The sequence below is a fragment of the Ammospiza caudacuta genome, chromosome 1 (assembly GCF_027887145.1).
Source record: "Ammospiza caudacuta isolate bAmmCau1 chromosome 1, bAmmCau1.pri, whole genome shotgun sequence".
NCBI lineage: Eukaryota > Metazoa > Chordata > Aves > Passeriformes > Passerellidae > Ammospiza > Ammospiza caudacuta.
The window spans coordinates 112,258,606-112,531,207 of record NC_080593.1 but is presented as its reverse complement, the minus strand read 5'-3'; the positions used below and the strand labels follow the sequence as shown (position 1 = coordinate 112,531,207).

General features: G+C 41.7%; 1 protein-coding gene across 3 annotated transcripts; it reads right to left on the bottom strand.

The window, feature by feature from the left end:
- Positions 1–30,215: 30,215 nt before the first annotated feature.
- Positions 30,216–252,058, bottom strand: DTNA (dystrobrevin alpha). 3 transcript variants are annotated; one of them, XM_058809263.1, is made up of 23 exons: positions 251,834–252,058; positions 126,038–126,105; positions 120,192–120,272; positions 96,015–96,228; positions 88,775–88,860; positions 87,128–87,282; positions 82,827–82,932; positions 80,671–80,837; positions 78,084–78,208; positions 73,422–73,502; positions 71,457–71,546; positions 65,912–65,989; positions 65,211–65,303; positions 60,451–60,538; positions 57,897–57,994; positions 56,414–56,527; positions 53,146–53,242; positions 51,857–51,874; positions 47,760–47,919; positions 44,926–45,015; positions 44,245–44,413; positions 43,393–43,525; positions 30,216–33,742 (listed from the first exon to the last, which is right to left on the bottom strand). In XM_058809263.1, the coding sequence occupies exons 2-23, from the start codon at positions 126,102–126,104 to the stop codon at positions 33,587–33,589; spliced, it is 2,466 nt and encodes an 821-aa protein (XP_058665246.1). In that variant the 5' UTR covers position 126,105; positions 251,834–252,058; the 3' UTR covers positions 30,216–33,586. The 3 variants fall into 3 exon arrangements, with proteins under 3 accessions (XP_058665246.1, XP_058665255.1, XP_058665263.1); XM_058809272.1 differs by lacking the exons at positions 51,857–51,874; positions 65,211–65,303; positions 65,912–65,989; positions 251,834–252,058 and having other exon boundaries at positions 126,038–126,122; XM_058809280.1 differs by lacking the exons at positions 51,857–51,874; positions 65,211–65,303; positions 65,912–65,989; positions 71,457–71,546; positions 251,834–252,058 and having other exon boundaries at positions 126,038–126,122.
- Between the last annotated feature and the right edge of the window lie 20,544 nt (positions 252,059–272,602).

The window sequence follows — 272,602 nt, the reverse complement described above, 5'->3', positions numbered from 1 at the left end:
CAGGACCCGCCGGAGGGGCAGGGCACAAGGGCCGGCTCTGCAGAGGGAGATGCTGATTTCCACAGGCTCTCCTAAATCACTGCCTGCGGCAAACCCGTCCCACCTGCTCTCGGGCACGGAGCTGGCCAGGGAAGCTGCCAGGCCTATCTTTAGCTCTTTGCTCCGCAGATGGACTGTTAGTCATGCCCTGCCCACATGGAGTCTAGTGGTTTGTGCTGTTAAGCTCTGTGTCGTGTAGCCATCAATGCTGAGGGGAGGTGATCTCTGTGTAGGATGGTTTTTCCTATTTTTATAAGGGCAGCTATCAATTAAGGCTTGGAAAAAAAAAGAGAAATAGTGCAGAGTCTTCCTGCCCTTGCAGTGACACCTGGTATTTCCCCCAGCAGTTACGTCAGGGCACATCATTTACATGGAGGCAAAATTTAAAATGAGGGGGAAAGTCCCTCCCAACCCAAGCTGTTCTATGATTATCCATGTCAGAGGAAACTGTGCCATTCCCTTCTGAACAGCTCTGGGTGAAGGAACAGGGCTGGGATTCACCTTCTTCTCCAATGGGAGTTCTCCTGCTACAGAGTTTAAAGGACCCCATGTCCCTAGGGATACACAGACCCCTTACAGATCTGGTACAGCAGCTCTGACAGAAAGAGCAGCCTGGAAATGCCATGAGGGATACCCATGGAGCCTCCAACCCTTCCCATTGCAGGAAGAAGAGACCACCCCCTTCTTTAGGAGTGGTTTAGGGCTGAACTTGAGGTGCAGATGTGTTCAGCATCACTGAGTGGGCTCAGACCCTGTGCTCTGAAGGGTGCAGAGCAGGGCTCATGGCAGCTAAATCTTTCAGGGCAGAAGAGCAGTGACAGGGCCATGCTGCTGATGAGATGATGCTAAAACTATGAAGCTGGGCCTGGAGGCCAAGTACACTCAGGAGGTCATAGATGTCCCTTGGGGAGCAGAGGGGAATCCCAAATATAAGTGTTCTCAGGTAGTGCAGAATGGTTAGCCCCTTAAAAACCCACCATTCAAAACCAAAGGAATTTTCTGGCTTTTTTGTATCATGTAAAACCACCTGGATTTTGTCCTAATCCTGTTGCTTTGTGTCATAGTGATAAAAACCTTTTTCTGTGCCTGCAGAACAATTAGAGGATTTTAGTGCATCTGCAGACTTCATTTAACTGAGTTTGAAGATCAAAAGATACGCTATTTTTGTATGGTCTTTTCTGGGACTCCACACAGCAATGTTTGAGGCCCTGGTGGATGATTTTGCAATCAGCATGTGCCTCAGTATTTCAGGAGTTGTAATCCTCATGTGCAGAAGGGAAATGCAGAGCTGAGAGACAGAGCCAAGCTAAAAACCACCTCGGCTATGAGCACATCCAGTCTAAATGCCCACAAGGAGATCTGCTGACTCAGGGGACCTGTGGCATGGAGATTTCTCTGGTCCCTCTCTCCTGCTTGAGGCTCCCAGAGCAGAGCTGAGGGGTGTTGTGACGGTGTTCACAGGGGTCTGAGGATGAAGGAAGAGACGTAGATCTGACTCGATGTTTCAGAAGGCTTGATTTATTATTTTGTTATATATATTACATTAAAACTATGCTAAAGAATAGAAGGAAAGGTTTCATCTCAGAAGGCTAGCTAAGCTAAGAAGAGAAAAGAAAAAATGATAACAAAGGCCTCAGACTCTCTGTCCGAGCCAGCTGACTGTGATTGGCCATTAATTACAAACAAGCACATGAGACCAATCATGGATCCACCTGTTGCATTCCATAGCAGCAGATAACCATTGTTTACATTTTGTTTCTGAAGTCTCTCAGCTTCTCAGGAGGAAAAATCTTAAGGAAAGATTTTTAATGAAAAGATGTCTGCGACAGGGTGTATTTGGTCTCAGCTGTGGCCAGGTGCTTCCATGCCCATCATCACTGGACTGTGTGGGCAGCGTGGCTCACCCTGCACACCTGGGGTTTCCTAAGCCTAAACAGCCTGGTCTGATGGATATAATCTCTCACAGCCCTCAGGTATTGAAACAGCCCAGAAACAAGAAGTTTTAAAAGTAGAGAGGCTCATTATAAGGTCCATGTAAGGTCTGTGGGTTTATCAGTCCCACAACATGGAGGCTGCTGTCTGTGAGACATCCTGACATGTGTTTCCTTCCCTCAGACACTTCCCATGTTTCTGTTTTATACCAACGCCAGCATGAGCACAAGAACCACTGCTGCAAAAACAGTCACTTGCTGCTGTAGTCCCTCTGCAGGCAGTTTTGTTTCCCTTGGCAGAGAGATGTCAGGATCATGCACATTCCCGAGCATCACAGGCATCCTGGACAAGCTAACAATACGTTTGTGGCCAGTTTGGTTTTGTGCCATGTCCCACTAATGTGCTGGAAGTAGCAGCTGGTGCTGGGCTGACAAAATGTCTATACCTACCAAAACAGTTTTTAAAATGAACATTTGTCTCATCTCTAAAACTGGAGGTTTGTTGGCTATCTCTTTGCAGCAAGCGAAAAAACAGAAGGGGATTCCAGGTTGACAAAGGAAAGGTCAAAGCAACACACTTGGGTTCCAGCTTTCCTTCAAACACAGCAAGAGAGGCACCTACAGGTACAGCTGTGACCTGGTCAGAGCCTCAGGGAAGTGCATCCATCCCCAGCTGCACTCTACTTCCAGGAAGAAACAAGGACTTTCAGATTTTGAAGAGCTCTTTGCATGTGCTCTCCAGTCGCTGATTGAAGAGTTGCAGTTAGGCTACAGGACATCATCTCAGCAGAATTTATTACCAAAGGCTTTTTCCTGAATTCCTTTGACCCTGCAACCTCCTTGATGTCAGCCCAGTGCAGGGTCATGGCTGAGGAGGGAATGTGGCCCTTTCACTTTCATTCTTCATAGCTGTAATTAATTCTCTGCATCATCTTCATCAGTGAGTGCTGTTAAAGGAGGAATAAAAGGGACATCAGAACTGATTTAGATGCTCTTCTGCCACCAATTGGATCTCACCCATTACACAAACCCACAGTACAAGCCAAGTGTGTGGTTGAGTCTTCTAGCAAGGACATACACTTAAATATCCATGTAAATACATCTATCTGAATATAAAACTTAGCATTGTCACTTGCAGGTCCTTCTCTGCTTCTTCATTTATTATTTCGTTATTCCTGGATAGTGCCTTTTTTAAAACTTACAGTGTCCCAAAATATGTCAGACATTTCCCATTTAAAAAAAAAAGGATAGATTTGAAATTAACATATCTTATACATAGCAGCAGCTTTTGTTTACAGAATATATAGAAAACAAATTTGTGTCAGGATAAATAATAGCACTTCCTAAAAGTCACAATTAGATTGTATTGTTGTTTTGTAGAACCTGTTGAAGGAATTGGGTTTTTTCCGTCATGCAAAATTTCTACTCTAAAAAAAATAAAACCTTTCCAGACTTTTTTTTCCCTCCCTCTTCTCCCCCAGCCAACTGTCCTCCCAAACCACATTTCCCACAAAATGTTGCATTTGGCCAAACCTTACTGTTTGGCATCCAGAAACATCAGAGGAAATCCTCAGGAAACCATCATCTCTTTACTTTTGCTCATTTCCTTACTCTCTTCATTGGGATGTTTATTTATTTTTGGCCTTCCAACCCAGGTGCCCCCAGGATGGCAGGAAGCACTGAGCAGCCCACAGGGGGTGACCCTGCCCAGCACCCACGGAGGTTCATCTGAAACCGAAGAATGAGATAAGTTGTCATTGTCCCCTGGTGTGCACCATCATGCTGCAAGCCTGCAGCCCTGCACACACACCTGTGTGTCCCTTTGAAGGGGTCGCAGTTGTACACTGTGCCTCTGCTGCCTCCTTTCCAGTAGCCACAGTGAGCAGGGCACGGAGAGGGAAGGGGAAGGAATGAGACTTGTGTTGTGTTGACAAGGTAATCTGACAGATACGTTTCATGGTATTTTTAAAGAAGGCTTTTTCTCTGCCAAAACCTTCAAAAAACAATCCCCAAAAGCATTAGTGGGCTATTAAATAGTTTGGTTGGATACACACAGTCTATTTTACGTGGTGTGTGTGGAACAGGAGTGATATATCAGCTGTCACTCTTAATATTTTATAGAAATTGTTGGGGGTTAAATCTGAAAAGTCTCACTGAAGGTCACCACCTTCTGTGTTCTGTTCTCAAAGGCAGGCTCAAATAGACCAACTCCCATCTCATACAGGATATCATAATTTGCTTCTGCTGCCATCCAAATCCATTATTTCCAGTAGGGCCAAAGCAAGACTTTGGCACAGTCCTGTCCTCGCTCATCTCGCTTGCATCAGGGAAGGGCAGCATTAAGTGGTAATTGTCTCAGCCCAGTTACAGAATTAAAAATGAGGTTCTTAGCTGTATCTACATATTTGCCCACTCTGCCAGCATCCCTGGAGAGCAATCCTTCTTCTCTAACCTCTCTGTGGCCCTGATATCCCCTCTCACTAGAATGAATGAATGAGTTTTAAGAGTGCATTTAATTTAAGGGGTTAGGACCCCTTTATGAGGTCAGACCCAAGTGCAGCCTTTTAAAATGGTTTTCTCCACGGGGGGAGGTTTTCAAACTCTGAAATAGTCAGATAGTGGAGATAAATGTATTCATTTAAAGGAAATTGACAACATTTGAAAAAAATAAGTAAATGCTACACTCAAGTTCTTTGCAAGTGTTTATGCCATGGTGTCTGTGAAGGTCCTTTTCAGGAAAGCTGCTAAGTATGCATCACATATCAGGCCCACATCCATTTTTCTGACTAGGATGCTTTCTTGAATGTATGCCAAACCCCTAATTTCCAAAGGAGTGCACAAATCCTTAGCCAGTCTCTTCTGATTCACCTTCGACCTTAATTGAGATTGTCTTTCTTTAGATGGAAGAAGTTTTTTATCAGTGAGAGCCTGGCTAATCAAGTTGCTGAAGTTGTGATGCTAAATCTCTCTGGGTCTGTTGAGTGTGAAAGATTTTTGCAAGGCTAGGGACTGCTTCCCTGATGCCAGGAGGATTTCTGGAATGGATTGTCATTACATAAGTTGGGAAAGAAGAAAGCCCCACTAGATTAATCTAATACTTGTCATCAACAGCAGAGAAATAATAACCAGCAGTTGTAGTGGACTGGCAGGAGGTTGTTGTTCAGAAGGTGGTTATAGGGTAAAAAGAAGCCCCACTGTGCATGGGGACAGTCCCCAGCTGCTGGGACCTACCAGATGATAATCAGGGGAAAATACCTTGAGAATGTGAAAAGCAGTGAGGCTGAAAATCTTCTTTCCTTGGAAACTTCACCGACCCAGAGATGGGATCATAGTGGTGTCTGTGGGGCAGAAGCAGATGGATGGGCAGACAGTGTCTGTGGCACTCAGCAGAGGAGGCAGGTAGCACCTCACCACGTGTGCTCCCTGCACCCCCGCAGCACCGTGGGAAGAGCTGTTCCTGAGCAGCCTCAGGGGAAGCAGCAAAAGCCTGACAAATCATTCTGTGACTCTCTGGTTCTGTGGAAACGGTTGCTGATGCCAATGTGCCATGACACAAGGTCTCCTCACCCTCTACAGGTGGCCCCAAACTGTGCAGAATTCAGGAAATCGTCAGTTGTGAAGGGCCAGAATTACCGTGATTACAACTGGAAGAAATTCTGCTCCCTGAGGGAATAATTAGGCAGCTGAGTTGAAACTCAGTGTTGAGCCACACTTTCCCTTTACAGAGGTTTTCTTTTGGAACTTGGAGGGAAATTCCTCTTTGAAAACACTGAGCACATCTCACTGTAACAGATGCTGGAGGGAGCCATGTTGTTCCTTCCGTGACTGTCAGGAGTGGAAGCAATGATCTGAGGGGTAAAATGAGGAACCATCTCATCTGAAAAAAATCACTTTTTTTCTTCCTGTAAAGCTGAGGTCACTTTGGGTAATCACAGCAGCAAGATGCACTGCCATAACCAGATGCAAAACTATGCACTTCCTTAGCGTCATGGGTTAAAACAATTTAGTTTATGGCATCTGACACTGAGTTTTTCCCTAAATAAAGAAGCATGAGTAATCAGATATCTCCTGTTTTAGTATTACCATAGAAACAAGCCATGCAAGAAGTAAATGAACTGTGTGTACAAAGCTGGATCAGGTTTTATTGAATCTGCAGGAATAAAACCAGCAGTGATGGAAGAGTGCAGGGGACTGAATATCCCAGTCAGCAGAGCATTGAAAGCCCCTGACATTGTCCACGCTGCCACCATGTGTTCCTTTGTTCTTGATGAAATTAATTCTGTGCTCTATCCATGTGCACACATTTGGCTGTCTCAGAGCAGTGACTAACAGTAAGGGAACAAAAATGAACACATGTTTTCCCTGTCAGGCCGTAGATTTTCTAGGAGTGGTTCACAAATTATTTTGCTGTATAAAATATGAGATTCTATTAAATATTACTTTTGAAATGATCTATCCAAAGTAGTAACTATTAATATATTAGAGTGGCTAATAAGGAAACTAATGACAAGTGACTAAACCTTTTCCCACAGGACTGAACAATTTGCATAAGCAATGCCTACCTCCACAAGTCACTTTCTCTCCCTCAGACAGTAAAATTTAAAGTCAAATGTCATATGACAGAAACACTCCTAAAAGGAAATAAGGGACAATATGAGCAAATACCATCATTGTTGAACTTAAAAAGCTCCCTGGTTGTCACTTACATAAAAATAAATATCTGTGCCATCCTAATAGCACAAGAAAGAAGTGAACTGGAGGTTTGTACCATGACTGCTGATCAGAGTTACGGCTTCAGAGGTTCATTGAAAATCCAGGTATGCTGTTTCTGAAGAATGGAAACTTGTGTGTAACTGCTGACAACACACATATCAGTGTATCTAAAGTGATTTTGATGCTCTCAGTGACAATACTTACACAGGTAACAGAGATCTCTAAAGAAAGATGGATTAATACAAGATGAAAGCAGCTCAGTTTATATGGGATTTAACGGAGTTCTTTTCAAATGCTGTCATAAATGCAGAAAAGCACAGGTCTGGAGAGCTACAAAGGGCAGACTCCTGCAGTTCTGGACTTGCAGTGTCTTGCTGATGCTAAAAGAGCAGCTTCTCCTCTCAGTCATGATAAGAAAACACATCCTGTATCTTTGCTCTACACCATTGCCTCCTTTCTCTCCTGTACCACACACGTCTCTGTCAGTAGGTGCTGTGGGTAGCACAGCACTCCAGCAACAACACATTTAAATTGTCAGGAACTGTATTTTGCAATGAGCTGAACATTTTGGCAGCTGTTTAGCAAAGGGTGTTATCCTTGGCATGGCTTTTGCTCTGCTTACAGGAGCAGGCAGTGGCTTTGCAGAGGGAAGGGCCAGTGAGCCCAAGGGCCACACATGTGCTAGGGATGGGATGTCCTGGACGAGGTCTGGGCTGGTGCTGTGGATTGAAGGCTTTAGCACCTGAAGTTTGTTAAATGCATTTATATTTGAAAATGCATGGTATCATCTGGTTTACTTATTTTACAAAACAAATCCATTTTGTGGCTTCTGCTGCACAGTGGGGAAAGCAGCCCTGTGAAGAAAGCCAGGTGAGTCCCTTTAAAAAAAAATTCCTGGTGTGAAGCAAAATCTTCATGTCAACACATCCTTTACTGACTGGACTTGGACTTGAGGTTTCCAATTTCCATCAAAAGCAAAAGGTGAGCAGAGCTTTTCAAGTGAACCAAGGACTTCACTATGCTCCACATCTGTAGAGATCCAACAAGATCTCAGTTCCCAGAACTTAATTCTCAAAGTCTTGCTTAAGCTTACTTCAAAAATAATTTGTCCAAAGTTCTAGAATCAAAAGAGACACCTAAATAACCCCAGAAGTTTGTTAGTATTTGGCATGAATAATATATTGTTATTTATTCTCAAACAGCCTCCAATTTTTCATGATGATGATGATGATAAGGAAAGTCAGATCAGTCTTGTCACTTAAAATCATCATTCTGGTTTTAAGGATTTATTTGAAAACAAAGAAATGTAACTCTCTATGGTATTATTTGATAAGCTTGAAATTTGAAAGAAAGCAAATTGCAAGCACTGTAATAGACACAAAATATGCATTGTAGACTCAAATAAGGTGGGAATAAATAAATAAAAAAAGATCATAGCAAACATTTTTAAATTATTGGGATGTGTTGATTTTGATTTGTAATAAAGGACATTTTCTGTATTGAAGAGGATAGTTGTCTGGGAGCAAAGCCAGGAGTAGCAGTGGTGGGAGGAAGAGAGAAGAGAACTACATGGATATTTTTGTTACAAATTGTCCAAAAAATGGGTACTTTTAATGGTTTAGTAAACAAATAGTACTCAAAATCCATTGCATTACAGATGCCCTGATACTAATGAGATTCCACGGAAAGATACACAATACCAATAGTTATTGCTTTTCACTACTCCATGTGCTTTGAGGGAAGTAAACATAAAAAGAATTGCAACTAAAACCCTCAGAAGTTCTCTTCCCCATCCAACATTATTATGTTTTAAAAATTAGCTGTCCACACAAGTAAGCTTCCCTCAGCTCGGCCATCGCAGAGTAGCTTTGGAAGGAGATAAGCTTTGCCACGGCCTGAGCTGCTGGGCTGGGGCTGGAGCTGGAGCTGGAGCTGGAGCAGGCTATCTGTCCTTGGCACACACACAGCCCTGCTGCCACTGCCCTGCAGCACTGCCAGTGTCACAGAGAGACAGCAGCCCAGGGGAGGAGTGGGGGACAGGCACATGTCCATCCCTGCTGCTCCATGCAGGGATAAGGAGCTGCCACTGGCACAGCAGCAGGACCCTGAAAACAAAGGTGGGCTGGCCTCACTTGGGTGGCCCCTTGTCCCAAGGACTGTCACTTGTCACAAGCCTTGCCAGCACCCTGTGACCCAGCAGGGACCAAGGGGAGCAATCTGAGCTTGCATCACATCACACCACACTCTGCAATGCTGAGCTCTGGGTTTCCCTCCTCTTCACCCATCCCACAAAAGCTCAGGAGAACTGAGAACCAGCCGCAGGGAAATTGGCACCTGAGCCAACATGAGGTGATGAGGACCAAGAAGGGAACACTGTGTGCAATTTCAGGGCTTTGTAGCCTGCTCTTCATGGGTAGCACCTCTGGCACAGTAACCTGAGGACAGATTGCTACTCTCAGATATGTGAAACACATCTCAGAGAGTGTCTGTCCTCAGTGATGAGTTACAAAGAAGCTCTGGGTAACATTTGAGGGCATTTCACCCAATCAAGTATTTCTGCCTGACTTTCTCCAGTGTAGCTTCAATGAGCTTCTCTCTGTGGTGCCTGACCTTGCCATTCCCTGTACAGAACAAACATTTCTGTGCAGTGATGGGTCTCTAGGCTGACTCAAATCAGTCGCACAATCAGTTCTACCAGAACACTCCAAGATCTTTTCAGTAGCTGGAGCTATTCCATGGTAAATTTCAGTTTTTGGCATGGAAAAACTTCAGCTGGACAGATATGCTGTAAAGTTGTTCAAAACAAAACAAAAAAATCTGTATTTTTCCTAGTTCTTACATTTGAATTGAAAAAAATCCCCACCAAGACAGAACCAGAAATAATTCAAGTAGAAGCTTGAAAATGTTACCTGTGTTTGAGGAGCTGAAGGCAAAAATTGAGCCTGAAACCCTAGCTGAGCCACACCATGGCCTAAACTGACATGTCAGACTGGAATGTATAATATTTCCATAATTTCCATAAGACTTGTATTTTCTGAAACTGGTGCAATGTCTAGGGGAAAGTGTCTCTGCCCATGGCAGGGGTGGTTGGAACTAGATGGCCTTTAAGGTCCCTTCCAGCCCAAAGCATTCTTTGATTGTATTGTGCATTGTGCACAACATTCTTATGCTACTTATCGTTATGCCATAGCATATATAAATTCATAGTGCATCTGGATCTAGTTTCTCTCTCCCACTCTCTGTTATAAATATATGATGAGAGAAGAAAAGCTACACAAAGAAGAAACCAGCCAGACCAAAAATGTGGCACCGCTTCTGTTCGAGGAGTGACAAATGGACTCTCTACAGCCAGGAGAAAGAGCAAATGAGGGAATATGATGAGGACTTCTATTAAGTCCTGAGAAGACCTGAAAAAAATTGTGAGTAATTGTTTGGTTTCCCTGAAAAAATAATTTGGGAGTAATTTTTTGGTTTTTCCCAGAATAAAGGAATCTGGGGTAAAACACACAGATTTAGGTGGCAGACTGGGAAGAGTTGCAAGAACAAATGTGTTCTTTGCACAACAGGTATCTAGGCTGTAGAGCTCAATGCCATGGGATGTTTTGGATCTAAAAGGGTTAAAAATGATTGAATGCATTAATGAAAGAAAAATCCACAGGGGCAGTGGAACACCAAGATGCCATCTCTGCAGCTGCAGTCAAAAAAGGCTGGTAACTATATTAAGAGAATGTTTCTATATTACTGCCTATTTTTATGTTCTAGCCAAAGTAGGTAATATTTGTTGCTGCCAGAGACAGGACCCTGAACTAGCTAGACCTTGAATCTGATCCAGTGTATCTGTTCTTGTGATCTTACATTAATTTTTAGCAAGAGAAAAAAGGTGGCGTATTTTAGTACTCAGGACTTTTAAACTTTGAATCCTCTACGTTCAGTTCCCAGATGTGAGTAAGAAGATCTTAAATCTTAAGGATATCACATTAATACAGTGTTTTTTCAGAGACTTGGGGTTCATGAATAACAGGGCTATTATGCTTAGATCAGAACTTCTGTATGCCAAAGGACTCCAAAACTGAGCATTGAAAATAAACATATTCACAGCTGTTTTCTGATAATTTTGTAGTACACAATGGATTACATTATTGTTTTGGTGTAATTTCTGATTTTCAGATAAGTCTCTGGTAACATTATAAAAAAGAAGTGCTTTCTCCACACATATTTTCCTTCAAAAATAACAAGAATCAACTGAAGATTCCTGGCAGTTTACTACAAATTGTTCAGGATCTACCTCTGCTACATGTCACATTTCTGGTTTTATATTATCAAGTTAACTTCAAAGGACTCTGATTAAAAAACTTCTAATAAAAGATTAATAATGTGGTTTGTTCTACTGCAGTTGTGAATCCAAGGCAGAATTACTTGGATCATAATGTTGTTAATTTGAGCCACAATATGGTACTGTATATAGTTTTATTTTCTCCCTCCTCTTTCATTTGAAGCTCTGATTAAAAAGTCACAGGGGTCAGAAAAGGGAGAGAGATAAAAACAAAGGAAAAATTATTGTTCAATATTATCACGCTGTATAGGATCCAGACTTAAGCATTTCCTTGATTCTCTCCCCTGGCCAGGATGAGATATGGTCTGCAGTTCATGGCTCGCTCCTCATAACCAGTGAGGCAGAAGTGCAATGCAATGAAAATTGATCAATAGAACACATTCAATAAGTGAAATATGAGCAAAGAAATCACTTCTGAAGAAAAGGAAAATAAAGAGCATGTACCAGCCAGCACAAAAGGACAGAGAGATGGACAGACACACAGATTGACACAATTCTTTGCTCCAGAAAATCGGGTGGGGTAAGCAGTGGATCGATTCAGAAAGTGCAGAGTTCATTGCTTCATCTACCTCAAAATCTCACTACAGAGACTGACTATAGAAACAGAAAAATAAAATTTCCTGCTTTATGGTTGTGTTCTTTCACTAATTATTAGAAGATGACATTTTGGAAAAATGAAGAGTAGTGTCACTGCTGAAGAAGACCTCGTAGCAAAATGAGTCTTCAGTTCTTTCTCCTGTTTTTTACTTGTAACATATGGCTAGTGGAACGCTAGGATTCTGTGAGAATTAATTTAATACAGGGAGTGCTTTGGTTTTCTTGGGTCTGTAACAGCATAAAAACATGTTGGGGAAGTAAATGCGTTCCTTCTTATCTGAAACGTGGATCTCCTACGTGGTCACTTGTATGCTCTCAGCAAAGTAATAACAAATGATTTCCCCATCTGTGCAGGCTCACTGGTCTAACGTGGAAGAAAAATAACTTCTGTTGTTTAGATGAGCAATGAGGGAACATGGATCAAATCACGGTAAGCAAACACACCAGACTAAAGCCACACAGCATTCAAGAGCATGCCTAGGCTGAAATGTGTTCATATAAAACATTTATGGACTGCTTGAAGAAGGGAAACCATAAAGAATTGAGCCTAGTTGTTGAGAAATCATGGAGAGAAAAGGGGTCAAATGTTTACCATAAATTTTTCATTACGAGTAGCACAAGGCATTCCCATGCAATATTTTATAAGGAAAATATTTGTTCCCTTTGAGACTGCTAAGCCATCTCCAGGGATTTTCATTTTCCATGCTATGCCCTATTTCAACACCTACATATGCCTGCAGGTTTTTGCTGTGATTTGGTATCTGTGACTCTTTCCCTGACAGTCTTCTAATTGAAAGCAGCGTGACAAGCCGTGGGAAGCCGTGTCCCTATAGGGACTCTCCTGCTGCTGCTGCTGCAGACAGCCTTGCCTGCACAGCCAATTCTGGGCTGTCCCCGAGCCACAGCGTGCCCTGGCAGCAGCTGTGAATCAAAAGCAGCCAGTAGAGTCCCTGCCACAGGCTTGGCAGCACAGTCACACCCCTGCGCTGCTGTGGCTGCTTCTCCATGGCACTGGCCGTGCCCATGGCATTCCCCGTGCCCATGGCATTCCCGTGCCCATGGCATTCCCTGTGCCCATGGCATTCCCCATGCCCATGGCATTCCCCATGCCCGTGGCATTCCCCGTGCCCGTGGCATTCCCCGTGCCCATGGCATCGCCCGTGCCCATGACACTGGCCGTGCCCATGGCATTCCCGTGCCTGTGGCATTCCCTGTGCCCATGGCACTGCCCGTGCCTATGGCATTCCCCGTGCCCATGGCATTCTCCGTGCCCATGGCATTCCCCGTGCCCATGGCACTGCCCGTGCCCATGGCATTCCCTGTCCCCATGGCATTCCCTGTGCCCATGGCATTCTCCGTGCCCATGGCATTCCCTGTGCCCATGGCATTCCCTGTCCCCATGTCATTCCCCGTGCCCATGGCATTCTCCGTGCCCATGGCATTCCCTGTGCCCATGGCATTCCCCGTGCCCATGGCATTCCCTGCGCCCATGGCATTCCCTGTGCCCATGGCATTCCCCGTGCCCATGGCATTCCCCGTGCCCATGGCACTGCCCGTGCCCATGGCATTCCCCGTGCCCATGGCATTCTCCGTGCCCATGGCATTCCCCGTGCCCATGGCATCCCCCGTGCCCATGGCATTCCCCGTGCCCATGGCATTTCCTGTGCCCATGGTATTCTCCGTGCCCATGGCATTCCCTGTGCCCATGGCATTCCCCGTGCCCATGGCACTGCCCGTGCCCATGGCATTTCCTGTGCCCATGGCATTCTCCGTGCCCATGGCATTCCCTGTGCCCATGGCATTCCCCGTGCCCATGGCATTCCCTGCGCCCATGGCATCCCTCATGCCCATGGCATTCCCCGTGCCCATGGCATCCCCCGTGCCCATGGCATTCCCTGTCCCCATGGCATTCTCCGTGCCCATGGCATTCCCTGTGCCCATGGCATTCCCCGTGCCTATGGCATTCCCCGTGCCCATGGCATTTCCTGTGGTCATGGCCCCACCAGCCTTGGCACTGGAGCTGCTGAGCCTCAGTGGCACTGGCCAGGGGCCACATGGCAACGGGGAAAGCAAAGTGATTCCACCTCCACCTCTTCTTGAGGCTTGCAGGAATACATTTGCTCATTTTGTTGGATTATTTTTTTTGTACCAAAAAGCAGAAGGTTTCTTGTTTCCCGATCCCAAAATTGATGCCAAAAGAGCAGAAAAACAGCTCACTGCAAAACCTGTGAACAGACAGTGCAGGATGGGAAGCCTCCAGACAATGAGGAGGCGGGTACAGCTCCTGAAGGAAGCTGCTCCCTCTCTGTGTCAGGGTGAATTTGGTCCATAGTGCTCACCCTTGGGCTGACCCTTCCCTTTTTTTTCATGTTCCTGTACAACAAAAATCATCTAGAAACCAAAGGACTAAAAGATAGCCTTATTCTCTTCATTTTAAAATTGTGTTTTTCCCCCTCCCTCCAAGGAACAGGAGAGCCTGTCAACAAGACCCAGCAGGCTGGCTTGTCCATAGCTGTGCCTACAGACTGGGATGGTCCCAGATGTTACCTTGCAGATACTCTGGGGGTACAAGGCCAGACATCCCCTGATTTATGTGTTTGGGCAGAGAGATGTCAGTTCCTCTTGATATACAATTTGGTGGGAGAGAGTAAAGAGCTCAAAATACTGCAGTGGGAGAAATCCACTGAAAAACAGGCATAAAATAGTACATATTTTAAATCCCAGGATGCTGCAGGAGCACCCAAAGGCATGTTTTTTAAACCAAATCATTTTAAACCACAGCAATTTGTGCTAATGCAACACCTGAGTGTACACAGCTAATGAAATCTGTGTGACACTTCTGCCATCTCCCTGCCTTTGAGGTGACAGATGCTTGTTGTTTTCTGTTCCACATGCCCATAGGTCTTGAGCTAACATTTCTGGAAGTCAGGGGCAGATTCTCCCCTGCCTTCAGTCAACCAGGTCCAGAGAGACCCGGGGGCTGATGTGACCTCATGGCATCTGGCCTTTGCAAACACGCGGGTATCTGTCTGGATGTGACTGCTTTTTGCTGAAAGAGCAGTGGTTGAAAGCATGCCAGTGTATTAATAACTGCATTATTTACAGATTGCAGGCTGGGCCAAGGTAAATGCTCAGCAGCCGAGTCACCTCGGCCTGAACTTTTCTCTGTTGCTTTGAAATTCCACTTTGTGTTCTCACGGTATCTACCACTGCTGCTGTGTTTGTTCAGTTTGCTGTGTGCTCCAGATTAACCTACAGCTCTGAGTTTTCACAGTCAACACAGCCTCTGCTGTGTTGGGAGATCCCATGCTGAATGGGAGATCCCATGCCCAGCATTACTCATTCTCAGAAGAATGACTCTGTGGAGGAGCTCTCCAAGGCCACAGGAAGAGATGCCAGGTCTATTTCTGATTTGCTTTTGTTCTGTGCACTTCCACTGACCCTCTTTCACTTGCAGAACTATTGTTGTCTGGGAATTCTGCATGAAATATAAATAAAAGTAGCAGAACCATCCCTAGTTTCTGAAGGAACGATGCTCTAGGTTATATCTTAGCATGTGACTATATTTAGAGTACTGTGAACTTCTCTTCTTTGCTGCCAATGGGATGTGGAGGGCAGCTGGACACAGTCTGGCCTTCTCATAAAAGTCTCCCAAATTCACATTTAAATTGTGAATTAAAAACTGTGACTTAAGACCAAATTTCATTCAGTCTTAGTTCAACCTGTGTACCTTGCATGTGTGCTTGTGGGGATCTTTTACATTACCCACCATTTCTGATCTCTTGGTGAGAATCTTCTTTAAATATCCCTGCTAGACATGTGTGGCTGTATTTATGTTGCAGAGTGCAGAATCACTTCTAACAGAGGTCACAGTAATGACGTGCAAAAATCATGTAGGCTTTGAGTTTGTTTTTAAAACCTAGTTTAAGCATTATGGCATGAAGTGTAGGACGGTTGAGAAAAGGACAAGGAACGAGATTAAAAGAGAGAGGGAGCAAAAAGAAGATGTCAGAGACCCTTTAGATACCACATTGCATTAATTATATTTGCATTAGGTTGTACAAAGACAAAATGAAGCAAAATGCCATGGGCAGTTGATGCCCATGGAGATTTGGCGACACACCCAGAGCCGCCCAGGAAACCTGGAGCAAACAGGAATAACTCTTGCCTGTCCAAATGGTTTTAACTTTTGCTTGATACCTCTGCTCAGTCCTCTGGAGATGTGCCTGTAAGTCAGTACTGCCAGGACTGTAGAGTCCATTAATATGGCTGAGATTTTGAAAATTATAAATATCATAGAGGATCTTGGGTAAGTTAGCAGTGGAGGGGAGAGTAAGCAAAGACGACGAGCTGTGCTAGTATTTGTGATAGCTCTTTGGGCCTTGATGAGCTTGCAGACACTTGTCAAGGCAGAGGTAAATACCTGTGCAGTCCCTGTGTCCTGGGCCATCCCTCCTGGCCAGTGAGGTCCCTGGTACCCAGCGAGCAGCAGCAGAACCAGCACTGCATCTTGGGGCAAGCTGGAAAAAACTCATCCTATGCAACTTGCTAGCAAAACTCATTCAGCAGTGCTAAGGTTTTCCCCAGGATGTTTTCTCTGTGCTTTTCTTGAATGCTTTGCTTTCTCAGGTACACATTTCTTCTGCCTTTCTTCTGGTGCACGACTGGGGAGGAAAAGAGAAGTTTTGGCTTTAAAGTTTTAAAGATTTTTCTCTCCTTGCTTATTTCCACCCCCTATGTCTGTCTGTCAACAAGCAGAAGGAGTTCTCCTTTGTACCATATGACCCAGATAGATTTTTCCTTACTGTTTGTATTCTAATGTAGCCCCTGGGGAAAAAAAAGCATTCCAAAACCAGTCCACTTTTTTTTTTTTTTTTAACTTTAAAATACAGAAAAAGAAAATAACATTAACAAGGTATTTCAGAACAAGATATACATTTGTCTGACAGCTTCATGTACCAAAGATTCCATCCTTTTTAAGAAAAACTTTACACCTCCTACGAGCCCAGAATATTACCAAAGCTAGTCTCACAGAGTGAAGCCATCCTCCTCTCACATCCCTGTCCCCAGGCAGCTTTGTGCTGATTATCATATGCACCTGTGCACAGCACACCATGCAACAAGTACCAAGGATTAGCTCAGATGTAAAAAAGTTCCTGGAGACTGATCTAGATCAGTCAATACCAGTATATATACCTGTCTATATCTATAATAGATACCTATATCTCTATTCATTTCAAGACAGTCAACCCTCCCCAGAGGCAGCCTTTGGCAGGAGAAGTGTTTTTTAGTAGGTAACTAAACTTGCAATGCTAACAACAAGGAGAACAAAGAACACCCAGAAGAGGGAACCCAATTCTTAGTTTATGAACTATTTGTGTTTCTGGCATCACTTGAGTGTAAAGCTGTCAGCACTCAGGGAACATGATGTCAAAAGTAAAAGAGGGAAGAAACTTCACAGTCTTGCCAAACCCACTTCTCACAAAAGGCAGGCTAAGGAGGCCAGAAGGAGCTCTCTTAATAAAATCCCATTATTCCTGGACTTTATTCTCCCCGATCTGCTTATTTTTTCACCAGGAATAGATATAGAAAGTTAATGCCTGCCTGGCAATAAGGAAAAGCTCTGCTTTGCTTCCCCCTCCTCCTCGTTGGCAGCCCCATTTACACACAGCTCAGACTAATGTGGGTTTTTTTTTTTTTTGCTAATTTTCCTCCCTAGGGTGGGTAATGATTTCTCAGAGCTAATACATCCTGACAGATGCAGTCATACCAGGGCTTGCACTCTGCATCTTGGTTGGCCACTGGGGCCGCGGTTTGGAAAGCTGAGCTCTTAATCATTTTATCTGATGGATGTCGCCTACTATAAACTGGCAGTTGTTTGAGGTGCTGATATCGACCTCTTCTGCTCTCTCTGGTGCAGGAGACAGACTTTGTGTGTCAGCCAGAGACCTGGATGTTTGTGTCAGAGTAGCTGCATGACAATTTTCTTATGGATGTAAAACTGAATTTGAATTTTGTTGGCGTGTTGGAATTGGTGGATACCAAAGCTTTGTATTATTGCGTGTCCTATCTTCTGTAGGATTTTGAACTTGATGAACCACAGATTATAAGTAAGTGTTTACCATTTAATATGCTCAGATGAAATAGTTCCATAGACATGGAACTATGATAGATCAGAACAGCTACCAAGCAGTTAAAATGTGAACATTTTCCCAGAATCCAAGTGTTCCCTTCAAGTGAAATTATTCATTATAGTCAAAACCTATGTTAGCCTTCACATTTATGAACTAATGTTTTTAAAAACAGGTGCAAGTCATCAGCTTTAAAAAGAACCTGTGAGCTCCTGCCCTGTTAAATACAATGTTTAGTTTGCAAATTTGCTGTTCAAAGCCAAGTGCATTTGGTAAGCAAAAGACAGAAAGCAGAAGAAGAGGAATGACTGGAGTGTAAAGGCACAATCAGAAACCAGTAGATACTGAAACTCTGGCAGTATTCTACAGGAACTGTACCTTGCTGCTTTCATGAACCCACTGCTGCTACATTAAAAAGATCCACTGAGAGGGAGGATCTAAAAAGACCTGTTGGATATGGCCATAGTTTTATGATGCATTAGCCTGAATGGCTCCATGGTGTGGAATTTTACCTGGCATTGATGGACTTTTATACAAAAATTAGAGCATTATTTGGAGTAGATAGGAAAGGGTGAGAGTTTAGATGTCATTCCAAGGTTAATGATGTAGCAGGAGCTTACAGCCTAACCTGGACTGTTTGCTTCACTGTACATTCTCTTTTCAGAGGTGTGAAAAGAGTAGAAACAGCATCTGAGAAGAGGAACCAGAAATACATAATTTATATTACTGGAGCAGATTAGTACCAGGAAGTATTTTTCCCTTTCAAAAAGGCCTCAAGAGACTGATCTAATTAATTACTTTTGGTTGTACAAAACTGACCTTTCTGCTTCCAAGTCACCCCAGCAGAGAGATGTCTGAGTGCAAAGGGTGAAATAAATAGAGCTGCATAAAGGGAAAAAAGCTGGAGAACACAGAGCAAGAGATTTGGGCTGAGGGCATCTCCTAGGACTTGTAATCATGGGGTGCAGGTGGTGACCAGGCTCCCTCATGAGACCTCAGGGGAATGAAGCCTTAAAATAGTTGTAACAGCAGCTGATGCAGCAGCACACTGAGTATGGTGCTCTCACATGATAAAAATCACTGTTCAGAGCATACAAGTGGCTAAAGCATTCCTGCTGTAATTCTGCAAGAAACACAGAAATTGCTGCTTTGAACAGATAAAATTGTAGCCTAGCTGAGAAAATAACAAACCCTTAAAATAGTCAAAATTAAATGGCTGCATTTTGCTTCAACAACTTCATCTGTTGCTCCTTATTTTTGGGAAAGAGGATCTACAAATGATTAGTAGGCACAGTGCACACCACCCAAGCTAAAAGTACACTGGGAATCTGTCTCAAGAGGCCACAGAGAGGACAGGGACATCAGGGTTTGAGGCTGTTTGGCTAAATTCAGTTTGATGAAGGGCTTGAAGGATTTTCTGGTCACCTTATTCACTGAGCACTCCGAGTCTGAGGGGGCAAAGGGAGAAATTCCACAATAGGTTTGGTGTATGCCTGGTATAGACACCCTAAGGCAGAGGCACTGGACACCACGGACAAATGAAAAATCTCATAATCTGTGTGATAAAGTGTAAGGATGGACTTAATTTAGCTTTGTATTACGAAAGATCATCATGACAACACCAGGGAAGGTTGATACAAAGTAGGACACAAATGGTTTCATGGTATGGTTATAACACTTAATTATTTTGGCATCCCTGAACACCCCATGCATTTGCATCTATTACTAGAAAATTTTAATCCTTTCCACAGCTGTTCTAAAGTATGATCTAAGTACTGCTGAAATCAATATTTTGTGGTAGAGATGTCACCATCTTCGTCTCATTCTTTGGCTAAGCCCCAGTGAGCACAGTGTGATCTGTGGTTCCTAGAACTCTTAACCAACTAATGAATGAGAAATTTCCTTAAAAATGCCTTCTCATCCCATCAATCAAGTTTGTTGTTAATAAGCCTTTTTATTGTCTTCTGGAGGTGTGGGGATCACAGTCCTTAATTCAGTGTCTTTTACAGCAATTCCTTCTAACAAGCACCATGCAAAGGCATTGCAGGGGGCAAAGGGTGAGGAATGTCTGTGGTAAAGGATTAAGTGAAAAGTGCAGTGGGATTACACTGCTGAGGGTTTAGCTTGTGGGGTTATTCTGGTTTCTGAGTGTACAGGCAGAGCCAGGAAGCAGTGGATAATTCAGGCATGTTCCCAGCAGAGAAGAGCACAGATACTGCTGACTGAACCAGTTTCTAGGACCTGTGAATTTGGATTCAAGGGAGAATTATTTGGGTTTCTTTATGAGCTAAGCAAGGAGAAATGTGACCAGGGCAGACATATAAAAGCAATTTTGCTGAGTAAGTAAGAGGATGGCATAGCTGGCCAGGGAGCTGCTCTCTGTGATCTTGGGCTGAGCTTTGCAGAGTGTGACAGCAGCACATTACCTCCTCTGCAGAGGAGCTCTGGCAGAGGTGAAACCATTCACTTATGCATAACTTACAGTCCTAGTGGCTTACTCACCAACTGGTATGTTATTCCAAAACAGTGGATAAACTAACTCTGAGAGGCTTGGTGGATGCACAAACAAAATAAGCAGGTTTAGCAGGTGTCCTGCAGCAGCTTCACCAGGGCTGGAACAGCTATTAACAGATGGGAATAAAGCTGTCAGGGTGTTACCTCACACCTGTCAACAGCCCCAGACTCCCAAAATCGCTCTCTCCAGCAGAAATGCATCCACAGAACAACAGTTAGGCATTGGCTTGGCTTGGCCAGTCCCACAGAACTGGAAAACCTTCACAACAACATTGCTGTGGGTCTGGTGCCCAGCACAGGCACAGCTCCCACACCCTGCCCTCCAAGCAGCTGAAGGCAGGGGAGGGATGGGTGGAGGTGCAGAGAGAGGGAGGAGACACCTGCTCTGCCTTCTCGCAGGACAGAGAGGACACCCCTGCTCTGCCTTCTCACAGGAGCTCCACAGGGCAGAGCTGGTGGGTGTATTATATAATACTGTATTCTGATTCTTGTATTTTGCAATTTGTGTTTCTGCCTAATTCCTCTCCTGTGGGAATCATAAATAGAAACCAACAGAAAAGAACATATTTGACAGCAACTCAGTTTTGTTAATTAGAGGTTTCTCTTTAAAGCTGAAATAAATCTGAAATGCAGAAGGAACACCAGTGTCCCCCTGTCGTCTCCCCAGCCATGGGTGCACATGCACCCTACCCAAGTCCAACATTTGTGAAGTTTTGGACTGATTGCATGCATTCAAATGCAGTTTATGAAAATATTTAGTATATGGAGTAATTGTAAATCTCTCAGTTTCGAATGAGTTAACGCTACCTCCTTCACTGTATGTGAATGTGTATGTGCTGCCAGTATCTCTCCAAAAAAGAAATTTTCTCTTACAACTGGTTTTCATCTGGATAAATTTCAAATCCATAAAATAAAATATAATAGCAACAACATTATGATTGTTATTAATAAAAAGAATTGGAATAACAACTGCAACAACAACAACAATAATAATAATAATAACAAAGCCAACACTAACAACAACAATAACCACCCTCTATTATTTTTTCATACTAAAACATGTGTGCAAAATTGAACAAATGGAGTTAGTATGTGTGTCATTCAAATAGATGTTAATGGTGACCATTCATAGCAAAGGTTTTAAAGAGGTGCTGTGGATCTTTGTAATTGTTCCTTCCGGTGTGTTTTAAAAGCTCAACTTACTTGGAAAAGCAAAAATCATCTCTCCCAGTTTTTCCCCTGTGACCTCAGCACAGTGTGAAGCTGGATCTGTCCTCCTCTGCTTTTGCAGGTGCTGGTTAGCTGGGAACCTTGGCTGACACAGGTAAAAACAGGTAGGCCACAGGTTTGTGGGCTACAAACATACCCAAAGGCACCATAAAATGTTAATTTATCACTGCATTAAAGCAGGTATTTGAGAAAAAAACCCAAATGAACAGAACTTGGACAAGTTCACAGTCTCTGCCCCAGGATTTTACAGGCTGCCTGGAAGCTCCTCTCCTACTTCATTGTTTAGTCTTGAGGCTTCTCTGAAGCTGTAATTTCTCCAAATTTCCAGACACCTGAATTTTTGAGGTTACACAAGAGGTAAATGTCCCATACAGAAAACAAAGACACTCTTCAGGAAGAAAATATTGAAAGCCATGGAAGTAAAGGCCTTTACTGAACCACAGTAAGAACAAAAGGGAATTGGGGAAAACAGTTCTTCTCTCTTTTGGAGGTCACAGTCTATGACATGTGAGTCTCACTGAACTTCAGCCTTAAGTTAAGCTGTGTGTTGGAGAAGGCAGCAGACTCTGCTACGGGGCAGGGAAGCTGTGACTCAGGACCAGGTTTCCTAGAGCCAGGGTGCAGAGCATCCTCCTGGAGAGTCCATGGTGGGGCTCTCCAGGCAGATGTTTATTCTCAAACCAAAGGCAGCACATGGAGACCAGCACATCAGGCCTCCTGGCTGCTGGAAAGACCAGGATTGCTGTCTCTGGGGCATGAGGAGGTGGCTCTGACCCAACTGTGTCCTCTGGGAAAAAATGCCAGTCATGTGGATAGACCAGGGCCTGGAGGAGGACATAACAGAGCAGGGACAGGCCTTGGAAAAGAAAAAAAAAATTTTTAGGTTAAGAGAATGAAGGAGGAGAGGAAATGCAGCAATGGCTGCAAAAATTATGCTTTTTGGTCATAAATTGAAAATATAAACCCACAGTGGGGTTTTAGGTATGACTTTATGTTTAAGGACATGGCATTAAATATCCCTGATTTCTTAATTAACTATTTGCATATTAAAAAAATCAGGGAAGAGTTTAGAATAATTCCAAAGTGATTTTATTCTTTCCTGTTTCACTCCTCACTGCCCACTAGTCCCCCAGTTTCTGCTGAAGACCTGGAGGGATGCAGAACAAATCATGGGACCAAGATTTCTCACAAAGCTGTACAGTAGCTGGAGCTGCAGCGTGGAAGGAAAGGCTGGCAGAAAATCCTGCTGCATGCCAGTGGCTTGGCTCACATTGCACCAGGATTATTGTCTTTACACACAGTGAAAAGGGCTGTTGAAAATCTGAAGCGTGATGTCACACCAAAAATCTGTGCTTGTTTTTTTTTTTTTTGTTTTTCGTGAGAAATATGGCATAACTCTTCCATCCCTACAATGATTTTCTATGGGAAAGTCCTTATCTGCAATAAATAAACCCCAGACTTTTGATTTTACTTCACTGCATTTTAAAAATATTCTTCTAGTTTTACAACTTTGCTTCTTCATTTCTGTTTTTCTTCAAGAAAATCCAGGATACAGCTGTTAGTGGAAGTGCAGTGGATGTGTTTTAGAAGACAGAAGTGCTGGTAATTACTGCAAAAGGACCCCAAACATACATGCTCCTGTCTTCCTGCATGCTCTATAATTATTTATATATGAGTTTATATATGAATGAGTTTTGCATTTACTGTCTCTGGTTTTCATGTCTACATGTTTGCAGTTTGTAAGGATCAACTACTCATTTTCCTGTTTCCTATCTATTGGATGCTACTTCCTGGATTCTTTAGAAATGGAAGGAAAAGATGAAAAATAATCCATATTCTAGAACCCAACAGACCAGCATATTGGCCTTGATTCCATGCTTCCAAAAAAAAAGATCTTTGTCTTTTACATCACTGGGTAATGGATTGGACCAATATTCTTCTATAAGGACTGGGCTCGTATTAATTTATTTTTCCAAGCCTCACAATGTCACATGTAAACAAGTATAAATAATGTCAGTAGAGTGCAAAGAATGTTACTTGCAACTAGGTTGGAAACCTTTACCCCTATTGATAGATAAAACATGTAAAGAAGACTTTATCTTCCTATGGGTCCTTGCCTTGGTTTCCAAGACTCATCTTTCTCTAGTTGGAGTGTATATTGGTTCTTGTAACCATGAAAGACAGACATACATATGAAGTCTCAATCATGCAGAGATTATTTCTTCAGGGATTATGTTGTATTACCCTGTGTAGCAGCAGATCTTCATGGATTGTAGGTTTATGTCAGGCAGAAAATACAGGAGGAAAAGCACTGGATGGAGCAAAGTACAGACTGGGACCAGCCTGGGTGGGTCCCTTTAATTTTCAGTGTGAGTTAATTTATGAACACTTCCAACTTTCTGCTGAAAACAAGTGCTTCCTGAACAGCAATTTTGCAGCTTTGCAAGGAAAAGAAATCATGCTTACCATAGAGGCTGGATTTTAAAAATATTTAAGACTGCTTTTAGGACTGCAATATATGAGTGAGACTTCAGCTTCAAAAGCCCATCTACCATACACAAAATACTTCATATTCCTGCAATTTATTTATGCTAATGTATCCAGAAATTGAATGTGGTTACAATAAGGTGGAATCCCTTTAAAAAATAAAAGGAATCTGTTCTATAGCATCGCTCTTGCTAATGATTTCCAAATTAGATTTGCATAACAATCTTTCTTTTCAGACTGCTGGTCCAACAAATCACGCTGTGACACTTCTGGTTAAGCTTTGTTCTGCAAGTATTCTGTAGCAGTAATTTAGTTGTCAGTTTTGGGGCTGTGGGAGTATAATTAGGTTTATGCAGCTAAAGACACGTCCACATGTCTCAGTGGGAAATTAGATGAGGGGAACTGCTGGGTTGGGCTGAACTTGCCAGAAGTTCAGAAATTCTGGAGCAAGCTTGAATAGCTCACACAGTATATTGAAAATAGGTTTTCCTGCAGTTACATCTGTGGTAATGCTAAATGGTGATGCTAAATTCATGGGCCATGAAGAATAAACATTTTCATTACTCCTGTGCCCTTTGAGGAAGGTCCTGTCTGGATCAGGGGAGCTGCACTGGTGCTGCTTCAATCAGACAAGGCTTGATGGGCAAGAACACCTTGCCAACACCCCAAAGAGCCACTGTGTGTTGGCATCTTAGAGGTGAATTGGCCTGAGGCCAGCCAATTATGCCTGCTGATACTTCATGTTAGCAGGTGAGCATCCCATCACCTCAGCTTTTGATACTTCCTTCATGTGTTTTTCCTGGAGCATCTCATCTCTGGAGGAGGACAGACACCTGCCTGTGTTTGGCAAGGTGGGACCCTGACTTGCACCCCAGCATCTGCACGCCCTGAAGGCACAAAACCAAGGCCAGAAGTTTGGGTGGTTAAAGTGCAGTAAAATCAGAACCCTCACACCTGTGGGATCTCACAAAAGCAGAACTGGTGCCTGAGTTCTGAGGCAAGAAGAGGCCTGGGATATGGATGGGCGGCGTGTCTGGCAGGGAATGGCCAGCAGTGCTGGCATGAGCATACAGGCGGTGCAGCTCTCACCTTCCCCTGCTGGGGGCTGCTCATCCTCTTGTACAGTGAAAAGGAGAGCAGCCCCATCCATGCAAACTGCATAACCTCTCACAACATCTGACTCACCCTTGGCAATCTGGAATGTTGCTCTTTTCTCCACACAGCAAGAGCAATCTCCCTGGGGTGTGTGTGCATGTGTGTCCCTGGCAGGGACTGCACCGGGCTGGGCACACAGAGCTGCTGGGGGAGCAAGGCAAACACTTCCACAGGGCAGCTCTGTTTCCAGGTCAGCATCAGACCATGAATGTCTAAATGAGCACAGCAAAGTAAATACAGCAAACCAAACTCGAGTCCCCTTCTCTTCTGCATCCTTAAAAGAGCTTGTTTATCTCCCTAGCTCATCATTCCTAGAAACAAGTCCCTGAATTCTAGATGTAGCTGCCTAGGCAACAGGCCATGACGCAGATACTTGACACAGCTCAAGGCTTGCCTTTCCCAGATTTTTTTAATGTGTTGGCCAAGTTCTATATTCAGAGGTAAGACAATAAATATTATAGATATTAGTACAGAGAGTCTATAGCAAATAAAAGGGGAAGGATCTGACATAAAGGTTCTTGCTTTCTGAATTGGCACTGAACTTGGTGGGAAACCTCACCCCAGAATTAGGCTGGCTCACGCTTTCTGGACAAGGCCACCAGTTTTTCTGTCTCCTCTGTTGGGTGGCTAAAGACATGAAAATTATTTCCATCTTGGAAAAGGTTTCAGCTGCCAGGGAAAACACTCCACGGGCATTCATCACATTTTAGTAAAGGGCTGACCAGATGCAGTCCTGCTACCAGCTCAAGAGAGCTATTAGGGCACATTTCTGCCTGCTGTACCTCAGCTGTACCAAATAGCCCAGACAGGCAGGACCAAGCCTGCTGTGTCCTTGTGGCAGGAAAACCACCTGCCACTTGCCAGTGCTGCCTGGGCAGATGAGATGTGCAAAATGTAGGGGGAATAATGAATTGCTTCCCAAGGAAAGCAGTAGCTGGCCACTGAGCAGCCACTCAACCAGAGATTTGGTTTTCATTGGGTTTTATTCCTCAGGGTTTGCTCCCGTTGGGTTAAGTGAGGCATCCCCAGCTAAACGTAAAACAGTTTAAATTTTTCTGCCTCCGGGCACCATCAGCCTTGGCAATCCCAACTTGCAGTCCAACCCAGTTAATTTTTCTGTTGATTATCACTTTGCCAGACAAACAATCAATACTGGAGCCGAGCAGACTTTGTGTAACCTCTACAAACCCAGTTTTTAATTTGTGAACGGGTCTGCATAGATTTCTCGTGATTGTGACCTTACAAAACTGTTCTGCATTCCTCCTTCTTCCATTTACACATGAACGCAAAAAATTAATTTGTGGGAGCTTAGATCCAAAAGTAGCAGCAAAAGTGTTTCTGGTGAAGTGTCCTCCACAAAGCGTGTGACTCAGAGCGAGTGACGAGAGGATTCCCTGGAAACAGCACTCCCTCAAGTACTAATTACCATCTGCACCAACTTCAGCCTTTCAGCTGAAACAAACAGGATTATTTGAGCCCCCCCATCTGCTGGGGGCTGGGGGCTGTGAGGGTCTCCGGGCAAATGAGCTGAGAGCCAGGGTGCAGCTATTGTAGGTGGCAAATGGAAAGCACTCCAGACAGCACACAGTGCCACTGAAAGGACTAAAATACAACTTTCCTGCCTTGTGGAGAGGACAATAGGGTCGTTTGTCAGAGCTGAGGTCTCTTGGGGGGATTTCTAAGTTTAATTGCACCTACATAATGAATATGATGATGAAAGTGCTTCTTACAGAGCATGTAATCTCTTGCTATTTCACATGAAGGCAGATGTTAGAGAAGTGCAGAGACCTGTTAAGCACCTGATTCCTACTCACAGCAGCAGTGTAGGAGCAAAATGGGGGATTTAAGGCTACTGTCAGAAGCCTGAATAAAGAATAAGCAAAATAAGCAATTCAAAATAAGCATAAAAGCAATTCAAAATAAGCAAAATGGAAAAAAAAGGAGTGTAATTGGACTAGGCGCCACTGAGGGGTGCAGGAGGGGAGGTTACTCTGTGGATCACGGGAGTAGAAAAACATTTGGTTGTTTGGTGAAACCAGGAAAGGATTTTGGGTGTCCAAAAGGAACTTTCTGACCTGAACAAGGGATCCCTCTGGGAAAAAACTTGGTCTGGGCCCCATAGCAGCTCCCATGAGAAGTGGGAGAGGAAGGCAGAGGTGAGAAACTTCTTTCCCAGGTGAGCAGCAGCCCCTGCTCCACGAGGAGGTGCTGAATAGCACCACCAAAGACATAAGGAGAAGTTTGGTGCAGGTGAGGAGCAGCCTGTCCTGAAATCACACTGAGGTGCATGAGGTGGAGGCAGGAGGAGCAGGGATGGATGCTCTGAACCCCTGCCTGGGGTTAGGGGAGGCTTGCAAGGGATCTGGGGGCTGAAAGACCAAAAGCTGAGAAATGCAGGTGTGCACAGACACATCTCCACACTGGAAACCAGTCTGACTCTTTTTTTTTTTTTGACAGGAATGTACCAAAAGGGACCAAAACTGAACTGAGCAGTAACAAGAAAATCAGCCAAAATACGAGCTTGGAGGGTGCCTCTTCTCTGAATGAGCTTGCTGGCTGCAGGCAATGCTGGGCTCTAGCAGCAATGCTGGGCTGCAGCAAGCAGGGGAGAAGTGTTAGCTGGGCAGCCTTTGGGGCTGACAATTAGCACAGCAGGCCTGACACATCTGCCACCTGGCCACTGCTGTGAGAAAAATGCAAGCCATCAGGTAATTAATTTGCTAGTAGTAAATGATCTTGCATTAAATAGCAAACTACATTCTGCAGCACCACGTACCAATGACAAAATGCACCATGGCCTCCTTCATTGCCTACCAAGACACAAAAAACCAACTACTCTTTCACATCATCCATCTCTTTGGTCTTTATTATCTCCAAGCTGCATTAACCAACTTATGTTATGCATTAACCATCTTTGTATGATGTGATTGCACAATTCCCCTCATCCCTCAGCCTTGTCCTAGGAGGTTGCTAGCCTAAAGCAGCTTTTTAGAAAGCTCCAGAGTTTTGAGCCCTCAGAAAACATCAGTTTGGGACCTGTTTCCTGGGCAATGGGAGGCAAGGGAGAAGTGTAGCCTAATTCTGTTTCTCTGCCTTTTGCAGCCAAAGGCTTGATGGTGCAGTGCTGGCAGCTTGGGAGAGCTGTCCTAGTCCACAGGCAACTCAACTGGTGGCATAATTTAGGAGAAAGCAAAGGGGAATCCTTAATCTGCAGATTATCCGGGGTATTAGACAGGATGATCCTCAGGCATATGAAATTCTTCAATACATTTTTTCTTCGTGGAACAATAGAGATTTCTCTTCCTACCCAACACATTTCATTTTTCTCATAAACTCAGCTTCATATTCCTGCAATAGTTGCTTAAAAGTTTCACCCAGACCTAAGGGTTGCCTGCAGTAGAATATACAACTGCTGAGCAATAGGCCTGAGCAAATTTTGGAAAAGCAGCCATAGAATTGTGTGCTACTGAATGCAACTCTCAGGTGCTTGCAGAAAATTCCAGATGCTTTTAGCCCCCTAGTTCATTGCTGATGCAGCTAAGGAGCCAACTACTCAGATCTAAAGACCACATTTTATTTTATTTTATTTTATTTTATTTTATTTTATTTTATTTTATTTTATTTTATTTTATTTTATTTTATTTTATTTTACTTTTTATTTACTATTTTATTTCCTTTTGCAAATGACAAATATTTATTTCCTCCTGTATGAGTCTATTTTCCTTGCAAAAAGCAGTTAGAGTAAACTAGAGGCAAAGAGAAAAACAGCCCTTGCCTATAAATTAGTTTTCAGTGGCTCCTTTGTTCCCCAGGGGCCATAGACTTGATTGTGGGTTAGGAAGCAACATAGCAATTTGGGATTATGCATGGATAAAACAGGGTTATCCTCATGAGCTTATATGTCATCATACATTACAGTCTTGTGGATATGAATTTGGACTGGGATTGTGGAGGCGAAGTCCAGCAGATCTGGCAAACAATTTACAGTGTGAAATGGTCATCTTTATTGAAGAATGTCAACGTGTAGACAGGAGAATTAGGGCAAATAAACCCTGGTGATTTATAGGTTACCACAGCAGCCAGGGCTGAAAGAGGCAGCAGACTGGGCTTTATCTGCTTCCCAACACACCGGGGTATCTGCTAAGTACAGAGAGAGCATTTTTGGTTTGCTGCTTTCCATCTAACAGACCCCTCCCTGCTGTAGCTCACGGGGCAGCTCACAACTGTGAGTGCACAGCTGGGGATATTTGGGATGTCAGTGACACACTCTGGGACAGCAGCTGCAGCGCAGATGGGAGGGGCTGCCACCACACCCAGCTGCACCACTGGCCACTCCAGATGTTGCCACGTCCCGATGAGGCAGCCCCAAGCACTGCATCAGAACACAAACTTGCTGCTTTAAAGAGCTTTTGTGAGCTCTTGCTTTGCAACTCCATGCTCTTTCAGGTCAGCAACCAGTTGCAATTACCAACAACTACAAGGAAAGACATCTTAAAAGAGTAATTGGAAAAACAGACTTTGTGCTCATCTGCAACAGAAGAACGTGTGACTGTGAATGGTAAAGCCATTTAAACGTGCCTGTTCCAATGTCTTTTTCCTTCTAAGGCCAGAGAAACACAGTGTTTAAGAAAAAAATTACACTATTGCAGATAGTTTAGGTTCCCGAGAACCAAGTTTAGGTTTCTGAGAACCATGTACCACCTTCTAAGTTTGTACCAGGCACCTTGTCAGGCCCTGATGTCATCTGCTTATGGTCATTTTCACTGCTGTTAAGGGGAATCAGGGGCAGGTGTTTTACAGATGGGGAACTTCATTTTCAGGTTGTGGAACTGCTAAAGATACATAGAATTAAGAAAGGAAGAAAGAAGAAACTGCTTGGGCCACTGAAAGCAGGTGCTGCTCAGTACCAAGTTCAAAGTGCTGTGGAAGGTGGTGGAGGGGCTTCTGTCATGACATGGTGGAGGAGACAAAGACTAATTGCTGCACCACAGGGACACACTTTCCTTCTCTACTGGAAAAAATGCTGTTTGGGCTCCATGAAACAGCACATTGAAAACCAAAATAAGCCACAAATACGATGCTCCATAAATTCCTTTTAAAAATCTTTTTAATGAAGAAATAATTCCATTCCAAAATATAGACACACAATTAAATAGTTTAATCACTTCAAAATATAACATGTCCCCAGTAGGTTCCAACACACACACAAAACAATACTGAACAGCAATACAAAAACCCCATACAATAGCAGTTCTGTTACAATACCAATGAATATCGTGACATTTTTAGTGTCTCTGCATCTGTCTCAAGTGGTGTCAAGTACAGTGTTTTAAAAATGCGTTGCAGTTAGTAGCCTCAAGATGTAACTCTTCGTACTTTTTTTTGTTGTTTTTTGGTTCAAAGGTAAAAATGCCCTTTATTCTTCAGGACACTGTGGAGTGCTTGTTGTTCACAGCTCCGTCTGCTGAATTGAACCAGTGTGATCACAGCAACCTGAGGTTGCAATATTTACAAGGTCTATCTACAGTAATTGCCAAGAACCAATAAGAATGGGAGAAGGTGACGACTGAAAGTAAAGGCGGACACACTTATGATAAATTATGATGCAACAATTTGGCTCATGCATATAAGAAAATACATATTATATCACAACAAAGGCCACACACCTTTTTATGCAGTTTAGTTAACATTACTACTTACAGACAACCCATTCTCCACCTTCGCTTTGGACATTCAAGGACCCTATATATCTTCACATCCCTGTCTCCTGATTCCAAACCACTGGTTTTCCTCCAGTGACAGCAAAACCACCCGGAGCTTTGATGGTTGTGGCGGGCCATGGGTAATTAAGAAAAGGGCCGTACCAGGGACCTCTTCTGTAACTCTGTTTGTTTTAATGACCGCAAACCATAACCAAAATAATAGTCAACAAACAGACAAAGACCAGCTGGGTGAAAATGCAGCCAGCTTAACAGTTGGGAAAATGCTTAAAATAGACATTTGCAGAGCTAAGTAAGAGGTGCTTCATCTCAGAGCTCCAGGGCATAAGGGACCCAGAACTCCTAAGGGATCACCCTGTTGACACCAGCCTAAAAGAAAGGTGCTTGATTAGTCAACTTCAGTTCTTACTCCTGGTTCAGAAGCTCTTGCACTGGATTTAGGCTAGTGCATCTATTTTAAGCGTAGTAACAATGAGCACGCGGACATTAAGGTGATGAGAGAGATCTATTACTTTGGGCACAGTTAAACACGACATGGGTTGAATTAATCAGCCATTGCACATAGCTGTGTTCTAGCTTGTTTTCTCCCTGTTCAGGAAATGCTTGCCTGGAGTCCTGAGCTGACAGCAATGTCTACAGGTTCACTGGAGTAGCTTAAAACATGGAGTGCTAGGCACTAGTGGAGGCTAACTCATTCCTGAGAGGAGGCTGGAAGAGGGGACAGTGGAGGATATGGTGCCTGCCTTGCCAGGATGGCACATACCCAGGAGCAAAGACCAGTGACTGCAAAAATGAAAAGCTTACATGAAGATATCTGGATCCCTTAGTATGCATTTGGATGTCTGAGAGCAAGCCCAGGTATGCAAGGATATACAGACAAGAGATCTGCATACACAATAAAATGATATGAAAGTGAAATGGCAGCAGCTCTTCCATACAGATACTCATTCCCTAACACATAGTGCCCAGGCAAACAGCCACGAGCCTGGAGAATGCATGCAAACAAGTGGACTTACTGGGTCGAGCTACATAGCAATCTCATGTAAACACGGCAGCACACATCCACGTCACCATGAAAGCAAGGACAGACAAGCCACGGTAACCTGCTTTAGATGGGTATCTCATCACTTGCTGTAGGCAAACTGTGCTGGTGTGAAATATCTGTATGAAACACCACTGTGTTCAGGGCTGTTAGACAGTGTCACTTCAGGTCAGCCAAGCACTGGAAGCCCAGTCTTGCATTAGGGCAGTAAAGTTACCTTGGCACAGAGGCGGCCCTGAGCTAACACTGCACAGCTCAGGTGGCCAGCATGGAACACCTCCTGGTGTCCCTGGCCTGCTGATGCTCCAGCTGTCCCTGGCCTGGCTCTGGTTCCTCTGCATGGCAGTGCCATGTGCCATGGAGGTGCCACCTTTGTTTTGGAGCAGGGTGCTCTGGGGAGCAGTTGATGCTAGTTTGTGTCAACGCCTGCTCAGGAGTATCTGTAGGTTTGTGGTCACAGCAGAGCAAACACTTTTTAGCCAGAAGCCTCACTGCCTAACCCTGCCTAATGGCCATGTCAGTCCCCTTTCTCCTGAAATGCCTTGATACTGGAAAAATACTAAACTGGACGAAACATTCTGTAACTGTATGCCTGTCCTTTTGCAAGAACCCACTGCTCTTCTTGTGCTTTTCACTGAGTGCTATTTCTCCATCCAGCTCTGAAAGAGTCTCACCACACATTTCCAAGAGGGCATGCAGAACATCTGGTGGCTGGCTAAGGCAGTACACATTCGGAAATCAAAAGGAAACAGTTGCAAGCGCACTTTAAGCCTGTACATTTAAAGCTGAAGGCCTCGAAAATAACATAATGGTAGGGGGCGGGGAGAAAGAGGAGGGGCAGAGAGATGGAAAGAGCTGGCTTGTTGAACACATGCTTACTAAAGCTAAAACATCAATGAAACAATACCATGGAGGATTATACGTAACATCAGTCAGTTCAGGGATCTTATGGCACCTGTGGTTTATAAACAGCTTTAGCAACGAGTATTTCAAAACATAGTTCACAGTTTTAAGAAGATCTGTGCTGATTTAAAAACTAGATTCTATATCATTTGAATGTCACCTTTTGTATATGATATCTATTTGGAAAAAAAATATTTACACTAACTTCTATGGCTGATTTGTTAGACTATTTTGAAAGAAACATTCCTAAGTTACACATTAGCCCTAAATTAGAGAAGTTTATTATTATTATTATTAATTATATTATTATTATTTTAGTACATTTTGTATAAGCCTTAATTTAAAGACTTGCAAACAAATTGCAAATATAGTCTGGTACTTTGTTTTTGGGCTACTAGATATATACACTCAGGAGTATCATCGTTCAGTGTTAAATGCATAATTGTCGCTTTTTATTTCTCCTGTGGAAAAAAAAAAAGTACAGTGTATAGTAAACCAATCTACTAAAATCTTAAAGTATTCAGAAATCAAATTTCTAACTATAAACAGTATTGTCATTGTAAACTGAACAGGTTCAATATCATGTGCAAAGGGTTCACGTGAGTTATTAACAGCGCCGCCGTGTGTGACAGCAGCACGTGCGTCAGTCTGTTTGCTTCGCCAGTAATGAGCCATGTTACAGAAGATGTAGCTAATATAAGTTAGCTTTCAACAAAAGTCTTGTTGTCAAAAAACACACATCTACAAACTACAACTCTTAGAACAAAAGTACTGTGCTACAGTCCTCAGAATTAGTTATGTGATTTTTTCGTCAAGAGACGCTGCACCTCTTGGTTCCACTCTTCTGTGAAGTTCGCAGCTGAGTTTTCTTCATCATCTGTCCGAAAGCAGCTCTCCTCATCATCAGTTCTCACGTAGCTTTCATTGTCTGTCTGACTGCAGCTTCCCTGTTGAGAAACATTTATGGAAGGTTTTTAAAGAATTTATGGAAGATTTTTTTTTTAAAGAGTGCTAGTTTAACATGCTGCATTCATGCAGGCAGAGCAAGTAAAGCCTCTGACTGCTGCTTCATTGAGAGAAAAAGGAAGCTGGCCAACTCCTGTGGTTATCCCTCAAGGAGTTAAAAAAGGAAAAAAGCCATTCTACCTAGGTGAGCTATAGGTATCTGAGCTGTAAACAGAAACTTACAGGCCATGTGGGAAGTTGGAAAATTCCCTTGTCATGGGCAGGAAGACAAGGGAAGTTTCCTGCTCTGTTGCTGCCTGCTCTGCTGTGGGACCTTGGGGAAACTCAGTCTGCACTGACACAGACTTGCAGCGTTCCCATTTTCCCTTCCACTTTCCCTTTCCAGCTCACTCTATAAACAGACTATTGAAAGTGAAACCATGGTTCATCCACCTTGTGCAGTGTTCAGCCACTTGATTTACAGCCACTCACCATCATGAGCCTCCCCTCACATGTAAATATCTTGTATGTTTTACTGTGTCTAAGAAAACCTCTAGTTACTTAAAAGGATGATTTTGGGTGCTACAGCTCATGAACAGCCTAGTCCACTGGTGCACAGTTTTTGCCTGTGCTCCTCTGTATGCTGAAGCATCAGTGAGTATGTTAAATTCCAACAGAGTATGTTAAATTCCTACAGAAGAGGCATCAAGTTTTAGATGGTCATAGAAAATGCTTGATAGGTTACTACTGCTTCTTCTCAGAACAATGTCAGGATCTACAGACAGGCTATACTGCAATTCTGTTCTGCTTCTGGAACATTTCTTGTAAGGGCACTGTTTACACACTTGACCCTTCCTAAGTAAAGGAACTAATTCATTTTTCTTTTGAACTACCTTAGAGAGAAAACCAATCTGTATTGCATGAGATACAATAATCACAGCATAATATACCACTCCCCACACACAAATTCTTTCCTACTCCACTCAGGCATAAAGCTGGCCTAAAAGATGGGAGATGAAATGCAAATTACTCTGGCAAAAATAGTTAAATTAAATCTGATGAATGAAGAAAGGTCAGGTAGTTTAGTTTGCTGCTTCCCCTTCCTGAGACCATTTGATTGTCTTAATTATTCAAGCACAAACACTTCCACCCCATTCCTTAATACCTAAGCATGCCAAATGGTATCATGATCCTAATTTAGTGTCTCCTTGTGTCAGATGGTTACAAAAGACAAGCATTAACATTTTGTTGATAAGTGCAAAGGAAACCTGCAGTTCAAGTCTAGTGAGAGTTTAATAAAAAATTTCTGAGGTACATCTTAAATGATATCTTCTAAAATCAGACAGGCACCTGTACTTAAGTCTGCAAACTAATTTGGTAATCTTAGCAAAGGAACACTTTGCTCTTCACAATTCAGACAAAAAAATGCAAATCAAAGGCATGGAAGAGGTCAGTTCTCAGCTGTCTGAGACTGACTTTTACTGAATCAGCTTCAGGGTTATGTAAATAATAGTATCCTTTAAGGTGGAAAAGATTATTCAGACCAGCCATTAACCCAGCACTGCCAAGCGTCACCACTAAACCATGTCCCCAAGTGCCACATCCACATGCCTTTCAAATATCTCCAGGGATGGTGACTCAACCACTTCCTTGGGCAGCCTGTTCCAATGCTTGGCAACCCTTTTGGTGACAACGTTTTTCCTAATATACAAAAATATAGGAACGTGTCATATTTCGTGATGGTACCATTATAAACCACAAGAGTAAAATAAGAGCGGCTTGTGAAACATGGGATGCATTAAGACACACTGACAGCAATGCTAAGTATTTGGGTTTGCTTCCTATTTTCTGGATAAATTACTTCCCTTTGGTGGATTGTGGGAAGGGTTATTCTAAATTCTCCCCAGGCTTCTCTCTGTTTCACAGCCAGGACAGAGATATTTTCCTACAGGGATAGAGATATTTTCCTACAAGAGATAATGAGTACTAATGAACCTCAGAGCTCTAAATTCACTGCAACATTTTGGAAGTGCCAAAATTAATTCCAATTTAAGATTCTTATGATTTTTCATTATATAAAACTGTTTCTAGACTTCTTCTTTTACTTAATCCACAGCTTCTTTTCTGTTACTTGCCATTCAGTGATTTTTCAAAAAACATCCTTATCACTTGTGTAATTTTAGAACTGAATTCACAAATTTAAGCTCCTTCTTCCCTGATTACTTGGTCACAGTTTTTTTACAGTGTTTTTTACACCTACCTGCTAAGAAGAGGAGGACTTAGGGAGAAAAATAAACCAAAAAGAAAACCAAAACATAGCTGAGTGAATATAGCAGACATTTTTGAAAATTACTGTGCTGTTATCCTCCTGTTATTTGCAAATGGAATGGTCCAGATAATGCTGGCTTTTACGTATTTGCTCAAGAAAAAACCAAAAAAGACTGGACTAGACTGACAACACTCTCCCTTGGGTTTTATCACCTGACATCTGATGTGTTCTTAATCTCTGCTGGGAAACATGAAAACAGAGGTTCAAAAAAAATGGCAAGAGATGAGAAAAAGATGAAAATGTTACTCAACATGAATTCTGCCCTGGAAAAACAGTCAAGTTGAATACATGGCATTTTTAAAGAATACATTAATATAAAACACTTGAGAGGATTTGGGGTCTTAGTGTTTGAAAAAAAATTCCACCTGTTTCAATAGAAACCATTCAGTCACTTCTGCAATGGAAAATGTCTCCCCAAGACACCCAAAGCCTCAGATCCCACAACAGTTCATGTTACAAGGTTTTGAGAGAGTGGGAATGGAACTCAATCTTTAACTGAAATTATTAAATTTTGTCAAGAGAGGGAAAATCACAGTCAAAATCTGAGAACAAAATCTGCAATAAAGCCTCCTCTCTGCACTCCCTCTCAGTGGATGCCTTAGGTCTGATTTCTATTAGCTTTTCACACCTTCTCCCCTGTTTTAATAATGCACATACATGAATTAGGCATGACCAATTCAAATGTGTGCCAGCACTAAGAAAGCACAGCTTTAGAAAAATCTAGGAAATTGCAGGTCTTGTGAGGACATGTCCACTGCATGAGACAACTGCAATTAATTGAAAATGACAACTTCTCAACCAGTCTCTGAAATGCAAGATTTCTGCTCCCATTGGCTGCCCTTGGCAAAAAACCAAATGCTATCAAGGGGATAAAGGTAAAATAATATCAGAGTTTCACCTAATGTCAAGATCTGCCTAGTACCTGCTGAGAACAAGCTCAAATTCACTCTGCTTCTTTACTAAAAATAAAACAAGCATATTTAACATAAAAAGTAATTTGAAAACACAAATTATTTTCTATCTATTACTGGAATCACTTGTTCTATTGGGAATTTGTTATATACTAGATGCTATTTCAAATCAATTCTGGAAAATTGTACACAGCACTTTTAAAGATGCAAATAGATTGCAAAAATCATCAATCAAATACCATCAACTTCAGATGAATGAGGAAATGAACAAAACTCTGTGGCTGGCCATCAGCAGCAATATCACAAGGAGCTACAATAAACTGATCTAATTCCACCCCCCCCCCCTTTTTTTTTTTTTTTTAATAAGCACAAACATAATACTGGTGTAAGAGCTGTATTGGTATCACTATTGAATGAATAAGAGCTTAGAAATAAAAATATCCATGTAGCTTCTAAGCTTCAAGCAAGAACCCAATGGAAACTGTAAAAGCACTTTAGATACTATGGGTGGTATAAACTATTTTGAAGTTATTTTTCCAGTGCTGTGAAAGGTAAGTACCAAATAAAATACACAAGATATAACAGACTTCCATATTCACAACAGAGTGAATCTTGAGAAGATTCACTTACCATGTGAAGATGGATTTATCATAATGTACCATAATGCATTTTGTTCTTGTGGATATAGGTGAAGTGCCAAGTCCACCAGTTTTGGATGCCCATTTCTGTAGGGTTGGGCTTTTCTAGCTCCTGGGAATGTTACACTCTTTGGTACTGGCCAGAAGGCTACCCTGGGAGCTACGAAGAATTTCACTATCAAAATCTTTCTTTTTGATAAGGTTTCGAATCATTCAGGAGATGAGACAGTATCTCAGTCTCAGATATCTGCTAATTTGAGACGGGATACAGATTTTCAAGAAAGCCAGGCTTCCAGGGCAGTATGTTTCCCCACATCACTATGTTAACACTACTTCCCAAAAAAAAAGGAAACCTTATATAGAATTGTCTGAGTTTTGTAATTCTAATTAAAAAGGGGTTTTTTTATTTATTATTGCAAATTGTAATTATATTCACTTATATCCAAAATTTCCACTGTATACATTGTTAGACATACAAATTGTTGTTGAAATATCTACTTTCCTTTCACATGACCTGATCTAAAACTGACAAATGCACCAAAACAGAGTAAGGAAACTTATTCTGCCGGCAGTAAATGTTTAGGGAACTTTACATGGCTCATGTTTTTAACAAGACTACTGAGAAAATGAATGTAACCCGAGGAGCAATGTTAGGAGAATTTTTATGAGCAGTTATTTGGTGTTTATAGTACTCTGGGTATTGCAGTTTATTTGCTTTTCACATCCAGTTATTCTGCTTCAGCTGCAAGAGACACTAAGACAGATGCCTTGGAAATACCCTTTAGCAGCTGCTTTCACAAGGTACACATTTTAACAGTCAAATTTCACTGTCATCAGAAGACACAAACCCGTTGAATCAGGGTCAAGTTTTACCATCAAAACTGCCATATAAATGAGGTGGTCTAGGATAAAACATGACACACAGAATTTAACAATGTGAGTTCCTGTTAGAGTTGGCACAGGCTAGTTCACTGGTTTTGCTCATCTGAACATGACCCTGCCCAAGCTCCAGTGTCCATTTGATTGTTGACCTCTGCTTGCTTTCAGCTCTGGCTTTGAGGAAGAGGCTCAGTCTGCAGACCGGAATCAGATCCCTATTATGATTTCTCCTCCCTTTCCATCCCCATCATCCCATGGTTCAGAGTCTCAGCAGGATGGACAGCACTATCTCACTGCCATCTTCACAGCTGGGCACTGCACTCTCCTGGAGAGCCAGAAATGCAGAGTCCATGGCTTCAGATGAGGCAAGAAGAAATGCATGGTCTCCCATTTCCTGGGCAAATGTTCAGAGTTACAGGCTACTTCACAAAAATAGATGTTGTCTGTCTTCCTGAGGAAAAACACAATTGCTGAACTTGGCAGTAACCTCAGTGCTGCAACTGTGAGGTTGGCACGTGTAAGAAACATGCCCTCAATATGGTGATGCCTTGTTGGGGCTACCTAGAAACAGAGGTCAGGCAAAACTAAGGGAATAAAAAGCTGTTATATTTATTGAAGTGCCTTCAGGTACATTTCAGGCAGATTAAGCCCTCCAGGGCTATACCCAAAAAATGGATGACAGGTCATGAGTTTTCACACTTTTATAAGTGTGGTCCATTTGCAAACTGGGCGTTAATTTTCCAATTACAGCTTCAGGTAATGAAGTCATTTACCCCAAGTTTGCTCAGCTCCAACTCACTTCTGTTTACATCTCTTGGGGCCTGAGGCAGTGAGGTGTTATTGATTCCCAGGCCTAGAGAGGAATTGTTTTGTCTGACCAAAATGGGAAGACAGTAGCTCCATATGGAGTTTAGAGTTACACACTAAAGAACTGCAGGACTACAAATATATGAAAAATATAAAAACTAAAATCCTAAGGCATCAATGGGACAGCAGGGAATTTACAGATCTTGCCATATTTTTGAACTACCAGCTTCTATCCAGTAGCTGAGTGCCTTCCACTATTTGGGGCTTTTTAAACTTCCACGAGACATCTGAGGACACCTCTGTGGTTAAGCAGCTGGTGGATTGCTTTCTTTAATGTTTGTGTAAGTCTTCTTTCACACACTAGAGTAGATGTTCTGATCTCATAAGAAATTATTTATTTCAGTTATCCTAGGAAGACTAAAGCATTGAATGGAATTAAACTCAGGTCTCTTGAAATGTAATCTCATTCCTTATCTCCTGGACAAGGCTTCTCTGTACTGGTTAATATATTTGTCATCATCCCCAGAGATGAAAAGCTCACATTCTCACTCTGATGGTCAACAAAGGAAAAACATAAAAAGGGTTAACAGGAATCCTTGACAGCTTAACAGGAATCCTTGGGACTAGGACTACAGATCCATAAATTAGAAGTGATTCAGAGAGATTCCAAGGTACCCCAACACAGGTTAAAAGGAGAAAGAACAGCATTGTCACATACATTCAGGCGCCACAAGATACATTGCAACTGAAATGTTTATTATGGGGATTAATTCCAAACTTTCTTCTAAATTATAATAATACTTACTTGAGAGGAGAGAGAAGAATATTGCACTCAACTTTGCAAACTGACCTGCAGATAACAAAGGACAGAAAACAGGAAGATGACAAATTAAGCCCGTGAGCAGCCAGGCAGTGTATTATTCTGAAAAAAGCCATGCACAAGCCTAGAAATAAAGGGAGCAATTAGGGACCCAGAAAATAAACCCAGTGAAAACTGTCTTACACAACATATCAGCAAAAGACTGTACCAAGAACAAAAGTGGAAACAGATGTGGGAGGATACACGCTGTTAGCATTTACACTTGTGCATTAAATGTGTTTGAGTTTTTTTCTGATACAGATACTTGTTATTTACAACATGCTTAAAAAAAAAGAGAGAAAAAGAAGCCTCCTCTAAGGTTTCATGTCCCTGATTTCCCTGGGTATCTTGGCTTTTTTATACTAATTTAGAGTTCAGCACAAAAATCTTTCTTGGAGACAAGGTGACACAAAATAACAAGAGTGGGTTTGGGCCAACCATCTTTCATGCTACACTACATCTACATGTTTTTCTAGATGTGCTGATTTTACACGAAGTGAGACATTTAATAACATAAAAATGGTTACCAGATTGTTACTGAGGTGACCATTCTGCACCCTTAGTAGGAGTTCCTCCTTGCAGATTTTTTCAGCTGACAATTGCATTACGATAGCTACAGCTTCTGGCTTTCTTTGGCAATCCAGATGAATGCAGTGTATATGTGAGTACAAACAGTAAAACAGCTTGTAATAAATTCCAATGGTTTGATGCAAATGAGAATAGTTGACCTGGCCTCTGTTCAACAGGATACCCTAAACAGAAATTTTCCAATTTTCCTTTGCTTTTCCAAGTAGTAAGCTGTGGCTTTTTTAGGATACTCAGTGATATTAGCAGAAAAAGGGATAGAAGAGTGAAATACCACAAATAAACAGTAAATTGCAGAGAACAACCAATGCTAAAGCACATATCTCAGGGTCAATATATGACACACTCCAACCAGCTCCTAATCTTAGTAGTTCCTATTAACTTAATACCTTTTCTTCCTTCCTTTAAACACATTCCCTATTTTAAATGGCATCACCCATACTGGGAAGGACTTCTCATGCATTGCCATTACATGCTTTGGGGCTGTGGTATCAACTAAAAATAGATTCTACTTACAAGTCACTACTGTCAAATCACTGCCTGATAGGAGCTGACAATCTCACAGACAGTAAAGTACATCATAAAACTTCTTCTGAAAAAATGCTGTTGAGCAGAACTTGCCTAGAATGAGGACTTTCTGTTCCCTCAGTGAATATATTTTTGACAAAAAAAAGCTTTTCCTTTTTTTGGCCAGGGGAGGGTGTGTGTGTGCAGGGTTTTTTGTCTGTTTTTGTCCCTTGGTGGAAACAAATAATGTAAACCAATGGGGAATAAGCTTCACTTGTGTGTAGTCTTGGCTCACCTAAATTCAGGAGTTTTATTCTGATGTTAACAGGGAGAAAATTTCCTCCCTTTCTCCTGGGAATGTTGGTGGAAAACAACAGAAAAACTATTTTGACTGAAGCAAGAGTAACACCCAGTGCCATCAAGTGACATGCATAACTTCTCCTACCCTTATTTGCAGTGCACATACATCCTGAATTTTATGCATGTACAAAATCCCATTGTAACTCATGAAACTCAATTAACACTATTGCCATATATTGCACTTCCATACTGCAATCAAAATACAGTCAAACTAGTCTGTTGTTCTTTCTAAAGAACATGGAATTTTTACCAGCAAGAATAACATTTATTATTTGATGCCTGACAGCTGTGACTATCTAGGCACCCCTTCTCTAAACTGACACCTACGTTTCATTACATCAGCAGAAGCTGTTCATCCTGTTCAGAAGCTATAAGGCTGTGATTTTTAACCATTCCTATCTTGGATAAAAAGTTCTGACAATTCCCCATAGTCACCTGCTGTTGCCTTAGTAAATGATCTAAAACAATCCTGCTCCTTTTGTCATGTCCTTAAAGACCTCTGCAATGAAATTACTTTCGGCAGCCTACCATGGGAATGTAGCAGGTCTCAACAACAATAACAAAAAGATGTTCACATCAACCTCAAAGTTACCTCAAATTTTGACAAGACTCAATGAACTTTGCAATACTAACATATCCTAGCAGCTTTACAAAGAAGACCAAAAGAGCAGCCAATCTTCATTACAAAACAAGCCTGTCAGATACAGATTGTCTTTGAAGTGACGAGCACTGAACTGTAGAGGAAAATTACCAGAAAAGAAGGATAGATTTTATTAGCTCCTAGAAATCAGCAGTATAAAGAATTGCTGCCCATAAAGTGATTTTGAACCTCATTTGCAGACATCTGGCCTTTCAGAATACGTCTAATTTGGTTTTTGTACCCCATTTAATATGTTCTTTAGGGGTGACATCCAAATTTGAGCCAATTGCCATGTGGAAACAAAGTTATTTTTGCTTGCTTCAGCTCTACTCCCAAATAATTGAACTAGGTTTTCCCTCCTACTGACACTACTTCTAACTTTATAAGAAGTAATGTACTTTAAATGCATATATTCCAAGTCAGAACAATGGAAAACATGGCAATAATCTGCAACACCAGGTAGAAGTGGAGACCATAATGCGAATATGGGCATCTACAGAATTCCACCTCCCCCTGGCATATTTGCTTTGCTTAGACTCTTAAACAAATGCCCTTTGAGAGCTTCCTCAGGGAGGTGTTTAATAACAAATCCCCAGGCTTCTCTGCACCAGATGCTTGTTGAATACTTGGTTCTCTGGGACAAAATTTGTTCCAGACTCTTTTCTGTACTTCCAGATTCTGACAATGACAGTAACACAGACTGCACCTGAGCTTCAGTTCACACTGGAGAAACCCTTATGAATGTTTCTTCTTTTGGAGAAAAAAAAAAAAGACAAAGTAAATAGCAGGACACCTTGACACCACCATCCAGCACCTATGGTAGTGGGGAATAAACTCTAAGTGACTTGGTGGGCATGGGCAGAGAACAAGCTCAGAGGAGTTCTGTCCCACCTGGTTCCCTGGTACCCTTATGGATCACTGCTGCTTCAGGCAATGTGGTCTTCTTGGATATGCACATGGGCTGGATGCATGTGTGTCTGTGTAAGGCTGACAGCAGCTTTTGGAATGTGACTGCTCTGGTAACCCAGAAGAGATCACACCCCAGAGCCCGGGCCTGGTTAGATGGCCCTGGACACCTGAGGGCCATCATCCTTTCTCACTGAGGGAAAACAGGGGCAGTTGGTGTCCTTCTCCCACCTGGTACGCCTCATCCTGCAGCTTCTGCTTCAGGTACTCCTCCATTTTCAGTTCATTCTCCAGCTGGCGGACAGAGTCATTCTCATAATTTTCATCATCTGCTCTGACATAGGGGTCTCCATCTTCTGTAACCCTAAAGACAATTATTAATAAATAGCCTCCTGAGATGAATGGCATTCAGAGTCAATAAAACTTCCCTTTATTGTAATCTATAAGGACTGTGGGATACTTTTAGTCCAACCGCATGCTCCACTAGTTAGTATTTTCCTGGCAGTGGAGAACACTTCTGTTATTTCCCTCTCTCACGAAGTACACCAAAGTACACCTTAGGCATTCCCCTAAGGAAATGAGTAACAAAAGTTCTCAACAACTTCATACAAAGAGGCTGAACTAAAAATAACTAGAAAGATGCCTATTGTCTTTAAACGGAAGGATCAGATTGTAAAAATCAATCTGTTTGTTCATCAATTGAGTAAGTCAATGAAAAGCATTTTGTCTTTTCCATTTACACATTTCTCCTTTTCCAGAGAGCCCCAACAGGTCCCTCAGTCTGGATAAACATAGGACTGCAGGGCATGTTTGGGAAAACAGCTGTCCCACAGCCTCCATGCTGCCTGAGTGTTCCAGGCTGGATGTGAGACAGCTCACTCCTGAGGGAGTCCTAAGTTCCAGGCTTTATTGTTTACAGAGCCCACTACTATGTAACCACAAAGCAGTCCTCACTTGGATTTATGCTTTTTTCTTTTTTTTTTTAACCCAAATAATTGAGAGGGAGAGGAACTCCTGTGCGCTGCACACTGCTTTCAGAGGAGGAAGGATGAGATGAGGAGGAGGTGCCGGGCAGGTACCCACATGTCACTGCGGATGGAGCCGGTGGCAGCAGCGCTGTGGATGTATCCCGGCTTGCGGGCGTGGATCTGGGCCAGGAAAGCCTTCTCAGATGTCGGGGATGGAACCAGATCATCAAAATGAGTCCGGCCAAACTCCGAATCCACATTGCTCTCTGTCTCGCTGCCCACTTCTGGAAAGCAAAAAGTCCCATTTAACTTCCACAAAAGCACACTTGCCTATTTCTTTAAGCATTTCTTTGCCTTCCCAACCAGGAACACCATCTCCTTGTAGTGATTAAAAGCATATTATTCCACTTCTATTAGCAAAATTTACAGTTTTCTTCATGTGGTGGGACCAAATACTGAAACTTTTGCTTATCTCAGTTATTAGGTAGGATATTTTAATGGTAATACTACAGACTGCATCTTACAACAGGTCCTGTATGATCTATGCTAAATCTAATTTCTAAAGAGTGAAATCTCACTCCATGTGGAATCACAGTCAAATTTTTCACTGTATCCGGCTACACCTCTACATCCATGGCTTTGAGAACTGCTGAGTTCCAAAAGCTGTTACTTAGGGATTTTTTTTAACAAAAGCATAAAAAGTTTTGAAGATACATATCTTCCTACCTCCCACTTTTTTTCATACAAATGTGAGATGTCACTGTGGCAACTATTCCCCCTCATATGCCTCACTCACCAGAATTTAGTTCTTTTACCAAAGAAGACATGGTGTTGGTGATTGAATCTGCTGCCACCAGCAAATCATTTCTTAAATTTCGTCTCGCACCTGAAGCAAGAGATGGACAAAGCACAAGTTACCATTATTCACATGACATATGTTTTACTGTTGAAAGCAGTTGTGACCCCTCTGAAAGCTGTCACTGTGATAATTCAGGGTATCAAAGTCCTTGTGAAGGGCACGTGCAGAAGAGTTCTCTGCAGAATGGGCTCATTTACTTATGCTGTATGCAAAAGCAGAAGCCAATCCCCATGCTTCATTTAACCACAATGCCAGATATGTGGAGATTATTCATTGCCATCAAGCTTGCATTTGTGTGGTGACACCAGCAGACTAGGCCTGGAAGATTAAATCCAGCGTGAACTCATTTACAGTGCCTGTGGGGGAGGAGGGAAGAAATGAAGTGTTTTCTCCAAGTTCCCACAGCTCAGTTTAATGACACCATTATTGCCAGATATTTGCCAGATAATTATGGCAAATGTTGAAGAAACACACTTGACCTCATCTTTCATGAAGACTATATGGATTTCTCTCCTCTGCTCCCTCTCAGCCTCTCCTGCAGCTCAAGGACTTTCTTGTATATTCTACAATTTACTGCCTCTCTCTCTCCCTCTCCCCTGCCCCCCTTGTTTTTTTTTTTTTAATAAAGGAAGCACTACTGCTTCTCTAAACAGCCTCAGGCTGCTTTTAAACTCTTTCTAATAATGCATCCAGAAGTGTTTCCCTGCTGAACCTGGCAATATTCCCTTAACCATCAATCATGAGAGATTCTTGGGAGCTGCATGGAATACTCCTTCTTTAGGAGGGGTCTGTGGGTAACATGTGCTTAACTCTGTCAAATCCCAAACACAGATACTATTGTTGAATAGCTGAATAATCAATATATTCCACAGAATCACTAGTCTTCCAAATGCAATTATTTACAGGAATTGGCTACTGTAGATTTTTTAATACTTACTGAATGCAAACCAATACATTTTAAAAAGTTTCTCAAATCCTGAAGAGGGTTTTTTTTTAATGCATCCATTAGTAAATAGTTACTGGAATGTAAATTATAGTAGTTAAACTCTCTCTTACACACACAGACAGCCACTCCCTCTCTAAGGTCTTCCCAAATTTATACCTCTGAACTATTGCAAATGCTGTGAAAGAGAAATGGAAAAAATGAAGAGAAAACGTTCTTTAACCATGGCTTGTCTGCATTATGTGTGCAGATCTCTGTTGGTGCAGCAGAGAATGGAGCCATAAAACCTCAGTCCAACCCCCTCACAAAGTCATATGTCAAGATGTGACAGAATGCTGGCTTCAAGTTCTTTGGCTTTGACCTTCCCATCTAGAGCTTGCAGTAAATAATGACACAAACCTAGGTATTTATCAAAGGCAGCAGTTTTAAAATGTGATCACATAACTTCTTATATTGCTTTTGATCTTGAACAGAACACGTTTTTACACTTAAAATGCATTTGCCTGAGGCAGACTTAGCATTGTTTATGGATATTTTATTATTTATATATTATAAATAATATTATTTATCTTACTCTTAACTCTAGAAGAAGCTGTCCCATAACAGCATAGGAGCTAGGGCTCCATATTTTTGCCTGTCTTGATTTTTCTCATAGCAGAAAAAAAGGAAAACATATTGCCTGTTTTTCTTTTGCCACAGAAAATGAGATTAGCAGCAACCTGTTATGTTGAGACCAGGACTTATGCCTATGTTCAATACCTGAATTGACCAGCGCTATAGGACAAAGTTCTTGATTGCATTACAGATTCAACCTTGCCAAAAAACACACACAAAGACACAATTCACAGGAAAATCAAGGGGAAGGGTGCCTGAGAGGGCTGAACTGGGTTCCTGGAAGAAGCATGCCTCCACTGTGGCAGAGGAACTTCTGAGCTTACATTTAAACTTATGTTTAATTTGTGCTGGGTAAAGAGGGGAAAAAACTTATTTGGATCATAGAAATGCAAATATGCAAATATTTTAGACAGAGCAGATTAAAAAATTAGGAGTATTTGTTTATTTAGATAACACAGACTACTCACTTTCTGTTATTCAACATAATAATTTAATTTATGGCCTTAGAAATTCAAAACAGTTTAAAATTTGTTCTTACTTGAAAAAAAAGTGGGAAGGTGATGACAGTTTTCTGGAAATGCAAAGAAAGGGTTCACTTAGACTTTTAGACTTGATCCCTGTCTAGTCTAACTGGACCCTTCTCAGGCCCAAAGCAGAAAGACAAGGGACAACAGTCACAAATTGCATCAAGGGATGTTTCACCCAGATAGAAGGACAAGGAATTTACACAATAAGGATGGTGAAACACTGCAACAGAGAAAATGAGTGACAGAAGCCATCCAGAACTCAGCTGGTAAATGTCCTGAATGGTTTGATCTCACTTTGAAGCCCTCTTTCTTGGGCCAGAAGGACACAGTGACTCACAAAAGCCCTTTCCACCTCAACTAATTCTATGATTTTATCATTTACTTCCAGCAAAGTCTTTTTTTAAAACAGACTTCTGGTTAACAGAGCAGTGATAAGGAATCAAAATTCCTTCTTACCCCGAGCTCAATTAATTGCCATCATTGTCCAGTTTCTGCCTACCTGCTTGCTTTGATGGCTGACAACGTTGATTTTCAATAGCAAAAAGCAGTCATCACAGACACTTTTTGTTTTGTTTTGTTTCATTGCACGCAACTCAAAAGCTCAAGTACATTCAGTCAGTAAAACCACAAGAAATAATGATTCTTCAGTCTCCAGGTGCCTCGGACAAGCTGTTAATGAGACTTACTTTGGGCAAAGGCTTCCTGCACATCTCCTCCCACCCCGGTCAGAGAGTCCTGAGGCGCGTGGGTCGGGGTGGAGCAGGCAGAGGCAGACCTGATGGGCATGGGGATGGGCCGGCTGATGGTGTGGCTGGGCGAGGAGCGCGGGGAGCCCGCCCCCTGCGTCTGCAAAACAATCCAGGTGTTAGTCAGGGGCTTTGCAAGGGCCTGCCTGCTCTCCTGGCCACCCATCCCTCAGCGTAAAGGCGTCGTGCTGCTTGTACATCAGTTGGGGAATGTTAATTTTGCTAGAAGAAATAAACCGAATTCAGTTGTTAGTTGACAGCGAGGCTTCTGTGTAGAGAAACAGTAAGTAGGAAAATATGAGTCAAGGTCTGACTTCCTCCAAGCATGGGAAAATGTCAGGCAGCTAAATTAAAAAAAAATCCAAGTTAATAAAGACCACACTGCAGAGCTCTCTGCCCTCTCCCCTCTCACTCCCCCAGTTCACATGCATGTCTGCTGAGCTGCAACCCATTCTGGCTGGGAGAAGGGCAAGCTGCTGGCACCAGCCTGGCTTTCAGCCTGGCCAAGGGACTGGAGCAGCCCCTTTCAGCACAGCCCTGCCCTCCATACCCCTGCAGGACAAGTTCATGGTACGTGCAACCTCCCAGTCACATAAAGTCTGACACTCTCAGTAAATAACACACAGTTCTGCTTTTTATTTGGAGCTAGAGAACTATTTAAGCCACTATTAAATTATCTGCTCCACATACTCAGACACTCCCAAAACACTGTGGGGATAGGGCAATATAAATGCCTGCCATGGGTTCAAGCTGCTGGAAGTGAAAATGTTTTAACCCAGTCATATAAATGTCATGCTGTTAGCACCTCACAGTTAGGATCACTTAGCTGAAACTCAAGCAGACTTTTAAAAAAATTGCAATTTTTACTAATGCAGCTAGGTGAATGATACCAAGAGACACAGCACTCTTCTCACCCTCTGTTTCAAAGTCTTGGGAATGTGTATCCATGTAAGAAAAAACTAATACTGGAACCCACACCTAACTGCACATAGCTTTTGAAACCCAGTGTTTAGCACATGCCAAGGATGGAGGTGGCTTGAGTGCTTTTAAAGGTGAACTGCAAGACAAGCTCCTGGTTATTTTCAGTCAAAAGTGACTGGAGAGGTGGTGTTTCTCTTATCTTGGCTTTATTTTAAAAATACAGGAGGATTTCTTAACTCTTATCATGGCATTTACTTTGACTCTGGCATTGACTGCCACTGCAGCTCTGATTATGTTTGGCAAATATGTTCTAAGAAAGACAAGAGCAGGCCATTGCAGGTTGAGTGCAGCATTGTCCTTAAAACTTTTATAAATTCCTCACCTGGACCATAAATAATGTATCAGAATACTAAGCTATTTGTTCTATTTGTTCTTTTATCCTATCAGCACTTCCTAAGAGACATTATCACCTGAAAGCCATCAAGGGTACATTAGTTTTATGAGAAATAAGCACATTACTGATGGAGGAATGGAAGATTTAATCCTTCTAATTTCTTTAATTATTGGTTTTGGAACATTTACATGATGGATGGAAAAGGCAAATTGAATGTATAAAGGCCAGATGCTCTCCTGTTTCTAGAATCATCTATACCAGCAGAAATGGAGATATTTAGTCCTCCAGAAGAAGGGCTCAGAGCAACTTGGAGATGCTCCAAGGTCCTTGTTAGCCATAACCCCTGCACATCAGGCAGGGCACCCAGGATCTACAGCTTTCTTCTTTCATGCCCTGACAGAGCACATTTCATCCTCACTGAAACACATCTGCAGAAGAATTTTTGGTTTTCAGCTCTCTGAAAGACAAGTGCCATTTTTCCTTTGCCTTTTTCCTTAGCTCCCTTTTGCCTTTGATCTCTGTTCTGGGAACACCAACAAGAGTGGGAACTTTCAGAGAAAGATGAGGAAAAAAATGGACAAAATTTGCTTCCTGCCATCAAATCGTATTCAGGAATGAACTTCAGAATAGGCATTTTATTTACTAAAAATAACAGATGCCTGCCTGTACCTCTGGGCTGGAATTTTCCCTTAAGAGATGTGGAAACTGCTGCATACCCAGTGCTTACCCTCTGTCTGCTCTGCAGCTACGACTGAAACCTTGTTTGTTTCCCAAACAAAATGTTTGGGAAACACAGGAAGATGAAGCATTCAGAGTTCCTTGTCCAGGAAAAAATCTCACTTTTTATACTATTTGGGCAGTATGAGATGGAACTGATGAACGGCAAGTTAAAATAGCAGGATACTAGGGAATGCCTGATTTCAGAGAGGTGAAAACTCAATCTATTTTACTCATTTAGATCCACCTCAGCCCAGGTTTGTGGCAATGAAGTGGTATTAGGATTGGATTCCTGCTTAGTGGTTATCAGGAGAATTGTGGTTTTCAAAGGCTGGACCTAATGGTCTGAAATCTGCTATGACAGCCAGTTTTAACTTCTTGATGAGGTCAGCAGAGAAGACAAGCCCTGAATTGCTTTCAAACCTTGACAGCTCTACCAGCTAAGGATTAAAGCAGGCTGAAAGAGGAGCTACCACAGCTACTGTGGATATTTGGATGGCTTCAGCTTTTGTGTAGTACTTGGTTGCAGCTATCAGTGTTCTCCTGCCTCCCAGGAAAATTTTCAGGTATTTTATTTAATTCACCATCCCTAGTCAAATTGCTACAGCTTTTAAGTTAACTCTTGCTAGACAGGAAAATTTCCCCACTATCAAGTGTCACGCATGCTTAGCATAAAACGCTTGAAATGAAAACTGGCTTTACAGGAGTTTTAGCCCATTGCTCCCTCTGCTGGGACTGAGCTGGGATGACATATGGGGAAATCACACAGCCTCATCAAACGACAGGGATGTGAAGAACTCATTATCCTTTCTGAAGTAAGGGCAATGGAGAAATAGATAATTCATAAGCATTAGATGAATTGCCAGGCTGCTCATTCCAACTGAATTCCTCCAGAAATTAATTTAATCCTGTTTCTCTCAACAGATCATGAAATGGCACAGCATAATGGGGATCATTAAATGGAAATGGTGAGAGTAATTCTTTAGCATCATCACCTGGTATTCAGTGAGGCTATTACTCTTGGAAAAAAAAAAAGCCATAAAAATACCTCATAGCAGCCTGAAAATGTGCTTTCACTTACACTGTCCAGTGAACATTTTACATGATAAGGTAACTCCTGTCACACTGGAAGCTTCTCTTTTGTGAACAGATTTTCAGAATCAAAAAAGACATCCCTTACATGGAGGTGGTATTTGGGCAGATTTATTTTTTTGAGAGCAAGTCTACAAAAATTAGCCAAATGTTGGTTTTACAAAGGTAAGCATTACCTACTCTGGATGCTGTATCACGGACAGAACACATCAGACTTGTGACTGCACTTCTGCTGATGAAAGCAGGAGGAAATGCCTTTTGTTAAAATGAAACACTTTTACTGAACTCATAAATCAGACTGCTATCTGAGAAGTGCCTGTTTTTTAAAGCCTAATATATTTCCAAGATCCATTACAATACTGAAAAGCTCAGAAACAATTCAATCTTCTAAAATTTACTATTATTAATGTAAATACTTCCTCTTTTTGATCTAGGTTGCAGGAAACATTTATTTCCCTAAGACTCATGGGACTGTTAGCATCAAGGCCAACTTTTAAAGATGTGCTCACTATGCCCTGACTTTTTGGATAAAATGAGCTTTCAAACTTATTACCCTCGTCTAATTTAAGCTCAGTTATGCTTTTTTTGAAAGTAAAAATTTCTCATTACATTTTCAAAATGTTATCTGTTGAATTCATATTCTAGATTGGTTTCATTACATTTGAGGTGTGATTTTTATACCTTACATGTTTTAATTTAGAGGAGTGAGGAAAAGATTCCTTGTAGCCATGACTCACTTTCTAGAGCACATTGTGAATATTGCTCCAAGACACATGTGGGAAAGAAGTGCAAAATATTAATTTTGGTCAAAAGAACACACACAGACTTCTCAAGCAAAAGAAGGAACACAAATCACAGGAACACAATCACATTTAGGAGTTAGTGAGGCATCCAAGTGCAGTTAACTTGCTACCTGTTTCAATTCTTCTTCCTAAAGAAAAAGAGGATCAGCACATGAGATGAGCCAGCATGTAAGTGAAGAACAAAAACCAAAGCCAAATTTGGAGCACAGGGTTAAAGGTGCAATCAAGATAGTTGAAGATATGAGACCAGGTTATGTCCCACCTCTGCACACTTTGAAACACCAGAACAGTGCAAAGTGTGCAGAAAGCTGCTGTCATTTCCTACCCCAAATTTTCTCTGTCCAGCTAGTGACTAAGAGCAGGCAGCCTTCACTGCTGGTTGTGGCACTGCAGCATTTCATGGGGAGAACAAAAAGTATCCTGCCTAGTTCCAGCCCCCAAAAATCTGCTGGCTCTTCAGTGGGCCCTGCTGCTGAGGTGCCACCAATTTGTGCATTGTGGCTGCAAAGCCTGTGTCTGAGGAGGGGCAAGTGACAAAAGGTGACAAACTCATCCTTTGATGCAAATGGCTCTAAATGGATGCATGTTTCTAAATGGGTTTCAGTGAAATTGCTTCTGCTCTTATCTGAGCCATATTTGACCGAAGTTGCACTGAATTTCTACGAACTCAGTTGAGCTGCCATAGACAACAACTAAAGAGTCTCCAGTGATACTCAGGGAGCTTTCTTCCAATGTGAATTTGTGGCATCATCTGTCCTGAAGTACATCAGGTAAAATAAGGCTGCAAATAAAAACACATATTCCATCTCACCCTAGCCTCTGTTTAAAAATGCACATGCTTTTTGATATCTTGGTTCTTAACTGAGATCCTAGTTGAGACATGTTTCATCTCTTCAACAAGGGCCTGCTTCTGTGTCCCTGGAAAGGAAACAAGTATTGTAGGGAAAGCACCTCTGAGCTGAGAGAGGTAGATGTGGCTGTTAAATGACTCATCTGACAAAACCAGCAACTGAATAAATTAAAGAAACTTGAACTTAAGTGCCAAGTTAAAGGCCTAATGACTCTATACTGTCAGCTGCAGTGAATAATAGTGTACAGTACTGAGGTTTTTTCCTTACAGCTAACAGTTAACTTGTTTTATGTGTTGGTTCCTTTTCTTTTTCTTACTCATTTTAGCAGTAGGTGACAATAATGATGCAGTACTGCTACAGGAAGGACATTATCTGAACATCATCTGAAACCCCTGAATTAAAAGACCAAGGCAAAACATAAGAAGGGAGGGAAACACAGTCTCACAGTGGGTAGAAACAGTCAGGTTCTGCAGAATTCTGTGGTTTCATATTCTCCCTCTCCTCTCTCACTTAGTGTTTTCCTTGGCAGTAGCAGGTGTAGCTCTTACCTTCAGCAGTTTCATGAGGCCTTCTAGCTGCACCATCAGCTCCCTTCGGCTTTCCTGGAGCGCAGACATCCTCTGTTCCAGCTCATCCTTCCTCTGCCTGAGAAACAAGGAGACCTGATCAGGGCTTACCCCTCACAGCAGCAGCAGCAGCTTTTAACTGCATCATTCTGCCAGCCCTACTATGGGGACAGACACCTACAGACCACAGGAAAGCAAACACACAGTGTGAATTCAGCACAGGGTTTAGAAATGTGGCTCCATGAAGGCAAGGGAGCTCCCTCTCACTGGGAATCCTCACAGGACTGAATAGTGATTAGGGAAAAGACAGACACTGCCACAGACCCTTATTCAAAGAACAAATGAGGTTCAAACAAGCTTGTGTTATAGTCCCTTGTGCAAATGCCTGGCAATTTTAGCTTTGGAACTCTCTAGTCAATAACCTCACTAGCTGTCAGGAGAAATTAAAGCCAAGCCCTGAAGGACAGGAAATTACAGCAGGGGCACTGAACACAGTGAGATATGAAAGAAGCTAAGAGAGTTCAGAAATTCAGACAAAAACCCACAGTAATCTGCTTTTGTTTCTATTTTTTTTTTTCCTGAAAACAAGAGGAAGACTATCACATAGTACAGATATAACTGCTTGAAGTTAGCTCTCTGCACTCAGAGTCCAGTGCTGGCTGTGTGACAGTGTGAATACTGAGCCACTCCAAGTGTGACAGTCTCTCTGTGCCCCCATAAATCTGAACAGCTTTGATTCTGCACAGCTCCACTGCACAGGATGGGGGAACAGCACTTGCACATGTTAAACCACTAAATTGTGAGAGGTCTCCACCTAAAAACAAAATAAAATTGTTGCCTCCTGGAGGATATGAGATAATTAACATTGTTACTGAAAAATATATGTACATTTTATATTCTCCTGTATTGCACATAACATACAAACACTATGTTGTTAGCCTTGTACTACCTACAAATATGACAATTTAATCCTAAATGCAAGAGCACTGGAACCAATGAGACTACAGATACAGACAACATTGATTCCTACAGGACTGCTCATGTGTGCTATCCCTCACCTTTATAAAAGGATCATATAGTAACACTGCCAGGTTGCATTTACTCTTCTGAAGGATTGATCTATTTCCTGCTACAAAATGCCTGGTTGGCTTTTCTTTTCCAGACAGGTAATGGTTGGAAATGCTATGAACTGTACAAAGGCAGCAGAGTTTATTATTTAACAAAAATAAGGTCCGTGTAATTCAAAGTGGCAGGTCCTAGTACAGAGCTCTGCTGGTTTTACATTCATTCCACAGGGAGAGAGGAGCTAAGCAGTGTGCACTGTCCTCTGAGGTTTTTTTCCTGCTGTACTCCAGAGCAAATTCTTGCAAGTAAGGGGTTTTCCTACCTGTCTCCAAGACAGTACTGGTAATGAGAAGGAATGCTGTGTTCAGGACTCATTTCACTGAGTGCCACACTACAGCAGCTTGAGAAAGATGGTGGGACAGGTACCCACAACATGGCTCACAGATTCCAACATTTCCTAATACAACATGAACTAAATTGCTCTACAGCCCTAAGTGCTTCAAGCCTGAAAAATGAGCAGGGTAACAGACATAAATCAGAGCTGCTACCCTGAGTCCTGCTGTTTTACACATAAAAAAAGCCTTGTGCCATCTTAAGTGTCTAGGAATTTGAGGTGGTGTTAAAATTCCCCAGTAAATCCAAAGTCATGACTTTTGCCTTTCAAATGGTGAACATTTCAGAAGGAATGCAAAGTAGTTCAGACCCAGGGATTAAAAGTTATTTTCTGATTCTCGTACTGCATATTAAATCAGGGAAGGTAGAGGTGAGGAATTCAGTATCAGTGCCCTAGGGACATTGCTTATCAAGAAATTAAAATAAGGGTATTATGCTTTAATATGTGGATCAAAATTGAAAAGAGGGAAAAGCTAAGTAGTCAGCCTGCTAACACTGCATAATCATTCCTTTTTTTTTAAATTATAATGAATTTTATTAGGCAACTATATAGAAAGTTGATTTCCTAAACCTGCTGAAGATGGACCTTCAGTTTGATGGACAAGAGTTACATTATTGGTATATTTTACAGTGTACACATTTTCATGACAGGCATTCTATATGTCTCACACAATGACACTTGCCTGTAGATCTCTAGAAGTAATTACACATTAAAATCCCTCATAGAAATGAAGAAGCTAATTTGTATTTAGATTGGGAAGCCAAAGTAATGATTTGTGAATCAGAAAAATATTTTTGTGCAGAAAACTCCATAATAAAACTATCAAATATTTGTAAAGAAAAAAAATTTAGCACAGTTTCTTATTAATTTCCTTTGGATATGCATCAGACCTCTAAAATATTAGTTGTGTGAGGAGCGGCTAAGTGGCAAAAAATGTTCATTAGTCAGGGGGCAGAGCAATCTAGCATTGTTTCACTGAAAAGAAAGTGCTTACATGCTCTTCTCTATTCATAAAGAGCATTTTGAATAGTTCTTATTGGATTCTCTGTCTGGCTCTCACAACATGAACTTCAGGACTTCCAGGGAGCCTATGGATCTGGGCCAATGACAATTGTACTTCTTCAATGTGATATACATGGAAATTAGTAAATTCATGTAGAGTATTGCAACTAAGATGCAGTCACATCCATATTAATGTTTTTAGCTGGGTGGGATGACTGGAGGAAGGATCCTCTAAATCTTCAGCAGCTGCAGATGACATTACTCTTCACCCCCCACATGAAAAGGAGATCATTCTGCAGCCTGGATTGGCACCACGAAGAGAACTGACCTCTCCTTAGAGTTCAACACATGGGGGAAATTTCCAAAGATTAACATCTAATTCTGGCTGTATTTTCATGTAGTTCTTTATTTTCTTTAGCATAAACTAGAAATCTTTGTAAAGGCATTTGATCTGAACATTTTTTCCCATATAATTAATGGCATTTGGACCAGGCTGGAGGGACCTGTTCCAAATGACCTAAGGCCCTAATTCTGCAAATCCTAATGTATATGCTTAATTTAATGTAGAGGAGTAGCATGTGAGATTTCTCATGCACACAGTTTAAAGCATATGCTTAATTACTTCTAGGACAACGGGCTGCAACAAAAATTGATAAAAAATACATATTGGCTGACTTACTTAAAAAACCCTCCAAAACCATAAGCCAGGCTTATCTTTTATTTCTTCTCTTGCTGAGATTGAGTGGCTGGCCCCTGCCAAGACCAGAGGTTTTACTCCTGTGAGCTTACCTCAGGAGCCGGAGCTCTGCAAGGAGAGTGGGATTTTGCTGGGCCTTCTCTGGTGTGGGCTGAGACGCTTGCTCATGCTCAAGTCGCAGCCTCTGAATCTCCTGCAGGATTTCTCTTGGGGAGGAGAATAAGCAGAAGACCATAAGTCATTAATTTTCCACAAAAGCAGCTCCCTGGACATTGCAAGAGGTGAAAAAGCATGACTATATTTAGCTTTAAATCAGTGAAGATGTAAGTAAAATGACTTGTTTGCAGCCAACCAAAGAAGCCTTCAGCAATGGGACATTTTCTGGATATTTTCTGAATAAACTTTTAGGATTTTGCCATAAAGGGAAATCATTCTTCAAAACTCCCCCAAAAACACAGGTAGACATAAAATAGCTCCGTGCTTGACAGAACTGCTCCCTTTTAATTCTTCACCATGAACATTTCCAGCACCTCAGGAACTTAAAAAAAAATGGAAGTAACCTTTCTGGATATTGTGGGGTATCAGAGAAAATACTTAGCCCTTTAAAATACTTTGAATGGAAGCAGAGATGTGACAGCAGTTGACAATCACAGAAAAGCACTTTAACAAGACTTGTTACGACTGGCTTGTGAGCCCTGGAGTGCTGTCAAAAGGCTAATATAAAGCTTCACAGCAGAAGGTTGAAACCTTTGTGAATTTTGTCTCTTCTTCACAATGTGCTGGAAGCAGACGGTCAGGAGTCAGCCTCGAAGTATGAAAGGCAAATCGAGACTGGAGCTGGTGGTGCTCATTACACGGCGACAGAAGGCAGTGCAGAGTTTGGAATAGGAAACCATCTGGTCTGGGCTAGCCTCTGTTTTATGGTCCAGCACTAAAAGCGGGGCTCTGCTGCCATACATTTCATGGCATCAGGCAGTCTGGTACCCAGGGCCAGGTTCTCTGCTGTTAACAAACAGGCATCACTCCTTTTTTGGGCCGGCTGGCCTATTTCTCCTAGACACTCTTTCAGTTTCAGTCACATCTGCACCTCCTGTCTCATTTGATCAGCAGCCTAACTTGCTGCTAGTCTTCCTGCTAACCTCTCCCATGCAGACTGTGCTCTGAAGAGCTTTAATCATCTTTTCCTGAATAAAAGCAGGGGAGCATAACATTACAAGCGTGACCGATCCTTTTATCATCTCATGTTATAGTGCTACTGAGAATCCAACTGGAAGTTAATCTGGTTTTGAAACAGGACAGACTTTTTTTTAAACTCTTAACAAACAGCAGCTGCAAACAGTAAAGCATCCATGATTATATCATGTCATTGGACATTACACTTCTGAAAACATGGGGTGGCTATGGATTTCAGAGCCTTTAGCCTATTGTATGGGCCTTTTTGTGCTCTTTTTTTTTTGTAGGGGGAAATATATGTGCCTGTATAAGCACATTGTACAGGTGGTAAAAAATGCTAAGAAACAAACACATATGTAACATATGGGACTGAACAAAACCAGGAACTTAGTGGATCCTTACCGGTTTTTATTTTCGAGCTCTGCAATCAGCTGCCTTTGTTGCTTGTTTGCATCAATGGTGAAGGAGATATCTGATGCCCCTCTCTGCTGACTCGGCTGCTGTTGTAAAACAGAGAAGGCTGCATTGAAAGAGGAATAGCCAGCATGTACCACGAGTTCAACACAGATCTGTTCTGTGACATCTGCTTACAGAAAGTGCAGTACCAAGCTTGCCTAGACTAAAAAAAGAACATTCATGTTGTGCTCATACCAGTATGGAACTATTGCTAGTAAAAGCAGAGTAAGTGCTAGAATAAATAAGACTCAGTGTTTACCATCCTGTCAGTCACTGCTTCTTCACGCAGCTTCCTCTGAACCAATCATAAAAGGCAATGACACTGCTGCAGGCAGTTGCTGTAATGTGGCTCTTGATACTGATGCTACAGACAAGAGGAGCACACTGGAGGAAAAAGCAGTGTCTGCCTCCAGAAAGGATGGGATGTGTTTCCAGTGCAGTGATGCTTTGTGCTCTTGAAAGCTCGGTTTTACTTTCAGTTTGAAAGCAGTGCTCAGTTTTCAGTCTGGCTGTGTGGCCTATTTGGTCAAGCTTTCCAATCTGCTCTCATGATATTTCAGAAAATCTCTTTCTACAGTCCTTCATGTACAGCAAAATCTTTTTTTTCCACCAATAAAATTATATGAGAATTTGTCCCTCACCAAACTAGGCAGTGCTCCCTACAGCTTCATTGGACTATGCCCTTTTCGCATGTTCATCAGCAATAATCAATCATTGTTTTTCTTGTTCACACTCCTGTATTTCAGTATTGTAACAATGACAACACAGAACAGGACATTTAAAAGTTTCACAACTATGAAGGATACCAATTTATTTCTAACTCCCACCTGAAAGAATCAGGTATTTAAAAATACTCTGCTGAGTTACTGCTGTGATATGAGGGCTCATCACCATAAAAAGGCCTGTGAAGTGTAACTCTGGAGTGTTATTTTATGTAATGCCAGGCATCCCCTCTGCCAGGAGGTGAAGCCTCAAAAAGGATGAAGATACATTTCAATAGCCTAACAAAGGTTAGGACTGTCTGTGGGAAAAGGACAGTATGTTTCCCCCATAAGCACACACTATCTTTTCTGCTATGGACACGGTTTCCCATTAACACATCAACCACAGGGAAGCAGAACAGTGCATAAAGAACTGATACATGCTGGTGGATGCCATCACTCATACAGGAGGAAGCAGGATCTTTATCCTAAATGCCCACTGTTACCAATATATTTAGTTCCTTAAAATCCAGAATGACTATCACCAAAGCTTTAAAAATTTCCACTGCCCCTACTGGGCATCAGTCTTTTGCTTGGAAAGATTTCTCTTTATGAAAACCTCCCCTCTTCCTTCTGTCTCTTTTGTTCAAAGAGCAAAGATGGATGGCAATGAGAAATTCAGTATTTTCCTTCAAGTGAGCTCTGTTTATACTGTTTTCCTCTACATCAAGGACACATGTTATATGGAACTGATGTCAACTGATTTTTAACCAGAGACATTATTATTACTGGGGAATCATGTTCCCATAAAGAATTACTGTCTTTCAGGAATAAGACTGTTATCTACAGGTTGCCTTAAATTTGAAACACTGTGTCACATGTCTGGAAAGGATTGATTTGAGCTGGACTGGCAGAACAGAAGCACCCCTCTCCTCCCAGGCAGCTGCAGGTAGTGTGAAATCTCCGTGACAGCATCTGCACAGGGCAGCAGACTGTCTTCATGTGGTCTGAATGTGACTCAGTGTCTTTACACAATGTGTGGTGCCCAATTTCACCCTTTCAATTGATCCCACAGTGTGAAAATGTTTCTGGGTGCTCCAGACCTGCTGCTTTTCACTTAACCATCATTCATGGCCCCTTGTTCTATCAAATGGTCTGAGATCGAAAAAAAAGTAGCTAGGCTGACCTTTTATGTACCATTTAAGATTTAATATACTTTGATAAGATTCCTGCTTCATTCTCTCTTGTTCCTGAATGCAGTTAGTGAGGTTTTAGCCTGTCATCACCTTCTATCTTTGGACACAGAGAGCAGAATAATCATTGCTCTGAAATGAAAATGGGAGCCAGGGCTAATGCAGGGGGTCATTACAGTCATCCTGCTGAAGAACATTCTTTAATATCCTTAGTGCTTAAGGCCCTAGTGGCTGTGATATTTGAGCTAGAGAGTAAAATGGATTCACCACCACATTTTCCCAATGCAGTAAATCATTAACCTTTAACCAAAGCTAGTCCAGACAATATTTTATAGTCTTTCCTGAGTTCAAGATGTCAGACTCCCTTTGATGCAATTATTTAAATGCCACTGCATTAGTATATAGATTATATGCATTAGTATGTGGATTCTTTGGATTCAATGGACTGCATAAAAGTGTTATTATTAAAGCATAACAGCCTCTGATGAAAAGAACAGGGAAAAATAATCCATTAATCATTAGACTGTCAGATATAATTTCCCTGATCTTGCCAAGCCCCTGGAACACAACAGAAGGAAAGTACCTTCTTTTAATTAAAACACTTACTGATGAAGAAGTTTCTGCTGCCAGCCTTGCTGCGTACCTGGCGATCAGCTTGTGCTCTTCATCCAGCCGACTTGCACTGTCAAGGACGCTGCCCAGGGAGAGGGGAGATGGGGAGAGAGGTTAATACACAGCAAAAACACCCTCTGCCTCAGCCAGCCACCACCTCACACCCCAACACGTCAGTCAGAGCAAAGGAGCAAACCATCACCGAATTAGGAACAGGTGATGTTAATGGAGCAAAGGGCAGAGAATTTCCCTGGCAAGATGAGCTCTAAGGGGCTGGGCACCACCTCTCCATAGGGAGAAAACAGCAGCGCCCTGCAGCCCACAGTAAAGGTTGTACAGGATGCTGCTTTGCCCAAAAAAGGGTCGGGGGTGGTTAGGACCATCAGTCCACATTTATTTTGATACTCAGCTTTGTCATGCAGGGGGATAGAAGATAAGAAAATAAAGGTAGATGTAGCAATGCATCAAATTTAGTCTATGACTGCTGCAAATCACTAACCCCAAAGCCCTGAAAATTAAATTTCAATGTCTGAGATAAATGATCTTCTGGAATATACCTATTCTATGTGACCATCAAGCCCAGAAGTTTGCACAGCAGCATTAGCCTCGACTGCCAAGAATTTTATGTCTCAGAATTCTCAGATTTACCATAATTCAGTTCTGTTTTACTTCACCAACTTCACAGAAAACTACACAGTGATACAGCAAGACAACTGTACAAAAAAGGTTAAAAATATTATGAATGTGTGTGCAGAATTTGGGACCCCAGGTACCTCAGGCATCCTTTTGAGAGAAGCTGGACATTTTGCATACAAATATCCCAATGTTGTTCCTTCTTTTCTAAAAATCACTGCTTCTCCATTAGTGACCATTTCTTTAAAATCCTTACAATTATTAGCAAGAATTGGTCTGGCACCTATCACCATTCAGATGTAGAGTGAATATCCAATATTAGCACCTGCACAAGGGGACTTCTGTGGTCTAAGGCAGCTCCACTAAAAAAAGGGATCTCAAAACTGCAGGCAAAGGATGAAGAACATGATAACCTATGGGCAAAGGAGTGACTCTGGAGGATCTCTGCTATTTCTCAGGCTTCAGATGTGTCAGACCAGCCTGTTCTGCAGCAGGCAGCTGGCAACAGCTGATGTGGATGTTCCCTGCTGGTTTTACAACTCTGTCACCACTGGTTAGAAAATTCTCTGGTGAAATTTTTGCAAGACAAGTGTCAGTGCAGTTTTCATGACATGCTCTTATTGTACAAACCCTTCCTTAATAAATTATTCGCTATGGAAAATGTGGACAAATTAAAGGGTCGGTTTCTAGGCCTTAGGGCTGTAAAAAAAAAAAAAAAAAGGCATAATAGCAACACACCAAATGTTCTCTGAGGACTGTTTAACTGCCACACTTTCAAAACTAGCTTGGTTTTAAGACACTTTAAACCAAGACAAATCATCTGAGTCTTCTACTACTGATAATTTGCCATTTACTTTAGAATCACTGAGATTTTACCACCGAAATATTGTAACACAGCTATGTGGGAATAATCACAAAAACGAACTCTGTTCAAGGGAGCTAAATGTCTACACATTTCCTCTGTAGCAACAGGTCTCTGAATGTTTTTCCTCTTTCAAAGGAAGATTAAACCAGCATTCCCACCTACAGTTCTGCACAGCCCCTTAATACACATTTTAAAATATACCCCAGAAAACAGCTCTCTATGAAACCAAAATAACCTCTTTCAATTTATCTTATTTTTTCTGTACCTGAAAAGAAAAAGACTGAAATATATGGAATTATTATTCAAATCTAGGCAAAGTCTCTATCTTATAAAAATGGAAATTATTTGCAGTTAAAAATTCTTTTTAAGAATCAGACACTAAAGATAAACTAAGTGTCAAATATTGGTTTTAAATACTAAAAAAGACTTTGCAATTAAGCTCTTCAAAACATCTGTCTAAGGGCTAATTTTTCTACCCATGCAGTTACTATAAATAATGAATTACTTCTTCCTATTGTTTATTAATTTGCTCTGGAGTACTGGCTTCTAAGAAACCCTCAAATAGCTTATTAGCCTGTGGTAGAAGGAAAGGAAAACTTGTACTTTTACTTGCAGTATCAAGTAACTGGAGATGAAAAATAAAGATAAGCAGTGAAAATTAATTAAATGAATTAAAAATAGCCTATAAAGCCCAAAATATAAATACTAGCTGCACTTCAAACAAAAACAAAGTTATATTGGGTTATACTAGACTGATGATTAGCTATAAATTAGCCTCAGTATCTAAAAAACCTCTTGTTTTGTTTTTAGATGTTACTGTACAGCTCTTCAGATAATTTTATGTATTATGCTCATGAAGTATCTCTGCAGGTTTTTCTTGCAGATAAAGGTCCAGTTATAATAATTTCTCTTTCCAGCTTTGTCTCCCAGAAGCACTTGAGTTATCTGATGTCTGGGTAGGTGCAGGTAGCATTTTGCAGGCAGATTGAACAGCAGAGCTGGCCAGCTGCAGCCTCCCCTAAATCAGAAGCCACCTCATTTTGGTTAACTGCATGCTTTACTCAGGTTACCAAACCTCCTTAAGGTGCAGGGTGGAATAACTTGAACTCAGCACCATCCTGGCACAAGTGTGTGGGTTTTGAGCAAAGTGCATCCAGCCACTGTGGGGCATGGGCAGGAGAAGGTCAGCTTTGCCTGAAGATGCCACGCCAGACTTTGAGATGCAGCAGCTGAGCTTTCTGCAGAGGTCTCACCTACTCCTCTGGAAACTGGCTTCACACAGGAGCTCTAGGATGGCATGATTTTGTTCTTGTTTTTACCAAAATGTAACCATTCTATTTCTCTACTAGCAGTCTTGGTCCAACAAAGCAGAAAATGGCAGTGCAGTTTATGGTCTGATGCTTGACTAAGACTACTGCCCCTCTAGGTTATGTTTCTGTCAAAATCTAATTATACAAATAACTGAGATTGTTTCTCATTGAGGAAGCTGTGACTGCAGTGATTTAATGCCAGTAATCAGATGTTATGTACTATGCTTTGCATCAGTTGTTTAAACAATTAAGGTTGTTGTCAGTCACTCCCCCATTCGTTTCTCAAAACCAAATAAATGTTGAATATCATGGCATATGATTTGTATATGTATATTTGGAAACAAAGGTGCTATGAGTTGGTGAGGTTGGCTCAAAGCCTTGAGGGAACAGGTTGGAATATAAAGAATAAAATTTGGAGGATGAAAACAGTACAGATGAGGGGAGGGACCCATAATGAGGTCTCAGGAGGAACTGGTAGCCTTCACTGAAGCTAAATGAACTCTATAATGCTTTGCCTGGCAAACCAGCCTAGCACCACCCATTCTTCACTCCCCTCCTGAACAATCCTATCAAGTGAGTCACTCATGGTAGCCAGGGCCACTTTTCCTTCTCCCTGTCACACCAGACTGAGTGGCAGCATATTCCTACCCTCAGCCATGGGTGGGCAATGCCTGGTCACACACATGCCCCCAAGAGCCTGCTTTCACAGCCACATGTCAATATTCCTCCATAAGCCTGATTTCTGGAAGTGCTTCTTCAGGAATGAAATTCCTCTTGAAAATGTTTTTGTTTAGGATAAATGATTTTCATTTTCCTCACTAAAACCTAGTTTGCCTTTTCAACCCTCCACCACTGGCACATTCCAGTGGGCTATAGAGTAGAGAAGCAGATTCAGGACAATGGAGGCAGACGTTTTTATCCACTGGGCATGACAAATTACTCCCATTTTCAACAGAGGGTACATGCAGAAGTGAAATTTTAAAGACTGCAGAGAACCATGAAGTTGCTTATTGCCTCCTACATACTGGAGTAAATGGAGACTTTCTTCTAACCCAGGAAATATTCTGGAGTGGCAGCACAGGAAACTGAAGGGTTTGCTATGAGCAAAATCAACCTCCTGATCATATTTTTGATAGAAACATTGTACAGTTTTCTGCCCAGCACCACATTTTCTAGGACCATATACTGCTCACCACTCTGCTGGTACAGGGCTGTAAAGTCTATGGAATTCTGTTGCACTGGAGAGCTGAGGCAGCATTTCCCTTCCCTGGTGTGATGGGCTGCAATGCCAGCATTTCAAGTGCCAGGACAGCTGATGGGTTTAGGAGACAAAGCTCTAACAATTAACAATGTTCAAGACACCCATTTAAAACCCCTGAGTCTAAATGAAAGAAGGGAAAATTTGTATACAAGATTCAAACAATGCAGAAATCAGGCAGATTTAAAAGCAATGACTGATATAGGTAAGAATCAAAATTAATTTCTCTCACTAGGTTAGTAAGATTATTATTGTGATTTAATTATTTATGTACTGTTACAGTTTCTAACTTTCAAGGAAGGTGAAGCTACAAATTATATATGATCTCAAAAATTAATACCTTGAAAACATGGGCTTGTTTAGTTATTGTTGTGTGATGATTTCTGCACTACCACCAAGCCCTGCACTGCCTAGAGCTCAGTATCCCAAGCAACCTGCATAGCCATTCTTAACTCAGCAATTATTTGCAACACTTGGCAACACCTTGCAAGCCTCAGTAGAAAGAATAGCAGCCAGTGCCACAATCCACCAACTTTGGGAGGACATTCCCCATATTCACACACATTCACTTGAGGTTAGTGCTCATCAAGAGCTGCTCCAGCTCATCAGGCAGGGAGGGAACAGGGAGAGCCTCTGGCTGAGCAAGGTGCCTTTGCTGGGTGCCCCAGGGTGCCCAAGCTGCACTAACCGTGCGGGGCTGCTCTGCAGCATGTTGACATAGACCCCGATGAGCACGTGTTCATCAGCCAGCCTGTCTGCAACATCCAGGCTGTACTGCAACCTGCAACAGGGGCAGGGTGTCAGCCAGACAGACAGACACACAGAGAGAGCAGGAGCGAGATTGTGAAACGGGAATCTAGCAATGAATACTTCAGTGGTCTTAGGAAAAAAAATTCAAAATGAAACAACACACCAAGTGCAGAAATTATTTTGTTATTATTGTAATTTATATGGTTAGTATTTAGTGATTTAAGATAGTAGCAACCCGCTTGATGACAGAGCCAGCCTCAGAAATCAGTGAGACGCCAGATCAGGGCAGGGACTGAACTCTGGAGCTGTACCATAGCATTTACTAAAAAATTCAGCAAATCGTGAGGTCAGCATTATTTGGTTTAATATTGTACAAAACCATTAATATAGATATGTAACATACATGACTGACACACTAAATTCACAAGCTGGATTTGCTTGGAAGTGTTTAAGACCTTATGAGTCCAGGTCTACATACATATATTTAAACATGCCTTACTTAGCTCACTGGGTTAATTGCTTATCACAATTTTCTCAGGAAAATGTATATAGAATATATTAAAAATGGGAGGAATAGAGGAAATGTTTTGGTTTAGCTGTGTTAGTGCAATTAAAGAACATACTCTCTCTTTAACTTACCCTTTGCCTTTCAAGAAAGCTGGAGCAGCCCTAGCCAGCAGTTTGCTCTGCTCTACTGCAGTATTCTTGGAAGGAGAGCTAGTTAATAAGACAGGAAAACTAAGAAGAGGGTAAACAGTGATGTCTGAAATTCATTATAGAACAGAGTTTGGAGAAGCTCATTTGAGTGCCCTGGACTGAATAAAAATAATAGAAGCTTTAAAGGAATTCTAGAAAACATCAGGAAATGCAAAATCAGGAATTACAAGTTTCCCCTCCTGTTCTCCAAAAGCAAACTATTAAAGCCTCCACTACAAAAGACAAACAAAATATGCTTCTCTCACAAATGGAGAGATGAAGGCTTGTATTTTCCAGATAGAGTCTGAGATAAACATGGTCTCAAATGCTGCTTTTGAGCTGGGAAAGCTTTACCATACCAGCTAAATTGCTTTTCTCCACACTAACTGTAAGATGGTTTCTATAATCTATGGACAGGCATTTATTTGGATGCAGTGATGGGATACAGCAGTTTAATTTTCAGAAGTACTGTTGTTCTGTTGATTTAAAATAATATATAGGTCACCAAACACACTTTTTTCCTAATTACAGTATTTAATGGATTGCAGTAACTGCCTCTTTCCCAACACTTCAATATCCACGTTAACAAGCTACCACTGGCTAAAAATGAGAAACATTGAAAATGTTTTTTTTTTTTTTTTTTATGCTGCAGCATTTTTTTGTTTTTAAGAAACAAAAAAATCAAAACAAAATTATATTTTACTTTCTTTTTTTTTTTAAATTAATCACATTTTTTTTCATGGGTGTGAAAGCATGGATGCACTTGTGCATCCAGGGGTGTATGGGTCTATGTGTGTGTGTATGTAGGCAGGTAATGTTGCACAAATGTGGTGCAAATCTTCAAAACCTTCAATACTGGGACAAAGAAGGAATTCAATGAGGTGAGATTTGTGTAATTCCCCTCCTTTTGGGAGGGCAAGGTTGGCAGTAGGGTTCTGAAGAGGATGGCACCAAAGGTTGTTCTAAGAACTCAAACCTATTGATTTATAATACATTTGTAAGATAGCTGAATGAAATGCTGTACTGCACAGCAAGAAAAAATGCTTGTTTCACATTTCTCTGCCCACCAGCATGCTACTTGTGTGTATTGCACTTCCACTGGGGCAGAATCCATGCAGATTAACATGTGCCATGCCATCTAGAAGGATGTGTTTTCCACAGGTTTTCTTCCCAGTTACAGAAGGAAAATGCATTCATGGGGTACAGGGTGTGCCACTTCAGCCACAAATGCACCTTTCACTTCTAAAACTACCGATAAGTATGCTGCCACAGTGGGAGACCGAAGGCCCCAGGGCAGATTTTGGGCCTTGCTTTCTAAAAGTGTGCCCTCCACCAACCTCAAGTTCCCCTCTCCCATGCTCCAGAGGCCACACAGTCACAGTCAGGGGGCAGAGACAGGAGAGCAAGGATTACTCACTGAGCAACTGTTACCATGGCCCTTTCCTTTTTAGTTGACTAAGCAAACGTTAATCTTCCAACCTTTTCTCATGAGTTACGTTCTCTCTATTTTTCTGATGTTTGGGTGTCTCCTCTGGACTCCAGACATTCTGGTTAGCATATCCACCCCCGTGCTGCTGCCCTAAACCGCAAGCAAACCTCTAGGCAGATGTCTCCTCCTCTGGAGAATGAGTTTTAATGGCTTTCCACATGATGTTCCAGGGTCAAATGCAATCTAACAATCGTATTGCTGACTTCAATTAGTTTGTGGTTCACTGCAACTCCTAGGTCCTCTTTTAAAATATTTCTATCCATCCAATTATGCTCCCATCTTCTATCTGACTATTTGCTTCCTTGCTACAGCACTTTTCACTTATAATTACTGAATTTCCTGTAATTGATTTCATATCATTTGGACATCAATTACTACCACTGCTACTGAGCTACTTTTCTTTTATTTAGAAATTGCTCTCCAAGCACTCCTTTCCACAACTATTTCAACCTTTGTACCACCTACAAATTGGATGTATTCACTCTATTGCTTCCATTAAGTTACTATGAGAGATAGTGCAGTGTCTAATTTAGGACAGCTTTCAAGAATCCCAGCAGATGTCCTTCTCCTAAAGTAACAGCAAACTTCTGAAAACCTCATTATTCATTTTCCATGTTCCTCTTTTACTAATTTTCCTATGTCTGTATTTCCTTTGGGTACTTCTGTGTCATCTGGGACTATGTATAAAGCCCTTTTAAGGTCAACCTGTATTGTATGTGCTGCCTCTTTTTTAACCCACTAGATCAGTCATCCTGTCAATGAAATAAATTAGTTTGGTTGATATAATTTGTTCTTGACAAATCTATGGTGGTTATATCTTGTTTATTATCCTCCAGATGCTCAATAACTCTTTTATAATTTCAGTATCTTTGGATACCAAGGTTAGGCTGCCTCCTTTATAATCCCTTTCACCTTTGTCCCCCATTCCACCTTCAATCCTCCTTCATTTGGAAGAGCTGCCATTTGTCCTTCTTGTTCTTCCATATCTTCCTACATCCTCCACATACTCCCCAAAATACAACTAATCATTCTGGCCACAGAGAACTTCCAACTGGAATAGATATTTTAAAGATATATTCCTGCTAAAATGGAACATCTTGTAAGATGCTAAGTAATGCTTCTCCATCCAAATCTGGAGACAAACCTTCCAGCTGTGAGCAGATGTCTATAAAGATACAGACCTAATAATATTGGTGTAAATGTTATGCCCTCATGAGTGTCTACCTGGCTACTAACAATCAAACAAATAAACCTTTCCTTTAGCCAGGTGGAATATTGCTGATATTCTGCTGAAATAAGGCTTCTCATCTTGTTCTGAATAAAACATGCAAAGATAGCAAGCAGTTGAAGCCTACCATGCTCCTTAGAGACAGGAACATGGAGAACAGCAGCAACCAGTATGTTTTGCTCCAAGTTAGCTGATGACCAGAAATTTGGCCTAATCTCTTGTTAGAAGTAGAATATCCTGTTAGTTAGAATACCATTTCCTTTAACTTTAATGTGGAGTTCAAAAAAGGCACCAGCCATTCTGACTCAGCATTGAGTAAGACTCAATTTCTCCTTGGCTATGGGTATCTGATATCACAGTGCATTCTTTCTATCTATCACACAATTGCCAAGTCATTCCAAGTTCACCAGAATGAGTTGCATCACACCATTTATTACAGTTTATTACCTCTTTAGAAGAACTAAATGCATTAGCTCTGAAGGAGGGGCTGAGAAAAATGCAAGAAAAAATATTCTGTTTCATCTTATCCTACCTAAGCACAATAATTCAATAGCTTAAAGAAAACATTTATAAAGAAAGAGCAGGACATTGTACCCATTACTATGGCAGCTATATACTTTAAGTCAGCATGACAGACTGCAGCAGGGGAACAAAATTATTCAAATAAGGGGGAAAATTAATTCAGTGTATAGAGTTATTTCTCTTGAATAGACAAAAGTTTCTATAATGCTACGTTTGCTTGTTTTGATGTAACATATCCAAATCACTGGGTTTGCAAGGGTATTACCTATTCTGCAGTAATCTTCCCTTGTTCTGCTGCACTCTAAGCCATTGGAAATTGCAAAAACAATTGAGAGAAACCCCCTGAATATTAGCTACAACAAAAGAATTACAGGCCTTGTGGTTTTAATCATGTTAGCTGTCAACAGCAAATGACCATGATTTGGTATTTGGGAGAAGATCACAGACATTTTTGTTTCTTCTTGTCTAGCGCAAGTGCTTTAAAGCTGTTCTTGAGCTGTACAGAGCACATTGTTGATACCAATTTCCACACTGTATACATTAAGAAGAAAGGTGCTTGTAATTGCTAAGCCAACCTCCTCATTAAAGCTCTTTTATGGACCTGCTGGCTCAAACTAAGCAAACAAGCACAGAAATTTTAAGTGGACTTTAATTCTACAGCAGTTTGAAGAAATTAAAAAGCATCTTTGGGAAAGCCTGAGCCCAGCTTTCTTTGAGCTTTGGAGTAATTGTGTACCCACCTGAAATCAGTGCTTCAGATGCAATTAAAGTGTAAATAGTATATAATGTTCCATCTCTTTTCAACCGCTCCCTGCCATTTGTCACTGCATTTACCAATTATTAAAGATCTTTCCTCTAACAAGACTTTCCATCTTCCCAGTTAATTTCCAGTTTTCACCCCTGTGTCCAGAAATATAGTAGTGTGCTGAACTTAGGAGATACTATCCATTTCCAGCAGCAGAATGAGCTGGTGTGCTGAATTTAGCATTTGCTGCCACAGGGAGGAACTGGTTAGAATGGCTATGTTCTTATGTGAACACAAGTAGCTGAAATAAATACCATGGGAATGCTGTGAATGACTTTCTCTGCCAAGTCTCCTTTGAATAAACATCCAAATTACATAAAAATGTAACTTAAAGCTATCTGAAACCTCTGGACTAGACTGCAACACAAATTAAAGTAACCATAAGTTATCTGCAGTGAAAACACAGCCAGCAGAGCTTTTAGTGTTGATTACATCCAGCTAGAAATTTTACTCTGAGTTTTTACTCTTCTTATTATAATATGAATAATGGAGTATTTAATATAAAACCAGCACAATTGCAAACAGAGCCATCAAAGTCTGTTTCTATTATGCTCAAGAGGGTGAGCTTCCACTAATGGGGCCTGATTTTCCCAGGGCAATAGGAGCAGTAAAACTTAAAAGAATGAATGAAGACACAGACTGAAGATCTTGGCATTTAGCATATAATTCTTACTGAATTATAGTTAATGCTCATGGATTAACATGAAAAAAAAAAGGAAATTTCCACATAATTCCACATTAAAAAAAGGTGGGGAAAGTTTTTTGTTCTTATGCAATTGTGTATTTCTTTTATGCAGAATGAAACAGGATCTTCCTTTAGGTCACTGAGATGTGAGGGAATGCTGGACAAAGGGCTCAGCAACAAGAAGCAGGGGTCCAAATCCAGTGCTCACTATAAATGGGAAGTTTTCATTAGCTTCAGGAGGACTTAGATCTGCCTTTCCTGTGGTCATTTTGAAAAGCAAAGCTAAGGGGTCTGGGGAGGGTTATTGGCAAGCAGTGCTCAGGGCAGAACAGCAGCCACCCACAGCGAGAGCTGAGGCAGAAGAAGCTGGCTGTGAGACCTGAAATAATTTCCAGGCTTTTGTGCAAGCCTCTCTCATTCCTTGGTCAAGAACACAACAGGCAAGTCATACACTGATGATGGAACCATAAAGGTGTAGTTTACAAAAGCAATGTTTCCAACTTCCACAGGACACATTAATATTAATCCTACGTGAAAGGGAAAAAAGGAAAGAGTTGTGCTGCGCAGAAGCAAGAGAAGTTGGCAAAGCTCACAGCCAGCAGGAAGTCTATTCAAAAGACTAATTAGAGCCACAGAAACCCTCTAGCCCATCAGAGCCTTCCTTAAAGAATATTTTGAGTAGTTTAGCAGAATTGCTAATGATTTAGTGCATGAGCTACAGAACTACTGCGATTAGTAGGTTAGTGCTCTCATACTGACCGTGAACTGTTGTGAAGCTGATTTACATACAGCTTTATAAGAGAATGCTCATCAGCCACAGGACTGGCTGCATTTATACCCCCAAGTAACCTGAATGATTCAAACAATGAAACCTTGTTAATACCTCAAAAAGAATATACAGAGAGCAGAGTGTTCAGAGAGGGCTTGTAACAATAACTCCAATTTATTTAGAAAGAGTACGACTTGGCTGTTTGTAGGGTGCTTTTTCTTTCCAATAAAAAGATGCAAATTAAATTTCTAAAAGGTGAAAATAAAAATATGAGAATGAGCTGTCAAACTCCTAAAACCCTGCTATGTCAATGAAACAAAAGTGAAAAAACTTCTAATATACAATCAATGTAATTAGTTTACATATCAGGGTACAGTTAACTCTAAAAAAGCCAGAATGCTACCTAATGTAAACTTTTAACTGTACAGGGATGTCACACTATCCACTTCTATGAAGTGTGGGTACCTGTGCTTGAGGGGGGTGGTACTATCACCTGCCTTTAGGGGATTCTGTGTTTCCTAGGGAGTGTTTCAAGGAGTGTTTCCTAGGGAAAAAAAGGAATTCTAACAGTTCAGGAAGCATGTATGTTTAAACCTGATAGTTAAAGACAGTCAGCTACTAAAGAAGACAAAAGTAAAATAATCAGGTATGTTTTACAGGCAAAGAGATACAAGCAGCACAGTAGACAGTGCTGTGAGTGTTACTGCAGGTCCCTGGCCTAAGGAGTGGTGTACTTTTGTTAATCAAGCACAGGGATGTCTTGGGAATAAACAGAAGCATCAGCAACACTCCTAAAGAGTGCTGCTCTTAGCGACCTCTCCTGGAGAGGCTACAAATACATTACCCTGCCTTGCACATAAACCCCCATATATTCCAACTACAGAAATGAATCTGCATTTGCAGTCTCTCTGTATAGGCAGCAGATCTGGCCTTGGGGGCTGCTCTGGAACTGGCTTTCAAAAAGCATCTCAGTCACACCCACTGGCACTGAGACAACACAGAATTTACAGCTTACAACTTGTGGTAACAAAATTCATAAATCAAAGAAGTAGTAAACCATCTACACTCTGACTTTGCAGTGTACACTGCAGGTTTGGTTTCAGTTTTCATGTTAAAATATGTAGCTGTGCATTTCCAGAGATTGTGTTTAGTCATTTGGGAATGCTGAAGCACTGACACACACAGCAGGAGTCAAGCAATAAAATGTACCCAAGGAAGACACATTTCTCATCTTCCCTAAGAGAGCAGGAAGTTATTTTCCTGCCACCTTCTTACCTATGTGCATTTGTAGGCTCACACAGATGAGGTCAGACAGCTAGCAAATGCTACACACATATTTTGGCTGGATGAGCCAAAATATTGAGTTAAAATGTACAGTTAGCTGCAAGCACCTCCTCTTTGGGATTTGTTTCTGATGAGACTTCCCTGGTTTATTTACTGAAGGGTCAGCCACCATATTCCAAGACTACTCTTTCTTCTTTGTTGATTTTAATGAAAATCAGAACAATTTAACAGGATGTCTTGCTATGTCTTGGAAGTATGAAGACATCTCTTTGTTCATCCATATCTTGTGGTATGAGGCATTCCAAGTAGGCAATGGCACATCCCAGTTCCTATTCCCATAATGCTGTTACAAAATGATTTCTCACCAACAGCCCATTTTGGGTCCCTATGGGAGGGTGCCTGGGGTTGCATGTGAGCACTTTTTAGTGGGTCAGAATGGTTCAAACGAGAGCTGAAATTCAGTGCTCTGCTGTGGGGAGCCTGGGGTGCCTTAACTCCAGCTCTCTGTTCAGATGTCTGGGTGCCAGTCCAAATTACCAAGGCATTTCTCTGCTTAGGTTTAGGTTTGGGTTTGGTGAGAGGGTTTGGGGTTTTTTTTACCCTGTGAGGGAAGATTGAAACTTCTACCACTATCTTATAATGGTTTGATATAAATAAGGATAAGAACTCACCTTCTGTTTGCAAAGGGACTTCCTGAGGGAACAGAATGGGAGAAGAGTGTGTCGTTCATGCTGGTTACAGGTCGGGGGGGCCTGAAAGGCAAAATATCCAGCTGCATTAATTTAGCACCAAAACCCCCTCCATCAGCAACAGTATTTATGTAGAACAGAATGAGCTTGTTTAAAGTAATATGGCAATGGCATCTTCAAAGTAACATTCAACTGGCATCTTCTGCTTCACACAGTAATAGTTTCAAATGATAGATGCTGTGGTTTCAAGAAGTTGATATAAACACACTGGTACTTAGGCCTGGAGGGAAATAATGTCTTTGTGTGTTCTGAGGTGAGTTTTAAGCAACCTGCTCAACTTTTCCCCCCCTGCTTTGGTAGAATAGCCTCAATGCCATTGTTCCTTTCCAGAGGCAAAATCCAGGGCACAGTCCCTGCTTTCAACCAGCCAGGATGAGCACTGGCAGTCAGTGCTCTGTGGCAGCATGGAGGTCTGCAGCATGGAACTGCCAATAAGTGACACATCTTTTCATGAAGTTATTCCTGGTGCTAAGCTCCATGCTGCCACATCCACATAGTGACCACAGTGTATCCAAGCCCTCAGCATCTCATGGAATTTTAAACTGGTTTGATGGCAAAGTTTCTTAATTGGTATATCAAATCCCAAGTCAAAATGTAGAGTATTTACTTCAAGAGAACCCATTAGTAATGATGATTTTATTACTACATTCTTTATTTCCTGCTTTTACAAAAAATGAAACAAGAAGGAATTTTCCTCTGCTTTCTTTTACTGTCTACTCTTAAAAATAATCTGTGTGTAATTTTCTCCTTCTGCATCCATTAAGGAGAAATTTCCCCTTTTCAGCAGACTTCTTATGGAACACCGGGCAAAAGATCTATCTGCTCAGGAACAACTAAAAGGTATGTTATTAAAATCACAGGGCTTTCAATCAGTTATGAGCAGAATCTGAAGCCACATTCAGACCTCAGTTTGGTTAATATTCCCTTTAGGCTCTATGGAAGACCTATCTTGCTTTTTTAATTCTGCAGATGTGCAAATTGAAATATGGTAGCCATCTGCAAAATATTCAGTGGGATCCAATTGTGCAAGACAACTGGTCAACCAAAGCATTTCCAAGAAACCCAGTTCTGCATAGAACTGAACTATTACTATATATTTCATCCTGTAACTTCTTATAAAACAGACAAAAATATGGTATTTGAAACATTCAAATTAATTTCTCAGCATGATAATGAAGTTTAAGAAGTTTAAGAAGTTTAAAACTGTGAAAAGAAAGAAGTAGGATGTGGTTTATATGAAAACAGAGTTTTAACTGAACCCTGCATCTGCAGAACTTCAGAAAAACTTCATTTCTGATCAGTCATGAATTTGAGAAGCAGTCCTTTGTCTTCCACATACTTACAAAGAAGTGTTTAATGTTATTTTTTTTGTAATACCGAGATTATTGCAATTTTTCCAAGCTTTTCCTTCAACAAATGTACTAAAGAAGAAAAATACTCACCAAGTATCTCTTTTGCAGCAGAATAAAATGGAAAAGAGATCATTAATTAAATTGTCAGTTCAATATGTATATGGCTCAAGTAATACATTGGACATACTCCATTCTTATGACCCTGAATCTGAAAAAGCATGAGAGCCTCTATGCATAAAAAGTCATTCATCTGTTTACAAAAGCAAAGTTACTCTTGTGTAAAAATGTCTTTAAACTCCAAGACCTTGCTAAGGTTTCCTGATTAGCATTACTTTGTCAATTCTCATAATGAAAAAATGATATTAAGCTAATCCAGAGCTTTCCCAAGGCAAGTTTCCTAAAGGCTGATGCCCACTGTCACAGTCCTGAGGTTCCACTTGAGTATCAAGTGGATGTTCAAACACACAGAGTTGTGTGATGTGGTAAGACAGAACAACAGACTTTATTGCAAAGCAAAGGAAATCTCAGCTATTGAGTATAAATTATACCTTTCTGAGGTTATTTTTAAATTCCTGAAAGTGAGTGATTAAGCTTTCTGATAAAAGCAGTACTGAATTAGCTGTCCTCAAGGAGACAGAAAACATTTGGTGCTATTGAAATATGCTATGTTATAAAAGCATGCTATGGCACAACATATATCCACAGTAATAAACCAAATTAAATAGGAGGAATTTTCCAAAATGCTCCAGGCTGCTCCAAGCTGTTTACACTGATGTCAAAAATAATGCTCCCACAGGCTTAAGATGGAAAATGAAGTCAGGACAGTGCAAAATAGATTTGAAAAATATCTCCATGGCCATGCCATTTGTCATCTCTGCTGCCTGGACTTTCTTTCATGTTGCTATTCTTATGTAGAGAGAGGAAAAATGACCCTTTCATCAGTGGGAGGAGTTCTACCACCAGGTTTATGACACGTGGATAACTATTTCTCTAGGTGAGGCTTTAGATGTATTTCTTGCTTAATTCAAAATTTTATGCGGCACCAGTAAAACAAAAAAGCCATGGAGTCCTTTTGTCTGGTCCCAGGCAAAGGTGGAAGAACAAACAAAAGGAAAGTCTATATAGTAATGCAGGGAGCACTTGTCCCCATTTAAGCTAGAAGCTAAGAAAAGGATACTGTTTTGTTGCCAAAATTCTTCCATCTGATGCAAATATAAACCCCCTTTTTTTGCCTGGATTCCTGCCCAGAGCTGTTTCTCTCAACTTCCATTATGTTTAAAAATAAAAACTGCATCAGTGAGAAGATATTCTCGACAAGGTTCTGTGGCATACCTCTCCCCTCAGTTAATTTGTGTCAATTATGCTGTAGATCATGATACCTCCACAACTTACAGGTTTCTCACTCATGCATCCTTGTAGCCAATATATATTGCCAAGTTATATTACCATCAATCTATGAATAAAGAGAAACTGTCATAAACCAGAATAGATGGTGGTTTGTTCTCACATCCCGTCACTCTAAATTGTCTGTATATTTAGGAATAAAGGAAGGTGTTAATTTCACAGCAAAAATTTGGATCAGTTCCTACTTAATTATGGTACCTTCTCCTTGCCTTGCCTAAATGCATTTAATCCATTCACAGTAGCCCAGTTTTCACTACCTTTTATATTCTGACATATCCCCAGGCCTTCAAGATCCCCCTGCCAACAGGGAACAGAGGCTTCTCTTTCAGTTTCAAGCTCTCTGTCTCTCTCAGTTTCCCTTAAGGATGGCCAAAATCTGCCCTGTGAAATTATCACTGACTTGCCAGCAGGGCCAGGCACAGCAGGGAGGGAGCTCAGCAGATCCAACTCTGGATCATTTCTGCCAAAGAACAACATCCTCCCAGTACTCTTGCATAGAGGTGCAGGGGTTTAACTGACAATTAAGTGTGACAGGGATTTGGCACTATGTATCTACAGAGGCACCTTGTCTATGAAGACCAGAGCATTCTCTTATACACCTCGAAGAAGCTGTGCTATAACCACATAAGGAAGACCATCAGCACAATTCATCCTAAAAATGCCAGACAGGTTGAGTGAACTTTCCAGGTGTTGTACAGCCCACAATGGCTGGAGTGCACTCGCCCTTAGAGATGCTACATACAAATATTCAGGATGGACAAAGGTAAATATATATAATAATTACAGACTAGAGCAGCTTCAGCAGCCAGTAACATAGCTATGCAGCATGGAAATACAATTCTAATGGCTGCTGCCCAAAATGCTTCAGTCAGGAGCCCTGGGAACATGCTTAAGAAAGATATTTTCTTAAGAAATACACCAGAATAAAAGAAATACTTTAAAGGCAGTATTTTTTGAATATTTTTTCCAGCTTAATTTCTTAGTACCTTTCTTCCAACCAATGTCGTAATTTTTTCTTAATTTTATGGGAAATTTAATGTTTTTTTCCCTTTATTTTAAAGGACCCAAGAAGCAAAGGTAAGCCAAGTTGATAAATGAGAAAATTGGAGTATCTGCCACTATGGCTAGTGGATATGTTTTAGAAAAAAACCCATCCAGAGTGGTACTTTCCTCATCCTTGCACAAATACATTTTCTTTCTGCTTTGGGTTTCTTGACTCATGCACAAAAAAAGTAGTGACATGCTACTATACCAAAAAATAATCTTGTTTTCTCAACATATCAAAACATTAGGCTAATAGACTCTTTTCAAGTGACTTGGCAGTTGAAGGCCTGCTTTTTATGCAGACTAACACAATTCTTCAAGGCTGGGTGAAGAAGCTTCACTAAAGTCAGTGGGAACTCTGACACCTTTTTTTACAAAATTGGTCTGATTTCACTTTTCTCTGGTGCCTTGTGTCAAGGCATACCTGTGGTACACTGAAGTTAATAGTCTCTAGATGACAGAACTGATGTTCTCAGCATCAATACATCCCAAAGTGTTGAAACTCTATAAATTGCATGGACATCTCTTGAGGAGAATGGGAACATTGCAATGTTGTGTCCCAGTAGTTGATTATACCTATATCTCCCATTGATTTTTACAGGTGAAGTCACACCAGAAGAACACTTTTACACTAAATATCCCCACTAGCAAATTTGCACTTGTGATGCATTGAGCTGGACAAGCCACATCTGCCTCCTGCTTTGCTCAGAGCTGTAGTATCTACATTTGGTGCAAGCAACTCCTACCACAAAGCTTACTTTGTCTACAGCACACAGATACTTACACAATATGAGCCAGGTTTAGAGGTTTTTCAGGCTGGTCAGGGAACATTGGGTGCAAAGGTTCACGGCTGGAAGCACAGCTTAAAGACTTGCTAAGTGCATTAGTTAGCTTCTTAGCAGGTGATTTCTGGGAGGAACAAGGAAGGTAGAGGTAATCTGGACAAGTAAGGTGCATACTGTTTCTGCTACAGGAAGCACAAAACAACAAGAAGCTCTAACAGCTCAGGTATCTATGGACTGACATTCCCCTTGCCCCCCTCCCATGCCCAGAGTCTGGTAAGGCAAAGAGTGCTCAGTTTGGGAAGGGATTACTGTTACCTCCAGTAGCCTTTAGAGCAGGCTGGGGGTGTATCTATAGGGAAAGTTGCCATGGCTTTTTTGCAATCCTGCACTCAGGCATTGTTGAACAAAGAACAGTTTGTGTCACCTGGACTGGTGCTGGCTTGTACCTCACCAGCTTGGGATTGCAAGGAGAACAGATCCAAGCATGCTTGTCCCTATGGATACACTGTATGGGACATCATTTCCCTCCCAGATATGGGCCAGGCACTAGGCTGCTTTGTTCTTCCCCCTCACTAGTATCTCCCTCCTCACCTCCAGTACCCTGTACAGTTTAGCTACTTTACAAAGCTTCTCCTCCACCTCCTGTGGCCACTGACCACTGGAGAATGGAAATTTGAGACAGGGGCTTGCCAGGAATTGCCCCACTGTGGCACCAGCACTTCAAAAGAGACTGATGTACTGTCACCGTTCCCAAAAGATAGGGAGGGTCTATGCAAGAAGGGTAATTTTCATCGATGTGTAAAAAAACAAAACAAAACAACAAACCAGTGTTTTCTGCTTTTTGTTTTGTTTGGAGGCTATGCACTTGAGGAGTAAACTCAACCTCCCTTTTAAGGGATCTCTGAGATCCAGGGTGTCTTTTAGGCTGTGTGAAGGATTCTCAGGGAATTCAACTCAGCTCCCTATGATTCAGTTCTCCGTCAGTAAAAAAGGGTTAATGATCTTTACACTATCTCCTCCCCCCAAAACACAGCTCTACAGGCTGAAATTGAAGAATCTTTCTGGAATTTGACAGAAAGTGTTTTGTATTTGTGCATATACATCCTGCATTGACATATGATTGTCACCAATTCTATAATGAAATATTTCTACTAGAGAAATCCAACCTAAATACAAAAAGTTCAAGCTCTTTCTCTTGCATTCATTAAATGCAATTTCACTCTGAATTGAGAACAGTTGATTTCCACTGTACCCATAAACATTTCCAGTGAAGTATATGAAGTACGTATCGAGCTCTGCATGTGGAGCTCGATACTGATGCATTAGAATGCCAACCAGGTTTGAACAAATGCTAATGAATGCTACAGAAAGGCAACTTCAAACTTGAAGCAAAACATTTGTTTCTGGCAAGGAAGCATCTGAAAGCACTAGGCATGTGGTCATATTTTTGTCTTCCGCTGAGCAGAAATCTTAAGTTTTCCAATTACTTCCTACCTATAATTACAGCTCCCTGGCTACAGCAAAAAATGGATTTTATAGCACAAATTGCTGCTGGGAATGGAGTCTGAGCTACATAGTGGGCACTTTTCCTATTCAGATACTAAACTCTGGCCATTTGTGTCTATGCAACAAGCAGCAATTAGGACCCACAAAAACAATTACAGACCCAGGTCTGCTGGGATACAGTGCAGGGTTGTATGACTGGCATACAGAGCAAACCATGTCCAATTTAACCCTTGCCTATTCCATCAACAGAAAACCAGACATTTTAGAAGTATTAAAATTCAGAACTTTGTTAAATAATAAACTCAACGTACCATAAAAATGGGAGCTTTTGCTGTATGCATAATTTTCCCTTTTTTTAAACAATATCCTTCTGAAATGTTTGAAATTACTTATGTATTTTCTGCTATTTGTGTTTGAATCCTGAAGGATTTTGATGCTCTGTAAACAAGGGGGTCAACTGGGGCTTTGCTCCAGTCCACGGAAAGCTGAGTCCCCAAGTCTCATGCCCTTCAGGGAAAGTTAAGGTTCCAGCAGCTGTTGATACTTCCCTTTCAGCTTAGGAAAAACACTGCATCATTTTGATTAACAACAAGAAACCTGAAGTGAGCATTTCTCTATAGTAAACACTACTGTGGATCTCAGCCCGTGACCATGCTCAAATCTCCAGTGCCAGGATCATCCCAACTGCTACGCATATGCTGCAGCCACTCAACTGAAAATACCGATGAATGAGCATTAAGTATTCATCATTTCATTTACACGTAGCCAAAGAGAGCAAGCCAGTGACAACTTTACCGTGAGTCCTGTGGGAACGGGAGAAGCTGCCATGAGCCCGCTGCCCTGCTGCCAGCCCCTCCTGCGCTGCCCTCACCGCGGCACGCACCAGATCCTCACCCAGGAAAGACCATTCCCACCTCCACGCTCTCCCGACGGCTCCCAGCGCCGGAGCCTCCCAGACAGGGTCACTAATCCAAGTGCCAGCCCGGCTCCCAGCTCGCCTGAGCCCAGAGCTGTGCCTGGGGGCTTCTCTGATGGCTGGAGGGCAAAGCAGTGTGCAGCGAGGCAGGAGCCTTCCCTTACCCATGACGTGTACTCTTTCATTTGGTGCTGGTTGCTGTGGGAACCGCTGGCATGGCCCCTCCAGAAGCAGTCCTGACAGAGCTGGTAATTGTGACACTGCTGGCAGCGGTAGCGAAACCCCATCATGCTCTCGCTGTGGCAGTAGGAACACTCGACGGGGTGGAAGACTGGGCGGGAGAAAGAAATGGTGAGCCAAAAAGCAAAACAAAGGAACACCCAGAAAAAGCTCATGGACGACCCCAAACTGAAGGGTGCTCCCTTCTTTGTTTAAAGCAATCTGCAGCGTTGGATGCTGCTGACAGCTCTGACCTGAGAGAATACAGCAACCTGTGCTAAGCCATGGGCAACACTTCCTACACTGGGCACCAAACCCTTCTTTGCTTCTTTGCTGGTATCCATGCCTCCTGCTCACAGCAGCAAAAAATGTGTGTTCAGTGCTCAGTGTCTAACAGAATACATGACAGAGTACAGAGGAGGGCCATGGAGATAAGGGCTCTCCTATGAAGACAGGCTGAGAGTTGTTCAGCCTGGAGAAAAGAAAGCTCCAGGGAGTGCTTCGAGCAGCTTTCCAGCACCTAAAGGGGCTACAGGAGAGCTGGAGAGGGACTTTTGTCAAGGGCATGTAGGGATAGGACAAAGGGGAATGGGTTCACTGAAAGAAGGCAGATGTAGATTAGATATTAGCAAGAAAATCTTTACTGTGAGAATGGTGAGGCACTGGATTGCATTGCCTGAAGAAGGTGTAGATGACCCATTCCTGGAAGTGTTCAAGGCCAGGTTGAATGGGAATTTGAGCAAGCTGGTCTAGTGGAAGAGGTCCCTGCTGGGGAGCTGGAAATGCATGATCTTTAAGGTCCCTTTCAATCCACACCATTTTATGACAGAGGAAATTTGTATGTGGGAAAATCCACTGCAGCTGCACCACTGGGAGAAGCTGAGTGTTTGGTTGTGTTCTAAGCAGCTGAGGTGAGGCATCTTGGAGGAAAAGTCAGACTCAGCTGTATGACTCCTGAAAGGATGAAGTGTCTAAGTACACTTGTCTCTTAGATTGTTATTGTCTCTTAATTGCTGCTGTCTCATCTGAACAAGTGGTGTCATTTAGCTACCTATATATGGCGTTGAACATGTAGCTTTGGATGCCCAGATTTGGAAAGCTGGCCTTTGGAGAGACCTGTTCTCTGTTCAGAAGCAGACAGTGACAAGGAAGCAAGTCAATGAGAACACTAAAGCATCAACTGAGATATTTGGAAGCACCTTCCAGGCAATACTGCTATTTCTGTTCCTCTTTCCTTGCTACAGCCTGTACCAAATTTACCACAGGGTACTGAATATCCCCTTGTTCCCAGGCACCCTCTGCCTTTCTGTCATAAAGTTCAGTCTGGGAAAATTTGGATCAGTGCTGAATGTGTCAGGGGTTTAACTCCTTGCCAGAATTTTGCAGCAAGAAGGGTTTCTGCTCTGGGCTAGAAACACTGTGAAGCTGGTGAGGGACAGGGATGGATGACAAGAGCTTGAGGAAGGTGGAATAGATAGGTTGCTCTGTAGCCAAAAAAGACTTGGGAACATCCCTTACCCACCCTGGCGCCTTTCAGTGGAAGAGGGATTTGTTTGGCACAGAACATATACAACTTTTCCTCCTTTTCCTTTTACCACCAAAAATGGATGCACACCATCCGCAGGGAACTTCCTTTTCAGAGGATAAGGTCTGGCAGTGTAGACTTAGGAGTAGTTCCTTCCTAAGGACCTTTTGGCTGGTGTTTTGCACTGCACTGACACCTCCTGCCAGCAATACTGCGCTAACGGAAACTGCCAAGCTGCTCCCTCTCTGCTGCCATATGTCATAGCTAATAAAAGTTGTGGTCTTGATAGTTTACCAAATATAAGTGTGTGAATGGATGAAGTCTTATTGCTCTTTGCTTATCCAGAGCACAGAAGGAGACATGATCAGGTTAACTTCCTGAGCACAGCACAATTTAAGCCATGTTCCTGGCTGAATGACCAACAGACTTCAAATATTTTACCAGGCACTGTAAAAATAGCACATGGAGTCAACGAACCCAGTACAGTAGCTTTTACAAAACCATCTAGAGAGTGTGAAAATCGTCACACCAAAGTTTATTCTTGTAACTGTGTTTTGGCAGTGCCTCTTTACTTACCATTTTCAACATTTGCCAGTCGATGCAGAAGTGGTAACCACACTAGACACTGCGGCGGGGGATCAGACATGAGAGTATCCAAGAAAGTGTTTAATGTGACTTTTTTCTGCTCAAACAAGCAAACAAACATGCACAAAAAAAAATCAGTAATTAGACATCTCAAAATTATTTTATCTTGTCTCTACAGAAACACTTGGAAATAAGTTTCAAACACTGTTTGCCTGTAGCCCTGATTTACTAAAAAGACCAAGTGATACTAGCAAAGCTTTTCCAGGCTATTTTTAGTCAGTACAATGATACAACTAGAAGTCATTCTCACAAGGCTGGGTTGGAGACACTTAGCTCCCACTCACTTCCAGACTCTCTTCTAGAGTCACTGCCTGAAGATGCTTTGTGGTTAAGGGTGGTATTCAACTCTGCATGCTCTCATCTGTTTTGAGTATCGTGTGACAAGTACAAGTGGATGAGGGCTATCACTGTGTATCACCAATTTTCAAATGAAAAATCACTGCTGACGGTACTTGAAAAAAGAAAATGAGAGAAAATACTGGCAAGAGAGCACAAATTCAAAAGAAATATAGAATAAGGAGAGACCAGCACAGGCAATTTGTTACTGTAATTTAAGAAACTTTGCTTGTCTAAGGAGCAATGGCAACTAGTTATGGGTGAGTTTTGACTGTGGAATGTCAAGATTGCATATGCTCAGGGACTGCAACTGCTCCTGAACTCTTCATGCCTTTAAGCACTCAGAGATTTATGCCCCTTTAAATTTCAGAGAGATTTAAACTCTAAGATATCCCTGTTGATTTTAAAAATGCAATCTAGAGCCTTAAATTTCTTAGGTGTCTGGAAAAAGTAATCACAAATCCTAGTTCATTTGTTTTTTCAATCAGCAACTGAGCCTTCCTTAAATAAAATTTAAGATGCAAAAATGTCGAGCCCTGCTGAGAATATATGTAGATATATTTTATAGACATACATATTTAAGTAGTATCCCCATATCCAAAGGGATGGCTAAATTTTCATATCTGATTGCATAAGCTGCTGCTTTAACTTGCTAAAAAACTATGGTTACCCCATGAGGAAGCTAAGCAGCACTTATGCAGTGACATGTATCATCTCTGCATGTTGTGGAATTCTTTTCAGAGCCGAGATTTCCAGACAAAGTATCTGAGCTCCATTTATACACAATTACCACCAGGTGTAAATAAAAATGTTATTTCTCTTATACACAGAGTGATCAATGGAAAACATCTCACACTGCAACAGTCTCAGGGATGAAACACAGCAAGTACTTGGAAAGATATGAAAATGTTTGTCCATAGGAGAAAACACCTCAGGCTACTGTGAAAATGGGCTTGATTCTTTAATGAACAGAAATAGCCAGAATATGAGCTCTAAACCTCACTGGAGTACCACCTTTCCCCACAATAACTGCAGTGTGAAAGTCCAGTCAAACACTACCACCTGCTTGTTGTATGAATTATCTTCCCAGCCATGGAGAGCAGATAAGCAGTTCCCAAAAAGGTATCCTATGCTGTAAGCATCAGCTCAGAGAAAAGGATTTCTCTTTTGGAGATGCAGATTTATTTTTCTGCTGTGGATGCTTGGCACAGCTTTGCTGACCAATGCTGCCAGCAAACGTCTCTATTGTCTGCAGCAGAACTTGAGAGCACAGGGGAAAAAAAGGTGGAAGGAAGCCCAGGAAAAGAAGGGACCTCCAGTGCCCCATCCTGCAGAGCTGAGTAGCTTTAGATCTTCCCTCTGCTCTTGAAGGGATACGCACAACCAGTCTAAGGAGCAAATAGATAAGGAGACAAGAAAAGCTCTTCCACAATGCAGTGGGCTTTTGAAATCTGCTATAACTTTAAAATCTGATTGGCACCAAATAAAGCAACTTAGCTTCCATGACAGCTTTATGCGCAAACTGCTCTTGTGATCACTGATTTTATGGATTAGAGAAAAAAGTAGTGTCCCTTAAAAGGACACTGTCAGAGCAATTTCCATACATTTTCCTCCTGCAATTTTCTTTCAGCTGCTGGGAAAGTTTAAACCAAAAGCTGTTTTCTAAATACACACTACACACAGATGGAGTCTAGGTTTGTGGAATAACACTTAGACAAGTGCTAAGAAAATGAAGTTAGCGTCTATCTTTTTAGTTTGGGATATTTTTTTAAAAAAGTGGTTTTTACAATGATAACAATACTGTTTATAACATCACATTAATCCTACCTATGGGGGAAGTGGTGATGATAAAATTTCTTTTTGAGCCACAGATTTGTATTCTGAAACATTAAGTCACTTGCTCCAGCATTTCTGCCCCACAAATTTGCTGATGAGGAAACACTGTTGTTTCTACTTTGAATAGACATTCAATCTAGCAGTAGCTCACAGGCAGAGGAAAATATGTGGTGGGATCAAGCAAACCAGTAGAATTGGGAATAATAAAATATTTCTGCAAAAGAAAAAAGTCCTTTCACATGTAAACTGAATGGATTTGACACCATGACCAGATAATTCTCAGAATTTTTTATTTCCCTGAAATTGAAGAATCTCTAGACATCAGGGGGTTGAAAGGCTTCTGGTAAGCAAAAGTGACCCATTGTGAGAATGAGTGAGAGTGCCAAACCTATTCCAAGCTATCAACTTCTGATAATGCTATATGCAATATAAGAGAGAGAAAGAATGACTTGTGTGTGACTAAGACTGTAAATACCATTTATTATGGTGTCACAAAGATCTGAATTTCATTTCAAAACTCTGGTTCATCCCTAGTGAGGATGTAATGAGAACTACATAAAGTCAATTTAAGTGAAATATCAGACTAGATTTACAAGAGTACTTGGCTGCCTTCAGATGCAAAACAGCAGCTTTGTAAACCTGCTGTGTACCTACATCAGTCAGAGACTTAACTCTTGTTAGCTCTAAGTGGAGCTTGTAAACAAAACCATGTAATGCCTGCTTGAAGATGCTGCTTCTAAAGATACCTTAATGCATCTGGTCTACTCATTTGGATGCAATCTCAAAGCAAGTGCCATTTCTGATGGCTACTGAGATAAAAAATGAGGCCTGAATTAGATTTTTTCAGGAAAGAAATTCCTTTTTTCATCCATAATAACAGCATGACCAACATGCAAAGCTTGAATACCCTGTTCCCATGCATTATTTTAATAGAAAACTATCAGAAGTTACTTCACCACGTAAATTCTTCAACATAAGATGAAATGCTGTTTTAAGTCTCCCTCTGTGAAACAAGACTAGTCTCACATATGCAAACATTACCATTTAAAATGAATTGGGAGATGACTCAATAAATGAATATCAACATCTCCTTTCGGCTGACTGGAGTGCCTATTGATTAGTGATGAAACTGAGAGAATACTAAAAATGAGACTCTATTTTGCATGAAAATTACACTATTCCTGCTCCATTGAACTTACTTGTTCAACAGTACTCAGTTACCAAATGAAAGGATAAAGAGAAGGAAAACACATCTTCATTTCTAACATTGTCCCAGTTTCAGCATATTCCCTTACTACGTATTTATGGAATTATACAGTGTGATGTGTGGCAAGAACCAGAGGAATTCTCTCTTTCTCCACTGGAGAAGTGGACAACCAGCCACAATTATGGAAGCTTTTGAAGTGCTATGTATTAGCTGAAGCCAATGTGCTGTACTCAGGGTACCTGCGGAGTCTTTTGAGTTGCAAAAAAATCTTGTATTTTCTTCAGGATAAATTAATTGCTTTCCTGACCCTATCTCACTGGTGTTATTGATAAGAGACTAAGGATTTTCTAATACATACTCATTTCCATTTACAAAAAAGTTTTAAGGTGATTTTCTTCTCACTCCTAAACTCGTGTGTCTGGGAAAACCTGAAGTTTGATTTTTTTTTTTGGTGGAATTTCAGCTTTGTATGCAGAAGTTAGTGTTCTGTATGCTTATACCAACACCAACTAAGTGGGGTGGAGGTCTGCATGTCTTGGGGTATAAATATATATAGTATCTAAAGGTATATATGTAATTGGTGCTTAAATTAGGAAGTTCCCTAATTTAGGAATGCGTAAGTCAAGATTCTGAATCACTTTTTGACTAAGCCTCTCTCGTCATGGTTATATGGGGAACCTATGAAGACCAGCTTCCTTTTGAAGGCACCATACCTACACACCAGAAATCAGCGGAGTGGACCTTCCCCTCATCCAGCCCTGTGTTTCCTGGGCAAATATGCACTTATGTGTAAGACAGGAAGAGTCTTGGCCTGCTCAGAAGGGTGATTGAGATCCTGTGTGTCTTCATTTACCTGTTGTGAGAAACAGGATTTTGCTGACTGCTCAGTGTACCCAAAGGAAGGCCCCTCGAAGACAGCGGTGGGCAGCTTGAGAACCTCGCGCAGGAACATGTCGTACCTGCCATAAACCATCACCCCGCTGGAGTCAGAAATCATGGAGAAAATATCTGAGGGGGGAAAGAGAAGGAAAGATCACAGCAGCTTCAGTGTGAGCTACAGGTTAGCTCTGAGTTCAGTACCATCTGATTTGAAAGAAAAGTAGCAAACATGTTCGGCATATGGGAACCTCCACTATTACTGCATTTTTATTTCTGACCTCTTTTAATAGAAAACAAGAATTATTTGCATATTAAGAACTAGCTGATTTTAATACTAAAATATTCCTGATTTGTTTTTCTTTGTGTGTGGTCATTTTTAAGCAAAGTGATGCATGGCATGAGGCAGTAATTTAATCAGATAAGAAGGCTCTGATTTGACAAGATACACTACATCAGCTTTTTGCCTGCTGCCAGTTTACCATGTCAAATCAAAATCTTGACAATGGGTTCATTAAGTCAGTTATTATTGTCTTGGACAGGAAACACAAAGCAATGAAGGTCTTGCCAATGAGTTATTTTTCATTTTTCCCTCTTTCTTATGCATAAAAATATCACACTTTTATTATTGTAGTGATGTCAGTTTGTCAGCCCTTACTTCTCTGTTTGTTTAAAATTATCCTCTGCTTAGCAGGAGATCTCTGACTAAGGAACATTTATTGTTTTTCAGGCTGTCATGTCAGCTGCTTCATCTCCAGAAACCTGGAAGGGAAATTCTGACAACAGGACTCCAGGACTGCTGACCCAAAAAATCATCATTGTACTTCAGCCCTCCACTGGATGGACCCAGCTCCTATTCTTAAAGCAGCTTAGGGAACAAATGACGCTCAATTTATAATTTATAACTTCAGCTCAGTCTGTATTTGAATTTCTACACAGAAATAATATATTAAAAAATGGCACCAAATCTGGAAGACTAAATTAGCACTTGGAATTTCTACTTGTCTACTGTAAACAACTGTAATTTGTAAACTCAGTTTTCTTGGGCTCAGGTAGAGGGCTCAGTGGAAACTGAAGGTTTTTGGTCAAAAAGTCTGGAAAATGGTCTTCTGGACCTGACATTATACGCCTATAGAGACAAGACTTCCATTGCAGCAACAAGTAAAGTATGCTGATGTGGAACTGAGAATAAATCCTACAAAATGAGAATCTGTTCACCAAAATACATGGCATAAGAATCCCCTATGGAAGAAAATATGAATAGTACATAAATATATTGATCTTCTACATGTGAAAAGACATAGATGTTGCTACAAAATAATCAGAAGAAATGGTTAAATTACGCTTCATGATGTTGAGGCACTTATTTATATTCCAAGTTCGATAACCCCAATGGAAAAAAAAAATAAAATTCACCAATAAGAACCTCAATGTATGCAATTTGTCCTTAAAAACCTCAGTGTGAAGTTCAACCAAACATTTAGCGGGATTTACTTAGAGATATACATAGGGCAACTCCCAAACCCAGCCAAGAAAGTGTAGTTTATCCTAATTCCCTCTTTTCTACTTGTACTGTTAATTCTTCAACAATAACAATTTTTAACAGGTAAAACATATCACTTACATCTTAATTTGTCCATGATTTTTCCTCCACAAAGAGTTGCCAAGGCCATTTTAACAGCAAAAACGGAAATTTTACCATGTCCTTCCCTGTTCAAAAGTAGAAAATAGTAATATTTTACATGTCCATTTTATGAGAATCTATTCAATTAAAATGCATATTTATGACATCACTTACTGTAATGCACAATATATATGTGGATTGACATACAGAGAAATAAGTCCTTTAAAAAGAAGGTTTGTGGGAACACACATCAGTACACTGCTCTGTAAAGATCTCAGAGCAGATTTATTATGTATATGAAGCTCAGTATTAAACTGTTTATCTCATTATACACTACAGTGATAATTATTACTGCTATCTGTGATACAGTAGCACTGGGAGACACCTATCACACTCATGGCTTCCCTATCCTAAGTACTTTGGGAATCTTTTGGACCTAGAAGATTTCAAGTAGGTGAAAAAATCAGCACTGGGAACAAAAGTGAAAAAGCACACAGGGCTCACATCATTGCATAAACTTCATCTGTACCTGTCAGTAGGTCCTGACAATTGCATTTTAAAAGATACACCTGACCCCCAGGAACCTTGAAGAAGAACTTGGCTGAAAAATGGGAAATATGCCTGCATCCAGAATGAGTGAAGGACATATGTTGTGATATGGAGAAGAGTTTTGTCCCTGGTTTGTTCAAGGGGAGGCTATACCTGGCTGTCTACTTTCAATTTACAATGCATAAATGCTAATAAATCCCAAATTCAACCAAGAGTTTGTCCTGGGGCAAAAAGGCACATTGCCAGCTCTTCCCCCAACTGTCTTGAAGCATGCAATGGCTTAACTTTATTATTCCTTCCACTATCCTCATTCTCCTTTTACACCCATGCTGGTCCCCAATGATCACCTGCCATCACAGAAAACCTGTTTTTTTTGAGCTGGCTAAGTAAAACATGACCTCACACACTGCATGGCACACATAGCCCCTAAAACACCTATCAGCCCCAGCTTAATGTTCAGCCCCAGTGAAGTGTTCAGTCACTTTCCAAAGATGAGAATGCTCTCCTAAGTTCATCTGCTTCTTAATGTTAATCTCTTGACATCCAAATGGTGAAATGTGTTTTTTCTTGGAATTTTCCAAATCTTGCTGTAAGGCACTAAGAGTCCAGAGTTGCACAGGAGCAACTTCAATCCATCATCCAAACTCCTTGGCACTATTTCACAGCTTCCCACATGAATTAATGATATTAATTAATGACATCAGTGAGGACATGTCACCATGCATTAAAAAAAGAGACAACCAATATTTGTGAGATTAGCAAAATGGCAGCCATGTTTCCTTCTAAATTCTGACAAGATTAATGATGTGGCTAGATAATGAAGTTTTGTGTAATTTTTCTGAAAATGGAGTTTCTGTGATCTTCAGTCTACTCTACCAGGGAACACAATGTTTATAAGGGATTTCCTGTTTCATGTATATAATCATGTGCTACCTAAGATGGTCTAACTGCACTGGCAATAGTAGTACCTAGAAATTTAGATCTTCATCAATATTTCTAAAATTGTTCACTGTCACTCACAATTTTAAGGAAGAAAATTGCATCTGATCAGAACTAAAAGATGAACTGATTCTGGAAGGACACAGAGCTGTGACTGTGCCTCTTTCTCTGCTAATCCCAAACCAGACTAATGCAGTAACATATACATGTAAAACAGACATGAATGGTATACTCACATCTGTACATCGATGCATGCTACATGCTTCACTTCATTAAATCACTCAGGCTTTAGAAAATGAGTCAGTTCCCTAAGTTTGACTAGCTAATACTCTTTAAAGTTCATTGAATAAGACTTAGTTCTATGTCAGTGTAACCCATAATTCTAAATAGAAATTCTAATTATACTTTTCACTCATTTAAAATTCTGCTTTTTGCCAGACAATCAACTAGAAATACAAGCAAAACATAACGAATTCACTATGTCAGTATTTAAGAAAGAAATATTTACTGTATTCTTTAATGCTGACTTTTGTGCATACTTTTTCATTACATGAGTTTCCTTTGACTGGCTTCATAAGATTAAAATTCATAGGAATTTCCAGGTTTCTGTACTTCCGTTCTTTGTTGATTGGATTCTGATTTGTGCAAACCAGACTTAGCACTGTTATGGCTGAGAATGTGGTCCTTTTGTATTCTTTTTGTGCATGCTGCCCTTTAGACCCTTAGGAATTTTTCTGTACTGTTTCATCATGAGGTTTCCATCTGCCTTTAAAAGAGCTGTTATATTAAAAAAAAAAAAAGCTAAGTAGAAACAATGGCATTATTAAGAAGCAATGGAAGATTTAGAGATTAAAAAATGTGGAAGCGCTTCAGATTTAGATTATTTTTCCCAGGAGGTTTAGTTATACTTACTAACAGGATTATATTTTTGCATGGCAGACACATATCAACTTGGCTTCAGCTTTCCACCCTAGAGCCATTGGCTTTTCCCACACTCAAATGGTTATGGAAGAGAGGAACAGAAAAAGAAAATATATCATTTATCTCTTCAATCTCTCCATTTGAGTTGATTTGTTTTGACACTGTATTGTCTATCGGTCATTTGTATTCCTAAAAGCATCACAAGAGCCAATGTAAACCCAATTTGCCCTCCAAATATATATGTCTGTGTGTGTTTGTGTGTGTGTGTGCACACACACATGCATATTTAAATACATATGGCTGATGAGCAGACAGGGTAATGGGGCCTAAGACTGGCCAATATAATTTGGATATCCAGAAGTGCCCTAAGCTGTGTCTAAGCACTACAGATGACCCTGACTGGCAGCACTGGGGCCTCACAGGGTTTGCTGTGCAAAAGCAAATGCTGAAGTAGTGGCTCATAGCAGCAGGGAAAAGTCACCACTCCCTGAAAACAGCTTTGGGCTGGCTAATGCAAAGAGAAATAAATTTTACTAGTGGAAACAGGAGAGGACAGCAAATATTTTGATTTTATATTGCACCTCTCTTACTGAGGTTACTCTTCAGCAAGAAGCATAAATGATGTCTAAAGCAAACCCTGAAGCTGATGTGCACTTAACAACAATAGAGGATGGAGTACTTAGCAAAGGGAATGATGGCCAGGCTTGAAGGTTACCTCCCACTGGGGTGAGGAAAAAAGGGCAAAAAATTATATATGCTTTTAGACACTAGAGCAGAGAAGAAGGTTTCCTCTTTCACTGCATAGCTGCAGAGAGAGACAGCCTGTCCCCAGAGCAAGGAAACCCCACTGACTGACTCACAAAATCCACAGACTATACAAGGCTGAGTCCGGCTCCAGGGCCTGATTTTGCCTATTGGGTTACCAAGGAGAGTGGTACCAAATAAATGACACTGTCATTTGTCAGGATCTCTAGCAACACCCACACTGAGACAGCCAGAGGGTGGGGAAAGCCATCAAGAAATAGAATCACATCTTTAGAAACAGAAAATGTGTTCCATGAAAAGGACATTGAGAAAACACCATTTTTCTCACCAATGAGGCTTAAGTGGTGCTCCCCCAATACTTTAAGGTATCTTTTGCGAAAGTAAGAAAAGTTCTTCAGTTATTGGTTACTACCCACTGTAATCAAGGCAGTCAATTCTGAAATGTCAGAGGCTGTAATTACAAGTTCCCATTTTCAAAACAAGGTTTTAGAGATGAAATTTTATTGACATTTAGCAAGATTCTTTCATGTAGGACAGCAAATGCATAATGTCCAAATCTCTGAAATGCATTTTTTTTTTGCTGGACTTCCTTTGTCAATGCCTCTGTGGCATTCAATGAGTAGCAAAGGTGGAGAAGAGAGGGAATTAAACACTTTACTGCTCTGAACAGATGAATGAGCAAGAAGTTGTATTTCCAAAATGGATATTGATCATCTTTATGTACTGAAATCAGTACAATACAAATGTTCATTTGATTAAACAAGGGCATGAAAACTTTCTCATTTCTCTGTAGAAGTCAAGTCCCCCCCTGAACCAGCCAGGGTCTGTTTCATAGCCCAGGGCTCACAACTCCATTCATTCATAGGACAGTGCACATCAAGGAACAGAGAAAATTCAGCTATTTTCTTAACAGTTAAACTTTGCAGCAGGAATAGCTGGAGATGATCTAGCACAGAATATTTCCCACTCTGTTTAAAAGCAGTTTTTTGGAGAACAAATGAATGAGGCTGACATTCCACCTTTCTGCCCAGGCTTTGACACCAGCCTGGAGTAATTTTTCAGAGAGGTTTGTACTCGTCAACTTTTTACATAGTACTTGGTATGCCAGTGAGGGAAGTGTGCTATTGTTTCATAAAGCCAGTTAATCACCTTAGGCCTTGAAGCAAAAGCTCTAGCCTAATTTTAACCTGTGGTTAGAAACATAGATCAGGCATGTTTCTGTCCAGATTATTTTAAAGCCTCATTCAGCTCACAGGTTTTGGCCTGTCAGGGTCATCTACCACATGCTGCTGACTTCCACACACTAATGATAAGTTAATTGAAGTATTTCTGTTTGAGAATTTTGAATTTGTTGGCTTGCAGTTCTATAAGGTTGTACTTTAGCTTACTTTTAGAAGCATAAAGGAACATCCCATTCAGTCTCACATGAAATTCTATACACTATAATTTTCCCCCACTTTTTCTCCTTTCAGGGTTGAGCAGCAGAGAAATATCTGTGGCCCTAATGAATCCCCAAGACCATAAAAAAGCCATAAAAAAATGGGATGTAAGCTCAGTACCAGCAGTGGCTAAGCTGGCCCACATGCCATAGCAGCACACTGTGGTCCTTTTGTGTTTTGCTAGCCAAGTTTTAGCTCCTGAGAAGACATCTGTATTGCAGGCCTAAGGAAACACTCCTTGTCAGAGGGCAGAGAAATCTGCCAGGATTTCAGCAGGCTATAAAAGAAGGAAGAGGCTCTGTTTAAAGTTTGGATGATCTTCAGCCAGTACAGTACACAAAGAGGAACATATATATTAACTAGACCTAAAGAAATGAGACAGTGGCAGGCTTATTAGACTTTAAAACATGAAATAATTTGTCCCTTGTGGTCCTTTCATATACGTTAGGTTGCAGACTCCATTTCTCCACTTTCTTTGGATCTCAAATGGGACATGAAAAACTGCACCACCTTCTCTGGACCTGCAGCACCTTGCACTTGGCCTTGCTGAACCTCGTGAGGAGATTCCCATGGGCCCACTTCTCCAGCCTGCTGAGTCCCTCTGGATAGCCTGCAGAGCATTGCTTCTCTCTGAACATGAGACCACAAGAAAAGACCTTGCTCCTCCTTCCACCAACTTTTACCTTTCAGCAGAGAATGACCTTTCTGCTGCACTGGAGGGGAGAGAAAGGAGCAACACTGGAAGCAGAGACAGCAGCTCTGGTTAGACCCCAGCAGCTCCCACACTGTCCCTGTGGCATGTAGAGCCACCTCCCTCCCTCTGCTTCCCAAAAACCAGGAAACCTGAACCACCATTGGTTGTTAAACCAACATCCAACACAAAACTTCAATGACATGAGTCATACTAAAGTGTAGGGAATGTTTTGAGAATCAGACGCTTAACTGGTAAGTCTTTATTTGTGACAGGTGTCTAGACTTCCACTACAGTACAGAGAGACCTAGCTGACACATATCTCCATGAAACCTGAACTTAGGTAACTCAGGTTGCACATGAACCTCATCTAATAAGTTTGCTGTATTTAATATGGAGTGATAGGCAGCTAGTCCCTGTCTCTGACATCAGAGCTGGGAGCCTCTTCCTGGGGATTCCTTGGGGGTCTCTGCCCTTCTGGGAAGTGCATCCCATGCACTACACTCAGAGGCAGCACAAGAGACTGAGCTGCTGCTTGACAAAGAGAGTGAGGGTCACAGCTTCCTTACCCCGGGGGGCCTGATGGGAGCTCAGAAACAGATCATGAACCACAGCACATGGGATGTTTTCAGGGAAAGCAAACCCTTCCCCCTTAAAAACATTCTCTGATTCCCTCCAGGGGACTAAATTCCTCTACTCCATTATGCTGCAAGCAGCTGTGTTGTGTAGTTGAGATCTTTATCCCTTTACATTGAGTTACAAAACAAGCACAGTATTACAGGTCTTGCTTCCACAGACCAGGGTCTTTCCATATGTTTATCAGCCAGGAAGCAGTTTACTTGTGGCATGCAGCAATAAATTCATCTGGTCATTTCCAGCATCCTTTAGTATCCTTGTCACAGCCACAATGGTATGAATTAAAATGCCTGTTCCTTCTTTTATTGCCCTTGAGGGGAGGAAAATATTCCTGAAGGCTATGATTTCACAATGGACTGGCTTTTCTTACTCTCAGAGGGGCAGGAGGAGAGGTTGAGTGCAGCCTTCTCATGTGGAACACCTACTTCTTCTCCCCGTTGCCATGGCGACTGAGCCACTGGCTGGTCTGGCACTGAGAGGTGCTCAATGACACCCAGTACCAGGGCAGCGAGAGAGAGCACTGGGATGAGAGAGGGGAAGCGTCCTTGTTTTAATGTTTAATGGCCAGTGTTTTCTGCTGATGAATTTTCAAAAAATAAGCTGTAAAGTGACAACATCTGCACCTGTCAGCCTTAACCACTGTTCTCCAATAACTCAGTTCTGAGGACTGCAAATATTGCAGCACAGGTTGCCAAGTATGTATTCAGAAATTGCAATAGATATACACAGAATACTCATTAATGTAAGTGGTTTTCTCTATCTAAAACTTGTTCTTTTTGTAATTTGAGTCCCATGCAGCAATAAACAACATGAATTTCATCACCTCCAGGTCTTTAATCCTATTTCTGTCATGGTCTCAAAATCATGCTGCACTGGCATGAGCCAGAAAAAAAAAATTGCTTACAGCTGCAAGAACTTGCAGGGAAATGAGCTCTTTCAGAATAATGAGCTATTAACCCATGGCACTGCTGCAGAGGCATTGCAGTGGTGTCAGCCACTGGTGTGTCAATAAACAACAAGCCAAATTAGGAGCGCATGCGAATTTGTTTCTGTAGATAATTCTTCTTTGATATAAACTGGAACAAGTCTGAGTAGCTGGATGAAAACACAGTTGTGCTGAATTTGGCTTGAAAGAAAGGAAAGCAGAGGCCCTTAATTTAGGTTATCTCCCTAGTTAGCACTATTCACATGCTCATTATTTGGGACAGAATTGAGCCTGCTCAATTGATTTCGAGAGATATTTCTGGAGGAAGTCAAAGCCTTCCAGCAGCTGGGAGGGGCGGAGGAAAGGCAGACTCACGGATCAAAGGCTGCTAGCAGGAAGTTGAGCAGCAGGCTGATGGACTGCTCCACGTTGATCTGGTGGGTGGTGGGCATCCGTTTGTTGAGCTGGTAGAAGATGGTTGAGATCACAGCCTCCAGGCGAGCCACGTTCAGTTCGATGCTGGGGTCCAGGTTGTTCAGGGCGTTCTCCCGCAAGGCTTCGATCACATTCCAGATGTCCACCAGGTGCACTAGGGGACAGGACAGAAAGACTCAGATGGGGAAACATGCTCCTGAAAGGAGAACAAGGGTCACCTCCTCCCACGAGGAGGGGAATAACACAACCATGTACAACATGCCTCATGAATAATTAAATGAATTAATGCGTTTTCCACCACCGTTTATTGAATCTGGTGGAGGAATGAGCAAATAAAATTCAAATCCATTAATAATCAAACAATATACTGATATTACTAGTTGTAATGAATACAACCTCAGCTTGGGAAATCATTCTTCATTGTATAAAGTATTCAAATAAAAGTCTGTATTTCACAGAAATCATTGAAAGGTAAACATATGCTAATTGTTTTTCTGAACCATGCCTTTATGAATCCCCATTCAGAAATTACTCTTAGATATTAATTTGCATAGCAGATGGGCTTTTCAGAAGATCCTACGAATACTAAGTGCTTATCACATACTGATACTTTGAAAATTCTTTTCAGCAATCTGTATGGAAAGCAAAATATTTTACAGAAACAGAATTGTAATTGAGTCAGGGTACATTTAAACAAATAACACATAATGAAGTGATCCGAAAGTCATATTTTATGTCTTCTAAATATATTTGCCAAATTTTTTGTTAAATCTCTCTCTTTGATGAAGTCCTGGTCTAAGCTGAATTTGATGGGGCCTGTTTTTACCTACAAGGACAGCTTAAAGGGTAATCTCTGCTCACCCTTCACATTGTACCCAAACAGAAATCTTGTTTGCAGAGCACTGTTATTGTGGCAGTATGATTGGCTTGCCACGGATTGTCATTTCCAGAAGATGTGCACTGTGCCAAAAATAAAGAAACCCCTACAGTAATTTAAAAACTGGATTTAGTTCAAACCTGAACTCAAAGGTTCAACCCTCTATCTTAATATTACATACTGTCCTACTAAAGTGTCAATAAAAAACAAATCAGGAGGCTCAGGAGGCAAATTCTCTTTTTTTCACCAGACAAACTACTGCACAGTTCTCATTACACAGCATGGTGATATGTCTTATAATGTATCAAAAGCCACCTGTATGTGGAAGGAGATCCATGTTTTTGTAGATAGAGAAACTTAATTATAATCCTCCTCGTTATATTTTTATTTGATTGGTTTGCAGGTGCTGTCTCAGACTGCAATGTGACATGAGGGTCTGATGGCAGGGAAGTGTAAGCTGATAGGAGATGGATGATGAAACGAGATACAGTCATTTTACTTAGTCTAGATTTTTGCCCTATGATTGGGCTTCCCTTCTTTTGCCTCAGGAATAAATAGCCTCCAACACCCTGCTAGCACATGTGTGAGCCCAAAGAGGAAGATACTCCATACAGATAAGTGGTAACAGTAGCAGCAATTACTTTAGGTACTAGACAAGGCACTTTTCCACTTCTTGCTGCTCCCTAGCAAGTAACTGTGAAAACCTACAAGATACAATTCCATTGTTACACCAAAGTATTTATTTTATCTCTGTAGTAAAAGAAAACTTCTACAGGCAAACTTGTATGCTGGCAGGTTGTCTTCAAAATGTTACCGTGAATTAAGCTGATGTTTGTACAGCCAGGTTTTAGCAGCTGGGGGCTACAGGGGTGGCTTCTGTGAGAAGCTGCTAGAAGTTTCCTCATGCTTGGCAGAGCCAGTGTCAGCTGGCTCCAGGATGGACCCACTGCTGGCCAACTCTGCGCCATCCAAGTCTGCACCATCCAGAAATAGTGGTAATGCCTCTGGGATAGCATATGTAGCAAGAATTTTAAAAAAGGGTTTTTCACAGTTGTAATTAATGCCAAAGAATAGCAGGGTGAGAATATGTGAGAACAACACCTCTGCAGACACCAAGGTCAGTGGAGAAGAAGAGGGAGGAGGTGCTCCAGGCACCAGAGCTGAGGTTCCCCTGCAGCCCATGGTGCAGACCACAGTGATGCAGCTGTGCCCCTGCAGCCCATGGACATCCAGGGGGATGCAGAGATCCACCTGCAGCCCATGGAGGAGCATCCACCAGAGCAGGTGGGTGCCTGAGAGGAAGCTGTGAGTCCTGTGGGAGTCCTGTGCTGGAGAGGGGTCCTGGCAGGCATCTGCAAACCTATGGAGAGAGGAACCCACGATGGAGCAGTGTCCTCATAGGACTTGTGATTCTGCACGCTGGAGCAGCCTGTCCTTGAAGGACTGCATACCATGAAAGAGTGACCCAGTGCAGCAGTTTGTGGAGCAATGTTGTCCACTGGATGGAGAAGTTCATGGAGAACTGTCTCCTGTGGGAGGAACCCTAGGCTGGAGCAGGGGAAGGACTCCTCTCCCTGAGCAGCAGCAGAATCAACCTTTAATGAGCTGTAATAATCCCCCTTCTCTGTCTGCCTGTGCCACTGAGGTGGAGGAGGTAGAACTTGTGAAGGAGGAAGGGTGGGGGAAAGATATTTTTAAGGACTTATTTTACTTCTCATTATCCTGCTCTGATTTTGTTAGTAATAAATTCAATTTGTATCTCTAATTAGAATCTGTTTTGCCTGTGATGTTATTTGGTGGGTGATCTCTCTCTGTCCTTATCTCAACCCTTTGTTTTATTTTCTCCCCCTTGACCAGCTGCAGAGGGAGTGATGTAGATGCTTTGGTGGGTGTCTGGCATAAAACCAGAGTCAACCCACTACAGCTGGGTGGGTGGAGTACACAACCTCTGAACTCTTCTGTTTGTTTTCTGGCTGGTGGAAGAGCAACTTCCCCATAAAAAGTCTGGCATAGGTCTCAGATCCTTTTAATGCAGTCATTCCCATTCACTCAATCATTTTTCACTGTCACAGAGGTAATCTGGATAAATGGAAGATGAATGATCTCCAGGAAGACAGCTGGCACATAATAACTGATCCTTTCTGGGCAGCTTCTCCACATGGCTCAGAGGCCAGAGGATGGAGGAAGTCATCAGAAAGGAGGCCATTGTCTGGTCCAGGAGAGAGGGGTTAATGAGCATTCCATCACATAAGGCAGCCAAGGAAAGTACCAGAAATACAGAGCAACATGCCAGAAAATGCAGGAACAGGCTGGACCATGTGAATGTATTTTGTGGTGGCATTAAGAGGGAAGGACAGGCAGAAAGTGAAAGGTGAAGTGGGATTGTTTCCCTCAAGGTCCATGGCCATGGGGGCTGTCTCTGGTCATTCAGACCAAGCAGATGAAGAAGGTCCTTCCACCAGCAGTTTTACCAAGTTGGCTTCTGGCTATGTGTGCAAATCATCAAACATGAACTACAGAAAGATAACAATGTGAGAAATTACCAGGCACAACAAATTGCAAAAGAAAGAGTAATGCTATATGCAGATGCTCACCTTGACTTGAGGCTACACTAACAAGAGAGCAATCCAAGAAACAGGACAAACAGGGTTACCAGCACTACAGACCAAGGCAGAAATTACTAGGACAACCTTATTATAAATACTGAATAAGGATGTAAAATCAGCAACATTGGAGCTGGTGGGAAAAGAATAAATAGGCTGTTTATCTCGGAGTGCATGAGTGTGGTAGCAGAAAAAAGCATGAGACTGGAAAAGGGCAATTTGAAGGGTAGCAAGTCATATCATCAGAACTGCTGGGGTACCTTTCAAGCAGCCTGTACAGGAACAGTTTTGACCATACACGTTTCACTTCGGCAGTCATTGGAAACTGTGATGGGTTCCCTAACTTCGATATAAGGTAGGCCAGGGAGGAAGAACCACATACCCAAACTCCCTAACAGTGAGAATTTCATGCTGTAATTAAACTTTAATTGCTGTAGCCTAGTACTGGAAAATTCTTGAATATGGAGGAAAAAAGCTGGTACTATGAATAAGGCTGAAATGGGGGTTTGTTCTTTACTCTTCACATGATCTAGTACAGATACTGTGTGGCTGTCAGATTTTAATGTGGGGTTTTTTGTTGTTTTGCTTTCCTACTGATATTATATTTCTCATAACATAGTCATATCCAGAGTTAGTTTTGATGATAGTCTTGGGATAGAAAATGTCCAGAGGCTAGCAGAAGTGGGACTAATAACATCAGTATACTAAACACATCTGAGGGAAAATTACTCATTTTACGGTTAACTCTAACCTGAAAGGCTCGTAAGCTCTCCCCATGTTCATTGGTATGCCAGAAAGGTAGGGCACAATACTAAGAAAATGACTTATTGGAAATTACAGAGGTGTAAGAGTTCCCTACCCACTATGAAATATTAGTCTCAAGAAACTGCTGTGTATTTGTGCTATAAATAATTTTACTCGCACTTTTCTTCTTTTCTCCAGAAACACTTTGGTTCCACTTGAAGCTGAATAAACAACAATCATGCTGCACTATTTCATTTTGCATTTTATTAATTAATTGTACATACATGTAAGAGGCTGGAAAGCAATATTTCCTGGAGGAGGAGATGGAAGATGGACATGAGCCACACCTTTAACAAGAACTACTGATTTTGAAAATACCTGCTCAAATGTCTAGCTCAAAATCACAAGGACATTTTGTTAGGCTGCTGTACAGATGACTGAAGTCTCTGACCTTTACTCAAGTCAGTTGTCATGGACAAGAATCATGCAGCTAAATTAAATGTAAAAAACTAAGTGTCTACTGTTGACTGGTGACCAGGGCTCCCTCTCATGTCAGTGAAAGAAAAAAGCACCTTAAAGCATCTGTTGGGAGACAGGTGGCATGAGCAGTGCTTTGAATCTGCCCATATTTCTTCACTGACTCCAGACAAAGCCTAAAGCACCATGTTGGCATGAGACACGTAACCTCAGAGCTGGTGAAGTTAACTGAGTTGAATCCCACACCTTCCTCCTTAAACATTAAGAAAAGATGTCTCTTCTAGTCTGACTACTACATGACCTAGAATAATTCAGGTTTTATTGAAAATATGAATAATAAATACTTCAATCTGTATGAACAGCTACCAGATCCTGTCATAGTCACTACCTTTTACATTGCATAGCTTGACCTTGTGCAGATTACATTCAGGTGTAGTGCCCTACTGATCACCATGAATTCTATTATTTTTTAAGGTTACTCATACAGTAAGCAAACTTTTAGGTATTCTATCATGCTGCCAAGTCAAACTGTCAGTATTGGCAAAAGGGAAGTCAAACACAGGACTCTGCAAGCTCCACTCATTTGTACTAATAGAAATTGATGCCTTTGGCTAATGTGGTATCTGTATTCTGTTCAATGTAATAACAGAATGTCAACCTTGCAAACTTTGCATAAGCTTACATTCCTCATCTTCTCTTCTATCCATTTTCCATAATACCTGTTATGCTCATTTATTTATTTATCCATCCCTGAGACTGTTCTAATCTGACTGAAAAAGGCATATCTCCTTTGTTTGCACAACACGTAGTGCAATAAACCCCAAATCTGATTTCTACATGCTACATGATGCTAACAAGAAGAGTTTGCAGAGTAACAAAGCAGCATATAAATGCAGGAGAGCTTTCTCTCTCCTAAAATCTGCCTTGAATTCCCTCAAGAGACTAAAACTCCAGAAGTTTGTTTTTAACTTCTAATTACTGTTGCTGCTTTTGTTGCCTTGCCCACATTTCCCACTGAAAAGCGAATTATGCCTCAGCATGTGAAAGATGCCCCTATGGAAACAGATTTGGAAAACTAGAGAAATCTGTCAGTTGTTCTTTCAGTGCCAGCAGATGATCACTATGTAGCAGGAGTAAAAGCTGCTTGTATCTAGTGCCGGTGTGGTAAAAGGTTATCAAAAATCATGAAGCCGAGCCAACATTCATGGACCCTTCAGAAAGGCCTCACACTCCGTAAACAACACAGCTACCCAGGTGTAGATTTTCCTGATGTCTGAAAAAAATGTAGAACATCTCCACAAGCAATTGCTAAACTGTGTTTCCCTTTAGATTTTCTGTTAAGTGATCTTTGAAGTCACAGCTAAGCTAAAGCTCTGCATTATTGCATCCTCTGTGGTGAACACTGCCTGCTAATTTAGCTTTTGATGTAATTTTTGAACAGCATCATAGAAGGTTTCACATTTGAGCATGCTCAGTAACAGACAGTGATGAGTGAATGTAAATAAAGTTCAGTGTCTGGACAGAAGCGGGACGACACAGATGAGGAGCATTACAGATGGCTGCCATTCACTCCACAGCAATCATTACCAAAAATGCACTCTTTGAGGAGACCTGGACTGAACTGCAGAGAACTGAGATCAATGCATGAAAATACACTCCAAACAGCAAATGTTATTTCCTTCAATGGACTTCTTCAGGTGTTAAGGCAACATTTGGAGAGTGCCTGTTGCCAGGGCACTGAGACAGAACTGATCAGTCTCTCCCTGCAGGATGCAAGGGGGATGAAGATGGCTGGCTCAGTTTGAAAGGAGCTTTGTATTTTCCTCACACCAAAAAGTTTTTAGATGCCTTCAAGTTTTACATCCAGAATGCCTCTTCCTTTTACATTTTACTACTTTTACAATGAAAGTGAGCAATTAGTAGTTACAGTGAAGAATTCCATCACCTACAACACTGTCAACAGGTCAATTTGTGGAAGAGATGTACCCTGGATACATTCAGAGAAAACACAACTTAGCAATCTTATCTTGCTTATAAACATATATGTCAGTTTTACTGATCTTGAGCCTCCCTCTTTCCTTCAGGCATTTTCTAGGCTCTTCACTCTTCATCTTTAAAAAAAATGTACTTTTAATTTATTGTAACTAGTAACTTGAATTTATTTGCAATAAATAATTTTCTGTTTGGTAGATACAGTATCTTAATAGGCAAAATGAGAGACAAGAGATGTACTGCATTTCTTTTTTTCAACTCAAAGCAAAGAAATTAATATTTACTTATGCAGTGAGAAATGAATTTTTCTCTCCATCATGCAATTTATAATTATGGAAAGGCTCTGAGATATAGATAATCTTGGATATATCACTAATCTCAAAGGAGGCAGATTACTTCAAACATCAGCTGTCAAGAAATGATGTTGCCCTAAGCAAATATAAAAAAGAAAAAACTGCAGCAAAGTTTATCTTCTAAGAAGTAAAAAAAAAATTAAAAATTTAAAAACAGTCTGCATGCTTTGTGATTAAGCTTTCCTACCATTAAATGAATCTATTTATACAAGAATCCTCATCTGCCCTATTTAATTTTTTTTGTATTACACCCTAACCATGAACTTTACAAAGTTATCTCTACTTATTACTAAATGAACATGGAAGAGGAGATTACATTTAATCAAATACAGGAAGTGACTAAATCAGGTCTTTAACAATCAATTCAAATGTATTTAACATATAGTAGTCTAAGTAAATATAAGTGAAACATGTCCAAGTGATAGGACCAAAAATTCTCCTTGATATATTTTCCTTTGTTGGTGAATTCAAGAAGAAATTTTAAACTAAATATTGGTTTAAATTCTTTCCAAAATTTTACTATACATTTCATAAAGATTTTAGTCCAGCAAAGCTCTTACACACATGCTTGAGTTTAAGCATACTTGTAGTGTCATTTGAAATCAATGGCACTTGACTGTATGTCAGGTATTTCAGGTGGATTTCATTAAAAGGGTAAGATTTATGCTTCCTTGTCTCGCAATCCTAAGAATACTATAAAATATGCTAGATGATTCTTCTTTTTCTTTCATTAGAATCTATGAACCCATCACAAATTAGGGTATTGGGGCCATTTGTCATCGTCATTGCTAAGAAGGCCTGGGAAGTTACTCACATTTTCTATTTGGATCCCTCTCTCCTGCTGCCAAACAGGTAACAGAGGACTGACTGAGGCATATATTTTCTCTAAACCACACCTGCTGCTGGCCAAGCTGCCCCTCAAATCAGCCAGCTGTAGTGCTATCAGTGAAAGCTTTACCTGCACATCCCACTGCTATGCAGATCCAAGTGCTAGCAATGAAGACTTGCAGTTTTTCACACTGTCTGGATACCAAATTACATGAAAATGTACCAGGGTGTTGCTTCTGCTCAGTTCTAAAATGAGGTACTTTTTGGCCGGGTACATCTGGTGACAGCTGTCACTCTACACAGTCTGGCACAACCAGACCGCTCATGGCCCAAATGTCTGATATAAAGAAGAAACTCCTCACTGTAAGGCTGGTGAAGCACTGGAAAAAGTTGCCCAGAGAAGCTGTGGATGACCCATGCCTGGAAGTGTTCAAGGCCAGGATGGGGATGGGTCATCCCCATGGATGGGGATTTCAGCAACCTGGGATTTGAGCAACCTGGTCTAGAAAAAGGCATCTCTGCCCATGGAAGGGGGTTAGAACTAGATGATCTGTAAGGTCCCTTTCAACCCAAGACATTTATGCAAGGCAGTTGAGAACATGGAGCCACACTCTTCTCAGGGATAGGACAGAAAAAGGACTGAGGGAAACAGGCACAAATTAAAATACAGGAAATAATTTAAACATAAGAAAAAGATTTTCCCCATAAGGATTTTAGAACTGTGTGATATTACCCACAAAGACAGTGGATTATATCCTTAAAAATAATCAAACCTGAACAGGACAAAACCATGAGCAATCTGCTGCAGCTGACCCTGTTCTCTCCAGAAGTCCCTGCCAACTTCATTGATTCTGTGATCATGAACCTCTACTGCAAAACCACAGTAACTCTCACTGGAAAGGAGTCAGTGCTGCCTCACTGCTTTTTCTCTAAAACCATTACTCAAGTAAGCTGTGCTCCAAGGGCCTTCTCTAACACATGTGGTAAATGAAAAACCACAGAACCCTGCCGAAACCTCTTGAATGTTTGAGAAAGAGTCCTCCACATTCTCAAGAGGTTTTGTGAGAGGTATGCTGCAGGCCTTCACAGCACTGTGTGTACTCAGGTATTCCCTTTGGCTTTCCCCTGAAGACCAAGGGATTTCAGAGGGAGGCCATGGTTCCATTTAATCCCCTGTCAGCTGCATGCATTCCTCCTCCTCCTCCTCCTCACCTTTCTGCCTGTGCTGTGAGACTGCACAGCTGTGTGGTATGCACTGGCTCAGCAGGAAGCTGGAATAAAGCTATCCACTTCTACCTGCCCATCCCAGTGGCAAGGAGGAGTGCCCAGGTTAGGAAATGAACTTTTAGACAAGCCAACAGAAGCAGCTTTTTCCTGAATCAGTGTGCACATGGAGTAAGTCAGCTGCATTGGGACTCTCTGGATTCACACAGATCACCTGTCCCAGTGATGGGACAAGCAATGTGCCAGCCTTCAGGAGCTGGCTTGTCTGTGCATATGCCAGCCAGCTGCATGCTGCATGCACAGAAGACATTCCTGAGTGGGGGCCAAACCTGGCTGCTGCTTTTTTGGAAATCTGCAGGACACAATGTGTACAACTGAGGCACTGAAAAATTTAGGGAAAGTTTTAAAGGTTCCCCTGTCTGCATAGTTGTAGTGCCATCCTATTATAGTCTACGTCTGTTGTGCCCAGAAGGTAAAACAAGTTATCCTAAAACCTCCTGGGATTCTGATCGCTACAGAACTTTGATCAAGTGTTAATAATGATGAGTAATCAATAGGCTAACAATACACTGAAATGTGGTCTTCTCACTTTTTATATGGTATCTGGCAAATCCACCAAGGTGTATGAGTGTGTAAAGATCTCCAGTAAATTTTTTCTTTTATACAGTAATTTAATTTTCAATAGAAGTTCCTTCTTCCCCTGCTGTCAACTCCTGACCATCCTGTCTTACCTCTATTTAACCTAAGACTGAAGAGCTCTCTGTGGGTGGCAAAAGCCATCAGTCTCTCCAAGGAGCAGCACTAATGACAGTCAATTCTGCAAAAGGGAACAGCAGGTGATACACTCTGAGCACTGGGCTGGGAAACTGTTGTCATCTACTTGTCACCCAGATGCTGGCAAAGTGTTTCCTTTTTCTAAAACGTGCTTTGAAACCATTTATTTGAAATGTTGAACAAAGCATGACATATATAAAATGAAATAATAAAAATAAAACTCTAAGCTTCTTAGTATTTTGATGACAACTAGGAAAGAATTAGAACTCTGCCCTGTTGCTAAGAAGTGAACGTCTTAAATCTATTGATTACATATAATTTTCTTATTTCAGAAGTTAAACGTATTTACGAACTAAAGACCAACGTGCAAATAGCAACATGTATTCCTTAGTCAGAAACTTTCTAAACAGCTGAAGACAATGGTATTTCTAGACTGCATGTCTCTATTATTTTTGTGATCCCACTTCAGAACTACTCTAATGAGAAAGGCTTTATTTGAGGCACTGTGTGATCAGGCTTCAGTCTGACTTATTAGTTCCTACAGAAGGGCTCTGCAAGTGTCAGCTCTCAAATAGCCAAAGAACTCACGAGGTAACAAGACCTGATCAACAGATATGTACAATACACAACATCTTTCTCACTTCTCTTCAAAAAGGTCAGCCTGCCTTGCATTTGAGCTGTCAGGTCAGTTGGTAAAATATAGATCTGGTGAACCTGACAGTGAATACAGCAATGAATCTCGGAGACTTTCAAAAAATGTGTCCAGAGTGTCAGAATTCAAAACATCCCTCCAGCTGTCCTAAGCTGCCAGCATCCCTGCCAAGAAGCTCAGAGACCCTAACACAGAACCCAAGATGCCTGTAGTTTTAATTATGACCCATAGAGCAAATTACCAACCTTATATGATCTGCAACCCATGAATGTAAAATAATAGTTAGTTTGTCATGAAGTGAAAAATAGATTTTTGAAAGTTTTTAGAATAAGAAGGCAAGATGGAGGAATCTAGATGTGTCCAGCCTTTCCCTTTCTTCTTCTTCTTCGCCTCCATCTTCTGCTGTGATGTTGGCATTTTTAGATTGGTTTAGAATAGAAGGTCACTGTCTAACATAGGTGATAAGTATTAGATAGTAATTGCAAATATTGTACACGTAGTTTTAAGTATTAAAAAATAACACTGCCCCGGGGGCAAGCAGAGCGCCTCTGACTGTCCTGCTGAGCAGACCTCAGCAAGCCAGGAGAAAGAATTTTATAGATAAGAAACAATAAACAACCTTGAGACCGAGAACTGAACAGCTCTGACTCCTACTTCAACCGCTGGGCTGGGAAAAGAGACTTTCTAACATATCGCGGGGTCACTCTGACCAGCTACAGCCCCGAGAGCAGAGGAGAAGCAGAAGCCACATGTGGAACGCCTGAAGCCGGGGGAGGCAGGCCCAGTGCAAAGGCAGGCCCAGTGTAAAGGAAGGCCCAGTGCAAAGGAAGGCCCAGTGCGGAGGCAGGCCCAGTGTAAAGGAAGGCCCAGTGCAAAGGCAGGCCCAGTGCGGAGGCAGGCCCAGTGTAAAGGAAGGCCCAGTGTAAAGGAAGGCCCAGTGCAAAGGCAGGCCCAGTGCGGAGGCAGGCCCAGTGTAAAGGAAGGCCCAGTGTAAAGGAAGGCCCAGTGCAAAGGCAGGCCCAGTGCGGAGGCAGGCCCAGTGTAAAGGAAGGCCCAGTGTAAAGGAAGGCCCAGTGCAAAGGAAGGCCCAGTGCGGAGGCAGGCCCAGTGCAAAGGAAGGCCCAGTGCAAAGGAAGGCCCAGTGTAAAGGAAGGCCCAGTGCGGAGGCAGGCCCAGTGTAAAGGAAGGCCCAGTGTAAAGGAAGGCCCAGTGCAAAGGAAGGCCCAGTGCGGAGGCAGGCCCAGTGCAAAGGAAGGCCCAGTGCAAAGGAAGGCCCAGTGTGGTGGCAGGCCCAGTGCAAACGCAGGCCCAGACGGAGCGCAGGAAGGCCGGAGCCCAGCCGAGCCCCGCGCCGCCGGCGGGACGCGGCACACGTTCCTGGCGGGCCCGCCACAGGATGGCACTCCTGGGTGGGTTTTAACTGCAGCACGCTGGCTCCAGCGTTTTAACTCCCTCCTGGCACGGTGTCAGGCGAGACAGCGCGGATGAGAGGCGGTGCATGCCCGCCGCTGTCTCCCGAAAATGGCCTTGTCTGTGCTTAGTGGGATCGGGACGGCATGCGCGGAGATGCGGCTTGAGAGTGTGTCCTGCGCGGGCAAACAGTGCCAGAGCCGTGCGGTGGAAAAGGCAGAATGCCTTCATGTTGGATGCCCTTATTACAGTGATAACATCTTCTCCAGCAGCATGCTTCTTCAAATGCCAAGTCTGGCTTATACCACATCTTTCTTCAAGAGTTTCCTTTTCCCCTCTGATACAACCGCTGCCAGCTCCATCCATCCTCCCCCCAAAACACTTCCCATGCCACAGCTTGCTTGGCACTGTTACCAGCCAAAAGCAACCAGGGAGGGAATGCAAATGTTAACAAATTGGGTTATTTACGTTTTTCATTAATTTTGAAGCAGTGCACGTGGATACAGGGTGTTATCCCCAGTCTCATATTAACTGTGAAGCAGCTTATGGATACAGGGTGTTATCCCCAATCTCATATTAACTGCTGTTTCCTTTAAAAAATAAAAAATAGCTTGTGATGATAAGGGAAAATGTGATTTAACAGTTCTTTACAACAATTTCTTACCTAATAGCTATAGAAAACAAGCTGAGATTACATTATCAACTTTCAAGGTTCAGTCATATCACAAAGGTCAATGAAAAAGAATGAGGACCTATTATACATTTAGAACTGCTCAAAAACAAAAGCCTTCCTTGACATATATCCTGTTTTTCAGAGTGTGATCCATGGTTACTTTGCTTTCTGTAATAATTATTTTTAAAAATCATTTAGGGTTGGCCAGACTGTAAACAGCAACAAGGTACAGAACATTAATAAAAGATGAATTGTGCACTTTCTTGAATATAAAAGATGTGATATTTTACATATATGCAAATTCTTAAACTGATCCTTATTCTATTAATTTAAATATTTTCTTATGTAATGTGGACTGAATTTGACCCATAACATTTTCATCTATTAAGAATAATTAGAGAAGTTTTTAAGCTGAACTTAATGCTTGGGTAAACAGTCTGATACCACAACTGCATTTTTCATCCCCAGAGCAGAAGAGACATACTAAAGACTATTACCATATGCTTCCCTCTTCTGAAGAGTTTGGTTCAGTCCAGAGGGCTCCTGGGACAAAATCCCAGTACCAGTTTCAGCTGGTGAGAGTGGGAGCACTGCTGTGCAACAGGACATTCATGTGACACACAGGACTTTGGTGAAAAAGCATGTTATGCCTGAAGTCATAAGGATAGTTCAGACTGATCTTATTAAACCTTTTGCTGAGATTGGTAATCAAGTTATTAATTACTGTCATAGGCTCCAGCTTTCATAGGTATTTAATAATGTATTACATTGGAAAACAATGCAATTTATTTGCCCCAAAATCTTCTGGAATATGAGCTATAATCAGCTTGGAAAGATGGAACCTGGTATCTGGAATATCCATTTCTGGGATATCAATTTCATTTGAATAGGCAGCTCTTATTCAGAGAAACTGTCCAGAATATTTGACTAAACTCTGTTTCAGTGTTCACACAATCTTTCCAGATTTTCTCTCCTGACATTACTCACATTCCAAGCAATGTCTTCTGCCAGAGTGGGTCGGTGCTCCATCTCCCCAGCTGATTCATTCCCTCAGTAACCACGACTCCCAAACCAGAAGGCAACTGCAGTGCCTCCCCTTAAAATACCATGCTCTAAAACTTCCCATCTCTTAAGGAAATAAGGACTAGGCCAAGGAGAAAAGCTACAGCTGATACAAACATAGCTCAACAATCAGCCACACTGAGAAAGGCAACAAGACTGCAGAATGTGAAATGGCAGATAAATGAGATTTAGCTGAAGTTTTGCACATCCATCCTCCCCCGTGTGTGACAGAAGCTCTTTAATGATGTTGTCAGGGCCCCTAGATGGAGTAAGAGTCTCGATGTACATGGCCACTTATCTGTCATCCTTTATTTTACACACACAGTCCTTAAAGACATCCTGCAAATCCAAGACAAAATAAAAGAGTTTCAAGGCAAAATATAGATGAATGAACTGTGGAAAATTAAACGTGGGGAAGATCAGGACCTTTACAAGAGATGCAGGATGATACTAGTGTCAACTTCATTTATCAGAAATTGAGTTCAACCTCTTCAAACAATACACACTGAGAGACTGATTCATTCCTTCCTTTGGGCCATAGTGATGTCAATGAGTTCAAAAGAGTTACTTTCAATTTACTCCCTGTCAGGAAAGGAGACATCCATCTATCCATCCACATGGACCAAAGAAAAGGCTGAGCAGACAGAGAACTTCTGTGGAATTAGCCTACACTTTTCTTGGTTAAAGGGCCAAACACTCTGCTAGAAAACCTCTGCAGCCAAAAATAATATCACAGATACAACTCAGTCTGAATTCAGACTAGGAGTGCCTTGGTTCAGCACAAGGAAAAAGGCCTCTGTAAAGCCATTGTATATCACAAACATTATTGTCAGGAAGCTGAATGTCCATTGTATAGAGACCCAGAACTGTATTAATAACAATACCCACTGAGGACATAATATTGTGCAGTCTCTTCACACTTATAAAAGCAGGAAATTATTTTTATAGCCAACATCTTCTGTTTTCACAATTTGTCCTAGCATACCAGATACTTGCTGTATGAAATCTTCCACTAAGACTTAATGAAAATAAAACTAGATGCAGTAAAATATGAAATAATGGCTAAGTTATAGCTTCTAAATATTCTGGGTGTTATGAAGTTGATCTATATTACTAGAGTTACACAAACTTTTAATGTAAGTGAAAACAAATGAGCATGCAAAAAAACCACTCATTGGGAATTACAGGGGGAGAGAATTATAAAAAAATGACATCAGGTCCCACATTCTGATTTTCCTTCTGGGGACTGTTTGCTGTCTTCACCCTGAAGGATCCCATAATTGCTAAGAACATTCACCACTGGCTGTGGCTGGCTTCCCAGTGGGCTGGCTCCACAGTGGGCTTACTTGTAAAAGTTACTGGAGACAGGAATGAGGAATGGCTGGATATAGATCAAGCTTTCTGTGTCAGGTTGTGATGGAGACCACTGTTTAGGCAGGAAGATGGTGCAGACTGTGTGGTTAAGGTGGAGAAAGCTGTGTAGTACCTACTCGTTCTCCTGAGCTGACTGATGGCTTAAAAACCAGACACAGGGTAAAAATTCAGCAAATTCCCAACTTGGCAGATGCAATGGAGAAGGAGTTCAAAAACATGAGGAGTTCAAAACAAAACCCTTCAATTTATCTACTGTAAGGGTTGCTAAGCATTGGAACAGGCTGCCCAAGGAGTTGATGGAGTCACCATCCCTGGGGGTGTTCAAGAAATGCCTGGATGTTCAAGACCAATGCTTTGGTCTTCTTGACAAAATGGTGATGGGTCAAAGGTTCTTTGAGATGTTTTCCAACCTAAATAATTCTGTGATTCTGTGAATGCAGTGCTACAACACACATATTGGGCAAAATAGTCCAGCTTATCCTGTAAGAATCTGCAAGTACATAAAAACTGTCCCTTAGTCTCTACAGAAAATATTTATGTATGGACTGAGCTCATGTATGGCTCCTCAAGAATAATTGCTTTGAGTCCAGAATGGAGACACAGGCCTTCAAGGTGAAGGTCCTTAGGAACAAAAAATTACCACTCACTGATAACTGCTCCAAAGATGACTTGTTACTTCTTTCCCCCCTTGCCACATAAACAGGCTGTCATACAGAAAAAAACCCCAAGAGAATCACCCGTACATGACAGGCATTAATGCACTCTGACACATTAGGGAGGTGCTCATGTGACATCAGGGCAGACCCAGTAAAAGACCCAAACAGGACAGATCAGAACAGCCCAAGGAAAGGGAGCAAAGGCTCAAGTGTAAGAGAGGGTTTGCCCAAAAAAAGGTTCTTGGAACCAAGAGAACAAGAGGAAAAGAGAGAGCAGACAAGGGAGTAAGGGTTGCAGAGAAGGAGATAAAGTAAATGCCACAGCTACAGATTGAGGGGAGAAACATGAGGGTGAATGAAGAAAAAGCTCTCACACAAAGAATGAGAAGATACAGTGATTCTGTGATCACCAAGGTATTGGTTTGTTTCCACTAAACAGTATCTCTACATCCATTTTGTCATTTTTAGACTGTCTAAAGGATTACCAAGGTAATAATAGTAATAATAATAATTAATAATAAATTTTCATTTGTTTGAAGAATTTATTAAAAGGACCAATGTGAAATAGGATACAAAAACTTTCTGGCTTGGGGAAACTAAGCCAAAGGCTGCCAGACAAAGGTGAGTGATGCCTATTACCAGAAGCAGATGTTCAGAGACATGAGCAGGGAACAGAACAGACTGTCCAACCTCACATGTTCATCAGGAAAGCCATCAGAAATAGCACAGTGAATGGCAGTCTTCACAGAGTTCAGGAAGTCAGTAAGAAGAGATTTTCAGCTATGATCCAATTACAAAAGCTGTCTGCATTCAGCCAGAGCTGAGCCACCTGTGTAGCAGAGGGCAGCATGTAGGTATACTTGTGACGTGACCTAGGCCACGTGGCTGTCACCTTCTGACTTAAAGAAAGCCAAATCAGTCATTTTCTTCTTTAAAGGACAAAATAATATTAGCTGACAATCTTCTGCAACTCCTGCTTTCAACAGGAGCCACTTGGAATCATGGGTATGTTTGAAAAATCAATCTCTAAGCAACTGGAAATGTAAGAGTTTTAAGGTAGATATCCTTGTTTCACTCCTTTTGACATTAAAATTAATTCCAAATATCCACTAATAGTTCTTGTCTGAGTCTTGGATGAGACAGACTTGCAGTGGCTGCCTTTAAGAGCAAATACTCAGGGACATCTGAGATAACACAACCCTCTTATATAACAAGAGTACACTTCATGCTAACACTGAAGAAAAGGCTGAATAGCAGTCCCTCAATGAACATGCCAAATATACAGGTTATATGCCAGCTCTCTAACAGCTATTATGATTGTCAAGCATATTAATAAACTTTTACAGTTGAAAGGAAAAGAAAATCTGAACCTATTTTCAGGATATTGTGCTCTGAGCGAACACTTACAGACTAAGGATTTGTCTGCAGGGAATATGCTAAATCAAGCCCTTTTGAACTTTTGATTAAATAATTGATGCATAATGCAGAATGTATAATATATGCATCCTTTTTCCATAGTTGCCTGGAAACCCATATGGAACAGTACTAGCAATTCCAGAAGCATTTAAGTCGTTGGTGAAGACAAAGGAACAAAAAAGTTTTAAAAATCATTAACTCATCTCTCTTTCCATTCTTCAAATACTGCAGGATACCAGAATTAGAAACTTACACAATGGTATCATGACTCTTGTAATATAGAGTGGCTTTTTTTTTAAAGCTGTATCCCTTGGAGCCATGTGAATTATGTTACTCACTGTAAGGGAACTTGTAAGACTCAGCTTTCATTAAAACAGAAAACAAAGGACACAACTGATATTTCCAGCCTCTACCTTTATGTATTAATACTAAGCAGATTATAGAATATACAAGGTGGTCAACAATGAATAACAAAAATATGAATGCAAAATGGTATTTTTCTTTCCAAATTATAGGATTTTAAGCAAATCTCATAAAAGACTGATCAGTCAGGGTTTAGAAGAATATGAGACTCCCATGATCACAAATTCAAGAGGCAGATTGCTTCAAATTGCAGCCAAGCAGACCTTTTGCACTTCTCAAGTAGGCAACACTGCTTGTCATTCAGTTTGATTGCTCTGTGACCCAGCCTGAAACTATCTTGTGCTTTATTGCTTCCAAGATGAAATGAAAAACAGAATAAAACCCAACAATAAGAATAGAGCACTAACCATGGAAACTACAGTGATGAAGAATTAAATTATTTAAACTAAACGATTCTGTAATCATCATAATTTGAAGTCTCTGTTTCTGATGGTCATTCTGAGTAAAAGAAAAGAAGGGGCAAGCACAGAATTGCATGGGCTGTACAGTACTTGAGATGAGAAAGGCAGGACAGTGACAGTGAACACCCCCTGCCATGGCAGGGATCTTCACGGGATTCTTGTGCCTTTGCACATTTGTTGTGCACTCTATTTGAGAAAATAGCCTTTGCACATTTGTTGTGCACTCTATTTGAGAAAATCAATACTCACTGAGTCAAAGGATGAATGTCTTTGTACTACACTGGCAAGAGGCCTCGTTTGAGTAAAGAGAAGCAGTTACATGGTCCTAAATCAATCAACATGTAATTATGAAGGATTCGATGGTAAAACATCAATAGGACAGACTGGAACTCTCGTGAGTGTCCTCTAGCTTTGTTTCTAGGGAACTCTTTTGGATGTGTAAACTTGGTGCAGATTTTCTCATGCAGAAGAAGAAAGTTGAACCTGGATGTCCTGTTAACTTCCTCAGTCACTGGATAACACAAAGGTCACACACCATTTCCAGTGGAATCAAGACTTACTTGTCCTTTCCTTTTACTACAAGTACCAGATAATGTGACTTTTCATTTTGTGGTGAATTGCATGTTGAATGGGATGAGATAAAATGATACATTAAGTGTCAGCCCACCATAGAAAAAAATACAGTCAAACCCTAAGCCCTAGCAATTTTATTTAGGTTAAATCAAATAATTTTTTAAAAATTGCTTGCTGTGATGATGGGGGCCTGTAGCTCATACAGGCTGATCTCATCATTTCATACCCAGATAGTCAGTTTCTAGGACAAGCCCATTTTCAGCAGCTTGCTGTAGCATTACAGGAGGTCTAAGAGTACAGACAGAAAAGAGCTTTAAGAAAAGCACCTAAAAATAATGTAATTACAGTAACTGTCATTCATTTTCACTAGGAAATTATTGCATTTCAGGAGGGGAGAAATTATCCTAACTTAAAACAAATGTAAAAAGGCAGATCAGATCAGGGAAGCACCCAAAAGCATGTACAGAGATTAAGCTGACATGCCTACATGCCTCAGCTTGACTGCACAAGCCCAAAGGAAGCAGAACAAAGGGAAGTGGAGGTGGAGGAGACTGCTTTGGACATACATAAGGATTCCATCACAGTCATGGCAGCTGTGCTCCCTATGAATAGAAAACAAACTGCTGTACTACAACCCAGATAGGCCAAAAGAATTAAACAACAACAAAAAAAATCATTCACACTGAACAATATTGAAGGGAGAAACAAAGACACCAACACCCTAAGGTGTTGAGATTAAACTGCCAGAAAAACAAGCTCCCTTTTTGTCTGCTTCAATTAAGCCACATGTTACCATCACCAGCACAGCTTTTGATTCACAATTTCAACTGTCAATGGTTTATTCTGATCTAGAGAAATCAACAAAATCTGCTTTTGCTGTCACAGTCACAGAATGATCTCACAACACATTTAGGATAGTTCATCAAGGACAGGAGAAATTTTCCAGCCATATAGTTCTGTATTAGTGAGTGATATTTAATGATATAATGGTTTTTATCATGATTTGTTGTTATATCTTACTCTTGGTTGTCACAATAGCCCAGAGGGAATTTGCATGTGAATGTGGTATTTCATCTCAGCATGTTAATAAACTCACTGAGAAAGAAGAGTTAAAACAAATCAAAGGCACAATGATCCCTGGGAAAAATTATAAATTGTGGGGTTTGGTGGTTCTGGATACTGGTGGATGTCAAGAGACAGGTCTAACTGCTGTCATTGGTCTTTCATCCTTGTTTTAGGAAAGCCTAAGATGCTTCTGTGCCTGGATGCCATGGATAAGCAGCAGCAAATCAACTCTGCCAAGACAGCATTTTCCTGGCAGTAAGGGGTGCTGAGCAGGAGTTGTGTTTGCTGAGAATGTACTCAGGAGCTCCAGAACCTGCTCTGATGCACCTGCAGAGTAAAGGACAATATTCTCCTGTTTGACTTGGTGAGAGCAACATTGGCTCATAGGGTTTTCAAGTTCTGTGACTGTTTCAGACCTCACAGTGCTCACCTGTAGTGTTTCCATCTCCCTCCTTGACTCTTGCAGTGTGCACTGTCTAGGACCATCTTTGAAGCACATTTACAAAATCTATATGATAAAGTCAGCTATTCCCATTTTGTGTATTCTGTACAGTACAGACTGGAATAAACATGCAGCATGTTTCATCAGGTACCTGCACCTGCTTCCTAGTTGCTTTTATTACCCCAAATAATAAAATTTAACCTCAAATTATTAGGATGCTGCTATTTCCAAGACTATATCCAAAGCCATCTGCCAGTAAAATGGCCACAGTCAGCTCATACACTCCTCGCTTTACACTGTGGGATTTAAAGATGACATAATCACCAGTAATGTGTTCTCCAAGGTCATCTGTCCACAAGTTTTCACATTCATTTGGAATATTCATGCCCAAATCTCAATATCTTCTCCAGAATTTAGTATTTATTTGATTTTTTTTTTCCCCAAAAAAGGCATCTATGTCTTGTGCTGGTATTTATAACTAAGGGAAGACTATTGCTATTGCAACAGGTCTATTGCTACAGGAATTCTGCAAAGCAATCAGCAAGTAGTCTGCAATTATCTCTTTGTATTCCCACCAAATCCTCAAAAGTACCTACATTACCTACAGAGTTTCTCTTTTCATTATTTCCAATTTTAGAAATTGTCAGCAGAAATAAAAAGCATAAAATTAGTTTATATTCATGGTGAATTAACAAGGTTTCCCAGCTTTTAGGATTTCTGCATTCAGAATTTTGCATGTCTCCTGCTTTTGGGATTTTTGTAACACATTGCATCCCACATTTGGGCACTTACCAGATTCAAAGGTGTGGCAACAATAATTTGTAAATGTTTTTATTTATTTGCAGTGCTAGCTTAGGTAAAGAGGAACACTTAAATTTGCAGGAATTTTTCTTTGAAAGATAACACTGGAGATTTTTCAAATTTATCTACTTTTTTATGAGTGCTTAAGAAGAATTTTTTGCTTTTCTGAAGAACAAGGCTGGACTGGATTAAATTCCATCCTAGTTGACAAATAATTGAAATGACTGATAATGATTTTTTCACACTTTGATGATTGTTTTTGAACTGTCACTTTAAAAGGCTCAGAGACATTTTTATAAAAGAAGTACCTTCCACAAACAGAATATTTTCTCAAAGTTGTGTAGAATTGTCAGAAAGACATATATTTGCAATTTTGAAGACTGTTCACTAAATATCTGCAAAGAAATCTTCTTATGAAAATGAAATAATTTTGCAAAGCAAATTATTTGATCAACAGTGGTAGTACTCAAGGTACAACATATGTAGTGATATTCTGGTAAAAGGTGATAAATAGTCATGTTCTCTCTTATTTTTACCCAGATAATTTACCTAGTCTCAGGAGAAACTCTGCAAGAGAGAATGTCTCTCAGAATATGATTTTTGCCCATTGCACACTGCCTACTTTGCCAGTAAAACCCACCCTGCTGCTGAAAGCTTCAGCAAAAAAACTGCTTTTGTACTGAGAGAATTCTCAAAGGGAGGCCAGGAGATGAACCTGTGTCTGTGTCTGCATTAAAGGCAGCAGAAACAAACAGTGCACTGTGTGTGATATGTAGCTGCCTGTTAAATGATATCCCATGACTGCCTATGCTAATGGGCACCTCCGGGTAAAAAAGATGGTGCTAATAAAGCCTCTGCTCTGCTTTCCTTGGAACAAACACTTCTGGCCCTGAAAGCAGCTCTCTGCTTCCATCCTCATACACCTTCAGCCTGTAGCCAAGAGCAGCTCTCAGCCATTTATTAAATTAGCTCTTTAAAAGAACCCCTCAAAAGCAGTCTTTCCAAGCAATTTTTCCAGAGTAAGTCTGGGCCAATGTGCCAGGGCAGGGCAGGAGGGCACAGCTGAAAGAAGACAAGGATGGCTTGAGTGACAGGAGGTGCTATGCACTGGGAGTGGAGCAGAACTGTCTTTGAGCTTTTTTCTTGTTATAGTCTACCCTAAATGCAGCAGCACAGATGCAGCAGAAAGGTTTTTTTCCCCCATGATACCTTTTTCTTTTTTGTCTCATTACTGCTGGGTGGTGCATAATGACAGTATCTGTAGGGAGAAAAAAATCCCAAAACAGTAGCTGACATGAGCCAGAGGTCTGATATTAACCATTTCAAGGGCAGTGCTCAGTTAGTGGCTCTATGTTTAGCAGCTCTGTCTTGGACAGCCATTGCTTGAACACCTGCCAGGTGAATGAATGACTTCTTTTCCCATTGATAAGAGAAACTTATCTGGGAGAGCAGCAGTCTACTCGAAACAAGGAGAAGGAAACTGTACTTGATGGTGAAAAGACACACACAATCCAGCCTGTTCCAGAGCAGCAGGCACTATTTCTTAAGTGGCACAGAACCTAATACTTAGCATGACATTATAAGTTTCTCCTTTTACTTTTTTTTTCCTTAAGGAGAGAGTGATACAGTATAAATCTTTAAACAAGATCAGCAAATTACTCCTCCTAGGTTATCAATGGAGACCAGAAGCTGAGTCCCATCCACGAGCTACTTGGCACAAACTGGCAAACTGCAGGGCATCTGCACTAATTCTCTATGAGGAGAACCAACAACTCCACAAAAGCAGATCACAGCTCATAAATAAGAGGCACAAAATTAAAATTAAGAACCAGTATATTTTCAGCCAGACAGACACTTCCAGCAATGAGGCTATTTTTAGCCCTTGGGTTTTTTTTTTATTTGCTTTGCATGCAGTTGCACACATACTTTGCTACCACCATCCATTTAATTGGATACTTTTGTCACCTCAGACTACTGTATTCTGTTACCATGAAAATGAAGTGAAAATGTCATCCTCCTAAACATAAGATTTAAAAAAAAACAACTGAATGCAACATAATAGCGTCTTTCAACACATTTGCTCCTGAATGGGAGAAGCCAGCTGCTGGGCAGGTACTAACCCCCCCTGGGTTTTGTGTCTGGCAGATTGCTTATAATGTGATACCAAACCTTCAATTCATACTTCAGCTAAGGACATATTAAAAATATGAGAAGTGTGCTACAAAAGTGATTAAACTATCAGCTCCGTGGCTAATAACACAGTAAATACTCTCCAAAATATTTTTCATTACAAGTTGGCCTCTCCAGTATGTCTGGACAGCATAAGAGAAACATTTCTGTAACACAGACAGATGTAACCCCAAAACTAGGAACTTAACAGGGTGGTAAATTTCTATCCACAGTGAGCATTTTTTAACGTACTTACCACTGTGTGCAGCACAAGCATAGCCAGGCTGTCATTCTAGTCTGTATGTGAGGACTAAAACACTTATTTTCTCTGTGTTGTCCTCTCCCTACTGCTACTGCTGACAAGAGTGCCCTTGGTTAGGGGATTTTTTTAAATTGGTGTGGAAAGGTCCAGTAAAGCACATATACCCAAATCTGCCTTTTTAAGTATTTGCATACTATTTTGGATGGAGAAGAAAGGATACACTCCATTACAGATTTTATACGTATTTCACCTTTAAAGCTCACAGCACGTGACTGTGCTAATAGAAAATGCAGCTGTAAAGGGAAAAAGACTGAATCTCAGAAGAGAAGTTAAAAAAGATCACTAATCAAGTGAGAAATTTCCCAATAAAACCTAGAGGGAGTAAGACAGATATGCAGAGATTACAAGCAGGTTCAGTCTCTCAGAAGAGCTGCATTTAGCTGGCCTTCTGGAAATAGAGGGGTGTCACCAACGTTGCACTTACTTTGCTGCACCCTAAATAGAAGAGGACTAAAAGCAGCATTTTTTCTCACAGAGCTGCTATAAAAGCATTTAATTTGCAGGGCCCTGCTGAAACTCACAAATGCTATTTCACAAGAACATTGGAGAATGTAGTTAACATTCTTATTAATTAAAGCTGTGGCCTGTATCCTGCCCCACCTTTCTATGACTGAATCACTGGCATATTTGAGGCAAGTTCCTTACATAAACAGGTTAATATTTGAAGCCTGCCCAGGCACTCTGATGAGCGTCCTTTGCAACGCCACATCACACAGCCTTGGATTGTCAGCGGTGCAAAGGACAGACTGCAGAGTGCAGAGGAAAGCTTGTAACAATGTAGGTGAGGGAAGTGCTGGCATACTTACAGTTGCATTTCTTCTGAACAAACCGAAGCTTGCATGCTGTTCGGTAGGTGGACAAGCGGATGCGATCCAGATCCTGAGCCCCTAGTGGAAGAGAAGAATGGTGACGTTTGGGTGGAATATGACCTGTGTGTCTCTTTGCTAGCAGGGAAGCCAAGGAACAAAGAGGACACACGAGCTACCTCGGTTTAACAATTTTCAAGGCTCTTTCCTTTGCAGAGAGAGCAGAGAGGAGTGAGGAGTAACAAGAGAAATGTCAGGAGCTACAGTGTTAAAAGAATTTTAGAAAGGAAGGCAAGGAATAGTCAGCCCACTGTGTCTGTCACTTTGAAGAACAATCTGGTCAAGCTGCAGGCTAAAAGACACACTGGCCAGGCTCCAACAGCAGGGAAAACCTCAGCTGAATTTTAATATTCAGCAAAAAAAGCCCATAACAAGTATCTTTAGCTGACATGCCACATCAGGGCAAGGTATTGCCAGCAAACCCAGAAAACATACTGTGCTGTAACATAAAGATTTATGGCAATCTGCAGAAGGGGGCAATGGCAAGGGTGTGCAGCCTTTCTCCACTTTGAGGATGTATGTTCTCTGCAACGGAGACCTCTGAGGGTCAGCTCTGTGCTCCACACAAAGCTTGGCCCTGGCTGCTGCAACATAAAGATCCAGCAACATTTCCAAACATGTCCAAGAGATGGGAACAAACTGAGTGGCAGCTCCCTCACAAACAAGGACAGGACACAGGGGCCAGTGTGGGAGCAGAACCTGGCACAGTGTCCAACAAACTCATCCAAACAAGGTACAGTCAAGAGAGGAGTGGGATACAGCCCTGCTTTTACACAGGCTTCCTAAATGCTTTGAGATTTCTCAGCTGAACTGCAGAACATATGGCCACGTTGGCATCTGTAGCAGGATACTCTGTCTAAGTGGGGGTAAAACAGCTCAAATTTTCTCCCACTTGCAAAAGTTATCAGTGATGGATGGAGAAGGTGGATCATGCTGCTTCAGGTGTTTGGGAATGCTGAGACCAGCCTGACTTCACAACCCAAAAGCTAAACCTTCTGGGGACATGAGAAACAGTCTTGCCTGAGAGAAATCAGCACTGCTGAGGATGTGGCACACAAAGTTCCTGATAAAGGAAGCAACAAGTGATAACACTGATAACTTATCTGAGGCTGCTGAGCTGGCAAGGGAGCCTAGAAACATCTGACTGACAGTCAATCACTTTATACTATAAAAGCTCAGTTCCATTTTTTAATGGCAGGGACTTCAACACTTTCCTTCTGGATACATTTGTGGCAATTCCTCCCTTGACTGGGGACACCCCTCAAGGCTATTCCTTCAGGCCAAGTGGAAGAGATTTGCCCCCAGTATTGATATGGGTGAGTAACACCAATCTGTACTTGATAATTATTAAGCTATTTTTGAAATGATTTATTTAATAAATAGTGACCAATACAATTAGTTATAAATATCTATACTATCTGGTAAACAATTTTGAATAAAATATTTTAGCTTAATTGTTATCATTATCACCAATTTAAATATTTATTTTATTTCTATGAATATATTTGGTTTGCTATCCTTAATCCTGCATCATGAAGTCATATAAAGTATCAATTACATCTTATAATGCTTAAGAAATAAACTCTTGACCAAGTCTGGGGCTAGGACTGGATTGAACTCTACTCAGACTACTCTCTAAGAAGGAGTTTCCAGCGTGAGGGGGATCCTTTCTGCACCTTGTGCCTCAATTGGAGGCTTCCTTCCCTGATAAATCTTGCCTGAAGCTTCCATTCTGCATGTGGCAGCATTGTTCACCCACACTTTTTTAAACATGGTCATCCTTCAGACCCAATTTTTCAAATGTGCTCTGGCCTATGACATGAAAATGAGAACGATACTCTCTATTCTCCCCAAATTCTGCTCTTTTCTTGACCAAATTCTCCCACACCATCTTCCCAAGGCTCCCAGCTACTCCCTTTTGCCAGTTACACCATCTGCTCCTAGGAGAAATTACCTTTGACTACTTAACATCAGGTATGGGAAGTATTTTTGTGAGTTTTTCCATCATCCCCTCTATTGTTAAAATGATACAGGTTTTTCCCTTCTCCATTGGTATCTCATTGACAGCTTTAGGAAAATTTCTTTGTAGGTGAAAGGGAGGATAAAGCTTGTAACACTAAGCTTTTTTTTTTTAACAGGAAAAATAAGTAAAATTAATGTAACTTTTTCCCTCTTCAGTGAAAGCTATCAATAAACTTCCAATGCTCCTTTATAAAATTTCAGCCTTTTAACAAGGTTTTAAAAGTGAAAGCAAAGTGAGACTCTGGCTCACTAAGCTTCTGAGGTTGCAGTAATAATTCTAAATAAACAAATTTGTAGGCAACACTGCTTTTTATTTTCTTTTTTACTATTTGCACACATAGTGGATGGTATTATTTTGATATTATTTGGGGAGTAGGTGTTGCTGAGACGACCCTGGAATAGACAATTGAATTTTGTCATGATTCACATTTTGCCACAGTCAGAAATCTGTTTGTCAAATGGCTTCTGTAGAAAAGCGCCATCACTTACGTGATGGAGAGTTCTGCTAAACAAATGGAAAGATGTCCAGGACTGAGCACAGCGAATGAGACAGCAAATTTGTAACTTCCCTACAGGACTGCCAGTGGCCTCTCCTTTCTTCTGCCTCCTGGCAATGCCTCACTCTGTCTCCTTTGAATATGCTCATGTCAAGTAACACTGATGGCAGTTTGCAAAAATAACAAAGGGACACGCTGCAACTTTGGCTGCTGTTTTCTGGCTGGATAATATGTGCCAACAGTGATGCACATTTTGAACTCTTCATCAGTGTGGATACACCTGGGCATGTCAGGTCAGACTAAGGTAAGACTAGGACCTGGTGGCTTGATATCCAACAGAGCATTGTGAGTTGTAACACAAGCTTTAATCACGGAACTCTACAGAAGGTGATAATAATAATGATATCAATTCACAAATGTTTGTAATTTGGAACTAGAAGGATGCCTCTTTTGAAAGAAAGGAAACAAAAAGGGCTGAACTGGACCTCTCAAAATACAGGGAAATCACAGTGGTCCAAATTTAAAGTCTGAATCAAATCCTTCAATTCCTTGTTCAGGACAGACTTCCCACTTAAAAAGGCTTGAAAAGTTGGACTTCTTTTTTTTCTGTTTTTTCCCCCCTCTTTTCTACCTTGTGTAGTCTGGAGCATGACCCACTTTGTACAATTATTGTGAGGTTTCAATCACAGACTTGCAGATGTAGGTCCCAAGAACTGAAAACACTGGCAAAAGCCTTTATATTATGAATTTTCTTCCTCTGATATTGGCAGGTTGTGGAATTTACCTATTGCCACAGGCTTATGCCTATCAGAATGTTAAGAAGCTTCACATGGCCCACAATATGTATGGCATCAGGAGCACATGGTTTTTGTTACACATAATAAAGTGTGGGCTTGCACACAGCTGAATGCAATCCTAGGATGAATTTTGGTTTCAGTGATGTGCACCCTCCACACACAGAGGTGTCTGAGGGGCTCTCAGAATGCAAAGGTCAGTGTTTTATGAAGATGGCTAAAATACATTTAGTTTTTCCACAAAGACTTAATATTTTCCCCTCATTTTACCTAGTTGGAACATCCAGTTCTCTGTGTACACAGGCAGTAGGTGGAGGAACAGAGGCAGGCAAACAGAAAAGGGAAGCACACGTGAGATAAACCAGACTGAAGTAAGTATGCCAAAATACTAAAATGTGAAAGAAGAAAATAGCAGACTGTAACTACTGGTGTGTAATACAGGAAAATGGTCCCTCCTCTGCCTCCAGCTGGTGATCTTCCCAATACCTCCTTAACTCCTGCTAAACAATCCAACATCAAAAGAGCCTTCAAAACTGTGGAAACAAACCACAAATTTTCACAGCAAAGTCCTAAATATTTTAGGAGTATTTAAAACTATTTGAAATTAATGGTACCTATGTCACTGACTTGAGCTGATAAAAATCAATGCCCCTCTGTAATTATAATTAAAACTACAGTATGTTCTGCTAATGGACAAATGCATTTTTTGATTCTGGCCAAAGTACAACACCTCCCTCCAAGGTTCCAAGGTGCTGTACACAAGAGACAACTGAATGAAAGAATATCCTGAGTTGGAAGGGACCCACAAGAATCACTGAGTCCAACTCTTGGCTCTGCACAGGATACTCCCAAAAATCACCCCATGTACTTGAAATATTGTCCAAATGCTTTTTGAACTGTCAGGCTTGCTGCTGTGACCACTTCTCTGGGGAGCCTGTTCCAGTGCCCAAACACCCTCTGGGTGAAGAATCTCTTTCTAATACCCAACCTAGACCTCCCATGACACAGCTTCATTCCATTTCCTCAGGTCCTGTCACTGTGCACCAGAGAGAAAAGATCAGTGAGAAATATTCATGAGTTACAGCAGCAAGCACTGTGTGATACTAAAACAATTACAGGGCACAACAGAGCCAGTGGACACTGTGGAATGGGCCAAACCAGTTCTTGGTAGGCCATCCGAGTGGGAAATCTTTAATTTGGAGAGCTCAGATGTAGGGCTCACACACTGAATTCACTAGCACTTTCATTATGCATAACAATTCCAGTCCCAGTAATGCCCATCTTAGTCTGCCACCAAAGATCAGGGAGATGCTCTGTCCTAGTTTACTACGAGCCAGGGGACAAACAACAGGAGGCTTAGTAATTACACACAAAACTCAGGTAAATCTAGTAACAGAGTGACAGTCTCAAACTTGACAGCAGAACTTCCTGGAGAAAGAGTGGATTGTAAGAGAAATTAGAGATGACTGTCAAAAGTGCAGGAACATTGTTGGTATGGTACATCCCTGACACACTATCGTGCAGGGAGTACATGACTTCATTAGGAACTACAAAAAATTACACTGAAGTGAGGTATGAAGTACATGAGTCCCTGTGCTGTGTCTAGCTGAGATGCAGTTAACTTTCTCTAGAGCAGCCTGCACGGTGCTCTATTTCAGATCTGTGGCTAAAATGTGTTGATAACACACCACTGTTTCAGCTGTTGCTGAAGAGTGCTTGCACAGCACTCTGGCTTTTCTGTTTCCTACTCTGTCCCCTCCCAGGGCTGTCTGGGGATGGGCAAGAGGCTGGGAGGAGACACAGCAAGGACAGATGCCCCACTTGGCCAAAAGGTTAGTCCACACCATATAATGTCACGCTCAGCAGTAAAAGTGGGGTAGGGAAAGTAGGGGGTGGGGAGTTTTGTCTTCCAAGGCAGACAAAACTTCCACTGTTCCACAGTGGCTGGGCATCAGTCTGCTTTTGGAAGTGGGGAATAGCCACCTTTGCATTACTGGCTCTTGGTTTCTGTTGTAATTTTCTCCCTCTCTTTCTGTCACCTAATCAAGTCTTTATCTCAAGCAAGGAGTTTGCTTGCTTTTGCTCTCCCTATATTCTCTCCCATTCTGCTGGAGGCTGGTGAGGGATTAAGCAAGTATGTGGGAGTTTGGAAGCTGCCTGGGGTCAACCCACTACAGATACCTCCAAAAAAAGATGTAGCTTTTGGAGACCTTTATCCCTCTTCATTGCAACCTTTGTACTCCATCATCTTTGTCTTAAGAAAACTACAGATAAATAATTCAATTAAAAAATCTGATGTAGAAAACCTCTCTTTCCTGCTTAGGTCAAATCAGCCCATTTTCGTGCAGTTTTGGTCTCATGATATTCATTTGTGCAAGGGAGATTTGAGGTGGAAAGCTTGCATAAATTTTACTGACATTGCATAGCAACTGGCTTGGTCTATCACAGCAAAACATTTCCAGGAAGTACTTACGCATTTCTGCAAACAGCTGCCTTCTTTCTGCCATGGTATTTCCTCTTTTCCCACAATCTTCAATCATTCTGGAAGACAAAATCATGTGCAAACATTAAGCATTATTCCCAGACTGAACATATGTACATAAGCATCCAAAATTGCTCCTGAAGAACCTTGGAGGTTGGCTGGTGCTCCACGTGTACCCGGTGCCTTTTGCCGGCGTCTCTGTGGCGTGCTGCGTGGAGAACCTGGTCCCCAAACTGCCCTCCATTCTCTGGACTCTGCTTTCAAGCATTTGTTCCCCCTCCCGCCCCTCTCTCCCAAAGGCAGTGTTCAGTTTTTCTGCTTGATGTAACTAACTGGCTTACATAACACAAGCTCTGAAATTCATTTTAGGTTTTCTTAAATAAGGAATCCTCAGTTTAAATTATGTAAGAGAGAAGAAATTATAAAAGATTCGGATATTATTTTATAGTCCCTAAAAGTATGTTCTAGCCAATTCTATGTGGAGGAGACAAAAAAAAAACAAACAACAAACAACAGAAATTAAATCTCTACTCCATAACATAATACATGTTATTTACCCAAGCAAGCACTCTCCCAATATTCATTGAAATTCAGGGCAGTGTATCTCTGGTTAAATGAGAGTGCCTTTCACAAAAAGGCACAGAAGTAAGAATATATTTTCCTTCTGTTTTCAGATAAAAAAAATCTTTTGACTATTTTGAAGAGCACTACTGCTGGATAGAGCAGAGAGAAAAGTGACAGCTTCTCTCACAGACAGCATTCAAACTATAAAAGACCAAAGCTTTCAGAGTGAAGATAAACATCTTTAGCAGCACTCAAAAAATTAAAACTGGTGTCAGCATCACCACTTCCTATGGGTAATTACCCTGTCGAACCAATATCCTTTCCTGCCTGCCAAGTCTGGTTAGAACTTCTGACCTGCATTTTAATCTCCATCCTTATGTCAACTAGACTGTGTAAAATAACATCACACTACCCAGGTTACAAAGGAGATGTTCTATACAAGCCTGCAATCAAAAATACTGCACTGTATCCCACAGGAAACCTCCATATGTATACAACAGGAAGGATGAAAGTACTGGATGCTGAAGTCTACCATCACCAAAGAACTCAAGACAGAAAATAAGTTTCCTTTTATTTCACAAAGACGGGAAGGCAATCACATAAGAGGTGTTTTGTTGTGGTTTTTTTTCCCTTTCAAACTGCACAGTTCAAATGAAGTGGTGGTACATTATAATTGCCTTTTCCAAGCAGCCTATTCAATTTTCAGGGTACTGATAAAGACTCTGCTAAAGTGCTATCTATGATGGATGCTTTGTGATGTGAGAAGCAGTCCCACTAGGAAGGGGACAAAGGGTATGGATGCAGCCTCTTTGCAGGGATATTCAAGTTCACCTCCTATTCAAGTAGGCTCCCATTTGCCCAGGAGTGACAGGGATGTGTGTAGCATGGCGTGAAGTCTGAGCTAATGTATCCTCCCTTTCTGCAGGGATAGCAGCTCTCAGGATAGTGCTTCACAGGAGTGGTCACTCAGCCTTTGATGTGAGGCAGCTGGGGTCTTGGAGGTGTCAGGGAAGACTCAAACCTCCCTGCAAAATGAGATACCTCAAGATATGCCAGGCCCAACTAGCATCTTAATTAGACAGCAAGAAGTAATGTCTTTTTTACATGAATCAGCCTTAAATCTCTTCCCATAAAAAATTAAAAGCGATAAAATTCCACTAACCATGGCTTGAGCTCCCCACTCCTTTCTGTTTCTAATGAAACTCATAGTAGGAGACAAATTTGCCATGGGAAATGACCAGATCTCATAGGACAGGTGAGTTAATAAAGCCCTTTGAAAAGATAATATCTTTTACTAGGCAGGACAGTTGAGTGAATTCTTCAGAGCAAACACAATTTTTGATTAATATTTATTGCTTGTAGAGTTGGTTATAGCCGTCATAATTTTCTCTGACTTCTCCTATATTCAGCATTATTCCACAATGTGCAACTTGTTTTCAGACCACATATTACCTGTGTTATTTGACTGAGATTGGGATAATTTGATTTTGGCACAAGGATGACATCATCTTCCACTTCTTGACACCACTGACACCTAAATCTTACAAATGCTTCTCCAGTTAATAATTTGCTGTTTTCATTTCACCAATGTTCTCTAGCATTTGTGAAGTAATTACTGCTCTCAGAGTGATTGCTACAAATTTTATCAAAAACATAAGGGGTGCAACTTTGTTCTTACTTGCCTTATACTGACATTTAGAGAAAAATATTCCTTAGCTATTGCTTTTAAATATCTTGCAGAGCATGGAATGTGGCTCACCTGTGACCTTATTCACCATGTGGAAGAATTTTCCCAGTCAAAATTTAGTAACAAAAAGTATTTTTCAAATAATGCAAATTGTACAGTATGTTTTCCACTTCCACCAGAAAGCCTGTTGTAGAAGTGTCCCTTTAGTGGAGGGAAAAATAATAATTCTTTAACTGTTTTTCTGTTTTCTGCAATTCATCCTCCCTTTACTTTTACTGTTTATATCTCCCCATATAAGAACATTCCCTGGACCTGATCATCATTTTTCAGAATGTCCCATTATCTTCTGAAATTGAATCACCCTTTTCACTGCTGGGGCTTGTGGGGATTACCAGGCCTGACAAATAACTTTATATTTACAAACACACAACTCAGGCTTCCTCAGAGAAGGAGGGAACTTCAGATTTATGTTTTTAGGAGTCTTGCACTAGGTATTTTGCAGATTTTAAAACAGTCTTCACCCAAATGACAATCCTAAAATTCTCTATAAGGGTATATGCCACTAAGCTAATGAGAACATTAATGGTGGCAGTATTTTCAGACAGACACATTCTATCCTTCTTTCCTGTCTTTTCCTGATAGAAAAAAGTGATAGATGATGCTCATCTACAGAGTATTGGTACTTCTGAATCGCCATTGGCAGGAATTCACTCGGCTGCATCTTCCAAGCTTTTCACTTGCATTTTAACTCTAGAATATGCTACAGCCCAGGCTCAACTAATGCCATTGTCAGGGTGCTGGGCATCTCCTTTTCAGCCCTGTTCCCTGTGACCCAGCTCACAGGCACACAGCTCAACTCTTCAGCTCAGATTGCAGACTCCTGCTTCGAGCCCATCATGTGTCCACCTCAGTCCCTGGGGCTGGCCCTGAGCTAATTAACTACAGTTGTGCTCCAGTATTCCTCAGTTTGCTCACAGCACAAGTCATGTCACAGAAAAAAACCAAAGTACAATTTGTTCTTCACAGGAGAAAAGCAAGTCACAAAGCAAATGTGCTTTGAAAAACAGAATACATTTCCAGAGACATAATTTTGAAAAATATTAATTACTGTATATATTTCTTATAGTAGGGATTAGATTATATTTGTCTTCTATAGGTTCCTTTCACTATCTTCTTCCCTTCACTTTTCTTCCCAGGAAATACCTCCTCCACTGCAGGTAAGAACACCTATTGTGTATCTAATTAAAATTCTAGTCACAGGCTAATTAGTAAAGTACCAATTAGAGTGGGATTAAGGCTTCAATATATTACAGACATTCCAAAGCAGAAATCTTTCCAAGTGTGAGGTTTCCAGCCTCTGAAAAAGATACTGTGAATGTTTCATTTTTACCCACGTTTCAAGCTGAAAACTTTTATGATATTAGTAGTGCTAGAAAGAAAATAATAAATAAACAAATAATATAGTTTGATTGGAACTATTTTGACTACAATTTCATATTCATGCTTATCATGTATCAGAAGCATAATTGGTCTATTTTTTAGTATACTTTTCTGGTTTATAAAATGTGGGTGGGAATATCATGTAATATGCATAACATGAGAACTAAATGCCTCATTTATCTTTCCTTTCCTGTTGTGCTGCTTGGATTATAAGCACTACAATAAAATTTCTCACAAATAAGTGTTTTTCTTGTTTCAGTATTTATAGGCTAAATAATATCTTTTATTAAGCCCTACTATATGTAATTCTTTTCATAAATAGTATATTTCCATTACATCCAATTTCTCGAGCTATGTCTGTGCCTGATAAAAATAATGCATGCTACATTTAAATCATTAGCTCCAAAAAAACCTATCTATCCTGGTTTAGGCCAGAATACAGTTCATTTTATTCCTAGTAGCTGGTACAGTGCTGTGTTTTGAATTTAATATGGGAATAATGTTGATAACACACTGTTGCTTTAGCTGTTGCTCAGTAGTGCTTACCCCAAGTCAAGGACTGCTCAGCTTCCCAGGCTGTGCCTGTCAGCAGGTGCACAAATGACTGGAAGGGAGCATGGCCAGGACACCTGGCCCAAAGTGGCCCAAGAGATATTCCATACCTCAGAGTATCCTGCCCACTACATAAACTGGAGACAATTGGCCAGGAGGTGCCAATCCCTCCTTGGAGATGGGCTAGGCTTTGGTCAGTGGGTGGTGATCCACTGTAGTGGGTACCACTTACCTATCTTGGGCTGTATCTCTCTGTCTCATTATTATTACTCTCTCTGAGTCACTATTAGTACTACTACTACTATTATATTTTGCTTTGTTTCAATTATTGTTTGTATCTCCATCCATGAGTTTACCTTTTTCCCCCCTGATTCTACCAACCACTGGGAGGGGTGGGGATGGTGGTGGAATGAGCCAGCAGTTGCATGTGACTTACTTTACAGCTGGGGTTAAACCACCACACCACAAAAAGAAGCGGTTGCCTATATGCCTGGAGAAGGCACTCCCCTCTGGAAAGCCCCACACATGTCCCAGGAGACCCAAAAATTCCTGACCTGAGCTGTGCACACGCAGTTTGATGTTTCTGAGAAGAGCCACCCCACTAGCACTGCCCATCCTGTTTGTCTGTGACAGATGAAGTGCCCCAGGGAGGCAGGACACACGCCAGCGAGGAAAACTGCCCACTGAAATTGATTAATTCTGGCATGAAAAATTCATCAAGTCCCATGTGATGGCTGTGATGCAGCGGGCGTTTGGAAAAAGAGGCTCCGAATCCCGGCCAGTGACACTTGTGACAGCCTCTCAGGCTGGACAAAAGCTGCTTTTCTGTCCAAGCAGGGACACAGGAAACAGAAACACCTCTCTGCCCCAGTCCTGTCCAGCTGAGCGTGCTGGGGCTCTGAAACTCTTGGAAGCATTTTGGGACCCAACTAGCTGGAAGTTTAAGTTCCCCCATTTGGTAGAAAATATCAACCAGGATCAAGCATCCTTTATCTGAGCAGTCTGTATTTCCCTAGTGAGGAGATCTCAAACTCCTGATACAGAAGTCATTTTTTCTTCCATGAAATGATGGAAGCTTTGATTTCTCTGGGAATTAGAAGCATTAGGATGCAGAGAAATGTTCTGGTTTCTCAGTGGCTATTTTTTATGCTGTTGACAAATCTATTTTCTATGCAGCTGGTCAATATTTAAACCCAGCTTTGAGCAGACAGCAATACCGTTTTTCAGCAGCATAGGCTTCTTGTCTGCCATTGCTTGGGACAGTTTTATCAAAATGTCCTTCATACATAACAAACTGCTGTTTCTTTTCAGGATTTACCAGCATCAGAAATTTTGATTTATGAAAATGAAAGAGCCTGCTAGAGTCTATCTAACCGTGACTTTATGAGGAACTTAAAAGCTGTAGTCAACATCCAGGATTCTGTTCATGCAGGATTTGTGGCAGTATGAGAGAGGAGATTTTCCACTGATCTTTTATTTTCTCCAAATACAGCCGTGTTAGGCAGATCCTGCTCTGCTAACTACAACACTTGTGGCTGCTTATTTCAAAACGAACTTGGACTGGAGTGAGTTAAAAGGGACAGTAAGTGCTGGCTAAAACCATATTTCTGACGTCACCAACCTCAGCAATCCTTGTAGTTAATAATAAAAATCCTGAAGGGCCATTTCAGAGCCCTCTTCCCCTTAATGGATTATTGGTGCCTTATGAATGTCTTGTTCCACATGTTCTAATGAACCAAGTCCCTAATAGGCCTCTCTCAGCTTTACATTCCAGGGCTAATCTTTGGCACTGTAATAAAACTGGTCAATGCTCTTTCCTGAGGCTAGCTATAATTGCATTGCACTCACAAAGTGTGCTTGTATTTTATCTAGATGAGATTTTTACAGTGAAGAAAGAAAACAAAAACTGTTGCTAAGTTCATCTCCAACATGAGTCTCAGCAAGTCTGATTCTTGTCATTTTTATCATATTTTTCAATTTTAATACCACCAAAAAAATTGAAATTCAGTCTTGATTTATTCCTTTAGTGAAATGTGTTTTTGTTTTTAAGAAAGAATTTTCCAACATACTTTTCATCAGCTCCCCCTTTTGGGAGTTTTGTGTCCTTAGTGGGAAACTCAAAAATGCCTAATAAGGGACCCACTGCAACTCATTTCCATAAGGCACAGTTTGAATGCTGTGCAAATCTTATCTCTCAGGTCTAAAAAACAAGTGTGAAGGGATTAATAAAAAAAAAGGCATAATTTTGAGACAGAAAATATGAGAGTTAAAATATACCCATTTCATATTTAATACTGTATGGAATCAGCACTTTACTACAGGATGCCATGACAAAGGAAACAGCAGTTGTTTTCCATGTGCACCAGGTTTAGGAATTCAAAATCTTCCTAACTAGGCCTAAATAAGGCCCAAAATCCTTATTTTTCATCCATCCTTTTCATGGGTACTTCTACAGTATAATTTCCAGCTTTTCTCTGCAACATGAAGAACTTCTCTTAAAGAACCTTACTACTCCAGACATGAAAGACATTTAAGAAAATGACTACTTGACACTTAAAATATACATGGGAAACTTTAAAAAGCTGTCTTACAGGCATTGCTTAAAATTTTTTTCTAGCTCTTTTTGAGTCATGCTTCCTGATACTACAAGAAACTACTTTATTGGATGAAATACAGAAGGAAAACTAATGTTCAGTGCTTCAAATATGTTTTCATCTTTTAAGAGCATAAGATTATCCAATAAAATAATTTTGGTCAACTCCAAAAATCTTTTCTCCAGGGCTTCATTGCCATCACTTCTGATAAACATTAGGGGCTGATTCCAGCTAACTGCTACAGATTTAAATGTATAATTTCAAAGTTCTATTCAAATGGGATTAAAAAGTTGTATTTAATCTAAATTTTATTAAATATTTTAAAACAATAAAGAAGATGCCAATTTCCTTTATATATGACCTTTTAGAGCCTTAGTTCAACTAAGGGGTAGCTAGAAATAACCTCCACTAATGGTCATTTATTTTGTGTTATACTCAAAACATATTCCTGGAAAAGAAGAAGCCCCCAAAACTCAGACACAAAAGCTGATGATATACAATACCAGATCCAATTTGTCTGATGTGTAAATATTTTTATGGAGTTTTCCCAGGAACTCATTTTGGAGCTGTATTTCACTGGTATTGTAGCTTTTCCTTCAAAATATGATTTTTTAAAACTATTTTTCTAAAAGCCAAGATCAATAAAGAACTGATGACCTTTGAACACTCAAATATGTAGTTCTACTCCTTTCAAATATGTCTTAGTTAGAGAAGGCATAATTCATAGACAAAACTGTAATGAAACTCAAGGGATAAAAAACTATAAGGACTATCACAGGAAGCATTTAATTGATAATGTGATACTTTGATAGTCTGGTCCTCTTTCTTTTTTATTTGCCATTGTAGAGGCAAAAAGGAGGCTCCAGGACATCAAATATAATTAAAATCCTACTTAGTCAAAGGGATCTTTCAGTTCTTCTTGTGCTGCCATAATTAAACCCAAATTCATTTGAGAGTAAGCTGTCAGTGATACAATTGTGTTAGGAAGCATTTATTGGCTTCTGCCAATTTTAATAATACAAGCTGTCAGTTTTGGTAAATACAGATTTGATGATTATTTGCTGTAGGACAGTAGGTACTTTCATGTCCTCAGAATTACAAAACCAACTAAATAAACCAAATGGTAGCTGCAGTAGAAAATGCATTCCTAGGAAGCTGAAATTATTGAGATCCTTCACATGTACTGGGAAAATCTCACTAAAATTAAGTACTGTGAGTAGTCAAACAAATTACTTAATAGAACAGCTACTGGCTTTGTGACCTTATCTGATGAAAAGTGTTGGCAGCCAAACAATTTATGCAATAGCCACTGATCCAGAGGAGTTGAAAAAAATCTTATCAGCTGGGATGTTTTCCATTATACAACTGACAACCAAGGAGTATTTAAGGTTTTTTTTATCTTTATGCCTGAAACAGATACCTTTGGGTTTTTTTCTTTTCAATTTTTGGAAATGTTACAACAAATAATAGATTTATAGAAAAGAAAGTCTGAACTATATCTAAACAACACAGCTAGAAAAAAGAATCTTTAAAAACAATCCCATGGAATTTCAAGTCTCTCCATCTCTATTTGCCAGAAAGGTAGAAAATAGATTTCAAATGAAAGAATGATGAGGCACTGAGGAAATTGTTCAAATATACTCGTTCATAGTGGTAGCTGTTAATTTGTCCTGAAGCTCAGTGAGAGCAGGCACTAGGACAGAAGAATGATACCAGGATGGGAATTAAGGCATTTAGGAGCATTTTGGGTTAAGTATATACCTTCTGAGACAAAGAAAGCTTTGATTACTGCATCTGTATGAATCTCACACAGAGAGAAATCAGATCCTTAATGCAAGCAGGAGCAGCATCCAGGCTGATCTAATTAATATCTGAAGAAGACATTTTTAGCAATTAGCTGCTTTAAGGGCATAAAGAAATGTAAGATTTTATCTTTTTTACCTGGCTGTGAGTGGCCCTTGGGTAACAGGAATACAACTTGATTGTTTTGGTGGCTGCATTCAAATGATGATGCTTTGAAAGCAGATGTCAACTTGTTAACTTTAATTCTGTTTTCAAGTATCAGATCTCATTGAAAATCACACCTCTATGTCTCTAATTTTGTGGTGGAAAAAGAAATTTCACATGCATTTTTAAAATTATTTCACTAGGCAGCCTTAGTTATAAAAAAGTTCAATCCTCAAGATACTCAGTTAAGATACTAACTCTGCTGAAGTCATAATGAGTGAAATGAGGGTCTGTACATTCCTGTCCCCTAAGTGCCTGCCTGCATAGCCCTCAACAACCACACAAGCAATACAGCATACAGTCATTATACACCACAGGAACAGAACAGGTAGGCTGGCAGTACCACTGGTAACAGAAGAATCAGCAATAAAAACCAGCAATGGGATGCCTACCTTTGTATAGAGCTTAAGTGACAAGAAATCACATGTCAATATAAGAATTTCTTAGTCTTCTAATGATGAATAGAAAAGCCAAGATGGGCTCCTGTTCAACAAAAGCTTTCTTTAACCTGCCCTTATCCTGCAAAACCTTTACATACACACTGAACCCAAAGCATATGCTTGAATTCCATTGTAATTACCATACTTAGCCAAAGAGGAACAGGCTGCTGAACTGGGCTCAAAAGTTTTCTATTTAATTCTCAATAAATAAGAAAAAAGGGCAGCCTAAAAGCAGTAGGTTACATAAAAGGGAATGTACTTGGAAATGGCACTTCAAGGAGGAGTCAGTGTCTCCCAATAAAGATAACCTTTAATCACATAACAGAGAGCATAGCTCCTCTGCATGTGATGTGGAAGTTTACAGAGTACTGAGGTCACTTTGAAAGCAAAAGGAATTAAAGAATTAAAGAGCATTAGGAAACAGAAGAATCTTTCACCCCTTCACCTTTTATTCATTATTTGGTGATTTATTCATATTATTGAGATGCTATTCATGACACTCTTATAAATTATGAAGAGAAATACACTTTATGCCAGTTCCTACATCACTGGTTATTCCTGAAGTACCCCACAACAAAAGTTAGCACAAGCTTTTCTTTTCCAAAACTGTCTTTGATGCAAATGTATTCTGTCTTTGCCTACCAGCAAATTTAAGCCTCCCTTTGCTGGAGTACTCTCACACAGTATTATCATAACGCCCTTTCACATTAGTCTAGATAATTTATTTCAATGATTAAAAAGGTGCAGCTATTAACGAGGAGCAGAAATTTTTGCAAAACTATCCTTTTAATAAATAGAAAGGCATATTATGTCCTCACTAGAACATCAGTGTGTCAGACATAAGGCTGTGGAAGGCTGTAATAACTTAAAACAATTGAAGAAAAAACCCTACCCTTATTTCAACAGGTAAAGGACAACAGGAAATGAAAGCAAATGCAAACAAAAAAAAAATTGGATAGCTTGATATGCACTATCAGCTAGTTCATTTTCTCAAATAAAAAACCTAATATAACAAATTACTTTTAACCTAATTAAAATCTGACATTATTTTATTAGGCAATATCATTATTACAATAGCATACAGAAGAAAATGAAATACAATATAATTATGTAGCAAATAGTCTCATATATTAAGCCAGAACAGAAAGCTAATGCTTGAAATATTGAATTCAAAGATAATGGCTTGTAAATGGACACAACAGAAACAGGCTGCTACATGTGATTCACTCTTCTGTGTCTCTCCTCTCAGATAATGCACATTACTTCTAACACTGGCTGGACCCTGCTAAACTCGAGTTAGTGTTGTATATGCTTGAGGAGGAACATTTTAAATAAAACAGTATTAATTATATTGCAAAAGAACATTGAGATTATAAAAATTCCTCCAATACCACATAAATATTTCAGCGACTAGAAATGGGCTTGTAAGCAGACTCTCATCTGGAGAAATTTCAGTGTCCTGAATGTACCTCTCCGACAGCAAGAAGGGAATGTGAAGAAAGACAAGGGAGCACATGAAAGCCCAGAAGAAGCACATCTAAGCAGGCTGGCACTTATGGCTGCAAAGATTCCTGATGTGCTGTGAAATCCCCAAATGGTTGTTTAAAGATTTTTCTTTGTGTAAAATGAAGTAGATCACTTCTTAGAAACACTCCTCTAAGGGTAGTCAAGGCAGAATACACACTCCTACACAAGCACTGCTCTACAATGCACACAATGCATCAACTTTTGTGGAAAGATGACATTTGTATCATTAACAACAGGAAATAAGAGGTGCCAAAACAGGCAAGACACTGTCACACAGCACTTCATGTCTGTATGTCATGTTCCCCCAAAGACTAAATGTCCTCAAACTATTTTTTCAACACCTTCTTCCTTTGAAAAGATTTCATTTTTCTTCTAATACAACACAACAGTTCTAGGAGAGCCACCTCAAAAACCACTCCGGAGAGAAACTCAACCACTGTAAAGGCTATAAAGCCATTCCCAAGACCCACAACACTTAAAGAGTTATTTTACAAAGACCAGTCACCAAAACTCAACAGCTATCACCCATGAGAAGGTCTCACAGCTGAAAGGAGAAGAGGAAGGGGTGGCCAATGTGAAAGCACAGAGACATCCCACAGAAAAGCAAGGGGCACTAGGGCCTCCAGCAGCTTGCAAGGCACAATATATCCTTGGACAGAGAGTAGCAATGCAAACTGTTACAAGCCAATTTTTATGTGAAATGCATCAGTTCTGAGCAGATAAAACACTTTACAGATGCTTTCAGAAGGAAGCACTGACCACAGCAGCCTGGTATCCAGGTACTCGTGGCTCCTGCAGGGACACTTCAATTAGGGCATGAAAACGAGAGCATTACATGAATCCTTGCAGAGAGCAGTAACATCTACAGGCCTGGATTTTGACAAGAAAAACAGACTTGAATTCACTGCCACAGTGACAATTTGCAATTACAGCCCCTCCACCCCCAGAGGGCCTGTGTACAACACACATTCTCTGAGCCAGCAGCAGCTCTCCTGAGTGATGCTCCAGCCACACACTGAGACACTGCTGTAGGAAATGCCACCAGCCTAATCCAGAGAGCAGCAGAAACTGGATCTAAGGAGAAATCTGTGCAAGTTACAAGTGCCACACCACTGTCCTGACAAAACCATGTCCAATTTGACCCTGCTGGTAAGTAGAGACAATTCTTAAACTGGTCCAGAGGCATCTCAATTGAAGGTGTTTGAGCTGGTAATAAGCAGATTTGAGCTAAGCTAGTTAATGATATTTTCAAACAAGAATAAGTACATTTGCACCTCAGGTGTCATTTGCTTAATTCTGAGAGCATGTCTAATATTCTTCTGGGTATTCTGGCAAGAAATCAACAGTGTATTTTTGGTCTGCCTTATCAAATGCATCACATCAGAGTAGGAAGCAAGAGACCTCCTCCTCCTCCTGTTTGGCTCTGGTTCAACTACACTCAACTATTACATTCTAGTTTAGGCACCAAGTTGTCTGGAAGCCATTGACAGAGTGCAAGGAGAGGCAGAGAGATAGGAAAACACTCCAATGACAGAGCAGAGAGTCTTATTTTTGGGAAGAGAGTAACATCAAATCTATACAGTTTTGTTAAATGCTGATGAGCTGGGAATAAAAATGCTATCTGCTGTTCATGTTGGGGAGAGAATTATAAGGTGTGATATACAGGGTTTAATTAGGAATAACAGGAATAACATTTAAACACAGAAAACGTCTGATCTCAACAGGGGAACTCGAAGTGGAAGATGTATGAGGCTGTAGACAGTCTCTCAAGAGAAACAGTGAATGCCCTACAGTCTGTGGCTTTTAAAACTATCCCAGTAAATCTTTTGAAACATATATTGCAGGCCCAATGCTACTTTCAATGAGGTGAAATGGAGACTCCAGACACATTTCTGGATGAGAATCTCAGTGGTATAAAAAAACATGCAGTAGAGTTTTATCAGCAGAGGCTCATTTTGCATTCCTCACCTGTGGATATGCTTTTTCCTCCTGCATATTTCATAATTTAGTTTCCTAAACATAGAATATTCAAAATAGACTATTTCAGCAGCCACATCACACCACCCACTGCTCCTTCTGCCTTCACAATTACCTTTGTTTTGTCCCTCCCAAATCATCCATTTGCCTCTAGTGACTTGTGATGTTTCAGAGTTGCCCTGTGTTAGATCACAGGGGTTGTGATGTCCAACAGCAGAGTGCTCAGTGTCAGCTTACCCACTTTGCTTCTTGCCTTAGTCCTGTGAGTGTCAAACAGAGAGCAAAGGAAGGGAGCAAACCATCCAGCTGGATTTTGGGAACTGGGCTCAGGTCTCCTGTGTGTTAAAGAGATGCCAAAGGCTGATACATGAAAAATACAGAAGAATTGGCAAACTCCCCTATCACCTGTGACTGAGATGACAGTAACACCCTATAAAACAGGGAAATGCATTAAAGACACAAGCTGACTGTGAGCAGTGTTAGAGCTCTTAGGAAGCTGCTCCTCCCTTAGTAAAGGGGGCTGGCCAGGCCTTTTGGCACAAATGCCTTCTCAGGTGTTCTCCACCTGCTATGAGAAGAAGTGCTGGTGGGCAATATTTTTGGACTAAATTAGCTGCCAATTAACTGATGCAGGAAGGCTGACAACAGGCCCGGAAATCACTTTTCAAGCATTATCTGAAAAATCACTTTTCAGCTCAAAAATTTCCATTTCCAAATCCCAGAGAGACAAAAGATCATTCTGTCTTCTCAGTCCATTGCTTATTGACTCAGGTTATCAGTTATCTCAACTGATTTCAGCTCTTCTAATACCTGCATTTCACTACAGATGCCCAGAGGCAAAGGGTACTTAGGAATTAGAGGTGTGAATTCATTTCCAGAAGCACTGAAACAGATTTAACAAAATCCTTTGGGTAAATATTTAGCTGCAGGCTTGGTTTTAAGCAATCCTGTGAAATTGTGTTTTACAACACAAATGAATGGAAAAGGGGACTCTAAGGAGTCAGAGAGGCAGATTATTCCTAGTTGCTTACAATTTTATTTTTTTTTATTAACCGTTTTGCCACTCAATCCTACTTTCAGAGCAGCTAGAGAGCACAAACACCTTTGCTGCAGAGTGCTGAAATATTTGGCAGAGGCCTTTTGGTAGAGTCCCTTGCATACATGTCTTTATTCTGCACTTGAAGAGAACAACTGAAAGGATTTCAAATAGCAATCTCCAGCACCAGGAGGTTTGTTTATATCAAGTGCCAGTCATCCCCCACTATTATCCTCACTATTTAAGGCTGTATCCTCTAATGCACAGCATCACAGAGATTTGGGACAGAGACAAAAGCATTACACTTAGCACTTCTGTAGGTAGAATTTGTAGTCAGTCAGTTTCTAATACAGTCAGTCAGCCTGCAAAGGTTTTAGCATAGCAGTCATGTAGCTTATAAATAACCTGGCAGCATTAATAAGGTCAAAATAAGGAGGGGAAAAAGAAACAGTAACAGGATCCCTTCACACTTTAGTTTCATCTAAGATTTTGCTTTTTTGATAATCATCTTAGGTGTGTAAGAAACATACTCAAGCTTGAAACACAAATAACTAAATTCATCAGATAATTTCAGTGTTCTGCTGAAATCGTTCTGACTGAAATAGTGTTGCTCTCTTGAGGGGAGTATTAGAAAACATCAAAAAGTTTGCAAGTTTTTAAGATTATAGATTTATAAAACTGTAAAAATACATACACATAAAAATTATAATGTATTTTGAAAAGAAAGAGTTGGAGAATCAACATTTTTAAGGCCCTGAAAGTTGCTGAATCTCTCAGCAACAGTTTGTGACATCTGCTAAATTCTTGAACATTGCCAAAAACTCAGATACTGGAACAGTTTTAGGTGAGCTACTCTGAAGAGGAAAAATATTGAGCACCAAATCCAATGCTTCACATCTGAATGCTTTCTGTTCACCTCTGAAATCTCAACAGAAAAGCCAGGTACAAACATAAAAAAAAAAAAAATGCACTGCATCCAACTTGAATATTGTATTTGCTATGGTCAGAATGACACATCACATTATCTTAGTCCTGACCGCTCAGTCCTTGACAGGCAAAGGATCAGAAAAACAATGAATACAGTACAAGGAAGTACTCCCTCAAATGTCTAAGGGAAAGATGTTCCTATTCTCCTCATGCACACCAAACAAACAGTAGTCACATCTGCACATGTTGTTACATCAGGATAAAGAAAGTGTTCGTTTTATGTTTGTTTCCCTAGTATTAAAAACACTGACTGCAAAACAGGTCAACACCTGAATGTTTATGGGATAGAAAACCTTTTAAAATTAAAATTTTTAAGTTTCCCACAGGCAACACCAACTCAGAATAATCTTTTCTTCTCTACTTCTATGCATGAAAAAGAATTCTATACACATTTTTGGTCCTTTCAGGCAAAATACAGCATCTGGACCATCACTGACCTGGTACAAAGGTATTTTACTTGTTCCTGAAGTCACAAAGCATCAAACACAAACTCCAGTATATGCATCAATTTATGCTGATATTTATGGAGGAAAAGTACAGATTTGGAAAAAAGACTTTAAGGTATACTTGTCAGCCTTTTTACAGGGTGACTTTAAAAAAGAAAAATGTCCTTTTTTCTTGTTTTTTGTCTTTTTTCTTTTTTCCCTCTTACAATCTAAACAATCCTCTTATATTCCAGGCAGGTAATTGTATGGGAAAGTAAATGTTAGTTCTTTAAAAGAAAGGGTTTAGGTTTCCTCAGAAGCTGAGGCAAAGCTGCCTGAATGATGGAAGAGCAGACACTTAGATCTGCATTTAATGGCTCCTAGCTAGAGTTACCTGAGTCCTGAGCAAAGTATTGTGGTGGATTTCTCTTGTCTGGAACAAACACTGTGAATTTTACTTTGAAAATACAGCATCCTGGTACAACCCCTGTTTCTCCCTTGAAGATGTCCACTGTAAAATGCAACAGTACTCCCTCTACTCCTTGCATGCCCCCAGGTAATCTCCCTCAGCATCAACACCTGGGACAAGGCAGACATAACACTGCTCCTCTCATTTCTGCCACAGAGACAAAGGGCAAAATTAACATCTCTCCACAGAAACAAACACTTTTAAAAGTCAGAAGCCATTTACTCTGAGTATTGCTATCCCTTAGCTTGCTGTAGACTTACTCCCTTGAGCTGATATCCAACACAGGCTGCTACAGCAATATCCTTTCACAAATGCAACCTGCACAACATCTTATGGAAAATGTTTTGTAGGGATCTCAAAGTCCCCGTAAACATGTCTAAAATCTCTCCCCTTAACAGTGGGCACTGAAGCCTGTTAAAATCCACCTGGAGTTTTTGGCTGCAGCCCAGTCAAGTGCAATACCCTCTTGCTGGTGGACAGAAGGCCTGGGCTGACTCTGCAGCCATGCTTGGCCTGCACTGGCTGGTGCTTCTCTGCAGCTGGCATGCCAACTTTCCTACAGGCCATGAACTTCAGAGTGGCTCTTCTCCAGCATGGTACATTCATTTAGAGCAAAAAAGAAGGGAACAGAAAGGGTGCATATGTCTCCAAGAGAAAAACATCTTCTCTTGAAATACAGAGTTTAATCTCAGTTCCACTTAAATCAATGAAAAGGCTTGCAATTACTTCAATGACAATGAAGTCAATTTTGCCAGGATTTTATCTATGTTTAATTTTAGCCATAACATCTTATGTCTTCAAAAGTAACCTATGATTTAGGATACCTCTATTTCTGGATATATTGTACGATGTCCATTAGATGTCCACTTTCATAGAAGAAGAGTTTTCATTCTGTACCAAAAGATCAAGCTGGGCAATGAAAATAAACATCATCCTTTGAAAACAATCTCATCTGTATGTTTGTTTATTTTGTGGTGTTGCAGTGTTAAAATTAGAATGCTGCAAGGTTAAATTGTAATGTGATCAGATTCAAAATCAAGAGGGAGCCAAGACAAAAAAACAGCAACATCAGAAATAACAACCCATAAGAGATGAATGACAGCAATGTGAGAATCAACAATCACTTCTGCTCTTTAGTCACTGTGAAGTTCTCAATGAAAAAAGTGGCATTTGTCAGAAACCACAGGATCTGGTTCATCCTAGAGTGGCAGATGTTAAACTGTCTCTAATGGAGACTGTATAAACCATTTAATCAGCTCAATTTTTTTCCACATCTTTATCCACTTGAATAACTTTGGATTTAAAATAATATGCTGTTTTTACAAAGACAAGGAAGTCACCTAATGACCTTGAGGTATTAATTTCTGTCACTGATTCCAATGGAAGTAATCTATCACTTAGCTGTCCAGAATTTTGACAGGAAAAGTGTAACCAGCAAACAGTGACTACAGTTTGCATGGGACACTCCCAGAAGAGAAAGGTTTAAAATATTCTCTATCCTTATGCAAAAAATCAAAGAAGAGAGGGGAAGTTATTTTAAAATGTGGGCATAACAACTGAAACTCTTCTTCTTGGCCTGCAGGAGTTTTTAGGGACCAGGGATGGTCTGTTCTGCGTTCAGCACATCAGTGAGGCCTTTCTGTTTGCATCTGGCCAGCCAGTGGAAGGGAAGATGGATTAGATTTTCCCAGGCAGAATGTACTTAAAGCCCTGGTATTACTTGCCTAGAAGATAAGTTTCAGAAACCAGAATGGGTCTTCATATATTTACTATCCCCTTCCAACAGGTACAATTGAACAATATAAAAGCCCAGGCTTGACAGTTAATTCAAAATCAGAAACATCATTATGAAGACATATTCTTTCATGTGGTAGCACTCAATTTAAAATATACTATGTAGACTATGTTTGCTAAACAGAAAATGTTATACTTTTTTTTTCTTTTTACAAACTGGTGAGATCATTGCAATGTTGTCCTTACACTATTTACAGCCTTTTATTATTTATTTACAACCTTAACCTGGTCTTGGTCAGAATTCAAAATACAGTTACGTGAACTTAGTAAAAGGGAGCAAAAGCACTTTGTGCTCCTTGTCTCACTATTTTCAGATTTGTAGCTGTTCTCTACATTGCCAAGTCAAACCCCAAACCAAAGAAAATTTTCTGAACTAATTGCACTGGTAGACTGCTAGAAAAACTTTTTATTTCCTAGGCTTTAGAAAGACAAATGGGAACAGAATGGCCTGGCTACATTCTGAATTAGCTTTTGGAAGGATTTCTTTGAACTTCACCCAAAACTTAAAGGCCTGGGATGTTCTGCTATTCAAAATATATTTCTGAACTGCAAGAGCTATTTCTGCATCTACCTGATACATTCTCTGCCTTACAGAAGAAGAACTCCTAGAATTTCAGTAGTTTAAAATCTCATCTTTCTCTCCATGCAGCTCAGTTAAATGTGCTGAGATGAGTCCCTTGTTTGACTAAGAGAAAACAGAGAACAGGCTGGAAGAAAAGCCCTGCAAAGAAAATGCTTCCCTGCTAGCCATACACCGTCCACATGTGTGGAATCACAATCTCTCCTGCAAGGAAGATCCCCAAGACCTGAAACTTCCCAGAACTACTGCAAGCTGGTGATACTCCAGCTCATGGGAATGTGCCTCACTGCTTGTACCAACTGGTTGTGTTTGATGGCACAAGGGTTTCCTGTTGCAGCCACTTCAGTTTGCTTTAAAACCATTAGAATGTCCCTTGTGTCAGAATAATTACACTTAGGCTCTTAAAAACCAAAACCTGACCCAAAATGAATAATTATTTAATTCTGCTTTTAGTCTCTTAAGTTATTTATGTGATTTACTGACTTTTATATTACCAAGTCAGAGAAAAAAAACAACCCTACTCATGGCTAGCTTAAAACATACTCCTTCTTTAGATTCTAATCATGGTTCAGGATTACTCCATTTCCCTGCATTTAATACATCACTAATAAATTCACTCTGTAAAGGAGACTCAGCACTGAGGTGCAGCAACAACATGAAAGAGAAGGCATGGCAGGAGCTGGTTTCATAACCTTACACATGATCCAGCTGTAAGAAAAGGTTTCTTCTTTCACCAGCAGCCAGTGCCCTGTCTCTGTGCTCACAATCCCCCATCATCCCCTTCTGTCATGAACCCACAGATTCTCCTTTCCAAAGATCATTGCCAAGCGTTCAAGGTGCAGAGACCACCACTGCTGCCCTGTGACACATTATCTTGGCACTCAGGGAAGGGATTTCCAAGTCTCCAGTACAAAAGCACCTAAGAGTAGTTCAGAAACAAGATGAGAGAGAAGGGAGTGACAATGCAGCCCAGGGAAGGCAGTGGGGCCACCAGAGGAGAAGGGAAATACAGGGAATGTGCAGCCTGGAAGCTAAGGGGTTCCTATCAGTGTCTTTTATATTAAGATACTGCAAATATTTTCAAAGCCCACAGAAGAGACTGAATTGTACCTTTGAATACACCGTTTTCAGAGGTCAACTGTCACAGACACACTTTATGAAAAATCCTTTCCTTAGAATTATTTTCTCCTGGGAAGCCAAGAGGCCACAGGAACAAAATGTAAACAATAATTGTTTGCTGCTGTGGAATGTGGTGGATCTGTGATTGGTCTTATGTTGGTGTTTCTAATTGGTGGCCAATCACAGTCAGCTGGCTCAGACTCTCTGTCTGAGCCACAAACCTTTGTTATTCATTTTTTTTCTATTCTTAGCTAGCCTTCTGATGAAATCCTTTCTTCTTTTAGTATAGTTTTAATATAATATATACAATAAAGTAATAAATCAAATCTTCTGAAACATGGAGTCAACATCCTCATCTCTTCCCTCAACCTGAGACCCCTGTGAACCCCTGTCACAGTCAAAAGCTACATTTCTAACAGGGAACAAATAGAGGGCTTATGGAATAAAACAAGAACAACAGGTATTTTTGGTCAGCCTACATGAAGAACACATGAGTTTGAAGCAGTGCACCAGAGAAGCATTTGGGCACCTGCTGCATGGCTGCTGCCGTGGGAGCTGTGTGTGCACCGCTCAGGAAACAACGAATGGCTGCCAGGAAATTATCATAATCCAACAGTAGCTCTTTTGCTTAGAGGCCAAAGGACTGGGCTTTGTTTCTCAAGTCACAGGAAGCAGCACATTTAAGATGCTCAAGACTGATGCAGTTAGCTACAGGGTAGGATAATATTCTTTGAAAATAGCTATGGCCACACTTCCAGTGAAACAGGAGGCACACCCTCACCTCTGTATCCACATCATTGCCCATAACTACCAACTGTCTTCCATCCTGCAGTGCTGCTAAGATGTATAAAATAAAATCATGGTTTGAGATGACAGCCCCATTCCATATGTCACAAACTGGTGGTTTTGGTACAATACTGTCCCAGTACAACCACCTGTATAACTGGGACAGATGCTATAAGGAGAAGATTGCCTACTAAGATGTGAAGAGAAGTTTGAATGCCTCATTGCCATAAGGCAACAAGGTCTAACTGAATTTTTCCTAAAGATTAAAAATTACCATAGTTTCAAGACCTCAGTGCTTAAGTGCATTCCTTAAAGGCTGATGATGAAAATCCTCTCAGGAAACTAATACAGGATGAAGCAGAATTTAAAACAGTCTGTCTATTAGATACTGGGGCGGGGGGGAAATCCGTTTGTGTTCCTATTTAGGGCCATAATGTTTCTTTGAGCAGGGAATCACACAATACCATTTCTATTAAGCTTAAATGTTTTCAAACATAAACTTCTTTAAAATAATCCAATTAAAGCACTTTTCCATGTTTAAACATATTCCAAATAACATGTGTTACTCCTTATTTTGGAAATCGTTGCACCATTTGTTCTCTAAAAACCACATTTGTATTCATACAGATGAAGTCTGATCAGTTAAATTCTGGTGTTAATATTGCTGTTGAATTTTCCCCCTAGATTAGTTATACAGTTTGACCGTGCTACTAAATTAGGCACCCTAGGAAAGCCAACTAACTGAAATATGGTTTCTTCCAGGAAATCTGGAAAGGATCACATTTTCCCCTTTCTGCAGTTCCTGATCCCTCTCCAATTAAAGAAAAGAAAAAGCATTCCGATTTCTCTAACAACTTTTCCTTGTGAGGATCTTGATGATCATTCATTCGCAAACAAGACAAGAAGACAAGACAATCATTTGGTAATCTCCTGTCAGGCAGAAGATCTTACCAGTGCTTCCTGCCCCAAGCATTTGTACAATGGAAGCTCTTTTTCTTGACACCTTTGAGGACTTCATTGTGCTCATAAATCCTAAAGAACTGTAAAAGAAACTGGTGACAGATAAGAAATCATAAAAGAATTGGTGTTTAAATACAGAAAAAAATTCCTTATTTCGGAAATACACTCTTACAGACTACTGTTTTTAAGTGTTATTAGTGGGTATTTACCTTTTGAGTACAAGGACATTTGCTTTTGTGTCTGTGGAAATAGATGCACAACTTTTTTTGTCTGGGTTCTGTAAATATTCAATTAAGCTAATAAACATTTAAACTGAAAAAAATTAACTGTGCCAGTGCAATATCTCTGTTTCAATTAACCTTTTAATTTAAATGTTCATCTGCCTACTTTCAATACAATTTGAGACTGGTAAAAATCCAAGAAATCTTCTATATAAGTGAAAGATAGCCTGACTAGAATGGTAATAAGTCCTTAGGTGAGATGTCAGCAATGATTTTCAGAGCAAATTGACAATAAAGAAGGGTGATGTATTTATGAAGCCTAGGGGTTACAAAAATGAAAAAAAAAAAACAACCCTTTTTTTTGCCTTGCTCTGCTAACTTTAGCAGAATTAACAGTCAAGATGTTCCTAGTTTTCTCATATTAGCATTCCTCAGTGCACCCTGAGCTTCAGTGCTGTTGTCAAAGGGTGCTTGAAAGCCTAATCTGCCTCTTTCCGTTCTAAGAAGCACTCCACACAAAAATACCCCTACTAGAGACAGCCAACAGACTTTTAGTGCTCACCTTGTGACAGAAATGCGTGAGAAGGAACACTCCTAATTACAGATCCTAATTACAGGTGGGTGGGTGGCACAGTGCCTCTCAGCCCTGCAGCTGCTTTCAGTCCAGTGCTCAGCTGCAGCTCTCAGTGATACTGGGCTGGGACACCTCAGAAGCAACCAGAGCTGCTTCAGCATCTCAGAAGAACAGAACACAATGTGACACCATTAATAGACTACCTGCCCAGCAAAAGGAAGGGGAGACTTGCACTCAGCACTTGTTTTACCCTCCGTCACCCAATCTGACAGCACTTCTTAGGTCACTTATCTTTAATAATAGATCTCATGACCTTCCATCTTTTCATTAGTCATTCTTCTTCCTGGAAATCATGAAAAACAAAGTAATTCAACCCAATAATTTATGTCTAACGACAGACATGAATTTCTTCAGCTGTGTCTGTGTGTGCATTGGTGCATATTCACACACACAAAAGCAAGTACATGACTTGGGCTACATGGGACAGGCAGGCAGGGAGGGAGGTGTCTGGTCATAGGTTCATTAATTAGTATAGCCTGAAGTTGGTGGAGAAGGTGGTAGAATCACAGAGAAGACCTTTTCCATAGCTCAGCATCTGGACAGGACCTTTAGTCTTTGATGTTCAGAGCTACAGACCATCCCAGCACAGGCTGATCAGGAAGCAAATCTGTTGGAAGAAGCTGTGCTCCCTTTCAGTTCAAAGACTTAACTTCTCTAAGAGCCACCAGAGGCCCTAAGCTTCTGGCTAAAGGAGCTGATTTTCTTCTTTTGCTACTGAAAATAATAATTTGCACATATTCCCAAAAGCATCTCTAAGTTTTAGGGTCTCTGCACTATATGCCCACCTTAAAAAGCTTTTCTTTTGGCTGTATCTCTACCACTCCATCAGGATAAGAGATTTTTCTTCTCAGGGTGTCACAGCATTTGGCATTTTTTCCTTAGGAGACCCTACTACTGGAAACAGGAGGCTGAACAGACTCTTGCTCTGCAAAAGAACAAAGAAGTTCTCCATGGTTCACAGCTGCAGAAAACAACATGCAGCAAGCCTGAAAGCAGGGGAACTCTAGCATCTCATGACTGTTCTGTAGCACAGACTCGTGATCTGTGAGCACTTGGGACTTGGCAATATTGAAAACAACCTCCTCAGAGGAAAAATTACAGGAAGTCTGACCACAGACAAATGTGGCCAAATGGCAGTTTTAGCTGTGTCCTTGAGGCATTAATATAGAAGCCTCCTTTCCTTGCTCAGTGGCTATAGCAGTCCTGGACCAGAACCTCATTTTCCACAAGCTGTTGAATGTGTTTGACCTGTTTCAGCACACACTTAAAGCTGAAATGGGTGCTGAAGCCAGCCCTAGAGATATCTGAGATGAACATCCTGATACCACAAGCTCTTGTGCTCTATGAAGAACTGAACCAACTTCTCCTAGGATGATTTCGTAGCAGGCTTTCTTCCAAAGAGAACAGTTTTCTTTAATTTTCCATGTTCAATACTTTAGGTGGCTGGATCTTTTGGAAATAATTGTTCCTGAGAGCACAGCTCCTGCATCTGAAGAAGACATTCTGGACTGCTTCCAATGCCCACTCAGCCCTGGAGATGTTATCCCTCCTTTGGAAATGCTTTTGTTCATTTTGATTGAGCCAGATGAACATTTGGATATGGAGCTCGAGCTCCTAGAGTTAGCATCTGCTACTGTAATCACCCATGTACATATTTATCCCTGGAAAAACATCTCAGCCATCTGATAGCTGAGTGAGGGACTGGCCTGCTCCTACTGGTGCACATATTCCTATATCAATTAGTCTCTGCAAGTTGTTCCATATTGGAATCTTGCCTACGTTACTATTTGCATACAAGGCATATACACATCGTATCCCGCATGTAGCCTTACGATTTTGTGTCTGAAATTCAGACACAGATTTGGTTCCTACTGATCAAGAGTCCAGATTTCTTTCTTTCTTCTCAGAGGCTGACACACAGTCATGTCAGTTCAATGGGTTAATTTTTTTTCTTAGCAGTCAAGTCAGTTAGATATTTCTGCTGTTTTCCACAATTCCAAATCTAGTAAAAAGATTATCATATCAATAAATTGTGTGATTTAATCTGTAGGAGTGGGCAGATGAGATCTCCCTTGCAAATCTGTTGACATTATTAATGAGTTACAGTTCTAATGCTGAAAAAAATCTGAATTGCAAAACTGTGCAGTAAATTAATTCTCAAGGCACAGTAGTGCATTTTAGCAGTCTTCCATGACTTTCTCAGCTGGTTCACGCAGAAGAGGCACTCATAAACTAAAGAATTATTGTTTGTTTATTTTAGAGGTTTCAGCTAGCAGAGAGTATTATTTGTTTTGAAGGTTTTAGAAAAGATTCACTGGGGTTAATGGGACAGTAGAAAGTAAGAGGAACAAAAGCCCAAGGGGAAAGTTCATATGTACCCACAGATCCTACAAATGAATAAAATGTGATATTTGAAAACACATCAAATTCACCAAATCATGACCAAATTTATAATCTTTAAGGACATTTGTATAGTCTAATATTGTTCTAGAAAGAAATACATGCAATGGAATGCTATTTTGTGAAATTATCTTTTACTGACAGTTCTCATATTCCTTCTGTTCTCGAGGCTTCACTGAGAACTTGATTTTCCATACTATATTTCCATAATCTCTTCCCTTTTTGCTAGTCTTGCAAAGATGATTAGCTGGACACTTTTCAGTGTTGTTTCACTGGTTTTGCTTAATAATGAAGGTTTTAAATAAAACTCTCACTTCCTTTTCTCCCTTCCATGTGATAAACTATCACATCTGTGATTCCAAACACAAAAAGAGAGGGGTAGTACTCAGTAAGAAGGTGCCCTGTTTCCTTTTCTCTAGATCGCATAATTTTTTAATTCCCTGGACAAACTCACTCCCAGTGCATCTCTGTGACAGTCAGTTAGATAATGTGTTAGTGGTACTATGCTATGAACAACTTGCATCCATGGTACTTATACTTTAGGCCACAATGGATGGGCTGTATTAGTGAAAGAGCTCTTGGGTGTTTGAATTAGGTTCCTCATTCACCCAACCAAACAAGGTCCCTAAATCTAGACAGATTAAGCTACCATGATTGCTTAAATAATTTGATCTGGACTCCCTTGCTCTGCTCAAAGTGCTAGAGCTAAATCAAATGAAGTCCTACTTCACTTGCATTTTCCCTCATACAGCTAATCTTCCCCTTCAAAGACTTCCACCCTTTCTGAATCTCATTTTCAAGAATCCCTACTCAACTTCTTGCAAACCTGTCTCATTCTGGGATCAGGGGTCATTAATGGGCTGCACATTTATATGGTTTTTTATTTCACAAATTCTCTCCCAGGCAGAGTGGCTGCTTGCCTCTTCAGCAGCGTTGAAGTCACCTCACTGCAGGCAGGGGAGCCTGGTCAAACCTGAGCTGTGACCGTGCAGTCCCCACAGTGCCACACAAAGCACACCTGCTCAGGGCTGTGAAAAAGCTGCCCACCACTCAGACTTGGCTCACTTATACCCTAACTCAGACTGCCCCTTCCTGTCACTCAAAGGGGTGAGTGAGGGGAAGGCTTGGCCTTGGCACCATCCCTCAGTTTCCACAGGAATGCTCCCAGTCTGCCAATGAGCCCTTTGAACACGGGACCACCAGGCTATAAATGCATGGGGAGAAACAGAGAGGTTGCTTGAAATCTTTTACTTAGGGCAGTAGAGAAGGACTGCACATTTCAACATCCTTGATATGTTGCCTGATGTTAAAGCAGTGGTATGTCTTTAGAAAGAAATATGTCGTAATTTGTAGATAATAGAAAGCATTCAAAATGTTGGAAACCCTTGATGGGAAGCAGGAAAAGTACTAAACCATTGACCTTGAATTTCAGGAAGGCTCTCCATCTTTTCCACTATCAATTTGGTCCCTCACTTTTTCCCCTTCTAAAGTATTTCCTTCACCTCATGGATGCCACTTGAAAGCCTGTCACATTTAACCTAGCGATGGGCAAAAGCAAAAAAAAAAAAAAAGGAAAAAAAAAAGGTGTATAAAGAACATGGTGGAATTAATAGTTTTTTTGAGTTTGACATGGGTCTGAATAAACATTTAAGTTCGAGGCTGACATTAATTATTGCTCTTTACCTCTGTGGATGAATGGTTAACAGGGTAAAAACCACAATAACCTGTGGCACTGTTTCCACTTTCATGTCTTTACAGGTGCACTGAAGTTTGTTTAACTGCATCAACAACACTGCAAGATTTAAGGAGGCAGCATAAAACCTGAAGGAGTAAATGATATGAAAATTCATTTCCAAGAAGACTCAGGCAACCTCATGGAGCAGATTGGGAGGGAGAGAGGAAGAAGTGTTAATAAATGCTAAAGAGAGCAGATCATTAAAAAGTACTGATAATAAAAATAATAAAGTAGATAATGCCCTGAATTCTGACTGAAAACAGAGATGTTGTGAACCACTGTGCAGATAGTAACAAAATCAAAACTTGTTCAACACCTTCAAGCGAAGCTGAAACAACAAAAACCCCTTACATATACTTTTTGCATTGATTTGAAGACAATCACCTCCTAATCGGTAAGACTGGTCTCTCTGCAGTAGAAGTCTCTCTCTAATTGTTCCAACTGCTGTCAATGTTTTCACATTGTCAGATTAGCAAAGCAACTTTAATATAACCACTTGGAAAAGCTAAGAGAAAACTCTCAGGGAAGTTGAGCTGCCACAGGGAGGAGGGTTAGGATCTCAGGTTATCAATGCAGCTGTACCTTACCTGGGTCTGCAGTTTAACACCTCCACACGCCTCTACCTTCCTCTGTGCACAACAAGCACTGGGACCTGGAGCATTTGACCTTCCCCAGCTCTCCAGCAGAAACTCCAGTGCAACCTTTACCTTCAGCAAGGAGCTGTGTTCCTTTTCCCCCTCGTGTTCTGCGCAGAGCAATCTAATACACCTCATCATGTGGTGTGTTGCTATAGCAGCAATGAATCCAGCTGCTGCAACACAAAAGACTGACAAAAAGTTGGGTTTTTTTCCTGTCCACCCACCCGGTAAAAGTCAGGGTTGTTTTCTCATGCAGCAAATCTAACCCAGATAGGCTCATGTCACCTGTGAGAGCTAAGTAATGGCAAAGTCTAAAAAGAGAGACACAAATAAACTATAGGTTTTGCTCTGGGGGACAACTTAGGGTTTATTTTTAATAAAACAAATGAGTCAGTAGTATGACATCAACACCCCTTAAGCAGATAATCATTATTTTTCTGCTCCTGCCATTCACTGGTTTCAAAATTTAGGTCCTTATCTCCATAGGAATTGCAACCACAAAATCATGCTCAGCAGTCAGAAATTCACTGGTAATACAGGTACAGATACAGAGCCAGTACAGGTGGTGAACACCAGATTTACACCTTCAGAAACAAAACAACCATGCACTTTCACCATTGTGGTCTGGAAAAAGACTTACAAAGTATTTTGCTTGCAGAACAGAAATTAATTTATCTGGAAATCACTAAATAATCATTATTAATACTGCCCGACCAAATTAAGCATGAGGACTAACCATAGCAGAGACTTTTGAGTTAAACACTGATGCTTTACAGCTTCAAATGTATTCTTGCACTACTGAGATATCTTATGAAAACCATTCAAAATTTGCCTTGGGAAGTGTATTAGAACATGAATTACCACACTAAAGTCCCAATCTTGTAACTGAGTCTTGGAGAACAAATTCATCCTGCAAAGCAGGGCCATATTCTTCCTCCAGCAGTTTCAGCAGAGAAAAGGACAGAGCATGTAATGTAGCCAAGCCTTTTCCCTGCAGAAAGCTTCTGCAAGAGAAGGGACTGAAGTGGCAGCAACCTGATACCTGCCACATGAACTGGGTCTTGCTTTTCTGAAATGATCCTAATGAGGTTTTCCCAGGAACCTGCCTTCCCCAAAATGTGTTAGGCATTTTGACTAGGACTAACTTCCTCTCATTTTCAGGATTAAAAGCCTGTTCAAGGTATGAAAGATACTATTGCTCCATAATGTAGTCCAGCAACTACATCATCAAAAAGTCAACTTTTCTATTTAGTTCTCAATTTGTCTGAATGTAATGGAAGATGTAGAAAAATAGCTACTGCTATCATGGACCTCAACCCACTCCATCAGAGAGTCCAAAACAAAAATAAACCCCTAATTACTAATTCATTCTCTTTTACTGCTTTGTAAGTAGAGTCAAACTCTATCCAAGTTAATTCATAATATTTTTACCCTATTTTCATACAAGACTTGCCAAAGCTGTTTGTGGAATCTGCATCTTGCTGTATCTGTCAGCAAAAGCTGGCTTTGGAGTCCACAGATCTCCAGTTTTGAAGGTGCTCAAAGTAGCAGCTGTTCTAAGAGACCTCTGAGGATGGAAAACAGCAATGCAGGCTCCTGAAAGAGTCACCTTACTTTGCCTTGACATAGGTATTTACCTATTGATTCACATTTAAAATTCTGTCTGGCACTCTGGATATAGGGTCAAAACACATGGTGCAAGAGCATTCTCCTCACAATAATTTCTACAGTTACTCAATGCCATTCTGTTTTTAATACACAGGGAATTTTCTTCCCCTGATGCTGATGATCAGGACAGAAAAAGTACCTCCTGAGGTTGTATAATATGTTTGAATTTAAATTGCTACACAGTTGTTTGCAACACAGTGTTAAGTACTTTACCCACCAAAAACTGCAAAAAAGCCCCAAAGCTGAAAGGCAAACAAACTTTCCATGCATATCTGTTAATATTACAGTCTGTCCTGAGTGCTGTTAGTGGCTTCACTTGGATTCTGTATAGAGTAAAAAAAGTAAAAAAGAAAACTTAATAAGGGATTCTAATGGAATCTATTAAACAACATCACCTGTTAGAAAAGAAATGAACAGAGGCTTTTGAAGAACAGTATCCTTCACTTTGAACCCACAAATGATCCAGGTCAGGCAGCCCCAGCAGAAGTCCCCCCCCCACTCCATGACCAGAGGGCTTTCCCACTCAACAGGACTTGCAGTCATACAGCACCTGCTCACTGTTTATAGAAGGGCTGACAACACACAGATTAACAGAGCCATAATTTCAATAATTCATGTCTTCTCTGATGTCCCAAGGCCAAAAGCAGCCTCCTGTGTCACTCATGATTTCACGCTTTCACAGTCTTTATCTTTCCTGCTGTGTTCCCCCTAAACCCAGATCTCCTTCCTCCCATGGATTTGTAAAAAACTTCAGGAGATCTGCAGGAAAATCCAGACAGTTTTAGAAATTGTGCCTGTCAGTAATGGAAGACAGCCCTGAACTCTTCAGGGATTTTTTAAACACAGGCAGGCCTTTGGAATGTGCTAAGAAAGGTGGAAACCAGCCTCCAGATGGCAGTTACCTTTGTATGGAAAGGGTTGGGCACCGCTTGCAGCATCATTGCGTGCTCACTGTTCTGGAACAGAGTCAGTTAATAACTACCTGGAAATGCAACAGGAGAAGGAGCCAATGTCAAATGTACTCAGAGGAAGGTTACTCTGGCTTTCTTTAAACACCTGTGGGCCAGGGGCTGCCTGACACACATGGCACCAAGCACATGTGCACTTGTAACATGAATGGCTATTATCCCATCAAAATATTTTCTCATAAGAAATGCTACTGAACCTTCTAGAGGGCTCTGTTCCTACTGCCATAGGATAACTGATCTTTTCCCACAATACTTGAGTCATACAAAATAAAGGTACAGCCTGGCTCCTGTGGGTACTGACTCCCTCTGGATGAACTCAGCCTGCAGCAGCTGCCAAAACTTGACTTTCCCTTTAAAAGGCAGTGTGAGCACAAGGGATGGAGTAACAGCACTGCTCCAGCACTTCCAAAGCCAAGCAGGAAATGGCACAGGGAATCACATCTCACTGCTCCACTTGCCTGACAGACAGCAGCACTTCCTTCACAGCACCCTGCCCAGGCACTAGGCAGCTGCTTGGGTCAATAGGCAGGAAAGGCCTCTCTAGTGCTGCCCAAAGGGCTGGAGGTTGAGCTGCAAACCCAGGAGATGGCGAGATACTAAAAGGAAACAACCTGTGGTTGGGGCTGTTTGCTGCCAGATTTCTGAGCCAGAGAGGATCAGAGTTTTACACTTCCTTTATACAGACACCAGTGCCCAGTCTTCGTTCCTCATTTAATTGCTTTCACAAGGAGCCAGGACCATTAAGTCCCATCGATCCAAGATGCATCTTGGCTGAGCCAGCCTCGGTGTCTCAGCAGAGCTGCTGGGCACAGTGCAAGGGCACCCAGTTGGCTCCTGAGGGGAGTCAACAAGATGCTGAGCCAGTTCTGGCTCCCAGCCTGCCAGGCTGGACCCAGACAAATCTTGCAATCACTTGGACATCACCTCAGGCTTCTGCAAGCCCCAACAGCATGAATCCAGCTGGCTTTGCAGAGCCTCCAAGCCTCATGCAAACCACTGCAGGGGAGGGCAGGGCCAGCCAGAGGGCATGGCTGTGGCTGCCCCAGTGCTGACAAACCCATCTGGGCTCCAGCTCACCCGGATGCCCTTCTCAAATTAAAATGCCTCAGGCCACAGTGGTGGAAATACAACGCACAATCCTCTCTGTGGCTGAGCCATTTCACAACACCGCAACTATTTTGTTCCAGTTCCAGCGCTGCTGGGAAGGCAGAGAGGAGAGACAGGAGGGAGCATCCCTGGATTGGCACAGGATAGACCCTGCACTGAAGGCAGGCAGAGTTTGTGTTACGAAACCGCGCCCTTATCTTGTAATAGCTGAAAAAAGGTTGTGACAACTAAAGTCCTTACAGCTCCTCCTTCCCCCTACTCCCTCCTCCCTGAGGATCCAACTATCTGGTAACTGGCAGTGCATGCCACTGGCAGCCAAATAAACACTCAAGCCCTAGGGTGCAAGAGCCCACAGTGTCCCAAAAAATTATTTCAATTATTTGATGATTTGGATTTCTCACAGAGTGTGTGCCTCTGGTTGAGATTAAACTCTGAATGCAAAATAAAGCACTTTAAGCAAAATAGGTCAGAATGAGCAAAAACTCTTTGAAGCCTGGGCTCAGCCTTGCTTTTTGCCTACCAGCAATGGACTCCTGGGGTGGCTGGGAAGACAGGTGTGCCACCCAAGTGCACTGCCACACCAAGCCAAACAAGGGACCCATACCTTGGCAGACAGCAAGTGCAGCAACCCTGCCTGCATACACCTCCATGGGTGCCTGCAAGATGCCTGCCAGCTCCTACAGGCTTGCTGAACAACTGAGAACATCCAGATACATGCGCAAGGGAAGAGAAAAAGAGAGGAAGAACGAAAGCAAGCAAGGAGGATATATATATAATATCCAGCCTATTTTTCATCATTCCTACCTCTTCCCCAAGAGTGCCTGTGAACAGCCTAGGAACTGGAGGGTTTGACCTGTGTCCCCCATGTTGCTACAAGCAGCACATTATTTTCAACACAGGACTGGTCTGTGCAATCCCCTTGTTAACTACTGGTGGGCCACTAGGAGTTTTTGCTCACTATTCTGAATTGCTTCTGTATTTCTCCTTCCTGGAGAGAACTCACCAGTCACCACAAAACATTGTCAAATATTTGCCATACTTGTCAAGACTTTGTCAAGTCAGTCTTTGCATTTTTTCTCTCTCTTCTAGGTGCTTGACATGTTCCTTGTCTCATCCTGCTGCCCTTCCAGAGAATGGTTACTATGGCACTGAATGCAAGGCCAGGGATGCCGTATGAAGCAGCACTGTAACACTGGGAGGAACAAATGTTCGAAGACTGGACAACTCTACAGCAGAGTGACAGCTCGAGCACTTCCAAAGCAGCAGAGCAAACATGCAAACACAAGGGGCCAGGGAGCAGTTTGATGAAACAGCCTTTTTCTAATGGCTCTCAAAAGGATGTGTTTAAAAAAACATCCACAAATAAACTGGCAATTAGGTTCCCTACCACCACAGTCGCTTACACTCCTGCAGAGATGGTTTTATATGAAACACATTTCTTCATTTATATTTTAACATATTTCTGCAAAGGCAAGAGCTAAACTGCCTCAAAAAACCATTGGGGCTAAATCTCCTTGAATCATTTTTAAAAAAATCAGCCCAGCCACTGGCCTCTGGCCACTCACCCAAAAGCAATGGGGCTGCTGCTCTGCCCAGACCTCCTGCTCTCTTGTCCCCCACTGCTGCCCACCCATCAGCACCTCCAAGGTGCACTCCCAAGCAGCTTAGCTGTGCAGTGTGTGCTGGGGGCACACATGCTGTAATTGCCATGGCCCAACACAGACACCCTTTTTTTTCACATTGGGCAATTTTAAAAGAGTGCAAGGTCTCTTTCAGCAGTTCAAGGATAAATCACCTTTAAGACATAAACAGACGTAAGCAATGGACAAGGTGAAGGCAGCAGACAGTCTGAATTTGCATACATTCTATTTTAAGCATCTAGCATGAATGGCCTGAATTGCCCATGTGGAGACACCTGCCTCTCTATGATGCAGTTACTGGGAATTGCTGCTCCTAACGCTGTCGTCTGAAATGCATCCAAGTTGGATGCCTAAAGCAGATGGTATCAGTACATCTCCTAAGGTTCTGCTCCAAGCAGACAAACCTTAACCTCTTTTAAAATGAACAAAATAAATTACTGGAGTGCAGACTAAAATCCAGGTAATCCAGGGGCTGTAGGGACCTTTTGCAGAATCCCCTTATGCCAGAGTGGTTATAGCTGCTGAGAGAATAGCAGTGAGGGCTTCTGCCTGAAGCTCTAGGTCACTTCATCCATTTTTTTTTTTTTTTACCTTTACCTCACCTCACCAGCACAAACTGAAGAAGGTCAACCCAGTTCAGAAAAACAAACCTTATGGGCACAAGGGAGGCCAGCCAAGGAGGTGGGTGGAAGTCAGGAAGTGCTGCCCTTCCCTCAAGTCAGTGCTTGTGCCAGGGGTGGGTGGATGGTGAGTGACAGTGGATCCTCTCAGAACCAGGGCTTTTAGACAAGGAGCTGAGCCATATTTCTGATCACCTATCATTATGAGTCATGCAGTTCTTCTCCATAACATTCTGCCCTGCAGTACTGGTCAGATTATGTTATCAGTAGATAATTTGGATTGCTAAAGTTTCCCCAGCAGTTTCAGTCAGACACACCAGTCTTCCTTGCTTTCTGATCCCAGATCCAGGTTCCTCTGATCAGAACAGGTATTAAAATTCCTGGAAATACAAAGCTTTATACAGTCTCCCAGAACGTTTAATCCCTATGATTATTAGGGATATAGTTACATACTGTCATTATCAAATTTTGTTTTGTTAAGTTTGAGGGGTTTTTTTTTGCCTACATCTGTCACAAAATATAAAAATGCTGCCTTGTAAGAGATCTAAGGATTTCCTTTTTTCAGCTTAGCATAAACTATACATGGTGATGTTTGTCTCTGCAGATATGTGGTAGCAATCCTGTTAGCATTTATATATGCCTCCCTAGATACTTATTCCATGCTTTAATTAACCCTAGGATTTGAGTCTTTCATGAGAAAATTATCAAGTAGGGCCACTGTAGTGTGATTTAACCACTCAGCCAGAGGGAGACAAGGATATTTTATTTTCAAAATTACAAAGGATATGCCAATAACCTTTTAAGTTCACTAGTTCATTGGCAGTTTAAGCACCATGATAAAACCAAAGTCACTGAAGATAGTACCATGACATTAGTAGCTGAAAAGCTAAAATGGATATGCATGTCTGGCCTGTTTTGTTTTACCTAGTTTAAGGGTATCAAGGGAAGTGTGCCATATCTACCTGACAGCCTGCTTTTATAACCACAACTTGGCATTTTATATTTACAGCTTGGCACATACTTATGAGGGAAAGTGATGTGCAGCGCTCATCCAGTTCCTCATCTGTGATAAACATTAAGGTGCCACAAATTTCAGAACAGCTAAGCATCTCTATTTGAGAGCAACCGTGTGGTCTGGCAGGTAGGGTGGGACTGGAGCAAAGTGAGACCTCATGACTACCCCTCTCTCACCTGCCAGCCCCAGGCCCAGGGGACAGAAGCAATAGCACCCATCTCTGGGGGCCTCTTGCTGCTAACCCAGGGCCAGCTGTGTGCTTAGGCTACCTGAAACACCACTGCACAGATAATGCACACTGCACAGATAATGCACACTGCACCATCTGGAGCTTTCCTCCTCAGCCACAAATGCCAGAAACCTTATTTCAAAGAAAAGAAATAATCCATACATTTCTTGTCCATGTGCCCCTGGGAGCTGACTGCCTCCCTGAAGCTGAACCTGGCTACAGGTCAGGTCTGCAGGTTTCCAGAGGACAGGGGAAGAACCAGACTCAGCTGATAGGTGAAGTAAACAGTGTCCAACACCATGGCAACGAGAACAAATTCCTATCTGTCTGCTTTCACACATGTCTTCTCAAGCTTGCTGCTGTGTTCCTGTGCTGCCAGGCAGCGTGAGCATTCTTGCTGTGGGGCTGCAACAGCATGCCTCCCTCAATGCTATGAAAGTTATTTTGCCCTCAAGCAACAGAAACCTAACACAATTTTGTTTGACAAGGCTTCTCACTAAAAAAAGAACCATAGTATTTAACATGAACAGTCCTTAAAATATACAATCAACTTGTTTTTTTTTTTCAAATAATCACATCTTCAACTTTCAAATATGGTATTATTACACAGTATGTAAAATTACTTCAAATAAAAAAATTCTGTAAGTAAGTATATTTTTATTTCCTTTTGTTTGCTTTATAGTTTGAACAGCACTTTGTACTTCTATTTGTGCAGCTTTTTAATATAAAAGCAGCAGAGAGCAGTAACAGAATAAAAGTAACACAGACAAGAGATTAAGAGAAATGCATTAAGCTAAAGGTATTTTTAACTCTTACTTTAATATTTGATTACACTTCATGTCACTCATTTATATTTTTGAAGGAAGGCAGAAAGTAGGATTTTGCTGCAATTTTACAAATTGCTTTATTATCTTATCCCCGATGTTTTTACTTATAGTTCTTTGCCAATAGCCATCTTTTGTCCTTTTAGCAACTTGCCTAAATAAGTCTGGGAGATCAGCAGGAAGCAGCTTCCACCTCCTCACTGCTCTTAACTGAGTGAACAACAAGAGCCCCAGAACTCTGGAGGGATCCAAACCACATTCATGCATGGTCTTTAGAGAAACACAGATTCAACACTGCCTTACCTGGTCCAAGGCAGTCTCCACCTGCATCCCGGACAAACCAAACACAAGGCACAATGTAGAAGCCTAAATCCTCTGCCATATTATCCACCATATTTTACAGAACACATCTCCATCACCTGGTTGACCTTAAGAAGGCAAATCAGATGTAAACTGGCTCTTTGAAGGCCCTGTGTCACATCTAACAGAGCCAGTATTTCTGAACAGACTCACTGCTGGAGGTCACTGTGCTCCCATGCAGCCAAAGCACAAGTGAGGCTCACAGGATCTGCTGAAACTTAGCTGGCTTCTGCACCTCTGCTCTGCTGTGTGGAAGAAACTCTGCTTTTGAATTCAATGAGTCCAACTAAGCACATTCCTAAGTCTTGGGAGGACTGGAAACCAATAAATCTTGCATTGACGGAGATGCAGCTGTTTGAAATAAAAACAACTCTTGATTTTCATTTATGGGCCTATTAGCATTTTTTTTAATTCATGCACTGGGATGTGGTGGTTTCCCTCTCCCTAAATCTCTTTGAAAGCATGTTAATGTGTCTTCTTTTTAATTTAGCAAAAGCAAAAATGGACAGATTCAGCAAATCTATTGCTACATAGAAAGAAATGGTGTGAACTAAATAGGGCACCATCAACAATCACAATTACAATAATATGTAGGTATAATTGTGTCTATCTGCTATTAGCATGGAAGGTGAGTACAAGGAACAGAACTGTGATGAATGTAAAAGCCTTCCTAAGAAATTTTCGAGGAAAATGTGGTTATAAACAGTAGGTAAACAACAGTGCAGGTTTTTACATTACTTTTACCAAGACAAGCATGACTTCCCTGCTGGGAGTATGCTGAAGTACAGTTAGATGGGGAACAAAAGGAAAGGTGCAAGAAGACAAAATGAAATGAACTTCACCATCATGTTTCAGTGAGCTTTGTCATTGTGCAGTAGATGAAACACTCTCCAGCTGAGGGCACTGCGATGGGACATCTTGCTGCTTTCATCTGGCCATACAAGACACATGCCAGTGTCTAAAGAGCTCTAAGTGCAAGCTGGGACCTCGTTCAGAATATCCACACCTACTTTCACTTTGACTCATTGAAGTGTGAAATGTGCAGGAAACGGAAGAGTGTCCTGGCTAAAATTAGTCAGGTTGGATGCCTGCCATCAGCTCAGGTGGCTGAACAGGGTTCTGGCTTCAGCTCCAACCAGTTTGTTGCAATCTTCAGCCATGAAGCCTGAAACAAACTTCCCAATTACTGTAACATCCTATTCCCAAATCTCTAGGGGGCAAGTGGTTTCCACCCATATCTGGGGGGCTCACCTGGAAGACCCTTTCCTGTGCCCACCCTTTTCCCCTGTTCGTGGCTCTGCAGGGGAGGGCGTCCCCAGAAAGGCTGGGAAAAGCTGTGGGCAGTTGCCCCCTTAACAGTGCGTGAAAAGACTCAACCACAGCCAAGAGCAGCTTGGAAGTAGAGGGACAAGATGGTGAGAGAGAGTAGGAATTAAAGTAGCCAGCAGAGGTATCACCCCTGAGCTGGGTAGCTGGGGAATCCATCTGGGATTGTTGGATGGAATCAAGGCTGTGGGTAGCACAAGTACTGCTGAAGCCAGCTGTCTGGTTTGCCTTCTGACATTTTTCCAACTGATTTCCCTTGAAAACATTCCATACAGAGTTTTGGCATAAGGCATTCTGGCAGAAAAGTCTGTAAAGAGTTAATGTGTTTGGCTTCCAGCTCTGACAGGCTTGATTCATTTCCTACTTAACACTCAAATCTTCTCCCTGTGCTTTTCCAAAAGAACTTCCCATTCCATGTGAGTAGATAAGCAGCCTTTTGCTCTAGAGAGGCCAATGAAGGAAAGCAAATGAATGATGTTGATTAAAAGAGAGGCAAAGCAGTACCTGCCTTTCTGAGGAGACCTACACAATTCTTAAAACACCACACTAAAACAGCCTGGAGGCTCATATCGAAAAAGTGACTCTCAGGATTGGGTTCCCGATCATTTAAAAATAGAGCACCAATCCAAAGTGCATTCATATTAAGTAAAACAGTAGTTTTAATTAATTTCCACTGAACAAGAAAATGTCTTAATTTTATTTTGAAGAATGTGGTCAAATATATTTTAGCCATTTCACCGTTGTTATTTTAAGCTCTAGTTTTAGTATCAATTGAAAAGTGAAGTATTCTCAGTATATCATCTTTGTTTTGACAACACTTTATTTCCTTCATTTTTACCTAAGTTTAACTACAATTGTTTTTCTTCCGATAGCAACATTTGGTATTTGTATCAGACAATCACCATAGCAAGAAGGTATCTGTAACTGTGAACCCAACAGAACTGAGGATTATCAAAACAGTTTTAGAAACAATATTTGACAATTTAGAAAATGCCACATATTATGGCAATACTTTGGCCCATACTTCTCCCTGAAAACAAAATATATTAAAATTAAAATTAATTCCTTGCTAAAGTTAAAATATAAATGATGAATCCCCCTTGCCTTTTCGTCTGGTCCTCTGACCACACTAAACTTCAGCATTTAAATGGAAGCATGATCCCTAAGTCTCTGAATTTTTCACTGAGAAGAATCAATAGGACTGCCATCCATAGCACAAAAGATGAAACAGGACAAAAAATATAAAATACGGAGAGTTTTGATTTGATTGCATATGAAAGATCAGCAGAGACATTTGGGAAGCCAGATCTCCCAGTACCATGACACTTTTCACCTATAGCTGTCCTAAAACCTAGCAATGTGTGCTACTGTCCTCTTTCACTGACTGTCAGTTCCCTGATCAATGAGCTCTGTCTAATCACGTCTCACTTCGCCTGCAGCCTCAAATTTCCCACTCCAGTTCTACTAAAAAGATGCATGCCAGTGTGAATGCACTACCAAACTTGACTACACTTCTCCCCTTCTGCCACTGCTCTGCAAAATCCTCTTTTATTTCACATGTACCTGGCAGGTGGGAAGAGAGCCCAGGACTCCAGTACTCACTTCCTCACACCTCAGAGACACTGGAAGTCCCTGACTGTGTAGGGGAGCTGGAGGACACACAGACCTATTCCCTTCCACATCCAGCCCGTTCTGAAGACAGAAGCTTCTAGTCTCCAAGCTAGTGCCATTCTTGCAACTTTACTCTTGTTTTCCTGACACATGGATGTACAAGGTATAGTGACATTTCTTCCCAGGCTCATGCAAGACCCACTGATCTTGACTTTATTCCAGATGTAAATCAATGAAACACATTTAATATGACAGGAAAGATTTCTCTAAGCTACTATTCACCTGTGATGGAAGCTGTAAAGTACCTCAAAAAGACACTCTAAATCCTGTACTTATCCTGAGTTTTGTGGGATCCATTTCTCTTTAGCCAGCTTTGAACATATTAAAAACAACTTCTGTTTGCATCCCAATGCACCTTGTTCTTCTTTCTAAAGCACCTCTTCAGCAATTTTGGACAAAAGGAAACCTGAGTCACCGGATGTTTGTTTAAGGGGGAGAGGATGTTCATGATACACAAGAATCCTGTTATATTTTCACCTGCAAGCAGAAAGAGCAGAGCCTGTCAGGTGACTAACAGCTGTCCCTTCTCAGGGATGATTCTCCACACCAAGCACTTCAGGAGAACACCCTCTATGACCTGAAGAGTTAAAACCCTTTATGACCTGAAGAGTTAAGTAAAGTCTGATCCAGGAAACAGAGGTGACAGCTTTCCTGGAATTCAAACCCTTGGGAATAACTGGTGCATTACACTGTGGACCTCCAAATGAAGCACTTTCATAAATATAGATAATCTTGGTATTATCCTTATCTATCTTTATAGATGTTATTAACATATCTCCAGATAAATGCTGGGGGAAGATAGCTAGGAATTTGTACGTGAAGAAATCAAGTTGAATACAGCTGCAGATGATTAAACCAGTTTTAATTAATTAGCACCCAGCCAGTCAGCACTTGGGAGCAAGAATGCAAATAAAGTGTTTGCATGTCCTGGGCATCTGGCCTGGGCAGCCAGGGCAGCAGCCACTACAGAAACTGCTGAAATGTCTGCAGATCACAGAGCAGCCACAGCCAACATGTGCATGACAGGTCACTCAACCGTGGTAAAAAAATGCACAATGAAATGGATGTGGACTCCAGCACTGGAAAATGAAAGCTTTCTGGGGTAGGGAAAGCAAGGTCCAAAATGCAAACCACACAGAGCAATATTTTTGTCTCTTTATACTGTAGGAGAAGGGACAAATATACCCCACAGCTTAAGCAATGACTCTACATCCATTCTGACTGTCCTCTGGTAGCATTAGTCCATCAGACCTGTTTGCTTTGCCTTCAATGGGGTCCTATTATGACTAACCATGACAAACTTTTCAGAGAAACTGTAATTAAAAATTGTTTTTTAAAGGATTTGTATACATTTACCTTGAAAATACCATATTTAATCAGTTACTTAAAAATCAAAGCTACTGATGTTCAGAGAAAACTGTGGATGTCTGTTTTTACTTTTTCCTTTGAAATTCTGCTCCTGAACTTGCCCCACGTGACAGCAAACTTTTGTTTCTCTACAGTTCAGTAGCAACAAGGTTGCTTTCCATATGGAAATTTTTTTAATAGTAAAACATACCAAACACTTTGCAAAAATACTTCAAAATGAAATGTATCTTTGAAATTATAGCAAATTATAATTTATATTTTGGGATCACTGAGAACATTGTATTTTAAGAATTGTTCCATCAAGGGATGAGAGGCAAGTTGTAAAGTCTTAAGGAATACAGTAAAAGCAACATCATTCTTAACTGGGTGTATTATTTTTGGTTTACAGCAGGAAATTTGTTTTAGAAAAAAAATACAAAAGGACACATTAGAAATCACTTCTACTCAAGTATTTGCAATAAATACTTAAAACTAGTAGCTGATTGTGGAGGGAACTTCCCAGTTCTGCAGCTATTCTTTATTTGAGCTGGCCTAACAGGGGATCCTGGGCTCAGATGCTCTTGAGCCTGGAGGAATGAGTGGGGAGATGTACCTAGGACTTGTTTCCAGGATGTTCCTCACCACACAGATGCAAAGGACCAGTTTTTGAGAATATGCCAGGCACCTGGGTACCTCACCTTGTCTGCAGAAAGCAAATGGCTCACAAACAGTGCATGAGAAAGCCCAGGTAGCTCTGATTTTCCAAATGGGAAGCTTGCCTAGCAGTTCTTCTGTTTGGTCCATTTTTCTTGCTTAGTACAGTTGGCAGGAAGGAGAATGGACCAGCTGAGAGAAGGGCAATCAGGACTCTTTCCTTTGTGTAGTCAGCCCACACCTGGCACTATTTGCAGCTCAGTGCAGCAACCTCTGCTTCCCTTGAGGGCAACTCAAAATCTTTGTTCAGTTCCTGATTTATCCTCCTGTGAGGTCAGTTTAAACCTCCATTCTCCCCAGCAGAAATTAACTTCACTTAACTTTTGCTGCAGCTAAATCCTGTACTGGTACCTTTAAATAAATGTTGGGGTCTTTTTTTTCTTTTATTTTTTTTAACAACAGTGCTGAAAACAAATAGAAAGCAATCAAATGAAAGATAATTGAAATCAGCTTGTCTGCTTAGAGACTGCAGCAAGCATTGCTCAGAGAGCTCAAAACCTGCACCTGAAATATGAGCCCTTTTCTAACAGCGCACTGTAAGAAATGTGTACTGTGTAAGTACACTTACAGGGCACTGTGGAAAGCCAAGATAGCTGGGACTTTTCCCAAAATAGATTCATGGGTTGGAAGGAACTTTAAAGATCATGTAGTTTCAACCACTGCCATGGGCAGAGACACCTTTTGCATATGATGCTTAAAACATCATACAACCTGGCACTGAACACTTCCAGGGATGGAACATCCACATCTCTGGGCAATCTGTTCCAGTGCCTCACCATCCTTATAATAAAACATTTCTTCCTTACATCCAACCTAATGTCAGTTTACAGCCATTGTCCCTTGTCCTTTCACCATCAGCCCTTCTAAAAAATCTCTCTCCAGCTGCCTTGGAGACTGCCTTCAGGTATGGACAGGCTGCAGTAAGGACTTCCTGGAGCCTTCCTTTCTCAAAGCTCAACAGTCTCAACTCTCACAGCTCAACTCTCATGGAGAGGTGCTTCAGCTCTCCAATAATCTTCATGGCCTCCTCTGAACTCGCTCCAGCAGGTCTGTGCTGCTCCTGTGTTGGGAACCCCTGAGCTGGACACAGGGGCAGAATTCCCTCTCTCACCCCGCTGGTCATGCAGCTTTGGATGCTGGGCAGGACACAACTGGCTTTCTGGGCTGCAAGAACACAGTGCTGGGTCATGTCCAGGCTCTCATGCACCAGCATCCCCAAGTCCTTCTCCTCTGGGCTGCTCTCACTCCATTCTCTACCCAGCTCATATTTGTACTTGGGATTGCCCTGACCCAGGTGTAGCATTTTGCATTTGGTCGTGTTGAGCTTCATAAAGTTTGGACAGGCCCAACCCTCAAGCCTGTCCATGTCCCTCCAGTGTATTGACCACACCACACAAGTCTGTCATCTGCAAACTTGGTGAGGGTGCACTCAATCCCGCTCTCCATCAAAGACATTCAGCAGTGCCAGTCCCACCACCAACCCCTGAATGCCACAAGTCACTGCTCTCCACCTGGACATTGAGCCACTGACCACAAGTGTGACCATCCTGCCAATTCTTTATCCACTGAGTGGTCCATCCATAAAATCCATTCTGTTTTCCCTGTTTAAAAATGGGGGTTATGCTTCCCCTGTGGTTCCCCTTCCAGTCAGTGGGAATTTCATCAGACTGTCCCAGCCTCTCATGGACAGTGATGGATACTGTCTTAGCCACATCATTTGCCAGTTTCCTCAGGACTCACAGATGCACCTCATCAGGTCACATGAACTTCTCCACCTTCAGGTTTCTCTGATAGTCTAAAACCTGATTTTCTCCTACATTGGGTGGTTCATTCTCCCAGTCCCTGCCTTTACCTTTTGTGACTTGGGTGGTGTGGTGGGAGCACTTGCTGGTAAAAATTTAACCAATAAAGTAGCTGAGTACCTCAGCCTTCTCCAGGTCCCACATAACCACATTCTTTTGCAATCATCCTTAAAAAACTATCCAGGCAAATTGACACAAAGAACATATTCATAAAGATTGCATTATGTTCCTAATTTGTCATTCAGGAGGGTTCTGGCTGAATTCCTGTTTGTTCTGATTCCAGTCTCCTGTCTATAAAACAGGATTTAATAGCACATCTTATCTCACAGCATTTTTCTGTGGACACAGACATTCATGAGCCTGGTGTGATAATAAGATCCCATAGACAAGAAGCTTAGAAATATCCAAGACAGACCATTCCTGGTAGAACTGTGTGGACAATAACCCAAGAGGCTCAGCACCAGCCGGATATGAATACAAGGACTACCTTGTTTCTTTGAGCCCTGGAGCAGTGTTTGTTACAGCAGAGAGGAGTGCAAGCAAGCCAGACTGGTCAGAGAAGGTCAGGAGAAAGGGCAGTTCCTGGGCAGGAGAATGGCCTGGGATACCAGAAGACATTGGGGAGGAGAAGGGAAGAAGTGGGCTGAGTAACAGGTAGAGACATTATGAAAGATAGGATCAAAGCAGGAGAGAAGGGACACAGCAGAGGCAAATGATGGTGAAAATAGAGAGGGGAAGGTGTAGCAGCTATTAAGAAAACTTTCTTGCAAGGCACACATCCCTTGCCTATGAATCATAACTGTTATTAATGATCATTTATTCATGCTCAAATGAACCTATCAGTAGTTTCTGGAGCTGTTCAATAATCCCAGCCTGGAGTCAGTTCAGGTCTTAATGGAGATTTTCTCAGAATTTTCAGTTCCTATATTTCTTGCGTCTTGTAACACCACTGGCAGTATCACCTCCGAGCAGCCTGAATACTTCACATTTCTCACTCCACGCACACAGAAGTGCAGTTAAATTATCTCACATAACACACACAGTGTTCTTGCAGTGTAGCTGCACAGAGTAAAAAACCCTTCCTTCTTAACCAAAGACATCACTCCCTCCACCAGGATCAACATAAAGCTTAGCTGTGAAGAGCATGAGGGAAACTGATTGATCAGCTGATTTTCACTCATCACTCATGTGATAACCATATGTCCTGAACACTCAGCCCTTATCAGTTCATCAGTTCCATACCTGTTAGCCTCTCTCTAAACTGTTTCATCAATAAGGAGATAAGAAAATAGCAAAGAGCATTACAACATGCCTTGGATTTCACTGCTCTTTGTGAAAAAATAAACAGACTGCATATAAAGGTTGAGCTGGAGATGAGGGCTCCTTCTTTCTCTCCCTTACTCACCTGGACAGTATAAAAGCTTTCAGACATTTCTTCCCTCAACATGAAAAGGATAAAGCAGCTGTTAACACAGGCTGTTATTTGGGAGGCTGTTAATAGAAATCAGGCAGAAATGTATAGCTCTCCCTGTCTCTCACACATCAGTGTCAGGGCACAGTCTAATAAGCAATAAATCAAGTGAGCCAAAAGTCTGAACATCCCACTGTCTCACTAAAGCAACTGCACCAGTTTTCATCCTTCTGCCTAGTAGTGCTTAATGCTCACCCAAGTGACATGAAAGGCACCATCTTCTGAGGAAGGAAAGGATTCCCCAAGGAATTCACCCAGGTATACAATGTGTGTGTCTTTGAGAAATCTCTTTCTTGTTTGCTTTGACGGCTTGACAAATTTATTTGCTAAAACAATAAATACAGCTCTGGCATTGTTGTATAGCCCTTCTCAACAATACAGGCTTTTGCAAACCTTTTGTTGTAGAGGATCTCTAAATGGTTCAGGATTTTGTAGTAATTTCCAGTATCTTACCACAACTTCCAGTCCAATCCCCTCAAAAACGAATGGTAAGACACAAATCGAAAGCCCATTTCACCGAGCAGAGACCTTCAGATTAAATTTCTAAAGTGAGCAGCCACAAATGCCCTTGGGAAAATCTTTGTTTACTCTCAATACTTTTCTTTGTTTGTGAATGCTGTATGTTTCACTAACTACTGAACACATCAGTACTTCAAATGTAGGGCAAAAGAGTACTTGCCAGTGTTTTACAGACCAAGTTTCCCCTTGCCCCAACACCCTGAGTTTCAAATACAGTTCACACACATATTATTACATTCTTCCTATTTCCACTAAGGCCTTAAAATTACACTGAACCCTGACCACAGAGTGAAAGCAAAACTATGATTCTCCTCCAATCTCAAAGGGTACCTGGCTGCAGGACCTGCTGTGCCAATGCACAGCAAGTGGACCTGGCTCCTTATTCATAGCACTATAAACATGGTAGTGGTACTGATTTTGCTGTGGATGTTTCTGGTCCAGCACAACTAAGCCAAAAGGCTGCAAACTTCCAGAGTGTTTTCTAAAGGTAAAGTAAGTCAGAGTAAAAATTTCTATGCTTATCAGACTGGGCAATTAACATTTTAGGGGAAACCCCTTATAATGTGGGATGGTGAGTGGGAAATGTACTATTGATACACCGTAAAATTGTGTAGCATCAGGATGACACTGAAACACACTGAATTAGGCATAACACTGAAGAATAGGATTCTTACATCAGAGAAAAAAAAATGTTTAAATGAAGATCTCACATTTCTGTGCTGGTGATAAGACCCAGGTCAAGATGAAGAGAAAACCTTTCATTTTGTATGGGTTTTTTTCCACAAAGCCCACTTGATCCTCCTGCTGTGTTACACAAAGGGCTCAACCTGCTCGCTCCACACTCGAGCTGATGCTGGGATGCCATGGCCACTGGAGCAGCCTGTGACTGACAGGTCACTTTAGCAGCACAAACCTGATCTGCATCGGGGACTGTCACACAAGCACACTGGTGTCAAACCTGCCTCAGCATGCAAGGCACAGCTTATGTTGGCTTGACACTGTGCACGGGAGATCGCTTTTGGAGTGACTCTGAGCCTGCAAACCAGGGATCAGTGCTTTGCCACCTCCTCTCCCAGTGCTAGGTGTTAGATAGCCTGAAGCTGTTTCTAGGAGCCAAAAGCCTGATGTGCTGCAGTGTCAAACAACAGTCAGGGATGAGCTGGCCAACACCCGCACAAGGGTGCCATCAGTGCTGCTTGCCTTCTTTGATGCACTATGGCTTTTTGATTTTTACTCTTGATCCCATACATGTTTCTGGCTGACAGAAACTATTTGAGGCTTTTCTGTTAATAGTTTATTGATCTCTTGAAATGGCAGAGGACAACTCTGGATGACAGTGTGTGTTGTGTTTGTGTGGACAGGTTTTGGTAGAGGGTATGCTACAGGGTTAGCTTCTGGGAGAAGCTGCTAATAACTTTCTCCCCATGTCCAATGGAGTCTGTGCTATCCTGCTCCAAGATGCTGGCCAAGTTTGAGCGCACCAGCAACAGTGGTAGCACAAAAAAATGATTGCAGATGGAGAAAGGAATGAGAATATGTGAGATAAACAGCTCTGCAGACTCCCAGGTCAGTGAAGAAGGAGCAGGAGGAGGTGCTTCAGCATGAGAGGAGACTCCCCTGAAGCCCATTGAGGTCCATGGTGGTGCAGATATTCACCCAGAGCCCGTGGAGAACCCCACACCAGAGGCAGGGGGATGCTCAAAGGAGGATGTGAACTATGGAAAGCACATGCTGGAGCAGGACTTGTGGCCCCATGGAAAAAGGAGCCCACACAGGAGCCAGATTGCTGGCAGGACTTGTGACCCCAATGGGAGACCCATGCTGGAGCAGTTCATGAAGAACTGCAGCCAGTGGGAAGGACAAATGGAGAAGTTTATGGAGAACTGTTTCCCATGGGAGGGACTCCACACTGGAGCAGAGGAAGAGTATGGTAAGTCCTCTTCTTGAGGAGGAAGAATCAGCAGAGACAATGTGCAATGAATTGACTGCAGCTGCCATTCCCTATCCTCCCTGTGCTACGGGGAGGGACAAAGTACAGAAAAATTGGAAATGAAGTTAAAACTGGGAAAAAGTGAAGGGGAAAGTGGTTTTAAATTTGGTTTTATTTCTCATTATCCTCCTTTGCTTTGGCTGGATAATGAATGTAACTAACTTCCCCAAGTGCTCCATGACAATAACTGCTGACCAATCTCCCTCTGTCCCGTGAGCCTTTCCCAGTGTTTTCTCTTCCCTGCCCAGCTGAGGAGGAAAGTGACAAAGAAGCTTTGATGGGCACCTGGAGTCAATCCAGTGTCAATCACCACATGGAAGTGGCTCCCTCCTGTATCAATGTTTGCATGGGTTGTGTTTCTTGTTTTCTGGTGCCACCTGGCTATAGCCTGGGAAACCTTATGGATACAAATACATGCACAGTGAATTTTAAGGTCCAGCTTTGCTTGGTCAGGCCTAGGCAGCCCTGGGTGCAGCATGACTACAAGGTACATATCAAACCCCACCAGTTTCTTTGTATTTTGCTGTGGAGAAAAAAATGGAGAGGAAAAGCACCACTTAGAACAGAGACAAGCCTGGCCCAGAGAATGAAGGCTGGGGACATTCACACCACCATGCCATCATATTCCAATGCTGTTAAATGTGAAGACCTCACCTCTGGTTCAGGGAGTTACCAAGCCAGAGTAATTTCTATGCTGGCAAAATATTCTGAATGACCATCAGCATATTTTCACTACCTCTGGCACCCTGATGAATACATGTATGACACCTCAGGGCTGCCTGCAAGCTCTTACATACACAGTAAGCACAGTTGTGCATTACTGCTGCTCCTGCAGCAGATCTGGGGTAGCAGCATCCCAGGAGCCAAATGGATAAAGGAGCTGACACAGCTGTGAGGATGGTGAGACGAACAGGGCTGAGCAGAGTGTGTGGGAGAAGGGATCTGCCACTGACAGCGCAGCAACACAGACCCAGAGCCCATAAAAGCTGTGCTGCCACTTGCAGGGCAGCTCATCTCCCTGCTTATCAAATGGAGAATATGACACCTGTCTTGGGACGCTCCCTCCACTGTTAGTGGCTGTCACACACCCCGAGCAGACATTTCAGACCGTGCTGCCTGACAAATCTCCCAATGGATAGGAAAACAAATCCTTTCTTTGCCCCCTGCCAAGTGACTTTGTTTGTTTTAAAGAAAAAAAGGAATTCTTGTTCTTCTGCTGAGTTAGATACCTTGTATTCAGCAGTGACTTGCTTGTTCCAAGGAAGCAGAAGGGGTTTGGGATAAGCTTACTATGTTTTAGCAGGGCTCAAAATACAAAGGATGCCTCTTCAAAAGCTCTGTACAACCTCCCTCAAAGAGTGGATCCAATGCTTTTTCATATTACTGACTGTTTTCCAGGGAGGCTGCATCTATTATGGCTGCTATAAGGTCCATCAGCTAAGGTATGAAATCAGGATTATTTTTAGAAAAATACAGGCTGGTGGAGGAGGCAGCATGCGATCAGAGATGCAAAAGCCTTTCTTGGCAATGCATCTTGACTCCACAGGGCTTAAAGGATATGGCTAACAAGACCTTTTTATGCACAAAATCAGGAAAAAATCTGGCTCAGCCTACAGGCCTATTTTCCATGGTATTCTCCTCTTCTCCTTCTGTGGTCCAGTTTGATACTCTGCTCACTGAGCAGCTAATGCATGGATCCCTTGTTTTCAGAAGTAAACAATAAATATTCATTTTTTAAATGCAATTTGCATTTTTTAGGCACTACTTGGTAGAAATCCTAGCAGGTCTGCCTCAGATAGCATCAAATTAGCTTTCTCACAAGGAGCAATTTCTTATTTGATAGAAAAATCTTCCTTACCTATTATTAAGGGCTGCATGCTGGGAGGCTCTCTGCAGTGTGATCCCACTCACACAGGAAGGAAAAAAACCATCATAAGCTAATAACTCCATTAGCTAAAATCATGCACTGCCAGTAAGAACGTATGGTCCCCTGGAAAGTCATTCTGAAAGTCCTTCTTGCCATCCATCCTGAAGAAGCTAAACCTGTAAGAAGCAGGTTTCTGTGGTACAGGGGATTGACATTTAGCTTGAAAACAGTTCACTAAAACCTAGTGTCTGCTTTTAATATAAAGTTGAACGAACTATAATCCATGCATCTTGTGAGCTGACTTCAGGCACTAAACGACTAAACTTTCTCACTATCAGAAAAAATTCAAGTTTCCATTGCAAAGACAACTGAGCTTTCAGTAGTATCTCAGGAGGCTAATTTGCACCAAATTTTTGTTAAAAGCTTGCTTCAAGCAAGCATTTTAGACACGGCCCACCCAACAAGCTCCTAAGCCTTCCCAAATTTGAACACATATGGGCGGCCATGTTTAAAAAGATTTAGTCACTGCCTGTCCACCATAGCTTGGAGACCATTCAGATTTCCATTACTAGTTATGCCTTTGGTTAAGGCAACAAAACCTCTTTTTTTTCAGGCACAAATGATCCTTTCAAAACTAAACTTGCACATTCCGTTTGGACAACATACAACAGGCTCAGCAACTTACAGCACTCACTCCTTACAAGCTGAGATGCTGTCTCATTCTAGTGCTGTATCGTTTTAATGTCCAAGATCATAGCCTAGCCCTCTGCCTCTAAAAAGGCCAACAGGTTTGAAAATAACTCTCATGGCAAGTTATTTCCACATTATTAAGAATCCTGCTTTCAGTCTTTTCCTGATTGCTAGTTTGTTTCTTTGGCCTACTGATTCAAGTGCTAAACAGGAAGAAATGTGAAAAGGAAATGTAGCCCAAACAGAAAACGTGCAGGTTAAAATCCAGCACTAAACTGCAAACAGAAGCAAGCTGGAAAACAATGCAAAATCAAATATAATTTGCTTGCTGTTTCTCTCAAATATAATTTTCAGCAGTTTTGCTGGCCATATATGTATATATATAAATATATATATATACACACACATACACATAAAGACAGAGCAATATGCATGTGAACCAAATCCCACACATCTCAAAGCTCCTCTAAGTGTCAGAAGCTGAATTCAGAGTGCTTTACATTGGAGGTTTTTCAAGTAAATAAGTCAGAAACTGGACAAACAACACAATTTTTATCTTCTGTTACACAAAATCAAGAGTAACTTTTACTTCTACATGCAGAAGTGAAACTTCGGCTATATAAAATATTCACCTGACTTCAATAAATCCGAAGGATCACACTTTCAGAAGGTTCCAGGGGAACCATGTTGGTATAAATTATAGTGTTTTCCTTTCTGGCAACACCTGAAAATATATCTCTGAGGGGGAGTGAAAACTGAGGTGTTTCATGAAGATGTTGCCCTCAAACTTTGGCTAGCTACATCTTTCATTCTAGTCTTAACCGAGAGAGTACCAGGTTTAATCTAACTGCATTTTCCAATCCCATATCTAAAATTACAACTGCTGTTACCTAATCATATGTATGGGTTTTGTACCTTGTATGGCAGCTTTAAGGGAAAGGCTGTCATGCATCCATTACCTGGTCTGAAATATCAGAAAAATCTTTCCATGAAATGTCATTTAGGACAGCAGTGAGGTGAGCACTGTATTAATTTAGATTAGTAAAGACAGCAAGAAGAAAAGAGATCAGTAACAGCATTTCACTACCACTGGCCCCCACAATCAAAAGCATAGCAAGTGTGGAGTGAGTTGAGTCATGTGTCTGCCTTGTTCTGCTTCCTTTGCAGCTGTGCCCTGCCAAACACACAGGACACACAGAGAGCACTGGAGTTTGGTACATCTGCATGAACAGTGGGAATACAAAGTGCTCAGACAGTCCCCCAGCTGGGGAATGCCTGGACTTGTCAGGTACCTGGTACAGAGCAGTGTAACCCTAGAGCCAAGAAGATTGGTATTTTCAGGTACTGACGATGCTTTTACCCTACTTGCTAAGCTAAGCCTCTCTCATGTCTCCACATCAAATGTCTAGATGCAAAGTATCAGTATTTTAGATGGCAATGTTTTTCTGTGTGAAGAAAGCCAGAATAGCACCCATTAAATCCAGAGCTTTCCTTGCTTTTGGTCCTTGTGTATTCTTCCTGTTGTCTGCAGAGCTCTGCTCACTTGTCCTTGCTTTAAGAAACAAAAGTTTACAATGGAACAGCACAAGGAGTCATAAGCTGTCCCTTTACCATTAACTTCTGATTTTGTGATGGTTAATTTTGATTCCCATCATTCCTGCATATGGAAAGCCTCTCACTTTTTATGTGGAATTGTGTCCTCCCTGTTTGTTCCTTTGCTTTGCCCTTTGGCAGGCGAGACACCCTAAAATAATCTGACGGACAGAAACACAATTGCTTTTACAAGCACAACACTTGATTATATATTTGTTTTGAAAACAGTTTCCAGAGCCTAGAGTATGTCAGCAAAAGCCAAAGAAAGAGTGTTGATGTTGTTACAAGGTCAGCTCTTCAGAGACAGTAGGCAGCAGTGTTGGCACTCTGACAGATTATCACCATGGCAAAGATGGCAGCTCTCAGGCAGTGATTCAGCTGCTTTGACAATACCAAGGCTCCAGCTAAATGTGAAGATAAATTACTCATACTCCCTCGCACACACACAATCACATGCACTCTACCTTGGGAGTTTCTTAATGTCTTATTCTTTCCTTTTTTAATGAAGTTGCAGGGTTTAAGGAAAAATAGAAGCCATGTGCTTAAGGCTGACAGACCACAGTGAAAGTTCTTTTTCCTCATACACATATATTCTCTGCATATATACACCCACCTACACAGACACCTCCTATTGACAGGATACTATTATAAACAAGCTTTTCCTTAAACAGTTGAAACAGTGAGATGTAGTTCTCAAAAAACTTCCTTCCTCTGTAGCTAATTTCCATCTTCCCCTCTCATTCATGTAAGGGCTTTTGCACCTTTGTTTGTGGGGGGACAGGCTGCAGCAGCCTTCCCAGGCAAGAGACAGCATGCACAGTGGCTACACACATGGGGATGGTTCAGCTCCCAGAGCCAACATCTAACTGCTCAGTCCTGCTCCTCTTTTGCTCCCTGGGGAACATATTTTGGCTTCTCCCCTGTGCTCAGTTGCCAACATTTTTATGACAGCAATAGTTGCTGCGTAATTCTGTAAGTATTTTATACATACCTTGTCCTCTTGCTTGTACACAATGAATGCTTGCTTCTCTAATGTTAGCAGTGCCATACTCCTGTACTCCACATGGCACCAGAAAACTTACTGATGGAGGGAGATGTTCAGATGCCATGCATAAATTGCAAGTCCTCTTAAAAGGCTTTTGGAAGCTGCTCTGTAAAAATGTACAAATTTCACTTGGGCTTTTTTATTGGGGTATTTTGCTTTTAAGTCACTGTTTTTGTTTAATTTTGTGGGTGTGAGAGGACAATTTAAAATTTGCAGGAATGAAAAAACAGCTTGAGATAAACTACCTTGAGTAAAGCCTGCAGACTTGTTAGGAGACATTGCCAGCACTATCTGCTCTGAAAAGCCTTTTGCCAGGCTGGAAAAAGCTATAAAATTCACTTTGCTATACAAGGTGCTTTGTTCTTAGTCTTGATTAAAAAAAAGCTTTTGTATCTCTGTGTGCCCCGCAGCCTTGTCCTAGCTCCATGTTAGGGCAAGAATGGGGTGTGCATCAGCTGCCTCCTCTGCCTCTGCCTTGGCCTGCACCCAGCAGCTTGTAGCTGTTCCAGAGGAAAGGAAAGGAAACCCAGCACAGGGAGATCCCACGCACCCTCACCAAGCCCCAGCTGGGACCATGTGGGGAGGATTCAAGCCTTGATTTACCATCCAAGATGTGCCCCAACAGGGAAAATATTTCAGCATTTCTGTGTGAGCAGGTTTTTCTCCGGGAAAGGTACAGGATGGCTGCTGAAATGCATGGGAAAGCATGTCCATGTGCAAGGGCCAGAACCAGGACAGCGCTGCAATTACTGGGTGATGGGCAAGTCCTCACCTCCCAAGCACACATGGCACAGTGGAGCCTCTGCTACTTCCTTGCTCAGAGCAGTTTGCCCAAGTAAGAATTCTGTCTTTGAAGCATGACATGACACAGCTAACCATCCTCCAGGGCAATGTGGATCCCCCTTGCTCCCTCCCCACTGGTAGCCCTTAGACTGCAGTGGGTACACAGTGTGAAGGAGGAGAATGCAGACATCTGGCTGCTTATAAAACAGCAGCATTAATAGGGCTTTCCTAGCAATTGCTAATTCCAGGAAGTCTCTTTTTCCTATGAAGAGCCATTATGAGGAGAACATCAAAAAAATACTCAGAAGTGTTTAGAAACAGAAGGATTTCTTTCTGGAAGTACTGGCATCTTGGAATGGTTCAGAACTCTCAGGAACAAATTGCTGTCTAATGATGATAAGCATCTCTGTGATCTTATGCATCTGACACTGGAAGCTGGAATTTTGCACAAAGTCCTCCTGCACCAACATAACTTTAGTACGTGCATGTCTCCATCCTTCATAATCGGAGGTCATGCAGCCATGCACTCACTGCACTATTGCTTCTTTATCCTTTGGTGGCTTTGATGCCTCTGAACAGAACAGGCTGCACACAAGCACATCACAGCTGAATGCTGTGCCAGCCTGCCTACCTTTCCCCCTTCGTCCTGCCTTTCCAGCAGGACCTGGTCTCCTCTGGATCAGGCAGGCAGTGTGGGTTGCAGGAAGGTCTCAGTTTGCTCAGGCTGAAGCAGCACAGGAAGACAGGCAGAAAGCCAAGTCCGCTGCAGAACTTGGCTGTTTTTCCAAAGGAGAGATTATCACATTTTTTTTTCCCCTTTCAAGAAGATACTTGTTAAGGGAGTATTAGTGGAAAATGGAAAGACAGAGCTGTGTTCCTGTGCCTGTGATCAGGTATGATTACAGACAGAAGAGATAAATGTACTTTCAGTGAGTGCAAGGGCCAATGTCAAAGCCACAGGAAAGGTGGAAGCATTCTCCCATTAGGGGAATACATAAAAGGCAGGAGAGAAAAGTAAGCCAGGCAGTGTTTTCAAAATGAGAATGTATATATGGATGCAGGAGCCTAATTTTAATCACCCACGTATGAAATGTTTGGCCCAGCTCCTAATCTTTTCTGAGCAGGAGCAGTTGTGTAGGATTCCCTTTCCTGGCAGGTGTGCAGGTTGTTCCCTCTCCTCTGCAGAGGGGTCCAGATGAACAGTCCTGACTCTTCTCGAGGGGAAAAGAGATGCAATAAGGAGAAGCCACCCGTGCAGCAGAGCCCTGGCTGCTCTCTGGCAGGGAGAACAGACATCCATCAGGACTGCTGGCCTGCTGGCAGGTGCATTCCCCTCCCACCACCATTGCTGCTCCTCAAGCAGGTGCCAGGTCTGGAGGAAGCCTCATTTCCTGTCACCCACACCACATGGATGCCAGTAAAACTCCTTTATCTGGGTGGGAAGCAATCACTAACTCCTTGAGCTGGGAGAAAGTCTCTGAAAGGAGGGACTTCTTCCTTGCTAGGGGTGCCATATGCTGCCTTTTACTTCAGAAAATTGTAAATGCACAAAAAAAGGGACTCTCCCTTTTTTTTTAAGCCGATACCTATTTATCCCAGACATGCTGTTCAACACACGCTGTTTACAAGTAACAACACCAGGCCTCTGTTATTATTCTTACAGGTCTTGGGGATTAAAATAAAAGCCATCCATGTCTAATGAGGGGAAAAGATACTCCAAATAACTACAAATTACATTGCCCAGATGCAGAGCTTGTCCTTTTGTTACCATTAGGCATCAGCCTGAAGATCAGCAGAAACATGTTTGCCAAAAATTGATAATCACGGACTTCCTGTTTTATTTTTAATACATGCTTTGCAGATTGTCTTACCCATTCGAGGAAATGATAGCTCTCATTTCACTGCTGCTGACACTGTTCTGCTGCCTCACAGGAAAGAAAATCAAGGAAAATGAGAGCAGTCTCACAAGGAGGTTAAGATGCATGTTTGTTTACCCAGGAGTACTGGACAAGAGGGGCAAGTATTGACCAGCAATATCTTGCAAGCCCATTCATTACCCAGCTGCTGGAAAACCAAGTATCATAAATATTTCATTGATTTTCAGGAACCTAAAGCATGAGCCATGGTACTGACATTCAGAGACCTGGGAGGAGGGGAGAGGGAAATGCAAGAGAGGTTTTTTCCAGCACTAGCTGTGAGTAGCTCGTCCCATCTCTGCTTAGAGATTTAAGGCCCAGTCATGGCAATATCATTAAAATCTCGGATAAAAATATTCCTTTAGAAAAATTAGAGCTCCCATAACCAAATGGGAGCCAAAATCAAAGCAAATGGCAAGAAAAGCAACTCCACAATAAAAACCTGAAAATGCTTATAGATCCTGAAAGCAAAACACGCCTGACTCTATACTGTGAATCACAAATCACGGCCAGCAGCAGAAAGTATTTCAACACTCTACTGGTTCTCGAGTTTGGACTCAGCTCTACTTAAAATTTTATAGGGGAAAAACAATCTCAGTAATTCCCCTTTGTAAAATATAAATTTCCACAGGCAGGCAAGTCTCAGGTTAACCAGCTCCAGGACTTCAGATCCTGCCTCAGTGAGAACATTTTCAGAGATGAGATACAAAGGAACATTAAATAACTCTTCCCTTGCAAGCTAAAAATAAAACACGTGAATTCCTGCTTCCTTTCAAGACTCTAAAACAAGCCTTCAAACAGTTACTTGAAACAGTGTCTCACTGGTTTGTGCTACAACTCATCCTTTGCTTCAATCTATTTTCTGTCAGTCCTTGGCAGTTTGTACAGAAAGTTCAAAAAATGACTGGTGTGGGTATTGCCACCTATGGAAAATACTGCCCCTCTCAACTCAACAGATAACTCCTGCTGTGCTTGTATTAATGGATGCAGAAAGTACATCCAGTTCCCCATCACAGGCACACACTTTGCCAGTGCCCCAGCACCTAACACAGGCAAGGCTCCCCTCCCTCCACACCATGCCCACTGCTCTCCACACACACCCAGCACAGGAGTTGGTAGGTGATCTGACACATCCCTCATCCAAAAAGGCAGGGAGCATTTTAGTGTCCAGAGCTGGACACTGCCCTGTGCACCAGCCCCTCAGCCTACACCAGGTATGTCTCTCCTCACCAGTAAAATCTTATTTGAATGCAAAGTGGTGGTATGAAGCCTTTTCCAGCATGCCAGTGCAGCTGAGTGTGGATTCTTTGTGCTGAAATACTGCAGGGGAGTCTCCTGATTGCCTGCATCGATTCCAGGAGGATCTGCCTGCCTGCCTGCAGAGCCCAGGGCAGTGAGGAGAGCTGGAGCCAGCTGTGGGTCTGCCCTGGCTTACTGCTGCCAAGCCAGCAGGATCCAGCCAGGACCAAAGCATTCTGAAATCCCAGCGAGGAGAGCTCCTCTGTGCAGGGAGGAGAGGGTCAGGGCAGGGTAAGAGCTGTGGCACACCAACCCCAGAGCACGACAGAGGAACAGCCAGGCAGCCCTGGCAGCCACAGCCCCACAAGGACAGACCCAGCTCCCAGGCAGCCAGCTCCCACTGAGCAGCAGATTTATGAGGAGGTGGAGGTCCCTGTGTGTGCTCCCAGCAGATAAACCCTGCTACCCTCCTGATTCAGAGGCAGGGCAGTAAGAAGCTTTCTAAGGCTGAACATCAGTCAGAAACGATTTTCCTTAATCGCCTATTTATTTTGTCCTTTAAAAGTATGCTGTCAAGAGGAAAGGCTGCATTACAAAAACACCTTATCTGTGTTTTTCAAAGATGTCATATTACTTAAGGGACTGGTAAATTTAGCTTTGCACACTGAATATTCAACTGACCTGGTCCATTTAATCTGTAAGACCATTCAAGCATATACAAGGCTGTGCTAGAGCTCCAAATCCTAGCCTATGAAAAAAACCCTTGAAGCTGATGTTAAAAATGAGAAAATAATTTATTTTCATTTCCAATCGGTTAGTGAATGAGGCTACTAAGTAAATATCTTCTAATTCAAGGAAACTGAGGACAAAACATGACATTTAGGAAGGGCACTTGAGCACGTTGCTAGCAGAGTTAATTACCTGAACAGAGTAAAGCACATACCCATGCGTTTACAAGATCATTGGTGAGAACAAAAGAAAAATACCTATAACACCATGGACACCTCTAGTGCTACAGAAGAATTTGTTAATGGTTGGATAAAATCAAGAACTACTTTGCCATTTTTAAGGACTACAGAGACAAACATATTTGAGTACTTTTTAAATACTATTACTGCTTTTTTCTGCTCATTTTCAGGAGTGTCTCACAGTCTTCACAGTAAACTAGGTCTCTCTCCAAAGTATTTATCTGCCAGCAAGGTTGTATGTTCACTGGTGTCTAGTCTGGGGCTAGAGGTACACCAGGAAAGAATGAAATGATGGGAGAAATAGTCTAAGGTTTAGTTAGATCTATCTAAGATGCATTAAGTTTCAAAAAAACCTGAAAACCAAATGCAGTGCCAAGTAATTTAGTCTTCAAGAGTTGATTAACTCTTTTCTAAAGAACATGGAGTTTCATACAAGCCCCCTCCCCAACAGTACCCATTTTCTAAACAGTAACTTGGATAAATCTGGTGGGGATAGCAGCAGAAACAACACTATTTCCATCTTAATCATAACAATGTACATAGATTTTTCCAGTCTGAACTCTATAAGTAGTGGTGGTTGGGTGTATCCCCTCCTTGCATTTGGCTTTAATAGCAATTAAGTGGATTGGGTAATGACTCCAAAGCTATTAAAAATGAAATGCTCAGGACACCAACAGGGCTTGGTGGTCACTAATTCCCTAACAAGGAAAGCAACTACAAAACTTAGAGCACATGATTAACAGTGGTCAGAGATCAGCCACATGAAACTATGAAAGAGTTTCTTACTATTTGGGAAGGTCCAGCAAGTCCCTGAAGGTAATTCAGACCTTCAAAAAACAAAAAAAGCAGCTTGTGTAATTCTTTGATGACTCTCAGGGTCAGTACACTGAAGCACAAGTGGGGAGAGCTGGTGAACTGATTACCAGCTGTAGTTGGCAGAGACAAAATTTAGCAAGAGAATCTCTCCCATTCAAGGGCATGGGGTAAAGTGGAGAAACAAGTCTCTTCTCTTCCCTCTAGACCCTCCATTTAACAAAAACAAACAAGAGCCAGAAATAACATCCCAGAGGGAATGTCTTTTTTCTTCTTTTTGGACTATATTTTTATTGAAATTGGAACACACTGGTTTACATCCTAGGACCCCACAGGACTTTTCCTACAGATACTTTTTAAAACCACTGAGGTGGGCTGTTGTGCAGCGTCCAGATCCCCCACCACCAACTGACCCATATGGCCACACACCATGGTCAGAGAGATTGCAGATCAAAGGTTTCTTTCAGAGACAATGCCACCAGAGAGAGATTTTGAGTTTTAATCTTCTTTCTGACAACTATAAACAACAGACAAATTAAGTAGGTGGTTAGCATCCATGTTCAGGAAAAGGAGCTCTCTTGTAGAGGCAGCAACTGAACTGTGCCAGAGACCTGCAGAGTGGCTCTGGGGGTTATCTGCTCCCACCCCTGCTCCAACAGGGCCACTCAGAGCTGCCTGCCCAGGACTGCTGATGTCCTCCCCAGGAACTTCTCAGCTCCTTCTAGCGTGATAGTACTACATTTGCAACATCATTCTCAGGGTAAATTTTAAAAGCAGGGAATTTGTTAATGGTGGAACAATAGCAACGTTAAAGAAGAACTAAAATGATCTTCAAAGTTTAGTTTTTAAGCAAAACAGATGCTTCACAGTGCCACAGTTCAGCTACATGTCCCTGCACAGATGCAACAAAAAGCTGAAATGCTAATTTTCAGATTTAAAAAAAATGGTGTTGTTGAAGTTAAATAACAGCTGAACCACAGAGAACCCAGGAAACAGGGCAGTCTATTTAGAGCATTAACGACATTTTGTTTACTGCTTAGGATGAATTCATCATGCAAACAGTCCAAAGTGAGATCCTGGCAGGCTCTGAACGTGCTCAGAGAGGCTGAGGCCAGAGACATTCTACATCCATATTAGGCTGTGGATCAAGTCCTGAGCTGGATACAACAGTTCTGCTCTGCCTGAGACTTTAAAAGCCCAATGATGGCAAATTACATGCAGAATTACCATTATCCAAAAACTTATTTCATCACACTATGGGTATTTTAACTATAGAAACGTGAAACTATGAACACTGAACTGGAAACCAAAGCTCCCACACCACCAGATTGAGGGAGGATGGGCAGAAGGATTCTTGTGCACAAGGAAAATGAAAATATTTGCAAATTAAACTAGAAACTTTACTCCAAAGCATGAATCTCATATATATGTCATATCAAATTTTTGATTTATGTCAAGGAAACTACAGAAGTAGCCTGCTTACTCAGCACAGAATTTATTTCTAAGTAAAGAAATAAATCTACCTCCCTAAAATGTCACAATGTTTATTGTTATGATTAAACTGCAGAGTGCTCAGCAGTTTTAGCTGGCCTACGCACCAGTGATAGGCCAGCAGTGAATTTTTCTTTCCTTAAGCTTTTGGATATTGTGGGCAACACAGAACTATACAATGGTTTGTGTTGGAAAGGGGCCCTAAAGATCATGTAGTTCAAAGCCCCTGGCCATGGGCAGGACAACTTCCACTAGACCAGTTTGCTCACAGCCCCTTCCAACCTGGCCACGAACACTGCCAGGGATGGGGCATCCACAACTTCTCTGGGAAACCTGTTCCAGTGTCTCACCAGCCTTACAGAAAAGAACTTCTTCCTAGTATCTAATCTAAACCTACACTCTTTCAATTTAAAGCCATTCCCCCTTGTCCTATGCCTACATGCCCCTGTAAAAAGTCTCACTCTCTCCAGTTCACTTGCAGGTCACCTTTAGGTACCAGAAGGCTGCTCCAAGGTCTCCCTGGAGTCTTCTCCAGGCTGAACAACACCAACTCTCTCTGTCTTCATATGAGAGGTGCTCCATCCCCGTGATCATCAGTGAAACAGGTGGAAACAGGACAGGCAGTTCTACTACATTTAAGCTTTCCCATAATGTCCACTATTATGGTATTTGAAAACAGCAGTTTGGGCAACCAGAAAACAGATCTTCACGTTACAACTGGAAATGGATACAAACTTTGGGCACTTAATTTTAACAGTCTGTGTGGAATGAATCGTATGCTTAGTATCATGCATATGAACAAGTGTTTCCTTCACAGCCATGACTCAGGAAAACTGCTCTGGGAATGAAAAAAAAAAAAAGGAATGAAAGCTGTGCAGTGCTGGTCCTTCAGTTCACCACCTGACTGTGATTTCTCTCACATCTACACACAAGCACATCCTGACACAATTTGGATCTACTGGAACTGATGCTGACAAGCCCTGAAAGCTCAGTCTCCTTCCAAAACCAAATTTTTTCCCATTTGGATTGTTTAGCTGTTTGCACACATGCAGCAGTAATATCTGGCAATGCCGGGACAACAGAGCTATGTGTTGCTACCCAATCCACAGTAATATCACCATGTTATGTACATTGAGGTAGCAATAAAAGGTAAATAATAAATAAAATAAAAATACAAAAAAGTTACTTCTTTGTAAACAGAGAAAACAGAATGCCAGATATAGAGGAATTTGGAAAAAAAAATTAATGCCATAATTTAGGCTTCAGTGATTTACTGCAGCACACCGAGTAGAGTGCTGGGCCCAGGAGACAAACTTTTTTGTAGCCAGTTGTAGTCAAGATTTCCCCACAAATATTCTCATGGCTTTTGAAAGCAAATGTATCATGTGTCTTGAAAAACCCCATTGACAGAAAGATCCTGCCCAGAAGAAGAAAAGCAGTCATGCTGGGCTGTGGCTTTTCCCAGGGCAGATTTGTTCCAACTTAACTCCGGAGCTGTTAGGGGGGCAGGTTGCCCAGAGTTATTCAATAACCTATTACAGCATTCAGCAGGGTTCATAACCACATCTTGCAACACAATGGAGAGTGACAGCAACCAAGCCACAGCTTCTTCTTTATTTGGTGCCATCTCCCTGATAAGAATATGTCTATATTAGTAAGTGGCACAAGGCAAGGACATGCTCCTGAGAGCTGGAGCTGTTGCCTGCACTGCTACAACACCACTGCATTCCTGGCACGATTCTGGGCCTCCTTCCTCCAGAGGGCTCCTGGGCAGAGTCTGGGAGTTTGCAGAGTCCAGAGACATTTCCAGCAGGCTGTTTGCTTGTGGCCACCCAGCCTAGAGGCTGAGTTCTGTGGTATGAACACGTGCTGTGCCATCCTAGTCTGTCCTGGTGCCAGAGGCAAACCTCTGGTGTGTTTACTAGAATAGATGTAGTCAGTGAGTTATTCAGTATGTTGAGGTTTCCACCTCTTCAGCTAGATATATGAATCTGGATGCCAGAGCTCTTTCCAAAAGGATGTAAAAATGACATGTTGCTTAAAAAAAGCTCATGTCCAAATCAGCTTTTTCCCTCTGAAGTATTAATAATAATGGTAATCAGACCAGCTGATTTATCTGAAAGAATTGCAGCTTTCCTTGCAGTCTTTAATACATGTTGTCCATAGCCACAAATGAGAATCCTGACAGGCTTCCTGAGAATCCTCAGACTTAAAGCCACTTTTACAGAGATTATATCCTTTATACTCACTGTTTCTGTGCTATTTTTTTAAAATGAGCTGAATACTCAGGTGCTCTCAGAAGCCAGAATCTGACCCAATTAAGGCTAAGTCTGGCCTTCTCCTCTAGCACTGACCACATGCTTGGAGCAAGAAACAAAGGCAGAAATCATCCCTCTCCAAGAAATTGCCATGCTCTGGGACATATACAAACAAAACTGTTTGGCAAGCCAAAGCAATGTATAAACAGAACTCATGTAGGCTACTTTGCCTCATAAAAAGTAAACTTCGGTTTTAATGGCTTCTCTAAGAATCAGTATTTTACATTCCACTGCTCTTAATTCCAAACAGAGGTTATCAAATGAAAAGGTGTGGTAATAAGGTAGAACACATCCTAGGAGAGTATGAAAACAAAGATGCTCTAAAAAATTCTAGCTTCTGCTCATGAGTGTAGAAGGACTGAAAGTACCTTTTAGCTAGAAAGAAAAATTTCAAACAACCCAGTATTTTTCAAAGTAGTTCTGGTACATGCTGTGCTGCCTATTAACTGATGACATATGCCATGGCACTTTTTATGAATGAGATGTATCTCATTTCTTCATGCAGTGCTACATTGTTTTTTCTGTACTGCTGTGTAAGGTGCAAATTCCTGGGATGAGGAGCACATCTCATGGTATCACATATCCTGAGAACTACATACTTTATCTATACTTTATACTGTACCAGAGAGTGAGAGTTTTAGTTCCTTTATCATGCAGCCAGAGGCAAAGTTTCATCTCCAAAGTTATGTTTACTGTCAGTAGAGTGAGTCTATTCAGCTGACAGCCCAACTCCACTTCCCAGCTGATAATCTGAATGGTTTTGTTGTTTAAAGGCCATTTGATTAATATGATTGGAGAGTAACTGTCATAGAGTTTTATTTTCAGTTGCACAGCCAATATTTTAAATCTTTTTGGACCTAAGACAGTTTTTTTCCCCTTTCTTTTAAGCCTCTTTCTCTGAACCCATTTGTAGATGGAAACCTGAACTCTTTTGCTAACAAGATCGTAGAATCATAGAATGGTTTGGGTTGGAAGGGACATTAAAGACCATCTAGTTCCAAGTCCTCTGCCAAAGGCAGGGACACCCACTACACCAGGTTGCTCAGAGTCCCATCCAACCTGGCCTTAAGCACTTCCAGAGATGGGATTCACAGCCCCTAAGGACAACCTGTTCCAGGGCTTCACCATCTATGTATTTCTTCCATGTATCTAACCTAAATTTCCCCTCTTTCAATTTGTTCCTATTAGTCCTTGCCTGTCATTACAGCTCCTGATGCAGAGTCCCTCTCCAGCCTCCCTGTAGGCCCCCTTCAGGTACTGGAAGGCTGCTGTGAGGTCTCCATGCAACCTTCTCTTCCCTGGGCTGAACAGTTCCACATTTGTCAGTCTGTCTTCATAGAGGAGGTGCTGCAGTCCCCTCACCAACCCTGTGGGCCCCTTCTGGACTCACTCAACAAAATGCTGTGGTCAGGCTCTGGTCAGAGCACCTGGGAAGCAACAGGACACCAACAGAAAAATCCTGCTTGTGCTCTGCTCTCCCACTGTCCTCTCTGGCCTCCAGCAAACACCCAGCTGCTCCTTCTCACCACAGACATGAAGATTTGTACCTCTGCTGCTCCCTCTGTAAAGGAGTCGCCCATACACTGCATTGTACGTCGGACATCAAAGAGAACACTGCACGTCTCTGTTATGCCAACAGCTACATCAGTTTTAGGGTAAGTGCTGCAGTTTTAGGGTAAGTGCTGGCAGCCTCAGTGCCATACAAGCAGAGATGACGACTCTGGCACCCAGCCTGGCCTGCACAGCAGTTATTTCTGTACACACGAAACCACTTGCAACAGCAATATAAACTCACAGTTGCTCGTATCTGCACATCAGCTCATGCTGTTCAGCACCCTTCCTTTTTGTAACGTGAAGGTAACAATTTTCCTGCATTATTATGTGGGAAGTATGTTTATCCATAGAATTTACCAGTTACTCTCCTGTCTTAATGGAAATATTTTTGTCTAAGCAACTGGTAATCCATTTATTCAGGTAGGATTTCAATTGAAATAATGACTGAGCTCACCACAGCTTCCTGAACCCCTTAATTCATTGCTATACAAGGCCTGGGGGTCACAACACAAATTAGAGTATGTAAAACTGATGGTTTCCCTGAAGACGTCAGGAAAGCAACCTTTGTCTGGAATAAATTGCTAGGATGCAGGATGTCTTCTTTTTACTTGTTTCCAAACATGTATTCCTCTGAAGTGGGAAAATCTGCCTCACACTAATAAAAGGCTCTTTAATGAGCCACTCAACTATGATATTTTTAGTTGTTCAGTTGGTGAATTTTATAACTTTGGAAAATGTTTGTAGAATGGAGTGACTGAGATATACTCATACCGTCTCCATGCTCTTTGTGCCTTGGCCAGGACATTTGTCATCGAGCAGTCAAAAACATGGGGTCCACTGAAGCAAAATGCACAACAAGCAAACACAGAAAATCTTATGAAGGAGATGAGAAAAACATCCCAAAGCCTTGTTATTACAGACAACTGGGGGAAGGACCTGTTGATTTATGCATCTCTTTAAGATGCTATGACGCCCACTTGCCAGAATTTTGTTTGTGTCTTCATCAGGTACAAGTTAAGTTTGTAAAACACATGATTTCCTGCAAACTTCACTTATTATTTATCCTTAAACCATTGCTACCAGAGAGGAAACTGGAGCAGAAGCAGTGAGTCTGAAAGTAAGGAGGACTATACATATCCACATGATCTTTTGAGGGGAAAGTGATCTCACAGTATTATAAATTGCAAAGTTATTTTCCATCATAAAGAACTTATTTAGGCAGACCTAAGAGGATTGGAGGATCAATAGAGAAATGTATCCTGAAGTATTATGCAGCTTGGTCAAAAATATTAACTCTTTGCTAACCCGAATATGCAACATTCACATTGATCTCAAGCAAATCTACTCATGTGAATAAAGCACAGTAAGCATGGGGCATTTACTAAGTAGGAAATAACATTCATCTGACCACACTGAACAAAACACACATTGAATCAAAAGGGTCTTTCTGAAGAAAAGGGAGATTGCTAAAAGAGAACAGCAACAACAAAAAATGCAGAGCTGAACAGAGGTGTAATCCTAACATCAAACACACTAATGACAGCAGGATTATTTTCTACTCAGTACTGGCCAATGCACCATAGCAAAAGTTTTGAAATGTTCACATATTTATCTTCCTTCTGTTTGTCTTTTTCTGACATCTGTTCAGCTAAGGGCTGGAAGCATGGTAAACCCAGGAGTTTTGAAAAGCGGTGCTTCATAAACTAAAATGGAAATGAACTTAGAATGTAAGCCACTCTCCTTCCCCTGAGACAGTGCTGTCCAAGAACAAGTAGTCTGTCCTACCAGAATGCTGCCAGAAGTGTAGATGTCATGCATACTTCATGTGAGAAAGATGGGAAAGCCCAGTATGCTTCAGGATCCTCTATCAAGGTTGTTTTGTACGCTAAGCAGTGCGATTACTACAAAGAAACTGGAGGTTCTGTCACCTTTACTCCACAAACCACACTATATTGCAGAATTATTCCTGAGGAATTTAGGAACAAGAATGCTATGTGTTTTTTTGCTTTAGCAGCCTCAGTGTTTAAGAGACTGGAGATGTCAAAGTTCAGGCTGCCTGTGAAGCTGCAGCTTTGCCCTCAGTGTGTGCAAGATATAGGGGTACAGCATTTGACTTCTCAGTACACAATTGTGCACCCAAATCCACGTGAAGACAAATACAGCAGAAACCCTGACAACTGCTCAAGGACCAAGGGACAACTTGGGTGCCATGAGCACAATGGGAGACTCCCCAGCACCTGTAGAGAGCTGGTTCCATCAAGGATCTTCCTCTGCAGCTGGTTCTTAACATGGATAAGCTGCTCTGGATTTATTCTCCCCTGAGGGCTACTGTATAGGCCAAATGGGCAGATTTCCACAGGGACAACTAAGAGAAGTACTACTCATGCAAAGGTCATGTGTTCTACTGAAGCTTACATCCTTGTTCCAGTGTACAAGAACACTAAAGTACACCAAAGAAAATAACCCAAGGTTTTCTTTAAATGTGAAGAAACCCAACTTATTTTCATGCCAATCTTGTTCTCAGTCTTACTGAATCACTTTTGCTGAAATATTCCAAAAATACTCAGGCTGAGGAAAACAGCTGGCTAGAAAAATTTTAGTTCAGACATTAAAAGTTTTACAAATACTCTGAAAAACTTTAAGGTACTATAATGGGAACTGCTGGGCAACTTTCCTAATTGGTGGTGCTACCAATCTATTACATAGTCAGGAACTTATATATTTTATTTATCACGGACTACACTATCAACTACCCTCCACTGAGCTGAGAACAAGCAGTAAAACAAAACCAGGAGGGGAGCAGAGAGCAGGCAGAGCTGCCAGGTGAACCTGCACAAGCCCAGTAAAACGGTTCTGTGGCCAGTCTGGCCAGTGAGAGACACCCAAGGACAGTTTTTGTGTCTGCCATGGCATTACAAAGCCATACCACACACATGCACATCTCCCTGACAGAGAAGGCTCCCACAACATGAGCAGTCTGTGCCTCTCCCAAGGTCATGTGCCTGAAAGCCACAGCCAGGCAGACTGACGCTCGCATACGAGTGGAGCCGTACAGGCTGTCGAGATAAAATTATCACAGGCGTATTTCAGCGGATTGAAAAGAAACCTGAGATGGATGTTCAGATTAGCTGCAAGAAATAGGATCCCTGGCCAAGCAACAGGCAATCCTATCAGCATGCTGTAAGGAAAACTCAAGCAGGTTTCACACAAACCAAGCTCTGGAGAAAGAGGAACAAAATAGTTCCTTCTTCTGAGGCAGTAAATGAGTGTTTCAGAGCCATGTGATTGATCACAGCGTGGTCAGGACTGTACCTCAGATCAATCCATGTGACTACAAAGAGCACTTGGCACTGAAGTCTCCTTTCCAAATCCACTGGACAGACATAAAATGTTTTTGCAGTGGCACACATAGGACACAAAAGATCCCACCTAGGAGCTTATTTCTGAATACACTGTTTACAGCTCTCAGAACAACTCCAATGAAGTGAAAACTGGTGAAAATTTAAGAGTGTGACTTTTTTCTGCTAAGTCCAAATTAAAAACCAGCCAACAAGTACCTTGTAATATATTAAGACACTTCAGTCCAACTGTGTCAGCTATGACAAAAACACAAAGCTTTAAAATTTTTAAGTTTCCACTGTAATAAATAGTGGGTATTACAGGAATTTGAGTATCTTCAGGCTGGGAAAGACTAGATTTAGGATTGAGATAACCTATTTAATTTCTTGAGGGCATAAAGTTAAGCTATAAAGTTCTTGCATCAGGTCAAGAGAACTCCTGACACACCAGAAACTCTACTTCATGATGAATTACAGTCAGATAAAGCTGTCATTTGAGAGATTATAATGCCAATGTTCTACTCAATAACTATACTTGTACAGGATGTTGCTTTTATGTCTGTAAGTGGGTTTTTGCACCTCTTACCTTCAGTAATGTGTGATCCTATCTTTGGAGTGCCTGTTACACTAATATGAAGTGACACTTCCTTACCAAGGGTTCAAATTTTAGTTGACCTTCCATTCTGCCCTGGACAGGTGAATGAATCAGATTGTCAATTTTGTAATAACAAGTTGAATTTTACTTTTAATAAGATTTCCAGTGCAGATTATTTTTGAGCCATTCTAGCCATCAATTTTTTTATAGGGTCAAAAGAACTGTTGTTCTGGATCATGCATACGATAGCATAAAACAAGGCATAAAGCATAAATTACAAGAGTTGATAAATAGGAGACAGAAGATAAGGAATTCGCCTTCAATAAAGAGTTGAACTGTGAGTACTAAGGTCTGGCATTGAAAATAGAACAGGAGATACCTGGTAAAGAGAGTAATGTGTGACTGCCATGTAGACTTTCCATGGCCTTCAGAGTTAGAGATGCTCAACATCTCTGAAAAAAAAACACAAAGAGTAATATTGCATTTAAAGCCATGTAAAGTTTATGAATGTAATGCACTGTGTCCTGTATTGTGTACCACCAATACTTTCAGAGCATAAACAGGGATATTTAAGAGTAAAAAAGGAATCCATTTATGAATGAACAGGTGTGCTTTCCAAAAAGCCATTAGGGCAGAGGGCAGTAGCTGTCAGAAGAAGGGAGAGGGGTTCCTTTCCTAACACTCAGACAGTCTGATCTCTTTTGGGATTTGATCCCATGAGGAAAGCTAAACCACAAAGCCATCTTGGAATAGCTTCATTTTGATCTTTGTCAAAGACCATCTCCCTTCCCTGACCCACAACCACACCATCCAGTTCATTCAAGAATGCAGCTGGCCAGGTGAAAACAAGAGGGAATGCCTTTCTCTCACCACTCCTCAAGCACAGAGTCTGTGAACAGCACATACCTCCAGCACTTTGGCCTACAGAAGGATCATGAAAATGGGAGAAGCAGAAGAATCACTGCAGAATGATCCAAAAGCACAGAGCATGAGCCACACAGGGTATTCACCACAATGGGGCTGAGGATGGCATCACAGCCAAAAGAAATTTGGTTTAAATTGTAAAGCTCTCACGGTATCATCCCACTGATATGATAGTTTTAGCCAAGTTTCACTAGACAAACTCATTTAAATATGCTTGCCATTTTAAATTCTGCTACAGGAATCACAACTGCTGCATTTTCCAGCATGACAAGCAGAATAGATTTTGGTTGGAACCAACTTACTTGTTGCACAGAGTTTTCTTTCTACAAAAATGGCAGTTTCTTCTGCCCAAACTTTAGCACTTGAAAAGAAGACAGTGTAGAAGTGTTTAATCTGTTATCACCTGCTGCTTTTGCTACTTCCTGCAATATTTGGAAAGTCCTGCTCTTTATTTAAAAGCTGAGTTATCAGATGTGGTGAATAATTCCCCAGCACATCTATCTGATTTGTTGCCTACATCAACATGGGAAATTAAATGGCCAAGACTGTACCTTCATTCTACTAATGGAATGGGAAGCTGCTTCAAAACAATTACAGTCTGCAGCTGGTCCTTTCCCTTGCTCTGTTTCCCCTCCAAAGAAGGGGAGCAGAGGCAGAGATGCCCAGGGAAGAGTGCATCTCTGCATCTCTGCCCAGTAGTGACAGAATTCTTAATGACAATATTTCTGCTCCAAAAGCAGGAGTCAGAGCAGACACTGTGCTGGAAGGGTCTCCCACTCTACTGGTTTCACCACAAATGTGCCCAGGAATGTCTCCATGGGCCATGACTGAAACCCCAATTTCTCTGCTGCCTCTCTGAGCTGTGCAGGTACAAGGCAGCTCTGAGTTGGTTCCAGCTTCAGCAGTTGCTAAAATGGTGTGCATCATCACTGGGCACAGTGTGGTGCTAAGTGAGCTCTGCAGCTCGTGACTGGCATTGGAGCACATCCCACCAGCCTGGGGAAGGGACAGAGGGCAGCTCATGTTGCTGTCTGCTGACACAGGGTCTGTGTCTGAATGGGGAGTGGGGACACTACACCTTCACACAGGCAATTCGAAACAAGATTTCTTGAGGCCTTCTTCCTTTCCCTTCCCTATCCTGTCCTTTATAAGAATGTGTGTCTAAAGCCAACCCAAGTGAAGAAGTGATAGCTCAGCTAGATTTATCAGACTTCTGTCCATTTGAGAGATCCAGTTACAATGCCCACAGATCCCAACTGTGAAAGTGGCTCAGTAGACAAAGTCTTTGATCATGAGCAGTTCTGTAGAAATGAAAAAGCACCAAGCACACCATGAACTTATCTTAAAGACAAAGGTTTGTTGAATTACACTTACATCTACATATGTGTATATACACATGCAGACATATACACTCATAGAGTTACCTTAACCTGCAGTCACCCAAACTACTATACTTGAGCTTTTGCTTTTCAAATCTGTAACAAGAATGTGAGGATGGAAACTTAAGAAAGTTTCAAAAGCACACAAACATCCTCAATGAACAGACTTTCCACATACTCACATCCAGAGTATTAAAAAAATTATTTTAATAACTGACTCCTTATAAATGATTAATGTATTGTATTGCATGTAAGTGCTCTTCTGTTTCTAGGAATATCTTGTTGGGTAATATTCTCATTTGTGATTCATTGCATGTTCTTTTATAATTGCAGTGAAACAATGGTTTCTGGGTAAGTGGTTTTTAAAAGTTTGTTGGGTGCTACAGGAGATCAAAGTACAATAAAACTTACATGGAAGCAAAAGTGGTGCATGAATAACAGCACCAGCTTTAACAAAGGACTGAACAAACACATGTCATTCTGAACAGGATGGACTGAATTTTTCATGCTGTCAATTCATCGTGGAAGGCTCCATTCAGATGAAAAGGCTGAGCAGATAAGCCTGCACATACCAGCACAACCCTTTGCTTCAAAAACACACATACACAAGCCTGGGTTCCCATGGGCAGGGAGACTCTCACTGCAAGATGCCAACAGAGATCTTTACATGCAGAGTTTGGGACCTTCTGAACAGAGTAAATGCACCTGTAAAAGCTGCCGCAGCAAATATTAATGACTAAACCAGGCAGTCTTTATTTTAGCGAACAGAGAAGTGGCCAGAGCAGCTGGGATAACCTCAAGTTCATATCCCAGCACTATCAAGAAGCAGAAAAGAACTGCCAAATAAGTCAGATATGACACTTCAAGATCTAGTCACCTGTTGTTTTGTTTTAGTGAGGGAAGACATTGATGCAGTGGCTGAGAATGAAATTTTTCTTTGCTGTTAAAAATAAAAGGAATTCTTTTCTGTAAGCATGAACTAAGTAGAGCACTGAACAACTCTTAACAGCAGATCATCCCCAAATTCAACCAAAATTCCTCTCAGCTTCTCCAGAACTCCTACTACTTCCAATACAACCCTGGTGGGGACTCCTGAATCTCACTGATCAGTCCCAAAAACTAGGGAAAAAAAGGGTTTTTAGCTTGGCCATCTGCATTTGGAAGCAAAATGCTTAGCTGCAGGGCTTCAGCATTTTTGACAGTAAAAGTAAATTGCAAGTGCAGTGATCAGCCAGTGAGCAGCAGTCTTTGCGGAATTAGTCACTCTTCCAGACTGAACACAGAACATAAGTTAGCTTATTGCTTCCCAAATATCAAATAAAAATAAAATACAAAGAGGACAGCTTAATTCTGACTTAAACAGTGGAGAAAAAGAACACAGAACAAAATGTGTCAAAAGTAAGAGGCCCTTTCCCCAGAAAATGATAGAGTTAGATGTTGTAGATTTGCTCAGAATAAAAGGAATGCCGCAAATAACATATTCTAGCTATATAAAGTTTGGGTTTGAGCAATTGCACTGAAATGCAGTGTTTTGAATGCAATATCCAAGCATCACAATAATCCATTAATACAGAGCAATATGGCTATTATTTTGTCAAAATAAACTACAGAATGGAGAAATCTTAGAGGCCTAAATTGCTCTGGGATTTCTGTATAGCCTCTCTGCAGAAATACTAACCCAAAACGTAACGTGAAAAAAGCAGCAACTAAGGACATTCAGACAGAATGTCTTTCTTCATTCCCAGGTGAACAGAAAGCTCCATGACTTGTGTCCAAATATTTTGAAAGCATCAGCACAAAGGAGTGACAGGTATTGAAGACATCACCTACCTTCCATGATTGCATGAACTGTATCAGATTGAAGAAATAAAACTTTTTTTTCCCCTTGCTATGGTAGTTATTTTCATTCCCCTCAACAGCAATCTAGTCTTCTATGGATGCAGTGGCATTTTAAAACCTGAAGTGTGAAGGTTATGAACTGAATTAACACAAAGGGCAAAAAATAATTTAAAAAATGTAGTACCAATATTTATACAGCAGTTTAACAGGCCATAATCATGATGAAGTCTGTGTAATTGTTTGTGTATATGAAGGGCTTCAGGGGGATGAAAACTGTAGTAGAATTTGATGTGCCTTTTAATCCCTGGATGAACTGCAAGGCCCTGCTTGCAGGAATAGTTCCTGCACTAGGAAACACTGTTCTGTCACTGGGAGAGATTTGTAGGTGAGGCTGGCCAGCCATGTCTGAGCTACGGATGCCAGGAGCCCTGCCAGGCCAGTGTGCGTGCCAGGGTACCACCCCACAGCCTGGGATAGAACCAGGCACGACCACCCCCACACCCTGCCCTTGCACTGCACTGAGGGAGATCCAGGAATACCAACAAAACCAGAGAAGTGGTGCATTCAACAGGCTCCTCGGTGTGGATAGTGGAAGGAGCAGGAAATGTGCAAAATGTGCCTGCTGCGCTGCTGGCACCAGGCAGGGACATGTGAGGCCGGTTCTTAGGAGGCTGTGGGATGGCAGGAAAAGGCTGGCATGTTGCTGTGCTTCTGCCTGCCCTCTGGGGTGTCAGCTCTCACCCAGCAGCACCCCTCTCTCCCTGTGTCTGCATGCTGTGGGACCCAGGGCTGCCTGCACTTTCATGCTCTGCTGTTATACAGCACAAACAGGGAATGTTTTCTGCTGAGGCAACAGTCAGTACAAAGCGACCAGAAAGACCCCAAGCAAAAGCCACCCAGAACAACAAATGAGAATTCAGGGGGCACAAAACAAGTCTACACTGTTAACAGTGTTGTGAGTATCTTACCAGCCTTTTTCAACCTCTACCCTTTGAGCTTTAGTACCAAAAGATATTAGGAAGCATTCAAAACACCTCAGCTTAACTCTAAGAGGCTAAAAATCTTAATAGAAATTGCATATGGAATTCCTTTTCTTTTTTAAGCTTCAGAAATGCATGCCTTGAAATCCCCAGTGCTCTTCCATCAATGTGGAGGTGACTAAATGTAGCAAAGAGCAAAGGTATTACAGGGCAGATTCTTATCTGTTTTTCATTACATTGTACAGCTGCTCACATCCGTACTATGAGTTCAAAGCTTGAACACAAACTGTTACTGTCTGACAAAAACTCTGCACTGTGTATCAAAGAGCACCGAGCCACATTTTCAAAAGCAGGTTTTTTTAACTCCAAGAAGAATGTTTTCAGACATAAATTGTATTTCCCCAAGCCACTGGCAGTACCCCAGCACTCCCCAGGAAGACAGGTAACACCACACCCTACCCGTAGAAATGATGCTCCTCCGACCGCTTGCTCTGTTCCCTGCTCCGTCTGCCTCAGAGTGCCCAGATCAGATCCTGCCCCGGAGAAAAAGCACAGTCAAAGGCTTGTGACACTCAGAGCCGAGTCCTGGAGCCAGGCTGCAGGAGGATCAAGCAGTACTGGGCTGAAGCAGCATGGATGGGAGATGTATCAAAGTATACTAGTGCTCAGTCATCACACATAGGTAACTGAGAGCGTCTCAGTTTGAAACTGCTGGCCACCATCTGGTGATAAAATATGGAGATGCCAAGTGAGTTAAAGCGAGCTTGTGCATACCAGCATATTTTAGTTACACTACAAAATGAAACCCATCATCACCTTCATTCATACTGTGGTGTCTGTCCCAGCATTGCAGTTTCATACAATTTGTGTTAACTTTTTCCCTCCTTAGCTTCAATTACAAGCCAATTTCATCTTTCCATCACATACACACAAACATAACCTTTCAATTCAAGACACTTCTCATAAGAAAGGAAGTTATGTGCAAAAGAGAGCAGCTGAGACCTACAAAGTCATGCCACTCCTAAAAACAGGCACAGAAGTCAGGCATTGGCATGAATTTGCTAAATGATGCAGAATTAAAGTGTTAAAGGAAAAGACAGGAGTCTGGCCCTTCCCCTGCTTCACAACTCTTCAGTGTGAGTTACAGAATCCTAGGAGCGCAGCAAGATGAGGCCTAGCTGACCTTTAAAACAATGAATAATTTCATAACACGGCGAGATGTTTTAAATATATGTAACAGTTTTAAACACCCAAAGCGCTCTCTGTTTAATTATTTTTGCTACATCTGAAATATTTGAGGAAAATGTAGATGATATCTCTAATTTGTTAATTACCAGCTGGCTCCTACCATGCATTATTAAGCTACTGTGGCAGTGACTAATGCCTCTGACAATACTAAATTACCAACAACACCTTGTGGAGGAATGTGACCCGAGCAGCCTAGAAAGGACTACCCGCAGGTGTTTATTTTCAGATAAAGATGGCTTAGTAACTCAGGCATAGAGCAGTACCACAGTAATGCCCACGTCTCCAAACCCCACATGCTGCCTACCCCATGAGCACTGCCAGGCCCCGTGGCTGGAGTAACCCAGACACCTGCATCCTGCTCCCTGCTCATGGCACAGATGTGGAGGAGGAGGAGCACACAGAGTTCTTCTCTGGAGGTGCTTTAGCTGCAGCCATGGCTCCTCGCTCAGTGGCTTGGGCAGGGGTGCTGGATGAGCAGAGATGCACCTTGCACCCATGTCTGGGACTCTTCCAGCCCAGCAGTCCCAAAGGCTTTGAAACAGGGAAGATGAAGACAAAGGAAATGTCATTGCCCACAGAAGGTCCCTCTGCACAGCTGCAGCCCAAGCACTGCCCTTTTCCTCTCACCTTTTTTTTTCCTCTAAGCACTTTCTGCCAAACTGATTAAACTAATAACATTACAGCTTGAACAGGAACGTACATATCTTAGTCGTAAGAATGTGAAATAATATTGCTCTCCCTTCCAAGTCCTCCTGGAGTGGTGAGGAAATCCAGTCTTCTCTTGTGCATTTGCATTATAAAATTGCTGAACAAACCTATTCTGCTGTAAAGGGAAGGGACACATTTTCTTCCCTACTCTAAGTAGGTCAATGAAAACATGATGTTGTAAGGATGAAACTGTTTTCCTCCATCTTCTTTCCCCTAATGGCAGTTTCAAATCATTCCAATTTAATTATGTTTCTAGTGTGAGCATAGTAACACTGTAAGTTTATTAACAACTGATGCATTGGTGGCCCTAAAGTCTGGGTTTGTGCTTTCTTGAGGCTTATTTTAGCCTTAGATATACACATGCAATTCCTACACATGGCCCATCGTGGCACAGTTAAGAAAAGCCTGCAAGAAATCTGGATGTGAAATGCAATGCATTATGAGGCACAAGAAATTAACACTCAGCTCTGAGACTGACACTGAGCTTCTACACTAATGTGATCTCCTTTTTAGGATGCCATTCTGACTATCACCTCCTTTAAACCTGTGAGCAGTGAACTTGCTCTGCATTAGCACTGGCATAAACAAAGCCAGAATATTTCCAATGGAACTACTCCAATTCATAGCACCTGGAGACTCCTCTGAGTGCATTTCATCAGGAAATCCAGTAGCTGGAGAAACACTCAACTTCCAGCTATAGCTATCTGAATACTAAATGCTAACTAACTAACTAACTAACTAACTAATAAATACTAAATGGCAATAAAAAAATTTGGGGGGAGAACACCCCTCTCCTCAATGAGAAAAAGGGCAGAAATTACATTGCACTAAAGAGAATACGTAGTGCCTAAAGTATTATCAAAAGAAGTTTAAAAAAGGATATTGCTTTTCTACTGTCTATTTTAGAACAGATGGTGTAAATTAGTTTTGTTCACATTATCTGAAAAAAAGAAAAAAAATTAATTCACCTGATGTAATGCCTGTTGCAAGCTCTCACTCACCCACACAAGAACTCCAAAGGCAGGACCCCTTCGGCAGCCAAATGTTTGTCATAACAAAGGTTACACGCTCTTACAACCCACTCCTTGTATCCTTGTCCTGAAAACAACAGGCCTGCCTGGGACAGTAAAGCTGAGCACATACAAGTGGACATCACTGTCCTCAGTGTGAAATTTTTACCCTATGAAACCCCATGACTTCAAAGGAAACTCAGATTTCATCCGAAGAATCCAATTACATATTTCAGATTTAGGATGGACTGTCAAGTGCCAGCTGACAAAGTGATGTCCCCAAGTATTTCAGGACAATGATATTTGAGATGAAATGCAAAGCCAGCTGTTTATGCCTTATCTAAGGAACATTTCAAAATGAGGAAATTATATGATGATTAAGTGTCTCCCTCCACCTCAGCAAAACACATTCCACTTGGCAGAGGTCTTTGCAACCAGAATTTAGAAAGAATGTCTGTCATTAAAATAATTCCATGAGCACTATTATCACCAGTATCATCAAATCATAGGGATGGTAGGAAAGATATGTAATCCACCTCCCACTGTGAGATAAGAGTCACATACATTTTGTTCATGTTTATTAAAGTCATTCCTAACACTTCCAGTGATGGAGACTCCACAAGATCCACCAGCAGGGTATTTTGTGGATGAAATTTTTGTAGAGTTTACCTCCTCTTGTTTCGTTTTAGATCCATTTCTCTCTGTCCACAGCACAGAAAAAATATTACTTGCCCAGTCTTGGCAACAGCCTGTACTGTGCTGTCTGTGCTGAAAATCTGCCTTTCTCCTACTCACTCCTCAGCAGACTGCTCTTCCTTAGGCACAGAAAACTTAACCCTTTCAGGGTTTCCCCCTGGGCTATGTCCTATGGATCTCTGGTCACTTTTCCTGCCCTCTTCTCCACATCCAAAGTGGTCAGCATTAGCTTCAAGAGCAGTGCTCCAAACAGAACACAGAACTCCAGCTGAGTGCTCACCAGTGTGGGGATTGCTCCCTGCAGGCTGTGGGCCCATATGCAGCTCAATACTGTGCTTTGCTGTTTCCCCTTTCTATTGTGCAACAGCTCCACATTGCCAATCCATGTTCAACCAGGGATCCACAGCAAACTCTGTCCTTTCCTGAAGAGCTGCTGTCCCACTGGCTGTTCCCCAGCTGTTCCCCAGCCAGCTGGTGACAACAGCTCAGTGAACCTTCTGAACTACACACCACCACTGCAGCCTCTGTGCACCTAAGACAAAAATGCCCTTGCAATGCTGATTCACAAAAGGCACCAAGTTGTGGGTAGTTTTTCATCAGCACACAGTGCAAAACACTGGAAATCCATCAAGGACTGGGCAGTATTTGCATAAACTTCCTCACTTTTTATTTGCTCTATCTACCAGAAGCAGGGTGGAAAACCAGGTAGGACTATTTTCCCAAGGCTGAAATACCCAATTTTATGTCCTTGCTCTGTACAGAGCCTGTCAGCATAGGCAGTCAAGCCTAGTACAACCTAAGCACTCACCTACAGTGGTGCACAACAGAAAAAGGATAGGAGCAATAACCTGTGAAATAGGTATGGACAGACCTGGCTAGGCTGGGGTTCCTTTCTGGCAAAGCTTGGTTTCTCTTGGACATAACACAATGGGTGTCTTCTTTTCTACTTCAGTATTTGGCAAAAGCTCAGGCTTTGTGCACAAGGAATTTATTTTTGCTTCCTGTAAATGAGAGTGGCATGAAAAATTATCTGTCTTCTTAGTTGATGCCTTTTTTCACAGAGAATACACTGTTCCAACAGAAGTGGATATTAAAAAGAGTAACAGCAAAGATTAGGCCTGTTCAGTCCAAGCTTCCACCAAATTGAGAGTAACTGCACATGACAACCAGCCACCACCTATATCTGGGTCAAACCTTGACACCCCTTCCATGAAAATGTACTGTCCGGAAAAGAGCTCATATGAGCCTGGAATTATTATTTTTCCAAAAGTCTTTTATCTCTAACAATTTTAATTCTATTTAGGAATACATTACCAGATGTAATGTAGGTGAAAAACTTATATTTTGGATTCTCTTCAACTATCCACTACCTTCTTTATTTATTTAACTGTATGATTTCTGAAATCCTATTTACTATCACCTAGGGTCACATAATTGCTATTTGCAATTATCATTTTAGCAAGTTTCCTCTGTTTACCCCCACTTCCTACTACAAAACCATTTTTTCAGTTGCTCTGCTAGATTTTATGGCTGAGCTGAAACTTTATATACCAAATAGCAGAGCAAGGCTGAATGCATTATTTACACATTTTTGGCAAGTTTCAAAGCTAAAGTTAGGGAAAAGAAAGAGTTTCACCTTTAATTATTCTTTTGCTGAGAAGCCTTCATTTCTCCATCATTTCACACACAAAAATTCTGCAGGCAGATACAACTGCTACTTTCCTGTCCCTATCACTGAACAGCCACTGAATTTATTAACAGAGTCCCACTCCCTCCCCAAGGATGGCTCACAGGGAGCTTTAGAGCTTACAAGTGCAAGTGATTGTTCTGGCAGCTGAGGGTCTGCACCTTTGCTGATGACTCCTGTTTTGAGCTGATGTGGGTCTATGGGAGGCATGCTCAGGGGGCTCCTTGCAAACTCACACAACCTCTTGTTTTTGAAAATGTGTCTCCTCCCTGAGACTCCCTAGGCAAGCAGAGGAGATGGAGCAAGGACTGCTGCTGAATTTCCACTTCAGAATGTGCTGCCAGCCTGCCTCGCTTGCTGCGACGGTGTTTGATGGATCACCCAACTCTATGGCTGGAATCAGGGGGAAGACAACTCAGAGCTTTGGATGAAGAGGCCTGGAAGGCGGCAGAGAAAGAGAGATGGGAAGCCAGGACACAGAATAAGTTGTAGGGGAAGTAACATGATAGACGGCATTAGCAGAAGTGGGGGTTTTAAGGAAAAAAATATGGCTTGTTTACAGAACAGCCTGGCAGAGAACATAGCTTGACTCTCAGCTTTGTTAGGTTCTCCCTGCATTCCTGTACCAACCAGCATAATACAATTTATAGCTGCATTAAGCTGATGTGATTTCTTTTCTCCAATGAGACAGGGAAACTGATCCAAATTTTAAGAACAAAAATAAAATCATAAAGCACTTTGCATTTTGTTAGATCTGGTTGGAAATTTGAGCGATCTTTTTGGAAGCGAGATTGTTGGTGTATATTCAAAGAAAAGTATTTGCTATCATAAGAGCAATTAAAAATATACATCAAATACCAAGATAAAGGACTGGCCAGCTCTCCTAGACTAACTTTAACTTTTCAAGTAAGTGAGAAAGCTTTCAGTCCTACAAGATAGCTAGGATTCCCTGTTAAGAAAGTGACAAGATTTCAGAATTATCAACTCACAAGTTAAAAAATGATTAAATCAATGTGTTGCCTTTGTAATTCAACATAATTTTTTAGATGAAAAGGTAGACATTCTCAAGTCAATTCATAGGAAAAAGAAGAATGATCTACAAGCAGGGAATGGATTGTATTTCTGTATAACACAAATTATACAGTAGGTCTCTTAATCCAATGTAAATGTATTGTGAATTAGAAAGAAACCGGCGGACAGAAACTTGTGATAGCCAAATAATCATTGCTTTAGAAATCTGGAAAGAGTCAAAGTGTTCCCTGATGTTCTTCCAAGGACAATGTTGCACTAAGAATGAACATGCACTGCAAAGGTAGTAATTACTAGAAAGCACATACTTCCATTACAAGAGGAATTTTTTAGATGTAGCAGGAAAGCCCAAGATTACTAATTCTATTTGCAGCTGTTACTTGGTAAAGAGTACTCAAGGACAGCTTCACTCCAAGCATGTTCCTCTGTGCTTTGCCATTGCTTACTTTCACTGTGTTTAAAAAAAAGTAGTCACAAGTTGTCATCAAATTGCGTTGAAAGTCTACTTGCTGACAGACTTTTCTCTCTCTGTTTCATTTTTCTCTCCTTTTTTTTTTAAGGTTCCCCTTAGTGCAAATTTTCTTACAAATTTACAAAGAGGCCAGACTAGTGTTATCCTTACCATAAAAAGAAAACAGGAATGCAGCATGTAGGTACTACTTTTCATCCCTTGATCCTGGAGCACTTGACAGAACCAGGCAAGTATTACCATCACTGCTCTCAGAATGGGATGCACCAAAACCCTCTCCCTCCCTGGCTTGACAAAGATCACAGGCACAGAAGCTGACTTCTTCCCTCCACTGCCCCAGGCAAGGTTATGCTCAGCAAACAGCTATCACCACGCCAGCAAATGAATTAATAAAGAAAGATTCATCATTTCCACTGCTTTCCTATCTCTTTATTATACAGAGTATAATCCCCAAATCAACTTTTAGAGCAAGAAGCGACATAATTGGTTCAGACACAGGAAGGAGACAGTAAAACTCAGTTTCCTGTAACACCCCCTGTCAGGAATGATGGTTTTTCAAGACTGTTAGGTGTTGGGCATTCTCTCAACTACCACAGATGCAGTAAGATGCATTTTTAAGCATCCTATTAGTGGGAAGTATCACTGTGTTTCCAGGTAAATCACTGCATACCATAATAATTAGCCAGGAAGTCCTTTATTCCCTGATACAGCAGGAGCCAGAATGAATAGTGAGTGCAGGAGATCCAATATCACTTGGACAGGCAATTTCCTTGGGCTTCTACTCATGGGCTAAGAGGTGATAATATGGCTGCATATGACATAATAATAATTGCATTAGGTTGAGGGGTGGGTGGGTTCTTGGTTTTTTTTTTTTTACAGAATTACAAAATTAGAGAATTGAGGCTTTCTACAGTGTGGTGCACCAGACTGTCATACTCTGCCAAAACAAATCACTAGGAGAAGAATCAGGAAAGGAAAATATAGGAAATTGTATCAGTATAAGCTGCTTCTTCAGAGCTCAGAAAAACACCAGCACATTGTCAGGGAACTGTGGGGAAACAGTCCTTAAACTCCTTACCAACCAGCTCCTAATGACACTTCCATTTTCTTATATATGGCAAAATGACCACTGCAAAAAGCTTGAAGATGAGGCTAGAAGCAAAGTTTTGCAAAGGCAAAAAAGATCATGACAGAAAGAAAATGGAAACCATGTACAGTAACTAAAATCTAGCAAGGAGGTATTTGTAATACTCATAAGCATAACCTTGCTACTGGTTTTAGCACGGTTTGCAAAGAAAAAAATTGTAGGATCTATTAAAGGGGAAACATGGTGCAAACCCATTTTCACCACAGAAAGAACAATGTTCTCAAATCTCATGACAAAGTCACAACAAAACCGTACCAAAAGGGAGGGACACAACCAACCTCCTTGAGAAGGGGACATGCTACCAGCCATGAATGCTTCTCCCTAGGGGGACAGCAAGCAGTCAGCTCCTCAGAGCAGGAAAGCATGGCATATGCTGACAGTGCTAGGGTACCAGCATCAGAGCAGCACCTCACCCACTCACACAATACCCAAAACCAGGGGGACCAGCTCCATCAATGCTCTGACCCCTGCAGGATCCCCCTGAAGATCAGCACCTTCATGACCTCTCCTTTCTCTGCAGCAGCAAGAGGCAAAGGCAGGGCACAGGCTCCCTCTCACTGTCCCATCCCTCTGCCTCAGCAGCACTTCTCCATTTCCCCCTGGGTGGGATTATTGGGCGTTCTGGGAAATGGGAGGAAGGGAAAGCTGCAGTGAGGAAGGAAGACCAGAAGATCAAGAAGAGCATGTCACCACCCCTAGCAACACCTTGTTACAAAAGCCTTTTAGAAAGTGATGTCTGCTTCTCTCTCCTTGCTTCCTCTCCACTTCCCAACAAATCCTAGTCACCTAAGGAGCACAAGGCTAGTGAGGGAGAATGGGCAGGGAGAGGAGGGCAAGTAGAGGAAAGAGGTTCTAGTCCTCGTGTCATGTCCTCATAAAGCTACCACACCCTCACCCCTTAACCCAAAACCTCACTCAGTATCACACTGCTGTGTAGTACCATTATCACTGAGTGCAGTACCACACTCACCCTAATCAGGAAAAATTCACTCACTGCAGTCCCATACATGGAGTACCACACTCACCCTAATAAGGAAAAATTCATCCTAACAGCTGGCCAAGGATTTTCCACTTCAGTAAGTATGCCAACATTATAATAATTTAGAATTTTTATCAAATACAACTACATTTTCTGTGGGAAAATATCACTTTATTGAACGTTTTCCATTTATTGCTTGGACAATTGGAAAATATTATTTCAGGTGAATTAGGTAGAGCAGAACACTTTTAAAAGTCAATCTAGTACCACAATGTAGTTCTTTACCCTGGGAACATCCTGTTCCGGGGTCAGATGCTCATTCCCTTCCAGGAGCGAGGTTTTTCAGGCAGCTGCACTTCCCAGAATTCAAAGCATGTTTCTTTGTGACAAAGCTCTCCAGTGCCTCTTGGACATTTAATTATGGGAGAAGGGTCTCAGATAATGAAATGGGAACATCATGCTCCTGAACTATAACTTCTGAAAAGCAATACACTGTGGTAGGGAAATGCAATTAAATTTTGAACTGACTCAGGAATTTCCCATGGAACATTAATTCTATTTTCTGCTCACCTCTGAATGTCAGTCTATTTTTCTCTTTCAGTTTAGGAAGCTTATAAAAGGTGCAGTGAACCCCTACTTCTAAATCTGTGAATTCTCCCTCCCTCCTTGGGGAGGCCATAGCCATGGGAAGAGCGTATCTGCAAACAGAAGCCTATTGTGTTAAACCTTATCAGAGGCAATGCCTAACCCAAGGAACTGCTACCTGGATACCCAACAGAGAGAAACACTAAAGGTATTTTTGCCCCCTTCAGCCCCCTCTGGTCTGCAGAGGCTTTGAGAACTCACATGACTTGCATGAAGCAGCACAGGACCCTGTGCAAGAGCAGAAACTAACCAAAACTTCACCAAGACTCACTGCAAGTTTTACTCATCTCAACATTTTTTTGTCTCAAAGGTCTTCCACTTAAATACCTAAATAAATATTACAATCATTTCTTGATGTAATGTAAAAAAATCTTTCATGTAAGCAACTGTTGGCCTGGAAAAGCCAGGACTGAAGCGCTGAGCTAGTCAGAGTTACTTGAAAGAACACCCAGCTACTACAAACTGTAAAAGAACTGGCTTGGATTTCATTTCTCATTCCTGCATCTGGTTTTTGTGCCAGATTTACCTTAAAGGTTATCTATCTATATCTTTCTTCTCCATACACTACACTTAATCCCACAAAAATCACTTTACAGCAGATTTGCTCATCCAAACACACCCAAATGTTCAGCAAAATTCAGGCAAGCTGACCAATAGAGATGAACTCCATCAAATGCCAGAAAGATACCAAAAGATACCAGACACATCATCTTTCCCTGAAATAGAGGAACTGTTTCTATTTTAGTTCACCCACTTTCACATATTGTGCATGACACACACTGCCATTATATGCATCCCTTGAGCAGTGATATCCATAACCAAAAATGTCAGGCGTCTCAGTTATCCACAGCCAGCACCTATTTCCTATGGGTATTATGGGCAGCACTATCACGTCAGGAATTCTGAGTATGTTTGGGGGAACTGACACCAGATCCTAAGTTAGGAGCTCCTCTACTATGAGTGTAAAACACACATGCCCAGAAAAAATGGTATAAACAATGCTGACATTTAGACAACACACACTCAAAGCCCAGATTCAGATGAAACTCTCAGACTACAAGTTCTTGCTATATAACAAATAGTACATCTAATTTCCAAACAAGTTGCTGTATTTTAAAATCCTTTTGGATATAGGATCACCACAACTTCACCAGAAATGTTTCAGAAACTGCCTGAAAAAGACATTGATCAATGAGGCAATGTATCTGCCAGATACTGAAATTACTTCTGATAAGTTCTAGAAAGAACATGATAGCCTGAATTTTTTTTTTTTTTTACTCAGAAATTCACTGTCTAAGTGAGGACTACCAGGGGAATGCACAGATTTTTAAATTACTGCTAGAAGGACTTTGTTCAAAGAAAATGATAGCCAAAATGTTTTTTGTTTTTTCTTTAAAAAAACATCAAACTTCCAGTAAAAGCATTATTTGGGAACAAACAAACGCGAAGGTTAAATTTAATTAACCCTGTGCTGTGATCAAATTCACCCATGAGGAAACAGTTTGTAAATGAAACCATGGCCAAACAAGCAAGCAAACATTGATTACATCCTCTCTAACGTGGAAAACAACTTGCTTTTCAACTTTGTAATCATGAGCAACATTTCAAACAGCATGTCCCACTAACGAAGAGCAAAGGTACATAACAAAAATCATCTGTTAGGAACACAGCACTCCAAACCATAGTGCAAAATAAAGCCCAAGACTCCCTAGGTATGCCAAGAAAAGTTAACACTTCACAGAGGAATAAAGTTCAAATGCTCCATATGAGGAAAATGGGAGACTCAATCGCCCGGGGTAAGCATTATTTCAGTATCCACCTCATCCTAGAGGAACCGCCGGAGTGCTTTGAAGGCAGCAGGAAAGCCCAGAGGAACCACCCCAGCAAATGCAGAGGCAAGCTTCCTACTTACCCCACTGTATGCACCATGATCTCTTCTGCCACCTTAGTAATTCCCAAGAATCCAGAATGATGTTACTTTTTTAGGGAATATTACAGCTGCTAGAGGAGACAGAGGCAAGCTGACAAGCAGAACTTTGCGAGAAGCCAGGCAGAGAGGGATGAATTTAAACCTTGGCTCAAGATGCTGTGTATTCTGCGTCTATCTTTAACTTCTAAATGATTTGGTTTCACATTCCTCTGAAGTCCTGCTGGCAGATGCCTTCGCGGAGCTTTACCAATCGCAGGCACCCTGCCCCCTCTCCTCCGCTGTCCCTCCACCTCCCTCCCTCCCTCCCTCCCTCCCTCCCAAGCTGCCACTCCACCCCCATCTGCCCCATCCCCACCTCTCCTCACACTCACAGACACACACAGACACACACACACACACACACACACACACACACGGTTGGCTGGCAGGATTTCACGGGCTTCCAGCCCCGGCTGCCCGCCCACGTCTGAGGGAGCCGCCCGCCCGCCCGCCGGGCACCGGGGACAGCGGCCCGGCGAGCAGCGCCTCACGGAGCCTTCGCAAATCGGGGCAGGTACCTGGAATCGCAGCCTGTGCCCACTCAGACAGGGTCCCTGAGCCCCAGCGCCACCGACCCAGCCGCGGTCCTTAGCGGGACCCCCGGGGCGCATCTTCGGCAGGGCAGCCCGGGCAACACGAGCTGGAGGGGCTGGGGCAAGGCAGCAATTCACCCGCTGCTGCACGGAGGGTCGGCAGAGACACATCTGCAGCTCACAGCACTTCCGACTGACTGCACAGGCAGCTTTATGGAGCAAGGCCATTTTAACAAAAAAAAAAAAAAAAAAAAAAAAAAAAAAAAAAAAAATCCTAACCCAAAATAAAATATATAATAAACTTTGTACCAGATCTTGACTACAAAGCTTTTAAACTTCACTCTTAGTCCGTGGCTCCTTACAGTAACAATGCATTGCAATGTTGTTTCGACTTTGAAGTAACGACTACAGATGAATGATAGAATTCTAGGTGACTGAAGTGGGGGAAAAACCCCTTCCATGTAACTCCAGAAATCGGTACCCCTACCAGAGGTTGTTAGTGTTGACATAAACCCCTGACTCTTAAGATCAGCGTTTTGAAGCAGCAGATTTTAATGCTCAAATGCATATTCTGTTGAATACTGCCTGCCATCAAGTCTGCCTTATCTCAGACATGGGTGGGAGCAGAACAAGCCGCAAGAATTTATGTAAAATGTATGAATTATTGAACACTTTCAGTTGCAACAGGAAAATACCAATTGCCAGTCACACCAATTCAAACAGAATAACCTGGTAAATGGGTCTCTTTTCTTGGAATCTTCAGCCTTTGTCTGAGTTGCTGCCAAGAGGGGGTTGTAGGGACGGGGCCAAGCAAGCAGCAAGCACAGGCTGGGGCAGAGGGGGCAAAGCCAAGCTGTGCCCAGAATCCCTAGGCTGAAAACAGGGTTTGAAAATGCCTTGCCAATGGCCAATTTCATGGAGCATTACACTTTTCAGAATGCCAATGCTGAGAGGCTGGACTGATACAGTAGTAAAAGTGATCAAGCATTTACTTCAGGCTAATGAAGGAAACGGGTCAAACTTGGAAAGGCCTCGAGGGGGGGTAAAAAGTCAGCCAAAGGGCTGTATCATAGGGCATATTAAGAAAGTCTCCACATTTCCTGCCTGCTTGATAACAAGCATAAAAATAAGTGTGTTTGAGAACACATATAGCATATATAGCCTAATGAAAAATAGTAACTCCACAGTAATTTTCATGGTCAGTCTGCATACACTGAAAGGCAAGAGCTCTTCTTAACCTGGACTGAGGTCAGGTTTGTGGGCCTGGAATTGTTGCCAGCAACACAGAAACATTAAATAACAAATCAGTGGACAGCTCCCAGAAAGTTGAAAGATTTCTTTTGAATCACTAACATTTGTTACTATTAGCAAAGCCAGACCCCATTATGCTCAATACCTGCCTTCCAGAGCACGTTAAAAACTCCAGCTAAACATGCCACGGACTTCCCGACAGATGAGGAATAAGTCACTTCACTGCTTTTTCTCAGGATTCCTGATACAACAGTTCAGGGCATGTGTCTATTACTCAGGTTGAGGAGCTGCAGGGAACTGCAGGAAAGCTGCCTTGTCAGGCACTGCTTTCTGACAGGGCCACCTCTAACACTGCTGGCTTATAAATCCCTCAGAGCACAGAAAAAGAGCCAGAGAATTCCCGTCCAAATGGTGCAACTTCATATAATGCAGTATGTACATGAAGTAATTCTTTTCCCCAATTGTTTGTAAAGATGTCAGCCTTGAAGGGCAGAAAATCACTAGAAGCAGAGACCAACTGTTAACATTAGGTTTTAAAAAGTACAGTGCTTAAGATTCTCAGAGAGACAAAAGAACAAAGGAAAGTCTTTGTGCCTTTGTGGCTGAGGGGTCACTTCTAATTAGGGCAACAAGGAAGGAAGAAAGAAGCTCCCCGTAGAAGAAGGTGTGATGGACAAATGTGGTGATTCAGAAATGAAGTCATGAACAGGAAGGATTAGGACTGAGCTGTTTATAGGACTTCAAACTACCTCTAGAGAGTGCTTAAGTGTTAGGGAAAACAATGGTAGGGAAATCCACTGAAGTACATCCACACCTTTATCTAAGCTTCTGCGTTTCCCTTAGTAGATACAGAGGAGAAAGAGATTTGCCTTTGAATCCTCTAAAAGGCCACTGTTTGCTTCCTGTGCCTCCTAAGAGGGTATTTAAAAACCTAAGAGTATGGGGAGGGGAAGAGCTTTGGAAAATGAGGCTGGAAGTTACTGGGAAACCTTGGATGTCAACATGGACAGCATGATCCCAATCCCATGAATGAAACAGCCAGAGGTCATATGTCCAAAACCGTATCACACAAGCCAAAGGAGAAGACAGGTGTCCAGTTTCCTCAGATGAAGAGCTGTGCAGTAATACCAGGGTCTAATGTGCAACACAAAGTGTACAGCTGCAAGATTTACCACTGCTGTGACAGGGAATACTGCTCTCCCAGCAGGGTCTGCTGCTTATAGCCAGCATCAGTGAAACACATCAGGGACTTCTGTGGCACTGGATTTGAGATGTATGAAAACATATTAATAGTAAGTTCTTGTGGAGGAGTGGGAGCTCGAGTTAGAGCTGGCATAGGAGCAGACAAGGGAGTGGCAGAGAGGGGAGAGTAATTTGGTACCAGCGACAAGTGTAAAGAGGTAACATGTTTGGAGCCATGTGACTTCCTACCATTCCCAATTTAGCCAAGTGCCCAAGAGGCATGATCTGTCCCTTCATGTTTAGCTATTTTTAACACGCACAGAATTTGCTCTTTGTCTCCCCTTGTCTGTCAGTGTCTTCAATTCATTAGTCTTGGCAGTCTAAAGATTTGGGCTTACTGGGACAAGCAACATCTTCTACCCTACGGGCTCAATCTTTCTAGGTCTTACTCAAGAGTATTTCTTCCCTTTGGAATGATCTTGTTAACCTCTGCAGATATTTCAGCACAGGTTTGCCCAAGAGTAAGAGGTCTGGAGTAGGGGCTGTAATTGCACTGGCAGGCACGGAGTTCCTGCCCATCCCAATGGATTCAGCACTGTTTATTCAGTATTACTCAACCTGCACAGCCCTCACTGCCCCAGCTCACCTCCAGCCAAGCCTACTCAGCTATGTACTTACACCAACAGTCCTCTCCAAAATGGTCCTGCAGGTGGGGTTTGGCCAAGTGTTGATCCATGTGCTGCTTCTCTCCTGCCTACCATTTTTCTTTTTTTCCTTAAAGAGATGGGGGACAGCAATTGCAGTAGTGGGGAGAGCATTCTCTTGGTGGCAGCCCCCAAGCACCCACTCCCTTGCTGCTCCCCACCACACAGCCCAACACAGCAGGATACACCTGTCCTGGAAGGAAACGCAGGGGATGGACATGGGCTCACCCAGGGCAAAACACTGCCCTGGTCTCCCTGGTCTGGGCACAACACTCCCGCCATTGCCATGAGGCCCACTGGGTAATGGCAGGCAGCTCAGTCACTGAACATGTTCAGATGGGTTAGCTCTGCTATTTGTAAAACACATGCAAATTGTTTGAATTCTTAATAAGCATTAATAAAGTAAATGGGGAGTGCACTTAATGCATACTCCATGACCATTTTTGCAGCAACAGAGGATTTTCTGTGCCAGCTTTTTTGTTCTTGATTTCTGTTTCTGTGATTCAAGCCACAGGGAAAGAAGGAAGATCATCCATGGTCCCAAATTGAAGCTTCAGAAATAAATCATATTTTCAGTTACTGCATTTTACTAAATTAAGAAAAAATCTATTCTTTACTTTTAAACATGTCTTTCTTTTTGCTATGTCCTGTATTTATACTTTTTGTAAAAGTTTTTGGTATGAACACACGGCTTAAACCAGTATTTATCATCATATACAAGTATGTCACATGTTTTAACATTAATTATGAAGCATTAAGCAACTTTTGAAAAACTCTGTGCCCTTGCCTTTACCAGATTTTCAAGCTCAATTGAAAAATGCCTAAGGGGAGAACTAGAACAATTCTGGTTCCATTTATCTTTACACTAAATACAGGAAAAAGACTACTCCTTTTTGTGAGCTGCCCAAATTGAGCAACAAAATTAGGGTCTGAGATATAATAAAATTAAGAGCAACTTTTAAAAATTGAAGTTTTGTAAGTTAAATGGATAATTTTACCAGATTGAAAAATATTTTTCTGAAAAGAAAAAAAAAACAATGGGTAAACCTAAGCCCGCAAAGTGCTGAGGCCTGGAAAAGTCTTTCTGGAACTGGTAATGCTCCTGGATAAATAAAAAGGCTGCTTTCAGACTTTCTAATATCATCTATTATTTGTCCTCTACCTGAAAATGCTGAACTTTCAAGGTTTGAAGTGACAGCTATAGTTCATTTAGGTCGCTCAGTGAGCAGCGCCCCTAATGAAGATTGTCTTCCTCAAGATTTATGATCCTCTGCTATTTATTGCTTCCAACAACAGTAATCCCTGTTTCCTCCAAACTCTCATGACCACTCCTGTCTCTCAGGACAGGAGAGCTGCCCACCTCCATATCCAGCTTCATGCAGCCAACCTGCACTGCCTGCCTTCACAATTATCCTTTTAATTTCCCCAGGCCCTCATGATTGTTCTTCTAGATACTGCCCTCAGTTATCAGTATTCCCAACTCCCTTCCACTTCCACTTCTGTATTTTCTCCCTAGCTGTGGAAAAAGCAGCAAGCAGGTTGTGCAGCTTGATTCAGAGCTGTGTGTGCTCAGACTGAGCAGCCAGCACAGGTGGGAGCTGCTTTAGGAGGGGAATGTTGCATGTCCTGTTCTTTTTTGGGTTGATACTTTGGATTCCACTTCAGGAGAATCGAGGAGAATCAGTATAGCTGAGATTTCTTGCAAGGTTTTTAATTTAGCAGAAGGTATCTAGCGAGTTCAAAAGTCCTGGCTGTGGCCAGGACTGTGAAACAAACAAACATAGTATAATTGCGTTCCCTTAAAAAGCCAAACTCTGAGAATAAAATAAACAAACAGCCCACATGCCAGCTACAAAGATTCATGACACAGTCTTTGCTCCAGCAGAAGATGCTCTTTGTCTTCTTCAATGATAAGAACCCTCTGCTTCTTTAAAGGCTTTATGTCTGGTCTAACCAAGTATACAAAAGGCAGCACACAGTGCTAATTAACAGAGCTCACTGCATCCTGTTCTTGGACAGGAAAAGTGAAACGTTTGTGAAAGTCAAGATCACAACACCAAAACTTGTCACAACATTCACTTGAAAACAAAGTCCTTATTCCTGAAATTATTATATATTGATATTATTGTTATGGAAATGGCTCTGTTTTCCTGCCTCACTACAGTACCTTGGTTTCATTGCAGTGCTAAATTCTGCACTAAAAATGGTTTCCAGTAAGTTATTTTACAAAAATGCCACAAATGCTCTCTCCTTATATTTGCCTGGACAGGCAACCCCAAGTTTTTCTGCAAATTCAGCCACTGTGTGAAGTGTGCATGCAGGCAGACAAGACTGTGCTGGAGTGGCATATGCACTTTTTCCAGAACTGGAAGAGGATAATCTATGAAACAGATTCTATGTTCAATTGAGCTAAAGGTAGGAACAATCCCCTTTCATTCATCCCACATCCTGCCAAAAAACCTTCCTGCTCTCATATAAAACTCATTTTATTTCACCCTCCAGACGAAAAACTTGGAAAAGAAATAAATTTTTTTCTCCATAAAGAAAAAAATGCACAGCAAGAACACGGAAGGAGGCCTGGAAGTCTCAGAAACTGCTAATGAGAGCCGGAGCATTAATATATAGGCCACCACCAGCAGGAATCCCATCAGATCAGTTATGTAAAAGCCAGCAGCGCCTGACTCGCTCTCGGCGCCACACCAGGGCCCTGCAGGGCTGCGGGAGGTGTCCCTCCCTCCCACACAGCCCTCTCCTCCCCTGAATCCCGGCCCACGGCAGCCGCAGCCCGCGGGGGATGCCGCACCCTCAGGCCCGGGGTGCCGGTGCTGGGGCACGGGAAGGGAAGGGAGGGCGGCTCGGCCCGAGGGGCTGCGCTGGGGCGGGAGCACGCAGGGTGAGACAGCCCGGGAGAAGCTTGTCCTACTGCTCCCTCTGCTGTACCCATCCTGCGCAGAAATCCCAAATGGCAGCGCCGAGAGCCGGGATAAGGCACGGCAGCTCTGAGCCTGCAGGTAGCACAGGCCGGGGGAAGAGGTGAAGCCGCTGGTGAGGAGGCAGAAAGCGCCACCACACTCGGGACATGGCACCGCACGGACCTGTGTGTCCCACCCAGCACATCTCCTTGGCCCTGTACCTGCCAGGGCTTCACTGGTGCTTCCCGAACAGGGAATAAAGCCTCTCCTTGGCACCATCACCTCACTTTGGGCACGTATTTAGATCATGGGCTCATCTTAGGATTTAGATGGGTGTCCAGATCAGCCCCAGAGAAAGGCCCAGGAAGCTCCCTGGGGAGGGCGGCAGCCGAGTCCCACATTAGGTGTGGGAACCCAGAACATCCCTCTGGCTGTCCAGGATGGCCAGGACCCCTGCCAGGGGGCTCAGAAGCCCTGGCACACAGCCCAAAACACCTGTGGTTTTGATCATGACCCGTGGAGCAAATTACCAACCTTAGATGAAGATCAGCAAGCCACAACAGTTTAGGTAGAATAATAGTGAAGTTATTACGGGGTGGAAAACTAGATTTTAGGGTTTCTGGCATGGGGGTTCAGGAGGCAAGATGGAGGGATCTGGGTGTGTCCAGCCTTTCTCCTTCTTCTTCTTGGCCTCCATCTTCTGCTGTGATGTTGGCACTTTTAGACTGGTTTAAAGTAGAAGCTCACTGTCTAACATAGGTGATAGGTATTGGAAAGTACTTGTAAACATTGTATACTAAGTTTTTAGTATAAAGACATAACATAGCCCCGGGGGCAGGCAGTGTGCCTGGAACTGTCCTGCTGGACAGACCTCAGCAGGGCAGGAGAAAAATTTTTATAGGTAAGACATAATAAACAACCTTGAGATCGAGAAATGAAGAGCTCTGACTCCTTCTTCAAGCACCGGGCTGGGAAAAGAGACTTTCGAACTCTTCTCAGGGTCACTCTGACCTGCTAAAGATCCCGACAATTAGGGAATACTGGCAACAGTCCCAGCAAAGGGGGAAAACAGCCCACCCTGAGTCACATCAGTGCCAGCCACATCTAAACAACAGGGAGCACAGGGAAAAAAAAAAAAGGAATGGGGGGGAAAAGTGGCTTATGGTAATGAAGTCAATTAATCATGTGGTAATTAACAATCTGATTGTTCTAGAGAATGTTTTTTTTTTCCTAACCAAAAACCACCTGAACACAACTGCAGTCAATAATTCCACCCTGCAACCTTTTTTCTGAGGGCTGAGAATTTGGCAGAACTGGATACTACCTATGGAAGACATTAGCAGCTGCCATGAAAGCATTTGTTTGAACACAGGGAAAACTTGTACCCCAAGGAAAGTACATATTCTCAGACATTCAAACATTACAATGGCTTTCTGCAATCTTCATAGCAATATTTCAGTTACTCCACACTTTCCTCTTAGCACTAATTTATGGAAATCCAAGTTAGAGAAGAAACCATTTCAAAGGAAGAAATGTCACTCAAGCACTTTTTCTCTGAGAAGGTGCACACTCATCAGAATTGGGAGAAATGATGAGAAGAATGAGCACCTTCAGGAAAAGTGGACACTTTCCATAATAAAAGAGGGGATGAAAGGCTGGAGTGCCAGGTTAGGGCTTTGAAAATTCAGCCATACACTTATCTTAAACCTTCTGGAGAATCTCAGGAGTTTTATACAACTCGAACCAGAAACAAAACAACCCTTCCTAATAGCAATATGAGAGTAAAGAAAATTAATCAGTGAGTTCCAGAAAGGCAGTGTTAACAGAGAAGACTGAATTCACTTTTTTTCTCCATGCCCCAAGTATTACTTCTTCCTATATTACAGAACATCTACCAGCTAATGAAAGTACGGGAAACCAGACTTTATTATATAGCACAGTGATAAAATGAATTATATTTAAATGTCAATGGAATCTGTGAAATAGAGCAAATTTGGAAGAAATCCATTCAGTAATTTTAAAGTTGTGAATAATTAGCATGGCATTTTCAAATGCACTTGATCAAATTCATGACCTAATTCTGCTCTAAATTCTTTCATTTTAGTTTTAGTGAAGCTATATGAGCCATGCAATACTACAGTAGTATTAGAATGCTGCAGCAGTAGTGAGTCCTGCTGAAAAATTCTACCCTTAAATGAATGACTCCAGCAAAAGAATGGGACATGGCAATTTGGGGCAGAATGAAGCCCATTCTTTTCAAAGGCAGCACTCGAGATTTTCACAAATGCAAACAAATGCAGTTTGACCTCAGGACTGACACAATGTACCTAATGCCAACTGCCTAAGTTACATGGGAAGAAGAAGCTGGACTGGAGCTGAAATATAACAACTTCCAATGGAAAAATGAGATACTATATAAAATTTTATCTGTAGCAAACCAGTAATAATTACAGATTATTTTGACATTGTCCTGTTAAGTTTCATGATGAACAGCCACAAAATATACCAAGTGTGAGGCACAGAGACCAAGCACAGGTCTGGTCATAACCTCACTGTCAAATGCCACAAAGCTGCTCCTTTTTATAGCACCTCCCTCCATCTCACTGAATTCATCATATTTATCCCCAAATAAAAGAAATTACTGGGTTTTTTTTCCTTTGTTCAGAAAAGCACATGCTTTATCCAAGAGCCTCAGACATTCCAGTGTAAATTATTTGTACTTCTTGCTACACAAAGTCTTGCTCCAGGACTTTGTGACAACACTGACTACCTGAGGGAAATCAAATTAACAGCAGCTGAGACAGAACTATTAAAGGCATGTTTTCCCCTATGTACAGTAGTCTGCTAACGTATCCACAGGCACTGAGAGAGTGAGGATAAAGCAAGGACATTTCTCTGAGCCATCACTATCTTTCACATTACTGTCTGTTCCTGTGAGGGAGCTGCGGATGCAGTGATATTGATAGGCACTGGGGTTCCTTGAGCCTCAACTCAAGCATGCAGATTTTACAGACATGCACACCATGAAGACAGTAGCTTCTGAAATAAATCAGGCAAGCTTTTTGCCTAAGACTACAGAGGTAACTGCAAGGTTGTTGCTAGTTTTGGGTGTAATGATGCAAGGAAGTGGGGCACCTAAAGCCTCTCCCCTGCCCTCATGCCCTCAGGAGGCACCATCCAGCCTCCAGAGAAGAAGATGGGTTTGGGATGGCACCCAGCCTCTTCCTGCACAACCTGCCAGGGCAAGATGCTCACAAAGAAGCTGTACTCATGCCCCTGCATTAACTCCTCCTGCTCCACAAGGGAGATGACATCTCTGCTGTTTCCAGAGAAGGGCAAAGACACATACACTAGCAAAATGCTCAGAGAGGCAGGGTCCACATTTGTAACCTGGAATGCCACTCTGAAGTGCAGGCAGGAGACCAGCACATCATGCCTCTGCTGCTCAGGCATTACCTGAGAGGTCACTGGGGCAGGGCTGGTTGTTAAACATCACACTAGCAGTGGTAGAGACCTGACCAGGTCTCAGCTATGCCACAGGTTTGTTTTGTCAATTTAGGAATTGACATGTTTACTTCCTCCCTCCCACTTCCCATATGCTTTGTCTGCATAGCCTTGAGTAGTTTTAAGGTGGGTGTCATGTTTCTAGGTGCTCAGAGCAACTAAAACTTGGAGTACCTTTGACCTCCTAACACTACTGGGAATAAATATTGAACACCATTCAAGTAACATTTTTATTCCATTTAGCAAGTGGAAAAATAACTGAGTTGAAAGGAAAATGCACCTTGCTTCAAAAGCCTCTTTAATCAGCTCCAGAATCTGAACCAATGCTGAACATAAAGATTTAAATTTGGCTTAATGAAAACTGGATAGACCAAAATACAATAAAAGAAGTCTCTTTACAAAAGGTATGGATTCAACCCAGCCAGTAAATAATTAAAGCTCCTCTCTGTTCCCTTCCACTTTCTATTTTAAGGCTTTTCATTATATGGGATCAAAGTCAGCTCGAGTTGGAGAGAGTTAGACAAATCCATCACGGAGACAGAATGAATGTATGATCTCATCCCCTGTGACAGCAGCCCGATGGTACCACCTGTTTGAACTCGGCTCTTACCACTTCTGATGACACTGGCAATGTCAAGCAAATTGCTCAAAATTCAAGGGTGGGGGGGGGACACTCTCCACCAAAGCAAACAAAAAACAAAGAAAAGCAAAAAGCTGTAAATCTGGCATGAGGAATGCTTACAGGCAGCCAGTGCTGAAAAAAGAGCAGCCACAGAAAGGGTTCAGATCCCATGAACATAAATCACTCTGGGCCTCAGAAAATCAGCTGTATGAAGAAATGTCAAATGAAAAAGCAATGCAAGACAGCTGTATAAAAAATTATAAATAATAAAAATGAGGAAAAGTAAACAACCTTATTTATTTTCTCAAAATGAAAGAAAAAGAATATATTGAAGCCGGAAGACAAAATAATTAAGAGATATGAAAGACAAGTTAAACAAGGAGTTTAAAACTGACAGGGAAATTTACAAGAGATTAAAGAAAATGCTGTTCTACCTTTTGGAACTTAAAATGTAAGTTTACCCTGTGGAGCTGCCTGCAGCAAAATATAATTGGGACCAGAAAGGACTATAAAAGAAAATATTAATTAGACTGTTAATGAATACCTGCATGTTCCCATTAGAAACTCATCTATTTTAAAAAGAAAGAATATAATCCTTAATGAACCTCACTTTTTTTAAGCAATAGAAGACAAACACTTATATTTCCTGATACAAACAATGATTAAGTGTCAGGGAGTAAGACATCCCTTAAGGGGAATCCCCAAGGATTAAGAAAATCCCCTCTTGTCACATTATTCCGGAACTGTCAGCTGGCCAGTTCCTGAGCACTGTCAGGAACAATGTACTGGCCCAGATCCAACAACCAATGTTTGGTTAACACTGAAGTTCAGTCAAAAGACTTCTGTCTAAAATGCTTGTTTAAGGAAAAAGATGACAGCATTGTGAGTGTACCATAAAGCTTTATTTTCTAAACCATTTTTTGCTCTGACTGCCAGTAGCTAGAAGCACTTGAAGATTAAGGCAGCAAGCATACATCAACTCTACTTGGTTTGGTGTATAAAACCACTTTGGTCTAGATCTGGGTCAAGATACACGATTTCACTTCTTTGAGCTGCTTGATGTGTTCAACACAAACTTGACTTCAGGTCTGCCACTGCACCAGGCACATTTGCAGTTCTAGGAAGTTGCAGAGTACTCTGGCTGATTAAACTTGCAACTACACAGATATAAGGATCAAACTGTAAAGTTATTTCAGATATAAAGAAAATCTTACTGCTGTGAAATTCATGCATTTTTTTTCTCAGTCTACTAAGATGAAAACAAAGAAGCAGTTTAGCACTTCACTGGTTGAAAGAGCTATTTCAAAACATGCTCTAGATTAAGACTGCATGGCAGGACCTTTTCCCAGTGAGAACAGGCACTCTGGGGATGAGTAGAGGCCCCCAACAATAATGTTCTCTTCGGTGACCTCATTAGCATCTGATGTGTAGGAACATCTCATTTAAATGTGTGCTTTTTCCCATCTACCTTGAGATGGCCCTTTAATCAAACTCATAAAATTACTTTTATTTGGTACCAAACAGATAAATAAACCAATGTTATTCAGACCCAACAGTTCTTCAAATGAAAGGGAAAAAAAATCCTGTAATAAAAAAAAATAGATTGGAAATGTTTTGATGCTTTATGTGGGAGTTAGCTGTATGCAGAATTGAACTGTATTTTCTTGGTTTAGCTGAACTAAGCTGTACTGACAAGAGCATGCTGAATTAGATCCGGTTGTAACCCGAGGTGAACCTGCAGGGTAAACCTTACGTCACTATATTGCTGCAGTTCTTTCTTGTTTCCATGAGCAAATGTGGCTCACTTCCCTCAGTCTCTGAAATGCCATATCGTGTGTGCTGGCCATGGGGCAGAACTCTAAATAGAGCATGTTTGGATTTATCCACTTCAGGCCTCTGGGATGGGAACTGAGCTACAGGGAGAGACTGAAATAATATTACAAAGGTATGAAGGAGGCAAATGGGGTGTTAGAATGCACCCTGTGTTTAAAGACATTTACCCATAATTTTGACTTGCACTTTTGGGCTTTCACCTGTTCAAGGCAAAGCTAACACTGTGTTTCTCTCTCAAAGCCATGTAGGGCCAGCTTGCCTCACTCTGTGGGGTAATTGACCCTAACAGGCGACAATATCAAGCCCGTCCTGGCTACAGTAATAAATACTTAATTTCTACAGCACCATCCCACAACTTTGCAGGGTAAAATAAAACTCTCTTCCAAGAACCTGGCAATTACTTAGCACGAAGGCCAATGAGGATATACAGCACTTGGCATGATAATCCCCTCTCCAAGTTTCCATGACCACATCACTGCTTCAGAGACATAACTGAGCAGCTAGAACTGTTTAAGTTCTACCTCCAGCCAGGCCTACAAAACGTGCTGTGTTCCACCTTCAGGCATGTTGCTAAGCACAAAACTATCCTCTCTTTGCCAGAGCCAGCTGGCAGCCTCAGTGGCACAAGGCAGGTGGGCACATGACCCTCTGTTAGCTCAGTGCCTGATGGCTCCTTTCTTTGCTACCTTTATCCCTGACTTTCTGTGGCATGGCAGACCACACAGGAGCTCTCCCTAAATTAATCCATATACCTGAAGAAAAAGCAACTCTATTTGCAGCTGCACTAGATAGGTAATAGACCACTGTCCACAATACAGGATCTTTACCTGCAGCCCCTGGAAGGAGTCCTCTGCCTGCTCAGTTGGAATGGCAGGACACTGTAAAAGGTTTTTCCTTTGTTAAGTGCTATGGTGCTAAATGTTATTGTCCAACTGTGTATAATCATTTTTTAAAAGAAATTCAGGTACCTGACCCTGATACTGATTTTTCTTCAGCTCGTATGCAATGGAGATGTTCTGGAGACACCATGATTTTGCCTAATAAAAATATAAATCTCCATATAATTTCATCACTTCAGGCCTTGAATAACTGGAAATCCTCCTCCTACGGAATGTGTCATGATTTCCTCACTTTGAGTTCAATGCAAGAAGTGCACAGCTAAATTATGCAGGACTATAAACTTACATAACTGTTTGTAAGATAGAAGAACATAAAAAATGAGGAGCCTTAATAGTTAGGAATATAGAGAAGTCCAACACAGAACTGAGGAAAAAATGATGTATCGTCTACCTGTTCTTCAGGTAGACAGGTTTACTAGTATTTAATTAGTATAAATAGAAGTAAATCTGAGAATGTACTGTCATTTTCTTAGACATATGGAAACCAAGAGCAGGCAGAACTAATCATGAAGCAGCAACCTCAACATACATCAATATAATATGTAGAAAGGTGTATTTACATTAAGAAATCACCCATCTCTGGTCTTAGGTGTATTTGCATTAAGAGATCACCCATCTCTTGCCTTAGTTTGTCCTTTTGAACAGCAGTGGTGTGACGAAGGAAGCATCAAAGGGGAGGCACCCTCATAGCTCACTGATACCACTTGCACACAATCTTGACTATCAGGCATCCACAGAAAGCATATGTAATTCCTTTCAACTGCCTACCTACCAGAAGGTTCATGAACAGCCTACCCTTCATGCCTTTTGGTAGTTTGCATTCTCCTTTTCTTGGAGCACATGAAGTCTCACATTACCCAGGAAGCCTTCTGCTCTCAATGCAAGAATCTGGAGGGAAATAAAATCCGTCAATCCTCTGACTGGCATAGTAAATCTCTCTCACACTGTTCATCATTCCCTGTGGCCCTGCAACTCGAGCCCTTTGGCTCTCTGCTTGTGGGGCTCTTTAATCCCTTAGCCTTCTATCTGGATGGCTGTGGGCACAATTTGCCCAAGCCCAGGTCTCTTTTTCTGGCCCCTGATAAGGATCTTTGCTGTCACTTGTGGTCTGTCCTGCCTCTGCTGAAACAGCACAGAGCCTTTTACAAGGTCATGTATATACACACCTTATAGTCAGGTGTTCTTTGGCTTACAATGAAAGCCACAGGACAGCACAAATGAACCTGAAAGGGTTCAGGATGCAAGGTACCCTTGTAAGAATTATACTTGGATACAACCAGAAACAGGGATGAAAAGTGGATTCCTTAGCAATTTATAGCTTTTCAGCATACTCCAGGCACACGCTTTTGGAAATTCTTGCTGCTGTTCTTCATGCAGATTACTGTTTGCAGCTCCCTTGCACTGTTCTCCCATTAGGTGTGTGAATGAAGCATAGAAACAATTTGTTTTATCGCCTCCACTCTCACAAAAAGAATAAAATTAAAAATAGCAGTATTGCATCACTTTTAACAGGGCATTAAAATAGGACTATAATGGCTGCAGGCTTGCTCCTTCCTGTAATGGGAGGGAGGTTGCAGCTCTGCTTGGGATCCTTCTACTAGATTTTGCCCTGAGAAAAGGTTTGTTGAGAGGGAGGTCAGTGTGGGGTAAGTGCCAAAACCCATGCCTGTACTCTTGGTCCTCAGGCCATTTGGTTGGAGCAGCTGATGATCTGTTTTGCTGTTCCATCTCACTGGCAGCCCATTTCCATGGTGATGCTCTTCCAGAGAGACCTGCCAGCCAAGAAGCATGAGGGTCCATTTTGTTGAGAAAGCTTCTCAATTTATAGGATCTTTACTGTAAACCTAATACAGGTTGCTACTTGTTAATTTTTACTTTCCCGGGACAGACAGTAGTACCAATATCCCCAATTTGCCCATCCCTTTCCTATCCTACAAGATGTTGCAAGTCTGCACCTCAGGACACAGAGTGGTTAACAAAATAGCAGGACAGGTACTGCTGACATCCATTTGATACATTTTTTCAAAACCACTAGTCCTGAATCAGGTCCATGGAAAATTGCAAACAATAATCTGAGCTTTAAAAGCCAAGAGACTAAAGATGCCTGTATTATGCAAGTGATACTCAACTAACAAAGCTCTTCAGTTGCTCCCTAAGATACACGACACTCTGCTTACTGTTGGATTTTGAAAATGCACAAAAATACTTATCTGCATATCTTACACTGCTGTCAGATCTAAGATGAATGCTGCTGGAGCTAAAATAAGGGATAGAATCAACTTGTAGAGGAATTAAAATGTTTTGGCTTATTTAAATTTAACACTTTATACTTAAGAATATATTTGGCCCGTAGTATTTAAGGATTTTCTCCACAGAACACTCACGAAGTCCTACAAGGAATGTATGCATGCCATTCCCATCAACAGTACTGGATTTACAGGTGAATCCAGTTACAGGTGAATCCAACTGAGACTCACCCCTGGGTTCACAACTCCAGCACAAAAGCCCTTGGCTTCACAAAAGACAACAAATGTGTGAAAGAGTATCAAGGACAGTGGAGCTACCCAGAGATACTCCTCTGCAGCCTTTCAAACAGCACTTGGCGGAGATGCTTGCCCTCTGCAAACAGACTGTCACAGAGGAAGATTTGGGAGCGCGCTAGGGGCTGGATCACAGGACCCAGCAGTCCACTTCAGCATTCCCAGCAGCAGCTGGTTCCAACAATGAAAACAGCAGTGGAAGAGCCAACCCAAAGTGCTAAATCTCTTCTAGCCCTTGGTTAGTGATCTGCTGAATTATTACTCTGCACACAGTCTGTCATGCAGGAGTGGTGACCCTCCCTGAAAATTTCATGTTATGGATAGGAAAACTATTTAATGTGCTTCCTATAGTTTTATGCACAAATGCCTAGAGCTTTTCCCTCTAATGCATACATAAATTGAACTTCTGTAGCTGTGAGTTTTGTTACTAGAAAAAAACCCTGTGAAACAATCAAGTTTTCCTAATGCTTCAGCCACACGCAATGTAAGCACTCTTGTGAAAGCTGTGTGCTCAGAATGTGTTAATTGCCAGCTCCCAGGAGCATTCCCTTTAGCTCACTCCACATCTTCTTATATAACAGCCTTTACCATACTGTTGAGAGGCACAGATCCATATTTTGAAAACCCATTATTGCTGTTTCTGTTTATAACATAATTATTAAATATGAAGTTATTTCTTAATAAAATTCTGCTGTGGCTTACTACAATTCTGCATCAGTAGTAAGTATTTACTCACCCTTATATTATTCTCAAGATACTTTTCATATGATTAGAAAAGGTCCTTTTCACTAGAACACAAGTATTTTTCACTTAAAATATAATGAAGATGGCAATTAGAGATTTATTTGTATCCTATATCCTAAAACCTTCTCAGCTGCCGTTTATTAAGAAAATATTATGAAGACGACAAAGAACACTACAAATTCAACTTTAGTGCTCTGTTTTACATCTCTGTTGGACAAACAGCATTAGGACATGAAAGCCATTAACCTCTTTTGTTGAGGGTCATTGCATTTATGACATGACAGAAGTACCAGCATACACTTAATTGTAAAGGCTCTTTGCACATAAAATAACCAAATAGTCAAACTAAAATAGCTTCCCAAACTCTGCATCTGTAGTCTATATATTGCCAAACAGCTCTCAAGAACTTGCATGTCAATTTCCCAGTAAGATTTCAGAAGAGTTTTCAAATTCATAGAAGTTTAGAGAAAGGAAGCGAATAGGTGAAGAGATTGTTTTTTCTATCCAAAAATATGACACTTTATTAGTAAGTGACAGAATTAATACTTTACTTTTTAAAAAAAAAAGTTTGTTTTTCTCTATAGACCAGATTGGCAATTGCTTTTATTGTTCCATTGAGCTGTTCTACAATTTCTTAAGAAGAAATCTTCCGGAGGCAAACCAAGAGAGCAAATTACTTTATAAGCAATTTTTTCCTGAACCATTTTGTATTTTAGATTAGATAAACATGTCTTCACAACTGCTTTTCTCAATCTGACCCTTTTCCTCATATCTCCAGTGATGTCACTGTCCTCTGTCTTAATTTCTCAGGGTTCTGAGGTCACAAATTTTTATTACCCAACTTCACCATGGGATCCATCTGGGGATCAAGACATGCATCAGAACACAACAGCTATATCTCCTGGTTAGAAATCTCAGCTCTCTACAGTCTTGCAGACATTTCTTCTGCTTTTGTTGACTTTTTACTGTTTTCTCAGAGCTACTGAATTATTCATCTGTCAACATGAATGCAGAGTTCATCATATAAATATGTAAAGTCACCATTTTAGAGCAGACATCCGAAGACAAATTCATATAAAAGCTTTTTATAGATCATTAAACCTGCATAGCAAAAGACACAATATACCACAAATATAGTAGTATATAGCAGGAATGAAGTTGAATGTAAACTCTGAGTAGGGCAGTATTCCATCCTACTCTCTGCTATGCTACTTTTTACAGTAAGGCTTCCATTCTGATTTGCAAAGCCAGTTTCTGCTTCTTGCCTCAGCTGATGCAATCCCAAAAGTGACGTTCATCTCAACAAACCTATCTATTAGACTGCGTCAGAAAACTTCCTTTCTCTGTACTAATATTTGCTTTTCATGCAGAGCAGCTACTTCCTACCAAGTATTTTCAACCTGGACCTATCTCTTGGCAAGAAATCTACAGATCTGAGTGAACAACAATAAGCTAGACCTAAATACTCCCAAAACACCCAGTCCATATTTTTACCTTTACAGCACAGGTCCTGGTAAGAATGCTAAAGCCAAATATAGGGAATGTCCATGTGTTCTGCTCACCTAAACTCCACTGAGAATAAAGGGGAAAAAAGACTTTATTTGTCAGTGCTTAACTTACTACATGAATTTTATGCATGGTCAGTTACACTACAAAAAATAATCCCAATGCTGGTTCATGCATTTTGCATTCAGCTTTATCAGATAAAATCTGAAGATTCAATTATAATTTAAAAAGAACAATTATCTTTTAAATAACAGCTTGAGTTAACAAAAGGAACAGATTCATCACTCAGTGGCAGCAAGATCATATTCTAGGTAAAGACAGTCTGAGCAACTAAGCTACAGAAAAACCTGTTCAAACACTCAACATTTGACTGCAGTTCTTGTAATATTTTCACAGTAACCTCAGCAATGCCAATTTGAGCAAATCTTGGGGAAAACCACAAAAGACTGATTTGGTTTTGATTATAATTTTACTCCATTTTACAGAACAAAATCACACACTGACTCTAGAAAAGGAGCTAAGAAAGTACACTAGGATTTGCTATGTCAGAATGCAGTGTCTCCCTTCCGTTACCCATGAGTAACCTGGCAAAGCCAGAAGTTAGGACGGCCAGTTTATATTATTTATATTATGTGTATGATCATCTTCTGTCTTGTTGCCCTCATGTCTTCCCTGGATGTTTAGACAGGAGCACTGAGTACACCAAAACAACAGGAGATGTCATTTGCAGTCTTCTCTCTGGCTTCAAAGGCCTGACAGGCTGGCCATTTGAGATGCAAATATTTCAAGAAGTGAGACACACTGTTGAGCAAGGAGCAGAGCCCTGTTTGCCATCCCACTCTCTGCATTGTATGTATTTATTTCATTCTCCATAGTCACGACTACAGAATGTGTTCTGTAAAATCAAGTGCTATTTATGCTCTTGACCTCATTTAGCCTCAGAAAACATTTCAAAATCCTTGAGTTCTACTGTAAGCATTTCCTAGGGAAATACTATCATCTAAAACCTTGACACTTCCTGGAAAAGAAAGACAGATCCTTCACAAAACTGACAAATGAAACATTTTCGAGCAAGCAATCTAACCTGCTATACCAGCTGGCATCCAGGGTAAGATATCATGGCTGAAACTTTGTCCCATGCAGAAGATGGAGTTTTGTGAACTGGAATTATGTAAGAAACTCAGCAGAAAGAGGGCTGGCAGTTAGGACAAGGCCAGTGCAATACAGTCCAAGTCCCAGAGAGACTGAAAAGAGATGGATGCTGGAAGCATGCAAGCTATCTGAATGCAGTTCATGTGATCCAAAGTTTGCAAGGAAATTAATGACAGCAAATCTCACAGCATTCTGACTTGCTCAGCATTCTGTTGAGTGGAGTCACTTAAGTACGTGTACTTAGAGCAAGGTACTGGAAAGCCACACATTTAAACCAGATTTTATTCCAGAATGCAGAATCCAGGAACACAAACTTGTTGTAAGTTATTTCCACTTAAGAATTACTTTTTTCTTTAAACTGATACCCACTGAAAATGAGTTTAAAGTGTAGTAAGGTGAATGAGTGTCTGATGAGCTCTGACACAACTTGAGCTAAGCTATTGTCTCTTATCTGAGATAACAATGATCATGGGAATGCAAAGCAGAAAAGAATACCATAAACCACCATCTTGTACCATGAACTTGTGATGAGCACCAACTGCTCTTCATCCATTTCAGGGCAGAACTGCAAGGCAGCACGAGCCAATACTGTCTTTGGCTTGAAGTTTGTGCTGAAACAGTTTGGGGAAGCTCACATTAAGTTCCACAAGGAAACTGAAAATTCTTCAACCACCTGAAGTATCCTACCAATCCTCTAGATAAACCAGAAAACTCAAATCAAAATCGATATCTACACGAGGTTTTACTTGAACTCTGTCTACCTAATTCAGGTAAGTACAACCACTATTTTTACAAAGTAGCCTAGGAAATCAACTTTCAGCTTACATGAAGCTTTTAGCTGTTGTTTGTAATTACTTCTGGAGCTCTTGCAATGAAGTGTTGCTCTAAAATGAACCAATTTTAGCAGTTTTATTGCCTTACTCCTACCAAAGGGCTGTATAGTTTAAGTTCTACCTGTTCAGATACGTTTATAGTAGCTGAAAATAAACAAGACATGTTTGCAGAGTGCAAGGCTTAAGTTTCAAAGTGAGAACATGGGAAAATGCACAGAAGACAGTAATTGGAGCAATGAAATAAAGTTAATAAAAGAAAAAATAATATCAGGAAATTAGTATCTTTCTTAACAGCAGATCTGTTAATGCTCTGGAACATTTTCCCAAGGGAAGCAGTGGGAGCTTCATTACTTCGATAATTTAAAATTAGACTGACAAAAAAGTAGCAAATGTACAGCACAATAAAAAATAATTCCATACAGGAAGGGGAAAGAAGTAGGTGACTAATAAGTCTTTCTTTCAAACAGCTATGAATCATACAAGTGCAGTGGTGGCTTGTATAAAAACTGGAGTTTCTATACACAGATGGAAATGCAAACTGGTAGCTCTCACACAGCACTTGTTGGTAATGGCTGGAGGATCCAATTCTTCATACACCATAAACCACAAATACACATTATTAGACTATCTGCCTACATTCTACAGAGATTTCATATAGCATGCTTTACATACCACCCCCTGTTCCCCCAAACAACAAAAGGAATGCCAGTTTCATTACTGCATCCACACCTATTTTGCTGGGACAGAACTTCCTTAGCTAAAAACTACTAGAGCTACTTTATGAACTCAGGGTTTTACATGTAATCAGAAGTAAGAACTTTTGGTCTCAGGTCACACCGTGTTTTACTTGAGTTCAGTTAATTCACTATTTGAAGGCATGCTTAAGACAAACACTTGATCTGTTGTGTAAGAGTTCAATATTTCCTGATCAAAGTTGAGAGAAAGAATGAAACGCAGGCTTTTTATTTGATTCTTCTGTTTTCCAATATTTTCTCAAGTACCACAGAGAGACAAGGGTTATTTGAACTAATCTTTCCAGGCCTTGCTGTTTGACCCAAGTGCCTTGTTTGCCACTATGTGACACGGGGCCCGTACAAGAGTTGTGCCCTGACAGTGACATGCTGCTGGGAGCACAGACTGGGGTTAAACATTCACCACTGCAGCAGAGGTCTGCAAACCAAAAGAGGGGGAAAGCAACAGTTTAAACTATATATGGGATGGTATCTTGCATAAATCTGAACATGGTGTGCCTTAATTTTTTCAAAAAGCAAGATTGTCCATAAAAAAGGGTACTCTAAAGCACTTTATGTCGAGGATCACAGAAAGTGATACTGACTGGGGTGCCTATTCTGCTGTTTAAATAATCACCTCCAACTACAAATTTGCAAACAACAGATCAGACAACAAAGGCAGTAATTTTCCACAAACCGTTTAGGAATTAGGAAGTAGGAGAATTTTAAAATAATTTTAAATCTGGTATTTCACCATTTTTGGAAAAAAAAAAAGCTCATTAAAAAAACAAACCAACCAACCTCCACGTTTCTTCAAAGATCCTGTCACTGGAGCAGGCTGAGGATGGTCTATCACACATGGTCTGGATGGAAAGTACCTTAACAATTAGGACAAGAGGAGCAACAACTGCTACTTACTGCACTTTGGAAACAATCTGTTTCCTTTGCTGGCAGGTTACTTTGCCTTTGCAGTCTCTTCCCAAAGAGTCTAAGCTGTCTGAAATATTATTTTCCAATCACCTTGAGTGGCTATGCCTGTGTGTCATTGTTCAAACAACTTCATGACCAGAGAATGATACATTCAAGTTTGGTATTGGAATCAGCTTAGATGACCCAGTGATAATACTGTGCATGCAATATAGCATAAAGTATAAAATTCTGGTTTTCTTTATCACAGGAAAACACATACCAGCATATAGTAACTAAATGACAATCCTTTCCTTCTTGCATTCTCACAGTAGCACAGGAAAACTGAAAGAACATGAAAATCAGTAGCACACCAAAGATATTTATTCACATAAGACTTTGGTGGAAATCCACTGCAATACAAACAGCAATTCAGATTTATAAAGCAAACACTTCAAGTCCCAGAAGACAATCACTTCTCACTTAGAGCACTGGCCAGAGTAAACTGGGTTCCTTCATCTAATTAGAACAGAAAATCATGGACTGGAGAATTGAGGTCTGATGCAACTACATATTTTGGGAGACGGTTAAAGGACCATTTCTAACATTTGCATAGCAAAGTCAATGAAATTATAAACATAACAATCTGATAGTGCTTTTATTTTCAGTGAAACCTGTATGAATTGTTCTTATTTTTTTCCACTTTTCAAAATATTTGCCTTCAAAACATACTCTGTGTTTCTTCTAATTACTGTAACTGAAGAAGGGGTAAAGCTAATACAAAGGAAGTCAGGAGGCATAACAAAATGGACAAATCTGGAAAGGCACAAAAAGCCAGAACAAATTTTTTGATGTCCTACCAAGTGCTGCTAAACTCTCAGAATAACTTTTACCTTAGAAGGAAAGTTATGGCTGACTGGCACTAACTGTTGAAGAGAGTGCTTTGTTGTCTTCCTACACCACAGGGAACCAGGACCTTGGAATGCTGGGCCAGTGACTAAATCCACAGGGTGGTCCTGAAGGGTCAATGACAGGAATAGCAGGGTGGCGTTAGGATGGGAGAAAAGGAGAGAGGGGATGAGGAAATGTGATCACCAGAGCTCTCACTCCAGCTGCTGCAGTCCTTAAAGGTCCCCCTTCATGTGAACTGTGGACTTCTGCTGTACACACAAGCACACCAGGACAACTTCACATGTGCAAGATTAGGAGTACCTGTTGCTAATGAGTGATTTAGGGTAGCTTAAAGAACCTAGGAAGGGAGGGGATCTATGACCACAATATCCCTATGACATCTAAACACTCCTTTAATTCCTGTGCCATAGCAGAACCTGAAGATGCCTCAGCATTTCCTAGCACAGTCTGATGTCACTATCACAGTAAAGAAGATAAGGAAATGTCACATGTATCAACAATGTTTCTCTAAAATAGCGAGGCTACACAAAGCAAAGCAGCAGCAGAGAATGGGTGAAAACCAGTGAAGTTCTCTGTCTCACCTCAGTGGCATAACCCAGTGACCTCAGCCAGCCTTCAGACATGAGCTGTCACAGAAGGGACAAAGCAAGTTCCAGTGATTAACACCACAAAGTGTATTACTTCTACATTATTAACCTTGCATGTTTTGCTACTGTGAGCTAGAAAGCGCAGGGAAACTAAAGTGTCAGAAGCACTGATATCCTTCTTACACCTACATTTCTGACTTTGATTATCTGATCATAGCTTTTTCCTACATGAACAGCTTCTAAGGTACTGATCACTCAAACTCAGGTTGTTTTATCGATGTGAGTAATCCCAGATGTTCAGTGCAGTTGCTTTCATTAATGAAGACACACAAGTCTCAGGTGGTTGTAGGATCAGAGCCTTCGGGTTGTGAACAGTCATTGGCTTTTCTGCCATTAACAGGCCATTGATGAACTGCAGCTTCCTTCACATCTGACAGAGGGATGTTAAGGTACACATCCATCACTGTCATTTTTCTCTTGCAACTTTTTAAAATGCAGAATCACATTCAAAAGGCAATCAATAGCAATCCAGTCGCAAGCACCTCTAATGAAGCGCAGCAGAAACAATTTAGTATTAGATTTCCACCTGAAAGGTCTCAGAAAACATTTTTAAGCTCCACTTTATCTGCCCAAAAAGAAGATCAAGGTCTTTATTCCAGGATTTGAGCCAGTGAGGATAGGCCCATGCACTGAACTGCCTAGAGCAAGAAACTCCACTATGTAGGATAGCACAGCTCTTTGCATAAAATTTTTGATGCCACAGATTGCTTGTCTACTCACATCTGTTCTTGAATATCTGTGTCCACAGCTATAATTATTATAATTAATTATAGCTGAAAGGACAATGAGAACTATAAATTCTTTAAAGTATTTCCAAAAGGAATTTAAAAAACTTTTTTGAAAATTGAAAGCCTCTACTAGGATACCTGTCAATGTATCTGTTATATTTTTAATTCATGTTTGGGTGTACTGACAGACTGGTAATGCTATGGGTCAAGTTTACACTAAACTTCTCCACACTACTCCCACCATGCGTGGCAGCTCTTCTTGTTCTTTGACTCCTAATCCACCCTCAGCTAAGTCTGGAAGTCACAGCAGATTTATATTTTGTCAAATATTGAAGGACATGATTAACTACAAATACTTCCTCCTATTGTGGGAGCAAAAGATAAAGGCAGAATGAAACCCAGCACATCAACTGGCTGAATCTATTTTCAGCTTTTCTGTCTTGAATAAAATTTTCAAATACACATCATAACTTTCTGCAATGCAAACCACCCCATTCACAATTTAACTCACAAGGAGGAGCTGGCAGTGATTTTTCCCTTCTTTTCTAAAATACAATTATTACTTTTTGATTTTGGGCGCTCAGTGAACAGCCAACGCTGCTTGAAAACCAACATGATTCCCATTTTCAGATACACAAACTAGAAGAGAAAGGAATAAAATCACAAAATAATTTTCAACAGAAGTATAAAAAACACTAATAAACATATGCTGATGTAAATTGGCTTGTATATCCAGCACCTCAACTGAAAATCCATTATCTTTGCTCATAAAGTAGATTTGTGCACCTGACCTGCACTTTTTAGAATCAATTAATTCAGACTAAGGGATACTACTGCATAGGCAACTCTAATCTAAAATCCTACTCCTACCTGGTAAAAATTACTTTATTAAGCCCTAGACATCAAACAGGTCTATGGTATAGCACTACTGAACTGTTTCAGATGAGCTTGTTTGGTGCTTGATCTAATTCCAAATTAAAAAAATAAATGTTTTAATACTAACTTTGTTTTCAAAGGAAAATAAAGAATATCAACACAAATCAGCCTGAAATCATAGTACTGGCTCAAAAAAGCACCAGCATTCTGAGGGTTGGTAGTGTTGAAACAGAGCTTCAGAACTCCATCTCCCTTGTGGAGAAGCCAGCATGAGCCTAAAGCCCAAAGTTTCTGAGTTCATACTTACAGTTCACCACTAAAACTGTCCCAGAAACTGTTTGCATGGCAGCAAGGCAACGCAAAGCACCATCTTATCCAAACAATTGAGTTTCATAAAAAAAACCACCTCACTTTTCCAAGTATGCAGCAGCAGGCTGAGCAGCTCTAAGAAGCATCTATCAGGTCAAGCATCTAAAGAACCATTGAGAAGGAACTGTGAAAGCTTCAGGTGCCTCCCATTCAGAGAGAGGAGCAGCTTCCAGCAGTGGGAGAGTGGGAGCAATCCAACAGCAAGCTCTCCTCCTGGCACCACTGTGAGACAGCACAGGGCTTAAAAAGGCAGCAGCTCTCATGTACAGGTTTCCAAACTGGGAAGCAGCAAGATTCTTATGAAAATGGCTTGTTTTAAATAAAAGGGCTTACAGTGGCCCAAAAGACCACACAACAGTAGCCAGCCAGAAAAGCAAAATAGAAAGGAGAAAAAAGAATGACAGCTCTCATTAAAAAAAAAAAAAGATCTATTAAATCTAGATTTCATGAAAAAAGAGAGAAATCACATTCATGTGGCAAATCTTTCAAATTTGTTTTGCCAATCGCATTCAGGGGCAGAAGAAATACCATTCCCTAAAATGTTCTTTAGAATGAAATCAAAATCTTCATTTGCAGTAAACTGGCAGTTAAAACAAAAGCTAAAATTAAATGAACTGCCCTTCTACATACTTTGCTGCCATCAAAAGCTTTCAATATATGTATCAGTCTTTTCTTTTTCAGCTGAAATTTTGCTTTTCAGCTTTCTTTAATCCTATCTTTATACACACCCCTTCTTGGATCTTAATTGCTCTCATCCTACTTTCAACTCACATTTTGTTGCCCTGGGAGAAAAAACTGCTTGTTTAACGAGGAGAGCCACAAAAGGACTGTAGCCTATTCTGAAACAACATTGAACTATTCCTACCTTACTTTCATAAAATGCCTTTACAGAGGTCATTCAAAAAAGTATGTCAAAGGAAAGCTAGTCCATCAAAGAAAATGCTAATAGACATATAGGCAGACTATTAAGATTGCACAAATTACCACATGTAATTGCATGTATTTCTGTTTGCATGTATTTGCATGCATCCACTCACTCATTCAGCGATTCTCTGCTGCAGCTTCCTGACTTTGAGGTAAATTCAGAGCTACAAGGATTACTGGAGGGCTGAGAGATTTCATCACCCAGGAGGTGAGGCCAGGGGAAGGATGTGGGTGGGACACATCGTCCATGGGGCAGGGAACAGATTTTTTTTACTAGGATTCTACACAGTCTCTTCAGCTAGAAGCTGGGGGCCAGCTTTGAAAGCCTGTCAGAGCCCATCAGACACAGAGAGTACTGATGAGGTGTTCCCGGCATCTGGGGGAGGTCTGCCTTGCAGAAAGGTTCAGCAGCTGTGGTGTGGGTAGGGTCATTAGTAATGCTGCATTCATGACTCATCTGTGGCTTATTCCTTAAATACACACACAGGCAGGAATTTTTGTTTCACTGGGCTTCAAGCTGGTCAGGACCTTCAACATAAATCCATGTATTAGTCTGCAAGGAAATTTATCATCTGACCTTGACATGTTTCTTCCACTTTGAGAAAGAGTACTGGTTCCATAGTTCCCTGCTTGTAAGAACAGGGAACGCATCCCAGAAGAAAAGAAACCTTTACAACAAGGATATTTCCCAGTTACAAACCATGCAAACAAAGACTAAGAGAGTCTTGGAAGAGACTTGGTCAGGAGAACAAAATCAAACAGCAGAAATTTTAGTACGGAAGTGCTTTAACTTGAGCTGAAAACTGAAATCTTCCATCAGCAAAATCAAATTAAGTGCTTCATTAAAAGCCAAGTTTAATTCATGCAGAGAAAATGCATCACTTTCAAAACAGACTGAGTGTTTTTGTTTTGGGATAAGCTGTGTCTCTCTGGGCTGCTGGAGGATCTCAGCGGATTTCTAATTTTGGTGTCTTGTAGACTGGACTATGGAGCTGCTTTTGGACAGCAAAATACAACCTCCCCACTGGGCACAGAAGCTGCATACTGATGACATGCCAAGAAAAAATGTATCTTCAGGCTGGGAAACCTGACACAGTAGGAGACAGAAAGGATGAAGTGCTGCAGTGACTCAGGAAGGAAAAAAAAAGTTCAGACTGAGGTAAAGAAAACAATGAATTTGGCAACATTAAAATCTTTCGATCAAGAATTTTTAAATGAAACATTTTAAATATTTGAATGGGAAGTTTTGGGTTTGGCTACAGGTTTTTGTTGATCAATTTACACAGAAAGCAAAAGCTTTTAGCAAAACATTCCATAGCACTGAAGATTAGCTTTTTCCTTCTTTTTTTCAGTCATGTCAATTTTCTGCTTTTTTAATCAAATTCTACGTAAGCTGTGCTAGAATAAAGAGAGGCACAATGAAATTGTTCTTTGTATTCACTGATAGAATAGAAGTTGGACTGGTCTGTTCTGATGCTTCTTAGACCACTTACAAAGCAGTGTTTATTTCACTATCAGTATCACATGTCTAAAATTCACTAGTACTGAATATTAAATCATATCTTTTTACAAGAGGGAAAACTTCCTGGTTTATTCTCTGTGAAAACCCACAAAATAAGAAATGCAAGTCAGAACTGAGTTTAAATCTGTATGTTATTAAACTCACTGGTATAGCTGTTAATTGTCTAAAATATGAATAGCACCTCAAAAATCTTTCTGATCTTTTTCAAAGATATGGCATGGCAAATTTCGGGTCTTTTCCCCTCCCCTAACAATGTGGGTTTGGTTCTTTAAAGCTCTGTGTTTTGTATGTGTGAGATTTTCTTCCTCTCTTTTCATCACAGCTGCTTTTTTCTTCGCCTTGCTTTTGAGAACAGGCTATGCAATTTTTAGAAAATACGCACTGCAAATGAATCACCAAATGATAGTAGTTATGCTCCAGCCATTGTGGATGCTCCTGCTGAGGGGGAGCACAAGGGCTGGCTCAGGAGCACGCAGGGTGTGGGTGGGTGACCTTTGGAGTGGGCTGTGCAGGCTCAGGAGGGGCCTGTCCTGCAGCCCCTGCCATGGACTGCACGGCACAGAAGCACGAAGCAGAGGAGAGCATCGCTCACCGACGCGTTCATATACTTCTGCTCAACATGAGCTTCAGCAATCCCAAAATACCTGCAGGGAAGGAACACTGCCATCTGGAAGGAGCCCAGTGAACTTACCCCTTGCGGGGGTGTGAAAAGCAAGGTCACAATTAATTCAGCCGGGATTGCATGGCAGCACTGTGCAATGGATTCCTTTCAACCTGCTAATATCCCCTCATGGAAAGGGGATTGTAGGGACTTTTTGCAGACACAAACCTCTCCTTGTACATTTTACAGCCAAATCCCATATCTGGATTTAGCTCAGTATAAGCTAGCATAATCTTAAAGTCCTGGTGTATGCAGCAAAGCAAAACAAAATCTTATTATAGCAGTAAATCACAGCAGAGGTAAATATATTCTGCCTCTCTGCTTTCAGACATTTGCAGCCTTCACAAAAATACTGTCCTTTGGTCTAAGGATTTCTTGTCTTGTCAGTTCAAGACCACTTACAAAACAAACAAGAAAAAATGTTTGCCAGTTATTTTCATCATCTGAAGTACTCAGATAGGAAAAAAGGAGGATGTAAGTGTACAAAACATGGAAGGACATAACTTGTTATCATTCAGCCTTGAAGCCTTCCCTCTGCACCCAGGGGCTAACTTGGCATCTCTGTCATGCTGAACCACCTGGGATTGCACACAAAACTTCCCACAGAAAGCCAGCTCTAATATCAGCTCCCAAAGTTTTCGTTATAGCATTTTTTCCTACTTAGGCTGCAAGAGCTAAAAAGGAGGTGTACTGACAGAAATAGAAACATTTGCTATTTGACAGTGTTATTAAATACACTTAAATCTGAAAAAACCAAGTCATTACTTTTAGCAGTGACCAATGTTATCTGGGAATGCAATAGTTAAATACTAAAGCCAAATAAATATGGCTGGTAAATAAAACAGTGGATAAACTCCCACCTTAAAAGCCCCACTGTGAGACACTGGTTGACTTATGAGCTGACTTAGTATACTCCAGTTACAAAAGAATAGAACAATTCATGGATTTCAAAAGCTCCCCCCCTACTGCAACAAGTCTCTGGGATTAAGGCAGGCATGGACTCCACACCATTTGAAAGGGACTGACCATTGCAGTTCTTGTTCTTAGGACACTGACTTACTCTTTGCAGTTGTGCTTTTGTGATACACTCTACAAGTAATTACAGAAAGCCTGTTGTTCATTCCTTACTTTTTTTGTCTTATTTTTTTCTATTACCACTGGCTCCTTCCTCACCAACTCTCCCCAGTATGCTAAGAAATCCTGTCACCTCACCTTTGTAGACATGCATGTTTGTACATCTTCAGGCACCTATTTCTCTTCTCTGGTGTAGCTGTGGTTTGATCCTACCCCAGTGTATGCACTGGACATTTCACAGGAAACACACAGGGAACAGTCATAGGAGATTCCCTTAAGAGTGACTTTACTGAAGCTGTATGAATTTCTGGAGCTCAGGATCTACTGCCTAGATTGTGTGTTACATTCTCCTTTTGTATGAGAAGGCACAGATTGGCTGTACTGCTTTGTATTTTGCTTTACAGGCTTAGAAGCTAGGGTAGGATTTTTGCTACATTTTTTGATAACTATTCCATGTATTTTGTTTTTAAAAGGGAGATTTAAAAATAGAATATTAAAAAAGCCAGTGGTAACAGTATAGTTACAAATGCTGAAGTTTCAGAAGGAACTGCTGTGGGAGTTGCTGCTAGGAATACTTACCAAGGAGAAAAACACAACAGCTAGGAGACTGTTAATGCAGATGCACAGACAACACAGACCAGAACCTTGTATTTCCAAATCAAGCTAAACACCTTAATATCTAATGACATCGACAATTCACAAATAGTATGCAAGTGGGTGTTACCACTTTCCAAAACAAAGTCACATCAAACACTCAGCTCTAGGAGGGTAGGGGAGGATCATCTTCTTTAAAAACAAAAATAAAAAGAAACAAAATGAATAAACTCTGAAAAATAAGCTGTGAAAAAAATAGTAAAGGCCTTTTCAAGGTCTGAGCTTCCAGCCACACTGCTCACATAACAAGCACTAACAAATGTTTTCATAATTCAAGGACTGTGTATGAGTGTATGCAGGAGCTTCAATTCAAACACTCTAACACCATTTAAAACTCTTCCTAAATTATGTTCCAATCACTGATGTGCTCTTTCCAAATAAAAGTATAATACAATTTAAGGTAAAGCATAAAGAGCAAATATATTCTTAATGAATTTTTAACCCCATGTTAACAAGGGATTTTTTTGGACTTAGCCAAGCAGAGAGCAAGAGGTTCAGGAAGTTCCACTGCTGTGAGGCTGTCAGAGATAAGGAAGTGATAAACTTTTGGTTTGGGGTTTTGCAAACAAAGCAACACATTGTTCTTGATCACTGCGTTTGAAGACCACATGAAAAATGTAGATTGGTCCAGTATCTTGCTTAAACGGAAATGGATGTGTGAAGAGCTAACTACAGCAACATGCAAGCTCTACTGTCATTTCAGCAGAAAGAAGTTAAAACAAAGAAAAGTGAGGAAAGGAAGAATACCACCATGAAAAACCAAACACCTTTTCCCCCCTCCCAAAGCTTCCTGAGAATCATCCAGCTAGATTCTGATAATACTGGGTAACAAGTTTCTTTGTAGCTCGGCATGTTGGTTTCAACAAATTAGGATGTAATGGGACAACATCACTTTTTCTCTCTGTTAAGCAGAGGCCACAGAGAATCCTCTGGAAAAAAACCAGCAGTTAATTCAAGTGCCCTGGTTGATTTCCTAATAGCCAACTCAGGAGTGCTAAGGTCAGGTCCTATATCCCCACAAAGAAAAAGAAAAAGAAAAAGAAAAAGAAAAAGAAAAAGAAAAAGAAAAAGAAAAAGAAAAAGTGAGCAACAGCCCAGCTGGTGATGTCAAAAGGAGGATAACATCTGCATCCTGCCCTCAGTGGTACACCTGCACTTCCCCACCCGGCCAAAGGGGCAGCCCCTCCAGCCCTGCCTGCAGCCCCAGGCTTCCCATCTGCAGCCCCAGAGCTCAGGGAATTGAAGGTTCATGGGATAACTGTGACCATTTGTAGCTACGGCAGCAGCTTCCAGCTCTCCTTCCCTTGTGTAATTTCAAGGTCTTGCAAAACACATGTCAGTATATGTAAGGGAAATCTGGGTTTCAAGGACAAACCTTCTTGACACCTGAGTAGTGAGATGACATTGACTCATTGGCAGAAGGTCTGCTCTGAAAGACAACTTTGTTTTTAAATCTTTTTCCTTGGTTTTGAGCAGCAAATGGCATAGACATATGGGACTGCTGAGGTTTCTGCTAGTATTATTTTATTTCTGTTTCTTTTTCTTCCAAACTACCCTATTTTCTTCATTCATGTTCTTAACTGGATGTTCAGATTAAGGTAAGAGATGTATTAAAAATACATTAACAGTAGGATCATCAAACACAGTATATACAAAATGGCAGGTTTTAGAAATATTCACTGCTAAAATTTCAACTGTTAAATGTGGTTTGGTAGGCAAAGAAGACTGCAGCTTTTTTAAACATGAGGAAATCCGAAGGATTACATCAAACCATGTTACTGACACTGACAGATACAGGCTTTCAAGCAAAACAGCTGTCATTAAAGCTCCTGTGACTGCTTAGAATACACTGCTGCAGTCTCCTAAAAAAACCCTAAATCCATGGGGAAAAAAGAATACCTTTAGCCTGTACTTTAGCTTCAGAACAGAGATGCAGCTCCATCTTTCTTCCTTTTCCTATGGACAAACAAAGGCAGTATGAACCATTTCTACCCCTGTGGTCACCGGGAAGGGCCAGAAAGCCACAATATGGCCTGTAACAAACATGCTCATCTCACAGCAGGGACTACAACCTCACACCTACTTTCCTAGGACTGCACTTAGCATGAAATGTTGTGGAGAGATAGAATGTAAGAAAATAAAGATAGTGCAGAAGGTAGTCTCACACCTGAGGAGTTGCAGCTGTACTAATCACCAAAGATTAGGAACAGGCCTGCCCTTAACAGGCCACAGCTGTGCCCAATAAGGATGAGTACTAAAAAAGAGTGGGTTAGCTGGGTGAGGAGACAGGTGGGGTTTTGTTGGATGTGCTGTGAGGAGCTGTTCATGAGAAACCACCAAGAAGGTATGGGAACTTTTGTAATATGATAACAACAAAATGTGTCTGTTTCATTTTATTTAACATTAAGGTGTTCCAGGTAGAACATCACTTCTTACCTTCACTATTTGAAACAAGACTGAGTGCCGGGTACAAAGTCTGAAACCTGGTACCAGCAGAGCTGCTAAAACACTGTTGTGTCATCCTTCTCCTTGGACACTTGTACAAGCTGTCCTTGCACATTTACGGTGACAGCAACCTGCCAAAGCCACCAGGGTTTGTGTCACTCTGTGAGACAAGCAGTGCAAATAATTACTGAGATGGTTTGCATATTCACAGGCCATCCTCACTCAATGTGCAGCAGTGGTTAAGACAGAGCAGCTTAAATCCAGGTGCCATGGGCAGGACAGGAGAGGATCCTTGGGCTTGCAGAGGACAAGAGGAGACCGAAGCAGCTGCAGGGGAAGGAGGGAGGCCAGCGTGAGGCATGACTGTAACATGGGATGTTTCTGTGTGGAGCTGGCAAGAAAGGGAAACAGCTGGGTCCAGGACATGTATAGAGGCAATTGAAGGTCAAAGGGAAGTATCCAGAAGTAGCGTGACCTCTAAACCAGCCTTCTCACTGCATTTTTGATTACCCTCATGGCCTAAGTGTGATCTGGTTTGATCAAATATTCATGTCATTATATGGCAACCAAAGGAGGGCATAGCTCATGATTTTTTTTTTTAACTCTCAATACTCAAAAACATTGTTTAGGCTTGGTGTGACCTTTCCCTCTTTTATTCCAGCAAGATGCCCAACTTACTTGGTTCCCAATTTTATTTATAGCATAATACTAGCACAGAAATACAGACAAACACATTAAAGCCTTCAAAAGCAATTTTCACAGGAAATGCAATACAAATCTAGTTGTGCACATCTCTTAAACCCTCCCTGTTTGCACCCTGCCCAGAGAATAAGAGTCATTTATTGGGAAGCATGTGCCTTTTATTTCTACCCCTCTCCCCAGGTCAGTATCCTCAAAGCCTTTCTTCTAGTCTTTCCATGTGGCTACTTGGTGAACTCCAGAAGCATTTGCATTGATGGCGCAGGACTTAGCACCAGATCTGTCGTATATGGTTAAGCTGCTGCTGGGCTAAGCTCCCTTTTTTATCCTGAGTGGTATTTTCTCTTTGAACTTTAGGAATTTATACAGTGTTTTATCCTTTCAAGTATCTCTACAAATTCTTCACAGGATCTACAGCACAGGCAGGGCCTTTTTATGACAGAAAGACACAGTAGGTTTTCATGCTTTGCAGTCACTGTAATATAACCCACTGCTTCACTAAGCCCACTAACATTACATTCATTATTTGGCACAGAGCTTATGGTAAAGAAGTAATTTGTTCTGATAGTCAAGTGCACAATCAAAAGTCTGATTGCCTACAACAAATCAAGAGAGTTTTGTAATCCCTGCTATGTGCTTTCATATGCTGAAAGAAAAAAAACCCCACAAACTGTGCAAGAATAATTATCTTTCTGCCAGTTTATCTTCAAAATGAAGATAGGTAACAATTACGAGTAAATGCAAATAGGGATAATATGGGGCTCCCAAGGTATCAGAAAGTTAGCTTTCCTTGTGGAAATACAGAAGCACCACCACAATGGGACAAATGAAACATACCTCTCACCAAAACATGAAGGTGAAACCTCTCCTTCTGCTTAAGGATGACTGGCTAATGCTTAATGCAGAGAAATGTACAAAGTAGCTGCATTTTATGTTACTACCGTGTACAACAGATATTGTGTACCTTTTCTGTGCAAAAAAGTTCCATGCAGTTGTCCATAATCATTTGAGTCTTGATATGACTAGATAAACAGCAGTCATGAAGGAAAAATTAGCAAAGTGCCTTTTAAGAAACACAGTGTTCACAAAAACTGCTTTAAAATCTTCTGCATCTGTCTAGAGAAACAGGGACTACTTTCTGAGTCACTCTAATATTGCAGTATTTACAGCGTGTATCACCTTTCTCTGCAGAAGGTTACACAGAGCATGGCCTGATGCAGTTCAGCTTCCAATGTCCTGGCTGTGGGCTTGAAAAACCCAGCAAACTGACCCTGCTACTGCTCACACTGCTCCTCTCGAGAGAATTCCTCCTGAAAGTAGTCCTGTAAGGTCAAATGAGACTCTTTGCCAAACAAGCCTTTGCAAAAATCAGTTCTGCTCTGTCATGTTAAGAGAAAAGGAACCTAGCTGGAGCATGTACTAATTTAAATTAACACAGTACATCCTTCTTACCAGATGATCTGGTTGGGGTTTTTTTCTCCTTTCCTCTCCTTCCTTCTTTTCTTTTTGCTGTTTTCAGGCTTTTTTTCTTCTACCCTTCCCTTTTGCATTTTTTTTCTCCTTTCACGCACTATTCTTCTCCATCCCACTTTCCCCTTTTAACAACCCACCTCCTCCTCCTGCATCCTGTTTTCCTATCCCTTTGTCCTCTCCCAGTCCTTTGAAGCACTACACCTGTGTTTTTCTAACAGTCCCACCAGAAGCAGCTGAAGGCAAGTGATAAGAAACTGATAAAAACCTCTTGAGACTTAAAGGCTGTATTCCTACTAGCCTGCACAAAGGGAAATGGCCGATGTGGGCTAAGGAGAGAGGGATTAAATGTGTCAAAACTTGCAGAATTCCAACACAGGGGAATTTAAATTTCTGTAGTTCCCGTTAACTAGTGCACACCACCATCAAACTGCTTGTTCTGGTTAATATTTAAGAAGGGAAAAAATGAGCAGAGTCACATGATAAACATGTCTGGAAGCCTAAAAAAAAGAATAAGAAGTTAATAAAAGTGTGTTTACACGTCAGACATCATACCCAGACCTGGAATGGTGTTATCATTTCCATTACAGGAGCAAATGCCTGCCTCTGAAACCTGCAGAAGTTTTAATCATTTTTTTAAAATCCATGCCCTAAGAAATTACCTCATTATTTCCCCACTTCAGAACAGTGTTTTCCTCACACTCATTTTGGACACCTTGCCAGGTAGGTCAGTCCCCAACAAAAGCCTCGTCCCGCTCTTTAAGCCAAAACACGCTCCCCAGGTCTGTCCCAGTGCATTTAATGTGCTGGCTTGCAATATTTCTCTGTGAACTGTGTGCACTTAGAAATCAGCAGTACCTGATTTGGGAGTCAAACAGGCAGTTGCCATGTCTTTGGGTTAAGCATAAAGGGATTGTATTAGATCTGGCAAATGTCATTTATTTCCAGGATTTGAGAAAAGATTTTTCTTATCCCAGTAATTCCAGATAATCTAACTTAAGGATCCTAGAAAGATAAAGCTGAATCTCTACTTTTACACTGAGAGTATCCGGAGCTCATTACGGATTTTGCCAGAAATCAGAGATCCGTGGTTTGCCTTACCAGCTCAAAAAAGCTGCATCCACAGACCTTCCAGAGTTTTAAGAGAAGACCATGGCAATTTCCAGCTGGGTATGTGATGCTATTCATCCTGCAATCCACAAGTGCTCTCTCCTAGTAAGAGCTGGACCTTCAAGCAAGAAACCTGTGTGCCCTAAGACAGCAAGGCCAGGTGATTCTCCAGCATCACATCTATAAAATTAGGGAGATGGGCTTCTGCAATCAAATCCATGTGCAGACAAGTTCAAGTCACCTAGCTTTCCTATGTCCTTTCTGCAGAGATGCAGCTAATGTTAATGTCTTCGAAAGAATTCTACATATTTAACTATCAAATAATATATGGCCAGCGTGTGTTAGCTGACTGCCTTCCATGGAAGGGGCTTAGCTAAGGAGTCTAGCTAACTACGCAAAGATTTTGGAAGCTATCACCTACGAAGACAGTTTGGTACATTTTGTACTGACAACTGATTTCCACACAACTCTTGTTGACTCTAGTACTTCACGCTTTAGAACACAATTCAAAACAAAAAGTATCGCGTGCACAAATTCTCACTGATCTCACGCTGTACCAGTAGCTGTGTTGGTAGAATCAGAGCTGGTAGCAAGCTCCAAGTGGTTTGTAAGGAAATTCACTTCAGTGAAGTGTCATTTTCCACATTCCCAGTTGTTACAAGAGTGCCTAGATTCAAAAGACTAAATAGCCTCCTTTGTTTATTACATAATCTGCAGAACTGCAAGCAGAGAGCAACAAGGAAAGCACAGATCCTTCCTCTGAGCACTCTGGCATGCCCCCTGTCCAAAAGAAGTCTCTCTTTGGGCTCGTTGCTTTGCTACGCAGCCGTTCACTTGGGCAGCTTTTTCCAAACTGCAGAGATGCCTGTTTATTATGCCCATCCATACAATTATCTACATCTACACACATGTATGTGCTCTGCTGGCTGCCCACACGGAGCCCATCTGCCAGGCTGGCACCGTGCCCACCGGGACATTGGTCGGTCCCTTTTGCTGAAGCAGAGCTGTCAGGCGGTGACGGACTTTGGTGGGCAGCCAGGAGCCCTCCTTTCTGCAGGGACCAAAGCCTCCCAGTGCCACTCAGATTTCTGTGGCACACCACGGGAGCACGACCATTGGCACACATGCCAAAGCAAAGAAGATTTCAAAGGGGAAAGAAAAGAGAGCTGACTGGTACTTCAGACTGTGATCCTACTTTGTGGAGGTGATTATGGCGGACAATGCTGCTGTGGCTGAGCACAGGCCAGCCATCACTTAACTTTGACTTTGGCACCAATCAAGTACAACAGGGTAATTGTGAGACGACTCAATAGATGTAAATAGCCACTATACAGAGCAATTCTGTGTGGCGTAAGGGCACAGACAAATGGCCTACAAAAGGCAGCTCCTTCCACACGCGTGCAGACAAATTGAGTAACTCCAGCTGCCCAGGAACCAGTAGTCAAGATCAGACCTACATGCATCAGATTTCAATTCAGCCCAGATCTTTCCAGGAGGATCATCTTGCACATGCTGCTCCTGTTCACATTTCTGTTTAAAGCTGACCTTCACCTTTACACTTGCACTGCGTGAAGAGAGGTGGGTCATGCTTTGCATTGGGGTTTTAATCTCTCAATGACAATAATAATGCAACATTTCCTGGCATGTTATCTTCTGCTTTTCTTTTCCTCCAGTCAGCTGTGAACTTGGCCACTAGAACCCTGCTTTAGAACCTCTCAATGTGGCTATTCCTCATGGCTGGAATCAGCTTATCCCACCCTCACTGGTGTTAAGTGGGATGCAAACACAGCTCCGCCTCCCTGCATGAGCCAAGATGAACAGTTCAATGTGGTCTCACTAGTCAATGGGTCTATTCACCCGTAAGCATGACAAGCAAATTCTGGCACTAAACCAGCAGCTCCTCTGCTCCCCAGGAATGCCCAAGGGCAAAATTATATCATGCTTTTATTTAAATCAACATCATCGAACTCTGCTATGGAGGAGTTTTACCAGTTAAATGAGCCTCCACTCACACCCACTGTGTGAGGATTCAGTGGTCAGGAAGAAGTCCCAGCTGAACTTTTGAAAAGCTAGAGACAATGCTGCAAGTTTCCTTTCCCTGTTGATTTTAATCAGGTCAGAAAAATCTTACGTTATGATAATTACATCACAAAACAGTTTATAGACATTTCCGTCACATGACATTTTAATTGCTGTTACCTCTTTAAACAACTAAGCCAAGGCAGAGCTTGTCAGCACCAAGAGAAAAGAAAATCAAGTGTGCCTCTGAAGTCTGAATTTCTTCTTAAGCAAAATAAGCAGACATCCAGACCACTACATGAGGAAATTCCACATGTATCTTCTACTTCAATTTTGAATGGCTCTTCTGACATCTCTTCCAGCTAAGAAGATTAAAAAAGACCAAATCATTTGAGATACTGCATTGCTTCTTGACATCAATCTGGTGAAAGATTTAACTGAAAAGAGCCTTTATTTTTGTACTTTGTATGTTATAGAATGGAATTCTGTCAAGTTGTAATCTCTTTTGAACAATTATAGAAATCGCTGCATTTCCCTTTACAGGCTGTTCTGCCTATACAGAGAGAGCACACCTATAAAAATGCAGCAGCCTCTGTACAATAAAAGGTAGGGCTCAGGATTTCCCTCTGGGTCCTTGTGGCATATGCACAGGCATGTGAACTGTCAGTGATGCTTCTCACATAATCAGTACAAATACAGAGCTTCCAAGAGGAGATGACGTCACACATTTTATAGTACAGGCTCTGCATGAAACAAGTGTAGTCCCCAGCAGCAGCTGTGGATATGCCACAGGTAAACCGAACAGTTGTGATCTCCTTCTCTCTTCAGTGGGATGGAGAAAATACACAAAGACTGGATTTATGTCATCGTAATTGAGGGAAGGATTCTGCCCCATACAAAACACATGTCCCCAGACATTGTTTGTCTTAAGCAGCAGGTCAAAAACCTGGCTCTACTGAAGTGAACAGCATCAGGGCAATTAGTCTCAGATTTGGTCATCTCCACATCAGCACACAAAGACCACTGAAAATTCCAAGTTCTTACAAGTGGCTTGGCATTTTATCTCAGTAGCTGAGACCACTAAACCTTGCCTGCACTGATTTCTCCACAAGTGACACTAGATATCTGCACAGCTAAAGAATACAATAGATGCATCTAACTTAAAAACAGATGAAGCATTTATGCTTTAATTGGAATTTGTACAATTTAGATCTAAATTTGCACATCTTTCCTATATGGTTTTCCATATGTCTTCATTGTAACAGTTTCCCAATTTAAGGCAATGTGAGAAGACAGAAGCTCTTTTTTGCAAGACCGTGAACACACACACACCCCCTACCCCAAAACCAGCACTAACATCTGCAGCAATCACAATATGGTAACTGGCTACACACAGGAGATTAAAAATATACAGATCAATAATGTTCTGCTACAATTTTCAAACAGAAACCTCATGTAATTTTTTCCAAACACAGTCCCTCTAGTAGCTTTTGTGATGACATTGGAGAGGGAGACATTGCATTACACTCTTCAAGCCATTCTGATAGTCCCACACATAATTTCCCCCTGCCTCCCACCGATTTTCAGCAAAAGTGTCATTCTTGTGCTGTTTGTGTAAGTGGACAGAATTTCAAGCATCTGCTCCCAAATGATTATAAATCAAGGAACCTTCATGCTCCATTAGCTTGAGAAGATAGCGTTATTAATGACTGCTATTCAAGGAAGTTCACAGTAAGTGTCTAAGTGAAGACACCTCTGATGTAGGGCTTTGTTTTGTTTCCAAAAACAGCTGCGTGGGCAAATCTTCACTCTTGCTGTTTAACATATTTCTGAGGCTACCACTTCTAAGAATTATCAATTATTTTTGTTAGCTTAGCAGTTATATCAGTTTCCTGTGGAAAAAGAAACAATACTGACATTCCACAGCAATGGTCATGAAAAGTCATTTAGCTTAACAAATGCTGGGGTCTATGAAGATGCAACACTGCTCTTACTCTGCTATTCTTTATCCAGTTCTAGAAGTCTGAAAAAGCTGGTTGAACTCTAAAGCCCAAAAAGTGAAAATTTAAGTATTAGGTTGTATTACATGGACTTGAAACAATGTAAGAAATGACTGGGTATAGCCTGGCAGAGCTGATTTGCTCCAAAGGTTAATACACCATGATTTCCTACATGATCCTAACCAGCAGCCTTTTATTTCCATAGAAGTAGGACCAACTTTGCAAAGAAAAGGCGAGTCAGAGGTCCTATTAGGTGAGTTTTCTGCCTGTTAGTTACTTGCCTAGGTGCACAATGGATGTGAGGCATGAATAGCACATAATACTGAAATTCAAGATAAGAGATCTGACTCATCACTCCACTGCACCAGTTTTATGCCTACGGGGCTCCATGTTCTTCCATGGTGACTCAGACCCAAGGCTCCCCTCTCTCCAGGAAAAACATGACAAGTCATGCAGTACATGTCAGACCTACCCATCAACTATAATCCCCATTTGCACTGCAAAACTAATTGGAATGTAACATTCCATACCACTTGCATCTTGTTGTTAAGCCTACAGATAGGAATATATATAACTAATGCAAAGAGCAGCAGTTTAAAATATAGTAATTGGAATTAACCCTAGTACACCTGGAAGAACACTCAAGGAACCCTGTTTGAGAAAGTAGTCCTTTCCAAATGTTAATAGTGTCAACATGGGCATGCTAAGATTAACAACATGGAATTAAGAAGGAGATTAGCTACTGGAACAAAAAGTTTCTCTGAAAAAGTTCTCATTGCAAGACTGCTGCTTTCACTTTTCTAACCCAAGGCTGCTGAAACACAAGAAACTTTTAACAACTCTAAGGTAGGCATTGACTGTTTCTTCCAAAAGGACACACAGTGTTTACGACAGCTATTTTTGGCTTTCAACTATAGAAATATAAAACACCATGAGGCCCATTTTCTTCTCACAGCTTCATGTCTGTATATATTCATTGATTTCAGTGCAATTATATGTGATTATTTGCCTGGAATGGATGTTATATCAGTGCTGACCCTTACAGGCAATTCTGAATGGATTTATACTGGGCAAAATGTGTAAGAGGAGACAATCTACAGTCTGACAGCATAGAACTGCGGAAAACAAGGAAATAATTAATAAAGGTATAATAAACCTTCAAAAGCCAAACAAAACAATTCATCCTTCACCTTGCTCTAAACGTTAAGGGATTGGTATCCAGCAGTTTACCATAATGTACCTTGTGCTTTTTGTCTGTTTTTCAGTCACAGAATCAGTGGGTTACTGTAGAACACAGAGATCACTGCGACAGGTTTCTGTCCAGAACTGGGTCCTGAGCTACTCTGCAGAGACTGTTGAATCTATGATGGTTGATCCTGCACAGTTCAGCCATGCTGGGCTCTGGTGCACACAACCAGTAACACCCTGAAAACTGCTTGTGGAAACGGTTACACACCACTGGGGATCCACACATACTGAGCATTACATGCACAAACCATCCACTTGCTTGTGCTGGCAGAGGGCACACGTATGTAATTCTGTATTTACTACCACCACTGCAAGACGATAGCATCTCATTCTGACTACACTGACATCCCACTGAGAGGTCAAGGCAGGAGATGGTACTATATGTGTGCTTTTGTACAGGAAGGCAAGATTTATTCTGAGGCGTTCAGTTCTTTGAGTTTTACCTCTGTCTTATGAAAAAGAAAAAACCAAATCCACAAAAACCCACAAAACTGTCCACTGCAATGAATACAGACTTTGAATAAATGCAGGACCTTGACTGCAACAGGAAGGTGAAACCCAAAAATGTGTCAGTAGGATCATTCTCTTTTGAGGAGCGCAATAAAGACATGAACTTAAAATAGACATAGCATTGGCTCTTATCTCATGCTCACTTACTCTCTGACAACCAGAAACCAGGGTGACTTAAAAACCTAGCACTTACTACTCTTTGGTTGCCATAATTTTATTAGTCTGGTCATGTGGCAGTCACAGGTGTGAGACACAACCTGCTATCCAGGTAAAAGTTATGGAAACAGCTCCATAGCTAATGACACTGTTAAACCACAGAATCCATGCCTTTACCCCCATCATTAAAATACTTCTACATCCAAAATACAAGGAGAGAAGCAGAGGTACAGCGTTCAGAACTGAACAGCAAGTTACAAAACTTCAAACACTACACAATATATTGAAAGCCTACTAGCACCAAATTTGTGATGCTCCTTATATACTTGAATCTCTCCTTTTAACATCTGGGTCACCAGTAACTACCAAAGATTACCAGACCACACTGCTTCCCACCCATGTTTAAAGTACTACTGAAGTACTACCTAAAACATCACCCATGCTGGGAAGTGGATCCAGTGATTGAGTACCCGATTCGGCGGTCGCCAGCAGTATTTCACTTGGGGTGGTAGCTGGTTTCTAGCATGGGAGTGTGGAACAAGCCAGTTTGGCTGCAACGATCGAGGTTTTCACCGCCCAGCACCAAAGTTTGCCAGGGAGCCGGCGAACGCACAGGTAAAGGCAGTCGCTGCCGCGCTGCGGGGCGCCGTCCTTTCGTCACTTTTACCTCAGCCGGCTGCAAGAGGCGACAGCGGGCGAGCAGGGACAGCCCACCGGGTCCCCAGGTGGTCTCCGGGGAGCCCGGGACCCGCTGCACGGAGCGCCTGGGTGGGCGACAGGGAGCGAGTGCCGTGCCGCATGCCTGTGCACACTCGCACGCCGGGAGCGCCCCAGCGGCGCCTGGGGACGGGCGGGAGCGCCGTGCGACCCCACGGGGGGCGGCCCCGGGAGGGTGGGGGACAGGGGGGCTGCCCCCCGCCCGGCCCACCCTCCGGAGGCCGCCCCGCACCCCCTGACCGCGGTGCCGATGGGGAACCCCCGGCGCCCCCCGCCCCGCACAGGCACACGGCAACAGGCGGCGGCGGCGCCCCCCGCCCGGCACCTCGCACCCGCTGCCCCGCTCGGCATCGCTACCTCGGCAAGGCTCCGTGCGCTCCCGCCGCCGCCTGCTCCCGCCGCCGCCGCCGGGGCGGATCAGCTGATATTTACCTGTGAGGTAATGCACGCTCCGTAAGGTCACCGTGCACCCGCCGCCGGCACACCGTGCCAGGCAGGAGGAGGGACGCGCCGGGAGGAGCGGGAGTTGCTCCTGCTCCGCCGCCGCCGCGCACGGCGCCGGAGCGGGGCGGCCGCGCCGCGCAGAGGCAGAGGCGGCCGCTGCCGCTGCAGCTCCTGGCACATGCTGCAGGTGTCAGCGCAGGAGCTGCCCCGCCGCCCGCCCGCCGCGCCCGCCCCGCCGCGATGCGCAGCCGCGCCCGCCGCACCGCGCCGGCGCCGCGATGGTGCGCCGGCGCCCTTCGCCGCCTGAAGCCGCCGCGAAGCCGCTGCCCGGCCCCGGCGCTCCCCTCGGGAGACGCTCCCCCGCCAGCACCGGCGGAGAGGGGGCGGTGGGAGGGATGACGTAGTGGGGCGTGGGGCAGGGGCGAGGCCGGGCGGCGGGGCCGGGAGCCCCCTCCGGGCCCCCCGAGAGCGCGGCTCCGCCAAGGGGGTGCGGACGGGACCCCCCCATCCCTGTCGGAGCGGCGGGCGGGCCGGGGGAGCGGCGGGGCGAGCGGGGGCAGAGGGATGATGTCATCCCCTTTTCCGGGGGGGCGGGGCCTGTCCGCGGGAGGAGGTGGGCGCGACGCCGCGGCTCCCTCAGGAGCGGGCGAGGAGGGGGATGCGCACGGTGCCGGCCCCTCACGGCGCCGAACCCGCGCGTCCCAACCAGCGCTGCCCCGAGCCGGCCGGGTGGGGGGCGATCGCTCCGTGCCGCAGCGTGGGGCAGGCACCGGGGAAGGCACCCCGCCCCGGGCGGGAGTCCCCGCTGTGGGTCCCAGCCCCGGGCAGGGGTCCCGGGGGTCCCCGCTGTGGGTCCCAACCCCGGCCAGGAGTCCCCGCTGTGGGTCCCAGCCCCGGGCAGGGGTCCCGGGGGTCCCCGCTGTGGGTCCCAGCCCCGGGCGAGCGTCCCCTGTTGCCCCCGCCAGCCCGACCGGCGCTCCCGCTGCAGGGCGCAGAGCGGAGCGCAACTTGGGCAGCGGCACGGCCGGCCGGGACTATCGGGGGAAGAGCTCTTGGTGCAGCCCTGCCCCGGGAGCCGCCGTGTTCTGCCGGGGCCGGGGCCGGTGCCAGTGCCGGTGGCGGGGCACACGCTGGCTCCAGCGCGGCTCGCTGCTGACAGCCGAGGTTGGCGTGTGGGTGGGTGTGCGGGAGCTTCCGAGCACATCGGGGAGCCCGGCTGCGGGGAGTGACGAGCAGCAAAGGCTTCTGCTCATCCTGCGGTTCTCTAAATGTGCGCAGGAGGTTTGCTGGAGAAATGGTCTCCAGCGCCCGGTTTCTGTGACCCACTTATCTTCTCCTAACTGGTCAGATAAACCGTAGGGATTAACCATGTAGGCTTAACACACAGGTACCTGAGAGGAAAATTCAGCACCTTTCAGAGTAGCAGCCTCAGGTTTCCTTTCATCTTCAACCATCAGCACCTTTAAATAAGACACAACTAACTATCTGCATTAGAAATGCAATGCATGGTCTTTAAAGCAACAACATTTGGAAGTTGGGTGGGGTTTTTCATCTTCAGTTTTCACAGATTTTCCCATCCACTTAACAAAAAGAACAATATGTATAACTCTTTGGCTGCATACTTAAAATCTTGAGCTGGGATAATATTTAATGGCCTAAATGCTCCTAATCACAGGGTGCCAGGAAGGCTGAAGGCTTTTGGGATACTTCTACATCAGTCCTGTATGATGATGCTTTGTCCAATCTGAAAGCAACATGAAGAGACTGCATTTCTGACTAGGAAAAAAACCCCAAGTAAACATGAAAATGAAAAGGGGAAGGTTTGATCACACTGGAGGCTCAAGCATGCCTGGTTAGATAGCTAGGGCATTACACTCCCCTCCTTCATGCAAACATTAAGCATAGTAATCCTCATTTTACAAGTCTTAAGAGAAAGGCGCCGGCAATGCTGGACTCTCACTCTGATAGCACTTTCTGAGTACTGGCCTCCTCACACTGCTGGAGCAGTGGGAAGGAGAGGTGAGAAAAGGGTGGACTTGTGATTCAGGCAGAGTTGGTACCACAGAGAGTGGCCTGCTGGTATCCCCTGGCTTGGTGAGACACACTGGGAACGTGGGAGGGATGGAGTGCATAAGAGGTGACACAACAGGTGACATAAGGTATGAGGTCATGGAGGACACTGAGGTTGGAATGGGAGCTCGGAATGAGATGTGGTGGGTGAGGGAAAGGCAGCAGGGAAGTCTTTGTGTCTGCAGATTGTATCAGTCATGGAAGCTGATTATTATTATCACAATATAACAGAAGAACACAGGGGAAGGGCAGCACCACAGAGGATGAAATGAATGAGCCTGCAATCAGGGATTTTGTCCCTGTAATGATGAGGTAAGGGAAGACTTGTGTTCCAGCAGGGATGTTTAAGTGTCAGTAACCTTACTGAAAGGGAAGAGTGACATGTAAAACAGATCAGACCACAGGAGAACCTGTCCTTAAAATCTCTGTTTACAGCTCACAGGAGAATATACCAGGAGACCTTGATGCTCAGTAGGGAGTCCAGTGAAGACATTAACAGGCTCTCTAGGCTGCTAACTGGGAGAGCTGTTATAAATTACAGCTTTGAGGCTTTGTCAGGGAGTATTGCTTCATTTCTTGAAATTATGGGCTAAATTAATCACTGTTTTAACATAGTGCTAAATTATTTGCACTTATAGGCAGTTTCTCCACAATAAATCTTAATCTTTCATTCTCTGGAACATGCCCTTCCAAGGCTGAGTGAGCAATGGACTCCCCACTCCACGGGTCACAGACCTGACTGGGATGGACTGTGCATGGCAGGAGAACAAATGTTTTCAAGGGGGATTGAGACTACAGTTAGCAAGCTGCTTTTCAGCAAACTGTCGTCACATGGAAGGCAGAATTCCCATAGGAAAATGCTTTGATTCCTGTCAAAGCACCACAGGAGCGAGACTTAAGGAGTTGATGATGCTCTAAGTGTGGTTAGCAGTTTTGAGACAAAGTGTGCCTGCCTGACAGAGCTACTACTACATCAGGAAGGTTGTTTTGTTTAGGGTACATAGTAAATCAGCATATTCTAAGTGAAGCTTTAATTGAATGTCCAGTTTGCAGGAGCAAAACGTGTTTCTGGGTTTGCTTGAAATTTATGAAAACTAAATGAAAACCAAACCAAAAGGGGAAGCATCTGCAAAGTGAAAATCCTGCCTTTTGGACAGTTTCATGGACACACTGATGGTACAAATTGAAATGCAGGGCTGTTAAGGAGCAGTCTGAGTGCTTCCTGCAACTGTGAGATGTATTTCAGCCCTCTGTCCCCTGCAGAGAGCCTGTGTCTACGAGAGCAGGCTGCTTTCTGCAAACACCTAAAAACTCTGGTCCCCACCCTACATCCCCCTGCTCTCCATTAATTTTGTACCTGCAAAGCCGCACATTCCACGTACTGAGCCTTTATAAATACCCTGGGGAGCCATTTCTCCAGAAAACTGTTCTTTATGGTCTTTTGTATAGATGCATTTGGATTATCTCACAAACCACTCTCATGTTTATTAGCTTCACCGGGGCTTGTCATCAACACTAGTCAAGTACAAACATTAATCAAATTAGAGTGTCAATCCAGCCAGGCATAAGGTCAAGCTTCTAATTACAAGGTTGGAAAGTGGGAATGACTGGAAGTAATTTAAACTTAAAATGTAATTCTAGGGCAAATTTAACAACAGGTTCTTTTCTAGTTGCCCCACTATCTTTCACCTTGAGTTTTTTAGGTGTCTCATCCATAAAAAAAACAGAAGTCTAATTTGCACCTCTACTGTGTGGTTTGTCTTGCTCCCTTCCAGCACAAGGCAAGTGTCTCAGGTATGACTAGGTGTCGTTCTGTTTGAAGTTCAAAATAGTTCCTGCATTCCTACACCTTTTTTCTGTCACAACTTCTAAACAAGCTCTCCTATCACACATTGACCCACTCTTCTTTCCAGCCACCAATTCATGAAGGAGTTTCCAAGGCTTTTACTGTCTTTCCTACAATCTGCATTTAGTAACATTAAACCATGAGATCTCTAACAGTTCTCTCAGGTTTTCCACGCTCAGCTGATTTCCTCTTGGATAACAGAAATGGCTCTCTTACAACAAAGATGACAGACATGATAATGACATATTTTGACCAAGCAGCACTCCCACCATTCAGTGCCAGATTCTGGGGTTCCTAATTTCACATCCCCCCACTGCTGAGGAATGAGAGATCACACCTCCTACATCCAAGAGTGTGATGGGAGCAGGAATCACACTAGACAGTGCTGATCTTAATGTCAGTGTTAACAAATCTAATCTGTCCTCAGTTCATCTATCACTGTGCCAACTAGGCATCATTTTGTATGATTAAGTACCTGTGAAATCAAATAGTAAACTGAATTTGTTCCATTGGGTACATTATCTGAACTGGGCCTTTGGATACATCATCATTAGTATGATCTTTGACTCGTCGGAAATGCCAGAATACAGATAATAATGGTAAAAATACTGACACTGTGCATTAGTGGCTTCCTTGACTCATTACAGCCAGAGAATAAAGTCCATTCTTCACTCTGGAAAAATGTAGTGCTTAACACTGAGATGTCACAAGGAAGAAGTAGGATTTCTGCTACATAGAAATTAAAGATTTTAGCAGGCAGAAAAAACCCCCACTTTCTGCGCTGTAATTTTTTCATTAATAATTTTATTTATGCGCTCCTTGGAAGAAGGAAACTGTGTTGACTGTTTAGCACCAGATTATGGGTTTAATTGGGCTTTCTTAATGACCTGGAAGTTAGAATTGTGATTAAGTCTGTTACTAAATTAGTAGCTTTGTTGTAGTTGCATGAGTTTTATTCAGAATGTGATGGCAGTTCCAGAGACATCACGCTGTATTAGAAGTTGCCACAGACCTTTATTTGCTGGCAAAATAAAACTATTCACATCTTCCACTTCTAAAGTACCTTCTGAGATATGACTTACTCTACTCCAAGAGGAGTTCAGAACGTTTTCAGTGGTGAGTGAGACTGGCTGTTACTCATGGCTAGGGACACCAGGAGAACCTGCCTTGTGTTGTTTTAACGCTGCTGCGGTGTGACCGCTCCTCAGCTGAGCTCCAACAGGCTCCCACCCTCACCCTGAGAGTCCAGCCTGTCTGCCAGAGTGAATAATGGGTCTGAAGGGAATCTGAGAGGAGTGCAGCTGTGTGAAAGACTGACAAATGCATTCCACAGGAGGCTGTGAGGAAGCGGAGTGATTTTTCACCAAACAGTATTCTTTCAAACAATTGGATTTCAGGTTGTCTGAGAGGATAAAACTGCAAAGATCACCAGTTACAATAGCAAAATATTTAATTCCCTTTTAGGAATTAATATTAAATAAATTATACATTCTAGAGCTGGAAGTCAGCTTTCAAGAGAGTGAAAACATTGTGCTGTACAATTATTGTCAGCCGGTATAAGCGAGTTTGAGTGTTATTTGCATTATTGTAGTTGCATGGTGCATTACTGTGCTGTTGTGTTCTATGTCATGAAAATGCTAAAGTGTAACTTTAAAGAGTTTGCAAGCTGGCTATTGTAATGATATTGTGGAGCAATATACAGACTTTTTTCAGAGACTTCATTAGCACGTTGCTGCAGTCTGAGCCAAGCAGCTAAATAGTATGCAGCATTTTAAAAGGGAAGTGAAGTTACATGTGTATCACCTAGACCTCTACACATACTGAGGGAAGTCAGTGGTTCACCTGTGATGCTGCTGCATGCAAGAATGTGGGATTGGGACTTGTCAACTGGTTTGAATTCCTAACCCAATCTGAGCTGAGTGTTGCCCTTGGCACAGCCCTTTCCTTTCTGTACATCCACCTGCAGCAGGAAAAGGTGGTGGTGCCTTGTAAATGCCTTAAGACCTACAAGGGAAAAGTGGGAACTATCCTTGTGGTAAGCAGGTGTATCCGTACCTGCCTAAAATAGTTACAAGACAGTGATTTATGGGAGCAGACACTAGAAACAATGGGAGCCCACACTTCAAACACAAGCACATGTGAAGCTGTATGATCTTGAGAGATAACAAATCTATGAATTCATCTACATGTGGCTCTAAAGAAGCTAGAACAGCTTTTTCAGTTGTGTGCACACTATGTTGTGTGTGAGGGAGATGCTGTGTGAGTGAACAGCCTCCCCTCTGTCCTTGTGACTGCACTGAGCCCTGGCACTATGGGTTCACCTTGCAGAGTAAACAATACTGGGATCACACAAAAGCAACTGCACAGAAAGGAACACAGGGACAAAGGCTGCCTGAGTAGGAAGGATGCAGAAAGGCACAAAATGAGTCAGAGGGAACAAATTGTAATGACAAGTCTGAAAGGATGTTAGAAATGGGGGAAGGCCAAAGGAAGGTCTACTGCTTTGTGGGCAACAAGAAAATAAAAGGAGGTGACACGAAGATTGACACGTTCAGTGGTTTCCAGTCACAAACAAGGTGGTACCCAGAAATTTAGCATGCTTCATTTTAACAGGTGTGTAGAAAAGTCCAAAATCAAGGACAGAAAACCTTTTAGACATTTAAGGCATGTAGAAGTCATCCACTGAGCTTTACGCTGGCAAATTTAAAGCACTGTAGCAGTCTTAAAAGCACTAACAATGATCTTTGACAGCTGCTAGGAGAAAAATCTCAGTGGATAAATGTAGTACCTGTCATTAAAAAGGCAAAAATTAAGAAAATGGTAACTTTCAGGGGAGTCAAGCTAGGACTGTCACTAAGAAACATTTTGAAGCAAGTACACTTTGTTCCTAAACATGCAGAATACACTGAGGCAACAAAGACTTTTGACAAATAAATCCAATTAAATAGATATAAGCCCTTCTTTAGGACAAAGAGCCTCGTTCCATAGGCACCTACCCCTATTGCTGATGGTGACATGATGTCTCTGAGACATGCAGGGGGGTGCCATGCTTTCCCCTTCTGTTTTGAGAAGTTTTCACCCCTCAAAACAATGTCTGCACAAGTTCATCCCTTTCTGTGGGTGCTGGATTGACTGGACAAGTGCTACAAAGATCCTGCATACTGTTGAGTCCCTCCCTACCCTTTGACTGTGTCTGGGGGAAGGTGGTCAGTTAAAACCCTGCTGTGTGTTGTTAGATCATCTGCTGCCTGCATAGGTAAGGCGGATTCAATCTACTACAATCTAACTGCAAGGGTAGTTGCACAATCTAACTGCAAGGATGCTGCAAGGATAAACTGTGTACACTGGGCATCCCTGACCTAGCTGCTGGTATATGGCAAGCTCAGATGTGAGGAAGGCTTTTTCACAGCTCTTGATGTAGTCCTGCATGACGTTGTTATGCCGAACTGAAAAAAAAAAGAAAAAAAAAAGGAAAAAAAGGAAAAAAGAAAAAAAAAGAGGAAAATAGGCCAGGCTAAAATCACTCTGCAGTCTGGTAGGGGCATGAGTAGTTGAAATACCACTCGTTCAGAGTAATTATCAATGATTCACTGTCAAACCAGGGGAACACTATAAGTGAGGTCCCAAAGGGTCTGTCTGGGGTCAGTTTTACTCAGTGCCTTCATTAACGACTTGGATGGGAGTAATGATTTGTATGGAGGGTAAAATTTGTGGATGACATTGAGATGGAAGGCTTTGTGAGCACTTTAGTGAACAGGATTAGAATTTAAAACAATCTTGCTACGCTGGTGAAATGCTCTGAAATCAATAAGATCAAATTCAATAAAGAATGCAAGGGACTCCTCTTAGGGGGGAGAAGTCAAATGCAGAGGTGTGAGATGGAGAATAGCTGGCCAGGCAGTGGTACTGGAGCCAAGGCTCTGGGTCCTGCAGTCAGTCATGAACCGAGGATGAGTCAACAGTATAATGCTGCTGGAAAAACATTCGCCCCCATAATGACTTCACTGTCCCATGAGCTGAACAAATGTAATTCTAGTGAATATGAGGATAATTACTCTGTGCTACTCAGCACTAATTATTCAGGTTGTGCACCCAGTTTGGAATACTATGAGAAAAGAATCTAAAGCAAAATTAGCTAGAGAAGAGGAAGAGGAGTGATTATATTTATTTAATCTAGAAAGAAAAGAAAAATAAGAGATGACCTGGTAGCATTCTTCACCTGTGTAAAAGATTTGCAGAGAAACATCAAGTCGTCTCCATGCCAACAAAAAGATGAAAATTGATTTGCAGCAAGAGAAATGTATGTTAGAGCATCATTTTCTCAGTATATCTCGGGATTTGAAGAGGTTTCTCAAAGAATTCCCATTGTCAAAGTTTTAGAAGAACAAGACAGGCAAACTTCATTCAAGAATGTGCTACAGAATTGATTCTTCCTCAGTGGAGATAGGACATTTATAAGGTTTCTTCCAATCTTATGTATCTGTGATTTGCATCTAACACCTTCAATTGCTAGAGACAACGTAATTCTTAATTGCCTAATGCTGCAATTCAGTGTAAAAGTGTGTAGTCAATACAAAAAAGTGTGAATCAATTAAATTCTGAACTCTTGCATGATGGCGTACAGAACCAAAAAGCTGATATACCATAATATTTTGTTATGGCACAGCTTCTTCCACTAAAGGGCTCAGTCCTAGGAATTTTCATAAAAGACTTTGTATAATTATCTTACCTTTACTCTGAGAAAAGAAAAAGCTCCTCACATCGGTATAAAATTGAAGGATTTCTCTTCTTTGTGCGTTACAGACGTGCACAGCCCAGAAACATTTCTCAGCCTGGTGATGTGTGTCATTGGCTTTTTGTCACTTGTAGGTGTGGACTGAGTCCATCTAAAGCCAAACCTCGATCCAGTTCCAGGTGGGAAGGGGGGCGCTGTGGGAGCTGCTGCAGTGTGTGCCAGCTGCTGCCCTGCTGCATCCCTCCCGCACACCCAGGGCCGCGGGGTTGGGGGCAGCTCGCCCTGCTGTTTCTGCTGTGCCTGCTGTGCCCTGCCGTGCCCTGCCGTGCCCTGCTCTGCTCGGGCTGCAGCAGCTGAGGCTCTGACCTGCAGCCTCTCTGCAGTACTGTTGTGCAGCTCTGATAATAGCATCATGAAAGGACCCAATTTATTTTTGCTGTGTACGCTCTGTTCTAGCATTTTGCCTCCTCTTCTATTCCCAGAATCCTTGATTTGAGAGTACAGGAAATGCTGTAAAACCGAGCAAGATGTCATGAAATGCTGCTTATTCATTCACTCGTTGGTTTCTCTTTTTTCCTATTACCAGCTCTTTGGGCTTTGGAGACCAGGTGAGTTTACTGAGACATTTGGGGTCTCTGGAGACTGCTGCAGAGATTTGAGATTCCCAGTTGGTTATGCAGAGTATTGGGCTAGGAAAAAGTCTGGTCAGATCTTCAGCAAGAAGCCTTCTTCTTACCCTAAATTTAATTTTTACCCTTTATCCTTGAGGGTAAATAAAGGACATGAGAGAAAGGTTTTACAATAGGGACAGAACCCAAGAGCTCTCCTTGGCAGTCTGGGCCATGGCTATGTGCCTGGCTTAGGGGTCAGTCTAGGGTTAGGGGTTTAGTTCCAGGTTCAGTCAGGGAAAAACACAGAATGACCTCCTGCTATAGGGGAAGGTGGTCAGAGGCTGGGCCAGTTTGAGTTGAAATTCAGGTGAGAGCAAGATGAGGAGGAGCAGAGTGATAGTGGATATGGGGCTGGCAGGTAGTTACCAAAGGAGGCTGAGGGCTGCAAGAGGAATTCTCCCATGAAGAATTTATTGTCTGGGGCACAGCTAATCTTTACCCTGAGATGCTCTGGTTGGCCTTTGGGACAGGAGGTGTAGCAGAACCCAGCTTCTTTGGACAAAGCTGACTGGGAAAAAGTAGTAATTTGAGCGTGGCTGGAAAGAGCCCTGAGCTCAGGCTTGAGTTTTTCCTGGCCTCATGGAGCAAGGTTGAGACTGGGGTAAGGTGGCCATCAGGGCTTTGTGAAGGAGGAACAACCAGTCCCTTCTGAGCAGAATCCTGTGGTTAGCTCCACAGGGTACTCTGCAGAAACCTGGGCTCTGCTGTACACCCTTTCTGCAGCCCTGACTACAGAAGCTGGCAGAGTGAGCTGTGAGGACATGAGCAAAAAACACAAACAAGGTGCTGGTCCTTTTGGAGCCCAGATCTCATCATGGCTTCCACTCTTCCCTGGGGCTGCCTTCAGCCCTGCCTCTGCCTCTTCAGTCTCCCTCTTCCCTTCCTTCACCTTGACCTGCTTTCTTACTGTAGTCTCAAAAGTCAGCTCTGGCTAAGTGCAGGTGATAAGGGCTAAGTGCTGGTCTAGATGTGCTTGTCCAGTCTTCTGATAGCCCTGCCAGCCCTTATGTCCACTACAATCATATGGTTCATAAGAAAGAAGCCATCTGATCTTCAGCTCTGTAAAAGAAAGAGAACAGCAGCAAGGTGTGGGAGTCAGCAGCAACAACTCTTTGGCTTTGGAGAGCAGTTGGCTCAGTCACTGAACAAAGTGGATTTAATTTTATGAAGAGATTGCTTTTGATGGAGACACAGAACTGCTCACTGAGGGAAAGACTGGATAGTTATATCTGCTCTGAGAAGTGGTTAGAGTATTCCCCATCCAATGCTAGTGCTAGGTGTGCATTATTGGTAGGTAGAGGAAAGAAGGCTCTATTTTCTCTAACAAATTGCATTAAGATTACAACAGAATGGGGTGAACTTTCAGTATCTCACAAAGCTAAGGTCAGCTGAAGTGCACAGCATTTTATATTTTCTCTTGTGAGACCAGAGACAGAAGCAGTAAAGTGGAGGTCCAGGGGTTGAGTAGCACTAATGTCTGTCAGCAGAAGGAACAAGCTGGTTAACAAGGAGGTTAACACCTAATCACACAGGAGCTGGTTAGTCTTATTACCCCAGAGAATATCCCCCCAGCCTCTGCAGCTTTGGCTGAGCAGCAATCTCCTCCTTCATGCTGAGGGACACTGAGTCTAAACCTCCTGGCTGCAGAGGAGGACTGGTCTCTGGGTGCATCTCAAAAAGCAACTTTTTCATGGATTATGCTGTTGACTTTAGTCATAACACAGACAATAGAGACTCCATCATCTTGCTGTTCATGAAAGAAAAGTAATAGGATTCCTTCACTTCCCTGATTTATGGAAGAAATGGGAAAATTCTGATTTATTAAAACAGAGTAAGTATTTCTCCAAAATAAAGAACTGTAGAACTTCACTCAGCCAAGCATTTCTCAAGCTACAAGAACACAAAAAAGTAGGAAGAGGCTATAAATCAAATAAATTATTTTTTATATCTCTTCTGTAGCTATATCTGTGTCTTCCATCTGCAGGACTCTCCTCTTCAGCTTTGCAGAACAGATACATTTGAGAAGCTGGCTAAATTGAGAAATGTTACACTTGTGTTTAAAAAATTCTTATTAAATCCCTACTTTTTGATTACCCAGCAACCAGATCAAACATTTAATGTAAATTGCACTTGTTTTGTGGTACTCTGTACTAGTCCAGTAACAAATTATGGTGAATATAATTCTTTTTCTTTTGTTCTATGGAGAAGAATTTCCCCCTAAAGACAGTTTTTGCTCAGATTGTAATTTGGGCCAGAAATTTGTGTAACATTCAACTGCCAGTAATAGACCACTTTTCTGATAATTGAACAGAAATAACAAAGTACAAAATCAAAGTCACATAATAATTGCACTTTACTGAATTAGTGAAAAGTAATTAAATAGAATATTTGATAGTAGGAAAGCAGGGTGAGAAGAAAATACACAAAATGTTTCTTCCTTGATAGCAGCACTTTAACCTTTTTGTATCTTCTGGCAAGCAGAGAGAAGATCTGTGACTGATAGAAGAGAGGTTCCTGTGGTCTTTTCTCCCACTCTCCCCTTTTTATTTTTTACAGATCAACATATTCACTTCCATTCCTCTTTCCCCCCCCCCTTTCTTTTCAAATGACATTTTTATTTTCAGCATAACCACACCTGAAAATTTGGACTTTCACCCAATGCACTCTCCTTGAAATGTGTCACCTTGAAGCTCTTCATCCATGGCCAACTCTCAACTCTCCCTTGCTAGACTGCCCAGTTTCCCAAGTCCTAGGCCCCTCTAGGTATTCCAAGACCCTGCTATTCTTTCTTTGCAGTTCTTGTAGAGTTCATTAGTGGAAAAGCAGGGAGAAATATGCACATGAGTAGGTTGGACCCAAAGCCAGCTTCTCTCTGGAATGACTGTAGCCGTGTTTATGGGGTGCTGGGGCCAAGCAAACTTTGCTGGAATCTTGCTGCAGCCACAAGTGTTTGTGCCTTGAACTACTTTGAGTTGCTGCCAGGCTCACTGGTTTTGCTTTTGAGCCATGCAAAGGTGGTTATCCTTGTTCTAGAGCTGAGCTGGCTACTTTCATTTGCTCTGAGAGCCAGCACATGATTATGGAAAAAGGAGAAATGAGGGAGGTGTTTCCTAGACAGCTGAGTTGAACCTACTATTGTGAAGGTTAGCCTGGAAGCAGCAGTATTATCTCCATTGCTATCAGCTAAAGATGGGGTGGGATTCTTCTGTTTTCTGAAGTTTCCTAACACCACAGTGATGAGGAGTTATGTAAGGTATCAATAGTTTTTAGGTAGTTAAAAGTCTTACCCTGTGGTATCTGTGATCGCAGATTTCATCTGGGTGTTTCTGCATTAGTGAGATCATTTACAGGAAAACCTTCCCTGGGATTGTCCTAGCACCTGTTCTGGCCACGTAATAATGTTAGAAGCAGGTCCAAAAGTACAATCAGGAAATAATGTCAGCAAAAAAACTTGGGAAATAGCAATAATAGAAAGAAAAAACACATATAAGACAAAAAACTGTCCACTAATGTGCACATTTCAGAAACAGTTAAAAATACATTTAATTTTGCCCTCAAGTATTCACAGGACACAAACCATAATTGTTCAGTGCATTGTTTGCAGTAAGGAGAAGTGGAGAGAAATAGAAGGGAAAACCCCTTTTGGTGGTAAGGGAGTGTGTAGCCCTGAGTAAACTGTGCTGACCTTCCTCTAGCTAGATCAGGATTCATGTTCCTGAACAGTTTTGGGACACATTAAATAGGTGAGGCTGCGTACTGTTGTCTCTTATGTGGAGAAGACACCATGGACACTTTACACAAAAGGAGAAAGACATCTTTAGATACTGATATAATCCTGTGTTCCCTACCTCCAGATACGTTGGTTCCCTAAGCCATGAGTTCAAACATGACTGGTAACAAGTTTTGTAGGGATGCCACGATCTGTGGTGTGTCAGCTAGGAGACACTGTCACCCATGAGAATTCTGCTGTTACCAGTCCCAGTGATGATATGAAAGTAAGTCCCAGGGTTTTAGCTGCTATTAAAGCCTGTTTGCTAAAAGTTATTAAACACCCCTGCTATTTTCACATCCCATGGAGACATAGTGCTTGAGATACCAGAAATGTGGTACATAGCTTGGCCTCTCCTGGAAGAATGTTGTTACCACCAGCAGTGGCAGGATGTTATTTACAAAGCCCGGCTTATTTGTGAGCTCCTGCATTATTCACAGACCCATGGCAGCCCTAGTTCAGTGGCAGTGAGTCACAGAGGACACATATTTTGTGTTTCATAGTGAAAGTGTGGACAACCTGGAGCTGGGCAGCTTCTGTGGTGCATCAGCTGAACTGCTCTGAAGGAGGGAGATTATACACAACAGGGTAAGACTTCACAGTTCATCAGTTTAATAGTAAAGCAGATGGATTTTAAAGGCTTGAGGACTAATTGTCTTAAGCTTTGATTCCAAGAGAAATCATGTGAGGCCCTAGGTGCTTAGCAACTGGGAATTGAAGTGGCACAGCTGGAGGATGAAAGGCACTGAAGTAGGACAGCTCACGGATGGCTTCAGATTTGTTCTACAAGTTTGGAAGGGATAACTTTGTTTGCACAGACTGCATGCCAGAGCAGGTATTTACTGTTCTCCTAAGCACTGGTACTGGATGAGGAATAACTTAGAGGGGCACTATGAAGCGTCATCAGTGTGAATCATGTGTTGGGTGACTCAGCTAACTGGGCAGAAAGGTAATTTCCTCCCTGATACCGATCGGCTTCCTTTCCTCATATGCTGTGGTGGCCCAATATTAATAACACAGCATCAGAGCCTTACAGGACAGGAAAAAGGTTGAGTAACCTTAACAAATGGGTACACAACCCACCAGAAATCACAACAGAATCTGGGTATAGTAGTTTCAATGCTCCAACGTGATAAAATAAAGCTTAGACTTTGTGCAAGCTGACATAAATTATATATATTATGTGACTTAATGTATGTTATATAATGTTTAATATTATTATGTATTTATTATAATTATTTCAGCTTCATTTAGCCTTTTCAATGTCACTTCTAGTACCATAGTGACATACCATAATTGTTTCTTAAGAAAACAAGTAACCTTCACCATATTTGACAAACTGAGATGTCTGTTGAAATGAGAGTCCTTTTCAAATCAGTCACATCTCTAAACATGAGATGGTGGCTGATAACATGCTTACAAAAAGCCTTTTTAAGTTGTCTGGCAGATCTAGCCCCAACTTGTTCAAATATAAGAAAGCAAATGGGCTGCAAAGAAAACCCACTCAAAAAATGTCCTAGCAGTGTGAGTTAAAATTAGGTGATAGGAAAAGAAAAGAAATAACAGGCCTTAAAAATGTTAGGCTTAAGTCAGTATTAGTCCACTTCTTACTGGAATCACAAAACCTCAGCACAGGTTACTTGGATCAGTTGAGCTACATGGGAACATAGATTTCAGAATGTTGTTTAAGTCACATTGTTCTGTGATCTCTCTCTAATAAATTATAACTCTCAGAGTCTTCAACAGGCTGACAAAGGTAAGGTACTATTTAAAGGATCAGAACTCAAACAGACTAACAAAACTGATTCAAAGACTGACCTGCTTAAATATGAATGTTAATTCTGGAGTATAGGTAGATTGCATTTAGCATTCATGCAAAGCATACCCTTCCTTACCACCTCCAGAGCTTTTATAACTAAATAAACTCTGCTGACTTAAATCATGAATATCCAAGTGACAGACTTGGCAGGAAACTCAGACCTCACGGAAAGCTGTGAGAATCTTCTTGTGCATGCACAGCTTTTCAGGGATTTGTCCAGTTTATGCATTAATGCACTCTATCATTTTGGTCATGCTTGCTTGCTCCCACACACCTCCTCCCCTCGATGAAGGCAGTGTGCTTCTACTGCTACATCTTTCAGAGACTGCAGGATCTGCAGGCAGAGCTGAGCCACACTCTCTTTGCAGATGACTCTTTTACCTTTTACTCTTCTGAGTTGGAAGTTCCCACCTGGGAGCAGAGTTAGCAAAGGGCTCCTCAGACTCCCCTCAGCAAATGGACTGAAACTGGACTGTGCTAATCTTGGAGAATTTACACCAAAGCATATTGAGCAGTGCTCACTTGTGTGACTGCACCTGGTGATGAGCTGGATGGGACCCGTGTGCCAGTGGGTGGTTACACGTAGGGAGCCACAGGAGCATCTTCAGGTGACAAAGCTGGGGCCAGAAAAGTGCCACTGCCAGTGCTCTCAGCCTAGGGTAATGACGTTGTGTCTGTGCACTCACCTACCATGTAAAAGTACATGCTTAAATCAATTTCAGTTTGCTCTTCTTCAGTGTACTGAGCCTTCCCATCAGCTATTCCTTTAAACAACTGTAAGAGCAGTAAACAGCTGGAAAAAAGTCTGTACCACAATCATCAGATTAACCACTTTGAAACTATTTCCTTTAAAGGAAGGCAGCAGCTATTATGTTGCCTTGATTTAAGGCAGCAAAATCCAGCCCTTGTATAAACCTGGGGGTTTGAGAACTTTGAGTAACAGGCAGCAATACCTGCTGGTTTGCTGAGTTGGCATTACTGCATGAATGTATATATGATCAGGGCACCTGAGTTACACAGACACAACAATACAGAGGCAAGAAACTTTAGCCATGTATTTGGGTTTTTAGCAGAACAGCTCAGATAATGCCAGCAGAGAGATGTATTCCACAAATTCTTCTTCCATGTGGCCTGCTTTTCTATCCCAAAACAGCCTCTTTGGGCAGTACTGGACAAGCTTTTAAATACTCTGGAGTGATTAATCCCACCAAATGTTGACTGTCTGGCACATAAACCCAGCAAAGATTTTAGCAAGCGGTTGCCATTTTGATAGAGAACAAAATGTAGTTATCAACCATCTCCTGAGATATAAGAGGAAATAACAAAACCATTATTCACTTTACTCACACAGAAGAATATTCAGAAGCACCCCCAGAGTAATTTGATGGCTCCTTTGTACCCTTTTTTCCTGCAGTAGGATCTGTCTGTCTTTTAAGACTGGAATAGGTTTGCTGTCCTGGATAAAAAACTCTTCCTCATGTCTTCCTCATGTACAAGTTTAGTACTCGTATTATACAAACCTTGTCTTTGTGCAGTCCTGACACAAACCTTGTCTTTGTGCAGTCCTGACACATATATAGAGGATATCTTTCCTAATGGATGTCTTTTTCTAATGTAGTTGTCTCTACAATATTATACTGTATGATGATAATAAAAGGGATTAGATGGCCTCAAGCTTCATTGGTGAGTATCTGACAAGGGAAAATTTTGGAATTAAAAAAAACTCCACAGGTTAGTTTCACACTCAGGATTTCTACACATGAGAGGCTTTCAATTGAAATGAGATGCTTCTCTTTAACTGCTTCACATTATCTGCTCTGGAATAAGTAGAGATAAAGAAGCCCCGGACTTTTATCTTGCTGTAAGTAATTGTTTTGTTGTAGTGGTGATTTCTTTAAAAATACTCCCTCAGTGCTGTGAGATAGAATTTCATGTTCCTTGGGACTGATGGGGACAGGGCATTTTGGGATTATGGCACTGGAATTAGAAGCATATTTTGTTATTGGTCACTGTAAATCTAAATTTTCTGTATTCTTTAACGTAAGCGTAAAACTACCATGATTTGTCTTTTACCATGAGAGCTCATTGCTCTCTGGCTGTGCATTTGTGTCTCAGGACAAAAAACTCATTGATGTGGATAGATACAAGACATAATTCTCCCAGGCAAGGAATAGGGTTTATCTGCACTGGAGCTTGCCAAATCAGAGGTCTGTAGGGAACCTCAAAGTTCATTTGAGTTATCTCACTAGCCCAGGTTCAACTGTCCTATTTCCTATTATTTTGAGTCTCAACTGAAGCTTTCTAGAGACCTGCACTAGGAAGAATCCCCCAGCAGCAGAGTAAGAAAGCCAAAAGTAAGAACTGGCACTTACCTCTGAAAAACTTCATATTGGGTATGGCTCTTCCCAAGACCAGGGAATGCAAGAACAGAAGTACTTCTGTGATAGATTAAATCGAAGGCCTGGCTAGCTTAACACTGTGTGTATAAGATGTTGAAATTGGGCACATGTGTTGAAAAAGGCCTTATAGGCAATTTCTCCCCCTATGGAGACAGTATGCAGACTACCTTTTTTAATTACATCAATAGATCTATTTTTTATTAACTTTGTCATTCCTTTTTAAAACTGTTTAACTTTTTTTCACCTGCAGAATCTCCTTTGCAATTAAGGTTCATCATTCAAATCTGAATGGAAAAAAACCCCTTTCATTTTCTTTATTAGAACTCAGAAGTCAGAAGATGTTTGACAATTGAATTGGGGAAAATAGTGAAAGACTATTCCCTGCTCACCTTTCACAAACCATTTGGAAGCTGAAAGTTCCCATAGAATTTAGTCTGCGATCATATGGGAGCCACTCTATGCATTTATTGTTCTGACAGCTTTCTCCTTCCTTCCTGTGCTCTTTGTGAAAGTGAGTGATCAGAATTTTGTGCTGTAGTCAAGATGGGAATCCATGATAGATTTCTACAACTGTATGACCTTTTTTACTGTTATTTTCCTCTGCTCCCTTTCTCACAATGCTTAATATGAAATTCAGTCTTCTTGAACATGAAAAATTGCTCTAAATCCACCTTCCTCTGTGGAAATAGCTAATTTATGTCCCATCACTATGCATATATAGTTCATATAATCAGTGTTACATTGAAGCAGGGTACCAGCTTCACATTGTATGTATTTGTGCTGTTTCATGAGCTGTTTTGTCACCAGTTAAAATACAAGAAGAATCCTTGTTGGATGTCTTTACAGTCAGCCTTACTCTGAACACATTGCTCTGCAGACATTGCAACCTCACTCTCTACCCTTTTGCTACATAACTTTTAAACATCTGGTACATCACCAGCCCTAGCACAGATTTCCACAGTAGTATCTTGTAATCAACCTCTGTTGCAAAACCTGGCCATGTCTTCCTGTTTTTTACTCCCACCTTTTAACTGATGTGTGTGTAAGAAAGTTCATTAGGACACCTCCTTTCTTCTCAGGAGGCTTCTTTGAGAAGCTTGCTGAAAACTTTGGCAATCAAAGTATATTATATCAAATAAATCACTCTTTTGTTACATGCTCACTGACTTTTAAAAAGGCCCTAATAAACTGGTATCTCAAAAAATTCCATTTATAATGGAATCACCTCAATCTTTCCCCAGTGGGTCATACTTTGGCTTTATTTCTGTTAAATGTATTCATCATTCTTGTTCCTACTGCTTTACTTTGTACAGGCAGAGGAGGGGATTTTGCAGCAGAATTGGGATGACCAGTGATGGCTGAGTGGCTTCAGACTCTCAAAGGCTATTTTTCTAGAAGCAAGGACATGGGAAACTCAGAGTGTTCAAAAGTTTGGCAATGTGAAGGAAACCTTTCTTTGGACACAAAAACCCCAACCCTGTGTCACCATTATTGAAGAATCTACAGCAGGACTGTAGGTTTCCTCCTTAAGAATTTTAATCTAGTGCCCTGCCACTCAGGGTTGCTCAGCAGAGGTTTGAAGACTTTCAGGACAGGCTGAACAGCCCACAGGATGCTCTCCTGAGCAGCAGTTGTCAGCAGCGCACAATCTGAGATGCCTGGCACAGCTGCCACAAAGAGGGAACAGTTTATTAAATACTGTTTGAAAATTTTAAGTTGCAAAGCTTTTGTTTTGCATGCTCTGTGTATTCATGTGCATGTTAAAATGGGATAGTGCACACCAGCCCACCAGGTGCAAGGGGCTCTGTGTGATGGATCAGAGGGATCATTCTGCAGCCTGTGGGTGCTTTCAGGAATGTTGATCACTGTTTACCTGTAGCACAGAGTGGATGATCCACGTAAGAGCTTCCACCAACAGGCCCAGAAGGGTTTTCTGTGCACTATCCAGATTTTTTCTCTCAGTAAGATTTTACCCTTCTAATTTGAACTGCACACTCAGTATGAATGCTTCACCTTTCAGAATTATTTATTTTCATTTTCTATGTTTTAGGAACAGCTGATGAGGAGATGCTTAATCAGTAAAAAAGATGTAGCTTCACTAAGTAGACAAAATAAGATTCTGTTTACCTTGATGTACATCAAAAATATATCACCAAAGGTACATACACACATTTTTGAGACTATTTTGTACTATGAAAAGAGCAAAGTTAAGGTGGTTTGTCTTAGGGTCTTGGTGAGCAGTCTTTCTTATTGGGGATTTCCAGGTATTGAAGGTCTGTATCTGATTCATGGCACCTTTGGGAACAGTTTGGTCTCTGTCACACTGAGGCAAAGAGATGGCAAAGCTTTGAGTGGATATTTTAACAATAACAATAATAACCTATTGATAATGCCCCTGTGTTGTCACACTCTCTCCATAGCCACTAATTGCCCTCCTTGTTCTGGCCAGACTGTGCTCTGTTATCTTGCAGGTGTTTTCTGGCAACTGCCAGGTCAGATTGAAACCCTCTTTCTTTCTTTAAGCACTTCTTTATGTTTCTCTGTTTGCTGTTATGCCTTTGACTTCCACTTGTCCTTCGCCTTCTCTAGTCTGAGAAACATTCCATGTATCAGAGGGCTGTGGACTCCCAGGAGATCCCTGAACTTTATTTCACCTTTTACTTTTCAGTTCGCGTAAAACTGTGAAATGGTTAAGCCTGATGCTTCGAAGGGATGTTACAGGGGCTGAATTGGCAAAACCAAAAAGAGTGGTTCATGGGTTTCAGGTTTGTTTTCTTAGTTGTTGGGGTTTTTTTTGGGGGGAGGGGTATATGTGGCTTTTTTTGTTTGTTTGGTTTTGGTTTTGTTTTGTTCATCCCCATCAATGACCTCTGGTGCTGTTCAAAATCTTGGGCAGTTTTGGAGATACGACTTTCTGGATTCTCTCTAAAGGTTTTTACCACAGATAGTCTTCTCTGACCCCTGAAACTGAGGAGGCTCATGCTGGGACACTGGTGCTGTTCAAAATCTTGGGCAGTTTTGGAGATACGACTTTCTGGATTCTCTCTAAAGGTTTTTTACCACAGATAGTCTTCTCTGACCCCTGAAACTGAGGAGGCTCATGCTGGGACACTGGCATGGGAATGGAGAAAGGGGACCCTACCCTGCTGTGAGAAGCTTCACAGCAGCCCTTGCTCTTTGGTGTGCCACTCTGGCTGTTCTGCACTCAGGAATAATCACGGGACATCTGTGCTTTGCACTTGCACAAGTGCATTGCTTGCTTCTCTTTTGGAACATGACCACCACACAGAACTTCAAAATGCACTGGTGAAGGCAGAAACACTTAGGGCTCCTGCTCATATAGGAAGGGAAAGGGAAACAAAATTCATTTTTGGCTGTTGTCAAATAAAAGAAAACAATTTTTAAACAAAATATTTATAAATTTGGGACAAGGAGGAAAGCTACTAAA

Excerpts from the sequence above, each read along its gene's own strand:
- DTNA (XM_058809263.1), bottom strand. The coding sequence starts at position 126,104 with ATGATTGAAGATTGTGGGAAAAGAGGAAATACCATGGCAGAAAGAAGG. Across the intron at positions 65,990-71,456 it reads CAGCTTCACAACAGTTCACG|CTCTCCTTCCAAGAATACTG; the intron begins GTCAGTATGAGA and ends CTTATTAACTAG. Across the intron at positions 65,304-65,911 it reads GCTTTCTTGAAAGGCAAAGG|GTTGCAGTACAGCCTGGATG; the intron begins GTAAGTTAAAGA and ends CCCCTGTTGCAG.